At 45.0% G+C, this 288358-nt stretch overlaps 5 protein-coding genes, 2 long non-coding RNA genes, 1 other non-coding gene and 1 pseudogene across 26 annotated transcripts in view; 5 read left to right on the top strand and 4 right to left on the bottom strand.

The window, feature by feature from the left end:
- Positions 1–2661: 2661 nt before the first annotated feature.
- Positions 2662–59609, bottom strand: LOC138986379 (uncharacterized). Of its 2 annotated transcripts, none has more exons than XR_011463218.1 (5): positions 59420–59609; positions 58546–58640; positions 57929–58006; positions 7298–7408; positions 2662–4563 (listed from the first exon to the last, which is right to left on the bottom strand). It is a non-coding gene; the product is annotated as an uncharacterized lncRNA (long non-coding RNA). The 2 variants fall into 2 exon arrangements; XR_011463219.1 differs by having other exon boundaries at positions 59495–59605.
- A 16143-nt stretch (positions 59610–75752) lies between these two features.
- Positions 75753–78169, top strand: HSD17B10 (hydroxysteroid 17-beta dehydrogenase 10). 2 transcript variants are annotated; one of them, XM_005888462.3, is made up of 6 exons: positions 75753–75889; positions 76237–76401; positions 77030–77194; positions 77315–77443; positions 77523–77631; positions 77831–78169. In XM_005888462.3, the coding sequence occupies exons 1-6, from the start codon at positions 75863–75865 to the stop codon at positions 78019–78021; spliced, it is 786 nt and encodes a 261-aa protein (XP_005888524.1). In that variant the 5' UTR covers positions 75753–75862; the 3' UTR covers positions 78022–78169. The 2 variants fall into 2 exon arrangements, with proteins under 2 accessions (XP_005888524.1, XP_014336745.1); XM_014481259.2 differs by having other exon boundaries at positions 77867–78169.
- A 147-nt stretch (positions 78170–78316) lies between these two features.
- RIBC1 (RIB43A domain with coiled-coils 1) lies at positions 78317–91665 on the bottom strand. 3 transcript variants are annotated; one of them, XM_070365479.1, is made up of 8 exons: positions 91446–91665; positions 91033–91104; positions 85547–85642; positions 84384–84465; positions 83834–84178; positions 79451–79569; positions 78667–79061; positions 78317–78559 (listed from the first exon to the last, which is right to left on the bottom strand). In XM_070365479.1, exons 2-8 carry the CDS (start codon positions 91039–91041, stop codon positions 78478–78480), a joined length of 1128 nt encoding a protein of 375 aa, XP_070221580.1. In that variant the 5' UTR covers positions 91042–91104; positions 91446–91665; the 3' UTR covers positions 78317–78477. The 3 variants fall into 3 exon arrangements, with proteins under 3 accessions (XP_070221580.1, XP_005888526.1, XP_070221581.1); XM_005888464.3 differs by having other exon boundaries at positions 85526–85642; positions 91446–91659; XM_070365480.1 differs by lacking the exon at positions 78667–79061 and having other exon boundaries at positions 85526–85642; positions 91446–91664.
- Positions 91666–91786: 121 nt separating this feature from the next.
- SMC1A (structural maintenance of chromosomes 1A) lies at positions 91787–139195 on the top strand. Of its 2 annotated transcripts, XM_070366220.1 has the most exons (26): positions 91787–91984; positions 98457–98645; positions 98757–98869; positions 99960–100163; positions 100257–100495; positions 101056–101314; positions 101397–101537; positions 103451–103533; positions 103688–103895; positions 104849–105034; positions 105128–105307; positions 105407–105553; positions 105653–105790; positions 106768–106884; positions 106983–107089; positions 110083–110224; positions 113173–113318; positions 113410–113563; positions 114713–114823; positions 123201–123357; positions 124032–124186; positions 124298–124449; positions 125599–125668; positions 125964–126074; positions 137840–137972; positions 138582–139195. In XM_070366220.1, exons 1-25 carry the CDS (start codon positions 91876–91878, stop codon positions 137936–137938), a joined length of 3717 nt encoding a protein of 1238 aa, XP_070222321.1. In that variant the 5' UTR covers positions 91787–91875; the 3' UTR covers positions 137939–137972; positions 138582–139195. The 2 variants fall into 2 exon arrangements, with proteins under 2 accessions (XP_070222321.1, XP_005888527.1); XM_005888465.3 differs by lacking the exons at positions 137840–137972; positions 138582–139195 and adding an exon at positions 126497–132413 and having other exon boundaries at positions 91788–91984.
- A 27260-nt stretch (positions 139196–166455) lies between these two features.
- TRNAG-UCC (transfer RNA glycine (anticodon UCC)) lies at positions 166456–166528 on the top strand. Its single transcript has one exon. It is a non-coding gene; the product is annotated as a tRNA-Gly (tRNA).
- Positions 166529–182819: 16291 nt separating this feature from the next.
- On the bottom strand, positions 182820–183701 carry LOC102287376 (small ribosomal subunit protein uS2 pseudogene; annotated as a pseudogene).
- Positions 183702–184925: 1224 nt separating this feature from the next.
- IQSEC2 (IQ motif and Sec7 domain ArfGEF 2) lies at positions 184926–261804 on the top strand. The gene is given in 17 exon segments (XM_070366657.1): positions 184926–185882; positions 208107–208136; positions 221143–221238; positions 243442–243703; positions 244557–244958; positions 247361–248256; positions 249590–249751; positions 250394–250516; positions 251477–251643; positions 254161–254300; positions 255075–255200; positions 256966–257065; positions 257628–257789; positions 259384–259557; positions 260048–260097; positions 260697–261082; positions 261084–261804. Coding segments are annotated over 17 exon segments (4560 nt in total). The 5' UTR covers positions 184926–185175; the 3' UTR covers positions 261661–261804.
- LOC138986514 (uncharacterized) lies at positions 195843–233791 on the bottom strand. The gene is made up of 4 exons (XR_011463332.1): positions 233551–233791; positions 225238–225277; positions 197315–198317; positions 195843–196085 (listed from the first exon to the last, which is right to left on the bottom strand). It is a non-coding gene; the product is annotated as an uncharacterized lncRNA (long non-coding RNA).
- A 9257-nt stretch (positions 261805–271061) lies between the features above and the next one.
- The window catches only part of KDM5C (lysine demethylase 5C), a 30980-nt gene continuing 13683 nt past the window's right edge, over positions 271062–288358 (top strand). For 2 of the 14 annotated variants that reach the window (XM_070366335.1, XM_070366337.1), the window contains exons 1-13: positions 271062–271544; positions 275390–275467; positions 275807–275962; positions 277737–277859; positions 278150–278320; positions 278677–278811; positions 279549–279672; positions 279779–279960; positions 280998–281156; positions 282866–282985; positions 283113–283271; positions 283898–284079; positions 284166–284328. In XM_070366335.1, the coding sequence (XP_070222436.1) occupies positions 271395–271544; positions 275390–275467; positions 275807–275962; positions 277737–277859; positions 278150–278320; positions 278677–278811; positions 279549–279672; positions 279779–279960; positions 280998–281156; positions 282866–282985; positions 283113–283271; positions 283898–284079; positions 284166–284328 (1902 nt within the window). In that variant the 5' untranslated portion in view covers positions 271062–271394. Of the gene's footprint in view, positions 271545–275389; positions 275468–275806; positions 275968–277736; positions 277860–278149; positions 278321–278676; positions 278812–279548; positions 279673–279778; positions 279961–280997; positions 281157–282865; positions 282986–283112; positions 283272–283897; positions 284080–284165; positions 284329–288358 lie in introns of those variants that run through there. The other 12 variants (XM_070366338.1, XM_070366339.1, XM_005888469.3 and 9 more) reach the window with 9 other exon arrangements.

The raw sequence follows: 288358 nt of genomic DNA on the forward strand, positions 1-288358 counted from the left end.
TTCTGTCCTTTATTGTGCACATCTTTGCATGAAATGTCCCTTGGTATCTCTAATTGTCTTGAAGAGATCTCTAGTCTTTCCCATTCTGTTGTTTTCCTCTATTTCTTTGCATTGTTAAGAAGGCTTTCTTATCTCTCCTTGTTATTCTTTGGAACTCTGCATTCAGATAGGTATATCTTTCCTTTTCTCCGTTGCCCTTTGCTTCTCTTCTTTTCTCAGCTCTTTGTAAAGCCTCCTCAGACAGCCACTTTGCCTTCTTGCACTTCTTTTTCTTGGGGATAGTTTTGGTCACCGCCTCCTGTACAATGTTATGAACCTCCGTCCATAGATCTTCAGGCACTCTGTCTCTCAGATCTAATCCCTTGAATCTATTTGTCACTTCCACTGTATAATCGTAAGGGATTTGATTTAGGTCATACCTGAATGGCCAAGTAGTTTTCCCTACTTTCTTCAATTAGCCACAGTCAGCTCCAGGTCTCATTTTTGCTGGCTGAATAGATCTTCTCCATCTTTGGCTGCAAAGAATATAATCAGTCTGATTTTGACATTGACCATCTGGTTATGTCCACGTGTAGAGTCTTCTCTTGTGTTACTGGAAGAGGATGTTTGCTATGACCAGTGTGTTCTCTCGGCAAAACTCTGTTAGCCTTTGCCCTGCTTCATTTTGTACTCCAAGGCCAAACTTGCCTGTTACTCCAGGTATCTCTTGACTTCCTACTTTTGCATTCCAATCCCCTATGATGAAAAAGGACATCTTTTTTTGCTGTTAGTTCTAGAAGGTCTTGTAGGTGGTCACAGAACCATCTGACTTCAGCTTCTTCAGCATTAGTGGTTGGGGCATAGTCTTGGATTACTGTGATGTTGAATGGTTTGCCTTGGAAACAAACCAAGATCATTCTATCATTTTTGAGACCCTGCTTATTTACTTTATATGCAGAGAATATCATACAAAATGTCAGGCTGGATGAATCACAAGGAGAAATATCAATAACAGATACAAAGATGATACCACTGTAATGGCAGAAAGCAAAGAGGAACTAAAGAGCCTCTTGATGAAGGTGAAAGAAGAGAGTGAAAAAGCTGGCTTAAAACTCAACATTCAAAAAACTAAGATCATGGCATCCGGTCCCTTCACTTCATGGCAAATAGATGGAGAAAAAGTGGAAACAGTGACAGATTTTATTTTCTTGGGCTCCAAAATCACTGCCGATGGTGACTGCAGCCATGAAATTAAGACACTTGCTCCTTGGAAGAAAAGCTATGACCAACCTAGACAGCATATTAAAAGGTAGAGACATCACTTTGTTGACAAATGTCTGTATAGTCAAAGCCATGGTTTTCCCAGTGGTCATGTATGGATGTGAGAGTTGGACCATAAAGAAGGCTGAGCACCAAAGAATAGATGCTTTCGAATTGTGGTGTTGGAGAAGACTCTTGAGAGTTCCTTGGACAGCAAGGAGATCAAATCAGTCCATCCTAAAGGAAATCAACCCCTGAATATTCATTGGAAGGACTTATGCTGAAGCTGAAGCTCCAATACTTTGGCCACCTGATGTGAAGAGCCGACTCATTGGAAAAGACTCTGATCCTGGGAAAGATTGAGGGCAGAAGGAGAAGGCGGGAACAGAAGATGAGATGGTTGGATGGTATCACTGACTCAATGGACATGAGTTTGACCAGACTCCAGACGATAGTGAAGGACAGGGAAGCCTGGCATGCTGCAGTCCATGGGGTTGCAAAGAGTCAGACAGGACTTAGTAACTGAACAACAACAAAGAAATATAAACCAAAACAAAAGAATAGAGTTGAAAGGTCACATAATTTAGCCAGGGTAGTCAGAGGAAGGCCTCTCTGAAGTGGTGATATTTGACCTTGAAAGATCTGCTTGGAAGAAGCGAAGGTATAAGCCATTAAGGGAGCTCAAGGAAGAGTATTCCCAATAGAACGAAGTTCCTCAGAAAAACTAAAAATAGAACTACCATATGATTCAGCAACTCTACTTCTGAGTATTCATCCAAAGAAAATGGAAACACTAATTCAAAAAGATACATTCACTAGCGGTCCAGTGGTTAAGAATCATCCTTGCAATGCAAAGGACACTGGTTCAACCCCTGGTCCAGGAAGATCCTACATGCCACACAGCAACTAAGCCCTTGCACCACAGCTAGTGAAGCGTGCGTGCCTAGAGCCTGTGTTCCGCAACAAGAAAAGCACCACAATAAGAAGCCATACACTGCAATGAAGAGTTATCCCCCACTCACCACAACCAGAGAAAGCCCATGCACAGCAATGATGACCCACCAAAGTCAAATAAATAATCTTTAAAAAAAAAAAAAGATACATATGTCACAATGTTCATAGAAGCACTATTTACAATAGCCAGGACACGGAAGCAACCTAAGTGTCCATCAACAGATGAATGAATAAAGAAGATATGGTACATATATACAATGGAATGTTACTCAGTCATAAAAAAGAACAAAATAGTGCCATTTTCAGCAACATGGCGAGACCTAGAGGGTATAATGCTAAGTGAAATAAATGAAAGAGAAAGGTGAACATCATGTGATTTTACTTATACGTAGAATCTCAAACACAAAACAGACAAGCAAACAAAAAACAGAAACAGAGACTTCCCTGGCAGTCCAGGGGTTAAGACACCACACTTCCACTGCAGGGGACACAGGTTCCCCTGGTGGGGCAACTAAGATCCCACATACCATGTGATACAGCCAAAAAACAACCACAACCAAAAAAAAAAAAAGATACAGGGAGCAAACTGGTGGTTGCCAGAGGGAAGTAGGATGGGGGGCTTAGGCAAAATAGCTAAAGGTGTTTAAGAGGTACAAATTTCAAGTTACAAAATAAGTCATAGGGAACTAATGTACAACATGGGAAATATACTCAATAATACTGTACAGTGACAGATGGTAACTAGACTTAATGTGGTGGTCATTTTGTAATGTATAAAAATATTGCATCATGTTGTATGCCTGAAACTAATATTGTATGTCAATATAATTTAATAAAAAAGGAAAAGAAAGTGTTCCAGGCTGAGGGAACAGCCAGTGTGACTCTAGGGAGGTGAGTGATGTCAAGCATGGTAGGAGTTGAGATCAGGAAGGCAGACAGGGGCCAGATCTGGATCTTTTACTCTGAGTAAAGTTGGAACTACCAAAGGGTACTATGCAGAGAAGATGTGATGTGAGACCTCTTCAGTGGCTCCTTGGAGAGTGGGTGAGAGGGGCCAGCGTGGAGGCCAGGAAAGCCCCAAAAAGCTGCTGCTGCCTTCTTCCAGGTAGGACACTGGAAAGAGTCCTTAATAGGCTTATGTATGCATGGGGGCAAGATATAAGGTGTTGTTAAGGGAGGGTATAGGTAACTGGGGGCCTGAGGGGGAGCCAGAGTGTCACATTGATGCTTGAAGTTTTTATCTGTATTGTAACTAATTTTTTTTTTTTTTTTGGCTGTGCAGCTTGCAGCTTGTGGGCTCTTAGTTCTTGACCAGGGATTGAACCTGGGTCCTTGGCAGTGAAAGCTCGGGGTCCTAACCAATGGACCGCCAGGAAATTCTCTATCTGTATCTTTATTAATGTGGTGGTGGTGGTGGTATCGGTGGGGCAGCGGTAGCATTTTCACTGTCTGTTTTTCATTGTGAGCATGTATTTTTACAATTAAAAATAAACAGCCTAGGGAATTCCCTGGTGGTCCAGTGGTTACAACTTGGTGCTCTCACTGCCAGGGGCTGGGGTTCAGTCCTTGGTCAGGGAATTAAGATCCCGCAGTGAACCAACAAGGACCTACTGCAGAGCACAGGGAACTCTGTTCAATATTCTGTAATAACCTAAATGGGAAAAGAATTTGAAAAAGAACATATACAGGTATATGAGTAACTGATTCACTCTGCTGTACACCTGAAACTAACATAACATTGTTAATCAACTATACTCCAATACAGTATAAAATTAAAATAAAATAAACAGCCTAGCATCTGGTGGGAGAGCAGCCTGAGGGCCAGGCCCCATGAACTCAGCCAGAGACACAGCCCCAGGTAAGCAGACATCAGGGAGGGAAGGAGGGAAGAAGGGAAGGAAGGAGGGAACCATTGAAAGCATCCCCTCCATATGATATCACTTATATGTGGAAACTAAAATATGACACAAATGAATGTATCTACAAAACAGAAATAGACTCACACACGTAGAGAACAGACTTGTGGTTGCCAAGGGGAAAAGGGGATCAAGGAGGGATGGAGTTGGAGTTTGGGGTTAGCAGATGCAAACCAGTATATAGACAGTGGACAAACAACACAGTCCTACTACATAGCACAGGGAAGTATATTCAATATTCTGTGATAAACCATAATGGAAAATCATATCTTAAAAGAATATATATATAAATATATATATAACTGAATCACTTTGCTATAAGCAGAAATTAACACAACATTGTAAATCAAGTATATTTCAATTTAAAAAGAAAGGATGAGGGAGTTCCCTGGTGGTCCAGCAGTTAGGATTCAGCATAGCTCCAGGTTCAATCCTTGGTCTGGGAACTAAGATCCTGCAAGCCACATGGCATAGCCAAAAAAAAAAGAATGAAATTAGTTGTAGTTTTATGTAGGTGCCCTTTATCAGGTTAAAGAAGCCCCTAAATTCCTAAATTTCTACGAGATTCCTTTTTGTTTCTTTTTTATTTTATCAGAAATGGATGTTGGATTTTATCAAACACTTCACTGGCATCAGTTGAGCTGATCACATGGTTTTCCTTTATTAATTCATTAATATGATGAATTATACTGATTGGTTTTCAAGTGCTAAACCAACCTTACATTCCTGGGATTAAAACCCACTTGGTCATTACGTATCATCCTTTTCATATATTGTGTTGGATTTGATTTGGTAGAATTTTGTTAAAAACTCATCTATATGTGGTTTTTTTTTTTTTCAGCTTTATTGAGGTATAATTGACAAATAAAATTGTCATGTATTTAAAGTCCTACAACATGATTTTATATCTATATACATCGTGAAAGGATCCCCATAACTGTCTACTCCTGTTTTTTTGAAGTAACACTGATTTGCAACATTATATAATTTTCATGTGTACAACATTACAATTAGACTTCTGTATACTCTAGAGCATGCTCACCACCAAAAGTCTAGTTTCTATCCAGCACCATAGCACTGATGCCCATTACCCATTTCTCCCTATCCCCATACCTGTTCCCCTCTGGTAACCACCAATCTGTACTCTATACCTAGTTTGTTTTTGTTTTGCTTGTTTGTTTTTTAAAATATTCCACATATGAGTGAAATCATACAAATATCTTTCTCCATCTGACTTATTTCACTTAGCATAATGCCCTCATTCATCCTGTTGCAAATGGCAAGATTTCATTCTTTTTTAAGGTTGAGTAGTATTTTATTGTGTGTGTGTGTGTATGTGTATATACACAGATACAGATATAGATAAAGAGAGAGAGAAAGCATCTTTTTACTCATTCGTGTATCTGTGTTTATGACGGATATTTGATCTGTAGTTTTCTTTTTTAATAGACTTTATTTTTAGAGCAATTTTAAATTCATAGCAAAACTGAGAGAAAAGTACAGAGATTTTCCGTATACCCCCTGCCCCCACACATGCATAGCCTCCCCCATTAACAACATCCTGCACCACTGATGAACCTACATTAGCACATCATAATCACTCAGTTCACAGATTACATTAGAGTTTGCTCTTGGTATTGTACACTCCGTAATATGCATCCATTACAGTATCATACAAAGTATTTTTGCTTCTCTAAAAATTCTCTGTGCTCTGCCTATTTATCCCTCACCCCTTCCCCCTAGTCCCTGGCAACCACTATCTTTTTATTGTCTCCAGAGTTTTGCCTTTTCCAGAATGTCATGTATTTGGAATCATACCTATTCAGATCAGCTTCTTTAACTTAGTATATACATTTAAGGTTCCTCCCTGTTTTTTCATGGCTTGATAGCTCATTTCTATTTAGCACTTAATAGTATTTCATTGTCTGGATGTACCAGAGTTTATAGATCCCTTCACCCACTGAAGGACATATTGGTTGCTTCCAAGTTTTGGTAATTATGAATAAGGCAGTTATAGACATCCACATGCAGGTTTTTGTATGGACATAAGTTGTCTTTGTATACAGACATAAATTCTTTGTATATTTTGGATAATATTCCTTTACCAAATAGCTCTTTTTCAAATATTTTCTCCCAGTTTGTGACTGATCTTCTCATTCTCCTCACTGTCTTTCACAGAGCAGAACTTTTTAATCTCAAAGAAGTTCAGCTTATCAATTCTTTCTTACATTGATCATGTATTTGGTGTTGTAGTTAAAAAGTCATTGCCAAACCCAAGGTTGTCTAGATTTTTCTCCTATAGTATTTTCTAGTGAAGAGGAAAAGTTAAATTTTTACATAACCTCCTGCTCCTTCTGCCTCTGTAACTCAGCTTGCTCCTTGAAAAGTCTGGATCAAAGGTCATGTAGTCTCAGAAAGTGGGGACTTACAATACTAGGAACTGGAGCTTATTCACCCTTGTTCTGCTTTTTGGATCTGCCCAGCCCCTGCAAACCTGCTTAATCATGCCTGTCCGTGTAAAGGTCAGGCATCCGCCTCTCCATCTTGACTGCTGTTCCCGTGCTTGCGCAAAACCCCTTAGTTTAAACCGGCTTATTACCAGCTAGTGTTGCCCACTATAGTCTGTCTATAAAAACTCTGTAACCCCTTTGTTCCGGGCTCAGAGCTTGGAGTGTTAACTCCTCTGGGCCTGCCGGCGTAATAAACCTAAGATCTCCAACTCTCCAAGTGTGATGCTTGGTTTCTCGATTACTGGTTTCTGCAACACTAGGAGTTCTATAGTTTTGCATTTTACATGTGGGTCTGAGTTAATTTTTGTGAAGGGTGTAAGTTCTGTGTCTAGACTGCTTTTCTTGGCATGTGGATGTCCAGTTGTTTCAGTACCATTTATTTTATTGTGATAAGAACTCTTTAACTTAAGATCTACTCTGTTAACAAATTCTTAAGTGTACAAATTATTATTGCTAACTATATAGATACAATGTTGCACAGTATCTCTCTAAAGATTATTCATCTTGCTTGACTGAGACTTAACACCCATTGAATAGTAACTCCCCATTTTCCTCTCACCCCAGCCCTTGACAACCACCATTCCATTCTTTGACTCTATGAATTTGACTACTTAAGATACCTCATATGAGTAGATTCATGCAGTATTTTTCCTACTGTGACTGGCATATTTCACTTACCATAATGTCCTCAGAGTTCATCCCTGTTGTTGCATATTGCAATTTTCATATTTTTAAAGGCTGAACAGTATTCCACTATATGTATACACCATGTTTTCTTCATCCATTCACCTGTCAATGGACATTTAGGTTGTTTAGACATCTTGGTTATTGTGAATAGTGCTGCAATCAACACAGGAGTGTTCATATCTCTTTGAGACACTGTTTTCAATTCTTTTGGATAAATAACCAAAAGTGGGATTCTTGGATCCTATGATAGTTCTATTTTTAATTTTTGAGAACCTGCCATACTGTTTTTCCATAGTAGTTATACTATTTTGCATCCCCACCAACAGTGTGCAAAGGTTATAATTTCTCCCTACTCTCACCAACACTTTTGTTGTCCTTGTTATTGTTTTTGAAAATAGCCATCCTAACAGGTGTCAACAGCCTGTTGAAAAGACTGTCTTTGTCTCATTGTTATTACCTTTGCTCCTTTGTCAAAGATCAGTTGACCACATATATGTGGGTCTATTTCTGGGCTCTCCCCTCTGTTCCACTGATCTATTTGTCTATTCTTTGGCCAATACCACACTGTCTTAAATACTAAGTTTTATAGTAAGTCTTAAAATCAGGTAACATCAGTACTCCAAATCTGTTCTTCTCTATCAATATTGACTGGGCTATACTAGATCTTTTGCCTCTCCATTTTACATTTTAGAATCAGTTTGTTTGATATCCATAAAATAACTTCCAGGGATTTCTTTGTCTGGTTTTGATATAAGATTAGAGTAATATTGGACTTCTCTGGTGGTTCAGATGGTAAAGAATCTGCCTGCAATGAGGGAGATCTGGGTTTGATCCCCAGGTCAGGAAGATCCCCTGGAGGAGGGCATGGCAACCCACTCCAGTATTCTTGCCTGGGAACTCCAATGAACAGAAGAGCCTGGTGTGCTACAGTCCAAGGGGTCACAAAGACTCAGACACAACAGACTGCCTAACACTTTCACTTTTTTTCATTCAGGGTAAATATTGAACTCATAGAATATTTCAGGAAGTATGCCCTCCTTGTAGTAGGCAGAATTCTAATACAGCTTCCAAGATTCCCAGCTCCTGATGTACATATACTTTCTCTCAGTTATTTAATTAAATGTGAATCTAGTTACTAAAAAAAAAACAAGAGAATTCCAGAAAAACATCTACTTCTGCTTCATTGACTAAGTTAAAGCCTTTGACTGTGTGGATCACAACAAACTGTGGAAAATTCTTCAAGAGATGGGAATACCATACCACCTTACCTGCCTTCTGAGAAACCTGTATGCAGGTCAAAAAGCAACAATTAGAACCAGATATGAAACAACGACCTGGTTCAAAATTGGGAAAGGAGTATGTCAAGGCTGTATATTGTCACCCTGCTTATTTAATTTATATGCCGAATACATCATATGAAATGTCAGGCTGGATGAAGCACAAGCTGGAATCAAGACTGCCAGGAGAAATATCAATAACCTCAGATATGCAGATGATACAACTCTAATGGCAGAAATTGAAGAGAAACTAAAGAGCCTCTTAATGAAAGTGAAAGAGGAGAGTGAAAAAGATGGCTGAAAACTCAACATTTAAAAAACTAAGATCATGGTATCCAGTCCCATCACTTCATGGCAAATAGACGTGGAAAAAGTGGAAACAGTGAGAGACTTTATTTTCTTGGGCTCCAAAATCACTGCCGATGGTGGCTTCAGCCACGAAATTAAAATAAAAGACGCTTGCTCCTTGGAAGAAAAGCTATGACAAACCTAGACAGCGTATTAAGAGGCAGAGACATCACTTTGCCAACAAAGGTCTGTCTAGTCAAAGCCATGGTTTTTCCAGTAGTCATGTATGGATGTGAGAGTTAGACCATAAAGAAGGCTGAGCACTGAAGAATTGATGCTTTTGAACTGTGGTGTTGGAGAAGACTCTTGAGAGTCCCTTGAACTCCAGGAGTTGGTGATGGACAGGGAGGCCTGGCGTGCTGCAATTCATGGGGTCGCAAAGAGTCGGACACGACTGAGCGACTGAACTGAACTGCACTGAACTGGACTGCAAGAAGATCAAACCAGTCAATCCTAAAGGAAATCAGTCCTGAATATTCATTGGAAGGATTGATGCTGAAGTTGAAGCTCCAATACTTTGGCCATCTGATGCAAAGAGCCAATTTATCAGAAAAGACCCTGATGCTGGGAAAGACTGAAGGCAAAAGGAGAAGGGGGCAGCAGAGAATGAGATGGTTGGATAGCATCATCAACTCAATGGACATGAATTCAAGCAAATTCTGGGAGATAGTAGAGGCAGAGGAGACTGGCATGCTACAATCCATGGGGTCGCAAAGAGTCAGAAACGACTTAGCAAGTGGGCAACAACAACATACACACACATACACACAGTGGAACATTACTCAGCCCTCAAAAGAATGAAATCATGCATTTACAGCAACATGGATGGACCTAGAGATTACCATACTAAGTGAAGTGAGAAAGAGAAAGACAAATACTATATGATATCACTTATATGTGGAATCTAAAATACAATACAGATCAATGTACCTATGAAGCAAAGACAGACTCACAGATATAGAGAACAGATTTGTGGCTCCCAAGGGGAAGGTGGGTGGGGGAGAGAAGGAATGGGAGTTTGGGATTAGCAGAGGCAAACTATTATATATAGGATGGATAAACAACAAGGTAGGGCTTCCCTGGTGGCTCAGCGGTAAGGAATCCACCTGCAATGCAGGAGCTGCAGGAGATGTGGGTTTGATCCCTGGGTTGGGAAGATCCCCTGGAGGAGGGCAACCCACTCCAGTATTCTTGCCTGGAGAATCCCATGGACAGAGAAGCTTGGCAGGATCAGTCCATAGGGTCATAAGAGTTGGACACGACTGAACCGACTTAGCACACACACACAAATAACAAGGTAATTCTGTACAGCACAGGGGAACTATGTTCAATATTCTGTGACAAACCATAATGGTATATATATATATATATAGTGGTGGTTTAGTCGGTAAGTTGTGTCTGACTCTTTGCAATCCCGTGGACTGCAGCCCGCCAGGCTCCACTGTCCATGGGATTTCCCAGGCAAGAATACTAGAGTAGTTTGCCATTTCCTCCTCCAAGGGATCTTCCCAACCCAGGGATTGAACCCATGTCCCCTGCATTGCAGGCAGATTCTTTACCACTGAGCCGTCAGGGAAGCCATATAAATATAAATATATGTGTATATATATATGTTAAACTGAGTCATTTTGCCATGCAGAAGAAATTAACACACTGTAAATCATCTATACTTTTAATAAAGTTAAAAAATAAAAATAAGTAGCATCTCTTTATCATTATCTTAATTTCTGTAGGATCTGGACTCCCCTGGTGGTCCAATGGTTAAGACTCTACACTTCTACTGCATGAGGCATGGTTTGAATCCCTGCTCAGTGAAGTAAAGTTCCTGAATGTCATGTGGTATAGCCAAAAAAAGTCATTCCTATTATGAGTCATTTGGATCGTCTTTCCTTTTTCCTTCATCAATCTGGCTAGAAGTTTATCAGTTTTAATGATCTTCCCAAAGAGCCAGCTATTGGTTTCTCTTCTTTTCTCTATTGTTTTCTGTTTTCTACTTCAGTGATTTCTGCTCTTTATTATTTTCTTTCTTCTGCTTACTTTGGGCTTCCCTTGTGGCTCAGCTGGTAAAGAATCCACCTTCAATGGCGGGAGATCCGGGTTGATTCCTGGGTTGGGAAGATCTCCTGGAGAAGGGAAAAGGGACCCACTCCAGTATTCTGGCCTGGAGAATTCCATGGACAGAAGAGTCTGGCAGGCGGACATGACTGCGTGACTTTCACTTTCACTTTCTGCTTACTTTAGGTTTGATTTACTCTTTTTATCATAATTTCTTAAGAAGCTGAGGTCATTGGTTTTAGACTTCTTTTCTAGTATAAGCATTTAATGCTATAATTTTCTCTCTAAGCACTGCTTTTGCTACATTCCATACATTTGGATATATTTTCATTTTAATTTCATTCAACTTTTTAATTTTTCTTAGGATTTTGTCTTTGACCCATGGTGTGCTGGTTATCAACTTATTGCCACTCAACTTCAAATTCACCCTTTCTGCCTGTTCTGTGGTAAAGAAACAATTTTAACTATTTTCCCTTTGCCAGCTGGCACTGAAGCTTTCTCAGTAGAGGGTGCTGGAGAGATATTGCAAGAGGAAAAGAGGTTTCCTTCCTGATTCCTGCATGCTCGATTGACAGGCTCTTTCTGCATGGGTTTTTCTAGCATCAGACTCCTGCAACACTCACAACTCTTCCAGGGCCTGATTTCTACAGTGCATAGTGACCAGTAGTACCCAGTGACCAGCAGCTTTCCCCTCCTTCCAGAGCTCACCCTCAGGCAGTTTGCAAGCAAGCAGAATGCTTCTGGATCTTGCCACACTCACAGCTTCCCCAGAGCCTGGTTCCTGTGGTGCAGAGAGGCCAGCAGCACTCAGTGAACAGCTTTCTTCCGCCTCCCAACAGGGAGATTTCTGGCAAGTTCCACTAGTATGGCATCACAATGACTTCACCCTGAAGCAAAACTACCATCACGCCTCTCCAACAAGATCTGGATCTCAGCCTCGGGGGCATTTGTCAACCTAGGGATAGTGACTACTTCTTTTGCAGAGGTGTGAGGCTTTGGGGGTCTTAGTTCCCTGACCCGTGATTGAACCTGGCCCTTGGCAATGAAAGCACTGAGTCCTAACCACTGGACCAGTAGGGAATTCCCCTGTGACTACTTCTTATATCTGCCATTTCTATATTCTTTAGAGTCCTCCTCACATCTTACTAGCCAATCCCTCATTATTCCAATCTCCTATTATAGGTAATTCCTTATATTAACTTTCCCTATTCAAATTCCTGTGTTATCCCTCTCTCCAGATAGAGCTCAGGCGATACAGAATTGTTACCAGGAGTGGTGCCAGGAAATAGATTTGCAGAGATGGGACTTTGTGATTGGTTTCTTCATTCCTCTAGCCTTACTCACGGTGATGAACTCCTTGCCAGTGAGAGATGGGTGCTAGTAACAGAGGCATCACAATTAATCAACCTATGGTTGATTGTGATGAAGTGCCAAATGAAGCACATGTCCTGGAAGCCAAAATGGCTGCTGCACTTGACTATTATAGTCGTGACCATGACTATGAATATCGTGATGGGGGAGAGATTATTTTGAATGCACTTGAGCACTTACAAAGAGAAAAATAACAAGCTTGGGTCCATTCATTTCTCAGTTCAAGTCACAACCTAAGAACCAGAGAACTTTCCTGATGCCTAGCAACAGGGTTAATATTGTTAAACATCTAACACATGTTTAATTGCATAAATTGCTGAATTACAATGTCAGTTGAATTCACAATCTTGACAAGTTTCTCATGTGAAAGTTATGGTATTGACTGGTAAAGAATGGAATCCTGAAACTTGGAATGGGAACATCTGTTTGGCCCCAGATGAAACTCACAGTCTTGAACTACCAAGTCATTCTGAGCCTTCCTTACTAATGGAAGTAGCTTGCCTTTCAGTGTCCGAAACTAACCTTTCTCTCTTTGAAAATGCTGTGATAAACTCAACTGGTCCAGGTGCCTGGAAAAGAGATGCTCATTCTCAAGACCCACCACAACCACCCCCTACTGACAGACCCACAACTGAGGTCAAATCTAAGCATGGGGAACAAGTGCACACTATGACCAAGTTGGAAATCACTTATACACCAAAATAATTGCAAGAGTTTGCTAATATATAATGGCAGAAACCTGGGGAATATGTGCAGAAGAGGATTCTATGGGTGTTAGATGAAGGAGGGCAAAACATAACTCTAGATTAGGCAGAATTCATTGATATGGGTACGCTTACTAGAGACTCTGGATTTAATGTGTCAGCACATGCTCTAAGTGCTTTCTTGGTTGGTTGACTGAAACTGAGACTCAATTGTGGCTTACCGTTAATGAGGCTGAGATGTTAGAGGTGTCCTGGGCATGATATGGAGGAGGGGATCCAAAGGCTTAGGGCAATAGGAATGTTGGACAGGATTTATCATGTAAGACTTGCATGCAATCCCTAACTATGTTCCATGACAAGACTCAGAATACACTAACTTTACCAAGACACTGAGAAACCCTTTAGTGAGATGTGTACCTGCACCCTTGGAAAGCTCTGTGGTTGCTCTCTTCTGTGGGCCAGGAATGACTGTAGGGGAAAAATAACCCTGAAGGCAATCCAGAGATCATCAGGACTGCCCCTCTGATCACAGGCCCAGAGCACAAAGGCCCCGGGGGCAGAGTAATTTCAAAGGAGGAGCCACTAGCACATTGATGGGCACTACCTCATATGGTGGTGGGTTCTGCTACCTCACTCGGCATTGGTCTCCCCCAGGTGCAGCTCTAGCAGCCTGCGGTAGTATGGGCTATATCCACAAGAACGAAGGAGATATGATACCTCCACCTAGATTTCAAAGAATTGGGCCTCATGGCAGAGCTGCAGGCTCAGGACTCCAGAGGCAAGAGCCATGGGGCCCTGGTGGAGAATGGCCTGGGAGCTGGCTGCCCAAAGCATTGAGGGCCCAACCCAGCAAAGCCACACCATTGTGCTTCACCCCACTGTATCTAGAAGATGGACCTCCACCCCAGTGGGCCTGGAGATTAGAGCATCTGGCCAAAGAGCATTATTCTCAAGCCTTAAGGTCTAATGGAATTGGCCCCTTGGAGTTTGGACTTGCTCAGGCCCTTGTCACTCTTTTCTTCTCTCCTATTTCTCCATTTTGGAATGGGAATGCCTATCCTCTGCCTGTTCTAACACCACATTTTGGAAGCACATAACTTGTTGGGTTCATAGCTGGAGAGCAATTTTCCTCAAGATGAATTGTACCTTGAGTCTCATCCATATCTGAGTTAGATGATATTTAGATGAGACTTTGGAGCTTATCCCTGGGATATACATACTTAGAAACTGGCATAATCCCCACATCAACTTGTTGATAATAATGAGAGCACTACTGTAAGAAGGGCTAAATGGAAGTGAATCTCCACTCCCTTCAAAGTTAGTAAACCAGAAGTGATAACTCATCCCTGGGGGAATGCACAGATTAATGGCCCTGTGGGTGCATGCTAAGTAGCTTCAGTCATGTCCAACTTTTTTTGACCCTATGGACTGTAGCCCACCAGGCTCCTCTATTCTTGAGATTTTCCAGACAAGAATATGAGAGTGGATTCCCATGCCCTCTTCTAGGGGATCTTCCCAACTCAAGGATCAAACCCTGGTCTCTTACGTCTCTCCTACATTGGCAGGCTGATTTTTAACCACTGGACCACCAGGGAAGTCCTCAACATGAATTTTGAGGAACACAATTCAGTCCATAGAAGCCCATGAATGAAGTGGCAGTGATAGAACTGCCCAGGCTCAACAGTATAGTCTTTGCATTACTGAGGGTGGTGTGGTTAATGCTACTGCAGAGTGACTAATCTGCCATCAATGGAGATGGCAAAGGAGAGACTGGAGACTCAAAAGTCCCCAGTATGATGCTATTCTGTGTGGGGACCAGCCAGCCACCTGGTGGCAGGTTAATTATCTTGGACTTCTTTCATCATGGAGGGGGACAGAGATTCATCTTCACAGGAATAGACTCATGGTCTGGATATAGTTTTCCCTTCCCCACCCATAAGGTTTGTGCCAGCACCACCATCTGTGGACTCTTCTGTACAGCCTTGCATCTGATCCAGAAACTCATCTCACAGCAAAGAATATGTAGCAAAATGTTCATGCCTATGAAATTAACTGGTCTTACCATATCATCTAGAAGCAGCTGGCCTAATTGAGAGATGAAATGGTTTTGAAGACTCAGTTATGATGCTAGGTGGGAAACAACACCTTAAAAGGATGGGATTCTGTTTCATAGCATGCAGTATATACTCTGAATCAGAGACCATTATACGGTGCTGTCTCCCCACTAGCCAGGAGTGGTCCCTCTAATTATTACACCTAATAACTCACTTGCAGAATTTTTGTTTCCCATCTTGACAACTTTGAGCTCTGATCGTTTGGATATCTAAGTCCCTCTGATTTTTATGTGTCAACTTGACAGAGCCATGGAGTGCCCAGATATTTGGTTAAATATTAGTCTGGGTATGCCTTTGAGAGTGTTTCTGGGTGAGATTAACTTATGAATTGGTAAACTGAGTAAAGCCCAATGTGATTGGGCCTCATCTGATCAACTGAAATCTAGAATAGAACAAAAAAGCTGAGTGATGGACAATTAATTCCTCACTGCCTGATTGACTATCTTTGAGCTTGGACATCAGTCATTTCCTGCTGAAAAATCAGACACAGAATCTCATCCTGTGATTGGCTGAATTACAATGCAAATTGAACTCCTAGCTTCACAGAGTGTCTACTATGAAACTAAGGGCATTGATGAGGAAGGAATATGATCCTCTAAGATGGAATGGGTACTTATGGGAAGACTCTATTGCACCTCGGGATGCTCTAAATTCTAATGAGTCTTCTCTGCCAGTGGAAGATGCCCCTACCAGGGGGTACATCAATGGGTCCACTGCATGGCAAAGTGAGACATTTTAGGCTCTATGCCAATGAAACTATAGGCAAAAAAAAAAAAAAAAAAAGTGTAGCGGGGAGACATAGAGTTAATTCACTGGCTGGAATGGTTGATCTTCATTACCAAGGGGAAATCAGGTTGGTGCTATACAACAAAGGCAATGAGGACTATGTCTGCAGCCCAGAGGATTATCTGGGGTGCCTCTTAGTACTTATATGCCCAATAGTAAAAAATAATAGAGAATTACAGCAACCAAAAACTGGCAGGATGATTGAAGACTCAGGAATGAAAGTTTGAGCCACTCCATCAGGTGAAACAGCATCTGAGGTTCTGGAAGAAGGCAGGGGAAATACAGAATGGGTAGTGGAAGAAGGAAGTCATTGACGGTGACTTCAGCCTCATGATCAAATACAGAAATGAGTACTACTGTAGCTTTGCCTATTTTCTTTTTGCTTGTTATATTTGTTTATTTGTATGCACCAGCCATTTTCTTTTTCTTTCTCCTGATTTTTATTTTATGTACAAATAGTTGTTAGAAGTTAATTTTCTAATTTAGTCTTTAGATAATGGAGTATCAATGGGACTATCATTAAATTTGAGGAATAGTTAACAGCCAGCAATGGATACAATGGCTTTGGGACTGTGTGTCTCCTCATTTGGGGGAGACAGTCATAACTTCCTCTCTTACAAGACAGCTATATCTTGTTAGGTAGAAATAAAACTGTTTTGCTGTGCAAGAATTCAAGGATTCAAAAGGGTGCACACAGAAGCTGAGTAGTCAAAGGGGTGGACTGTGCCACATACTGATTTTTTCCTCTTGGCTTCAAATCCACTCTCTATACTTGCCTGCTCTGCACGAATGGATCTGGTCCATTTAAATATTTTTTCCTTTGCCAGCCAGCCCTGAATTTTGGCCAGTAGAGCTAGAGAGACACTACAAGGAAGAAAGTGGTTTTTGCTTACTGGCCCTGGGGTGTCCACTCCACAGGATCCTGCAACACACACATCTTTCTCCAGCACTAGGGGCGTGAAGCACCCACACATCCTCCAGTGCCTGGCTCCTGCCGTGCGTGGTGACCGCCAGCACAGAGGCCAGCTGCTCCTCCCTGGAATCCCACATCAGCCAGTCCTGTAGCAGTTTGCCTCCGCTTGTGAAGCACTCACACAGCATCTCCAGTTCTTGCAACAAACACACTTGACAACCAGCAGTGCCCAGTGGCCAGCAACTCCCCGCACCGCCTCCCACCCCGCACCCTCCCTCAGGTAGTTTTGTAGCAGAGTGCCTCGAATGACACACTTTCCCCATGAACTGCCTTCTTTGGCACCCTAGAGGGTAGATTTCTGCCAAGTTCCAGAAAGCAGATTTCTAGCAAGTCCCACCACTCAGAGAACCACAACCATATACTCTCCAATAGGGACTGGATCTCAGCTCTGAGTTTGAGGGGGGCAGGGGGTGGGGTAGGGTCTTCCTTGGGTGCTCTATTTCAGCCCTGCTTATGCTCTCCTCTGCCTTCTTGAACATATGGATTATATTTGTAATAGCTGTTTTAATGTTCTTTGTCTACTGGTTCTATCATTTGGGTCATTTTCTATGGATTCTTTTCCCCTTTATTATGGGTTGTACTTTCTTGCTTCTCTGTTTTACTGGCTGCCAGACATTGTAAATTTTATAATGAGTAAAATGTGAGAGCTTTTTTTATTTGGTACTTAAAAAATTGGGGGGTGGGATTGGGCTTTGTTCTAGGATACAGTTAATCAGTTTGATCCTTTTGAGGCTTGCTTTTAAGTTTTTTTAGGCAGGATCTGAAGAGCCTTTAGTCCAGGGCTAATTTGATTGATAGCTACTTCCCTCGTAGCTCAGTCAGTAAAGAATCTGCCTGCAATGCAGGAGACCCAGGTTTGATTCCTGGGTTGGGAAGATTCCTTGGAGAAGGAAATGGCAACCCACTCCAGTATTCTTGCCTGGAGAATCCCATGGACATAGGAGCCTGGCAGGCTATAGTCCACGGGGTCACAAGAGTCAGACACAACTTAGCGACTAAACCACTACCACCACTTTAGTACCGAGGCAATACCTTCCTGAGTTCTCTATTCAATGCCTCATGTACTAGGAGGTTCTTCCACGTAAGCTGGTCTGGAGATGAACTATTCCTGTCTCTGATAATTGCTCCTCCTGATCCTTTTCAGTGGCCTTTCTCTGGCCTCAGACAATTTCATCACATATGTATTCTGATTGGTACTTGGTTGAAGACTTGAAGGGAACCCTCTGTAGATCTCCACAGCTTTTTCTCTGTGTGCAGCTCTCTCCTCCATAGCACTCTGCCTGTTCTGAGAACTCTAGCTGCTGTGACTGCCACAAACTCTTAACTGTGTCTTCTAAATTCATGGAGACAACCAGGCTATTTTTGAGTCCTTCCCCCCTACACACACACACACACATCCTTGCACTGAACATGGAAATTCTCTCCAGGTAATCATATGGTTCATTCATTTGTTTGCTTTCTCTGAGGAAACAGGGTCTCATGTTTCCTGTTGTCTAATATCTATAAACCATTGTTCCATGTATTTTATCTGGTTTTTTAGTTAAGGCAAGAAAGTAATTCTAGTCCCTGTTACTCCATCATGGCTGGAAACAGAAGTCCCCAAACTCTCTTTTCTGACCCATCTTGTGAGAACTTGCCTTCTAGAACTCACACTTAGTCATCAGCAGAATCCCTCCATTCTCAACCTCTTCCCTGAAGGCTGAATTTGCCTTCTTGCTCCAGTGGAAACACGAATCTTCCTGGACAATAGTGAAGCCCTCTTGAGCAGTGAATTTACTCCCACAGCTCTCAGACCAGTGATTTAGGAGGCATAGATGTCCTTGTACTTCATGTGCAGCCCCCAGATCATGCTCTCTCCCTACTCAGGAAGCCCTCCAGCTCCTTTGAGGCACAAGTATCAGTCTACATGGACTTCTCTGCATCTTTGTTACAGTCATCTGCCACACCCCTCATCATTCCTCTTTAGGTTTTGGGGATTATTTTCCCTGGCTCACTGTCACCCTCTTCAATTCCTCTCTTGTTCAGAACCTTGGTGATTTCAAAATCTGCATGATGGTGGATTCAAAAATACACATTCCAGGCACTTCCCTGGGGGTCCAGTGGTTAAGAATCTGCTTTGCAATGTGGAGGATGTGGGTTCAATCCAAGGCAAGACCTCACATGCCATGGAGAAACTAAACCCCAACTACTGAGCCTGTGGGCTCTGGAGCCCGCATGCCACAAGTAGAGAGCCCACATGCCACAACTAAGACCCAGTACAGCCAAAATAGATAAATAAGTATTTAAATTAAAAAAATACACATTCTAAACCTCTAGTCTCTCTGTTCCATGAGCATTTCTTCTCCATTAATATTGTGCTTATCCTCCTTTAGCCACCTACTCCCATCATTATACCCTAACCTATATCAGTAACATTAACTGCAACCACTCTACAACCTCAGTTTCAAGGTTCTCCCTCTTTGACCACCACCTCTTCTTCCAACAACTAATGCAATATTGTTAATCAGCTATATACTCCAATATAAAATAAATTTTTTTAAATAAAGAAAATAAAAGTTAAAAAAAAACCCACCAAAGTCCAACACATTGGGGATTATGGTTGCAACATATGAATTATGAGGGGCACAAAAATTTAGTATAGCAGAAAATAAGGAGGAAGTATTCACAGTTACAGTTGTTGTTTCTGTAACTGGTCACGTGCTTGTAGTTGGTATTCATAACCACCTTCCTCCACAACCCATTCCATATTCCCTTTGCTTTCAGCAAGAACATCAGCTGGTTGTGGTTCTTTACCTTTATTCTTGAAGGATCTGGGCCATTAATAGCCCTGCCTGAATTGGGTTGTTGTAATTTTTCCATTGTCCTTAATCATCAGATGATTACCTATATTACTTGTATTACTAAGAGATCACCTGTATTCCAGATGTCTTCCTCACTTCCATTGTGGAGTAGTGGTCCAATTTCCCCTTGGTAGTCAGAATCAGTCACCCCAGTAACTCCCTTCTTTACCATTGATTCAGAGGCATAAAAAGATCAAAGCAGTGGGGCAGTAGATCTAAACTTTCATTTCAGTGGAATTATTGTTGCATCTCCTGATGGAAGCATTCCTCCTTTTAGAACTAAGACCTCTAGACCAGCAGAGCACATGGTCATGGGAATAGGAAGCACCCCACAGCCCAGTCAAGTTGACATATAAAATTAACCATCACATCCTTCAACCCTATTAGGACCCAGAATTTATTGACCCTACTACATTTTCACTGTTCCAGACCTCTCTCATGTCCTCGGTTCCCTCCTTACCCAACTTAAAAGCTATGGTCCATAATTATGTTTGACTGTGCCTTTTTTACTTCTTTTTTTTTTTTCACTACAGCCTACCTCCTAAGGAAAATATAGATCCAGGCAGTGATCACTAATGATTGCCACATCCCAAAAAGACCATACTGGATATCACCATCACCAGATGTGACAAACATATTCCCTTCTGTGTGCCTATGTCTGACACTGTGTTTCAGGAGAATTTCTATGGCTGCTTCTGGGTGTATGTGACCCCAGTTTGCATGCCCCTTTGCTTCTCATCACCTATTCTTGTGTATGTACGTGTGTTGTTGTGTCTGTATAGCTCTGGTTAGGCATTGCTGTGTTAGCCTACATAGGCTCTGCTCATACCTGTGCTCATGAGCTGTGTGTCTCCACGTGGCACGTGGGTATCTATGGGATTTATGTTCCTTTGTGAGTGACTGATGGTCACAGTACTGGGTGTTTCTGTTTGCTATTGCATAGTTTGCTATTGTGTATGTCAGAGTCTGTGTGCCTATGTCTGGGTTTGCATGCTGTGGCTGTGTGAATAACCCATGGTCATTGTACATGGGTGTCTCTGGGTCACTTAGGGGGCTGTGTCTGTACCTCTGACTGAAAGAGAGAGACAGCAAGATGACTCTGATCTAGAATCTTCACTCCCACAGGCCAAGCCCACCATCTTACAGCTCAGGCATGAACTATGAGAGTTAGGTGATCCACTGGTTGGGAAGCACCTGCCACCTGTATCCAGGGCTCTCCCCAGATGTAGAACTTCCCCCAGGAAGGGAGAGAATGAATGAAGGAGGGAGGGAGGGAGGGGTCCTCCAAAGAGTCCAGAAGTGCCCCATACTTCCAATCCCCCTCTACCCTCCCCATTATAATCCTGACTTACTAAATCCTCAAGGATAAACTCTATGCTGGTCCCACTCCCAGCGGAGTCACCCAAATGCCAGATATCCACACCTACCTCCTGTGCTTATCTTCCCACTACCACCTTCACCAGCCCCACTCCAAGAGAGCCTCTCCCCTCCCTCCTGTCCCCTTCCTTCTTCTCCCCTGTGTTACCACATTGAGCCAAGATGGAGTGTGTGCCTGGAAAAACCCAAGCCAGAAGCATCTCTGCCCTTATTGCATCCTTGTCACTAGCCAAGCCTATTCCCAACTCAGGACCTTTCTGCTGTCCTCTGTCTGGAGCACCCATCCCCCAGGCCAATGCATAGCTAGCTCCTTCAGATCACTGTTCTGGTTTCAGTTCATGTTTCACCTCAGAGACGCCTTCTCTGATCACCACTGGTAAGTGATCACTCCCTCAGTCTGCTCTACTTCACCTCCCTGCTTTACTTTCTTTAGGGCATTAATCCTTCTGACATCATGTACTGATTCCTTTGTTCACTGTTTGCTGTCCCTGCCAGAATGACAGCATCCTGGGGAGCAGGGATTTCTATCTGTTCTGTTCACCACAGTGTCCCCAGCAGCTAGGATAGTGCAGGTGCTTAGTAAGGAATTGATTGTTGAATTAAAAGATTTCTCAGTGTGAAATGTGAGATTTCCCCCACCCTTGGCTGTTAGCCTCACTGCTCATGGCCCTGAAGGAGGGCAGGGCGGACTGGGTCGAAGGTGAAGTCACAGTACCTATCAGGTCAGGGGCGTTGAGCTAATCCTATATCCAACAGTTCCCACACTGGGCATACTCCCTGCAACCACCCTTGGCTCCTAGGGACCTTACACCCAGGAGCTGGATAGGGTTGTAGCCCTAAGCGTGCCTGCACTGATCAGCAGCAAGGAGGCGCTGCTGAGCTAAGAGGAGCCTCTGCCTGCCCAGTCAGGCCCAGTCCCTCTAGGGAGGGTTCCTCTGCCTCTCCCACCATCCCTGGGCCCTGAAAGTGGCAGAAACTCAGAGGTTTTCAGAGTTCTCAGAAGCACAGCATCCATAATGGCATGACCCAGTTCCTTACAAAACAAATATATTTATATACACACACACACACACACAAAGCAATAGACAAGCTGGCCAACTCACCAAACCATCAAATCTCCTAAAACTCAACTGATGAAAGCTAATTTGCTGAAAAATCAACGTGTTGAATTCTTGATGATTTAGAAATAATTTGCATTTAGAAGAGACTTAGCACACACACACTAGTTCTGGGTGGTACCAGAAAAACACCTTCAATCAAGTCGAGGTCAATTCACTGCAGTTGTTCTAAAGCCAGAGGCAGCAGCATGGATGATAATGAAGCAAAATCTTGAGGGGGGAATCCCTAGGCATGGGTTACCTTGGTCACTTAGCAACTGAGCATCAAGGGGAAGATCCTGGGTGGCAAAGTAGCCTCTTCCACTGAGACCCAGGATAGGGGGTAGAGTTGGGTTAGAAAGTGACCATAAGGAATAGCAACATACCAAGAGCCATGAGATGAGCCCCACCCCAAGAGGCTCTAGTAAATCTTCATGACCTTAGATTTAAAAATGGATTCTTAGGGCTTCCCTGGTGGCTCAGTGGTAAAGAAACCACCTGCCAATGCAGGAGGCACAGGTTTGATCCCTGGTCTGAGAAGATCCCACATACCATGGAGCAACTAAGCCAATATGTGCGTGTATGTGTGTGTCTGTGCGTGCGTGTGTGTGTCATGTGCACAGATGTGTGCGTGTGTGTTAGTCACTCAATTGTGTCCGACGCTTTGTGGCCCCATGGACTGTAACTTGTCAGGCTCCTCTGTCCATGGGATTTCCCAGGCAAGAACACTGGAGTGGGTAGTCATTTCCTCCTCCAGGGGATCTTCCCAAGCCAGGGATTAAACCCTGGTCTCCTGCACTGCAGGCAGATTCTTTACCACCTGCACCACCAGGGAAGCCCAACTAAGCCCATGCTCCACAACTATTGAGCCTGCACTCTGAAGCCCTCGAACCACAACTACTGAGTCCACGTGCCCTAGAGTCCATGCTCTGCTACAAGAGAAACCACCAAAATGAGAAGCCCATACACTTCAATAGAGAGTAGCTCCTACTTGCCGCAACTAGAGAAAAGCCAGTGCAGCAACAAAAACCCAGCACAACCTAAAGAAATTAATTTAACTAAAAATTTTAAAAAATGGATTCTTAGAAAACGGGGTACATATATACAGTGGAATACTACTTGGGCACAAAAAAGAATGAAATAATGCCATTTGCAACAACATGGATGGACCTAGAGATTACCGCAGTAAGTAAAGCAAGTCATAAAGAGAAAGACAAGTACCATATGATATCACTTATGTGGAATCTAAAATATGATACTAATCAACATATACACCAAACAGAAACAGACTCACAGAGAACAGACTTGTGGTTTCCAAGGGGGAGAGGGGTTTGGGGAGAGGGGATGGGGGAAGGATGGGTTGGAAGTTTGGGATTGGCAGATGCAAACTGTTATATAGAGAATGGATAAACAACAAGGTCCTATTATCCAATATCCTGTGATAAATCATAATGGAAAAGAATACGAAAAGAATGCATAGAGAGCTCCCTAGTGGCTTAGGGCTTCCCTGGTAGCTCGGCAGTAAAGAATCTGCCTGCGGTGCAGGAGACATGGGTTCAATCCCTGGGTCAAGAAGATCCCCTGGAAGGGGAAATGGCAACCCATTTACAGTATTCTTGCTGGGAAAATCACATGGACAGAGGAGCCTCATGGGCTACAGTCCATGGGGTTGCAAACCATCAGACATGACTTTCGCTGCCATGGCTCAGGTTCAATCCCTGGTTGAGGAAGATACTGCAAGCCATGCTGTGTGGCCAAAACAAAAAACAAACAAACAAATATATGTATATCTGAATCATTTTGTTATACACCAGAAGTTATCACACTGTAAATTAACTATACTTCAATAGAATAAATTTTAAAAAACAGAAAATGAATTCTTAGGTATAACACCAAAAGTACACACAACAAAAGACAAAATAGATGAATTGGACTTCATCGATAATAAAAAATTTTATGCACCAAAGAACATTATCAGGAAAGCAAAAAGAACCTATGGAATAGGAGAAAGTGTTTGCAAATCATGTGTCTGATAGGGTTTAGCATCCAGAATATATTTTTAAAAAGTCTTACAACTCAACAACAAAAAGAAAAAAAAAATATGATTTTTAAAATGGGCAAAGGACTTGAACAGAAATTTCTCTGAAGAAGATATTCAAATGACTAGAAAGCACATGAAATGATGCTCAACATCATTCATAATTAGGAAAATGCAAATCAAATCCACAATGAGGTACCATTCCCAATGGGACTGCTATAATTAAAAAAAAAAAAAAAAACAGAAAATTAAGTGTTGGTGAGGATGTGGAGAAATTGGAACCCTCATACACTACTAGGCTTCCCTGGTGGCTCAGCTGGTAAAGAATCCACCTGTAACATGGGAGACCTGGGTTCAATCCCTGGGTTGGGAAGATCCCCCGGAGAAGGGAATGGCTACCAACTCCAGTATTCTGGCCCAGAGAAGTCCATGAACTGTATGGGATCACAATTGACTCCATGTGGTCGCAGTGAGTTGGACACAACTGAGCGACTTTCACATACACACCTAGCAGAACTATAAAATGGTTCAGCACAGTGGAAACAGTTGGGCAGTTCCTCAAAAACCTAAACAAATATAAAGCTAAACATAGAATTATCATCTGATCCAGGGACTTCCCTAGAAGGCCAGTGGTTAATATTCCATGCTCCCAAGGCAGGGAACACAGGTTTGATCCCTCACTGGGGAACTAAGATCCCACATGCCACATAGCACAACCGCTCCTACCTCAAAAAACAAGAATTACCACCTAATCCAGCAATTCCGCTCCTAGGTAAACACCCAAAAGAACTGAAAACTGGTACTCAACAAATACATATGCATGTGTGTTAACAACATTATTATTCACAGTAGTCAAAATATGGAAATAGCCCATATAATCATCAGCAGATGAATGGATAAACAAAATGAAGTATATACGTACTACAAACTATTACTCAGTCATAAAAAGTTATGAAGTCATGCTGTACGATATATATTACAATGTTGATGAATTTTGAAAACATTATGCTATGTGAATAAAAACTGATCACCTGGACCACGGCCTTGTCTAATTCAATGAAACTATGAGCCATGCCATGTAGGGTCACCCAAGGTGGATGGGTCATGGTGGAGAGTTCTGACAAAACGTGGTCCACTGGAGAAGGGAATTGCAAAACACTACAGCATTCTTGCCTTGAGAACCCCATGAACAGAATGAAAAGGCAAAAAAAAAATGACACTGAAAGATAGGTCAGTAGGTGCCCAGTATGCCACTGGAGACGAGTGGAAAAATAACGCCAAAAAGAATGAAGAGACAGAACCAAAGCGAAAACAATGCCCAGCTGTGGATGTGACTAGTGCTGGAAGTAAAGTCCGATGCTGTAAGAACAATACTGTATAGGAACCTGGAATGTTAGGTCCATGAATCAAGGTAAATTAGAAATGGTCAAACAGGAGATGGCAAGAGGGAACATAACGCTTTAGTAATCAGTGAACTAAAATGGACTAGAATGGGCTAATTTAACTCCAGTGACCATTATATTTACTACTGTCGGCAAGAATCCCTTAGAAAAAATGGGAGTGACCCTCATAGTCAACAAAAGAGTCTGAAATGCAGTACCTTGGTGCAATCTCAAAAATGACAGAATGATCTCTGTTCGTTTCTAAGGCAAACCATTCAGTATCACATGTAATCCAAGTACATGCCCCAATCACTAATGCCAAAGAAGCTGAACAGTTCTATGATGACCTACAAGATCTTCTAGAACTAACACCAAAAAATGATGTCCTTTTCATCATAGGGGACTGGAATGGAAAAGCAGGAAGCCAAGAGATACCTGGAGTAACAGGCAAGTTTAGCCTTGGAGTACACAATGAAGAAGGGAAAATGCTCACAGAGTTTTGCCAAGAGAATGCACTGGTCATAGCAAACACCCTCTTCCAACAACACAAGAGAAGATTACATACACATGGACACCCCCAGATGGTCAATACTGAAATCATATTGATTACATTCTTTGCAGCCAAAGATGGAGAAAGTCCATACAATCAGAAAAAAAAAAAAAAAAGACCAGGAGCTGATTGTGGCTCAGATCATGAACTCCTTATTATAAAATTCAGATTTAAATTGAAGAAAATAGGGGAAACCACTAGACCATTCAGGTATGACCTAAATCAAATCCCTTACAATTATAAACTGGAAGTGACAAATAGATTCAAGGGATTAGATCTTATAAACAGACTGCCTGAAGAACTATGGACAGAGGTTCGTGACACTGTACAGGAGGCAGTAATCAAGACCATCCCCAAGAAAAAGAAATGCAAAATGGCAAAATGGTTGTCTGAGGAGGCCTTACAAATAGCTGAGAAAAGAAAGGAAGTGAAAGGCAAAGGAGAAAAGGAAAGATATACCCATCTGAATGCAGAGTTCCAAAGAATAGCAAGAAGATATAAGAAGGCCTTCCTCAGTTATCAATGCAAAGAAATAGAGGAAAACAATTGAATGTGAAAAACTAGAGATCTCTTCAAGAAAATTAGAGATACCAAGGGAGCATTTTATGCAAAGATGGGCACAATAAAGGGCAGAAATGGTATGGACCTAACAGAAGCAGAAGATATTAAGAAGTGGCAAAAATACACAGAAGAACTATACAAAAAAGATCTTCATGACACAGATAACCATGATGGTGTGATCACTCACCTAGAGGCAGCAGACATCCTGGAGTGTGAAGTCAAGTGGGCCTTAGGAAGCATCACTACAAACAAAGCTAGTGGAAGTGATGGAATTCCAGCTGAGCTATTTCAAGTCCTAAACGATGATGCTGTGAAAGAGCTGCAGTCAATATACCAGCAAATTTGGAAAACTCAGCAGTGGCCCCAGGACTGGAAAAGGTCAGTTTTCATTCCAATCCCAAAGAAAGGCAATGCCAAAGAATGCTCAACTGCTGCTGCTGCTACTGCTAAGTCGCTTCAGTCATGTCCAACTCTGTGCGACCCCATAGGCGGCAGCCCACCAGGCTCCCCCGTCCCTGGGATTCTCCAGGCAAGAACAGTGGAGTGGGTTGCCATTTCCTTCTCCAATGCATGAAAGTGAAAACTGAAAGTGAAGTCGCTCAGTTGTGTCCGACTCTTAGCGACCCCATGGACTGCAGCCCACCAGGCTCCTCCGTCCATGGGATTTTCCAGGCAAGACCACACAACTGCACTCATCTCACACACTAGCAAAGTAATGCTCAAAATTCTCCAAGCGAGGCTTCAACAGCACGTGAATCATGAACTCCCAGATGTTCAATCTGGATTTAGAAAAGGCAGAGGAACCAGATCAAATTGCCAACATCCACTGGATCATAGAAAAAGTAAGAGAATTCCACAAGTGCACATGGAACATTCTCCAGAATAGATCACATCCTGGGCCATAAATCTAGCCTTGGTAAATTCAAAAAATTTGAAATAATTTCAAGCATCTTTTCCGATCACGATGTGGTAAGATTAGATGTCAACTACAGGAAAAAAAAAAAACTATTAAAAATACATACATATGGAGGCTAAACAACACACTTCTGAAAAACCAACAAATCCAGAAGAAATCCAAAAAGAAATTAAAATATGCATAGAAACAAATGAAAATGAAAACACAACAACCAAAAACCTATGGGATTCAGTAAAAGGAGTGCTAAGGGGAAGGCTCATAGCAATACAAGCTTACCTCAAGAAACAAGACAAAAATCAAATAAATAACCTAACCTTATACCTAAAGTAACTAGAAAAAGAAAAAATGAAGAACCCCAGGGTTAGTAGAAGGAAAGAAATCATAAAAATTAGGGCAGAAATAAATGAAAAACAAAGGAGACCATAGCAAAGATTAAAAAAACTAAAAGCTGGCTCTTTAAGAAGATAAATAAAATAGACAAACCATTAGCCAGACTCATCAAGAAAAAAGGGAGAAGAATCGAATCGACAAAATTAGAAATGAAAATGGAGAAATCACAACAGACAACACAGAAATACAAAGGATCAGAAGAGACTACTATTAGCAACTATATGCCAATAAAATGGACAACTTGGAAGAAATGGACAAATTCTTAGAAAAGTATAACCTTCCAAAACCAAATCAGGAAGAAATAGAAAATCTTAACAGACCCATCACAAGCACAGAAATTGAAACTGTAATCAGAAATCTTCCAACAAACAAAATCCCAGAACTAGAATGCTTCACAGGTGAATTCTACCAAAAATTTAGAGATGAACTAACACCTATCCTACTCAAACTCTTCCAGAAAACTGCAGAGGAAGGTAAACTGCGAAACTTATTCTATGAGACCACCATCACCCTAATAGCAAAACCAGACAAAGGTGCCACCAAAAAAGAAAACTATAGGCCAATATCACTGATGAACATAGATGCAAAAATCCTTAACAAAATTCTAGCAAACAGAATCCAACAACATATTAAAAAGATCATACATCATGACCAAGCGGGCTTTATCCCAAGGATGCAAGGATTCTTCAATATGTGCAAATCAATCAATGTGATATACCAAATTAACAAACTGAAAGATAAAAACCATATGATTACCTTAATAGATGCAAAGAAAGCCTTTGACAAAATTCAACATCCATTTATGATAAAAACCTTCCAGAAAGCAGGCATAGAAGGAACATACCTCAACATAATAAAATTCATATATGATAAACCCACAGCAAACATTATCCTCAATGGTTAAAAATTGAAAGCATTTCCCCTAAAGTCAGGAACAACACAACAGTGCCCACCCTCACCACTACCATTCAACATAGTTTCGAAAGTTTTAGCCACAGCAATCAGAGAAGAAAAAAAAATAAAAGGAATCCAGATTGGAAAAGAATAAGTAAAACTCTCACTGTTTGCAGATGACATGATCCTCTTCATAGAAAACCTTAAAGACAGCATCAGAAAATTACTAGAGCTAATCAATGAATATAGGGCTTCCCTCATAGCTCAACTGGTAATGAACCCACCTGCAGTGCATCAGTTGGTAATGAACATAGGGCTTCCCTCATAGCTCAGTTGGTAAAGAAACCGCCTGAAATGCAGGAGACCCCAATGCAATTCTTGGGTTGGGAAGATCCCCTGGAGAAGGGTAAAGGCTACTCACTCCAGTATTGTGGCCTGGAGAGTCCAGAATCAATGAATGTAGTAAAATTTCAGGATATAAAATTAATACATAGAAATCCCTTGCATTCCTATACACTAACAATGATAAAACAGAGAAATTAAGGAAACAATTCCATTCACCATTGCAATGAAAACAATAAAATACTTAGGAATAAATCTACCTAAAGACACAAAAGACTTATATATAGAAAACTATAAAACACTCATGAAAGAAATCAAAGAGGACACAAATATATGGAGAAATATACCATGTTCATGGATTAGAAAAATCAATATAGTGAAAATGAGTATACTACCCAAAGCAATCTACAGATTCAATGCAATCCCTAACAAGCTACCAACAGTATTTTTTCAGAGAACTAGAACAAATAATTTCACAATTTGTATAGAAATAAAAAAAACTTGAATAGCCAAAGCAATCTTGAGAAAGAAGAATGGAACTGGAGGAATCAACCTGCCTGACTTCAGCCTATACTACAAAGCTACAGTCATCAAGACAGTATGGTACTGGCACAAAGACAGAAATATAGATCAATGGAACAAAACAGAAAGCCCAGAGATAAATCCACACACCTATGGACACCTTATCTTTGACAAAGGAGGCAAGAATATACAATGGAGAAAAGACAATCTCTTTAACAAATCATGCTGGGAAAACTGGTCAGCCACCTGTAAAAGAGTGAAACGAACACTTTCTAACACCATACACAAAAATAAACTCAAAATGGATTAAAGATCTAAATGTAAGACCAGAAACTATAAAACTCTTAGAGGAAAACATAGGCAAAACACTCTCCGACATAAATCACAGCAGGATCCTCTATGATCCACCTCCCAAAGTAATGGAAATAAAAGCAAAAATAAACAAATCGTACCTAATTAAACTTAAAAGCTTTTGCACAACAAAGGAAATTATAAGCAAGGTGAAAAGATAGCCTTCAGAAGGGGAGAAAATAACAGTAAATGAAGCAACTGACAAAGAATTAATCTCAAAAATATACAAACAGCTCATGCAGCTCAATACCAGAAAAATAAATGACCAAATCAAAAAGAACTAAACAGACATTTCTACAAAGAAGACATACAGATGACTAACAACCACATGAAAAGATGCTCAACATCACTCATTATCAGAGAAATGCAAATCAAAACCACAATGAGGTACCATCTCATGCCCATCAGAATGGCTGCTATCAAAAAGTCTACAAACAAATGCTGGTGTGGAGAAAAGGGAACCCTCTTAGACTGTTGGTGGGAATGCAACTAGTAAAGCCACTATTGGAGAACAGTGTGGAGATTCCTTAAAAAACTGTCAATAGAACTGCCATATGACCCAGCAGTCCCACTGCTGGGCATACACATCAAGAAAACCAGAATTGAAAGAGACACGTGTACCCCAATGTTCATCGCAGCACAGTTTACAATAACTAGGATGTGGAAGCAACCTAGATGTCCATTGGCAGATGAATGGATAAGAAAGCTGTGGTACATATACACAATGGAATATTAATCAGCCATTGAAAAGAACACATTTAAATCAGTTCTAGTGAGGTGGATGAAACTGGAGCTTATTATACAAAGTGAAGTAAGTCAGAGAGAAAAACACCTATACAGTATACTAATGCATATATATGGAATTTAGAAAGATTGTAACAATGACCCTATATGCAAGACCGCAAAAGAAACACAGGTATAAAGAACAGATTTTTGGACTCTGTGGGAGAAGGTGAGGGTGGGATGATTTGAGAGAATAGCATTGAAACATGTATATTGTTACTGTTAGGTCACTTCAGTCGTGTCTGACTCTGTGCGACCCCATAGACGGCAGCCCACCAGGCTCCCCCATCCCTGGGATTCTCCAGGCAAGAACACTGGGGTGGGTTGCCATTTCCTTCTCCAATGCATGAAAGTGAAAAGTGAAAGTGAAGTTACTCAGTCGTGTCCGACTGTTAGTGACCCCATGGACTACAGCCTACCAGGCTCCTCTGTCCATGGGATTTGCCAGGCAAGAGTACTAGAGTGGGGTGCCATTGCTTTCTCCAGAAACACGTATATTACCATATGTGAAATAGATCACCAGTCCAAGTTCAATGCATGAAACAGGGCACTCAAAGCCGGTGCACTGGGACAACTCTGAGGGATGGGATGGGGAGGGAGGTTGGAGGAGGGTTCAGGATGGAGCACACATAAACATCCATGGCTGATTCATGTCAATGTATGGCAAAAACCACTACAATATTGTAAAGTAATTAGCCTCCAATTTGATTTAGGTCATACCTGAATGGTCTAGTGGTTTTCCCTACTTTCTTCAATTTAAGACTGAATTTGGCACTAAGGAGTTCATGGTCTGAGCCACAGTCAGCTCCTGGTCTTGTTTTTGCTGAGTATATAGAGCTTCTCCATCTTTGGCTGCAAAGAATATAATCAATCTGATTTTGGTGTTGACCATCTGGTGATGGCCATGTGTAGAGTCTTCTCTTGTGTTGTTGGAAGAGGGTGTTTGTTATGACCAGTGCATTTTCTTGGCAAAACTCTATTAGTCTTTGCCCTGCTTCATTCTGTATTCCAAGGCCAAATTTGCCTGTTACTCCAGGTGTTTCTTGACTTCCTACTTTTGCATTCCAGTCCCCTATAATGAAAAGGACATCTTTTTTGGGTGTTAGTTCTAAAAGGTCTTGTAGGTCTTCATAGAACCGTTCAACTTCAGCTTCTTCAGCGTTACTGGTTGGGGCATAGACTTGGATTACTGTGATATTGAATGGTTTGCCTTGGAAACGAACAGAGATCATTCTGTCGTTTTTGAGATTGCATCCAAGTACTGCATTTCGGACTCTTTTGTTGACCATCATGGCTACTCCATTTCTTCTGAGGGATTCCTGCCCGCAGTAGTAGATATAATGGTCATCTGAGTTAAATTCACCCATTCCAGTCCATTTGAATTCGCTGATTCCTAGAATGTCGACATTCACTCTTGCCATCTCGTTTGACCACTTCCAATTTGCCTTGATTCACGGACCTGACATTCCAGGTTCCTATGCTATATTGCTCTTTACAGCATCGGACCTTTAGGGCCTAGATCTGATAGAGTGCCTGATAAACTATGGAATGAGGTTCGTGACATTGTACAGAAGACAGGGATCAAGACCATCCCCATGGAAAAGAAATGCAAAAAAGCAAAATGGCTGTCTGAGGAGGCCTTACAAATAGCTATGAAAAGAAGAGAAGCAAAAAGCAAAGGAGAAAAGGAAAGATATAAGCATCTGAATGCAGAGTTCCAAAGAATAGCAAGAAGAGATAAGAAAGCCTTCCTCAGTGATCAGTGCAAAGGAATAGAGGAAAATAACAGAATGGGAAAGACTAGAGACCTCTTCAAGAAAATCAGAGATACCAAGGGGACATTTCATGCAAAGATGGGCTCGATAAAGGACAGAAATGGTATGGACCTAACAGAAGCAGAAGATATTAAGAAGAGGTGGCCAGAATACACAGAAGAACTGTACAAAAAAGATCTTCACGACCTGGATAATCACGATGGTGTGATCACTCACCTAGAGCCATACATCCTGGAATGTGAAGTCAAGTGGGCCTTAGAGAGCATCACTATGAACAAAGCTAGTGGAGGTGATGGAATTCCAGTTGAGCTATTTCAAGTCCTAAACGATGATGCTGTGAAAGTGCTGCACTCAATATGCCACCAAATTTGGAAAACTCAGCAGTGGCCACAGGACTGGAAAAGGGCAGTTTTCATTCCAATCCCAAAGAAAGGCAATGCCAAAGAATGCTCAAACTACCGCACTATTGCACTCATCACACATGCTAGTAAAGTAATGCTCAAAATTCTCCAAGCCAGGCTTCAGCAATATGTGAACCGTGAACTTCCAGATGTTCAAGCTTGTTTTAGAAAAGGCAGAGGAACCAGAGATCAAATTGCCAACATCTGCTGGATCATGGAAAAAGCAAGAGAGTTCCAAAAAACATCTATTTCTGCTTTACTGACTATGCCAAAGCCTTTGACTGTGTGGCTCGCAATAAACTGTGGAAAATTCTGAAAGAGATGGGAATACCAGACCACCTGACCTGCCTCTTGAGAAATCTGTATGCATGTCAGGAAGCAACAGTTAGAACTGGACATGGAACAACAGACTGGTTCCAAATAGGAAAAGGAGTTCGTCAAGGCTGTATATTGTCACCCTGCTTATTTAACTTATATGCAGAGTACATCATGAGAAACGCTGGACTGGAAGAAGCACAAGCTGGAACCAAGATTGCCGGGAGAAATATCAATAACCTCAGATATGCAGATGACACTACCCTTATGGCAGAAATTGAAGAGAAACTAAAGAGCCTCTTGATGAAAGTGAAAGTGGAGAGTGAAAAAGTTGGCCTAAAGCTCAACATTCAGAAAACGAAGATCATGGCATCCGGTCCCATCACTTCATGGCAAATAGATGGGGAAACAGTGGAAACAGTGGCAGACTTTATTTTTCTGGGCTCCAAAATCACTGCAGATGGTGACTGCAGCCATGAAATTAAAAGACACTTACTCCTTGGAAGGAAAGTTATGACCAACCTAGATAGCATATTCAAAAGCAGAGACATTACTTTGCCAACAAAGATTTGTCTAGTCAAGGCTATGGTTTTTCCAGTGGTCATGTATGGATGTGAGAGTTGGACTGTGAAGAAGGCTGAGCACCAAAGAATTGATGCTTTTGAACTGTGGTGTTGGAGAAGACTCTTGAGAGTCCCTTGGACTGCAAGGAGATCCAACCAGTCTATTCTGAAGGAGATCAGCCCTGGGATTTCTTTGGAAGGAATGATGCTAAAGCTGAAACTCCAGTACTTTGGCCACCTCATGCGAAGAGTTGATTCATTGGAAAAGACTCTGATGCTGGGAGGGATTGGGGGCAAGAGGAGAAGGGGACGACAGAGGATGAGATGGCTGGATGGCATCACTGACTCGATGGACGTGAGTCTGAGTGAACTCCGGGAGTTGGTGATGGACAGGGGGGCCTGGCGTGCTGTGATTCATGGGGTCGCAAAGAGTCGGACACGACTGAGCGACTGATCTGATCTGATCTGATCTTGAGCATTCTTTGGCATTGCCTTTCTTTGGGATTGGAATGAAAACTGATCTTTTCCAGTCCTGTGGCCACTGCTGAGTTTTCCAAATTTGCTGGCATAGTGAGTGCAGCACTTTCACAGCATCATCTTTTAGGACTTGAAATAGCTCAGCTGGGATTCCATCACCTTCACTAGCTTTATTTGTAGTGATGCTTCCTAAGGCCCACTTGACTTCACACTCCAGGATGTCTGGCTCTAGGTGAGTGATCACACCATCGTGGTTATCTGGGTTATTAAGACCTTTTTGTATAGTTCTTCTGTGTATTCTTGCCACCTCTTCTTAATATCTTCTGCTTCTGTTAGGTGCATACCATTTTTGTCCCTTATTGTGCCCATCTTTCCATGAAATGTTCCCTTGGAATCTGTAATTTTCTTGAGGACATCTCTAGTCTTTCCCATTCAGTTGTTTTCTTCTATTTCTTTGCATTGATCACTGAGGAAGGCTTTCTTATCTCTCCTTGCTATTCTTTGGAACTCTGCATTCATATGGGTATATCTTTCCTTTTCTCCTTTGCCTTTCACTTCTTTTCTTTCCTCAGCTATTTGTAAGGCCTCCTCAGAGAGCCATTTTGCCTTTTTGCATTTCTTTTTCTTGGGTATGGTCTTGGTTACCACCTCCTGTGCAATGTCACGAACCTCTGTCCATAGTTCTTCAGGTACTCTATTTTCAAAAGTTTCAGATACATGATTTCATAGCTCCCCCCTTAAAACCCTTCAGTTTTAATGCTAATGTTATAAGAGTCCCAATTTGGTTGAAGTCATCTACCAACTTTCATTTCTCTAGAACTTTAGTTCCTAGATTACTATCCCTGTCTCCAATACCTTGAACCTTGCTGATTTGATTTCTGTTTAAATGACCCTTCCACCTCTGCACAGAGACCTGCCCTCCCTTCCTTGACCTCCTCTCCTCCAGTGATCTACTCAGTTCCTCACTCACTCCCACAGAAATAACCTTGACATCATCACCCAAAGTGGAACATGTATAATATTAAGTTCATGTATCCCACTCTCAGACAATTTCTTCCCATTGCTTCAGCTCATTCTCTCTAGTACCCAAACCAATCATTTGTTGTTGTTGTTCAATCACTCAGTTGTGTCTGACTTTGTGACCCCATGGACTGCAGCATGCCAGGCTTCCCTGTCCTTCACCATCTCCCAGAGATGGCTCAAACTCATGTCCATTGAGTCAGTGATGCCATCCAACCATCTCATCCTCTGTCATCCCCTTCCCCTCCTGCATTCAATCTTTCCCAGCATCAGGATCTTTTCTAATGAGTTGGCTCTTCACATCATGTGGCCAAAGCATTGGATCTTCAGCATCTGTCCTTCCAATGAATATTCAGAATTGATTTCATTTAGGATTGACTGGTTTGATCTCCTTGCAGTCCAATGGGACACTCAAGAGTCTTTTCCAAGACCACAGTTCAAAAGCATCAATTCTTTGGTCCAACTCTCACATCCATACATGACTACTGGAAAAACCATAGATGGACTATATAGACTTCTGTCAGCAATCATCATACCCTAAAAACAGACACTGAAACATCTTAAAGACTTTGCACCCATGAATATAGACACCAAAGCATATCAGAGACAAGTCACCATGAAAACACCACCCCCCCGCCTCAAAATCATTATGACTTCAAATCCTGGCAAAGATCCATGAAAATCTCAGCTACCTCCCACATGGACTGAACCCCCAAATTCATAACCCTGTAACCCCCCAGGTACCTTACACCCTGGGATAAAGACCCTCCAAGAGTATAGAAATTTTACAACCTGAGGCACAGACCACCAATAACACAGACCTCATCCTCCAGAACAGACCAGTAAACAACTTAGATACCTCATACATTAGACACATAACCCCCCAAAAGTTCTGAGACCTACAACCCTGACACAGATCTGCTCAAACCTCAGAGACCCCAATCATGTCTGACACCTCACACATCAGACACAAACCCTTAAAGAGCTCAGAGGTATCCCACACCAGATCCCAAACACCTTAGAAACTATACATCCTTAATCACAAATCCTCCAAAAGCTCATAGGCCACATGTGGTGGGCACAGACCCCCAGAAAGCTACACATCTCATACCATGGACACAGAATCCTAAATAGATTTGTAACCTTATACCTTGTGACACAGAAACCCTGAAAGAATGGAAACATCAGATCCTAAGACAGAAAACTTAAATCAGCTCAAAGATCCTCAATACATGGTCCATCTCCACAAAAGCATCATAGAGAACTTAACACCCAGAGACACAGCCCTAGAAAGAGTTCAGAAACAGCACATCCTACAAACTGATCCCAAACAGAGGAGAGACAGCTCATTCTACAAAAAAATCCCCCAAACAACTGTAGATGCTACACGTCCAAGGATATCTACCCACAAATTGCCTGGGTGCTATCATCTTGAACAGAAACCCAGACAGCTGAGTGACCTCACATTCTGGACACGGGAACTAAATTACCTCAGCTCAGAGCCCTGAAACATACATCCAAACAAAAACCAGCAATGCAAACCTTAAAATGCCAAAGCCTCCATACTTAGGGATACAGACCCATAGAATATCAAAACCTCACCATCAGGGAAAAGTCTCACGAAGGTTGGCAGTCCCCATACCCTGGACAGCAAAACCACAAAGGGCTCAGAGGCCTCAAACTCAGGGAGAAAGTGGGTAAATCAGCTTAAAAGAATGCACAACCGAGAAAACAGGACACCTGGTGGAAGAGGAGTTAAGATCACATATTTCTACCGCAGGGGCATGGGTTTGATCCCTTGTCATGGAACTAAGATCTCATGTGCCACACAGCATGGCCAAGAAAAAAAAAAAAAAGAAAATAGGACATGAGACAGCTTAGAAACCTCGTACTTTGGACACAGATCTCCCAAAAGCCCAGAGACCTTACACCATGGGACCGAGAAGAGCTAAGAGATTTCACTCTGTGGAACAAAGACCCAAGTAACTCAGATACCCCACACCATGGATAGAGACTCAACATACTAAACTATAAAGATATCATGACATAGACAAAGACTCTCAAGCAGCTCAGACACCTCACACCCTGGGACACAGAACCCCTAAGCACCTAGTATCACCATATGATAAAATGTCCCCATCAGCCTTTGAGATTTCACAACTTGGAAGACAAGATTCCCAAAATTACTTGTACATTTAACATTCTGCAAAGAGACATTAAAAAGTTTACTGATGGGATTTCCATGGTGGTTCAGTGGCTAACACTCCATGCTCCCAATGCAGGGGGCCTGGGTCCAATCACTGGTCAGGGAGCTAGATCCCACATGCTGCAACTAGAGATCCCGAGTGCTGCAACCAAGATCCAGCACAGCCAAAAAAAAAAAAAAAAAGAACAATGTTACATTAAAAAAAAAATCTTTTTTAAGAAAGCTTATTGATCTCACATTTCGGACAGTTGCTAAATCACCTCAGAAACCTGGCACATGGCTAGACATACCTTAGAACAGCAATGTGGCCTCAATTAAGGAGAAAACCTCAAAAATTCAGAGATGTTAATAGTCAGGGATGCCAACCCTCAAAATATCAAACACCTCACAACCATGGTAATGGACCCACAAAGATTTCGGACAACTCATGCCACGGTCAAATACAAATCAGCTCAGAGACTTGCACGTGCTCAGAAGTGTGAGAGGTACACATTGAGAAGTAGAACCACAAAGGATTCAGAAGCTTCACAGCCTGAGATACAGCTTAGAGACCACACACTCTCACATACAGACCCCCAAACAGCCAAAGGAAGTCACAGCCTGAGACAAAGAAACACAAATATCTCAGTGACCTCACATCCATGTGACACAGACTCCCAAACATCTTAGAACCTCAGACTGTGGGTCAGAAACTCCCAAACGGGCTTCCCAGGTGGCTCAGTGGTAAAGAATCTTCCTGCAATGCAGGAGACCTGGGTTCGATCTCTGGGTCAGGAAGATCCCCTGGAGAAGGGAATGGCAACCCACTCCAGTATTCTTGTCTGGAGAATCCCCATGGACAGAGGAGCCTGGTGGGCTACAGTCCATGGGGTCACAGAGTCAGCCATGACTCAGTGACTAAGCATGCGCACACCCTGGAAACACAGACCAAAGTACTCAAAGTCTTCACATACTGGGAAGAAGAGCCCCAAACAGTTCATGGACTCCGCAGCCTAGGACACAGATCCCCAAAAAACTAAGATACGACGCTGTCCCTCAGCCAGCCTAGAAGCATTACTCTGCCCCCTGCAGAAAAGGTGACAGTGTAGGTGGTCTGGTATTGTGGCTGCTGTCTCCCTCCTCCCGCCATGGGGCCAGAGAGGGAACTTTCTCCAGATTCTCCCATATCCTTACTGTGAGAGCTTGGTGGGGTTCCTGGAGTAAAAACCTGCCCTGCAACCCCCAGAAGCTTCACACTCTCTAGCCTGCACTCAGCCTCCAGCAATCTGTCAAAATTTCTAGTTAACGTTCCTCTCAGCTCATATAGCATCCGGTGGCTTCTGCCCCAGATGAGCAAATGCTCTGGTTCTGCGCTCCTTGCAGGCACTAGTTTTTCGGGTTTTTTTCCCCAGATTTCAGGATGACCATCTGTCCTGTGATCTCAGTTCTCTGATGAGTTCATGCTATCATTAATTTGCTCTCTGTCTAACTTCTTTCCTGTTGAAGGATAGGAGTTACTTTTCTTCAGTTCCTTATGTGTCCAAGTTGAAACCAGAAGTCTTTTCACTTATCTTTTTAAGAACATTTTCTCTCTCTCTTTTTAAACTATTTTATTTATGTATTTTTGGCTGTGCTGGGTTTTCACTGCTGTGTGGGGCTTTCTCTAGTTGCAGAGAGTGAGTCCTACTCCCTAGTTGCAGTGTGCAGGCTTCTCATTGTGGTGGCTTCTTTTGTTGCAGAGCACAGGCTCTAGGGTGTGAGGGCTTCAGTAGTAATGGCATGTGGGCTCAGTGGTTGTGGCTCCTGGGCTCTAGAGCACAGGCTCAATAGCTGTGATGCACCGGCTTAGTTGCTTCACAGCGTGTGGGATCTTCCAGGACCAGGGATTGAACCTGTGTCTCCTGTGTAAGTACATACTTTACCACTGAGCCACTAGGGAAGCCCTTCTTTTCATTTTTTTTTAATCTTAAAAGCTTTCCTCCTTTTCATCTATTTTTCTTAAGCCATTATCTGTTGTGTTTATTATGTTCCTTCTAGTTCAGTCTTTGTTTCTGAAATGAGTCTTAGTTATTTCTAATTCTTTAATTCTATTACTTCATTTTTGGATTTTTCTCATTCTAATTTAAGCTGCTCTTTCATATCTTATATCATTTATTAAACTCAGTTCATTTGGAAATACTAGGATGGAAGTTTCATTGGTTTTGTTTGTCTTTCTGACATTTTCTTATTATCCATAGGGATGTTACTCTGCTCCTTATCCTCTTTTTTCTTGTAATAATGTTATATGAGATTTGACTTCCCTTCTTTTATATAAAATCAATTTTCTTGAATGTTTAGAAAGGAAGCATGGTTCAGGATTGCTTTTTTAACTTCATGGCTTTATAGCTCCCTCTTCTGTTTTTGTAAAGAGCTCAAAACTGTGGGAACTTGGTCTCTGAGATCTTGGGGTTTCTATTCTACTCTTTCACTTTTATCTGGACCTTCTTTTCTTTTAACTCTATGTTCTTCCTGCTCACATTGGATTCTGTTCCCAGAATTTCCAGTGTGGTTGTTTTGACAGTTCATAAGACTCAAACTGTTCCTCCTTTCAGAATTATTCTTTATTTTTGTGTATGGATGACAAGTTCTATTAATAAATTTTTTAAAATCTCTATGAGATACAGAGAGTTGAGTGGGGGAAAGAGAATGAAAACACTAGAATATTATTAATAAAGAATAATTTTAAGGGATTCTCTGGCAGTCCAGTGGTTAGAACTCCACACTTTCATTGCTGATGGCCTGGGGTTCAATTCCTGGTGAAAGAATTAAGATTCCATAAGCCTCGTGACCAAAAAAAAAAGAATAATGTTACCAGTCCATGGGGTTGCAAAGAGTCGGACACGACTTAGTGACTGAACAACAACGTGGGGGGAGGGTGGATACTAGGTAGATGGACAGCGATGGCAGGAAGCTTTTCACTGCACACCTGTTAATCTTCATTTTTTAAGTAAATGCATATCACCTATTCCAAATTTAAGTAATTTTTCAAATTGTGCCTCCAAAATAAAAGACATCAACCCATGAGGACAAGAATTGGGGAAGAAAATTCTGGAATGTATTTTGGTATATAGGAGGCATATGGATGAGTGGTAATAGCAGAACAGAGAAATCAAAATCATATACTAGCAGTTGGGAGGATAAAAATCAGCATGATATTAAAAGTGGAATCCCCAAATGACTCTGAAATCAATAGTATCAGGTACTCTGGAAGTAAGAGTGCATTCCAAAACATGAAAAGATTCTCAACATCGTTAATCAGAGAAATGCAAATCAAAATCACAATAAGATTTCACCTCACACCTGCAGAATGGCTATCACTGAAAAAGTCTATAAATAACAAATGTTGGTTCGGATGTAGAGAAAAAGGAAACCTTGTATACTGTTGTTGGGAATATAAATTGGTGCAGCCACTAGGGAAAATAGTATGGAGGTTTCTCAAAAAAAAAACAAAAACAAAAATAGGCTTCCCTGGTGGTCCAATGGTTAAGAATTCACCTTGCAATGCAGGGGACACCACTATGAGCTCTGGTCCAGGAAGATCCCGCATGCTGTGGAGCAACTAAGCCCCTGTGCCACAACTATTGAGCCCGCACTCTAGAACTCATGAGCTTCAACTACTGAAGCCCAGATTCCTAATCTACATAACAAGAGAAACCACCACAATAAGAAGCCCTCGCACTGAAACTTAGAGAGCAGCCCCTACTCGTCACAACTAGAGAAAGCTCAAGTGCAGCAACAAACACCCAGCACAGCCAAAAAAAAAAAAAGAACTATCACATGACCCAGCAAATCCACTCCTGAGTATTTAACTGAAAAAAAAAAAAAATGAAAACACTAATTAGAAAAGATACATGCGCCCCAATATTCATAGCATCATTTACAATAGCCAAGACATGCAAGCAATCTAAGTGTCCATCAAAGATGAATGGATAAAGATGTGATGCATATATATACTACTCGATCATAATTAAGAATGAAATTCTGCCATCTGCAACAAGAATGGACTTGAAGGGTATTATACTAAGTGAAATAAAGTCAGACAGAGAAAGACAAATACTGTATGAGATCATTTATATGTGGAATCTCAAAAATAAAACCACTAGTGAATATAGCAAAAAAAACAGGTTCACAGATATAGAGAACAAACTAGTGGTTACCAGTGGCGGGAGAGAGGGGGCAACAAGAGAGGGGTAGGGGATTAAGAGGTACAAACTGCTATGTATAAAATAAAAAAGCTACAAGGATACATTGTACAGCACAGAGAATATAGCCAATTTTTTATTATAACTATAAATGGAATAAAATCTTTAAAATTTTTGAATAACTATGTTGTGTACCTGAAACATATAAACAATATTGTGCAAAGTATATCAAATATACTTTGATATAAAAAATAAGAACTTAGACCCAAACATCTCCAGTTCTACCACATGAGTCTGGAAGGATATAAAAGATCTGAACAATTATTAATAACTGACATATACAGGACATTACAGCCAATAACAGCATAATAAACTTTTTGAAATGCATACAGAACATTTATCAAAATTAATCACATCCAGAGTTTTAGAGTAAGCTTAATAAATTTCAAACTGCTGAAATATCTCAGAGCATATCCTCTCATAATAGTAGAAATATGTGGTATTGGGACTTCCCTGGTGGTCCAGTGGTTATGACTCTGTGTTCCCAATCCAGAGGGCCCAGGTTTGACCCCTGGTCAGCCAGGAGTTGGTGATGGACAGGGAGGCCTGGCGTGCTGCAATTCATGGGGTCGCAAAGAGTCGGACACGACTGAGTGACTGAACTGAACTGAGGGAACTAGATCTCATATGCAGCAACTAAAGATCCCACCTGCCACAATTAAGAGTTCGCATGCCATGGAAGGTTAAGACAAGGCCAGAGGAAATAAGAAATGTATACAAAATAAACTTTGTGCATGTTAACAATTAAAAAAAAAAAAGAGTTCACATGCCACAACTAAAAGACCCCACATGCCACAATGAAGACATGGCCCAGCCAAATAAAGAAACAAATAGGGACTTCCCTGTTGACTCAGTGGTAAAGAATCTGCCTGCCAACGCAGGAGACATGGGTTCGATTTCTGATCCAGGAAGATCCCACATGCCACGGATCAATTGAGCCTGTGCTCTAGAATCTGGGAGCAGCAACTACTGAGCCCACATGCCCTAGAGCCTGTGCTCAGCAAGAGAAGCCACCACAATGAGAAGCCTGTGCACCACAAGTAGAGGGGGGCCCCTGCTCACTGCAACTAGAGAAAAGCCAGCACAGCAACGAAAACCCACCATGTCCAAAATAAATAAATAAAATTATTTTTTTAATGAAATACATATTAAAAAGAAATATATGATATCATAACTAACAATATGATGACAAACATCTAGAACTCCTGGGAAATTAAGTAGTACATCACTAAATAACAGATGGGTCAATGTAGAAATCAAGTTAGAAATTAGAACTGAATGATAATGAGCATAGATTATATCAAAACCAGGAGATACAGCCAAAGCTGTACTTTTATAAGCCTGGGTGCCTATGTAGGGAAAAGAAAACCTTGAAGCTAAATAACCTCAGATTTCATCTTAAGGAACTAGAACATGAGGAATAAATAAAACCCAAGGCAGGACTTCCCTGGTGGGGCAATGAATAAAAATTGGCCTGCCAATGCAGGGGACGTGGGTTTGATCCCTGGTCAGTAGTCCCTGCTTGCCACAGCTAGAGAAAGCCTACACACAGCAATGAAGACCCAGCACAGCCAAAAATAAATAAATAAATAAATTTTAAAACCTTTTAAAAATTAAATCTTAAAAAAATTGTCTATCTATTATTATTATTTTTGGCCATACCACAAGGCATGCAGGATCTCAGTTCCTATCTAGGGATCAAACTCATGCCCCTGCACTGGAAGCATGTAATTTTAACCGCTGGACTGCCAGGAAGTCCCATGTAGTGATGTCCTTTTTATTCCTGATATTTGTTATTAGTATATTCTCTCTTTATTCTTGATTAGTTTTTCTAGGTGTTTATCAATTCTTAAATAATATTTCTAACAACCAACTCTTGGTTATTAATATATATATTTTTTATGTATTTGTTTCCTATGTGTTTGTTTTCTGTACTTCCTTCTTTTTCCTTTTTGCTATTGCTTTGGGTTTTTTTAAATTTTTATTTATTTATTTATTTATTCATATATTTTTATTTTTGGCCATGCTGGGTCTTTGTTGCTGCCCTCAAACTTTCTCTAGTTGTGGTGAGTGGGAGCTACTCTTCATTGCAGTGCATGGGCTTCTTAGCATGGTGGCTTCTCTTGTGGAGCACAGGCTCTAGGTGTGTGAGCTTCAGTAGTTCTGGCACATGGGCTCAGTGGTTGTGGTGCATGGGCTTAGTTGCTCCTTGGCATGTGAAATCTTACTGGACCAGGGATCAAACCCATGTTCCCTACATTGAAAGGCAGATTCTTAACCACTGGACCACCAGGGAAGTCCTAAGATAGATAGATAGATAGATAGATAGATATATTTTATATGAACCGTTTTTAAAGTCTTTATTGAATGTATTACAATATTGTTTCTGCTTTTTATGATTTGGTCTTTTGGCTGCAAGGCACATAGGATCTTAGCTCTCCAACCATGGATTGAACCCACACCCCCTGAGTTGGAAGGCAAAGTCTTAACCACTGTACCACCAAGGAAGTCCCAAATAAATTTTTTTTAAAACAAGGATATCACTACAGGTCTTATAGACATTGCAAGTATTAAAACAGGGGAATTTCCAACATCTGTTGGCTCATAGAAAAAGCAAGGGAATTCCAGAAAAACATCTACTTCTACTTCATTGACTATGCTAAAGCCTTTGACTGTGTTATTACACAGATTACAACAAACTGCAGAAAATTCTTAAAGAGATAGGAATACCAGACCGCCTTATTTGCCTCCTGAGAAACGTGTACGCAGGTCAAGAAGCAACAATTAGAACTGGACATGGAACAACAGACTGGTTGTTGAACAACAGAAAGGTCCAAATTGGGAAAGGAGTGTGTCAAGGCTGTATATTGTCATCCTGCTTATTTAACTCCTATGCAAAGTACATCATGTGAAATGCAGGGCTGGATGAAGCACACGTGGGAATCAAGATTGCCAGGAGAAATATCAATAACCTCAGATATTCAGATGATACCACCCTAATGGCAGAAAGTGAAGAGGAACCAAAGAGCCTCTTGATAAAAGTGAAAGAGGAGAGTGAAAAAGCTGGCTTAAAACTCAACATTCAGAAAACTAAGATCATGGCATCCAGTCTCATCACTTTATGGCAAATAGATGGGGGAAAAATGGAAACGGTGCTAGACTTTATTTTCTTGGGCTCCAAAATCAATGGGGATGGTGACTGCAGCCATGAAATTAAAAGATATTTGCTCCTTGGAAGAAAAGCTATGACAAACCTAGACAGCATATTCAAAAGCAAAGACATCACTTTGCCAACAAAGGTCTGTATAGTCAAAGCTATGGTTTTGCCAGTAGTCATGTATGGATGTGAGAGTTGGACCATAAAGAAAGTTGAGTGCCAAAGAATTGATGCTTTTGAACTGTGGTACTGGAGAAGACTCTTGATAATCCCTTGGACTGCAAGGAGATCAAACCAGTCAATTCTAAAGGAAATCAACCCTGAATATTCACTGGCAGGACTGATGCTGAAGCTGAAAATCCAATACTTTGGCCACCTGATGCGAAGAGCTGACTCACTGGAAAAGACCTTGGTGCTGGGAAAGACTGAGGGTAGGAGAAGAAGGGGGCGACAGAAGATGAGATGGTTGGATGGCATCACTGACTCAATAGACATGAGTTTGAGCAAGCTCTGGGAGACTGTGAAGGACAGGGAGGCCTAGCATGCTACAGTTCATGGGGTCACAACAGTCGGACATGACTGAGGGACTGAACAACAATGCCCTCCTGCACTTTTGGTGGGAATGTAAACTGATACTATTATGGAAAACAGTATGGAGATTCCTTAAAAAACTAGGAATAAATCTACCATATGACCCAGCAATCCCACTACTGGTCACACACCCTGAGAAAACCACAATTCTAAAAGACACATGTACCACAGTGTTCATTGCAGCAATATATACAATAGCCAGGACATGGAAGGAACCTAGATGTCCATTAACAGATGAATGGATAAAGAAATATGGTATATATATACAGCAGAATATAACTCAGCCATAAAAAAGAATGAATTTATATCAGTTCTAGTGAAATATATGAACCTAGAGCCTCTTATACAGAGTTAAGTAAGTTAGAAAGAGAAAAAAAAAGTATTGTATATTAATAACATATGTGGAAAATGGCACAGATATATAGAAAAATGGTACTAATGAACCTAGTAGAGAACGAACTAGTGGACACAGTGGGGGAAGGTGAGGGTGGGACAAATTGAGAAAGTAGCATTGACATCTATACACTATCAAGTGTAAAACAGTGAGTAGGAAGTTGCTATATAACACAGGGAGCCTGTCCTGGCACTCTGTGATGACTTAGAGGGGTGGGATTGGGGGAGGGGAGGGAGGATCAACAGGGAGGGTATTTATATATAATTATGACTGATTTGTGTTGTTGTATAGCAGAATCCAACACAACATTGTAAAGCAATTTTCCACCAATTAAAAAATTTTAAAAACAAAAAACAGAACTATGAACAATTTATGCAAATAAATTTCACAATTTAGATGAAAATATGCAAATTCCTTGAGAAACAAAGCTCTCCAAATGAACATGAGAAGATATAGACAGTCAAGTTTTGATCATGGTAAGCTGAAATAAAATGAGATAAGAAATATCCCCTCATTCTCTATTTTCTGTAAATAGGCATGTAGAATTGATATTTCCTCCTTAGAGGTTAGATAGCATTCACTGGTGAAGTCATCTGGGCCTGGAGTTTTTTGTAGGGGAATGTTGTTGAATCCAATTTCTTAACAGTTATGGAACAATTAAGAGTATCTATTTCTTCTAATGTCATTCTTAGTCATTTTATTTTCAGAGAACTTGCCCATTTTATGTAAGATATCAAATTGCTCAACTTGTTTATTATATTTACTTATTATCCTTCATATATCTGTAGGATATGTAGTGATGTCCTAATTTTTATTCCTGGTGTTAGTAATTTTAATTTTCACTTTTTTTCTCTTGATCAGTCCTGCTAGAAAATTTTCAATTCTACTGACCTTTGAAATGATTAGTAAAACTTCATGAAAAAAATGCACCTACATACTGTTATGTACTGCAGGTAGGAATGCAAAATAATATAAAACCTATGGAGAACAACTTGGCAGTATTCATTGAAATTACAAATGCACATATACCTTTTGACCCAGTAATTACATTTCTGGAAATGTGCAAAATGCACATGATTATTCATTACAGCATTTTCATAATTAGAAACTGAAGACAAACCAAGAATAAATACATTATGGTACATACACACAAACGAATGCTCAGGAAGTATAAAAAAATGAAGAAGTTCTCTATGTATTGATTTGTAAAGATTTCCAGGATATATGGTTAATAAAGCAAGATGCAAAACAGTGTATCTAGTGAGTACGCCACATTTTGTGTAAGAAAGGGGGGGTTATATCTAGTCATAATTGCTTGTACATGCATAAAGATATTCTGGACAGATACACAGTAAACTAACAAAGATGGTTACTGAAGAAAACCCAAGTTCTTTGTCCTGCAATACAAGTCCTAGGAAACGCTCTGAAGACAGATTGCCTGACACTTTGGTATAAGACTTTGGTGATACTATTGTTTCTTCACCTCAACACAAGATAACAGTACCTATCCTCATAGGGTTATGAGGATTAAATGGATTAATGGAGTCTCTGGCACATAGTTAACATTCAATAAATCCTAGCTCAGTTATCATCATAATTTGCCTGACTCTAGCCTACCTTCTGATCCACCTCCCCAACAACTTCCTTACAGCTGTGGCTTTCAAGTCTAGCCGCAAATTAGGATCACCTGGGAGACTTTTTCCCCAATACTGAGGCCTGGCCCCACTCCCGAGACCATATATATCAGAGTCTCTAGGGAAGGCGGTTAGTGGAGCCCAGGCACTGACATTTTTAAACAGCACTCCAGATAATTTTGATCATGCCTACCAGATGCTGGAGAAGGAAATGGCAATCCACTCCAGTACTATTGCCTGGAAAATCCCATGGACAGGGGAGCCTGGTAGGCTACAGTCCATGGGGTCACAAAGAGTCAGACACGACTGAGCGACTTCACTTACTTACTTACTTACCAGATTATTGATTCCCTCAATGCACATGATACATGTCAGGCTCATTCCTGCCTCTGCACTTTTGCCCACATTATTCCCCCTCCCACTCCCACTCTGATTTGGGAAGCCTTTCCATTCCACATCCATTACTACTCATCTTCCAGGACCTAGTTTAGATACCCTGTCCTCCATAAGGACTTTGCTGTTTTCCACACACTCCTTTGATGATTCCCTGCTGCCTACAGGGTAAGGTTCTTCTCCAACAGATATTTAGTCCCTGTGCTTGTATCATTCCAAACTACATGTTCTTCTGAAGCCACACTTATGCCTGAGCCTCTGCACATGCTCTTCCAAACCCCCAGCCTCAACCATACCCTTAACCAACTACTACTCATCCTTCAAGACCCAGCTCATACAGCACTCCTATGAAGCCTACTCTGAGCCCCTCTGCTAGTCCCCCTGAGGTAGAGTTAGGTATTTTCTGCCCTCTATTCCCTCGCACTTTGGACTTATCTCTAACACTTAGCACATGGTGTTGTCATATATTTGTCTGGGTTGCCAGTTAGTCTGAGCTTCTGGAGGGCAAGGATTGTGATTTTTCCATCTCTCTAACTTCCCTATAGCACAGAACCTGCACAAAGGAAGTACTTAGAGAATATTTGACAAATTCTATTGCTCTGTCGGGGTTTACTGGTATTCATTCTGAAAATTGCTAGTCTCCCCTTCAAGTTAAAGCCCTGATAACTGAACAAAATAGTTTAAGGTTAGTATGAACAGCACTGAGGAAACTGGATTATCACCTTTCATTTTAGCCCATTTTTGTCCATAGCCCTTAGATCTAGGGCTAAGATCTCAATACCTTATTTACAAGCCAGGCTTTGAAGTCTAAGATCTTATTAAGGTTAACAAGCCAGCCTTTGAGTACCGCCCCCTCAACCAATTCACTGCCTGACAAATAGCTCTGCTTAGTCAATGGTCCTCACCTAGGCTATACATTCAAAAATCAGCTGGGGAGCTTTTCAACATCCTGCTGCTCAGGAGGCCTGGCAGGTCGGTTACTTTAGAATCTCTGGGGGTGGGCCTCAGACATCAGTGCTTCTTGAAGTTACCCAGGTGATCCCAAAGAGCTGTCAAGCTTGACAGTCACTGGTAGATTTAAATCCATACAGATCCCGCCCCTGGCTCTGCTTTTATTTTTTCCTCCCAACCCTACCCTTTCTTCATACCCTGTCTCCATGCTCCTCCTCTCTCACTCCCACTGGCTTGTTCTCCAGTTGTTCACATTTATTGCCTTGATATGACCTGAATGGAAACTGAGTAGTGGAAACAGCCCTGAGCTGGGAAAGCCTACATTGAGCCTGGGTCTCTGCCCCTTTGTGGTCTTAGCCCTTCATTCTGGATGTTTGTTTCCTCTTGAGTTGAATGGGGGATCATGCTACTTGTTCTGCCTTCTTAAGAGGCTTGTGTGAGGAGCACAGGAAATAACAGACCCTTCTTTGGAAGGAATGATGCTAAAGCTGAAACTCCAGTACTTTGGCCACCTCATGCGAAGAGTTGACTCATTGGAAAAGACTCTGATGCTGGGAGGGATTGGGGGCAGGAGGAGAAGGGGACGACAGAGGATGTGATGGCTGGATGGCATCACCGACTCGATGGACGTGAGTTTGAGTGAACTCCGGGAGTTGGTGATGGACAGGGAGGCCTGGCGTGCTACGATTCATGGGGTTGCAAAGAGTCGGACACAACTGAGCGACTGAACTGAACTGAAAGTTCTTTGGGTGCTGGAGAGCACTGTGGAGATGCAGGGAGTATCTAGAGCTGCACAACCAGCATAAGGGCCATGCAGTGTTAATACCACTCATGCAATACAAGACCATATCAGGAATTCCCTGGCAATCCAGTGGTTAGGACTCTGTGCTTTCACTGAAGTGGGGCATGGGTTCAGTCCCTGGTCGGGGAACTAAGATCCCACATGCCACAAGGTAACTAAGCCCACGCACCACAACTAGAGAAAGCCCTCCTACCACAAGGAAGAGCCGGAGCACTGCAATGAAGACCTAGTGCAGCCAAATACACACACACACACAACCTGGGGAGATTTCTGGTGGTTCAGGGTTTAGGATTCGTGCTTTCACTACCATGGTCTGGATTCAATTCCTGGTTGAGAAACTGAGATCGCACAAGCTGCACAGCGTGGCCAAAATAATAAAATAAAATAAAAACCAAATTTGAAGGTTTGACAAAATGTGAAGCATTTTGTCAGCACTATGACAAAATGTGAAGGTTTGATAAAAGTAGCAGTGTTTTATATTATTCTCTACTTTTCTGTACACTTGAAAAGAAGATGATAAAATAACTATACAAGAGAAAGACATAAACTTTTTTTGGCTGCACTAAGTCCTCCTTGCAGTGCATGGGCTGTTTGTTGCTGTGCATGGGCTTTCTCTAGTTACAGCAAGCGGGGGCTACTCTCTAGTTGCGGGCTTCTCATTGCAATAGCTTCTCTTGCTGCAGAGTATAGGCTCTAGGTGCACGGGCTTCAGTAGTAGCAGCTCTTAGGCTGTAGAGTGCAGGCTCAGTACTTGTGGCATATGGGCTTAGTTGTCCCACACCATGTGCGATCTTGGTTCTCGAACCAGGGATAGAATCTGTGTTAACCACGGGACCACCAGGAAAGTTCCAAGATACAAACACTTTTAAAGCAAAATAAATCAAAGGGATTTTTATCATCATCTTGTCCTAGCTTAATTTTATTGTCCACCCTGGTATAGTGTCAGGAAATGATATATCTTGGAATTGACAGCTGCTTCAAATCCTTTTTGTAAGATAGAGATGTATAAATCAATAACAATAAATTTTTTTAAAACTTGTCTGTTTCCTCTACCTGATTTTGGACATGTTGCTGAGGACATTTTTGCATGCACTCCACCAAGTAATGAATGCTCAGTATGTTCCCTTGAAGAAAACAAAAGGAATGGGAGAGACCCAGGAAGAGCCTGAAGGGGAAGAGGGAATAAGGGTTCCTTCACTTGGATGAAGTCACCCTCAGGTGTCAGTGGCTACCCAACTATCATCCTCTCCCTTGTTGAGTTGCCGCTGCAGTTTCTTGTAGAGGGGTTGAACAATTCCACTGTGCAGCCACTAGGGGCTCTGTAATAAGGTAACAAAATCACAGTTCATGGTGCTCTTTTTTTTTTTAATTATGTATTTATTTATTTGGCTGTGCCAGGTCCTAGTCGCAGCACATAGGTCTTTGATCCTCGTTACTTTTTTTACTGCAGGATCTATAGTTGTGGCATGTGAGCTCTTAGTTGTGGCATGTGGGATCTAGTTCCCTGACCAGGGATGGAATCCAGGCCCCTTGCAATGGGAGTGCCACTGGACCACCAAGGAAGTCCCTATAATGCTTTTTAAGACAGTTGCTCCGCTTTTTCAACAACCTCAGAACTGATCTGCTACTTGGAAAACACGGGCCTGGTAAACAAGCTACAGTTCACCCGTGTAGCACTTTCATTTGATTCAGACACGGGTGCCCTCCTGGGCAGAGGCAGCTCCTCTGGGTTCAGTGTGGCTAGGCTGTGGATTTTAGAAAAAGGCCCCTGGAACTTCCCTGGTGGTCCCTGGTGGTTAAGACTCCATGCTTCCAGTGCAGGGGGCTAGGGTTCAATCCCTGGTGGGGGAACTAAGATCCCACATTCTGCAAGGCAAAAAAGCAAAGAAAAAGCCCCCCTCTCTCCTGGCTGGCACAGCCTTGCACCAAGATCCACAGCACAGCTAGGTGAACATAGAAACGATTGACTTTAGGATCCCTCATCCTAAGAAGACCGTCTCTTCAGCAAGTGGTGTTGGGAAGTTGGGTAGCTACATGTAAATCAATGAAGCTATAATACACCTTCACATTATATACTAAAATAAACTCAAAATGGCTTAAAGACTTTATAAGACAAGACACCACAAAACTCCTAGAAGAGAATATAGGCAAAACAGTCTCTGACATAAATTATACCAAGGTTTCCTTAGGTCAGTCTCCCAAGGCAATAGAAATAAAAGCAAAAACAAACAAATGAGACCTAATCAAACTTATAAGCTTTGGCACAGCAAAGAAAGTCATAAACAAAACAAAAATACATTCTATGAACTTGGAGAAAATATTTGCAAATGATGCAACTGACAAAGGCTTAATTTCCAAAATACACAAACAGCCCCTACAATTCAATAACACACACAAAAAACAAATAACCCAGTTGAAAAATGGGCAGAAGACCTAAATAGACATTTCTGCAAAGAAGACACACGTATGGCCAATTCAGTTCAATTAAGCCACTCACTCGTGTCCGACTCTTTGCAACCCCATGGACTGCAGCACACCAGGCTTCACTGTCTATCACCAACTCCTGGGGCCTCCTCAAACTCATGTCCATTGAACCAACCATCTCATCCTCAATCATCCTCTTCTCCTCCTGCCTTCAATTTTTCCCAGCATCAGGGTCTTTTTCAATAAGTCAGTTCTTCACGTCAGGTGGCCAAAGTATTGGAGCTTCAGCTTCAGCATCAGTCCTTCCAATGAATATTCAGGACTGATTTCCTTTAGGATTGACTGGTTTGATCTCCTTACTGTCCAAGGGGCTCTCAAGAGTCTTCTCCAACACTCAGTTCAAAAGCATCAATTCTTTGGTTGCTCAGCTACTACTGGAAAAACCATAGCTTTGACTATATGGACCTTTGTCGGTAATGTCTCTGCTTTTTAGGCACATGAAAAGATGTTCAATATCACTAATTATTAGAGAAATGCAAATCAAAACTATAATGAGGTACCATCTCATACCAGCTAGAATGGCCATTATTAAAAAGTCTACAAATAACAAATGCTGGAGAGGGTGTAGTGAGAAGGCAGCCCTCTTACACTGTTGGTAGGAACGTAAATTGGTGCAGCCACTATGGAATACAGTACACACACACACACACACACACAGGAATATTACTCTAGCCATAAAAAAGAATGAAATCATGCCATTTGCAGCAACATGGATGGACCTAGAGATTATCATACAAAGCAAAGTAAGTCAGAAAGAGAAAGACAAATACTATATGATATCATTTATATGTGGAATCTAAAATATGATATAAATCAATATATTTATGAAACAAAAACAGACTCACAGATATAGAGAGCAGATTTGTGGTTGCCAAGGGGAAGGTGGGTAGGAGAGGGAAGGAATGGGAGTTTGGGATTAGCAGATGCCAACTATTATACATAGGACGGATAAAAAACAAGGTCCTACTATATAGGATGATATTTAATATCCTGTGATAAACCATAATGGAAAAGAGTATGATACATATATATATATATACACATACATATATATATGGAGAAGGCAATGGCACGCCACTCCAGTACTCTTGCCTGGAAAATCCCATAAATGGAGGAGCCTGGTAGGCTGCAGTCCATGCGGTCGCTAAGGGTCGGACATGACTGAGCGACTTCACTTTCACTTCTCACTTTCATGCATTGGAAAAGGAAATGGCAACCCACTCCAGTGTTCTTGCCTGGAGAATCCCGGGGACAGGGGAGCCTGGTGGGCTACCATCTATGGGGTCGCACAGAGTCGGACACGACTGAAGTGACTTAGCAACAGCAGCAGCAGCATATATATATATAGCTGAGTCACTTTGCTGTACAGCAGGAACTAAATACAATATTGTAAATCAACTGCTGCTGCTAAGTCGCTCAGTCGTGCCCAACTCTTAGCGACCCCATGGACTGGAGCCTACCAGGCTCCTCCGTCCATGGGATTTTCCAGACAAGAGTACTGGAGTGGGGTGCCATTGCCTTCTCCAACTACATTTCAATAAAATTTTAAAATAAATAAAATGAGACAGTTAAAAAAATGATCCTCCATCCTCACCCTCTCAGCACAAGATGTCTTCTGTACAGGGAAAACTTTCATGACTTTATAGGGCAGTACTGCTAACACATAAAATAAGTACTTGTGATTTGGCTTGTGACTATCCCCAAGATCTCAGACTTCAATTGTCCCACCCTCCCCTGCTTTCCTGCACTGCTTTCACTGCATGTTATCTGCATTCCCAAGCCACTGGCCTTTACTCTGGCCCTGGCTGAGAGAAGCCTGGTCCTGCCTCAGGGCTTTTCACTTGCTCTCCCTGCCTTGCCGCTCCCACTTCTTTCTTTACTTCCCAAACCTTTGCACATCAGGGTTTTCAGTTCACCAATACAGCCAATCCTTTCTCCAAGTCTCCCAGGCCTTCAGTACCCTCACTAACCCCTGAAAGTCTTATTTACAAGTTTATTGTTGATTCCACCTCCCTAGAGAACTGTGAAATCTCTTTGCAGGGAACACTCCATTCAAATATCACCACCCCTCCCACCCAAACCCTGTACTAAGGGACTTGCCCAAATTTTAGCCTGACTTCTAACAGCCTTCCCTGGTGGCTCAGATGGTAAAGTGTCTGCCTACAATGCAGGAGACCTGGGTTCAATCCCTGGGGAGGGAAGATCTCCTGGAGAAGGAAATGGCAGCCCACTCCGGTATTCTTGCCTGGAAAATCCCATGGATAGTGGAACCTGGTAGGCTACAGTCCATGGGGTCACAAAGAGTTGGACACGACTGAGCAACTTCACTTTCACTTCACTTTCTAACAGCCTAAGGCTGGGTGCCTGGATGACATAGCCTCCTTTTAAGTTCCTGTCTGAAAAAGTTCAGGGTTTGTCAAAACAAGCTACCATTTGTTCTAGCCAACACCTGATGACAGGCCGCTGATCTCTCTTACAGCATTTACTAAAAAGGGCTTACAATTGTGAATTCCTCTGTCTCTTTGATTGTGAATTCCTCTGTCTCTTTGAGATGTACTCTTTGGGACCCTATGGACTGTAGCCTGCCAAGTTCCTCTGTCCATGGGATTCTCCAGACAAGAATACTGGAGTGGGTTACCATGCCCGCCTCCAGGGGAATCTTCCTGACCCAGGGATCGAACCTGAGTCTCTTGTGTCTCCTGCATTGACAGGCAGGTTCTTTACCACTGAAGCCCATATATATACATATACGTTTATGTATATACATATATCTCCTAGGACTCAGAAACATCTTTCTCAAGGTCCTGAGAGCCAGTCCTTTGAAATATAATCAAGGAAGGATAGGGCCTCCGTTTCCTTCCCAGTAACTATGAGAGGATAGAATAATCCTAACTTCAATAATTGCCAGCTAACAGACACAGCTGGCCTAATTGTAAGCCAATAGGGTAGGGGCCTCCCCAGAAGAAAAGAACCAGATACAGCTTTTTGACATAAGAGAAGCCATTTTATCACACCGGTCAGAATGGCCACCATTAAAAAGTCTACAAATAACAAATGCTGGAAAGGGTGTGGAGAAAAGGGAACTCTCCTGCACTGTTGGTGGGAATGTAAATTTGTGCAGCCACTATGGAAAATAGTATGGAGTTTTCTTAAAAAACTAAAAAGGTCTCTTACCTTCTCAAATGGCCTACTCTGTCAATAGAGTATGTATCTCCCTGAATAAACTTGCTTTCAGTCTAAAAACTAAAAAGAGTTGTCATATGATCCAGTAATTCCACTCCCAGACATATATTCAGAGAAAGTAGCACTATTTACAATAGCCAAGACATGGAAGCAACCTAAATGTCCATCGATATATGAATGGACAAAGATGTAGTAAATGTATACAATGTAATATTATTCAGTCATAAAAAAGAATGAAATAATGCCACTTGCAGAAACATGGATGGACCTAGAGATTATCATATTAAGTGAAGTATATCAAGAAAGAGAAAGAAGGGAATTATCTGCTGGACCAGTGGTTAGGACTCAGCACTTTCACCGCTGGAGCCCGGTTCCTTGGTCTGAGAACGAAGATCCCAAAAGCCGCAAGGCATGCCAAAAAAAAGAGAGAGAGAGAGAGAGAAAGAGAAAGACAAATACCATATGATATCACTTATATGTGGAATCTAAAATATGACACAAATGAGCTTATCTACGAAACAGAAACAGACTCACAGACTTAGAAAACAGACTTATAGTTGCCAAGCGGGAGGAGAGGTAGGGAAAAGAAGGACTAGGAGTTTGGGATTAGTGAAAGCAACCTATTATACATAGGATGGATAAACAACAAGGTCCTACTGTATGGCACAGAGAGCTATAGTCAATATTCTGTAGTAAACCATAATAGAAAAGAATATGCCATATATATATATATATATATATAACTGAATAACTATGCTGTACACCAGAAACTAACACAACATTGTAAATCAACTATACTTCAATTTTAAAAAGAGAGAGAGAAGCCATTTTAGGCCTAAGCCATTTCGTGATCTAAGCCTGGACACAATGATTGCCCTTGAAGATGTGCCCTTGAACACATCTTAAGGAAACAAAAGAACAAACAACTGTTGTCAGGAAAGAGAAGTAATAATAGCAAAGATAATGAATCAGCTGTAAAGACTCTCAGTTCTGTTTCAAAGGTAAAGATTAGCCTGAAGCACTTTCTTGAGCTGTTTTGCAGAATTTAAACCTACCTCCAGCACTCAATCACCAGATCAACTGGAACCTAAGGGATGATGATGTTGACCTTTGCTGACCATCATGGCTTCAACTATAGCTTGGACTCTGACAACTTTTGCCCCAGTTCTATGCTGAATTTTCCACTGCTCAAGCTCCCCCCACCCCAACCCTGCCATGGATATACACACACCACGCAATCTCCTAATAGAATATTTATTTACCCTCGGCTTAAAACTTCCCCAATTTTGCTGTTCAGGGAGACACTGCTTTGGGGAAAATCCCCACTGTTTTCCTTACTTGCTTCAAGTAATAATAAATCCTTCTTTCTCCCGCTCTTTGCCTCGGTTGTATCTTTTGGCTCGACACCCACCAGGAAGCAAACCCAGTTTTTGAGTAACATAATCGCTCTTACACTGACCAACTGTATTTCTAAAATTTTTCACTTCCCTCACTCTACTTGAGCCCCTGCTTGTTCCTCCTCTCCCTCTCTCATTCTCCCTTTAAAACACCCTGCACAAATCGGAATGGAGTCCAGCTTTTTCCCCTACTGTCAGTACTTACTAAACAACATCTGTTTTCACTGCTTTAGAGTCTCAGTTCAGTTCAGTCACTCAGTCATGTCCGACTGCAGCACGCCAAGCTTCCCTGTCCATCACCAACTTCCGGAGCTTGCTCAAAACTCATATCTATGGAGTTGGTGATGCCATCCAACCATCTCATCCTCTGTCTAGCTTTGCTGTCTAGCTTTAAAGTCTAGCTTTGTTGATATTTTACACTCTCTACCTTCACCCTCCCTCAGAGGGAAGGGACCATGTTTATTTTGTTCACTGCTGAATCCTAAGTGCCTCCAAGAATGACTGGCACAACAAACATTTGCTGAATGAACAAATAAATGTTTGTTAAAATGCATATAGTAGGGGACTTCCCTGGTGGTCCTGTAGTTAAGAATCTGCCAATGCAGGGCACACAGGTTCAATCCCTGTTCTGAGAAGATTCCACATGCCATGGGGCAAATAATCCCGCACACCACAACTACTGAGCCTGTGCATTCTAGAGCCCACACGCCACAAAAGAGGAGCCACCGCAATGAGAAGTCCACACATGGCAACTAGAGAGTAGTCCCCGCTTGATACAACTAGAGAAAGTGCATAGCAACAAAGACCCAGCACGGCCACAAATAGATAAAATAAAAAATGTTTTTTTAAAATGCATGTAGTAAAACGACCCTGTTGGGCTGCTACCCCGCAGGCCTACAAGGCCTGTGCATGCCCAGCTTCAAGACCGAAGAAAAAGCCCAGAGCCCAAGACAGAGACATCAGTGGTTTAATGGATGTGGGATCTTACATGTCTGAAGCAAGGTCCTGGAGCGACACCTCACTGTGTGTTGTGGATGACGGGCAGTACATGGCTGCAGTCTTCGCCCTGGGGAAGGGGAGACTGCCAGTTATAGGGGGAATTGACGTCAGGTTGGCTCATTGGTTACCAGAAACTAGCAGAGGAGCACGCCCCTCACTGCCCCACTGATAAGAACATTCGTCAGTAGCTGGGGCCTGGGGCAAGTATGTGGGAAAGTCAGTCATGTGAGTAGGGTATAGGTGAAGCAGGCACTGGTCCAGCAGGGGATGTACACAGAGCAAGAGAACAGCCATCTTGAGTGATCCTTGACCATACAGACCCCAAGATGGGCAGATAAGAGGCCTAGATTTTAGTCTCGTCATTTGTCTTGGTTAACTTGTTATGTGAGTCAAGTTGCTTCATCAACTTGGTTCAACTACTATCTGTGTAATCTGGGGCAGCATATGGAACATCTCTTTGTCTCCATATCCAAGCAATTCCTTCTGCACAAGATTATTGAGAATACTGAAATGGTGTATGAGAAACACAGCAGTGTGAGAGTAGGTGCTCAGGGAATAAGTTCCAAGTTTGACCTTTTAGTGGGTATCCCTTATCTGGTCTCTTACCCAGATTGTAGATTGTGTACATCTGTAGGTTGTCCTCTTAGAGGAGTGCAGACTCTGGAGCCAGACTGCCTTGAATGTGAAGTCCTGCTTTACTCCTTATTAGAGAACAACTCACATGCTTATCTGTAAACTGAGGGTGATTGTAATCCCTACCTCATAGGGTTGTCCTGAGGCCTAACAAAGTAAATATACTCAAAACAGCACCTCATATATACATGTTACTTAATATGACTGGGCCGTCTTCATTCAGAAGAAGCATCAAGCTTCAAGAGCCCCAGTGCCTCTGTGACTTCACACCTGTAGCTGGAGTAGTCAAAGGCTCCCTTCGCTGTCCTTACAAGGGTCTGGGGGTCAGAAGTCAGTTATTAACCCAGTCTCAGATTGGGCCAACTAGCACATAATTCCGTCTTCACTGGGCCAATTCGTACCTCATTCAGTCTACACTACCTGTTCTGTGGTCTGAAGTCACTCTTCTGTGCCCCGCGAATGCTCCCCTCGGCTTATCTGTGGAAGCAGCGGTTTTCCCAGGCCAGAGACGGCTCCAGAGCAATTTTTTCAATTGCTGTAATCCCACCCTGTTCCACGGACCCCCTTTTCGACTCAGAGTCCCCCGGAGTGTGGGTGAGCCCTTTGGAACTGACTGAAAGACTGAGGGTGGGGTCTGGCGCGGTTACTGTGCAAATTTAGTTTTTCTTCAGGGGGACGATATGGGGTACAATGGACCTAAGATTGAGTCCTCTCTAGGCCTCGGAGATGTGAGGACGGGATGGAGAGGGGTTTCCTCTGGGTCTAACACACCCACCCCGTTCCGTTCTCTGGTTTTTTGCCTCCCGCGGGCACCACAAACTGCAACCCGGAAGAAAGGAGGACCCACAAGCGCTACCGTCGAGGACTCTGCGCCTGCCTAAACTGCCCCGGGCGGCCGCACCCCTCCTCTTCTCTCTGTGACCTGTTGTTGTCGCACGCCGCTTTGTCCACATCTCCTAACAGTCACTTCCTATGGGTCTGGCCGCAGTCGTCCCCTCAATCGCACTGGCCAGTTCCACAACTGACTCTCCCGCCCCTCCGGCAGAACGGGGCGAGCAGGACGCGCATGCGCAGACCCCACCTCCACAGAGCACAGCGCGACCCCTCGGAGGGCCTGACAGGGGCGGAAGGAGCATGCGCAGATGCCGCGAACCGCTCCGGAAGGGAAGATGTGCTGAGTGGGTGGGTATTGGCAAAGCCAGACCTGTTCATCTCCGCGCCCCTGCTGCCCTCCTTCTCGCTGAGTCTTATCTTCCCATACTCGATCAGAACTATAGGACAGCCGCGTATCGGAATCTTAGTGTGAATCCTTCCGTTTAGCTAGCAACCCCTCTAAAAAAAGAAGACTGAGTTAATAAAAATCATATTTAATCCGTTGACTTGCTTAGAATGGGTGACTCCTGTAGATCACCGTCCAGTCCTTGGTTCCAGAGCAGGCGACTCTTCTTCCTCACTTGGCAGTGGCAGAAATAAAAGGGGAACTTGCCCCCTGCCAAGCCCCTTTGCTAGACTCTGGGTTCCTACCTTCTGAGCCCCTTTGCCAGTCTCTTCGAGGGCCTGAGCCATCTTTGGGCTCCCTGTGATGACGGATCAAGGTCTCCTCACCGTGTCCCACATCCCCGCCAATGGGACAGTTTCACATGGTGCAAATGGCTTAGGGTGGAGGGCACAAGCACTACGCATGACAGTTACTACTGACAGACCACCTTTTATACTAGATATGATGCACTAGGATAGAGTGAGTATTCGACCCACTTCACGGAGGAGGAAACTGAGGCCAGAAGAGGAAGACAATTCGACCCAGATCACACAGCCATCCCTTCAGTAGGTGCATGATCAAGACTTACCACAGACAGACAGTGCCTCTAAATCCTCACACTTGGAATAGGAACCCCCGCCCTGTGTGCCCCCCACTTCTGGGTGTTGCCCAGTCACACTGGCAGGATTTTCACTGGCACCTCTGCCTCGCCTGGGCTGACTCATCTCCTGCACCCATTTGTTCTGTTCAGAGTCTTTCCTAACTCAACCCAGGCGGGCACGGAGGGGATTTGAGGGCCAGTGCTCCCCTCATAGTTCAGTAGGTAAAGAATCTGCCTGCAATGCAGGAGACCTAGGATCGATTCCTGGGTTAGGAAAATCCCCTGGAGAAGGAAATGGCAACCCACTCCAGTATTCTTGCCTGGAAAATCCCATGGACAGAGGAGCCTGGCAGGCTACAGTCCATGGGGTTCCAAGAGTCAGACAAGAGTTGGTGACTAAACCACCAGAATTGTTGGAGAATTCTCCGCCAGAATTGTTGGAGAATTCTCCACCAAAATCGTCGGAGAAACTAGTCTAGGTCCAGGGCTGGAAAGCTGGGAGGCCCTGAGAGGGCCAGCCCTGGGTTGGCCTCTGGCCAGGTGCAGGGCAGGGGTGCTTTGCACCTCCTGGAGGAGGGGTGATGAGGAGCCCCAAGGGAGAAGCATGCTTCCACCTGCATTACCTCCCTCCTCCCAGGCTCCTGCTCCCTGAGGGCGGTGGCTGTCACTCCCAGCTTCTTCAGCGCCAGCTGGCTCCATCTTCTCAGCCTTTGCGCCTGCCTTTCCTGCTTTCCTACCAGCTTGGCTGCTGGGTCGATATGTCAATCATGTGAAGACAAGGTGGATACAAGTGGAACTGAGGCAGTGTACTGATCACAAGACTTTGATTCCACCAAATGATGCAGGTTTATTGGGATGTCACACATATGCATTCATTCACTCAACAAACTGTGTTCTTTGCCAGGCCCTGAATGGCAAATGAAGGATTCAGAGATCAGAATACAACCATGAACTCTCAGGGATCAGGGTAGGTACTGGTGCAGAGGTGGGCATAGAGAGCCATGGGAGCCTGAGGAGGAATATCTCAACATCAGGGTGGTTATCCGTGCAGTAGGGTTGCCATATTTAGAAAATAAAAAATAGAGAGCCCCACTCTGATATGAATTTCAGTTAAATAACAAATAATTTTCATTAGTGATATTGGGGGAGTATGTAATTTCCTCAGTTCTGTCTCACCGCAGCAAAAATTTGAATCAATGGATGGATCAGTGTTACAGCTCAGTTTTATTTGGAAAGCAAAGGAAAATACATCCTCCAGGCGTGAGGGTGGGCCGACCCAAAAGACTTGAAGAGAAGAGAAGCCAGAAGTTCAATTTTGGCTCCTCTTTTTATATGTTTTTTCTCCTCCCCCTGAGCCTGTCCTATGTAAATTGGGCTAGCCAGGAGGGCTGTTTGTTTCACCTAAGGTTCTCACTCCAGTCCTCTGAACTTCCTTTGTTCTATTTTCACGGGCTTTTTCCTTTCTTTGTCTTTTAGCCACAGCCATTATGGACTCCTTTTTCCTATTCTAACTACCTAACAGGAATAAATGAGTTAACAACTACATAAGGAAAAGAAAAATATACTTAAAACTGTACCTGGCCTTTAGGAAGAGCTATGTAAATATTAACTACTGTTACTCTTCAGAGTAGTGTCTCAGCCTTTTTTTATGCTAAGGACACTTCTGGAAATCTGGTGAAATCTAAAGAAACCCTTCCCAGAATAATGCATGCATAAGATAAATAAAGATTACAAAAGAACTACAAATACTAAAATAAGAAAGATATCTATAACATAGTTATATAAGTACTTCTTTATTAATATATTAAATATCAAACTCTATCAACAGGTTTAGTGACTAACATAATTTCAAAATAGTGATGTAATTTGAGAGACCTGAAACAACTATGATGTGCTATGAAAATCTGATTTCTATTGGTGACAAAGCCACAGGTACTGCTAATACTACTGTAATTTGTTAACCACATTTCCTATAATGACATGCTACATATCTGTTAGTGATAGTGAAAATAAAGATGCAACCTTCCCCCCCAAATCCATGGGCTCCTTAAATTCTCTCTAGAGACTCTGAAAGGACCCTGGACCCTGGGTTAAGAACTATTGCGTTTAAAGTAAATGGAGCCATTAGCTGAACACTTCCTCTCTTGTCACCTCCAACCTTGTCTCTGCCCCTACTTTCTTTCCTCGGGTCTCAGAGAAGAGAAGTCCTATCTTGGGCTTGCCCTTCCCACTGGGCTCTTGGTCTCAACCTCTCCCACTTCCTTGGGGAATTGTGCCATTGAGCATCTCCTCTCTTTATTGTTTGAACCTCTGTCTCAAGATAATTAGAAAATAGGGAACAGAGTGAACTCAACTTTTGCACACAATAGATACTCATCAGTAAGGGTGCATGAGGGCCAGAGGTGAGCCGAGAGGCATGTCAGGGACAACAGAACCAGCAACATCCGGCATTACCCAGAGTTAAGGTTAGGGTTATCTCTACCGGAGGTGAGAGAAGAGCAAAGGTTTTTCTTTACTCCTGGGAGATAAAAACCACAGGATAATCCATTTAACCCTTGTGGGTGCCTGCAGTTATCCTGGCAAAGGCACTAGCTCCGACTCTGAGATGACGCTGACAAATATAAAGGACCCCAGCAGATGAGTGTGGAGAGCAACTGAACATGTGCCTATAATTTGAGTGAGTTGGGGCACAATTCAAATGAATGGTTTAAATTCTGAAGGAGTGTGTGGGTTGTGAGAATGACTTCAGTGAACATCTGAGAGCATGCTGAGGACGCATGCTAACCAAGTGTTTATCATTTGTATAAATGGAACTGATGTCTAAATGAGCCTGTGTGATGCCAGCCTAAGGTCATGATGACTTTACCTTTGCCCAAATCAATGGCCATTTTTCAGCCTTTGTGTAATCAGAACTTTCTGACTGCACTTGACACGGTTGACCAACTCTCCCTCCTAGAAACTACCCCTTAGCTTTCATGACACCTCTTTTTCCTGGTTCCCTCTGCTTAGCTGTTTCTTCTTGGCCTTCTCCCTGAGTTCCTTTTCTGGGGAGTCCATCTATCTCCTGGTTTCAGTAGTGCCTGTATGCTGAGGACTTTCCACTCTCTAGGCTCATTTTTTCCACTGAATTTCAGAATGAGACAGCCAATCATTTTCTGTCCCCATACACCAGATGTTCCTTAGGCACCTCCAACACATATCCTAAACTTAATCATTGCCTCCAACATCTGTTCTATCTCAGTTCAGTTCAGTTCAGTTGCTCAGTTGTGTCTGACTCTTTGCGACCCCATGAATTGCAGCATGCCAGGCCTCCCTATCCATCACCAACTCCCAGAGTTCACTCAAACTCACGTCCATCGAGTCGGTGATATCATCCAGCCATCTCATCCTCTGTCATCCCCTTCTCCTCCTGCCCCCAATCCCTCCCAGCATTAGAGTCTTTTCCAATGAGCCAACTCCTCACATGAGGTGTCCAAAGTTCTGGAGTTTCAGCTTCAGCATCATTCCTTCCAAAGAACACCCAGGACTGGTGTTGGATCTCCTTGCAGTCCAAGGGACTCTCAAGAATCTTCTCCACCACAGTTCAAAAGCATCAATTCTTAGGCACTCAGCTTTCTTCACAGTCCAACTCTCACATCCATACATGACCACTGGTAAAACCATAGCCTTGACTAGGCAGACCTTTGTTGGCAAAGTAATGTCTCTGCTTTTCAATATGTTATCTAGGTTGGTCATAACTTTCCTTCCAAGGAGTAAGCGTCTTTTAATTTCATGGCTGCAATCACCATCTGCAGTGATTTTGGAACCCCCAAAAATAAAATCTGACACTGTTTCCACTGTTTCCCCATCTATTTCCCATGAAGTGATGGCACCGGATGCCATGATCTTCGTTTTCTGAATGTTGAGCTTTAAGCCAACTTTTTCACTCTCCTCTTTCACTTTCATCAAGAGGCTTTTGAGTTCCTCTTCACTTTCTGCCATAAGGGTGGTGTCATCTGCATATCTGAGGTTATTGATATTTCTCCCAGCAATCTCGATTCCAGCTTGTGCTTCTTCCAGCCCAGTGTTTCTCATGATGTACTCTGCATATAAGTTAAATAAGCAGGGTGACAATATGCAGCCTTGACGTACTCCTTTTCCTATTTGGAACCAGTCTGTTGTTCCATGTCCAATTCTAACTGTTGCTTCCTGACCTGCATATAGATTTCTCAAGAGGCAGGTCAGGTTCTATCTCAGTTGGTAGCAATACCATCTTCACAGACACCCAAACTGGACCCTGGGAATGATGCCCTCTTCACTCCATCTAACCAGCTGCCAAATTATGATGATCTAATGCCTACATCCTCCTTAAATTTGGCACCTCCTCTCTATCTTCCTCCTATCACAACCCAAAATCTCTTGTCTGTACTATTATAACTAGTGAGATCTCCCTGTTGTCTCTCTTAAAAGAAGCCTCCAAGAAGCCAGAAGGAACCTCTTCCTAAAGCTAAAATTTTAATATGTTACCCCCTCCTTGCTTTAAACCCTTTGACTGGTTCTCTCTCACTTCTAGGCCTCTCAATAAGTTGCTGCATTATGATTGTCTGACTTCAGCCTGTACAACACTACTTTTCAGCAACAATATATGACTTTAAACTCCCCACAGTAGTGCTACCAGGTGAGATAAAAGATGCTAAGTAATGAAATTTGAATTTCAGATAAACAACAAATAAATTTTAGTATAAATATCTCCCAGGCAGTATTGGGGACATACTGATACTAATATTGTGGTTTCCCTGATGCCTCAGATGGTAAAGAATCTGCCTGCGGTGCAGGAGACCCAGGTTTGGCCCCTGGGCTGTGAACCTCCCCTGGAGAAGGGAACGGCTATCCACTCCAGCATTCTTGCCTGGACAATCCCATAGACAGGGGAGCCTGATGGGTTACAGTCCATGGAGTCGCAGAGTCAGAAACGACTGAGCAAGTAACACTTTCACTTCTTTTCACACTAAAATTATTTGTTACTGTCAGGGGAGTGTGCAGTTTCCTCAGTTCTGTCTTGCTACAGCAAAAATTTGAAGTGACAGACAGGTCAGTGTTACAGCTCAGTTTTATTTGGCAAGTAAACGAAAATACATCCTTGAGGCATGAGGGTGGGCTGACCCAAAAGACACAAAGAGAAGAGAAGCCAGCTCAATTTTGGCTCCTCTTTTTATATGTTTTTCTCCTCCCCCTGAGTTTGCCCTATGTAAATTGGGCTAGCCAGGAGGGCTGTTTGTTTCACCTGAGGTTCTCACTCCAGTCCTCCGAACTTCCTTTGTTCTATTTTCACGGGCTTTTTCCTTTCTTTGTCTTTTAGCCACAGCCATTATGGACTCCTTTTTCCTATTCTAACTACCTAACATTCCCCCCTCAAGAGATGGGAGGCCCAATTCTTTGGGAATGGGGCATCAAGGTCTCTCTGGCTACTTCCTGCTGAACTGGGACAGCAAGGGGCATTGGGCCTCCCCCTCTTGCTAGTCTCAAGCCTCAGAGTCCTTATAGCGGTGTCCATATAAGGGTGAGTGATATTTTCCATGGTCAGCTGTAGTTTTATATATCCTTGTTGAACTGGCACCACATGTTGTGCTTGTTGACCTGGGCAGAGACAAAACGGGTTAGACAATCAATAATACATGGAGCAATCATAAGCAGCATCGATATGGTGATAATGATTAGTAGGGGCATTAGCCAATTCCAAATTCCCTCCCGTCAGGAGAAGGATCCCCCAAAGAGATATTGTAGCCACCCTGAGAACTCTCCAGCTCATTCTTTGAGATCCTGTAGGATCTGAATGTTTTTCTTGAGGACTCTGAAACTTTCTGTAACTTAGCTGGTGGTATTTACCCAGAAACAACATGTCTCATTCAAGGTGGCTTGAGTTCCTCTTTGTTCAGGGATCAGGAGATCTATCTCCTGTCTATTTTGGAGTACAACCCCTGCCAAGCTGTGTTGGCTTTTTAGAGCTATCCTGAGAAATCTTATCCTCAGAAACTTAATTTTGGGGGTGTTCATTAGAATGGCACTCATTTGTAGTCCTGAATAGGTATCTGAGATCTCCCAGGGGCTCACAGGTGTATTGAGTGTCCTCTTCTGTTTTCTTCCACAGCTTGACTCGTGAGTAGTGAATCCAGGAATTATGTCCTAGTACCTTGACTGCTGTGGTGGTAGAAAGTACTATAGGGTAGGGGCCCTTCCATGTGGGCTGGAGTTGAGCCTTTTGGGGACCCAACTTTCCAGACTTCAATTAGGACTTGAGTCTCTGGACCATATAGTGGTGGCTCTTTAGAATCTTTTGGGTCCTGTTTGACACACCACAAGCATATATTTTGTTGAAATTGCCCAATGGCCATGGTATAAGACTGGAGGGTCTGAGTCTCTGGATCTAGGAAGAGGTTATTGACATAAACAAAAAGTCTCCCGTATAGCATCTCATAAGAACTAAGACCAACCTGTTCCTTAGGGGCAACATGGGTGCAGAGGAGAGCTATTGGTAAAGCCTCCTTCCATCCCAGGGAGGTCTCCTGGTTTATCTTTTTTATTGCTGATTTTAAGAATTGGTTGGCTCTTTCTACTTTTCCTGAAGACTGAAGCCTCCAGGCACAATGTAGATAATAAGCAATGCTCAATGCTTTAGAGACCCCTTGGGTGACCTTAGAAGTAAATGATGTCCCATTGTCACTTTGTAATGACCTGAGCAGACCAAATCTCGGAATGGTTTCAGGGAGCAGTTTTTTTACCACCTCCTCAGCCTTCTCAGTTTGGGTAGGAAAGCCTTTAATCCATCCTATGAATGTATCTATCATGAATAATAGGTATTTATACCCTTGAGAAACTGGCATCTGGATGAAGTTCATCTGCCAGCCCTCTCCTGGGTAGGTCCCATGCCATTGGACAGGCTGGGCCAGCTCGAGTCTGCAAGCTCCTTGGGGGTTGTTTAATTGGCAAGTGGGACAAGAGGAGACCACTTACCTTATAGTCATCTGGAGGCCTGTTCCTCTGAAGGACCTTTCTAGTAATCCTTGGAGGGCCTTCTCCCCTAAATGAGTGGTGGCATGTAAGGAGTTAACCAACTTCCATTGGAGGTTCCCAGGCAGAAAAAGGAGTCCTTCCTTGTGGAACCACCCCACATGATCTTCTTGAAAGCCCTCACTCTTAGCTTTAAGAGTCTCACCTTCAGTATATGAAGGAGTTTCTGACAAATTAGTCTGTGGAACTAAGGTGGCAACCCCTATTAGGTCATTGTTCTGTAATCCTGCTCTCTTAGCTGCCTGATCAGCTGCTTGGTTTCCTTGTGCCACTTCTGTGCTCCCTTTTTGGTGTCCTTTATAATACGAGACTGAAACCTCAGTGGCCAGATGGACTGCCTCCAAGAGCCTAAGGATTTGATCACCATATTTGATTGGGGACCCTTGGGTGGTCAAGTGGCCTCTTTCTTTCCAAATAGCAGCATGTGCATGTAACACCAGAAAAACATGTTTGGAGTCAGTATAAATGGCTACTCTTCTTCTTTTTCCCAGCTCTAAAGCTCAAGTCAGGGCTATGAGCTCAGCTAATTAGGCTGAAGTACCTGGTGGCAGAGGCTTAGCCTCTATGGTCTCAAAATTGGAGACTATTGCATATCTGGCTCTTCTTTTTCCATCCAAGACAAAGCTGCTTCCATCAGTGTACCAGATTTCCTCAGGATTGGTCAGAAGATCTGACAATCCCTCTAGGGTTTTGTCCAGTGGTCCAAGGTTGCTAGGCAAGAGTGAAAGGGGAGAGAGCCCTCAGGGGTAGGCAGGAGGGTAGCTGGGTTAAGAACCTCACAAGGGGATATAGTCAGGCCTTGATTTTCCATCAGCACTACTTGATATTTGAGGATCCTTTGATCAGACATCCATAAATGGCCTCTCCCATTCAGGAGTTGTTTCACTTGATGGGTGGTAAAAATAGTTTGCCCCCAAGAGAGAGTTTTAAAGCATCTTCTATCAGGACTACAATAGCTGCAAGATTTTGAAGGCAGGGAAAGATCTCTTCCCAATAGGGAAGGACAGGGAGTAGGACACCCAGGGACCACCAGAAACTGGTGGGAAAATATTTGTCCATCCCAACAGCCAAGTGCTCAGGTGAATCTTTTTCTAATTGCTTTTCCTATAGCACCCAAAATGGTACAGGTTTGGGAGGAGAAGGCTCAGGAGAAGGAGGTCAGGACAGAATATGTAGCCCCTGTGTCAGCCAAGAAATTCTCGGACCTACCTGCCACATCCAGTTGCACCCTTGGCTCCAGCTCCACGATGGTTATCTGTGACAGGCAGGCTGGGTGGAGCGGGGGGCTTCAGTCCTGTTGAACCATCATGACAGAAGGCTTGGTGCTTGACCTTGAGGCTCTTGGGTCCCGAGGGCAGAGTGCTGCCCAATGTCCCAATTGATGGCATTTGTAGCAAGCTGTTTTAGGAGACCTGTCATGGTTTGGACACTGTTTGGCCCAAATGTCCCGCCTGTCTACAGATTGGGCATTTGCCTCGTGCCTTGTTCTTCAAGGACTCAGGGTTTGCCACAGGGTTTCCCTGGAGGGCGGCCAGCATCTGGGCATGCCTTGTCTCTTTCCCTTTCTCCCTTTCCTGGGCCTTGGCCTCCCTCTCCTGTTCTCTGTTATGACAGGTATTGGTGGCTGCCTGGACCATCTCATCTAAAGAGGCAGCAGGGTCCTGCTGCTGTAGCTGTTGTAACTTTATCCTGATGTCTGATGCACATTGGGACAGGAATTTGTCCTTTAAAATCACCTGTCACTTGTAAGAATCTACGTCCAAATTGGTAAACTGGAGGGATTCTTTTAGACTTTCCAGAAAGGCAATGGGGTTCTTGTTGGACTCCTGAGTTATTGCTGAGACCAGGCACAGTCCCACAACTAATAGGCTTCCTTCTATTTCCATGGGTGGACTTCTTTAGGGGTGAGTCTTTCTGAAGCTTATCCTACCCAGTACCATTGCAACCTGAGAGCCGGGCGTCCCCAGGTCAGGGTGCAGATCCCCAGGCAGGCTGAGGCATGACGGCCTCCTGGAGATTGAATCCCCAGGCAGGTTGAGGCATGTCAGCCTCCTGAGAATTGGATCCCTCGGCAGGTTAAGGCATGTCGATCTCCTGGGACCCCTGGACTGCGGATCCCTGAGCAGGTTGAGGTGTGACAACCTTCAGAGGACCAGATCCCTAGGCAGGTCAACGCAGGTCGACCTCCTGGGACCCACGGACTGGAGTTGGGTGTTCCCAAGGTCTTCAGTGTGACCAGTGCTCGGTAGGATTAAGGGGTTGTAATCTTAACTCAGACAGCCATTTTGCTTTTTTGCATTTCTTTTCCATGGGGATGGTATTGATCCCTGTCTCCTGTACAATGTCACGAATCTCAGTCTATAGTTCATCAGGCACTCTATCTATCAGATCTAGTCCCGTAAATCTATTTCTCACCTTACAAATAGCTGTGAAAAGAAGAAAGGCGAAAATCAAAGGAAAAAAGGAAAGATATAAGCATCTTGCTATCCAAAGAATAGCAAGAAGAGATAAGAAAGCCTTCCTCAGTGATCAATGCAAAGAAATAGAGGAAAACAACAGAATGGGAAAGACTAGAGATCTCTTCAAGAAAACTAGAGATACCAAGGGAACATTTCATGCAAAGATGGGCTCGATAAAGGACAGAAACGGTATGGACCTAACAGAAGCAGAAGATATTAAGAAAAGGTGGCAAGAATACACAGAAGGACTGTACAAAAAAGATCTTCACGACCCAGATAATCACGATGGTGTAATCACTCATCTAGAGCCAGATATCCTGGAATGTGAAGTCAAGTGGGACTTAGAAAAGCATCACTACGAACAAAGCTAGTGTAGGTGATAGAATTCCAGTTGAGCTATTTCAAATCCTGAAAGATGATGCTGTGAAAGTGCTGCACTCAATATACCACCAAATTTGGAAAACTCAGCAGTGGCCACAGGACTGGAAAAGGTCAGTTTTCATTCCAATCCCAAAGAAAGGCAATGCCAAAGAATGCTCAAACTACCACACAATTGCACTCATCACACACGCTAGTAAAGTAATGCTCAAAATTCTCCAAGCCAGGCTTCAGCAATATGTGAACCGTGAACTTCCAGATGTTCAAGCTGGTTTTAGAAAAGGCAGAGGAACCGGACCAAAGTGCCAACATCTGCTGGATCATGGAAAAGCAAGAGAGTTCCAGAAAAACATCTATTTCTGCTTTATTGACTATGCCAAAGCCTTTGACTGTGTGGCTCGCAATAAACTGTGGAAAATTCTGAAAAAGATGAGAATACCAGGCCACCTGATCTGTCTCTTGAGAAATCTGTATGCAGGTCAGGAAGCAACAGTTAGAACTGGACATGGAACAACAGACTGGTTCCAAATAGGAAAAGGAGTTTGTCAAGGCTGCATATTGTCACCCTGCTTATTTAACTTCTATGCAGAGTACATCATGAGAAACACTGGGCTGGAAGAAGCACAAGCTGGAATCGAGATTGCTGGGAGAAATATCAATAACCTCAGATATGCAGATGACACCACCCTTATGGCAGAAAGTGAAGAGGAACTCAAAAGCCTCTTGATGAAAGTGAAAGAGGAGAGTGAAAAAGTTGGCTTAAAGCTCAACATTCAGAAAACGAAGATCATGGTATCCGGTCCCATCACTTCATGGGAAATAGATGGGGAAACAGTGGAATCAATGTCAGACTTTATTTTTGGGGGCTCCAAAATCACTGCAGATGGTGACTGCAGCCATGAAATTAAAAGACACTTACTCCTTGGAAGGAAAGTTATGACCAACCTAGATAGCATATTCAAAAGCAGAGACATTACTTTGCCAACAAAGTTCCGTCTAGTCAAGGCTATGGTTTTTCCAGTGGTCATGTATGGATGTGAGAGTTGGACTGTGAAGAAGGCTGAGCGCTGAAGAATTCATGCTTTTGAACTGTGGTGTTGGAGAAGACTCTTGAGAGTCCCTTGGACTGCAAGGAGATCCAACCAGTCCATTCTGAAGGAGATCAGCCCTGGGATTTCTTTGGAAGGAATGATGCTAAAGCTGAAACTCCAGTACTTTGGCCACCTCATGCGAAGAGTTGACTCATTGGAAAAGACTCTGATGCTGGGAGGGATTGGGGGCAGGAGGAGAAGGGGACGACAGAGGATAAGATGGCTGGATGGCATCACTGACTCGATGGACGTGAGTTTGAGTGAACTCCGGGAGTTGGTGATGGACAGGCAGGCCTGGCGTGCTGCGATTCATGGGGTCGCAAAGAGTCTGACACGACTGAGGGACTGAACTGAACTGAACTGACCTGAGTGACTAAGCATAGCACAGAGTCCCTGCCATGTGGGTTTGAGTCCCAAATCTTAGGTAAACGGTTTCAAGCACAACTTTGAGAAATGGAAAGATGATGACCTGCCTAATACTTTGTAAGCAGTAGCATACATGGAGAGAGGAGCTGGAGGATGGGAGGAAAAAGCAGTGGGAAAAATGTGCCAAGGAATCTCCTTCATAATCTGTCAGAAAATATGCTAAATACCTGACCTGTGCCCACAATTTTCATTGGCCTGATCCTTGGCACAAAGGACATTAAGGACAGAAGAACCCTCACCCACTTGGGCAACAGCTACTAGGGCATAGCAGATGGTGCAACCTTTGGGACACACTGGGAAGTAGAGTAGCCCTTGCCAGAGTCCCTCAGTTGCACCCACTGCCGCTCGCCTGTTCGTTGGGGTTGGGGGGAGGTGGGTGTCGAGGAAACAAGAAAGGAGAGACTATAAAGGAATTAAGATTTTGTTAGCCATATGTCCTTCCAGCCATAGGAGCGAGGACCTCCTACCTTAATCGGAGGTCTTCTGGAACCTGAGCTGTGTGACCTTTCTGCCGAGTTTGCTTTTGTTGTCCCAGTTTCCAGCCCACTGGTCTTCTTGTCACTTCCACTGTGCTGGGTTTTCTTGAGTTCAGCTTCCACCACGGGAGCTTTCACTGAGTTGGGCTTCTGCTGTGCTTGGGCTCCGCCTCGTGGGGGCCTAGCCAAGGTTGTTTCAGCCAGGTTAAATCCGAGAAAGGGCACCATATTCCTAATAACCCTACAAAGGAGGTACTTTGATTATATCCATTTTATGGAAGAGGATAAAGAGGCACATTCAAGTAGCTTTCCCAAGGTCATCCAGTTAGCAAATGATGAAGCTGAGATTCAAACCCAAACCTCTGGTATCAGAGTCTGTGCTGAAAATTCAAGGAGTTGAATTGGTAGGATGCCAAGGGATAATGGGTTGAGGACACTGGTGGGAATGGGTAAAGAGAGAGGAGGAATGAGAGAGCATCTACACTGTCCAGAAGAAAAGTAGGAAGAAGCTGCTGGGCTGGAGAAAATAGAAAGGCCCACAGATCAACAGGGTTCAAGGATATAAAAGAAGTGGTGGAGCGAAGACCTGAGGTGATTGGGAGAACATGGTCAGAGTCAGAGGCTGTAGTTTGTAGACGTGGGGGAATCTTTCCAGGACATGACAAGGTTAACAGTGTGGTTTAGACAGAGGTGGTTAAAGTAGAAAGGAGGTGAAGGTCCTTGGAGCTGAGCATAATTCTTCATGAAGCTGGGCCTGCAAATTCTCCCAAGATTGACCGATTTATTCCGTAATTCATATTGAATGTGTAGTACATGTCAGGCAGTGTTCTTAGCATGAGGTAGCCAAGAGGTAAAGGACAAGACTCTGCTGCCACAGGGTTTACTTTCCAGCACACGGAGAACACACACTCACTCACACAAACAAGGCCAGGTTAGACAAGACTCAAAATCCTTAAGGCATAATTCCACAATGCTAAAAGTTCTGGGAAGTATCAGGCTGTTTTTTCATACTTTGGAGCCCAAACTCATTAGGTGACAAAACCTGACCTGAAATAGCATAAGGCTATTTGTAGTCTTGATTCATTCAATGTAAATTTTCATATTTTTGCCTCTAGAACTACTAATGTTTAATTATAAGCGACACTCCAGACTTTTTTTAGTAATTATGCATAGAGTATATGCAGTATATAGAATTATGTAATATAGGGTATGTGTCTTCAGAATTGAAAAAATTTCGAATTCCAAAGCATATCTGGCCCCACGTTTGGAAAAAGATGGTGGATCTGTAATTACTATGCAGAGAATTCAAATATGCAATGTGTTGATTCAAAAAACTGGCCCCTGAACAGGAAGGGCAAAGAGAGACTGAAGAAAGAGGCAGACCATTCCAGATTGGTAGGTGGCAGATTTAATGAGCAAGGGAACTTTTAAGGTTTGTTCTGGGTGACCAAAAGACCTAGTAATCTCCACAGGCATCTGCCAGAATCTTAAAAGTTTATATAGAAGTGTTCATGGGATTCAGTTAGGTGGTATTCAGTCCAGATGGTCCCAACACCACCTTACCCTCTCAAGACTATGTCCTTGAAACAGCTCTAACTGTAGGAACAGTGAGCATATTCCAGGGACATAAGCAGGGTATGGAGTGTCCCAATGTCCAGCTCTGTGGTCAACCTGAGGTTACGTCCTCTTGATGACATCCTCCAACACAATGGAATAGCAACTAAGTGGCTCACAGCTTGAAAGGTGAGGGAGAGGAGGTGACATTGAAGCTTAGTTCTGAATGACCAAACAATAGCAACAACAGCAGCAACAAATACAGTCATGCAAAGATCAGGAGAGCATTCCAAGCAGAGAGAGTAGCTAATTCAAAGATGAACACAGCTGGGGTGGGAGGATAAATTGGGAGATTGGGATTAATATATACAAACTACTATACATAAAATAGCTTCCCTGGTGGCTCAATGGTGAAGAATTCACCAGCCAAGCAAGAGATGTGGGTTCGATCCCTGGGTCATAGATCCTGGGAGAAGGAAATGGCAACCCACTCCAATACTTACTCTTGCCTGAGAAATCCCACCGACAGAGGAGCCTGGTGGGCTCCAGTCCATGGGGTCGCAAAAGAGTTGGACAGACCGAGTGACTAAACAACAACATGTATAAAATAGATAACCAATAAGAAACTACAGTATAGCACAGAAAACTCAATACTCTGTAATGGCCTATATGGGAAAAGAATCTAAAAAAGAGTGGATATATGTTTATATATAACTGATTCACTTTGCTGTACACCTGCAACTAACACAATATTGAAAATACACTATACTTGAATAAAAATTAAAAATGAAAGAACACAAAGAGGGCACTGTGGTTGGGCCATATTTGGCTCCGTTAAGAGTGCTATCACTGAGGGATGGGGGCACTTCATGTTGTCTGAAAGATTGTGAATCTGGTACTAAATCCTTTCATGGATATGGTGTAGTGACCATGAGTGTGGTAGCAAGTCAACATTTAGGAGGCCCAGAGGGAAGTCTTCCTGGGTAGGACCCAGATAGGGAGATACTTAAAGGAAATACACAGCTCAATGAGGCTGAAAATGTAGACTAAAGTTATGGTCTGAAGACCTTGGTTTGGGGAGAAGTATATAAAGAAGTCAGATAAGGTAGGCTCAGAATTATAATTAGGATACTGGTGAAAAGATATTTTAGGGTGTTCTGGGTCTTAAATGACAATCTCTGGTTGAGGTCCAATGTGAAATGTGTGTTCTGGGCTTTGGGGTTTAAAATAGATGGTTAGACATAGAAGACAGTACCAAAGGCTCAAAGATGTTTTTTGCTTCTCTGCTTATGCCTCTTTGGGTTTGTGTTTCTCAGCAGCTGTCTCAGAATGTCGTTTTCTAGTTTCTCTTGTTATGGCTTTCCACATCCGTATCTCTGAGAACCTGTTGGTCATCTCTGTTCTTCTCAGTCGCTTCCTCAACATATTTCTCTGTATGTGGCTCTCACAATCACCATCTTTGTATATCCATGCCTGGGTTCTAGAATCTGGTTCTTTGTCCCTTCCTTTGTCTGTGTCTGTACTGAAATTACTTCTTTTTCCAACTGAACTTTCCAACTTCCCTCTCGGAAGGCATGAACCTTTTATTATTCCTCTGATTATTTTATTATTCTTCTATTATCCCTAGTGCCCCACACAGAGGCTGGCATATAGGTCTCTCCGATATATTTATACTTGAACGGAGGCTTTTTCCGAGGAGTAAGGAACACATTCTCAATCTCCTGTCCCCCTCCCCCCAGCAGAGCTGCAGGCCTGACCAAAGGCCCGGGGGTGTGGTAGTGTTGCGACGCGGCTATTCGCTGTTTTTCCCCGGGTGTAGAGACTTTCTGCCTGGACCTTGCCGGGACCGGCCTTGCCCCCGCGGCGGGTGACGCGAGAGGCCAGCGCCCACTTGATTGGCTGAGCGGCGGACCGCCCACCTCGCCGGCCCCGCCCCGCGGCTCCGCCCCGGCCAAGCAGCGAATCACCGACAGTCCAGCCCGTAGAGAGGCCTGAACAAGATGGCAGCTGCTTGTCGGAGCGTGAGGGTAAGTGGGTTTTCGCCCTTCTGCACCCACTGGGACGGCGCAGCCATAGAACCAGCGGGGAGAGATCGGTGCTGGGAGAAAGCGTCACTCTTATCTAGGCCTGTTATTGCGACGGTGGGGCTCGGGAGGTGAAGGTCAACTCTCCGGGGCACGTGCATGTGCCCTGGATGTGGATGTGCACTGGCTGGCTGTCTGAGGATGAGACACCCAGAGGGTCCCATCGTTAAGATGAGGAGGCACATCTGGGTCAAGTCGCGGCGGTGACCGGGAGCCTCCCTCGCAGAAGCCTGGAGAATGGGTGGGGGTGGTCCGCACAGTGTAGTTGTTGACCGAGCTCCTCTTCACAGGGTCTGGTTGCCTTAATAACCGGCGGAGCCTCAGGCCTAGGCTTGGCCACAGCGGAGCGACTGGTGGGGCAGGGGGCCACTGCTGTACTTTTGGACCTGCCCAACTCAGATGGGGAGACCCAGGCCAAGAAGTTAGGGAAGAGCTGCGCCTTTGCCCCAGCCGACGTAAGTGGGGTTACCTCACCTCTCCCATGGGGTTCCTTTTCATAAAGGTGCCTGTCTTTGTGGGCAATGGACTCATCTCCTTTTCCCTTTTGGTCTGAGCTGTTTTCATACGCCTCCGGATAAAGAATTTCTAAAGCTGTGATTCACAACAGGGAGGAGGGCGGGGAGGGAGGTTGGAGATTAGCCATATCAGAATCTCCTCAAGGAGATATGTAGAGTTATTGTGCCCTGTAATTTTAATATTTACAAAGTCAAAAAACTTATCCTGAAACAAACTACAGAAAGTAAAGTTTGACAAAATCATATTAGCAAGTAGGGGTACCAAAAAGTTAGTTTATATTCATATCAATAATTCTCACAACTTATCTGATCCACAGCAGTTGAGAATCTCCAGGGGTATGTAAGTTTATCAAAAGAGGGTATAGATTTCAAAGATGTTTTGAAACACTGCTCTGTAATACCTAACATTTTCACCTTTGTCTCACTCTAGAGTTTTCTTTCCTTGGTCTCTCCCTTGCTTACACAGTCACTCGAAGACTGGATTTGCCCTGCGCCCCCAACCCCCTGCATGACTTAGTGGTATGTGTGTGATGGTAGATGAATACCTTCTCCACTTTTCCCTTTGAAGGTGACCTCAGAGAAGGATGTGCAAGCAGCCCTGACTCTAGCAAGAGAAAAGTTTGGCCGTGTGGATGTGGCAGTCAACTGTGCAGGCATTGCAGTGGCCAGCAAGACATATAACTTAAAGAAAAGCCAGGCCCATACCTTGGAGGACTTTCAGCGAGTTATCAATGTAAGGCCTTAGAGGTTCTCCAGGGGTAGTAGTAAGAAGTATCTGACTGTGAGTGTCTCCACACCCACAAAAGGCTACCTCTGCTTCAAGTCCTATATCATGTCTCTTCTGGTCCTCCAGGTGAATCTCATAGGCACCTTCAATGTGATCCGCCTGGTGGCTGGTGAGATGGGCCAGAACGAACCAGACCAGGGAGGCCAACGTGGGGTCATCATCAATACAGCCAGCGTAGCTGCCTTTGAGGGCCAGGTGTGTGAGTGGGGACAAGGCTTGTACCTTGGTGACTTGTTGGGGGCCCTGCCCCCTATGACCTCCACTCCCTCTCCAGGTTGGACAAGCTGCATACTCTGCTTCCAAGGGGGGCATAGTGGGCATGACATTGCCCATTGCTCGGGATCTGGCTCCCATGGGTATCCGGGTGATGACCATTGCTCCAGGTAGACATATCCCCTCCCTGCCACACCTGGGATTGGGTGGGATCTGTGGACAATTGAGCAGGGAAGGTATCTACCATCTAAACAGCAGCAGCCTTCTATCTCTGGACATAGGGAAGCACCACAAGTAGAGTTACGGTGAGGAGGGACCAGGTAGATATAAAAGTGAGGGTGGGTCTCTGATTCTGGCTGTCTTATCTAGGCCTATTTGGCACCCCGCTGTTGACCACCCTCCCAGATAAAGTGCGCAACTTCCTGGCCAGCCAGGTGCCCTTCCCCAGCCGACTTGGTGACCCTGCCGAGTATGCTCATCTGGTACAGGCCATCATCGAGAACTCATTCCTCAATGGAGAAGTCATCCGGCTGGATGGGGCCATCCGCATGCAGCCTTGAAGGGGGAAGGCAGAGAGAACAAAGGTTCCTCTGTCTTTCCCCCTCCTGGAGTGCTCTACTCCAGTTTGGAAGGAAGCCCAGTAGCCATTTTGTAACCTCTGCCTATCAGTCACCCTGTGTGCCTAATAAAGTCTCTGTTTCTCACGGAGGAGTGAGCAGCACTGTGTGCTGGGGGAGTTGGCATGGGGAAGAAATGTGAATGGGTGAAGACTGACAGGGTTGGATGCTCAGAACCCATGGGTGGGGTGGGAATGGCAGTACCTTACACCTTTGTGTCCTATTACAACATGTAACCTTGATTTTAGTGAGTAACTTTATTACCCAGGGTCAGAGGTGGGGTATTGGCTCAGCTCTCTTCCATTGGGAAATGGATTGGGGAGGGAGGGTCTGCAGTATTTTTCTCTCTGTTAGCTTCTGTGAGCTTGATGGTGGAGGTGGGAGAGGACCATCCTGAGCTCAGCGGCTGTTGGTGTTAAATTGCAGATGATATTGGGCTGTAGGTTGATTGGTATAGATTATTGAATTCAGATAATTCTGCCTGTAAAAGAAATCCAGAGGCCTCAGCTAATGGGCTTTCCCTGGCCCTTGCCATCCCTCCCTACCCTCCCTTGGCATTCATCCTTGCTGCCACCCACTAGAACTCACTGGGCTTTTTGCTCCATAGCCAGCTGCTGGTTGAAGGAGCCTAGTCCCCTCCGAAATTCAGCACACAGCTCCCTTTCCTGCTCTTCTAGCTCCTTTGCTGCCTGGGCCAAGTTTATGGCCTGGCTTTCCCATTTGGCATCCAGTGCTTGTTCAGCTTGGCGCTGTGCTTCCTTTTCATGGTGTTGTGTCTCCTGTACTTTCCTGATGGTGGCTCTCTGCTCTGGAGTCATGCCCTTCCAGCAATAGGGCAGGACTCTGTGGGGAGCCACGGGGTTTTGGGCAACCTGCGGGTTCTCAGTCAGTAGGTCACTTGTGATCTGGTTCTGGACCTCCACGAGATTCGCCTCCTGTTGTCGCTGATGCTCTTGGCGCTGCTGCTCAGCCAGCTTAACTGCCTGGTGGGGCCCCCAAATGTGAGCGTTTGGATGCCCAACCTCAGGGAGCTCTCAGTCACAGGGGGAGGGGGAGACATGGCCCTACTCTTCCCCATCTAAGGGAGAGAAGGAAGAGATACTGCATGGCCTTTGAGTGACTTAAGGTGGGGGAAGGGGTGGAATGGGCAGGGAACTCCTTTGCCCTCTGGAAGCCCTTAGACTGAGAGACTGGGGAAAGGAGGGCAGTGTTCTGTTCTCAGATCATCCTGAGCCTGGAGGTGGGGAAGGGGACCTCCTGCCCTGAGAGGGCCCTAGGGTGAAGGGGGAAGTCCCCAGGTAGATGAGAGGGCTGGTTTGATCGGTAGATTGGGGAAGCCTGGTGCCCTGGATGGTTCTTATGCTGTACATACCTGCGCTTTGTTGGCACTGGCCGTGGCAGCCATCATGGCTGTGCGGCAGGACTCCTCCAGCTTGGCTAGTTGGGCGGCCCGCATGTCCATAGCTAGGCGTAGCTGGTCATTGAGCATGTCTACACAAAGAAATATGGCCAGGGCACTGTCATTCAGCCATTTGTTCAGCAAGCTTTGTGAATGTATGTTTATGCGTGTGCAAGCTATGTCTATGTATGTTTGGGAGTGGGGTAATGTCCTCATTGTAGGGATGTGTGGAAGCAGCTACTCTTTGGGGCTAGGGATAATAAAAGTGACAGCCACAAGGATTTCTCAGGTGCCTCACTGAAAGATGCTTCCAATGGACCTGGGTCTCAATGCCAGCTCTGTTGCTTCGGAGCTGTGTGACCTGGGGAAATTATTTCATCTCTGAGCTTCAGACTAAGGGCTAGGCTGCAGGCACAGCATGAGCAAAAGTATTGAAAGTGCTTCAGTCCAGCTACAGTGGTCTCCATGCTGTTACTAGAACATGCCAGACATTTCTGCCTTAGGGATTTGTAATAAATGATGCTCTTGTCTCATGTTCTTTTGCTTCCTTCAGGTCTTTGCTCACTTTGCTCCTCAGTGAGGCCTTCTGTCTTTCCTACCTAAAATTGCCACCTGCCTGACCCCAAAATTTATCCTCCTCTGATTTATTTTTCTCCCTAGCATTTATCGCCATCCAATATACCTTACATTTTACTTAATTATTTTTGTCTATTGCCTGTCTCTCTACTCACTACAAGGTAACCTTTGTAAAAGCAGGGACGTTTGTCTGTTTTATCCACTGCCATACACTAGCACCTATATCAGAGCCTGGTACATAGTGGGTGCTCGGTAAATATCAAATAAGGAAGTGAAGAAACAGCATGATCTGTATCTTAAATTACAAGTAGTCTGCTCTTGCTGGGGCATAAAATGCAAGTGACTAGGGAGCTCTACAGGGGCCAAACTAAGGACTGGAAACTTGACCCTGAAGGTGATGGCGAATATGGAAGGATTTTAAGTAAGGGGGTGACATGGTTAGATTTGCATTTTAGAAGGCTCCTTTTGGTGCCAGTATAAAGGACAGTGAGGCTGGTGGGAGACAGTGGAGGTAGGGAAGCCATCTTGGAGGCTATGGCAGTAGGCCAGCTGAGAGGGCTGAAACCAGGACAGTGATGGAAAGGATGCAGGGGAAATATATGGAGGTTTCATCAGCAGAATTTGATGGATTGGATTAGGGAGTAAGGGAGAGCAAAAGACTTGGATGCTTCCCGGGGTCCTGGCTGGGATGACTCCGTGCATGATGTGGCCACCTCTGGAACTAGAGGATACAGAATGCAGAGCAGGTTAGGGATCACTGATGAATTCTCTTTAGGAAGCTGAATTGGAGGTGGTCAGCAGCCACCTGGATATCTGACTGCAGGTAAAGAGTCCTCAGCATAGAGATGGTGATGTGGTAGCTGAAACCAGAATGAGGGTCGAGGGCACCTGAGGCAAGTATACAGGGTAAGGAGAGCAGTGTGCCAAGGACAAAGTCTCTAGAAGGAAGAGGAATGATCGGAGAGCTATAGCAGAATATGCTGTCACAGAAGCCAAGGAAGAGAGAGGTTTAAGAAGGAAGATGTGATAAGAGTCAAGTGTAGCAAGAAAGTCCAAGTAAAGGAGAAAAGACTGAACAGAGCCTCTTGTACCTGATAACACAAAGGGCATTGATGATTTTTGTAAGAGTAGTGTCAGTGCAGGTGTGTGGGGAGAAATAAGATCTCAGGAGTTGAAGTGTGAGTGGAAAGTTAGGAAGGAATGACAGCAAGTGGAGACAGATTTTTCAAAAAGTATGGCTGTAAAGGAAAAGAGCTAGCTCATAGCATCTACAGGAATCAGAATGGAGAGAGGCTTTTGTTTTATTCTTAAGGAGGGTTATACAGAGACTTCCCTGTTGGTCCAGTGGTTAAGAATCCTGCCGGTTCAGGGGACACGGGTTCAATCCCTGGTCTGGGAAGATTCCACATCCCTCGGGGCAACTGGGCCCATGTGCCACAACTACTGAAGCTGTGCACCCTAGAGCCCATGCTCCACAACAAGAAAAAGTCCTTGCGCAGCAACAAAGACCCAGCACAGCCAAAAAGAAATAAAAAATTTAAAAAGTTTTTTTAAAAAAGGGTTAGACATAAGCATGTTTATAGCCTTCACAGAATACGGCCAGTGGAAAGTGTTGAGAACCTCAGGGCCAGGGCAGACCTGAGGGAGCACAACCTGCATGGGAGGCAGGGGAAATGGGGTCCAGAGCATAGGTTAAAGGCTTGGCTCTGGAGAGGCACAGGGACAGACTTCGGAGACTGGATGGCAGGGGAAGGGAGGATAGGGTACCTGGTTTCATTTTGGTCTTCATAGCAACTTAAATAGGAAAGGTCACCCCGTTTCCAGATGAGGTCCAGAGGTGAAGTAAAATGCCTAAGGTTACACAGCCAGCGCTTAGTAAGTTAGAATCCAGATCTCTCAAGGAATCAGCTCGTGCTCCTTTCATGACACTACACAGACTCTCCCCCAGCATTCTGCTGTTCTGTTGCCTACCTCTACCTTCTTGTACACCTGCCTGTTGTCACTAGGTAGCTGGCCCCCAGTGCCACTGCAGCTACTTTTTGGTGATTTGGTAATCACCAAATACTCCTAATTTCTCAATCTAATAGGTTTCTTTTCCTATCTGAACTTTTCTGAGGGCATTTGACATTGACGACTCCCTCTCTGAAACCTCCCTTGGCCCCTGAGTCCCATTTTCTCATGGTGACAGAGCAAATATGGTGTAGCAATCAAGAGTGTGGGCTCTGGAGCCAACCTGCCACTGAGTTCACTTCCCCCCTCCATGACCCACTAGCTGTATGATTTTGGGCAACTTAATATCTCTGTTCTTCAGTTCTTTCAGTTTCCTCCACAGAAAATAGGGATATCACTAGTACTTGCCTCATAGGGTTGTTGAAGATGAAATAAGTTAATACATGGTAGAAAGCTTGGCACAGTGTCTGGTACCCAGTAAGGGTTAGCTCTTCCTCTTGCTGCCCACTCTGCCTAGAATGGCCTTTTCTCATTCACTCTCTGCCTTGCCAAAATTGTACCCAGCTTTCTAAAATTTGGTTCCTGACAGCTGGCCTGTGCCAACCCCCTACCATCCCTCCCTTCCCCTGTGAGAACTAACATTCCCATCTTGATGTTCCCTCTGTGTCCTATGGACTTCCCTCACAGCTCAGTTGATAAAGAATCTGGCTGCAATGCAGGAGACCCTGGTTCAATTCCTGGGTGGGGAAGATCCCCTGGAGAAGGGATAGGCTACCCACTCCAGTATTCTTGGACTTCCCTTATGTCTCAGCTGGTAAAGAATCCGCCTGCAATGTGGGAGACCTGGGTTCGATCCCTGGGTTGGGAAGATCCCTGGAGAAGGGAAAGGCTACCCACTCCAGTATTCTGGCTTGGAGAATTCCATGGACTGTATAGTCCATGGGGTTGCAAAGAGTCAGACACGACTGAGTGATGTCCTGTATATATTTCTATCACAGTACCTGTCATAGTACCTAATGCAGTGTTAAAGCATAGATATTTGCTGGTAAATAACTTGTGCATGTGTTTTTTCTTTTTACTCTAAACTGATTTTCTGGAAGTCCTGGTTCTGTGGGTTTCTGGAGGGCAGGGTGCCTGTCTTGTTTATTTTGGTCTTCAGTTGTTCATTCAATGATGATTTTGTTGAACTCCTGACACTGGCAGGCAATGTACTAGGTAACTGGGATATAGAGGTGGAAACGAAAGATGTGGTTCATCTTCAGTGAGCTGACATTTGGGGGGAGAAAGACATTCCACAAATACCTCTATGGTAAGTGGTATAACAAAACACTGTGCTACAACAGGGGTGGTTTTAAAGGTAAGTGGTGTGAGTAGGTAAGAGATGGCCCTTGCCCTTACTCTAATGGAAGAGGGGAACATGGCCACAGATGTCAGAGTAATAGTAGCTACTGGTTATTGTAGCTACTATTCTACTGATGCTTGTGCTTTACTTACAGCGTCTCATTTCATTCTCACATGAGCTGTGTGGTATGGATAATTTCCTCATTTTAAAGATAAGCAAACTGAAGCACACAGAGAGGAGGGTTCATTTCCCAAAACTAGCTAGTAAGTGGCAGGACCATTAGGTTTGTCTCTACTCTGCTGTCTCCAGGTAATGGAGTGCCAGGCTATCAGGGATCAATGGCTACACTGTCAGTTGATGAAGGAGATTGGGACCTTTCAGCATCAGCCCTTATGTGAAACTGGACCTGCCCACACAGTTCTGGTCTTCCACTCAGGATGCCTCCCCACTGGGCCTCAGGTCACGACCTGGAGGGCCTCGCTACTTACCTGCACAGTTCTCATCAACTCTGGCTTGCTGTTGCTCTTGTAGCTGCCTCTCCAGGCTGTATTGGAACTGCTCCTGCTGCATTCTCAGATATGTGGCCCTCTCCAGATCTTCCCCAGAGAAGCACTGCAGGCTGGCTTGGCCATAGTAGGGAGCATTGTCACCAAGATAAGCTGGAAACTCCCTCCAGAGTTGGTTTGAATTCCAGAAGTCTAATTCACACCTGTTCCTGAGTTTCTGCCTCTGTTCTCTAAAGTTTTGGACTTTCTTGGCCAGCCGACGTGTCCGTTCTGCCTGTTCCTTCTCTAGCATCTGAGCCACCAGATCATATCGCACCTGGTTGGTACCTGGGGGTGGTGGGTAGGGGCATGGAGAAGGCCCCACAGGAGAGACAGCCTATTCAGCACAGCCACTGCTCCCAAAGGCCCGTCTGGTTTGTCTTACCACACCCCCCAGACCTCAGGCTGCACTCCAGAGCAGAACTGCCCTGCCTTAGCCCACTCAGGTCCTTGCTTTTCCCCCTTGGCTGGCCTCCGGCCTTGGGCTTTTTACCATAAGCTGCCTCCTTGCTCCGTTCTGTTGCCTCCTGAAGCTTTCGTTCTTCCACCTGGTTGTTCAGGGCTTCAACATCCACCTGATCCCAAAGAAATGGGCTAAATCAAGGTAGGAGCTCAGCAGTGGGCCTCAAATGCTCTAACACAGACTGCTCAGAATTTATCTGCCTCAAAATCCTCCTATAGGATCCACAGTATCTACTGGATAATGTCCCACCATCTCACCATGGTTTGTAAGTCCCTCGGTGGTCTAGCCTCTGCCTCCAGCCTCTTCTCACCCTCTTCCCTTCTCTGCTTACAGTTCTCTACATACATATCTTATGCTGTTTCATACTGATAGCCTTTGCTCCAGCAGCTCCCTCCACTTGGAACACTCTTTCCTCCCCTTTTTACCCAAACTCCTATTCATCCCTTAAGACCAGCTGAGACTTTCCTGATCCCTCCAGCAGGTGCTACTCCCATAGAACCTAGGACCCACTATCCTCATTACCTTGAACTTTGCCTCTATTGATTGTCTCCTAGGCTGTGAGCTTGCCAAGGGCAGAGACCGGGCCTTAGTCAGCTTTGTGTCCCTATTGCCTAACCCAGTGCTTGGCACAGAACAGGCCTTGAAACGTTTGCCAACTAGCTCTCAAGTCACACCACTCATCCACCCACCCAGCAATCTATTTTTTTCTTAACTATCAATATTTTCTCTTTATTTTGATTATAATTCATTTAAAACATTTCAAAATAGTGCAAAAGGGAATACAGCTTAGGGAAGAGTAAGTGTCCCTCCCATCAGTTACCAGTTTCTTATGTAGCCTTCCAGAGAGTTTTGGCATATGCATGCGATACCAAATATTCTTTATAGACTTCTTTTGGCTCCATTTACTTGTCTCTTGAAAACCACACCACTTGGCCCAGAGTTGACTGGAGAAGAGTCAGCTGTCACTGGCTCCTCTTCCCCTTCACCTCTAGGCCTCTTTCTCAGGCCCTCACCACACGTGGGGGTGGGTGCCTTTTTCCCTTCCTCCTTCCTTTATAACCCTGCAGTCTGCTCGAATCAGGGAGGGGCTGTAATGGGCACGGCTATGTTCTTCTCCTGGTGTAAGAGTGAGGTGACCCCTGGTCCAGAGAAAGTCCCCACTGCCCACTCACCCCCATGACTCTGGTCCTCACATTGAAGAATCGACTCTGTCGCTCCTTTTCTTGATTTCTTCTAGCTTCGATGGCTGCCACCTCCTTGGGATCTGGTGGCAGATCTACCTGATACATCTGGAGCAAGGGCAAGTTGGATGGCCAATCAGTGCTAACCATCATACTTGACTATACCCCCACCCCCATTCCTTTCTCCCCACAGTATCTTACCAGCTATTGATTCCTACTGATTTTACTTCCTGACATATTTCATATCTGTGTTTTCCATCTCTGCTGTCACAACCCTAATTCAGGCCTCACAAGCTGGTGCCAGATAATGTTCCCAGGAACCTCACTGGGCTCCCTTGCTCCAGTGTTAGGCTCTCTACTGCTTCTCTGCCTTGGCTACTAAAGTGATTTTTCTGAAAGCAAATCTGACCATGGCACACCTCAGCTTAAAAGCTTTGAAAGCATCTATAAAGCAAGGGGGCTTCCCAGGTGACTCAATGGTAAAGAATCTGCCTGCCAGTGCAGGAGATGCAGGAGGGAAGATCCCCTGGAGGAGGAAATGACAGCCCGCTCCAGTATTCTTGCCTGGAGAATCCAATGGATGGTGGAGCCTGGTGGGCTACAATGAGTTGAACAGGACTGAGCATGCATGCATGGCATAAACCAAATTGTTCCCCAATGTTTTTGTTTATGAGTCTTCATGATCTGATTCCTGCTCACCTTTCCAAGTCTCAAACTGATTTACAACATCCCTTTTGCATTACGCTCTATTTAGTTTTTTCTGTTTTAGTAAATGCTACCACCGTTCCCCCTTTATTTTTATTACTTATGCTGTAGTCAAATTAAAGGCTTAAATTTGCCTGTATTCCTTTGTATTTTGGGAAGCCCAGCCAAAGCCACAGTCAAAATCTCTTGCTAACATAAATCTGATCATGTCTTGCACCTGCTTAAAATCCTCCATTGGCTTCCTGCCACAGTTAGAATTAGACCCAAACCCCTTACTGTGGGCTTTCAAGATTCGGTTCCTGCACACCTCTCCAGTTCATCTCATGCCTCCCTCTTCCTTGTTTACTGTTCTCCAGGTACGCTGGCTTCCTATCAAGTCCTCCAACACTACAACTGTTCCCACCTCAGGGCCTTTATACATTGCATTCCTTTGCTTGGAATACCATTCATCAACTCCTTCTACAGCTAGTTCCAACCTCACTCATTCACTGTCTAACCATTTTGTAACTGAAATATTTGATGCACACAGGGGAATTATATATAAGCCATATGTAACTTAGGAAGCATGATAAAAGAGACCCATGAACCAACTCCCCAGTTAAGAAATAGAACATGATTAATACTATTTAAGTGTCTTGTGTCTGTTCTCCCTCATCCTTACCCTAAGAACCACTATCCAAAATGTCACCATTCCCTTAGTAATATGCACTAATATACCATATATGTGTGTATGATTCCCTGAACAATATTTTAAAACATTCTGTCTTGAACCTCGATGGAGTATCACACAGTATGCATTCTTCTGCATCTTGTTTTTTTCACCCATGTTCATTTATCAATTAACAAATATTCGTGAAGTGCCTACTGACAGACAATCCCTTAAGCGTTTGAGAGACATCAAGGAGCAAAAGTGACAAAAATCTGAGTCCTTGTGATAGTTACTTTCTAGTGGGGACAGACAAGACTAGAGAGAGTACATTAAATAGTTTGTAAGAAGATGATCAGTGCTTTGGGAAAAAATATAGAGCAGGATAAGGGGAATTGGAAGTGCTAAGGAAATGGGGAGAGTGTTGCAATTTTAAATATGGAAGTCAGGGGAGGCATAACTGGGAAAGAAATAGTTGAAGAAGGTGAGGGAGTCTCCTATGCAGATAACTAGGAGGAGAGCACTGCAGGTAGAGGGAACAAGTGCAGAGGCCTTAAGGTGGACACAAGAGGCACACACACATTCAAGAGGACAGCAGGGAGGCAAGTGTGTGAATGAAGGAGGAGTGGGAAATAACATTAGATTGGGTGGGGAGATGCAGAGCATGTAGGACTTCACAGACCATTGTAAAGGCTGCAGCTTCTACTCAGAAAAATGGGCAGCCATTGGAGGATTTTGAGCAGTGGGAGTAATGTGTCCTGTCTTTGATTTGTAAAGGATTGCTCTGGCTGGTGTGTTAAGAATAGACTGGAAGGGATGGGAAGGGAGGCTACAGGCAGGGAGACCAGACAGGAGGCTATTGCAGTTGTACAGGCAAGAGATGATGATCACGCCAGGTTAGTAGCAGCAGATGTAGGGAGAAGTGGTCAGATTCTGGATATATTTTGAAGGCAGAGCCAGCAGGACTTCCTGATGGATTGGATGTGCTGTGAGGAAGCAGTGTTAAGAATGACTTCAAGGATTTGGACTGGAGCAGTCAGATGCATTGCTATCAACTAAATAGTCTGTATGGAGAGAATAGAATAGGATGAGAATCTGGAGATTGGTTTTGGAGGTGTTGAGTTTGAGAGGTCAATACCCATTGATAGATACAGATAGTATGGAAAATTTTGTTATTTTTCAAAAAGATTTGCTATTGGGAATTTCCTTGCTGTCCAGTGGTTAGGACTCTGCACTTCCACTTCAGGGGGCATAGGTTTGATCCCTGCTGGGGAACTAAGATCTCACAAGGCCCCCCAAAAGTTTTCTTTGCTATTCCTCCTTACAGGATTCTATATTCTTATCATATTGCCCTCACGATTAGCCACATAATCTGCTTTGCCCTCTGGAAAGTGAGAATTGACAGTGCCATTCCTAAGCAGAACTAAGAGCCATTAAGTGATAGCCATGTTCTCTCTTTACTGCTGTGGGACCAGCAATGTCCCAGGTGAGGGCTGTCCCTTCAGTCTTGGTCCTGGAGTGAAGACAGAGCAGAGATGTAGCCAACCCACAATGGACAAGAAGCAGAGTGAGAAACCTGTCTTTATGAGCTGCTGAGACTTAGAAACATTTTTTAAGTTTATTTGGGCAAAAAACAAATTGGGCACTGCCAAACCGGAAGTGGTTAAGAGCTTAAGGAAAGATGTTTAAAGAGATAGAAAACAAGGAAATTATTTGATTGGCTATAGCTGAAGTGCTTGTTTTATTTGAGAAGGCCTAGTTGACTGTGTTTGGATTGGTTGTTCTTAGGGGTTTTTTTAAATAGTTTTTAAAGGTTACTTCCCATTAACAGTTAGTACAAAGTATTGGTTTTATTCCCCCTGATGTACAATACATAGCTGAGCCTATCTTACACCCAATAGTTTGTACCTCCCACTCTTTTACCCCTATAGTACCCCTTCCCCATCACTGGTAACCACTAGTTTGTATCTGTAAGTCTGCTCCTTTTATATTATATTCACTAGTTTGTTGTGTGTGTTAGCTTCCACATATAGCCGCTGAGATTTTGAGGTTGTTTGTAACCTCAGCATAATCCACCCCTTCCTGACTGATACAAGGAATGTAAAGCTATGAGGCAGTAAGAGATCTCTAAGGTACTCTAGGTGGATAAGAATGCCTCAGGGGAGATAGGGAGAGGAGGAGCCAGCTCTGGAGGCTGAGTGGCAAGTGAGATGAAGTGAAGTGTGAAAGTCGCTCAGTTGCTTCAGGCTCTGAGAGGTGGAATGGGCTTAAAAACTGGAGTTCCCTGACAAGCTGAGTGAAGAAAGTGCTTTTGGGAGGAGAGAGTGAGCAACTGATGATGGGTTAAATAAGATGAGGACTGAGAACTGACTGATTTGAAGGGGAGGGTTGCTTCTGACCTTGATGAGAACATTTTTGGTGGGGCCTGACTGAAGCGGGTTCAAGAGAGACTAGGACTCTGCAGCACAAACAATCCAGTTTAGTTAATTGCCAAAAAAGAGGAACTTGTAGATTAAGAGAGATATATATACAGCTGGAAGTGTCCCTAGTATATGCCTAGAAGTGGAAGTGCTGGATCATAGGGCATCAGCCTATTTAAACTTTACAAGATAATGTTATTTTCCAAGACTGCACCAATTTATACTTTCACTATAGTGCATATAAACTCTAGCTACACCACATCCTCAGCAACACTTGATGTTACAGACTTTTTAATTTTTGCCAACTTGTGGGTATAAAGTTATAATTATCAATTTTAATTGGCATTTTCCTTATTGCTGATGAGGTTGCAACATCTTTTCATGTGTGTTTTGGGCATTTTTTCTTTCTCTTCTGTGAAGTGCCCATTCATATCTTTTGTTCATTAAAAAATGTTTGTCCTCTTCTTATTAATTTTAGGAGTTTTCTTATGTATTCTGCACATCAATCATTTCTTAGTTTACCTGTGGGAAACATCTTCAATTTGTGGCTTGTGTTTTCACTTTGTTATTATTTTATAATAATTTATGTTAACGATCGATACATACAAAGGAAAATGGTTAACACATATAAGTTATGAAATACAACAACAAAATGAACACCTGCAAACCCTCCACAGAACCCAGATTGATACTTTAGAAGCTTTTTGTGTGCACTTATCATCTTTTCACCTTATGTTATAATTTGGAGGAATTTGAATGCAGTCAAATTTACCAATCTTTTACTTTAAGTTCAGAAGGTTTTATCATTTAAGAAATCCCCTGAGGTGATAAAGATATTCTCCTATATATCCTAAAATTTCTAAAGTTTTGCTTTTCTCATTTAAGTTTTTAATCTATTTAGGAATTGCATTTTGTATATGGTGTGAGAAGTAGGGATCCCATTTGATTTTCTCTCCAAAAAGCTACATTTCATCTTAAATGGAAGTTATTGTTGTTTAGTTGCTAAGTCCTGTCCAACTGTTTTGCCACCCCAAAGTGTAGCCCGCCAGGCTCTGCCATTCATGGGATTTCTAGTTCCTGTCCATTATGAGATTGCTGTCCTTTGGTCATTTTATCCCCTCAGCCTGATCACACCAGTATCTCCCAACTGAACTTCATTTACTCGATTGCATCAACCAGGCTTTCTCATTTTTCTGGACTTGTCCTAAGACTCTTCCCAGCCTCCAGACATCGTTTAAAAAATAGTTACAGGAATGGCTGTAGCAGCCACCAGACCCTTTCCATGTCTAAGTCTAAGCACTGACGCCAGCTTGCTTATATTCCATCTGCCACCACAATATAAGGTCAAACTGAAGGGGAGGATTCCACAGACAGCTTCTTGAACTGCTAACATCATGGCTTAATAAAGAGCAGGTAATAAGGTAATGGGGGATGATGGGATGGAGCAGAGGGATAGAAAAGATGGGAAACAGGAAAGGGACAGAAAGGTCAGGGGCAGAGGGGGAAAAGAGGGAGGAGGGCTACTGGGCGGTTGATAGGGGTAGAGGGCAGAGCAGAGCAAAGGAAGAGAAGCAAGAGACTGGTCAGAGAGGGGATGGAGAGGAGGGAATTGGATGGGAGTGAGGCATGAAAAGACAGATGAAGAGGGGGAAGGGAAGAAGTTATTCGATAAGAGGTGGAGAGCACAGGCTTAGGGACCCTGACTCCCAGGGGTTCACACAAAATACCTTTCTCATCAAGGAGTTCCAATTGTGAAGCTCCCAGGTTAGGTCCAAGACTATAGCGGCAGTCTCTGAACTCTGCTTGGAGAAGAAGGAGAGAGTCGCGCGGGCGGTGGCGGGGCGGGGAGGTGGGGGGTGGCGCGGGTAGGGGTAGTACCTCTGGCCACAGTTTTCCCCAGCCCTTATCCCCGTCGCTCCAGAGTTCCCTCGACTCCATTCACACCTCATCCCCGTTAACACCCTATCCCATGTATAACTACCCCACTTCAATTCCAACCTCAGCAAGATTTGAGCTCCCCTAACACGGAATCCTCCTGCTGGCCCCTCCGTCCTCCCCTCCTGGGGTCATTCCAATTCCCGACCCTTTTCTTGTCTGAACCTTCCCGCCGGCCAGGCAAAAGCCGCAGCCGGGCTCCCACCTTCCTCTTGCCCTGGAGGGCATAACCCTCCTGTGACTTCTGACTTGTCTCAGCAAGGGTCGGCCTCGTCAGCCAGCTTTCCGGGATCCTCAAAGCTGCAGACACCTCACTGCACTGCTTGCCTCCTCAACTACTAGGTCGCTTGTAGCGGCGGTTTGCACTGCCAGGCAACAAGAAAAGGGGGCGGGGCCCGAACGCCAGTCATAACCTCGCGCCTTGGCAACCGATCAACAAAACCGCCATATCTGCCCGAATGCCCCGCCCCTTGGTTCCCGCCCGCGCCGGAAGTCGAAAATCCCGTTAGGCCTGGACTTATTCTCGCGAGGTTTGCTGTCCGCCCGGCCTGCACTGCGGTGTTTCCCGCGCGGGCTATCCCAGTTGGCGGGCGAACGGCGCGGCCTTTCTTAGCGCCGGCGGCGCTGCCGCAGTCATGGGGTTCCTGAAGCTGATTGAGATCGAGAACTTTAAATCGTACAAGGGTCGGCAGATTATCGGACCATTTCAGAGATTCACCGCCATCATTGGACCCAATGGCTCTGGTGAGATAAGCCTGGCTGCGGCCCTGCTCACGTCCCAGCCTGGACCCCCTATCTGCAGCAGAGTAGTACAACCCAGCCTTTGCAACCTGAAATGTCGCGAACCCTAGGAGGTTGCTTGCCCTTCTAAGAGGTTCGATCCGGACCCGCTTTTCCCGCTCGGGTGCTCTGATTCGAACCTCTTCCCCAGGTGTCAATTGCCCGCTCATTGCGTGACCCCCGTCCCGGCCCGAGTGGTACGGGCCGAGATGTACGTTACCCCGCCCACTGCCCCTTGCTTACAGAAGTGGCGCGTCCGGAGCAGGCTTCCAGTCGAGGGCCACGCAATTCCTCGCCGGCGCAGCTGCGTCCGGCACATTGTTTTAACCACCGGGAAGATGTGGGACCGCTCGTGGCCCTTTCCTGGCCTCTGGGCCAAATGGTATACTTTTGCTTCATCCCAGCGCCTCCTCCCGCCTCGCGTGGGTACACTCCAATTCCTTTTTTTTTTTCTTTTAAAAACTCTTCTCTGGAGGCGGCACTTTTGAATTTTGAACTCCGTGCTCCAGTCTCGGTAGTGCTTGGGGTCTTGAACCCCCCCATCCTCAACTGAGAAGTGGAGATGCCTCGAATTAGCCCCTTTCCTACACCTGAAACCGTCGAAAGTCAGAAGTCTTTAGCTTGTCAAATTTATTGAATGTTTACTGCTTTATAAGGATTTGTTCAATCAAGGTGCTGTGGAAACAGCGGAGAACAGAATAAGCCACGCTTTCAGAGAACTTATATTTCGAGGGGAAAGACGATAATAAAGGAGAAAATAAGTTATTTTTTGGCTGTAATAAGTGCTGTGCAGGAAATTAGATTGATGTAATAAAGTGATGATGTGATAAGTGACTCGGATGCCTCTAGGAAGAGTGGTCATTTAGTTAACAATACTGTATTGTATATTTCAAAATTGCTAAGAGTAGATCTTAAAAATCACAAAAAATATTAACTGTGAGGTGATGGATGTTAACTTACTGGGCCAGCCATTTTGCAATATATACAAATAAGGAATCATATTGTACACATGAAACTAATACAGTGTTGTATGTCAGTTCAGCTCAGTCGCTGTTGACTCTTTGCAACCCCATGGACTGCAGCACGCCAGGCTTACCTGTCCATTACCAACTCCCTGAGCTTGCTCAAACTCATGTCCATCAAGTCGGTGATGCTATCCAACCATCTCATCTTCTGTTGTCCCCTTCTCCTGCCTTCAGTCTTTCCCAGCATCAGGGTCTTTTCCAGTGAGTCAGTTCTTCGCATCAGGTGGCCAAAGTATTGGAGTTTGAGCTGATTGGAGTTTGAGCATCAGCTCAAACTCCAATACTTCCAGTGAATATTCAGGACTGATCTCCTTTAGGATTGACTGGTTTGATCTCCTTGCAGTCCAAGGGACTCTCAAGAGTCTTCTCCAACATTACAGTTGAAAAGCATCATCAATTCTTCAGTGCTCATCTTTCTTTATGGTCCAATTCTCACATCCATACACTACTAACAGAAAACATAGCTTTGACTACAAGTCAGCAAATAATGTCTCTACTTTTTAATATGCTGTCTAGGTTGGTCATAGCTTTACTTCCAAGGAGCAAGTGTGTTTTAATTTCATGCTGCAGTCACCATCTGCAGTGATTTTGGAGCCCCCCAAAATAAAGTCTGTCACTGTTTCCATTGTTTCCCCATCTATTTGCCATGAAATGATGGGACCAGATGCCATGATCTTCGTTTTTTGAATGTTGAGTAAGCCAACTTTTTCTACTTTTCTCTTTCACTTTCATCAAGAGGCTCTTTAGTTCTTTGTTTTCTTCCATAAAGGTGGTGTCATCTGTGTATCTAAGGTTATTGATATGTCTCCCAGCAATCTTGATTCTAGCTTGTGCTTCATCAAGCCCAGTATTTCACATGGTGTACTCTGCATATAAGTTGAATAAGCATGGTGACAATATACAGCCTTGACATACTCCTTTCCCAATTTGGAACCAGTCCGTTGTTCCCTTTCCGGTTCTGTTGCTTCTTGACCTGCATACAGATTTCTCAGGAGGCAGATAAGGTGGTCTGGTATTCCTATCTCTTGAAGAATTTTCCACAGTTTGTTGTGATTCACACAGTCAAAGGCTTTGGCATAGTCAGTGAAGCAGAAGTAGATATTTTTCTGAAAGTCTCTTGCTTTTTCTATGATCCAACAGATGTTGGCAATTTGATCTCTGGTTCCTTTGGCCTTTTCTAAATCCAGCTTGAACATCTGGAAGTTCTCGGTTCACGTACTGTTGAAGCCTAGCTTGGAGAATTTTGAGCATTACTTCTCTAGAATGTGAGATGAGTGCAATTGTGCAGTAGTTTGAACATTCTTTGGCATTGCCTTTCCTTGGGATTGGAATGAAAGCTGACCTTTTCTGGTCCTGTGGCCCCTGCTGAGTTTTACAAATTTGCTGGCATATTGAGTGCAGCACTTTAACAGCGTCATCTTTTAGGATTTGAAATAGCTCATCTGTTATATCTTGTTAAAATTGGGGGGAAAAGGAAAAGGAAGAAAGGGTAGTCAGGTAAAGTCTCTATTTCATATCTAAATTCCCTGTCTAAATTATATACCAAGGATTCCTCCTGTCTGCCCGCTGCTGCTGCATTAGCTATCTATTTGGAATCCTGCTGTGTTCCTCCACCTCAGAAGTGTTCTAGCTAAATCACTTCCTAGCCTGAGGGATTTCCCTTGCTAAAGTAGCTCTAACTGATGACCTTCCCTGGAGACTTGCCTAGATTTCTCTCTCAATTAAGCAGGGTTTCTCTATAGCAGCACTATTGACATTTCCAGTGAGATAATTCTTTGCTCTGGAGTCCATCCTGTGCACTGTAGGATATTTAGTGGCTTCCTTAGCTTTTACCCACTAGGTGACAGTAGCACCACCCCCCATGACTCAGGTATGACAATCAAAAATGTCTTCAGACATTACCAAGTGTCACCTGGGAGGAGAGGCAAAACGACTCCACTTCCCCCCATCTTCTTAGATGGCTAATGCTTGGGGTTCCATTGCAGTTTTTTATGGTTTTGTTTGGTGGCCCCCGTGGAAAGAGCCAGGATGCACGTTTTGGCATTCAGTCCCTTCAACATGGGTAAATTTGTATGTGCAAGTGTTCCAAAAAAACCCCTTGGTCTGACTGCCCCTCCCTTACCTGTTCTTTAGTGTGCAACTCACAAGACTTGCTTTGATTCCCTTCAGTGAATTTCTGCTCTAGACACCTGGTACATGTTAACTTTTATTCTGTCTTGAATTCATGGTATGTATTTTGATATCTTCATCACTGGCCTGTGGAGTTCCCCAAAGAAGACATTCCTTGAAACATTTTATCATTGTTCAGATCATAATGCATGTTATAAAAATGTTTACAATATTGAATGGTTGCAGGTAGGGAGGCCTTTGATTGTGTGATGTTCTTGTCATCCTTGGAGAGCATGGGAGAAGCCCAAAGGTTGGAAATGGGTTGCCTAAAAGACTGACTCCTCATCTGCATGTTGTGCTAGTTGTGATGAGGGAAACCAAGCTAAGAGTCCAGACCTGGTTTGGATAGAATAGGATTGCCATTTGTTGAGCCCCCACTATGTGACAAGTATCAGTACTTTACTTATTCGGACATCTTACATTTAAATTCTCACAGTGACCCTAGGAGGGAGGTACTGTTATCTTTGTTTTATAGATGAGAATACTGAGGCACAACAGGTTGTGATCACCTGCACACTTAATTCTCAGAGCCAGGATCACAACCCGTACCTGTCACACCTGTGCTACTGCCACTCCCACAGAGAACTATGTGCTTACCCATTGAGTCATGTTTTTAAGATTTTCCAGGTGAGGGAAAGGAAAGTCAGCTAAATGGTAGTTGCTCAGTCGTGTCTAACTCTTTGTGATCCCATGGACTGTAGCCTGCCAGGCTCCTCTGTCCATAGACTTTTCAGGCAAGAATACTGGACTAGATTGCCATTCCCTTTTCCAAGGGATCTTCCCGACCCAGGGATCAAACCCAGGTCTCCTGCATTGCAGGCAGATTCTTTACCAACTCTGCCACAAGGGAAGCTCAGTAATCCCTTATATTCTGGAATGGTCCTCTCCAAAAGACATTGACTTTTTAAAAAGACCAAACTAGTTGTCTTGTAGAACATTCCACATTCTGTGTTTGCCTTAAGGTTTCCTCATGCTGTCATGTACCATGTTTCTCTAGATGCTGTATTTCTTATAAACTGGGGGGTAGGTCTAATGGTCTGTTTAGATTCAAGTTGAATATTTTTGGAAAGATAATTCATAGTGATGCTGTGTACTTCATGTATCACTATAAAGACATGCCTTTTTAAAAATGTTAAAATACACATAACGTAAAATTTACCATCTTCACCGTTTCTGAGTGTACAATTCACTAGTGTTAAATAATTCCAGTTGAGCTAGTTCAAATCCTGAAAGATAATGCTGTGAAAGTGCTGCACTCAATATACCACCAAATTTGGAAAACTCAGCAGTGGCCACAGGACTGGAAAGCTCAGTTTTCATTCCAATCCCAAAGAAAGGCAATGCCAAAGAATGCTCAAACTACCGCACTATTGTACTCATCTCACATTCTAGAGAAGTAATGCCCAAAATTCTCCAAGCCAGGCTTCAGCAGTACATGAACTGTGAACTTCCAGATGTTCAAGCTGGTTTTAGAAAAGGCAGAGGAACCAGAGATCAAATTGCCAACATCCGCTGGATCATGGAAAAAGCAAGAGAGTTCCAGAAAAACATCTATTTCTGCTTTATTGACTATGCCAAAGCCTTTGACTGTGTGGCTCACAATAAACTGTGGAAAATTCTGAAAGAGATGGGAATACCAGACCACCTGACCTGCCTCTTAAGATACCTATATGCAGGTCAGGAAGCAACAGTTAGAACTGGACATGGAACAACAGACTGGTTCCAAATAGGAAAAGGAGTACATCAAGGCTGTATATTGTCACCCTGCTTATTTAACTTCTATGCAGAGTACATCATGAGAAACGCTGGGCTGGAAGAAGCACAAGCTGGAATCAAGATTGCCGGGAGAAATATCAATAACCTCAGATATGCAGATGACACCACTCTTATGGCAGAAAGTGAAGAAGAACTAAAGAGCCTCTTGATGAAAGTGAAAGAGGAGAGTGACAAATTTGGCTTAAAGCTCAACATTCAGAAAACTAAGATCATGGCATCTGGCCCCATCACTTCATGGGAAATAGATGGAGAAACAGTGGAAACAGTGTCAGACTTTATTTTTTTGAACTCCAAAATCACTGCAGATGGTGACTGCAGCCATGAAATTAAAAGACGCCTACTCCTTGGAAGGAAAGTTATGACCAACCTAGATAGTATATTCAAAAGCAGAAATATTACTTTGTCAACAAAGGTCCGTCTAGTCAAGGCTATGGTTTTTCCAGTGGTCATGTATGGATGTGAGAGTTGGACTATAAAGAAAGCTGAGCGCCTAAGAATTGATGCTTTTGAACTGTGGTGTTGGAGAAGACTCTTGAGAGTCCCTTGGACTGCAAGGAGATCCAGCCAGTCCATCCTAAAGGAGATCAGTCCTGGGTGTTCATTGGAAGGACTGATGCTAAAGCTGAAACTCCAATACTTTGGCCACCTCATGCGAAGAGTTGACTCATTGGAAAAGACTCTGATGCTGGGAGGGATTGCGGATGAGATGGCTGGATGGCATCACCGACTCGATGGACATGAATTTGAGTGAACTCCCGGAGATGGTGATGGACAGGGAGGCCTGGTGTGCTGCAATTCATGGGGTAGTAAAGAGTTGGACACGACTGAGGGAGTGAACTGAACTGAACTGAAATATATTCACATTTTTGTGCAACCAGTCTTCTGAACCTTTTCATCTTGCAAGACTATACTTGTCAAGCAACAGCTCTGCATTTTCCTCCTTCCCTCATCCCCTGTGTTTTTGTTTGTTTGTTTTTAAACTTGGTTGAGATCAAACTATGTTGAGTTTTGTATCATGCTTGTTTCTCCTGTTTGTGGGCATCTTCCCATGTCATCAAAGTTTGTAGAGGACTTCCCTGGCCGTCCAGTGGTTAGGACCCTGCACTTCCAATGTAGGGATTGTGGGTTCAATTCCTGGTTGGGGAACTTAAATCCTACATGCCTTGCAGTAAAGCCAAAAAAAAAGAAAAAAGCTGTAGAATGATATATTTTGTGAATATATAATTTCCTTAAATGGGGCTCTGGTTTTTGGCTATTGTAAGTAGTAACTTCAAAGGAGCTGTTTTTCTAAGCCTTTGATCCAGGGCTTTGGTCAGGCCCAGTCTTTACAGGGGCAAAACAGTATTTTGTCCTCCTGACAGTCTAAGCACTGAGTGATTAGAGGACATTTCTGTTCTCAGTGTTTCTTTTATTCCTTTTTCCCTCCCCTTATTTCCCCTCCTCTACTTTGTCATGTCCTCCTTTAGGTAAGTCAAATCTCATGGATGCCATCAGCTTTGTGTTGGGTGAGAAAACCAGCAACCTGCGGGTAAAGACCCTAAGGGACCTGATCCACGGAGCTCCTGTGGGCAAACCAGCAGCCAACCGAGCCTTTGTCAGCATGGTCTACTCTGAAGAGGGTGCTGAGGACCGCACGTTTGCCCGTGTCATTGTTGGTGGGTGAGGCTGGCCAGAAGGTTCTCCTTGGGTCCACAGGGGTGGCTAGACTAGTTTGTTGGGGTAGAAGGGAGGCCTGACCCTTGGCTAACTCATGCATTGTCTTGTAGGAGGTTCCTCCGAGTACAAGATCAACAACAAAGTGGTCCAGCTACATGAGTACAGTGAGGAATTAGAGAAGTTGGGCATACTTATCAAAGCTCGTAACTTCCTCGTCTTCCAGGTGGGCTTTTTTTTTTTTTTTTTTTACTGTGTTGGGTGTTTGTTGCTGTTTGGGCTTTTCTCTTGTTGGGCAAGCGGGACCTACTGTGTTTGTGCCTGTGTGGTGTGCAGGCTTCTTATTGTGATGGCTTTTCTTCACGTGGGCACTTTAAACAGTTGTTGGCTGTCTACTTTTTTTCCTATCCCCACTGGACTTGCTCCATCTCTGGCTTCCTCATCTCTCTCTGAACTAATGTAGCAGCTTCCTCACTGGGCTTCCTGACTCCAGTCTGACCCCCTCCTGTTCATCCCCTAAAATTCATCTTATGAGAGCACAAATATTCCTTCCTCTTAAAACATTTCAGTGATTTCTCATTGCCTTCTGATGGCAGTTCTCAAATTGTAGTCTCTAGATTGGCATCAACTGGGGACGTGTTAGAATTGCACATTCTCAGGCCCTACCCCAGACAGATAGGGGCAGAGACAGTGGGGTGAGGCCCAGCAGTTTGTGTTTTTCCAAGAGCTGCAGGTTATTATGATGCACACTAAAATTTGAGAACTGTTGCCTTAGCATGAAATTCAGCTCCTGTCATTCATGAAACAGCCCTGCTTTGGCTCTTGCTCACCTCACTGCCCTCATCTGCCAATATTCTTCTAGCCCTGCATTCCAGCCTAATTAAACTTTTTACAGTTCCCCAAATTTGCCTGCTTTCTTTGGCCTGCAGACTTTGCAATACTAATTTTCCTTTATGTGGAATAACCTCGTCTCTCTTACTTTTTTGTTTAGTTTTTTCCCCATCTTCCAGACACAGTTATCACCTTTGGCAAACCTTCCCACATAGATACTCCTACCAGTCATCTACCCTCAAGCTTCATTTAGTTCTTTTTATGTACTCTTGCTGTCACTGCACATAATACATGGTGTTGTCTCTGCTTCTATTTCTTCTGTTCCCCATGTACATTAAAAGGCAGGGGATGTCCTCAAAGCTCAGTGGTGAAATGTGGCACCCAGTGTGGGGAAGGGATCAGTGAACATTTTCTGAATGATGGAGTGGGTAGGGGAACTGAACTGAGTAGGGTCTAAGTGGGGAGAGTGTTTTGACCTTTACTAGGGTGCTGTGGAATCTATTGCCATGAAGAACCCCAAAGAGAGGACAGCTCTTTTTGAAGAGATCAGTCGCTCTGGGGAGCTGGCCCAGGAATATGACAAGCGAAAAAAGGAAATGGTAAAAGCTGAAGAGGACACACAGTTTAATTACCATCGCAAAAAAAACATTGCAGCTGAACGCAAGGAGGCCAAACAAGAAAAAGAAGAGGTAGGTGGCCAGGTTGCCTCTGGGATCTGAGAGGCCAGGATGAAGCCAGTGCCTCACTGATGCACCCCTGCCTCCACACCTCTATTTGCACAGGCTGACCGCTACCAGCGCCTGAAGGATGAGGTGGTGCGAGCTCAGGTACAGTTGCAGCTTTTCAAACTTTATCATAACGAAGTGGAAATTGAGAAGCTCAACAAAGAACTGGCCTCTAAGAACAAGGAGATAGAGAAGGACAAAAAGCGGATGGACAAGGTAGAGGATGAGCTGAAGGAGAAGAAGAAGGAGCTGGGCAAAATGATGCGGGAACAACAGCAGATTGAGAAGGAGATCAAGTAAGTGGCAGGACTGAGCCTGCGACTTGTGGGAAGCATCTTCCCCTTGACTTGGCTTTGGCTAGAATCAGGCACATTTCTTGACTTGCATGTTAGACAGATAGAGTATTTAAGTACTCAGACTCCATGTAGATAGGTAACTCGGAAAAGGAGAACTTGAAAAGGGTGGTGGCTTTGCCAAGAAGATGTGATGGGAAGCCACTTGTGACTGATAGTCCCTTCCTAGAAGAGGAAAACTGGAGCTTGAAGGTCAAAGAACAGAAATTTGAAAAGGTTAGATCAGATGGGGAACGGTTTCGTGAACACAGGGTACTTTTGGGAGTTGTTACCGAGAGGTCTGGCCTGGCTAGGGTTGAGGCAGGGGTGGTAGCTTTACCTTCTAGAGTGGCTGGAATGCCAGGCTGAAGCCATCACAGGATCTGTTGGGCATCCGCCCTGTTCTTTTAGGCACTTCCCTGAGGCTTGGAAGGGAAGCGCCTAATCCCCCTTTGGATTAAAATGCCTTGGAACCTTCCCTTCTCCCACTGAGCTAATTGGTTCCCCCTCCCCTCTGGTGAAAGGGAGAAGGACTCAGAGCTGAACCAGAAGCGGCCTCAGTACATCAAGGCCAAGGAAAATACTTCCCACAAAATCAAGAAGTTGGAAGCAGCCAAAAAGTCACTACAGAATGCTCAGAAGCATTATAAGAAGCGTAAAGGTGACATGGATGAGCTGGAAAAGGAGATGCTGTCAGTGGAGAAAGCTCGGCAGGAGTTTGAGGAACGGATGGAAGAGGAAAGTCAGAGTCAGGGCAGAGATTTGACCTTGGAGGAGAATCAGGTAAGCTCTGAGGGGTGCGGGGATGGGCAAATAGATTGCGAGGCTGACAGGACTGATTTGGTCATCCCTGTCCCTGACACAGGTGAAGAAATATCACCGGTTGAAAGAAGAAGCCAGCAAGAGAGCAGCTACCCTGGCCCAGGAGCTGGAGAAGTTCAATCGAGACCAGAAGGCTGACCAGGACCGGCTGGATCTGGAAGAACGGAAGAAAGTAGAGACAGAGGTGGGCATGCCTTACAAGATTAGGGGTGATGGTCCAGAGAAAAGGAAGTAACGATAGTCTTAACAGTAATGACCATAGTTAACATCTAGCATGGGCTTCCCTGGTGGCTCAGTGGTAAAGAATCTGCCTGCTAATGCAGGGGACACAGGTTTGGTCCCTGGGAACATTCCCCTGGAGAAGGAAATGGCAACCCATTCTAGTATTCTTGCCTGGGAAATTCCATGGACAGAGGAGCCTGGCGGGCTACAGTCCATGGGATCTCAAAAGAGTTGGACACAGCGACTAAACAACAAAAGGCAAGCTCTTACTGTGTGCTAGGCACTGTTTTTTACATATATGCAGTCATCTTTTAAAAGATTTATTTATTTGTCTGTTTTGTTTTTGGCTGTCCTGGTTCTTAGTTGCTGCTTGCAGGCTTTCTCTAGTTGCAGTGCTCAGGCTTCTCATTGCAGTGGCTTCTCTTTTTGAGGCGCACAGGCTCTAGGGCCCATGGGCTTCAATAGTTGTGGCTCTTGGGCTCCAGAATGCTGGCTCAGTAGTTGTGGAACATGGGCTTAGTTGCTCTGCAGCATGTGGGATCTTCTGGACCAGGGATCGAACCTCTGTCCCCTGCATTGGCAGGTGAATTCTTAACCATGGGACTACCAGGGAGGTCCCTGCCTAAGGTTATTAACTGGTGGAACTGGGCTATGAACCTGGGCAGTGTAGCCCACACTTTTTTGGGTTTTTTTTGGCTGTACCTTGTGGCATGTGGAATTTTAGTTCTCTGACCAGGGGTTGAATCTGCACCCCCTGCAGTAGAAGGATAGAGTCCTAGCCACTGGACCACCAGGGAAGTCCCGGAAGCCCACACTTTCAATTATATTTCACTTACCGCCTTCCTAATAACAATAATAGTAAAATAATAGGAATGATGGAAAGTTATTATAATATTTCAAGAGCCTACAATGTTCCAGGCATTGTGCTGCTGCTGCTAAGTCACTTCAGTCCTGTCCGACTCTGTGCGACCCCATAGACGGCAGCCCACCAGGCTCCCCCGTCCCTGGGATTCTCCAGGCAAGAACACTGGAATGGGTTGCCATTTCCTTCTCCAGTGCATGAAAGTGAAAAGTGAAAGTGAAGTCGCTCAGTCGTGTCCGACTCTTAGCAACCCCGTGGACTGCAGCCCACCAGGCTCCTCTGTCCATGGGATTTTCCAGGCAAGAGTACTGGAGTGGGGTGCCATTGCCTTCTCCGGGCGTTGTGCTAAGCACTTTCAAATGTTTAAAAGAAGGTATTAGACATGAATTAATAGCTAGGGGCTTCCCAGGTATGCTAGTAGTAAAGAATCCACCTGCCAATTCAGGAGATAAGGGTTCAATCCCTGGGTCGGAAAGATCCTCTGGAGTAGGAAATGGCAACGCACTCCAGTATTCTTGCCTGGCAAATTCCATGGACAGAGGAGCCTGGCACACTAGAGTCCATGGGGCCGCAAAGAGTAGGACATGACTGAGCAATTGAGGGCACACACACATAGAATCAGTGGCTAATACATGTTAAGCACTTAGTGTGTATTCTATGAAGTGGAGGGTACCTGTATTTTATAGATGATAAAGCAGAAGTGCAGAAATCCCAGAAAGCTTTACTTTGTCTTGGTTTGAGCCTCCCTGATTGGTGAGGAAGATGTTCCAGGCTGGGTAGAGCACCTGTGAGGGGGTCTCATGGGCCCATGGTGGCCCCAGTCAGTTAGCAGAGGCACACTGAACACTGTTTGTATATCCGATTTTTAGTAGGCCTCTTATACTAGTGACAGATTGTCTGTGATTGTTAGGCTCTTAGGATGAGTAGGCATATGGGGGATGAGCCAGGACTCCATGGTCTGGGCCTTAACTTGCTCAGCCTATGGTGATGTAGTGTTTTTGTCTCTCTCCCAGGCCAAGATCAAGCAAAAGCTGCGGGAGATTGAAGAGAATCAGAAACGGATTGAGAAACTAGAGGAATACATCACAACCAGCAAGTATGTGGCTTTGTAACATTCCCTCTTACCTCCAGGCCTGTTCTTGTGAACCCTACCTGTCCTGCCCCTCCCCAGGAAGGACCCTCATAGTCCCTCTCGGCCAGGAATATTTTCTGGCCAGCCAGGGTAACCCCGGTATTTCCTTACTTTGTAGGCAGTCTCTAGAGGAACAGAAGAAACTAGAGGGGGAGCTGACAGAGGAGGTGGAGATGGCCAAGCGGCGTATTGATGAGATTAATAAGGAGCTGAACCAGGTAATGGAGCAGCTGGGGGATGCCCGCATCGATCGCCAGGAGAGCAGCCGCCAACAGCGAAAGGCAGAAATTATGGAAAGCATCAAGCGCCTGTACCCTGGTTCTGTGGTAAGAGTGGAAAGGGAACTCATTTCCTGACCACCTTCTTTCATACTCACTGTCAGATAATTTTCCCAGCAGCCCCATGAGGACAGATTGCTAATTCCATTTTTACAACTGGGGAAAACTGAGGGTCACAGAGGTTAAATGACTTGCTCAAAACAGCATAGCTCATATGTATAAGAACTGCAATTCAAACCCAACTTGTTCTGATTCTTAACCTTGTGTTCTTTTCATTGCACCAGTTGTGTCTTTCTGAAAGTTTTGTCTTGTTTGTGTCCACTCCTTTATGGGAGGTGGAGAAAGTGAAGAGGCCTTTGGAAGAGGGAAGGGGCTGCAGGGCAGGAATTAGTTCCCAGGATGTATCAATAGCTCTGTGCAGGCTTCAGTGTGAGCTCCTTAAGCATATAACAGTCAGCTCATTTACTAGGTTCTTTTGGCCTCTTGAACGAAATCCTGAGTTTCCAGATTCCCTGAATCTTATCCCTCTATTACTGTAATTCCATCCCTGGGTTCAACTTAATTGGGTTCTACAAATATTTCTTGATCATTTCCGTAGATCAAGGGTCCCCAACCTCCAGGATCTAATGCCTGATGATCTGAGGTGGAGCTGATGTAATAATAATAGAAATAAAGTGCACAATAAATGTAATGTGGGATGATTCAAGCACGTTGCATTTATTGTGCTCTTTATTTGTGGAACCAAATTAAGTTGCATAATGCCTGCAGTGGCAGTGGTCTGTGAAATGGTGAAAGTGAGGTTTAGAAAGATCATTTTGGATTCAGACATGACTGCCTGAAGTTGTTGCTTTGGGGCCAGAGTAGGCCTTTTTTCCATAGTTTGGGGACTGTGCTCCTGATAGAGATTCTGACCTGCCATCCCTCTTCTAAGCTGGGAATTAAGGTACCTGAGCCAGCTCTCAAAAACTTCATGATTCATTCACTCTTCTGACTTTCCTTAGTACGGCCGCCTCATTGACCTCTGCCAGCCCACACAAAAGAAGTATCAGATTGCAGTAACCAAGGTTTTGGGCAAGAACATGGATGCTATTATTGTGGACTCAGAGAAGACAGGCCGGGACTGCATTCAGTATATCAAGGAGCAGCGTGGGGAGCCTGAGACCTTCTTGCCTCTTGATTACCTGGAGGTGAGGCTGGTGGTGATGGGGTCAGGGCATTGTGAGAGGGCTGCTCCTCCTAGCCCTCCATGTTCAGCCACTTAACTAAGCTTTTTCTCACAGGTAAAACCTACAGATGAGAAACTCCGGGAGCTGAAGGGGGCAAAGCTGGTGATTGATGTGATTCGCTATGAGCCACCTCACATCAAAAAGGCCCTGCAGTATGCTTGTGGCAATGCCCTTGTTTGTGACAATGTGGAGGATGCCCGCCGCATTGCCTTTGGAGGCCACCAGCGCCACAAGGTATGGATTCCCTTGCCACATTGTAACTGGATAGGCTTAGTATTGGTGATTCCTTTGTTCAGCTTCTCCCCACTCCTGTCTTTTCCCTGCTGTATTTAGACAGTGGCACTGGATGGGACCCTGTTCCAGAAGTCAGGGGTGATCTCTGGCGGGGCCAGTGACCTGAAGGCCAAGGCCCGACGCTGGGATGAGAAAGCAGTAGACAAGTTGAAAGAGAAAAAGGAGCGGTTGACAGAAGAGCTGAAGGTAAGCCACAGGCAGGGCTGTCCCTAGAAATGGGGGTCCTAAGCCCAGGCCAGCCGACCACATTCTTACCACCTAGCCTTTCCCTCTTGTCCACTTCAGGAGCAGATGAAGGCAAAGCGAAAAGAGGCAGAACTACGTCAGGTGCAGTCTCAGGCCCACGGACTGCAGATGCGGCTCAAGTACTCACAGAGTGACCTAGAACAGACCAAGACACGGCATCTGGCCCTTAATCTGCAGGTGGGGCCTGACTTTCAGCCCTGTTCACCAATGGCCATCCTCATATTCCTGGTCTAGGCTTTTCTAGGGGTGGGGAAGTTGTCCCTCATCCCTCTCTCCTCCCAATTTGTTCCTAGAAACCAGGAGTAGATGGCATAGGGTTAGACAGTCAGGAGTTTAGGACTTGGCTCTATGGTATTAGGCAAGTTACTAAACCTCTCAATATTCAAATCTTTTGATCATTTTTATATTGGTTTGTAAGAGTTTTTTGAAAAATATATTCCAGAAACGTCTTTTTCAAATGCATGTATTACAGATACTCAAAGAACAGAACGAAACAAACACCAAACAAAAACAAACAAACCTCTCAGTGTCCATTTTTTCATCTTAATCTGTAAATAATCTGTAAAATTATAGGGTTCTTGCACAGATTGAATGAGTTAATACATGTGAAGTATTTAGACTGATTGCTTGTACCAAGTGAATGTTCAGTAAATGTTAGGTGCTATTAACCTAATTAATTCATTCAGCAAATATTTGAGTTTCTTCTGAGTTTTGAAAGTGAGCTACAGATATTTCAGTCCCTGTGAGTGGAGGTACTTTTCTAGCTATATTAATGTGTTTGATCATGGGTGCTTCCCCAGACCACTCTGGAGGTGTTATATAATATGTAGTATATATGTCATTTTTCTAAAATCAAAAAGTAAATTCCAGGACACACCTGGCTCCAAGGGTTATAGATGAGGAAAGTGTAGACCTGTAAATAACAATGTTTATTGTGTGCCCAGCCTTTTGGATTGAAGCTGACAGACTGGAGGCCAGGGAAGGAAGCCATATGATGGTTGGAGAGATGATGCAGCCTTGAGTGGAGCAGTGCTAAGTCAGGTTCTCAGTGTGTGGAGAGTTAGCCCTTTTTGTCCACGGGACTGGTACACACAGGGTGGCTCTTTCTCTAAGGATCCTGGTCTCTTTTGTCCTCTCAATTCCATTTCTTATAGGAAAAGTCCAAGCTGGAGAGTGAGCTAGCCAACTTTGGGCCTCGAATCAATGATATCAAGAGGATCATCCAGAGCCGAGAGAGGGAAATGAAAGACTTAAAGGAGAAGATGAACCAGGTTGGTAGAGGATGTACCTGCTCAGCACGGGCAGGACTAGGATTGGAAGCAGCATTCTGACCCGAAGGGCCTTTTCTCTCCCTTGCTTCTCTCCTTAGGTAGAGGATGAAGTATTTGAAGAGTTTTGTCGGGAGATTGGTGTGCGCAATATCCGGGAGTTTGAGGAAGAGAAGGTGAAGCGGCAGAATGAAATTGCCAAGAAACGGTAGGTGGAAGTCTGGGTGGAAGGGGGAGATTGAGGTATCCTTGAGCCCCTAGCCTGACATCTGGGGAGTCAAATACCATCATAAGGTAAGGAGCAGCTTTTAGAATGATGGACATTTATTGTAGTCACCTTTAAAGAACAGGGACATCAGGGAAGCACGTGTCACAGTATAGGGATTAAGAGTGCCAGCTTTAAACATGGTTTACCTGGATTAAAATCCCAGCCCCAAAGTTCATTTATCTTGGATAATGACCTCTCTAAGCCCCAGTTTCCTTATGTGTCAGATGGGATAATAATGATACCTATCTCATAGATTGTCAGGTGGATCAGAGGTTGGGCTTAATCTTTATAAAGTATTTAGCATAATACTTAGCACCTACTAAGAGCAGTAGATAATAGGCCACAGCAGTGAAAGCCTAACCACTAGAACCACCCAGGGAACTCCCAATAGATACTAGCTTTTATTATTGTCATTATCCTAATAGGTGATGAGTGAGAGGAGGGCCAAAGTTCTAGGTTGGAAGAATAGTAAGAACAAAGCAAGTTTCTCTTTTCTTTCCCACTTTAATTATTCATTTGTTCAACCAACCTTGTGCCAAGTTGTCCTGTGCTAGGTATTGGAAACAGTGGGGAGATGAGGGTAAGATAGATGAACATGACAGTCTCTCTGAAGGAGGTCACCCCTTGAATCCTGGGCTTCAGTCAGCCCATCACCCATATTGTAACAGTTCATTGGTCTCCTACCCCCAAGCCAGGCTCAAGAAATATAGAATTGAATCAGAGACTGTCCCTGTCCTGAGGGAGTTTTGGGGATAGTGGAGGAGATAAACAAGTAGATTAGCAATTTCAGAATAATGCTGTACTTTAGGTAGATAGAAAGTACAGAGGAAAATGTTCAAGGAACTGTAGATCAACAAGAAGGAAAAAAAAAAAAAAACCTAGAGACTCAGTAGAAGAATGAACAGGATGTAGTCACATATAGCATTTCATGGAAAGAGAAGCTCGAATGGCTAACAACCGTGAGTTGATGTCCAGTCTCATTCCTAATCAGATAAATTCAAATTAAAACAACTTAGCAGCATTTGGTGAAAATAAGTCTACATGAACCCTTTGACTTAGCAGAGCCACTCCTTGGGTCTCTATCCCAAAGAGTTTTGGCCACCAGGTCTCAAAGAGACAGATTCAGAGTTGTTCATCTTGGCGTACTTTGTGATAGTGGGACGTTGATAGCAATGTAGACAGCTGTCACTGCAGGGAAATACAAGTTAAATGTGATGACTGTACAGACTATGGAATACTCTGTTCAGACAGGAACTAGATTTACAGAGTAACAAGGATAAATTTATAACACTGTACATTTGTGTAAATTTAAAAGCGACATTTTTACAAGTATATGCATTTTAAGGTTATATACATATGTATGTATCTACCTATCTGTGTATAATGTACATCATTTCTGTGTATTTGCTCACTGTTGGGAACATAATAGTAGAAATCTGATTGAACCCAAGGAGACAAGGGAAAGGTCTCATACAGACAGTGATCATAAAAGTTACATGAACTCTGGGGTATGATTAACTCAACTGCACCCAAAAGGGAGGAACTCAACAAAGTATAATAGAAACGAAGAACCTGTTCGCAATCCTCAGGAAAGGTTTTACAGAACAAGGAGTGATGAACTGGGGACCTATAGAGTGATTTAGCCAGCCAGGCAGTACACAGAAGGGAGTTCCAAGCAGTGAGAACAGCATGCTCAGAGGTGTGAGAGAGCATGCCTTGTTCTGTAAACTAAGTATTGAATGTCTGGAGCGGAAAAATGGGGTCAGGAGGAAGGTGGGGGTGTTGGAGAGGTCAGCAGGGGCCAGATCACAGAAGGCTTTATGAGTCATTCTTAAGAGATTGAACTTAAAATTGCATAGCTCAAAATTATAGAGTTAATTACATTCTATTTGGATTATAGTGACTAATAGGTTTAAGCTGCTAGCATGACATCTGGCAACATCTGTCACACCATATTGGGGGGTGGAGGGGCAGTTGGAAGTTAGCCCTGCCTGTCCTGCTAATATCTGTGTATGCTAGTTGCATACGTTTTTAGTTTCTAAAGAGTTAGGGAGGAGGGAACTACCAGGGATCTGTTTTCTCCATTTTTTTTTTTTTTTTTTTTTTTACTATCCAATCTCTGCCCTCGTAGAAGTTCTGGAATCTTGGGGCAGAGGTATATGCAGGGGTTTGGGGACAGTTAGAAAGAGTCAAAGCCCATGAACTGAATACAGTCAGTCAGCCTGGAGATGGTGATATTAACTAAAATTTATTGAGTACTTACTGTGTACTAGGCAAGGTTCTAAAAATTTTATACGTATTAATTCCCAATAACTGAGGTAAGTACTATTGTTATTTCCATTTTTCAGTTGAAAAAACAGGTAAAGAGATATAATTAACTTGTCTGAGATTCACTACCAGTAAATGGCAGAGTTGGGATACCAATCCTCTTATCCTACCACATTATCCTGTAAGGATGCCATAGGAGAAGAATCCCAGGTTTTGGTGTTTATAGACTGGGATCTGATCTCACATTTGCTAGCTGTATGGCCTTAGGCAAAGTCTTTTACCTCTTGGCTCAAGTTTCCTTTTTTGTAGAAATGGGATAATAATGCCTATTTGTAGAGCTATTATTAGAGGATTAGAGGTAATGTATGTAAACTACACAGAAGCTTAATAAATAGGAATTAACATAGCTAGTGGATTCAGGTGGACCTTTTTATATCCGCTTCTAGGAACTTGTTGGGGCAGGGCGCCAGTGTTTAAAGGAAAATTAATAGAGTTTGGCCCAATCTCCTCTGCTGCCTTGTGCCGTATCTACAAAGCTAGGCCAGGGAACTTAGTTTTGTAACTTGAGGGGACAGTTTTATATGGATCTGTGTGGATGAGCTCAGTGGTGACTTATATTCAGCAGTAACTGAGTCCCTGTGCCCTGTTCTCCTTTCTCCCCACAGTTTGGAGTTTGAGAATCAGAAGACTCGTTTGGGTATCCAGTTGGATTTTGAAAAGAACCAACTGAAGGAGGACCAGGATAAAGTGCACATGTGGGAGCAGACAGTGAAAAAAGATGAAAATGAGATAGAAAAGCTCAAGAAGGTAAGAAAGGAGAACATGAAAAACTAAAAACTAGGAGAAAAAATTAGAAGAGATAATATCCATAATTTATAAAGCCCTCCTCTAAATAAGAAAAACACCAAGACCTAAATAGGGAGAAAAATGAGTGGCATCAACAGTTCAAGGAGAGATTCAGATAACCCATAAATACATATCCATAATTGAGCCTTGCTGCTGCTACTGCTGCTAAGTCGCTTCAGTCGTGTCCAACTCTGCTCGATTCCATAGATGGAAGCCAACCAGGCTCCCCCATCCCTGGGATTCTCCAGGCAATAGTACTGGAGTGGGCTGCCATTTCCTTCTCCAATGCATGAAAGTGAAAAGTGAAAGTGAAGTCACTCAGCCGTGTCCGACTCTTAGCAACCCCATGGACTGCAGCCTACCAGGCTCCGCCACCCATGGGATTTTCCAGGCAAGAGTACTGGAGTGGGGTGCCATTGCCTTCTCCAGTTGAGCCTTAGTAGAACTCAAAGGAATGCAAATTAAAACAATAATTACATGTAATTTGTTTCTTATCACATCACCCAAGATTTTTAAAAAAAAAAAAAGGATACTAGCATGTTGCACAAGAGACCGGCATTCTTAGGCCATATGGCAGCATCCATTGAGAGTCTTCAGAATACATTTCTCCTAACTCACTAATACCTGAGGAGATCCAAAGTGCTGGCATAGCTTTGTGCACACAGGTTGATAATTAGTGACAAATATTTATAGTTCCATATAGGAAACTGTCCCATGTCTCCTAGGAATTAGGATTGAAGCAAATTATGCTACATTCATGTAAGTATTTGTGTAGTTTAATAGTTTCAAATTTGAGTAATATACTGACCTCTTTTAAAGATTTATATTGGCTTAAAATATCCTTAATGTTAAATATGTACAAACATACCACTTAACCAAAAAGGCAGGACAAACTTCCAAATTAATTTTATAATTAACCACATGAACTCAGTGCAACAGGTGATGGTGTTTTGCTGAAACTGAGTTCGTATTCACAGTGTGCCTGTGCTGACTGTCATGGCTCAGTTTCTTTGAGTCAAGCATGCCTGTTCCACCAGTTATTTGACGACTGATTTACCCACACCCCTTCTCTTTAAATTCCTATGGAATATTTTTTAAAAAATTTCTTTGGCTGCAGTTCTTCGTTAGGGCATGCAGGATCTTTAGTTGTGGCACTTGGGATCTAGTTCCCTGGCCAGGACTCAAACCCAGGCCCCTGCACTGGGAATGTAGAGTCAACCATTGGACCACCAGGGAATTCCCTAAATTGCTGTGAAACTTTAGTTCCTTGCAACATCCCTACCTGAGGTGATTTGATTCTCACTTGGCTTAAGTACATCATTTGACTTTTATGTCTGCCTTTGTTTGTTGTTGGTTGTATGGTTTTGTTTGTTGTTGTTTTTTTTTCCTCCATTAAACCCTGATGACTGAAGTAGTCTTCTTTGGTGTCACTGCAATCTTCAATGCAAATAGAGATTGGGTAGTAAAATCCTGGGGCAGGAGTAGGTAGATATGTAGATGATCCAGAATCATCTATTTCTTTTTGACTTTTTATTTTGAAATCGTTTTAAATTTAGCAGAAAGTTGTGAAATAGTACTAAGAACTCCCATCTACTTGTCACCAAGATTCATCAGTCATTATTTGCCATATTAGCATTTGCACTCTCTGTATGCATATTATTTCTTGTGCATTGCAGATATATCCCCTTCTGTGACTTTCAGATCAAAATGAAAATGTTCTCCTTAAAAAAAAAATCAGAACATAATAAGTAAGATTATAATCCCCATTGACTGACCACTCTCAATCCCAGTCCTTTTACTCTTCCTAGGGCCAGTGCCATATAGAGTGTATTCTTCCAGACTTTATAGGCATTAATTACATTCTTATATGTGTGAAAAGTGAAAGTCCCTCAGTCATGTAATTACATTCTTATATGTGTGAAAAGTTAAAGTGAAGGTCTCTCAGTCATGTCTGACTATTTGCGACCCCATGGACTATACAGTCCGTGGAATTCTCCAGGCCAGAGTACTGGAGTGGTAACCTTTCCCTTCTCCAGTGACCTTCCCAACCCAGGGATTGAACCCAGGTCTCCTGCAATGCAGCAGATTCTTTACCAGCTGAGCCACAAGGGAAGTCCTCTTATATGTGTACTCATGGAAAACATACAGTATTATGCTTTTTAAAAACATTGATGTTGTTGTTGGTCGTGTAATGTTGATGTGGAAAAGATGCTTAAATAACATTAAGTCAGAATATAGACTTTTAATTATAATTTAGTCTCAACTATATAGACTTGTCTGTAAGTAATGTTGGGAGGTGATAGGCTAAATGTTCGGAGAGGGCAGTGGCACCCCACTCCAGTACTCTTGCCTGGAAAATCCCATGGATGGAAGAGCCTGGTAGGCCGCAGTCCATGGGGTCGCTAAGAGTCGGACACGACTGAGCGACTTCACTTTCACTTTCCACTTTCATGCATTGGAGAAGGAAATGGCAACCCACTCCAGTGTTCTTGCCTGGAGAATCCCATGGACGGAGAAGCCTGGTAGGCTGCAGTCCATGGGGTCGCACAGAGTCGGACACGACTGAAGCGACCTAGCAGCAGGCTAAATGTTAATTGGTTACCTCTGCCTGGTGGGATTTCAAGTAATTTCATTTTTTCATCCTACTTCATACTTTTTTATACTTTGAACATTTCTACAGCAGGCAGTTTGCATATTGGGGTTGGGAGGAGGTCAACAAAATAATTTGGAAAAAGGTAAACGAAGCCAGAGGAGTGATGGGGGTTTGTAAAAGCAGAGCTCATTGAAGATAGATTCCAACAAACTACCTGGTAGAAAGGGTGGGCACAGAGGGAGAAGATTCCATTCCATTCCAGTGGGAATGGAGGGAAAGCCTTCACTTCTTGTCCTGTTCCCCCTGCTGGGCCCAGGAGGAGCAAAGACATATGAAGATCATAGATGAGACCATGGCCCAGCTACAAGACCTGAAGAACCAGCACCTGGCCAAGAAGTCAGAGGTGAATGACAAGAACCACGAGATGGAGGAGATTCGTAAGAAACTGGGGGGCGCCAACAAGTGAGTGGGTTCAGGTCTGGGCTTGGGGGAAGTATGTATTATGGGCAGCTTGCTGGATTTGGATCTCACCTATCTCCCTGAATCTTCTTAGGGAAATGACCCATTTACAGAAGGAAGTGACAGCCATTGAGACCAAGCTTGAACAGAAGCGCAGTGACCGCCACAACCTGCTACAGGCCTGTAAGATGCAGGACATCAAGTTGCCACTGTCTAAGGGCACCATGGATGATATCAGTCAGGAAGAGGTGAGTATCATGGCTGGTGGTGGGTGTGGGCAGTGAACAACATAACCAGAGATGGAGGATGAAGGTGGCCAGGGAGGGCAGGTGAGAGAGAGAAGGATGGTGGGTGAGGGTGGTGAGTGACAAAAGGAGGGATGCTGAGGAGATGAGGCAGGGTGAGGCTGTGAAGACAGGTAAGGTGAAAGGTAATAGCCTTGATGTGAGAGGGCAGTTTTGGGGGTAGGGTGTATGTTAGTAGGTGGAGAGGGAGGTAAGCCAGGAGAAGAGGAAATCATTCATGAATCTCAGGGACCTGAGCTAAGATAGTTCCAGCAGATTATGGATATTGGGTGTTGTTCAGTCACTCAGTCATGTCCAACTCTTTGCAACCCTATGGACTGCAGCATGCCAGGCTTCACTGTCCTTCACTGTCTCCCAGAGTTTGTTCAAATTCATGTCTATTGAGTTGGTGATGCTATCTAACCATCTCATCCCAAGAGCAAAGGAAGATGGAAGCTGAGGGTCCTCAGGGATGGTAACTTAGCTACAGTGAGAGAGGATGGTCAGGAGAGGATTGGGTAAGGGACAGCAGCAACGCAAAGGTGATGAAGCATAGTTATGGGAAAGGGACAGACACAAGCCAATAGAAGAGCCAAGGCATTTTATCCACTGGAAGTGAGGCTTGATAGCAAGAGGGCGGGACTGTTAACTGAGAGGAGGTCTGTAGATATCTTATCTTTCACCTGAACATGTATCTCAGACCTACATGTGTTTCTCCCTCCTTTCTTCCCAAATAGCTTTCCATTTAATTCAGAAAAATCTTCTGAACACTGGCAGTGTGCCAGGCATCATGGTAGCACATGATATAACTACTTCTAATCCTAAGCACAGCCTTGCCAGGCAGGCATGGTCCCATGTTACAGATGAGGGTTTGTGTGTTTCAATGAGGATTTGAGCAACAGCATGTCTTGCCCAGGGTCACACCATGAGTCAGTGGTAGAGCCCAATTTTGAACTCAGGGCTTTCGGCCATCAAAGCTGCTCTTCCTTCTACCACAAGTGCTTTCTATCAAGGTGCTTCTCAAAGGCATCAAAGGCTGCCAAGAAGCCCCCCTCTAGAGGAGTACTCTTATGGCCAGTCAGCTGCATTTGACTCTCCCTCTCACTATTGCAGGGTAGCTCCCAAGGGGAGGATTCAGTGAGTGGCTCCCAACGGACTTCCAATATCTATGCACGAGAGGCCCTCATCGAGATTGACTACGGCGACCTGTGTGAGGATCTGAAGGTGAGGTTCAAGCCTCGGGGGTGGGGTCATCTTCCCAGCTGTCCAGAGAGAGGGTCAGCCCATCTGGGGGCCCTGTGGAGACAGACCATGTCTGGAAAGAAGGGCAAACTGGCAAGGGGGTGGAGTTGTGATCTAGGTTCTCCCCTCATATGCACACACAGACACAGGCACATCTTCTACCCCCAACTCCCAGCTGCCCCCGTCCCTGCCTGTTACCAGTCTCCCCCTTCCACCTGTGTACACATCTCAGCCTAGATACATGGAGAACAAGCTCCTGTACAGTGAACAGATAAACTTTGGGGGTTCCTCAGGGCTCTGTCCCAGGCATCCTTTCCTTATGTGGGGTTCTCATCCTTCATATTTCCTCTCCCAGGACTTCAGCTGCTATCTCTATGCTAGGTCCCACAGGTACCTCAAACCCCAGCCTTCCTCCCCAAATCTGCCTCTTCAGTGTCCTTGACTCTCTCTCACTTTGCATATTTAATGAATTAGCAAGCCCTGTCGATTCTACCTTCCAAATGTCTACTGAATTCTACTTTTCTCTGTTTGTACTGTAATCTAGTGCAGGCTGCTTTCACCTCTCACATGGACTACTACAGGAGCCCCCTGAATAGTTTCTGATGCTTTCCAAGCTATCATTATAGCCAGGGGAACTTGATATTTTAAAAAAGCTTTTTATTATGGAAACTTTCAAACAGATACGGAAGTAGAGAGAATGATATAATGAATCCCAGGTACCAGTCATTCAGCTTTAATAATTAGCAGCATATGGTCAATCCTGTTTTTTATACCCTTCCCCCTCCTAATTGGCAAATTTAAAATCAAATTCTAGGTATTTCATTCATAATTACCTCAGTATTTATCTCTGGCAGGATTCTTTTTTTTTTTTTAACGTAGCCACAATATCATACCAAAAAATTAGCACTGACTCTGCAATGTCACCTAATAGTCAATAAATGTTTAGATTTCCATGAATGTCCCATAAATATCTTTTTAAAAAATGTGTTTTTAAATCAGGATTCAATTGAGGTCCATGTGTTAAAATTGGTCTCTTATGGTCTATAACATTTTCTTATCCCTTTTTATTTTTTTCTTCCTCTTTATGATAGAAAGTGGGTCATTCATTTCAGTTCAGTTGCTCAGTCGTGTCCGACTCTTTGCGACCCCATGAACTGCACCACGTCAGACCTCCCTATCCATCACCAACTGCTGGAGTCTACCCAAACCCATGTCCATTGAGTTGGTAATGCCATCCAACCATCTCATCCTCTGTCGTCCCCTTCTCCTCCTGCCCTCAATCTTTCCCAGCATCAGGGTATTTTCAAATGAGTCAGCTCTTTGCATCAGGTGGCCAAAGTACTGGAGTTTCAGCTTCAACATCAGTCCTACCAATGAACACCCAGGACTGATCTCCTTTAGGATGGACTGGTTGGATCTCCTTGCAGTCCAAGGGAATCTCAAGAGTCTGCTCCAACACCACAGTTCAAAAGCATCAATTCTTCAGTGCTCAGCTTTCTTTATAGTCCAACTCTCACATCCATACATGACTACCAGAAAAACCATAGCCTTGACTAGACAGACCTTTGTGGACAAAGTAATGTCTCTGCTTTTGAATATGCTGTCTAGGTTGGTCATAACGTTCCTTCCAAGGAGTAAGCATCTTTTAATTTCATGGCTGCAATCACCATCTGCAGTGATTTTGGAGCCCAAAAAAACAAAGTGGGTCATTGGTCTTGTACAATTTTCTATACTCTGAATTTGACTGACTGTGTCCCATGGTGTTATTTATCATGTTCTTCCATCCCTGTGTTTCCTATAAACTGATTGGTAAATCTGTGGTTTGATTGGATTCAGGTTTATTTTTTATTTTTGGCAAGAATATATCATAGGTGGTGCTGTGTACTTATAAACTTCCTTTTGCATCACATCAGTAGACACTGAATATCAGTTCTGTCTTTGTAGTGATAAGATTTGATGAATACACGACATTACCTATGAAATACTAAGATTTTATATCCACCAATTATATGAAACACTGATGCCAGAGGAACATGTTAAATAAAGCACAGGGATACAGTTAGCTAAATCCAGACTGTGGAAACCTCAAAAGGACAAAAGACCTGGTCTCTTCCATAAATAAATGGGAAGAAAGAAATAAACAGAAAGGGAGAACTTTTATAGACTTATGAAACAAATCAACGAGCTAAAATTTGTCGCCCTCCCTTGAATCCATTGCAAAGAAAAGAGAGGCAGGGGAATTTATAGATTAAATGAGAATTAAGAGACATACAACCAAGTGTAATGTGGGCACGTTATGTGGAACTTGCTTTGAAAAACCTGTAAAAATTTTTACGTAGCATGATCAGGATGATTTGAACACTGTCCAGATAGTTTATGATGGATGTTCAGGAATTGCTGTTAATATTTCTAGGTGATAATGGTATTGTGGTAAAAACATTCTTAGTTTTACAACAGTGGTTCTCAATGGGTGGGGTAGATTTTGCCTCCCCAGGGGACATTTGGTAATGTCTGGAGATACTCCTTTCACACCCACTTGTCAGAACTAGAACAGGGGTTACTACCAGTATCCAGTGGATAGACACCAGGGATGCTGCTAAAATCCTACAGTACACAAGGGACACTACCCACAACAACAAATCATCTGGCCCGAAATATTAGTGCTGAGATTCAGAATCCCTGTTTTATAAATACATACTGAAATTATTTATGGATGAAATGTCTGAGATTTGCTTGAAAATAATTGAATATAGAAAGGAATTGGGTGTAGATGGCAGCGTATTGGCCATGAGTTGATAATTATTGAAGCTGATAATAGGTACGTGAGGGTTCATTTTATCATTATCTGCATTTTTGTGAATGTTTCAAGATTTACATAATGTAAAGTTAAAAAAGAAAAACAATCATGATCACCAGGTTAAGGTGTTGTTAGCCCCATCAGTTTTCTAAGGGAATTTTATCAAGTTCCCTATCAGCCTTTCACAGCAGGTTTTAGCAGTCATTAACAAATGATCATTGCCTATATCTATTAAGGGCTGCAAAATGGTAATTTTCTGATTTTTTTCATTCCTTCTATGTTTATTAATTGGATTTCTAAAAAGAACTTTCTCACATCAACTGTTTAGTTCCTTTGAAATACAGTTAGTACAGAAAAGGTAGAATAAATACTTAATTCCTTGCCTTTATTTCTCAGCTTTTAGAGTTGGTTGCCCTTATAACCTTTAAAGGTAATCAGTAAGGTTTCTAATTTATATTTTTTATAAATTTAAGTGCTTAAATACATTTTGGTATTTTTCAGTCTATTTGGAGTCATTTTTCTTTCTGATACTCGTAGTATCCCATTCTTGGCCATTGGGAGCCACTTCACATTAATTTTTGCTGTTCTTAGTTTTAGGTTTTTATTACAGAAAACTTCACATGCATAAGTAAAATAGTACAGTGCTGCCTCATGGCCATCACCAGTTTCAGCAGTTATCAACTCATGGCCAAACTTGTTTCATGTGCACCCCCGCACACGCCATCCTCTCCGCCCTCCCCACCCCCAGGATATTTAAAAGTAAATTCTGGACACCATGTCATTTCATTTGTATTGTAAATATTTCAGAATGTATCTCTATAAGAGAAAATTCTTCAAAATATTTAGAATTATCATACCAAAAACCCAATAGCTTGACATTGGAGTTATATATTATTATATAATTCCTTAATATTATGATCAGTATTCACATTTCCCAGATTATTACACACACACACACTTTGCTTGTTTGAATTGAGAGTCAAATAAAATGAAAGAGATAATTGATTTAGTGATTGGTTGATGTCTCATTTAATCTAAAAGTTCCTCCTGTCTATTTTTATTTTTCTCTACAATATTTATTGTTGTTGAAGAAATTTGCTTATTTTTCCTGAAGGATTTTCTACGTTCTATACTGTTGATTATGTCCTGTGGTTTTTAAAATATTGCCCCAGAACAAAGCAAAAAAATGAGTTCTGCTAGACCCTGTAGTTCCTGTAAGTGGGTAGTTAGATGTTGATCAGTGCTGTTAAATACAGATATAGTATGAATCACATGTGTAACTTTTAAAAAGTGAAATTAATTATAATACTATATTTTGTTTAACCCAGTATATCCAAAAGAATTAACATTTCAATGGTAAACATTATAAAATTTATTGATGAGATATTTGACCAGCTCTCTGTACTGAGTTTTCAAAATTCATTATCTGTTTTACACTTCTAGCATATCTCCATTTGCATTCTAAATTTTCTTCAAAAATACTTGATCTGTATTTAGATATCCTAAAATTTACAATTGAAAACGGAGAACCACATACCCAAGTTGTTCCAAATATACTTAGAAGTTTCGTAGTAACTGAATTATCAGTTTTTAAATTTAAATTATCTAACATTCAGTAAAATAAAAACTTTAGTTCCTCAGTCACACTAGCTGCATTTTTCATGCTCAGTAGTGATGTGTGGCTTATGGCCAGTATATTGGACAGCTCAAATCTAGAGGTTTGATTCGATTCAAGTTTTGGGGTTTATTTGGTCAAGACTGCTTCAAATGAGGTCGTTACTTCCATCAAGAGGTTTATAACATCTGGTCAGTAGCTCTTTTTGTATAGCTTGCAACCATGATGGTTATTGCCTAGACCCATTATATAATTTGTCGAGGGTTGCAAAATGGTTGTCTTATTCTATCATTTCTTTATTGGCTAGAACACTGTAAAGAGATTTTCTCTCATCAATTATTTGGTTACCCTGGGGTATTTTGTATAGGAAAGGCAGGATATATGTGCTGGATTCTTTCTCTTTGTCAGTTTATAATGAGTTGGTTCTTTGGCATTCTCAAGATATGGCCACCGAGTTGTTTTCATGTTGTTATGAACTTTTAGATTTAAACATTTGATGTGTTGCACTCTTATTATTATCCTTCTTGTTGCATGAAGTTGTTGGCATCTTTGGCCCATGGGGACTCATTCAAATTGGCTTCTGAATAATTTTGACACAACTCTTGTACTCTTTGATATCTTCCTTGATTTCTGGTGTGTCCATCCAGGCTCATCCTTTACATTTTCCACCCCAGATATGGAATTAGCCATTTCTCTGAAAAGCTCTGACTTCTTTTTCTCAGTTCAATTCAGTTCAGTTGCTCAGTCTTGTCCATCTGTTTGCGACCCAATGGACTGCAGCACGCCAGGCCTCCCTGTCCATTGCCAACTTCCAGAGTTTACTCAAACTCATGTCCATTGAGTCAGTGATGCCATCCAACCATCACATCCTCTGTTGTCCCCTTCTCCTCCTGCCTTCAATCTTTCCCGGCATCAGGGTCTTTGCCAATGAGTCAGTTCTTCCCATCAGGTGGCCAAAGTATTGGAGTTTCAGCTTCAACATCAGTCCTTCCAATGAATATTCAGGACTGATTTCCTTTAGGGTGGACTGGTTGGATCTCCTTGCAGTCCAAGAAACTCTCAAGAGTCTTCTCCAACACCACAGTTCAAAAGCATCAATTCTTTGGCACTCAGCTTTCTTTATAGTCCAACTCTCACATCCATACATGACTACTGGAAAAACCATAGCCTTGACTAGACGGACCTTTGTTGGCAAAGTAATGTCTCTGCTTTTTAACATGCTATCTAGGACTTCCCTGGTGGCTCAGATGATAGAGCGTCTGTCTACAATGCGGGAGACCTGGGTTCGATCCCTGGGTCAGGAAGATCCCCTAAAGAAGGAAATGGCAGCCCACTCCAGTACTCTTGCCTGGAAAATCCCATGGGCGGAGGAGCCTGGTGGGCTACAGTCCATGGGGTCGCAAAGAGTCAGACATGACTGAGCGACTCCACTTTCTTTCTAGGTTAGTCATAACTTTCCTTCCAAGGAGCAAGCATCTTTTAATTTCATGGCTGCAGTCACCATCTGCAGTGATTTTGGAGCCCAGAAAAATAAAAGTCAGCCACTGCTTCCACTGTTTCTCCATCTATTTGCCATGAAGTGATGGGACTGGATGCTATATCTGTTCCTCCTAACCTTGTATTTCCTATAAATTGGAAGTTTGAACTGTTTTAGAGGCTTGATATGTTTGGGTTAAGTAATTTTTTGGCAAGAACATTTCACTGCATATCATCCCCCAGCCCCATCCCTGCCCCTGGCTGTGCTGAGTGATTTGCGGAATCTTAGTTCCCTGACCAGGGATTGAACCTGGGCCATGCCAATGAAAGTGCTGAGTCCTAATCACTAGACCACCAGGAAATTCCCTAGTGTACTTTATATTGCAGGAGGCACGTGTCAGTGTCCTACTATGCATGATGCTAAGTTTGAGCCTCAGTTAAGGTATCTATTGCCAGACTTCTCAATAGTAAGCATACACTTTTACCATTGTAAGTAATAAGGAATCTTTAGGGTGACTTTTTGGCATCTTGTGAATATCTTGTTCCCCTAATATTTCTTTTTTAACCCAGTGGCTTTCACATTTTGATTCAACTTAATTTTGTTTTATAATTATGTAAATTCTTCATTTGATTCTAAAACCAGAAGTATAATACAAAGTATGTGAAGAGAAGTTTAGTTTCTTCTCTTGTCTAATTTCACCTCCCTCTATGTGTGACCATTTCAGTTTTTGGATTAGCATTTTGTTGTTGTATGTTTAAAATACAAACATACTTAAATGCAAATATATTCACATTCTCTCTCTTAGATAAAAGATAGCATTCTGTTGTGTACCTTTCATATTTCTACTGAATCCATGAATCACTCCATAGCATTATATATAGAGAGGGATGTTCAAAAAGGTTTTTTTTTCAAAAACATATATGTGTGTGTGTGTGTGTGTGTGTATCCTTCCTGTGCTTGAAGTCATTCAGTGGCACCCTCACCTAAGATAAAGCCCAAATGTCTTACAAGGCATAAAAGACACTTTTATCATTGAGCTTCTTCATGTGCCTCCAGCCTTGCCTCTGTCTAGTGCACGTGCATGCGCGCGCACACACACACACACACACACACACACACACAACAGTTGCTACTGTTGCCATGTTGAATTGCCCTTTATTTGGCACTTTTTTTTTTTCCCCTGCGCCGCTTGGTTTGTAGAATCTTAATTCCCTGATCAGGTATTGAACCCAGACTCCAGCAATGAAAACACCAAATCCTAACCACTGGACCACCAGGGAATTCCCATTTGGCTTTTGAAGTTCATTAAAGTTGGCTATTCTTTTGAATTGCTTTGATTTCCTTGAATGAACCATGGATAAACCCTGGTTTTGCATGTGATATCTGCATAGAAGACTATTCCCTCTCTCCATTCTCACCATTCATCCTATAGGCCTGAGCTTAAAAATATTCCTGAAAGCCTTCCCTAACCCGTATCTGAGTAAGTGCACTTGTGTGCTGACCCATCATCGTCTGTTTAACATTGTTTGGGTATTCACTATATGAGATTGTTTACTTATATACATTCCTCTGTTATTCCATGAGCTCTATGAGTACAGGAGCCCAGGCTCACGGGATATGAGGGGCCAGTGCCTGGTGTTGGAAGGCATTTAGTAATATTTATTGACTAAAAGTGACAGAAAGGCACAAGCCCAGATATGCATTGCAGTATCCATAAGACTTAAAACCAAGTTCAAGTGGAATTTGCTCAGGTGTAGTGATCTGAGCAGAAAATATGCATTGTCTTATTCATTGTACAGCTGTAAATGAAGTCCAGACCACCCTGTGTGGGAGCCTATAGGTCACTCTGACATGGTGCTCGCTCATGACCTGGGCTGAGAGCCAGAGAGGGACACCATCAGCTGAGAGATGGAGAGGCTGACAGGGCCTGGAGGAAGGGCTTTATTATTGTTGTTCAGATGCTCAGCTGTGTCCGACTCCTTTATGTCCCCATGGATTGCAGCATGCCAGGCTTCCTTGTCCTTCACCATCTCACGGAGCTTGTTCAAACTCATGTCCAGTGAGTCAGTGATGCCATCTTGTCCTGTGTCATCCCCTTCTCCTCCTGCCTTCTATTTTTCCCAGCATCAGGATTTTTTCCAATAAGTCAGCTCTTCACATTAGGTGCCCAAAGTATTGGAGCCTCAGCTTCAGCATCAGTCTTTCCAGTGAATGTTCAGAGTTGATTTTCTTTAGCATTGACTGGTTTGATCTCCTTGCAGTCCAAAGGGGAAGGGCTAGAGATGAGAAAAGTGACGTGAGCCTGTAATTTCTAGGGACAGTGGGAAATGGTTACTTTGGTCAGGATCTGATGAGAGGAGCAGGGTTAGGAAAAAGAACCTGCCTTCTGCATGGGAGCAGGCCCCCGCTGGATCAGGTGTCTCTGTAGGGGCCTGGCCCTTCTTAATGCTGCTGGGCCTGGGCTTTGCAGGATGCCCAGGCTGAGGAGGAGATCAAGCAGGAGATGAACACGCTGCAGCAGAAGCTGAATGAGCAGCAGAGTGTGCTCCAGCGTATTGCTGCCCCCAACATGAAGGCCATGGAAAAGCTGGAAAGTGTCCGAGACAAGTTCCAAGAGACCTCAGACGGTAAGAGTTTCTTCTTTTACTCAGGCCTAAGATGAAGGCTGGAGAAGGCAATGGCACCCCACTCCAGTACTCTTGCCTGGAAAATCCCAAGGACGGAGGAGCCTGGTAGGCTTGCAGTCCATGGGGTCGCTAAGAGTTGGACACGACTGAGCGACTTCACTTTCACTTTTCACTTTCATGCATTGGAGAAGGAAATGGCAACCCACTCCAGTGTTCTTGCCTGGAGAATCCCAGGGATGGGGGAGCCTGGTGGGCTGCCGTCTATGGGTTGCACAGAGTTGGACACGACTGAAGCGACTTAGCAGCAGCAGCAAGATGAAGGCAGGAGTCTGGAGGTATGGCAGGGGCCTATTGTACATACCAACAGCTCCTGTTTTTACATGCTTACTCAAAACTCCCAAGAGCCCTAAGTAGTAGGGAATTATCACATCTGCTTTAGAGTAGAGAACTGCTGAGGTTTAGAGAATGAATGACCTGCCTAAGGTCACATAGCATGTGACCAGCCCACTGGACACAGGTGATTATTGGAATTGTCTTCTTGGGCCCCTCCCCAGGCATTCCTCCCTGTGGGATGTTCCTGCTTTGTGTATTGTTACTTGTTTTTGCCAGAGCATGGATCTCAGCCCTGGCAGAGCCTGGGTACTGAGGGGTCACCTGTCTTTCCCTTGTGGTAGAATTTGAGGCAGCCCGAAAGCGAGCCAAGAAGGCCAAGCAGGCATTTGAACAGATCAAGAAGGAACGCTTTGACCGCTTCAATGCCTGTTTTGAATCGGTGGCCACCAACATTGATGAGATCTACAAGGCCCTGTCTCGTAACAGCAGTGCTCAGGTAGGCTGGAGCCCCTTGCCCAAATGACCCCTACCCATCCTCATTTGACCTTCCCTCTAGGCTTCCTGTCCTCATCCCCATCTAGACCTGACCCATCTCCTTTCCCCCTAGGCGTTCCTGGGCCCTGAGAACCCTGAGGAGCCCTACTTGGATGGCATAAACTACAACTGTGTGGCTCCTGGCAAACGCTTCCGACCCATGGACAACTTGTCAGGGGGGGAGAAAACAGTTGCAGCTCTGGCCCTGCTCTTTGCCATCCACAGGTAAGGCTGTGCCCCCTGCAGGGCAGTTGGTGGAGACTGTGCTGAGGCCACTGGAGGCTCTGGGGTCCAAGGATATGCATAGATCTGCAGAGGTGAAGATGATCTGGTGGACTCTGGATTGCATCTGTTTCCCTACCTGCTGCAGCATATCTGTCCTTGGTTTCCTGGACTTATCTTCCCAATCCACCCTCATCCATTCAGCATGCCCTCCCCTGCATGTGTTCAGTCCCACCTCCAAGCTTTTGCTCACATGGTTGCTGGCTCATAAGCCCTTTTCATGCAAATCTAGCTTGGCCGTCACCTACCACCCCTTCACATTGCATTCTCCTCCTCCTCTTCCTCTAGGAAGCCTGCTTCAACCACTGTGGCATATCCTTACCTCCCCTTCCTAAATGCCAACAGTACTTGAATCTGACTCCCCCCTACAACTTGGTGCTTGATTGTACAGCATCAGTCAGTGAGCATTTCTTGATGGCTGCTCTTTACCAGACCCTGTTGGGGGATTAGGGACACAGATGAGTCAGACATGGTTTCTGTCCTCAAGGAGCTCATGGTCTAGTGGAAGCCAGATGTGTAAACAGTGAGCTAAATGTTGTAACTGGGTGAGCGTGTGTGCTGTTGGACGCACAGAGGAGAGCCACCAACCCAATCTGGGAGGGTGTGGGTGGCCAAGAAAGGCTTTCAAGGGCAGGTGACACTTGAGTAGGAAATGCAAAGGATAAGTAGAAGTTAGCCAGGGAGACCAGTAGGCATTCCAAGGCAGAGGGTACAACATGCGCAGACAGGGAGACATGGTGTGAGTGGGTAGGTGGGGGTCGACCTCCAGGTAGCTTGGTCAGTATGACCAGAGCCTAGGACAGCTTTATCTCCTCAACTAACCTGGACACTCCATAGAGGACCATGTCTTTTGGTTCTGCGGGATCCTGGAGCGCAGAGATGGATGCAAAGCAGAGATGGATGGATGGATCCTGGAGCACAAGAGAGTTCGGTTGGTGTACTGGCCTTTAGGGACTCAGGCAACATTCACACCTGGGGTTTTTAGTCTCTGAAGAAACGGAAGGGGGTGCTGGCCTGTGTGATGGGCCCTAGGGCTGTCATGCCCTACCTCTGCTCCCATCAGTATCAGCTTACCTACCGGTTCCCTCCCAGCTACAAGCCAGCCCCTTTCTTCGTCCTGGATGAGATCGATGCTGCCCTGGATAACACCAACATTGGCAAGGTGGGTGCAAGGAAAGTGGGGCCCGGGAAAGAGGCCCCCAAGTTGGGGCTGGGTTTCTGGGAACAACTCCTGAGTGTGCCCTAGCCGTTCCTGCCGCCTGTTCTCTGTGCCCGGGAGGCTGGGCCAAGGGTCATCCACACTGTACTAGTCAGTAGCCTCCTCTCAGCCTCTCTTCCCCCAACCCTCCACCCGCTACCCTACCCCCCCACCCCCCCCCCACCTCTGGTTCTGACTGTATAAGCCAGGGAGTGTTAGGGCTTCAGCCCTACTAAATGCTCGGTGGCCCCTCCCACAGGTGGCAAATTACATCAAGGAGCAGTCAACTTGCAACTTCCAGGCCATCGTCATTTCTCTCAAGGAGGAGTTCTACACCAAGGCTGAGAGCCTCATTGGAGTCTACCCTGAGGTAGGGCGGGCCTGGCTCAGGAGCCAGCCCCACTCCCTGCCTGACTCCCCAGGGCAGGAAGGGAAGGCTGCAGTGGAGGGGCACGGCGGGTGGGGGAGCATAGGGACTCAGTTCATGAACAGCCTTGTTGGAGCCCTGTCCTGGAGGCTTACCAGCCCAGCTGGGCAGGGCCATTGGATTTGGGGACAGGTAGAAAGGCAGGGCAGAGGCACCCAGACAGAGAAAAGAACAAAAGTACAGAAATAGGCAGGTAGAGAAGGCACATGGGACTGAGCAAATCTTCTCACACCCAGAGAACCAGAGCCTGGGCTTTGGGCAGGTATGTAGGGAGGAGGGTTTGAAGCTCCCCAGTCCTAGGGCACTAGACCCCTCTTAATTCTCTCCTTACAATTTTATTTTTCTTTTTCTCCCTCCTCCTTCAGCAAGGGGACTGTGTGATCAGCAAAGTCCTGACCTTCGACCTCACCAAGTACCCAGATGCCAACCCCAACCCCAATGAGCAGTAGCAGTAGTTCTGCCCTCCTACCCAGTCTGGATCCTTAAGCTGCCCCTCTCCCAATCTCTGGATATTTGGTTCCCAACCTTCCCCTACTTCCTGTCCCTGTTTGGTATAATCATGGGATTTAGGCACTGCTATCAAGCACGAAGAGGAACAGAGGTGATGTTAGTTCTGGAGCAAAAATTCCTGAGCTTCAGGGAGCATCCTGGCCTCTGGAAGGAGGTGCTGAGCTGAGCTGAACTGAGCTGAACAGGGCCATCTGTCCATCCCCTTTCCTCCCTTTCAGACCTTCTCCCATCATCCATAATCATGGGTTCTTTGGGCCCCCTTGCATTTTGCTTGTGTGTGGGTATGTATGTGTGTGTGTATATATGTCCACATGTGCGTATGTGGGTGTGCTTGCAAAATAATACAGATATTAGAGACCCATTTTAGAAGGAGCCTAGGCTGAATTTGATTCCAAGAGAGCTTAGTATGACAGCACCCTGGAGCTGGGCAGAAGTATTCCGGACCTCATAGGATTCAGGCAGTTACGTGAAACTGCCCTCATTCATGTTTTCATTCATTTTGTGTGTTCATCAGACACATACTGAACACCTGTTTGTCAGACTCTATGCTAGGAATACAGAACTGAGTCAGACATGATCTCTACCCTCCTACTAGGAAGATGCTAGTTCATGAGTTCCCATGGTTAGCTGAATCAGGTATAGGTGCTTTGAATTTGAAAAGAGGACGATCACCTCCAGGCCTTCCGGAGGTCACTTTTGAGCTGGACCTTAAGTTGGTAGGATTTGGTTGGGTACTAGGAGCAGAGTCTGGGCTCTGAGGACAGTTCTAGCCCCATTTTTTATTACTTTCTAGTTTGGCGCTGGGCAAGTCATTTGACCTTTCTGTGCCTCAGTTTCCTCATTTATAAAATGGGGCTAACAGTATTTACCTACCTCATAGGATTTAATGATGTCAAACTCCTCACTGGAGGCCTTATCCTTGCTTAGAGTCCAGTAGGTGCCAACACCTCAGAATACAAGTCTTCACATGCCTAACGCCTGAGGGCTTCTGATCCCAATTGTTAAGGACAGAAGGAGCCTCCAGATTTGGGAGATGGTGAATGCTCTGGTTATTGGAGAAGTTCCAGGGCATTTATGGGGTTTACCTGGTAAATGGAGGGCACAAGGAACCCTATAGCTTAAATCATGTATAACTGAGTGCCTAGATCTCAACCTGGGTTGTTAGGAGGTAGGGGAGAGGTAGCCTGGGCCACATCCTGGCTGAGTGCATGCAATGTTCCTTTTGGGAAATAACTGTTAGTTGCAGAGGCAGCTCAGTGTGCTGCCAGGAGATCAGTCTTTGCTTCTTCACATATACCATCAGACCATCACCTTGTCCTCATCTATATACTACATTTTTGTTTTTTAAAGGTTTAATCAATTGTAATTACCCAAGTAATGAGTGAATTTTCTTTTTAAGAAATTAGATTGTTACAAATAACAGTAGTCATTCAACTACCATTCTCCCATCGCATCTTAATTGCTGTAATGTCTGTTGTACATCCATCTTAACTTTAAGACTTTTACATGTGAATTCATTGAATATATTGTGTTTAATGCAGATGATATATTGACTCATTCTGCAGTTTTCTTTCTTTGCTTAGCTATATTTTTGAGATCTATGCATGTTGCTAAATGTAGAAGCAGTTCATCCTTTGTAATTGTTAGGTAGATTGCCATTATGTGACTCTACCACATTTTATTTACCCATTTCTCATGTGATAGACTGTTTTCTGTTTTTGCTTTTATAGGATGCTAAGCAGGAGCATTTGTGTGTGTGTGAAAACTTACCTAGGGTAGATTCCTAGAAATTGAATTGCAGAGTCATAGGCTATGTATACTTTTGTTTTTAATAGATAATTCCAAATTGCCCTCCCGTACTATTTACCCAGTATTTTTCTTGAGGTTGTCTTAGGTCTAATATTGTTATCTACTTTAGTTTCATCCTAAGTAGCGATAACCATGAAACAATGGGTTTGATGTGCTAAGTATGTATTTTCTAATACATATTAAAAGGGACAACTATCAAGACAAAATAAATGTATGTGTTCAACCAAAGAAATCACATACCACTTGTGGTGTGTGTGCCATAATTTGGGAAATGCTGGCATATGTGGAAAAGCACAATTTGGGAGTCACCCTGATTCAAATCCTAGCTGCAGAAACCTGAGCCCGTTATTTCACCTCCCTGAGTCTCGGTTTCCTCACGAAGGAAAGGAGATAATATACACCTACCTTGCAACCATGTAAGGAAGATGAAATATATCTAAAGCAATTTGGCTAACATCTAGATCATCACAGGCTTTTAAAGGTAGTAATTGCTATTCTTCCCACTTTACAGATAAGGAGACTGAGGCCCAGGAAGGTGAAGTAACCCACCTACTAGGTAGCAGTGAAGGTTTGAACCCAGGCCCTCCATCGGTCTTGTGTTTTCTCCATTGTGAGGGTGGTTATCAACCTTGGCTGTTCACTGGAATCACCTGTGAAGCTTTTTCTTTTTCTTTTTTTTTTCTGTCTGCACTGTGTGGCTTGCAGGATCTCAGTTCCCCAATCAGGGATTGAACCTGGGCTGTGGTAGTGAAAGCCCGGAATCCTGACCATTAGGCCACCAGTGAACTCCCTCTTTTTCCTTTTTAAGAATCAAAGCAATATATACACCAGTTAGAAAATAAAATATTACAGAAGGGCTTATAATGAAAAGCAGCAGTTCCTTGCTGCACTCCCGTGTCCAAAGGATGTGGAGCTCCTTGCTCTGGTCCCACGCCTGGAAATCTAACTCAGTAGGTGTGGATGATAATCTGGGTAACTAATCCCTACCTCATGAGGTAGAAAGCATTACATAAATTGTCTCAGGCTAAGGCCCTGGCACATAGGAACAAAAGTGCTACAAAGGATTTAAATCCTGAGGCTCAGAGAGGTGAGATGACTTGTCTTGAGATCCCAGTGGTTCCGTTGCAGAGCCTAAACTTCAACTAGGATCTCCTCTGTTTGCCCAGTACTTTCTCTTGTGTCATACTGCCTCCTAGCCAGCTGGACCTGAGTGAAATCCCTAGGGCTAGTTGGGGGACACTAGGTTGACTCCCTTATGTTCTGGACCTAGTAGCCTTAGTCTGGGGACCCAAACATGAACCAAATCTTTATCCTGTCCTTGAGGAGCTCAGTGTCTAGTTGGGGAGGCAATTCATAAACCAATGTGATCAGCGTTATGACAGGAGCATGGATATAGGAAGGGCATCTAGCTTAGGTAGAGGTTCAGGGAAGACATCCTCTAGTCTAGGAGGTGAAACCTGAGCTGAGTCTCGAAGGACTGGTAGGAATTAGCCAGTTGAGGAGTTGGAAGGGATTTCCAGGTAGTGGGAACAGTATGCACAAGACCTGCGGTCAAGAAACAGCCCACCAGTTCAGAAATACTGAGCCATAAGGTTTCCTGGGCTGGGGAAAAGTAGCAGGAAGTGAAGCTGGAGAGGTAGTCAGGAACCAGATTTGAAGAGAGTCGTTAAGAGCCTGGCTATAGAACAGATTTACCTCTCAGAACAGTTTGGTTCCCTAACTGGCTGTATACCAGAAACACATGGTGCATCCTGGATGACACCCTCCACCACCACCACCTAAAAATTCAGTTTTCATAACTGGGTGGGGGCCTCAGCATCTGGAGAGCTTATAAATGTGAGGATGTAACTAGGGTGCAGCCAGGTTTGGGAACTGTGGGTTGGAGACAGCAGAGGAGACTAGATAAGAAACAAACCCCTTTCTGGCTGGCCAGTGTGGAAGCAGATTAGGTTAGATGCTCAAACTTTATGCTCCCTTAGTTTCCCAGTTCAATTCTCACAGTTTTATATTTGCCTATTTTATCTCTCCAAATAAGCTATAAGCCCCACAGGGGTGGGTGTGGGACTATCTTGCTACTAGTATACACCCAGCAAAAAGCACAGTACCTGACCCCAAATACGCATCCAAAAAATAGTTTTTCAGTGAATGAATGCATGTGTGAAGGAGAAAATGGAGACATATTAGTTAGGGAACTTGAAAATACTAGTCTACTGAAGGGCAAGGGCAGTGGGACTGGATTGGAGATGATAAGGTGTGAGCCATTAAAGGAAGAGATGAAGCAGACTTGGTGACTGATTATTGGATGTGAAGTGTGACTGGGAGGATAGAATGAATGCTGGTTAATAGCCAAGATTCCTACTCTGTCCCAATCATTCTCCTTCATCATCCATCTGAATCAGAATCTCCTTCCAGCCTCCTCAGCAATTGAAATTCCTCAAGTTAAGTAAACATTGTCTGTGTGCTGTGTGGTCTCCCCCTCCTCCCCAGCCATTGATTCATTCATTGAGTTCAATAAATCTTGGCTAAGCACCTCCTGTGCCCTTCCAAGGTGGGACTCTTGACTCCCTCTTTCCTACCTCAGATGTTTTTGAGGGCTTCCCCAGATAAGACTTACGTCCCTTATACAGTAACCTAAAGGGAGATACTCAAACATCAGACCTGTAAGGGAACCTACAGACTTCGTCCAGTCCCCTCCTGAGGCTCTCAGTGGGGAAGAAACTTGCCTAAGGCCCCACTACTAGGAAATGTAGGAGCCAGAACTGGAGCCTAAGTTCCCTTTCCACATTGCCCCTAGAGCCTTGATTTCTCCCATTGCAGATCAGAACAGGCAGAACAGGCCAAGGAGAAGGTTGGCCTTTGAAAGTCACTGGTACTGGACAGGCGAACAAGAAGCTTGCCAGTTACACTGCTCCCTTTTGGAAGCCCTCAGCAGACCTGCCATGCCCACAGTCCCTTTTAAGGGATTAAGCATGAGTTGCCATGCTCTGTACCATGTGACCTCACAATCCTGGCCACAGATGACGAAGTTGGGATAGTATCTTACTCATGGACAGCCAGTCTCTAAGCTGGACGATGGTTCTATTAGGTAGACTGATGTAAGAACTCTATCTCCTAGCCATGGCCTGTATGAGATGGTAAATGTATGAAACAATCAGATCCTTTTTCAGAGAGGCTGAATGTGAGGCATTCAGAAGAAGTGGACAATTAGAATTTAGCAAGGCAGATGTGGTGGATGAGGGATGTCAGAAACTGAATAGCAAAAACAAGGAGAAAGCTGCAAAAACCATGAGGCATGTGAGAATGTGGGGCCACAGGTAGCAGAAGCCATGAAGCAGCAAGACAATGGGCCAAAAGGACACAGAAGCCATGAAGCAATAGGAGCCACGATGTAGCAGTAGCCTAGAGGAACAGAAACCATGAGACAAAACCCTGAATCTGTGAGATCCACGAAGCAGCAGAAGGCTTGAACAGACAAGATCCATGTGGCAGCAGAAGAAATGAGACTGCAAGAGCCCCAAGGTAGCTGCAACCGTATGGCAGTGAGGCAGCAAGAATCAAAGAGGCAGCAGGATAGACCAGGCAAGCAGAAGTTACAGCACAGAGAAGCCCCCGATTAATTGGAGCTGAAGCCCCAGAAGCCAGGAAGCTGCAGGAGCCAGGAGGCCCAGAAGCTGTGCCCCGAAGGCCACTGGCTGGCGTGGAGGGGAGCAGAGAGAAGGTAGTCAGTAGCAGTAGGAGGAGTATAAACACTGCCAGAAAGAAGTTGAGTCACCATTTTGAGAAGCACTAGAGAAGGGAGCAACAGATGCCTGCAGCTGAGGGGGTGACAAGATAAGCCAGGCTCTAGCGCTGCTTTGGATCATAAACCATTTTCAAGTTTCTGTTCTGTGAGGCTGCCTATGTAGCTGTTTTTGTCTTCCTTATTTCCCTGTGAATGCTTCAATAAATCTCCATCACTAAGCTGAGTGTGTCTGTTCCTTATAATCTAAAAAAGATTAACACTGTGGTGTGTACTTTAGATGGGTGGAGAATAGGGCAGAAGATCTTACAGGTAGGTTTGAACCAAGACACAGGTGGAAATTCATTCTTCTCTCACACCCTCACTGGCACGGGAACTTTTCATTCACTTACTCATTGACGGCTTTTTCTCATCCAGTCATTCATTTATTCATTACTTCTGGATAACTCATTCATTCACTTATTATCATTCATGCAATAGTATAAGCATTTGCTCATTTGTTCTTTCCAGTATTCACTTAGTCATCACTTTGCCATCCATTCATTCAGCAAGCATATATTGAGCTCCTGCAGCATGTCAAGCCCTGTGCTTGGTTCTGGAGATAAGATATATTCCCTATACTCCAGGAATTCAGTTTACCTGAGGGCTCAGATAATTAAGCAGATAAGTGCATCAACTGTGACAAAAGAACTGACAAGTGTAGATGAGGCAGAGTAGAGAATATGACCATTAGGTGGTTCTTCCTGGGGTGGGGTGGGATGGAGGGAGTTTTCAGGAAAGCCTTAATAGAGAAGGGGGCACTTGAAGGAAGAATTTCTGTTTACCATGTAGAAACGGAGGAAAGAATACTGCCAACAGAAGAACTGCTTAAGAAAGATACATAGTGTGAAAGCACGTGGGTTTTGGGGGGACCAGTGGAAGAAGTGGAAGCCAGGCAGTCAAACTTGGCTTTCATTCTATGGGCAATAGGAAACCGAAGAAGGGTTTGAAGCAGAGAAGTGACAGATTGGTATTTTAGGAAGATGACTCTAATAGCTGGTATGAAGGATGGTTGGGGGCATGAAACATTGACATAAATAACATTTGAATAAAGAACGTGCATGTGTCATAGAGGGAGAAAGTTCTGCCAGTGGACTAAGGAAGACATTGGAGGAGGTGGAATTTGAGCTAAGCCTTGAACAATAGGGAAGATTCCAACTGATGGAGATAAGGAGTAATATTTTTTCCAAGCAAGTATGGCAAGTCTGGGTTAATGAATATTCCACTTTGACTGCAGTAAAGCTACATTTAAGGGAGAGGTAGGAAAGGAGACTCCAAGGTTTCTCAGATTTTTATATTCTGTTACCATTAGGTCTGCCAGGAACAAGGGTATTTGGGGGGAGGGAGTTAAGTGGTGGGCAGGAATGTCCTTTTTCTGTTTTTAAAAATTAATTTAAAATATGTGTTCATTTTAAAATAGAAGTAATGCATACACAATGTTCATAAAACAAATCAATAAACCAGTACCAAAAAAGTACTGACACACATGCCCCCATCCCTACTCTACCATCTTGTTATTAGCATCCACTTTTAGTTATTTCTTCTGATTGTTATTTCCATATATAAATAATATTCCATATGATGTGTCTTTCATGTCCTGCTATGACAGATAAGGATTTAGATAATTTACACCAAGTTCAACTCTTGTCCTTCCTCCTTCTAATATGATTTAGTTTCTCTGTTAAATAACTTCTGAGGGGCTTCCCTGCGTGATAGCACAGTTGGTAAAGAATCTGCCTGTAATGCAGCAGACCCCGGTTCGATTCCTGGATCAGGAAGATACCCTGGAGAAAGGATAGGCTACCCACTCCAGTGTTTTTGGACTTTCCTTGTGGCTCAGCTGGTAAAGAATCCACCTGCAATGTGGGAGACCTGGGTTGGGAAGATCTCCTGGAGAAGGGAATGGCTACCCACTCCAGTATTCTGGCTTGGAGAATTCCATGGGCTGTATAGTCCATGGGGTCGCTAAGAGTTGGACATCTACCATCTTGTTATTAGCATCCACTTTTAGTTATTTCTTCTGATCGTTGTCCCCACTTCTAAATAATATGCCATATGATGTGTCTTTTCTGTCCTGCTATGACAGATGAGGATTTAAATAATTTACACCAAGTTCAACTCTTGTCCTTCCTGTTTTTAATATGATTTAGTTTCTCTATTAGATAACTTTTCTGAATTTAAGCAACACTGGGATTCCTTGTTCCATGAGCGAGAGACCATTTTTCTGAACCAGAACTTTGTTAGATGAGAATACCTTTCCTATTTGCCTTCTTCCCCACTGTTCAACCTCTCAACTCCTATCATCTGGTCTTTTATATATCAAAGTTGGTAACATTGAATTCTATTCTGTAATCAGATTAAGGCTTTTTCTGTGTGTGTTGTCTTTAGTTTGATCCTAAAAGTTTAAAAGCAATAAACTATTATTATTAACATGACTAAATATTCATTGCAGAGCCAATTGATGTACTTTTATAATTTTTTCTTGTAGCAGTTTTTCATCTTTTTGGAAGTTTCTAATTCTGTTTCTCTTTCACTATTTTACTTTTTCATATATTCCATTTTTTCTTCTCAAAAACCTCTATTACATTAGGTACATCAAGTCTACCGACCCCCAAACAAAAAAGACCCTCTTGGAATCCTCCATCCCTTTCTCAAATCTGGACTAGTTGTTCTCCAGGCCTGATGCATGACTGTCATTTTGGAACTTTCCTTCACAGCTTTCCTTGCTTATATGACTATTTACTGGTGGTTCCCAAGGTTTTTGCTGTGTCTGTTTTTTTTCCGTTGTTTTGATAGTATACATCCTCAAGTAACTTCTCAGAAAGGTTGTATAGGAGATAGACTTCCTGGATACTGTATTCCATTCTTATGCTTGGATATAAAGTTTCATTTCTTATGGGCTTTTTTTTGTTTGATTGATTGATTGTGGTTTTGTGGCTGTAGCTTGAGGCATTCGCAGGATATTAGGATATTACTTCCCTGACCAGGGATTGAACTCATGCTCCCTGCAGTGAAAGCACAGAGTCTTAACCACTGGATCGCCAGGGATGTCCCCTAAAGTTTGAGATTCAAAGCCATTTTCCCACAGAACTTTGAAGTCTCATTGCTCTTATGTAAATATTAACTCATTTATTTCTTCTGTCTTTCTGGGACCTCAAAGACATGAATGTTAGATTTTTTTCTTATAGTGTTGCAGGTCCCTGAGGCTCTGTTCACTTTTTTTCTAGTCTATTTTCTCTCTTTTTCCAGATTGGGTAATTTCTGTTGTTCTATATTCCAGTTAACTGATTCTCTCCTCTGTCCCCTCCTTTTTTGCCATCCATCCATTTTGTTTGGGTTATTGTATTTTTCAGTTCTACAATTTCCATTTGATTCTTCTTTATATCTTCTATTTCTTTACTGACAATTTGTATTTTTTCACTTGTTTTAAGCATATTCCTTATTGTCCATTAAAGCATTTTTATGATGGGGCTCCTTAAAAACCCTTGTCAGATGATTTTTAACATCTCTGTCATCATGGTGTTGAGTCTGTTGAGTGTCTTTTCTCATTCAAATTGAGATTTTCTTGGTTCTTGGTATGATGAGTGATTTTCAGTTGAAACCTGGGGATTTGGGGTATTGGGTTAAATATGAGGATTACTTAAATATCTTGTTTTAACTTGCCTCCTCAGACACTGTTCCAGCAGTGAAAGAGGAGACACTGACTTGTTACTATCAGATGGGCATGGAAGTCCAGTATCCCCACTCAATGTCTGTTCATACCCCAGAGAGAGGGTTTCCTCATTACTCTTAGATGAGGGTGGGAGTTCTGGCTCCCCACTCAGCCTTCCCAAACACTACCCCAGTGAGGAGGGGAAGAGTTACTCTTTATAGCCAGCAAAGGTAGAAGTCTAGGCTCCCCACTTGGCCTTTGCTGGTGGGACTACAGTTTTTCCTGTGGTGTTTGGCTGGAGTAGAATGGTTATTATCTAATTACCATCTTATCCAGCACCAAGTCTAGGATATGTGAGGTAAAAAGGAAACCAAAAGAAATCACCACCACGTTACTCCTCTGCTACTGAGGTCCTCAGCAGGTTTGCCTTCTCTCTACTTCTCAGTCTTATGTTTATATGTAATGTCCCAGGATTTTAGCTGTACCTGGGGAGAGGAATAGGGAAAAGTACTTCTACTCCATTCACTCCCCTCTTTAAATAGTAATTTTTTGAAAACTATATTTGTGGTATTTTAAAATTTCCTAATTATGTGTTTTAAGTTTTGGGATGTCATTCATTGTATTGGTCATTGGATAGGCTTCTTCATTTTGAAATTCTTTAATTCTGGAAAATCCTCTTATATTCTTTGATAAAATTCTTTGATACGTTCCTCTTTTCTGTTTTATTTTGTTGTTGTTCTCTCCTGGAACTCATTAAAGTGGAATGTTAGACTTTCTGAATTGATCTTTTGTATTTTCATCTGTTCTCTCTACTGCTGCCACACCTCCTACCTCCTTCCTTCTCCCCTTCCTAGTTTTCTCTCTCCCTTTGTTTTTGTTTACTTTCTGGAAGAAGATTTAACTTTATTTTCCAACTCTTCTCTTGCATTTCTTTTCTTCCCTTCTTCTTCCTTCTTTTCTTCCTCCCTTTCTTCCTTCTTGCATTGGGTCTTTGTTGTCCCACGTGGGCTTCCTCTAGTTGTTGTAAGTGGGGGCTGCTCTCTAGTTGTGATGCACAGGCTTCTCTAGGCACGTGGGTTCAGTAGTGGTTCACCGGCTCTAGAGCACAGGCTTGGCAATTTTGGCACATAGGCTTGGTTGCCACGCAGCACGTGGAATCTTCCCGGACTAGGGATGGAATCTGTGTCCCCTGAATTGGCAGGCAGATTCTTAACCACTGGACCACCAGGAAAGCCCTGCATTTCTCTTCATTTTGCCAATCACATTTTAAAATTTCCAAATATCCATTCATGTTATCTTTTCTTATAGCATTCTGTACTTGTTTAATGGATGTGCTGTTATCTTGAATCTCTCTTGGAGTAATAGAGGTATTTTTATATATCATTGTGTTCTTTGAAATATTTATTTCCTTTGGGATTTGTTTTTCCCCCATTTGCTTATTGTAGTCTCTTTCAATTTGTAATCTTTTCTCAGGTCCCTGGTAATGTATAGTGGTTTGCTCATATTTAAGAACACAGCAATAAAATTGGATTCAAAGCTCTGTGTATGGGGTACAGGGCTAGGTGACTGGTGGCTTACCTTTAGAATGATTGGAAAATAGCTGACTACTATGCTGTGCCAAAACATAAAGATCTTTCTCTGAGCTTGTTCAAATTGCCTTAGAAAAGAAATGTCTAGTTTTGCCTAATGGGTAGACACCTGGCTACTGTGAATTGTACACAGAGGGATGGGTTAACAGTTCAATATACAGCTTCACAATTTATCACCCTGTTTTTAGACCAACATCTCACTCGTGCTCTATATCATACCTGGCATTGTTAAGACCCAAAACATTCTAGGCTACTACACAGAAAGATCAACTCCTCCTCAGTGGCATCACCTCCATGTATACTCCAGGCTGTGGCTTCCTCCACCATGCTTCATCAATCATCAATCCTCCATTTTCTTCCTATCTTCCAGACATTTGGAATCTCTTTCGCTGATGGACCTGCTCCTGACGGACATTCTCTTCGTCATTGTGTTTTTATACTTTTTTTTATTCCTTTACTATTATTTTAGCAAGGTTTCAGGTGGGAATGGAGATAAACATGTGGTAAGTCTGCCATCTTGTCCTAGAAATCTACTAGTCTACTTATAACTGTTTATTTTTTACTTTTCTGATAATAATCTTCATATCTTTAAGTAATATACAATTTTTTTCTATTTATCAACTTACCACTTTTAGACATTATCTGTTACTTCCTGCTATTAATACCACCGACTGCCCTCCTCCCATGCCCCCAATATATAGACATGTCCTTAATTATATGTCCTCTATTTCTTACCTTTGTACCTTTAAATAATAGATTTATATTCCCTCTTTCAATCTCTCAACTTCTCTCATTTATACTTTTATATTAACAAGATTAATAATATTTACATTCTGTTTGATAACCAAAATTAAATCATCCATACTTTGCTAACAGGTCATTCTAAAGGTTTAAAGTCAATAAAGTGTTTATGTTGTTATAATTATGTAAATGTTGTTCCTAATGCTCCAGTGTCCTAGGATTACATTTCTTTTCTTATACAGTTTATGTTTTTTCCTAGAGTTTCTAATTGCCTTTCTTTTTTCCTTGCATTGTCTGACTTTATCTCCTTCTTAAGTTGTTCCAAATTCTTAAGGAAAGTATAAAATCATTTGAATCCCCTTTTTCCCCAGATACCTTCCTCCTGGAGCCCTCCGTCTTCCTGCTCCAATTTGGACTGGTTGCTCTGTAGGCCTGCAGCACAACTGTCATCCTGGGACGTCCCTTCATTACTCTTCTGGGTTGGACCCAATCTTTCCTGGACCTTACATCTTCCTCTTTGTTAGTTTACTCCTTTGTAGTGGCCTTTGTAGTTGTTCTCCACCATCCATTCCTCTCCTCCCCCATTGTATTAATAGCTGTGCAATTTGAGTGGAATTGACCCCATTGCCAGCTCTAGGTATAGAACTTTATGATATAAACCAATCTGAGTAATCTCCCACATTATCACAGTGATGATTGGTTCAGAGATGATCCAATCACTGAAGCTTTTTGTTCAGATTTTGAGGGAAGACATAGCTGTCTTCCCTTGGACACGAACAAAGAAGTATGTGGTCTGATGGCTGTTGTTAGCCATCTGTTGAGCATGTGGAAGGCTTACCTGAGAATGGAGCTGACAAATGGAGAAGGCAGAGCCAAGAGAATTACAGAGAAATGGATCCATATTCCTGATCATACCGGGCCTGAAGTCTTCCCTGCCTATGGACTTGTCAGTTAAGTGAGCCAATAAATTGCATTTATTATTTAAGCCAGTTTGAGTTGGGTTTTATATTGCTTGCACATGAAAGCATTATAACTTATGTTGTTGCTGTATCCCTTTAGAGAAGGAATGTGCATTTTTTGGTTATATGAGGCACTATATTGTGAAAGCATATTTTTAGAGTAAATCTGGGATGAAAGGTATATGTTGGATTACCAAAGGAGTGAACTCTATTGGCTGCCTAGTATTTAAATCTTCATCCTATTTGGAGGGATTCCTCTTCATGTGAGTCTCAATGAGAGGCAGGCCCCCACTTCCTCTATGGAAACCAAAGGTAGTTAGACTTCTTTCCTTGCCCACCAGGCGACAAGGACCGAATATTCTAGTCATAGCTTTGAATCCAGTGTGAACAACACAAAGGAGACAGGAATATATAAGATTAACAAGCAGATGACAAATTAGGAGAATATGCTTGCAATATGTAAAACTGACAAAAGATTAATAACTAGAAAAAGAAGATAGTAAATCCAAGAGGAAAATGGGGAAAGGAAATGAGTAATTAACAGAAGGAAAAACTTGAATTAACACAAGGGGAAACTTGAATACATTAAGAGATTTTCAACTCTGCAGATAGAGAAATGAAAATTAAAATAACATTGAGAAATCACTACAAGAATGGCAACATGGAGAAAGTCAGATATCATCAAAGCACTGATGATGAGAGGAAAAGAAAACTGGGTGGAGTGTAAAATGGTACAGGTGTTCCAGAGAATAGTTTGGCAGTACCTCCTGTAGAGTATATGTATACCCTACAACCCAGCAATTGCACTCCTGGGTATATATTCCAGAGAATACTTAACACAGGTCATTAGGGAAATATTGTTGAGGTGGTTTGTTGCAGCATTGTTTATGCTTGCTTGCTTGCTTAGTCACTCAGTCACGTCCAATTCCTTGCAACCCATAAACTGTAATCTGCCAGGCTTCTCTGTCCATGGGATTTCCCAGGCAAAAATACTGGAGTGGGTTGCCATTTCCTTCTCCAGGGGATCTTCCCAACCCAGGGATCAAACTTCATCTCTTGTGTCTCCTGCATTGCAGGAGGACTCTTTACCACCAAGCCACCGAGGAAACCAGCATTGTTTATAGTAGTGAAGAATTGAAAGCAATCCAGGTGACCATCACCATGGGACTGGATAAGCAAACTGTGATATATTCATAGGATGGAATAAATAAAACAATAGAAAGAAAATAGTTGAATTTACATGTAGCCACATAAGTCTCTGAAACCTAGTGTTGAATGGTAAAGATAAAGAGAATGAGGTTTATAGCACAAATTTACCATTTGTGTAAATGTAAAACAATACTATAATATCATGGATGTGCATATATGTAAGGAGATCTATGGAAGATGAGTTGGAAGTGTGTATACATGACATACACTAGAGTTACTGAGCTGGGAGGAGAGTGGGGGAAGGGGTGGGAACTGACAGGGAAAAATAATACTACAGTGAAATCAAGCAAAAGAGGAGCCTTGAATGGACTGATGAAAATAATATGCCATGGACTGAAGAACATGATTAACACAATCCTAAAGTTGACCACAAATAAATGAAAACAGACAGATGATTAGAGTTTGTCTTCAGTGGCATGTGATGATAGGATGATGTCCAGGGGTCAGAGCAGTGGGGCTTGCAGTGCCCATAGCATTTGGATCCAGTTGTCCCCACAGTGTGACCTTAGCTGTGGCTTCTCCTGCTCAATTCTCCAGACTTCTGTGAGCTACAAAAATGACCTGGCAATAAGTCCCTCTTCTGCTTAAGTTAACTAGAGGCAGCTTCTGTCACTTGCAGTCAACAATCCTGACTGATACGTCACATGTTTTCTTGAAGACATTCTCAAGTAACTTCCTAAGAAGGTAAATTTTGTGGTCTTGGCATATCTTAAAATTTAGCATTATTTTACCTTTATATTTGAATGATAGTTTGTCTTTAGAATTCTATATTAAAAAACAGTTTGCCTCTGAATTGTGTAAGTACTGCTTTTAGCATGTAGTGTTGCTAATTGGAAGCTGGGTTTTCAATTTTTGTTGACTTGTTTTCCCTAACTCTGAAAGCTTATGTTTTTTTCCTTCATACTTTTTTTGTTGAAAACACTTTTATACAAAACATTACAAAAATATTCTTTAACATTAATTTTAGAATCTATACATACTAATACAAATGCTCTAGTTGATTCATATGAATTGCCACACAGCACTCCACAGACATTCAGGTTGTTCATAGGTTTTTACTACTATAAATAATGTTGCAGTAAGCATTCTTGTATATGACTCTTCATATACATGGAGAATTCACTAGGAAACATACTTAGAAGTGGGATTTCTGGGCTGCAGAGTATGCATAGCCTCTGTTTTACTTTGTGGTAACAACACAACACAACACAACATGAGATCAACCCTCTTGATAAATTTTGAAGTATATATTATTGTTGACTATAAGTACAGTGTTGTATAACCACATCTCTAGAGCTTATTTCTCTTACTTGACTGAAACTTTTATGCCCATTGATTAATAATTCCCTGTTTACCCCCACAGTCCCTGAAAACTATCATTCCACTCTGTTTTTATGCATTTGAGTATTTCTGATACTCATATAAGTAGAATTGTGCAGTATTTGTTTTTCTGTGATGGCTTATTTCACTTAGAATAATGTTCTCAAGGTTCATCCATGCTGTCACATAGTTCAGATTTACTTTTTTAAGGTTGAATAGTATTCACTGTATGTATATGCAGCATTTTCTTTATTGGCTTATCTGTCAATGGACATTTAGGTTGTTTCCATATCTTGGCTATTGTGAATAGTGCTGCAGTGAACGCTGGAGTGCCAATATTTATTCAAGATGTTGACTGAAAGTCTTTGGATAAATACCCAGTAATGAGATTGCTGGATCATATGATAATTCTATTTTGAAATTTTTGAGGACTGTCCATTACTGTTTCCCATAGCAGCTATACCATTTTGCATTCCCATCAACAGTGTGCACGAGTTCCAGTTTCTCCAACGACATTTGTTCCCTTTGATTTTGTTTTGTTTTTGATAATTTGGATGTGCTCCTTCTGTTTTTTGGAACTGTTTGAGATATATTGACTTGTTTTTTAAATATTGGTAGAAATCATCATTGGAGCCATGTTGTTCTATGTTTTCTTTGTTGGGAGGTTTTTGATTACTGATTCAGTCTTCTCAGTAGTTACAGATCTGTTCAGAATTTCTATTTCTTCAAGATCTAATCTTGGTAGGTTGTATGTTTCTGGGAATTTATTCATTTCTTCTACGTTAAGCTATTTTTTGGCATATAATTGCTTATAATTGTCTTTTGATCTTTTTTGTAAATTTATTTATTTATTTTATTTGGAGGCTAATTACTTTACAATATTGTAGTGGGTTTTGCCATACATTGACATGAATCAGCCATGGGTGTACATGTGTCCCCCATCCTGAACCCCCCGTCCCACCTCCCTCTGCATCCCATCCCTCAGGGTCATTGCGGTGCACCGGCCCTGAGTGCCCTGTCTCATGCATCAAACCTGGACTGGCGATGTATTTCACATATGGTAGTATACGTGTTTCAATGCTCTCTCTCAAATCATCCCACCCTCACCTTCTCCCACAGAATCCAAAATTCTTTACATCTGTGTCTCTTTTGCTGTCTCACGTATAGGGTCATCATTAGTGTTTTGAAATATTACAATGATGACCCCCAAAATGTGTTTTTTTCCCCCATCTGTTTTACTGGGCACCTGGTGGTTGGGCCTTTTCAACCTGAAGACTCATATGCCCCCTACTCCAAGAAACCAGTTTCATTTTTTTGCAAATTTTCTCTCGTCTATTTTCCCTGTTCCCTTCCTAGATGTCCTTTTAGTTGGATTTTAGATCTTCTGGGTCATTTTCTTTGTCTTTTTATTTTCTCTCATATTTTCCATGTCTTTCCTTTTTTGTTCTGCATTCTGGGACATTTTCCTGACTTTATCTTCTATTGAACTTTTTCATTTTTGGCAGTCATTTAAAATTTCTAAGTACTCTTTCTTAGTCTCCAAAGACGCTTTTTTCATAGTATCTTTTTTTTTTTAATGGATGCAATATCTTCTCTGTATGTGTGCTTAATAGAACTTTATCGGAATCTTGGGAATAACAGATGATAATTACCAGGCCAGAAAGGAAAACTAAATGGATACCAGATATTACCTCTCCGAAAGAATGTCACCTACGCCCCTCAGGAGGGAGACACTTATTGGATGTCCCTACTTGATACCACGTGTGGGAAAGATTATCTACCAACTGGATGATTTTTGGCCATATGCTCCCTACCTAGAGTCCAGATCTCCAGCTCTCACCTTGACATCAGAGAGAGGAGGTCATTGTTCTGTTCCCCACTCCCAGGTCAATTGTACTTCCTGTGCCAGCACAGCACTCCCCATATCCTTTTTCTTTCTGGAACCTTCTCACACCTACTTCCTGCAGTGGTGACCTGATCCATGTGGCCTATACAAGGCAATCACAGTAGTCAGCAGCACATTTCACAGGGTGGGTTGTTTTTAAAGTTAAATAACAATATATGTAGTGGAAATAATCGAGCCTAGTTCCTTTTTACCATCTTTCTTCCAACAGGAGCCAACAGCAATCCAAGCCTGAACAGTTCTTGATGGTTCATACTGCATATCTTCTGTGAGCAAAGGCTATGCGCACACATCTCTCAGGAACAAATAATAATTTTCATGGATAGTCCAGTCAAAGCCCATGAATAGGATAAAAAAAAGTGAACTCAGTAGAAGCATAATACTGTTAAAGTACACCCAAATTACGTCACTGGTCAGAACACTTAACATTTGTATCACAGTAGATAACATTTGCTGAGTGCTTACTCAGTACCAGGCCCTTGAATTACCTTCATTTCATAAAGAAGGAGAGTGAGTTTCCCAGGTGTCTATTGCCCAGGGTCACAAAGCTAATAAATGGCAGACAGGAAATTGCGCCAGGACTGTCTAACCACAGTCAACCCATGTAACTGCTACATAGTGCTGTAGTGGTTTCAGGTTAATAGTGATGGCACAATTTCTGTCAGATCAGTGGGTGGACACCCAAGATACCTTAGTCCAATAAAGAGCCAATTCTGGCTCATTAGCTTCTCTCTGGAGACAGAAAGCAACTACCAGCTTTTATTTCTCAAATGTTTCTGTTTTGTAGAAACCATAACATTTTATTTCTAAATTTTTATTTTAATCAAAGTAATATTAATACTTTACATAGTTAAAAAATAAAATAATGCTAAAGATCTCATAAAAAAACCCCAGCAATATATCCTGTCCCACTCCTTCCTACTTCAAGTCCTGCTCCCTAGAGGTAACTACTTTATTTTACCAGTCTTTGGCTTTTCCTTCTGGCATTTACTACTCCAAACCCCTCTTCTCCCTTGTCATCTCCCATTCAGAGGCTGAAGAGCCAGATAATTTCTTAGCCTCCCCTGCAGCTAGAGAGATGGCCGTGTGTCCCAGTTATGGCCATGACATATTTGCTGGCGGCCTTTTGAAAGGCTCTTGTTTTCCTGAGACACACAATGTCCCCTTCTTTTTTCTGCCTTGAATATAATTGTGCTGCTTGAAGCTGTGACAGCAATCTTGTGATCATGAAGGGATGAACATGAGAATGTAGACACCACACAGTAAGGAAGATAAAGTTAGAAAGAGCGTGGATCCTTGAGGGCATCATTGAGCAGCTGAACCCTGGCATGGCACTTCTGTTAATAATAAGTTAACTTCTTTAAAAATAAATAAATAGGAACTTTTCTGGTGGTCCAGTGGCTAAGACTCTGTGCTCCCAATGCAGGGGGCCCTGGCCCAGGAACTAGATTCTACATGTCCCAACTAACAGTTCACATGCCATAGCTAAAGATCCCACATGCTACACTAAGATGTGGCACAGCCAAATAAGTGAAAATACTAAAATAAATAATGTTGTATTTGTTTAAGCCACTATAAGTTGGGTTTTTTGTTACTTGTAGCTGAAAGGATTTTTAACTGAATGACCACCATGTTTCTAAGGAAGGTACTTATGCTACTATTTTTTTAAATTTTAATTGGAGAATAATTGCTTATAGTGCTATGTTGATTTCTGCCATACAACAACTCAAATCAGCCATAATTACACATATATCCCCTCCCTTTTGAGCCTTCCTCCCACACCCCCATCCTTCCCCTCTAGGTCATCACAGAACACCAGGCTAGGCTCCTTGTATTATATATTTATAGCAACTTCCTGCTGCTGCTGCTGCTAAGTCACTTTAGTTGTGTCCGACTCCTAGTGACCCCATGGACTGCAGCCTACCAGGCTCCTCTGTCCATGGGATTTTCCAGGCAAGAGTACTGGAGTGGGGTGCCATCGCCTTTTCTGCTAGCTATCTATTTTACACACAATTATGTATATATTTCAATGCTACTCTAAATTTGTCCCACTCTCTCCTTCCCGCACTGTGTCCACAAGTCTGTTCTCTATGTCTGTGTCTCCATTGCTGCCCTACAGATAGGTTCACCTGTACTATTTTTCTAGATTCTATCTATATGCATTAATATATGGTATTTGTATTTCTGAGTTACTTCACTCAGGCTCTATACTATAAACAGACTGTTACTATAACAGGCTCTAGGTTCATCCAACTCAGTTCAACTGATTCTAATTTGTTCCTTTTTATGGCTGAGTAGTAATCCATTGTGTGTATGTACCACAACTTGTTTATCCATTCATCTGTTGATGGGCATCTAGGTTGCTTCCATGTCCTGGCTATTGTAAATAGTGCTGCAATGCACATCAGGATACATGTGTCTTTTTCAATTATGGTTTTATCAGGGTATTTGCCCAGTAGTGGGATTGCTGGGTCACATGGTAGTTTATTCCTAGATTTTTAAGAAATCTCCATACTGTTCTCCATAGTGGTTGTATCAACTTACATTCCCACCAACAGTGCAAGGGGGTTCCCTTTTCTCCACACCCTCTCCAGCACTTGTTTGTAGATTTTTTGATGATGGCCATTCCGACTGGTGTGAGGTGATACCTCATTGTAGTTTTGATTTCATTTCTCTAATAATATGCTACAATTTCTTAGCAATTTGAGACATTACCTCTTGACATCTCGTTATGGTAGAAAAGGATTTTATCCCTCTCCGCACATACACTCATACTTTCCCTCCCTTCCAATGTGTTTGTATCCTGATTCCTAGTAAATCCATAGTTGCTACAGAGCCAAGAAAAGTACTATAATTACCTGGATTATTTTGGCCTTTTTTGTGTTCCTGTATTTAATTGCTTAGGTTTTTTGTTCACTTGAAAAGCTCCCAGCCTTAATATTTGCTACATCAGTTCATTCATAAATCTATTTCCCTGAACCTCTCAGCCCATAGATTTAAGATGAAACCAGTAAAACATTGATTGGTTGGGAGCTCGTGGAAGGGGTAGGGTTTTGTCAAGTCTGCTATTAAATTTCTCCTTAAGGTGCCTGGGTGGGGACCAACACAACCTATGTTGTGAAAGTAGGAGTCCATAAAGTGGAGGCTTTGCTCTGGGACTGTTTGATTTCTTTGGGGGACTCTCTGTATTCTGCTTGAGTGTACATGTTTAGCTCTTGTGCTTTCTACCCACAAGCACAGGGAAGGTGAGAGGGAGGGTGGGGGAGTCAACTATTCCAACACATACTTTCAATTCTCCCCTTAATGGGGGGCTCTGCACCTCACTCGCACTGTCAGGATAACTTTTCTGCACCAGAGTCTTACCAGAATTTTGCAAGATACACCAACGTTCTCTTCATGGATGCCCGCCCCCTCCCCACCGCCACGTGTGGAATTTGCTTCACCTCTGCCTGCCCTGCTTTCTCACTATCACTCTTCCAGCTCTTTTCTGCTTGCCAGAAACTTGTTATAATCTCTCCTTGATTGATGCAAAAGTCTCCAGCTTTCTTTGGAGATGTGGGTTTATACACTTGATTCCTTTACTCTTATTTTATGAGGTCTCAGGAGTTAGAGGAGACAAATGTGTTGCCCCTTCTTGAATAGAAGTTAGAATCTGAATTTGTAAACTGTCTCAGATTATCTGAATATGCCCCAGGTGTGTAGACCAACATTTGTGAACCACTGGCAATGAAAAAAGCCCGGGTTTGGAAATCTGGTGGATTTGAGTTTGAATTCTGACTTGCTGACCTCCTTACTCAAGTCATATTTGTGAGCCTCAGTTTTCTCCTCTATAAAACAGGAATAATAATGTTTATCTGATAGAATTCTGGGAAGATTTTCTTAGCTACAGTATGTAAAGCATCCAACACAGGGATTGGCTGGCAGGCAGACAGTAGGTGCTCAAAAAATGGGAGTGACCCCTTTTTAATGGGAGCAAGTGGGAAATGTATTTGGAAGGATTTGAATCAGGTTCCAGGAGGGCCTCAAGATGCCAGGACTTAACTGCATGACACTGAGGAGCCTTGGCAGGCTTGTGAGCAGGTGAGTAATTTGATCCCAAAGAATTTATCAGATTGTTCCCTCGGTCTGATGTGGGGAGAGAGGAAGAAGCCATCGGCCCAGCAGTTCTTGGGTTAAAATCTTTGTCTGCATCTGAGTTATTTGTAACCCGTTGTCATAGCAACAAGTTTGGGAAGGGAGCCAGTGCTGCGAGCTCCTGACAGTAGGGAGGGGAGGGCAGTGGGAGAAGACGGAAGATTTGGACCTCGCTTTCCTCTGATTTGTCTGAAGTGTTCAGCTGGAGAAGATGATGAGCATCCTCCAGGGAGAATCATTGGCTGTTAGAGACTCTCTTACCCAATCTCCTGATATTCCAGATGTGAAAATAGGCCCAGAGAGGTCCAGAAGCTGGCTCAAGGCCACACAGTAAGTCAGCGATGGAGACAGGGCTAGACTTTTTTAAAAAGGATTCAGGGTCATAAATCTGAAGCATAACAAACCTGGACAAGACCTTTGAACACATTCCATCCACCTCTCCACCAACACACATATGCTTTTGTTATTGTTCATGTGGGAAACCTGGGACACAAAGTGGGTTAGAACTGACTCGGGGTCACACTGCAACTCAGGTGATGACTTGAGATCAGAACCCAGAGGCCTTGGTTTAAGTATTTCCTGAGGAAGTGGCAGTCTGGGGTCCACTGTTCAGAGAAGTCCCTCACTCCTGACTGTCAAGATATGGCCTCCCAGAGTGAGAGTGACTTGACTGCCTTGGCTATTTTTTTTTTTTTTTTCGATTTTTTGGCCACAACACTTGGCATGTGAGGATCTTCGTTCCCCAACCAGGGATCACACCCATGCCCCCTGCAGTGGATATGCAGAGTCCTAACCACTGGACCACCAGGGAAGTCACTGTCTTGGCTTTTCATGCCCTCAAATCCAACACACACGTGTTCAGGTCACATATCTCCTCCCCATATATATCTTGTAAGTAAGTGTTTCCCGCTGACAGTGGCAGTGATATTGCACAAATGGTAGTCCAGCCCCACCTCTGGAGCAAACACACCTGCCCCACAAATCTCCCCCTCCAAATCACCCACAGGGCTTGGCACCTCCTGGACATTGTTTTTTTTTTTTTTACTGCACTGGGTCTTCATTGCTTTCTGTAGTTACAGACAGCAGGGAACCACTCGTTGTGCTGGTGCTGTGGTGTGTGGGCTTCTCATTGTGGTGGCTTCTCTTGTTGCAGAGCATGGGCTCTGGGCATGTAGGCTCAGGAGTTGTGGCACTCAGGCTTAGTTGCTCTGAGACACATGGGATCTTCCTGGACCAGGGATTGAACCTGTGTCCCCTGCATTAGCAGGCAGATTCTTAACCACTGGACCACCAGGGAAGTCCTGAACATTCTTTTATGTGATTCACTCCTCACAATGGTCATTCTCTGTCTCTCAGTTTAGCAGGTGGAGACCTAAAGGACCAAAGGAAAATAAAGTGACTGGTCCAAGGATACACAGTGAGTCTTAGCCTGAATCCCTCCTCCTCCAGAAAGGTATTTCTGCCCCTGATATCCCACACTGAATTCTCAGCCATTAGAGTTCCTCCCATCATGATCTAATTACTCCCTGGCACATGTGCTATACATTTCCTCTGTATTCTCTGCTTTATGTGCAGCCCAAACTCCCCTTCTCTCCTCATAGCCAATCCCTCACCAAGTCCTGCTGATTCTTCTTTCTGTCTCCCAAATACTCCACCCTTTTTCCTCATCCTCTGCCACTACCTTGATCTAGCCTCAGCATCTCTCATATGAATGACCCCAAGTCTACTCCCTGGCCTCACTGCTTCCAGACTGGCTGTCTTTAACCTACTATCCTGGACACCAACAGTGAGAACATACGGGTTTAGAAGTTAAAACATCACTTCCTTCTGTGACACCCATCTCCACATAAGGATAAAGTTCTAGCTCCTTGTTGGGCAATTAAGGCCACCTGTGGCCCCTGCCAAGCCTCTCGAGCCTCATCTCTTGCTACCCTGGCCTCACACGTTGTGCTCTGGCCACTGAACTAACAACAAGTGGGTCCTTCAATGTACCAGGCTCTCCCTTAGGTGTCTTTACAATGTCTTCGGCATGGAAGACAATCACTCTCCAAATCTAATGAACTCACCTCAAGTGTCACTTCATCCTAGCAGCCTGCCTTGATTCTCAAGCTAGATTAGATCCTGTCCTCTGGGCTTCCACAGCCCTTAGAGGTCCCCTCTCCTCTGCCCCATGTGGAATTGATGTCTGGGGTTCTCTCGCCTACATGTCAGGAGCTCCATGAGGGCAGCTGACTCTGTCTCCAGCAAAGCCCAGAATCTGGCTGGTCTGAGTGGAAGGGTCAGCAAATATTCATCGCATGCATTCAGGTGCATGAGTGGTTGAATGACGAACAAAATTTAGGTTCAGCTCTGTGGTGGTTCAGTCCTTCCCCAAAGGGCTTGCATGTCACTCTTTTCTGGCCAGTTCCTCTCTCATCTCCTAGGTGTTGTTGCTCCAGGATGGGGTGTGGCTTGCTTCATCAGCTGGTGCAGCGTGAGACCAAACCAGCCAAGTGAGCAGGGAGGTGAGGTGTGGTGGGGGAGAAGGGGTGCAGTGCAGATAGAAAGTGAAGGCACCCACTGAGATAGGTGCTATTATTTCCCCTCCCCTTATAGGTAAGTACAGTGAGGCATAGGGAGACTTAGGTGACTTGCCAAAGCCACACAGCTAAGAACAGCAATGGTGAGACCCCAACTCTGATGAAGTCCAAGTCACTTCCATATTGTTCCCAACATCCCCTCTAGACAACAGCTTTGCAGTAGTTCGTGGTGGAGTCATGCCTCAAACTGGCACCTTAGAGAAACAATTGTCAAGGCAGAAGAGAGAGAAGAAATCATATCCTGAACATCTATGGTGACCTTGGTGACACCACGATGTATGGAGGAGGATGCAGGAGAAGGGTAAGGGAGATGGAGCATCAACGCTGAGCTTTATTACTTACTTGAGTCTCTATGTGTGTGTTTGTGTGTTAGTCGCTCAGTCGTGTCTGACTCTTTGCGACCCCATGCACTGTAGCCCAGCAGGCTCCTCTGTTCATGGAATTCTCCAGGCAAGAATACTGGAGTGGGTTGCCATTCCCTTCCCAACCCAGGGATTGAACCTGGGTCTTCTGCATTGCAGGCAGATGTTTTACCATCAGAGCCACCAGGGAAGCCCAAATCTCTCTATACATAACCTCTTAACAGTCACAGCAGCCCCTTTATGTGGAAACTATTAATATCTTGGTTCATCTCTGAAGAACTTGAGGCTCCTAGAGAGGCAGTTACTTACATAAGTTTAGGCCCCTAATCAGCAGCAAGGGCAGGACTTGTATAGGAGTGTCAGGCTGTACAATGAGGGGAGATGAGAAAGTTGAGAAGCAAAGTAGATCATAGCTTCAGCAAGGGGCAGGATAAGAGTGATTGGATTGAAAGGGGCCTGGTTGATAGAAGGGAGAGGTGGGTGGGGGCTGTGCTCTGAAAGAAAGGATGGAGTGTAGCCTTGGAGGGTCCTGAGCTAGAATACCGGGCCCAGACTGGGCACTTTCCATTAAAAAATAAAAATATATTTTTATATATTAATATATTAAAAATCACATTATATATAAAATATATATTCTTTCTCTCACAACCTCTGCTTAGAAGTCCCCAAATAATAAAATGAATAACCCTCTCTCCAACAGTAATATATGTTCATTGATGAGAATATGGGGAAAAAACACATCCTACTGCTTGAACAAAACCAGTATTAGAATTTTGGTGCATTTAAGCTGTATTCCAGGCCTGAAAGACATTTGAGTCAGGCTGTATAGTCAATTATACTTTGCCATTTTTACACAAATGTTTCCCCATTAAAATTCTTTATAAACATCATTCAAATGGCTGTACAATATTCCACTGAATGGATATACTTATGGAATTCCTTTCTGCATGGGTTTTGGCATTTCTTTCATTACTTTTCTTTCCTCCTTTGGAATTGTTTGATTTTTTTCTGTGTCTTAGTTTGAGAGATAATATAAGAGAGATCATTGTTTGAGTGAAGTTAGGAAAAGCAAGGTAGGCTTGTTGGAAACAGTATTTGAGGGGAACGTTAGATTATGTTAAACGCGAACAGGATAAAAACCTTCAAATGACACATAAAGGTATACAGTGGAAAATAAGTCTCTTTCTCGTCCCCACCCTCAGTTCTCCAGTTACATACTGGGCTCTCAACTGTCAACACTTCCCTGTGTGTCCTTTGTGTGCATAGCTATGTTTTTATTTTTTAACAGCTTTATTGAGATACAATTTACACACTAGAAAATTTATCCATTTAGTGTATAATTCAGTGACTTCTAGTATATCCAGAGTTTTGTAACCATCACCACAATCAATTTTAGAATAGTTTCATTATCTCCCTCAAAAAACCTATACCCGTTTGCTGTCATCCCAAAGCTCCCATCTCCCAATCCCTAGGAAACCACTGTCTGTCTCTGCAGATTTGCCTGTTCTGAACATTTCATATAAATAGGATCATACAAGGACTTCCCTGATGGTCCAGTGGTTCAGAATTTGCCTTGTAATACAGGAGATGCGGGTTTAGTCTCTAGTTGGGGAACTAAGATCCCACATGCCATGGGGCAATTAAGCTGCACATCACAACTAGAGAGCCCGTGAGCCACAACTACTGAGCTCGTGTGCTCTAGAGCCCATGCTCTGCAACAAGAGAAGCCTGTGAGCTGCAGCTGGAGAAAGCCTGTGAACCACAACAGAGTCCAAGCACCACAACAAAGACCCCACATAGCTAAAATAAAATAAGTAATTAAAATAAATGGGATCATACAGTATGTGGCCTTCTGTGACTATGCTAAGTCTTTCACTTAGCATAATGGTTTCACGTTTCATCCATATTGTAATATGTATCCATACTTCATTCCTTTTTTTAAAAAAGTATTTATTTGTCTGCATTGGGTCTGAGCTGTGGCACATGGGATCTTCATTGCATCATGCAGGTCATTGCTGGCACACAAACTCTCTAGTTGTGGCTCACAAGCTCGGTAGTTGTGGTGCCTGGGCTTAGTCGCCCCATGGCATATGGAATCTTAGTTCCCTGACCAGGGATTGAACCCACATCCCTTGCATTGCAAGGCGGATTCTTAACCCCTGGAACACCAGGAAGTCCCAGCTTTAGGTTTACCCAAGAATTGAATGGAAAGTGCAAGAAAGTTTCCATATACCCCCTTACCCAAGCCAGTCTCTCTTATTATTAACATCTTGCATTAGTGTGATACATTTGTTACAATTGATGAACCAATAATAATAACAATTTTTCTTTTTTTCCAGCTTTATTGAGATATAATTGACTTATATGTTATTATTAACTAAGGTCCATAGTTTATATTAAGGTTCACTCTTGTATTGTACATTCTAGGGGTTTTGAAAAATATATAATGACATGATCCACCACCACAGTGTCATACAGAGTAGTTTCATTACCCTAAAATTCCCTGTTCCACCCATTTACCCCTTTCTTCCTCTCCCTGAACCCCTGATCTCTTTACTGTCTCCATTCTTTTGCCTTCTCCAGAATGTCATATAATTGGGACCATGTGTAGTCTTTTCAATTGGCTTTTTTCCCTTAGTAATATGCATTTAAGATTTCCCTGTGTCTTTTCATGGCTTGATAGCCCACTTCTTTTATTGCTGAATGATATTTTGTTGTCTGGATGTACCACAGTTTATTTATTCACTCACTTACTAAAGGATATTTTGGTTGCTTCCAAGTTTTGTCAGATATAAATAAATAGATTTGCTATAAACATACATGTGCATGTTTTTGTGTGGACCTAAGTTTTCAGCTCACTTCAGTAAATACCAAGGAGTGCAGTTGCTGAACTGTATTGAGGCAGTGGACAGATGAGCCCCACCCCACCCCAGGGTAAAGTAATAGGAGATGTCATTGCTTGGACTGAAACTCCAAGAGAAGAATAGCAGGACAATTAAGACAGAAGACTTACCCCTGCCCAGACCACATATTTCTCAAAGTTGGGAGACCTCCCCAACCACACATGTGCAGACAGGCTCCTTGGAGGTCAAAGGGAAGTGATGCTAAGTGATGCCAAGCTACCCATTGGCCTCTTCAGTGGAATCCATCTTGGCTAAGAGATGCATGCACACACATTGGAGGACCCTGAGATATACCAAATAGGGACTGTGAACCAGGCAAATCAAAATGATTGTCCAAAGGAAACCTGGGAGAAATGGCCCATAAAACTAATTCAAACAGCGATGAGGGCTTGACTCAGGGACTCTACCTCTGAGTCTTGCCATGTGTCTATCTACACATGCTGTACTCTTTTTCTTCCTAATAAACCCTTTACTTATTTCACTACTTTCTGTCTTTGTGGGAATTATTTTCTGCAAAGCTGAAGGGCCAGGCCTGGTCACTGACCACTGGTCTTGTGGCTAGGATTTGGTGCTCTCACCACCATGACCCAGCCTCAGTCTCTGGCTGGGAAACTGAAGCCCTGTTTCAAGCTGCTACAGACTGAGCCCACCTGAGATTAGCATGGTAACTGTATGTTTAGTTTTTTAAGAAACTGCAAACTGTCTGCCAAAGTGGCTGTACTATGTTGCATTCCCACCTGCAGTGAATGAGCATTCCTGTCACTCTACCTCCTCACCAGCACTTGGTGGTGTTATTTTGGATTCTAGCCATTCTCATAGGTCTATGATGGTATCTTATTGTTGTTTTAATTTGCATTTCCCTAATGACATAGACGTTGAACATCTTTTCATGTGCTTATTTGCAATGTGTACATCTTCTTCAGTGAAGTGTTTGTTGAGATCTTTTGCCCATTTGTAAATTGGATTGTTTTTCTTTCTTTTCTTTTTTTTTTTTTTTTTTTTTTTTTTGAGTCTTGAATTCTTTGTATATTCTGATTACCAGCCTTTTATTAAATATGTGTTTGTTTTTTTTTTAATTTACTTTTGCCTGTACTGGGTCTTTGTTGCTGCCTGAGCCCTTCTCTAGTTTCAACGAGCGAGGGCTATGCTTCATTGCAGTGCATGGGCCTCTCATTGTGTGCACTGGCTGTAGGGCGCTTGAGCTTCAGTGGTTGTGGTTCCCAGGCTCTAGAGCACCCGCTCAATAGTTGTGGTGCATGGGTTTGGTTGCTCTGCAGCATGTGGGATCTTCCCTACCAAGGACTGAACCTGTGTCTCCTGCGTTGGCAGGTATATTCATCACCACTGACTCACCAAGGAAGCCCCCAGATATGTGTTTTGAAAATTTTTCATCTATTCTCTGGCTTGTCTTTTCATTCTTTGTGTCTTCCACCAATGATGAAACTCAGTTTATCGATTTTTGTCTTCCATGTGTTGTGCTTTTGGTGTTGTTTTTAGTCATTGCCAAACAATGACTAAATACTCCAGTACTCCAATACTTTGGCCACCTGATGTGAAGAGCCGACTCATTAAAAAAGACCCTGATGCTGGGAAAGATTGAAGGCAGAAAGAGAAGGGGACGACAGAGGATGAGATGGTTGGGTGACATAACCAACTCAGTGGACATGAGTTTGAGCAAACAGATGGTGAAGGTCAGGGAAGCCTGGGGGTTGCAAAGAGTTGGACATGACTGAGCAACTGAACAAAAACAAAACTCAAGGTTACATAGATTTCCCCTCTGTGTTATCTTCTAGGAATTTTGTAGTTTTACATCTTACACAAAGGCCTATAATCCATTTTGAGTTGATTTTTGTAAAGGGGTTAAAGTCTTTGTCTAGATTACTGTTTTTGCATGTGGACATTCAGTTGTTTCAGCACTATTTGTTGAACAGACTGTCCTTTGTCCATTGAATTGCCTTTGCTCCTTTGTCAAAGATTAGTTGACTTGGGACTTCCCTGGTGGTCCAGTGGCTAAGACTCTGTGATCCCAATGCAGGAGGCCCAGGTTTGATCGCTGGTCAGGGAACTAGATCCCACATGCCTTAACTAAAAATGATCCCATGTGCCACAACTAAGACGCAGCACGGCCAAAGAAATAAAATAAATAAATATTTTTAAAAAGATTAGCTGACTGTATTTTTGTGGATCTATTTCTAGGCTCTGTATTCTGTTCCATTCATCTATTTGTCTATTATTTCACCAGTACCATGTTTGTCTTGATTACTGTAAGTTTATATCAATAGGAAATCTTAAAGTCAGGTCAGAGAAGGCAGTGGCACCCCACTCCAGTACTCTTGCCTGGAAAATCCCATGGACGGAGGAGCCTGGTAGGCTGCAGTCCATGGGGTCGTGAAGAGTCAGACACGACTGAGCGACTTCACTTTCACTTTTCACTTTCATGCATTGGAGAAGGCAATGGCAACCCACTCCAGTGTTCTTGCCTGGAGAATCCCAGGGACGGGGGAGCCTGGTGGGCTGCCATCTATGGGGTCGCATAGATTTGGACACGACTGAAGCGACTTAGCAGCAGCAGCAAAGTCAGGTAGTGTCAGTCCTCAGACTTTCTTTTTCAATATTGTGTTGGCTATTCTGGGTCTTTTGCATTTACAAATGAACTTTAGAATTAGTTTTTCAGTATCCACAAAATAAGTTGGTGGGATTTTGCTTGGTATTGCATTGCATCTATAGATCAAGTTGGGGAGAACCGACCTCTTGTCTTCCTATCCATGTACATGGAATATGTCTCCATTTATCTTCTTTGATTTATTTTATCAGAGTTTTATAATTTTACTTGTATAGATCTTGTACATATTTTGTTAACTTTATACCTAAGTATTTAGTTTTTTTGTGCTAATGTAAGTGTTATTGTGCTTTTTATTTAAAATTCCAATTGTTCATTGCTGGTATATAAGAAAGTAATTGGCTTTTGTATAATAACCTTGTACTTTGCAGCCTTGCTGTAATTGTTTGTTAGTTCCAGCTATCTTTTCTTGATTCTTTGGGATTTTCTACATAGACAATTATGTCATCTGTGAACAAAGACAGTTTTATTTCTTCCTTCCCAATCTATATACCTTTTATTTCCTTTTCCTGCCTATAGCACTAGCAAGGAATTCCAGTATGATGTTAAAAAGGAATAATAAGAGCAGACATCCTTGCCTTGTTCCTGATCTTATGGGGAAAGAAGTCTAGTTTCTCACCATTAAGTATGATACTAGCTCTATTTTTTTGTAAGTTTTTCAACTATGAATTGTTTCTCTTAAATTTTTATTTAGATAATTTCAGACTTACAAAAAAGTTCCAATAGTACAAAGAAAACTGCTGTATACCCAATCCGGATTCCTTAAACATTAACATTTTACTACACTTATCTTACTCTATTTCTCCCTCTGTCTCATATATATATATTTTTTCCTGTGAGCTAATTCATAGTCGCTTGAAGACATGATGCCTCTTTACTCCAAAATACTTCACTGTGTTTTTCCTAAAACAAATTATCTTACATAAACACAGAGCAATTATCAAAATCAGGAAATTCAGATTGATACAATGCTATTATAATTATAATCTACAGAACTCATTCAGAACTCACCAGTTTCCTCAACAATGTCCTTTATGGCAAAAGAAAACTGAATCATGTTCATTCACTTGTCATATCTCTTTAGTCCCCTTTAACAGCAAAGAGTACTTCAGTCTTTGTGTCTTCTGACACTGACATTTTTGAAGATTACAGGTTAGTTATTTTTAGACTATCCCTCAATTTTGTTTTTTCTGATATCCCCTCATGATTAGATTTTGTTATGCATTTTGGTAGGAATATCACAGAAGGGATGCTGTGTCCTTTTCAGTGCATTATATAAGGAGGCACATGTGTTTCTCCACTGTAAAATTACTATTTTCCCCTTTGTCATTAGTGAATATTTTGTGGGGAGATACATTGAGATTGTATATATATCCTGATCTCAAACTTTCACCCACCAGTTTTAGCATTCATGGGTGATCCTTGAGGTTGCCAGATGGTAACTGTCCAATGCCATTATCCTTTGGACTTGTTTTAGTTGGCTCTCCAATGTAAGGGAGAGCTTTCCCCTCTCCTACATTTATGTATCTATATCCTCATGGAACTGTGGTTGTCTATCATATTCAGTGTGTTAGTACCATTCTTTATTTTGATGTCCAAATGTCCCAGATTTGGCCAGCAGAAAGATGACTCCTGTGTCCTTTTGGAAGACCTCCATCTTTTCTTCAGCACTTCCTTATTTTCTGACACCACAAGATGCTCCAGGCTCATCTCGTACTTTCCCTGCCTCAGTCCTGGAAACAGTTATTTTCCCCAAGGAGACTTGATCCTTTTTAGTTGAAAATGGCATTTAGGAAAGAAGATTTGAGTGTTAGGTGTTATACCCATATTTTAAGAGTTCAGTTTTTCTATTTAGGGGGAAAGAAGGCTGAATCTACACCAGTCAGTCAGTTCAGTTGCTCAGTCATGTCCGACTCTTTTCGACCCTAGGGACTGCAGCACGCCAGGCTTCCCTGTCCATCACCAATTCCCAGAGCTTGCTCAAACTCATGTCCATCGAGTCGGTGATGCCATCCAACCATCTCATCCTCTGTTGTCCCCTTCTCCTCTTGCCTTCAATCTTTCCCAGCATCAGGGTTTTTCCAAGGAGTCAGTTCTTCCCATCAGGTGGCCTAAGTGTTGGAGCATCAGCTTCAGCATCAGTCCTTTCAATGAATATTCAGGACTGATTTCCTTTAGGATTAACTGGTTTTATCTCTTTGTGGTCCAAGGGACTCTCAAGAGTCTTCTTCAACACCACAGTTCAAAAGCATCAATTCTTTGGTGCTCAGCTTTCTTTATAGCCCAACTCTTGCATCCATACACGACTGCTGGAAAAACCATAGCTTTGATTAGATGGACCTTTGTCAGCCAAGTAATGTCTCTGCTTTTTAATATGTGGCCCAGGTTGGTCATAGCTTTTTTTCCCAGGAGCAAGCATCTTTTAATTTCATGGCTGTAGTCACCATCTGCAGTGATTTTGGAGCCCAAGAAAATAAAATCTGCAGTGTTTCCATTGTTTCCCCATCTATATGCTATGAACTGATGGGACCAGATGCCATGATCTTAGTTTTTTTAATGTTTTTAAGCCAACATTTTCACTTTCCTCTTTCACTTCCATCAAGAGACTCTTTAATTCTTCTTCGCTTTCTGCCATAAGGATGGTATCATCTGGGTATCTGAGGTTATTGATATTTCTCCTGACAATCTTGATTCCACCTTGTGCTTCATTCCAGCATGGCATTTCGCATGATGTACTCTGCATATAAGTTAAATGAGCAGGGTAACAATATACATCCTTGACATACTCCTTTCCCAATTTGGAACCAATCTGTTGTTCCATTTCTGGTTCTAACTATTTTCTTGACCTGCGTACAGATTTCTCAGGAGGCAGGTAAGGTGGGCTGGTACTCCCATCTCTTAAGAATTTTCCACAGTTTATCATGATCCACACAGTCAAAGGCTTTGACATAAAGCAGAAGTAGATGTTTTTCTGGAATTCTCTTGCTTTTTTGATGATCAAACAGATGTTTGATCTGTGGTTCCTCTGCCTTTTCTAAATCTAGCTTGAACATCTCGAAGTTCTCGGTTCACATACTGTTGAAACCTGGCTTGGAGAATTTTGAGCATTATTTTGCTAGCGTGTGAGATGAGTGCAATTGTGCGGTAGTTTGAGCATTCTTTGGCATTGCCTTTCTTTGGGATTGGAATGAAAACTGACCTTTTCCAGTTCCGTGGCCACTGCTGAGTTTTCCAAATTTGCTGGTATATTGAGTGCAGCACTTTATCAGCATTATCTTTGAGGACTTAAAATAGATCAACTGGAATTTCATCACCTCCACTAGCTTTGTTCTTAGAGATGCTTCCTAAGGCCCGCTTGGCTTTGCATTCCAGAATGTGTGGCTCTAGGTGAGTGATCATACCATCATGGTTATCTGGGTCATGAAGATCTTTTTTGTATAGTTCTTCTGTGTATTCTTGCCACCTCTTCTTAATATCTTCTTCTGTTAGGTGCATACCATTTCTGTCCTTCATCGAGCCCATTTTTGCATGAAATATTCCCTTGGTATCTCTAATTTTCTTGAAGAGATCTCTAGTCTTTCCCATCCTGTTGTTTTCCTCTATTTCTTTGCACTGATCACTGAGGAAGGCTTTCTTATCTCTCCTTGCTATTCTTTGGAACTCTGCATTCAAATGGGTATATTTTTCCTTTTTTCCTTTGCCTTTAGCTTCTCTTCTTTTCTCAGCTATTTGTAAGGCCTCCTCAGACAACCATTTTGCCTTTTTGCTTTTCTTTTTCTTGGGGATGGTGTTGCTCACTGCCTCCTGTAAAATGTCACTAATCTCCATCCATAGTTCTTCAGGCAGTCTTTCTATCAGATCTCATCCCTTGAATCTATTTGTCACTTCCACTGTATAATTATAAAGGATTTGATTTAGGTCATACCTGAATGGTCTAGTGGTTTTCCCTACTTTCTTCAATTTAAGTCTGAATTTGGCAATAAGGAATTCATGATCTGAGCCACAGTCAGCTCCCAGTCTTGTTTTTGCTGACTGTATAGAGCTTCTCCATCTTTGGCTGCAAAGAATATAATCAGTCTGATTTCAGTATTGACCATCTGGTGATGTCCATGTCTAGAGTCTTCTCTAGTGCTGTTGGAAGAGGGTGTTTGCTATGACCAGTGCGTTCTCTTGGCAAAACTCTGTTAGCCTTTGCCCTGCTTCATTTTGTGCTCCAAGGCCAAACTTGCCTGTTACTCCAGGTATCTCTTGACTTCCTGGTTTTGCATTCCGGTCCCCTATGATGAAAAGGACATCTTCTTTGGGTGTCAGCTCTAGAAGGTATTGTAGGTCTTCATGGAACCATTCAACTTCCGCTTCTTCAGTATTACTGCTTGGGGCATAGACTTGGATTACTGTGATATTGAATGGCTTGCCTTGGAAACAAACAGAGATCATTCAGTCATTTTTGAGACTGCACCCAAGAATTGCATTTCAGAGTCTTTTGTTGACTATGAGGGCTACTCCATTTTTTTCTAAGGGATTCTTGCCCATAGTAGTAGATATAATGGTCATCTGAATTAAATTTGCCCATTCCAGTCCATTTTAGTTCACTGATTCCTAAAATGTCGACGTTCACCCTTGCCATCTCCTGTTTGACCACTTCTAATTTACCTTGATTCATGGACCTAACATTCCAGGTTCCTATGCAATATTGTTGTTTACAGCATCAGACTTACTTCCATCACCAGTCACATCCACAACTGGGCATTGTTTTCGCTTTGGTTCCATCTCTTCATTTTTTCTGGAGTTATTTCTCCACTCTTCTCCAGTAGCATATTGGGCACCTACTGACCTGGGGAATTCATCTTTCAGTGTCATATCTTTTTGCCTTTTCATACTGTTCATGGGGTTCTCAAAGGCAAAAGTACTGAGTAGTTTACCATTCCCTTCTTCAGTGGACCACGTGTTGTCACCTCCTACTGCACTTAAAATAGAAACCCCAAACAGCAATGTTCCCAACTTCTTGCCACAAACTACCTGCAAACTCATGAGATTCTAACCTGACCGATCCCTGCTCTTTCCCTTCTGTCACACTGGAAATGGTGTCATTTATCATGCTGACCGATCCTTCCATTGGTGCTCTGTGCCCACTCAGGGAAACCTTGATATTTCAGTTTCCTCTCTCCCTCCTGTATCTTTCATATCTCCCTCTCTATTGGCTCATCCTTTAAACACGTTCAGGTCTCTTATAACATAAAAAAATTGACCTATTTACAATAGCATCAAAAGGAATAAAATACAGAGGAATAAATTTAACCAATGAGATGGAAGACTTGCATGCTGAAAACTACAAAAGATTCGTCATTTGTTGTTTAGTTACTAAGTTGTGTCTGACTCTTCTGCAACCTCATGGACTATAGCCCACCAGGCTCCTCTGTCCATGGGATTTCCCAGACAAGAATACTAGAGTGGGTTACCATTTTCTTCTCCAAGGGATCTTCCTGACCCAGGGATATATAACCTGTGTCTCTGGCATTGGCGGATTCTTTGCTGAAGGAAATTAAAGAAGACCTAAATAAATGGAAAGATATCCCATGTTCATGGATTGAAAGTTTTAACAATTTAAAATGGCAATACTACCCAGATCTGTCTACATGTTGAGTTTAATTCCTATCAAAATCCCACTGACCTTTTCTTCAGAAAAAGAAAAGTTGAGCCTAATATTCATATGGAACTGCAAGGGACCTCACATAGCCAAAATAGTCTTGAAAGAGGAAAGCAAAGTTGAGGGACTCACATTCCCCAGTTTTGAAACTTACTACAGTGATCCAAACAGTGTGGTACTGGCATAAAGACAGACTTATAGATCAATGGAATAGAACTTGGAGTCCAAAATAAACCCAAATACCTATGGTCAATTGATTTTCAACATGGAAGACCAGCCTCACCACAATTGTTGTGGGATAACTGGTTAACCACATGCAAAAAAATATTGAACTCTTTACCTTACACCATCTATAAAATTTAACTGAAAACAAATCAAATACCTAAATGTAAGAGCTAAAACAATAGAACTTCTATGTGAAAACATAAGTGTAAATCTTTGTAGACTTGGACTTGGCCATTAAAAGCACAATCAACAAAAGAAAAAAAAAGATGATTTGGACTTTATTAAAAAAAACTTTTGTGCATCAAGGAACACCATCAAGAAAGTGAAAAGATAAGCTACAGAGTAGGAGAAATTATTTTCAAATCATACATCTGATAAGGGACTTGTATGTAGAATACAGAAAGAATTTTTACAACTCAGCAACAAAAACAACACAATTGAAAAATGGGAAAAGGACTTGAGTAGAAATTTCTCCAAAGAAGATATACAAATGACCATGAAACTCATGGAAAAAATTCCCACTATCAGTCATCAGAGGAATGCAAATCAAAGCTACAATGAGATACCACTTTACACCCACTAGGATGGCTCTAATAAAATAAAGGAAAATAAGTTCTGGCAAGATTTAGAGAAACTGGAACTTCGTACATTGCTCATGGGGATGTAAAATGGTGTAGCTGCTGTGGAAATCAGTTTGGCACTTTTTCTAAAAGATAAACATAGAACTTCCACATGACCCAGCAATTCCACTAAGGCATATACCCAAAATAATTGAAAAAAGATATTTAAACAAATACTTGTACATAAATGTTCATAATAGTGCTATTCACAATATCCAAAAGGTAGAAACAACCCAAATGTTCATAAACTGATGAATGGATAAAACAAAATGGTGGTATACCCATATGATGGAATATTATTTAATCATAAAAAGGAATGAAGTACCAATACATGCTACAGCATGGATGAACCTTAAAAACATTATGTAAGTGAAAGAAGTCAGACACAATAGATCACATATTATATGATTCCAGTTACATGAAATGTCCAGTAAAGGTAGATTGTTTCCCAGGGCTGGGCACAAGGAGGGAGTGAGGAGTGACTGGCTAATGGGTACACGGTTTCCATTTGGGATGATGAAAATATTGTGTAAATAGATAAAAGTGATAGTTGCACAACATCATCTATGTATTTTCACTGAATTGTACACTTTAAAATTGTTAGTTTTATGTTTTGTGCATTTTAGCTCAGTTTAAAAAATAATTGCCTCCATTTTCAAAAAAGTTAAACATAAATTTACCATGTGACCCAGAAACTCTAGTCTTAGTTATCTACCTAAGAGAAATGAAAACATATGTCTGCATGAAAAATTGTACTTGGATGTTCATAGCATTATTTATAATAACCAAAAGGTGGAAAGAACCCAAATGTTCACCAACTGGTGAATGCATGAACAAAGTGATATATCCATACCATTTGGCAATAAAAATAAAAAATGAATCTTAAAAACATTTTGCTCAAAACAAACAAAAAACCATTATGCTCAATGAAAGAAGCCATGCACACACACACAAAACCTCACATATTATGAGTCCATTATTATGAAATTTCCAAAAGTTGCAAATCTCTAGAGGCAGAAAGTAGATTAGTGGTTGCCTGGGTCTGGCAGCATGGATGGAGAGTGACTATAAATGAGCATGAAGGATCTTTCTGGGGAGATAGAAATGTCCTAAAAGTGGACTGTGGTGATAATAGTACAATTCTGTAAATATGCTAAAATTAATTGAATTGTAGAATTAAAGCAGGTGAATTTTATGCTATGTAATTATACCCCAATAAAGCTGTTTTTTAAAACAACACAAGAACACTCTATCCAAGAGAAGTGGAATACATTTTCTACTCAAATACACGTAGAACATTTCCCAGGTTAAGTCATATGTTCAGTTCAGTTCAGTTCAGTTCAGTCGCTCAGTCGTGTCCGACCCTTTGCAACCCCATGAATCGTAGCACGCCAGGCCTCCCTGTCCATCACAAACTCGCGGAGTTCACTCAGACTCAAGTCCATCGAGTCAGTGATGTGTCCAGCCATCTCATCCTCTGGCGTCCCCTTCTCCTCCTGCCCCCAATCCCTCCCAGCATCAGAGTCTTTTCCAATGAGTCAGCTCTTCTCATGAGGTGGCCAAAGTACTGGAGTTTCAGCTTCAGCATCATTCCCTCCAAAGAAATCTCAGGGCTGATCTCCTTCAGAATGGACTGGTTGGATCTCCTTGCAGTCCAAGGGACTCTCAAGAGTCTTCTCCAACACCACAACTCAAAAGCATCAATTCTTCGGCGCTCAGCTTTCTTCACAGTCCAACTCTCACATCCATATATGACCACAGGAAAAACCATAGCCTTGACTAGACGGACCTTTGTTGGCAAAGTAATGTTAGGCCATAGAAAAATCATAATAAATTTAAGATGACTGAAGCATCATATCAAGCATCTTTTTCAACCACATGGTATGAAACTAGAAATCAATTACAAGGAAAAAAACTGGAAAATTCACAAATACAGGAAGATTAAACAACATGCTACTTAACAACCAATGACTCAAAGGAGAAATTGAAAGATAAAAGTATTCATTTATTTGGCTGCACCAGGTCTTAATTGTGGCACATGGGATCTTCAAGCATTGTTGCAGCATGCAGGATCTCTTAGTTGCTGCATATGGGATCTTCAGTTGTGACATGTAGGATCTAGTTCCCTGACCAGGGATCAAACCCAGGACCCCTGCATTGGAAGTGTGGAATCTTAGCCACTGGACCACCAGAGAATTCCCTGAGATGCAGCAGTTCTAAGAAAGAAGTTCATAATGATGAACACCTACATTAAGAATGAAAATCTTAAATAAAAATTCTAACTTTACAATTCAAGGAATAGAAAAAGAATAAAATAAGCCCAAAGTTAATAGAAGGAAATAAAGATCAGAGTGGAAATAAATGAAATAGAAACAAAAAAGAAAACAGAAAAGATCAATGAAACTAAGAGATTTAAAAAAAAAGATAAACAAAATAGACAAATCTTAAGCTAGAACTAAAAAGAAATAGAAGACCTAAATCAATAAAATTAGAAGTGAAAGAGGAGTTATTACTCATTTACCACAGACATGCATAGACTTATAAGAGACTACTATGAGCAATTAAATGTCAACAAATTGGGCAACCAAGAAGAAAAGGATAAATTCCTGGAAACATACAACTTACCAAGACTGAATTGTGAAGAAATAGAAAATCTGAACAGACTAGTTACCAATAAGTTGATTGAGTCAGTAATCAAAAGCCTTCCAACAAATAAAAGCCCTGGACAAGATGGCTCCACTGGTAAATTCTACCAAACGTTAAAAGAAAAATAAGTGACAATCCTTCTCAAACTCTTCCCCAAAATAGGAGGAAACACTTCCAGTCTCATTTTATGAGGCTAGCATTACCCAGATACCAAAACCATATAAGAGCACTAGAAGCAAAGAAAATTATAGGTCAATATCCTGTATTCAATACCACATCAAAAGGATAATACAACATGATCTAGTGGGATTTATTCCAGGGATGCCAGGGTGATTATCCACAAACCAATAAATGTGATACACTGCATTAACAAAATGAAGGATATAAATTATATGATTATCCTAATAGATGCAGAAAAAACCTTTGACAAAATTCAACATCCATTCATAAACAAAAACTTTCAACAAACTTGGTATACTGAGAGAATGTACTGCAGCATAATAAAGGTCATATAGGGCAAGCTTCCCTGGTGGCTCAGATGGTAAAGAATCTGCCTGCAGTGCAACAGACCCAGTTTCTATCCCTGGGTCACGAAGATCCCCTGGAAAAAGGGATGGCAGCCCACTCCAGTATTCATGGAGAATTCCATAGACATCTGAGCCCCGAGGGCTACAGTCCATGGGGTTGCAAAGAATCAGACATGACTGAGTAACTAACACACATGGCCATACTGTCTAAAGCAATGTACAGATAACATTATACTCAATGGTGAAAAGCTGAAAGCTTATCCTCTAGGATGAAGAATGAGACAAGCATGCCCACTTTCACTACTTTTGTTCCACATAGTACTAGAAGTTGTAGCCAGAGCAATTAGGCAAGAGAAAGAAATAAAAGGCATCCATATTGGAATGGAAGAATTAAAACTTTCTGTATTTGCAGATGACATAATATTATATATAGAAAACCCTGAACACTCCACAAAAAAACTAACCAACAAATTCAGTAAAGTCTCAGGATACAAAATCAATATACAAAAAAAAAAAAAATCAATGTACAAAAAAATCAGTTGCATTTCTACATACTAGCAATGAACTATCAGAAAGAGAAATTAAGGGACTTCCATGGTGGTCCAGTGGTTAAGACTATGTGCTTCCAATGCAGGGGACCCAGGTTCAAGCCCTGGTCAGGGAACTAGATCCCACATGTCACAACTAAGACCCAGCACAAATAAATAGTTTTTTTTAAAGAAAGAAAAATTAAGAAAACAATCCATTTACAATTGCATCAAAAATAATAAAATACATAGGAATAAATTTAACCAAGGAAGTGAAAGATCAGTACCTTAAAAACTCTAAGACATTGATGAAAGAACTAGAAGACACACAAAAAATGGAAATATCCTTCATGTTCATGGATTGGAAGAATTAATATTAAAATAGTCATACTGTCTAAAGCAATGTACAGATTCAAAGCAGTCCTTATCAAAATTCCAATAAATTTTTTTTTCATAGAAACAAACAATACTAAAATTGTTGAAACCACAAAAGACCCCCAAATAGCCAAAGCAATCTTGAGAAAGAAGGACAAAGCTGGAAACATCACAGTTCCTAATTGCAAACTATATTACAAAGCTATAGTAATCAAAACAGCGTGTTATTAGACCCTAAAAGTACTCATTACAAGGAAGAAAAAATTTTGTAACTATATGAAGTGATGGATGTTAACTAAACTTTTTGTGATAATCATTTCACAATATTTGTATGTCAAGTCATTAGGTTGTACACCTTAAACTTATACAGTGCTGTATGTCAATTATATCTCAATTAAACTGGAAGAAAAACAATATGTTATTGGCATGAAAGCAGACATGTTGATCAATGGAAGAGAATAGGGAGCCCAGAAATAAACCCATGCATATATTGGTCAATTTATTTGTGACAAAGGAGTCAAGAATACACAATGGGGGAAGGATAGTTTATTCAGTAAATGGTGCTGACCAAATAGGGCAGACATATGCAAAGAATGAAACTGGACCCTTATCTTACAACAAACACAAGAATAAACTAAAAATGAATTAACGACTTGAATGTTAGACCCAAAACCATATAACACCTAGAAGAAAACATAAGGTATAAGGTCCTTGACATTGGTCTTGGCAATGATTTTTTGGATTTGATACCAAAAGCAAAGGCAACAAAAACAAAAACAAGCAAGTGAACTAAAAACTTCTGCACAGCAAAGGAGTGAAAAGGCAGCCTACAGAATGGGTAAAATATTTGCAAATAATATGTCTGATAAGAGTTAATATTTAAAATACATAAAGAACTCATGCAACTCAATAGTGAAAAAACCCAAAGTGAAAGTGAAGTCGCTCAGTCGTGTCTGACTCTTTGCGACCATGGACTGTAGCCTACCAGGTTCCTCCATCCATGGGATTCTCCAGGCAAGAATACTGGAGTGGGTTTCCATTTCAAACAATATGATTATAAAACAGGCAGAGGAACTGAATGGACATTTTCCCAAAGAAGACATACAAATTGTCAACTGGTTAACAGGTACATGAAAGGTGCTCAGCATCACTAATCATCAGGAAATGCATATCAAAACTACAGATATAACTTCATAGTTGTTAGAATGGCTATAATAATAAAAAAAAAAAAGACAAGAGATAACAAACGGCAGCAAAGATATGGAGAAAAAGGAAACCTTGTGCTCTGTTGCTGGGAATGTAAATTGGTGCAGCCACTATGGAAAACAGTATGTAGGTTCCTCAAAAAATTAAAACTAGAACTACACTATGATCCAACAATTCCATTTCTATATATATCCAAATGAAATGAAAACAGGATCTCAAAAGATATCAGCACTCCCATGTTCACCCAGCATTATTCATAAAAGCCAGGATATGGAAGCAACCTAAGTGTCCATTAATGAAAGAAAAAAATGTAATACACACACACACACACACGATGGAATATTATTCAGCCACAAAAAGAAGGAAATCCTACCATTTGCTACAACATGGATGAAACTTGAGGGCATTATGTTAAGTGATATAAGCCAAACAGAAAAAGAGAAATATTGTATGGTATTCCTTACATGAGGAATCTTTAGGAAAAAAGAGAGAGAGAGTTAAACTCATAGAAACAGACAGTAGAAAAGTGGTTGCCAAAGGCTGGGAGTTGGTGGAGGGAATGGGGAGAGGTTGATAAAAGGGTAGACTTTCAGGTATATGATGAATAAGGTCTGAGAATCTAATGAGATTTGTGAGAATCTAGCATGATGACTGGAGAAGGCAATGGCACCCCACTCCAGTACTCTTGCCTGGCAAATCCCATGGACGGAGAAGCCTGGTAGGCTGCAGTCCATGGGGTTGCTAGGAGTTGGACATGACTGAGCGACTTCACTTTCACTTCACTTTCATGCACTGGAGAAGGAAATGGCAACCCACTCCAGTGTTCTTGCCTGGAGAATCCCAGGGACAGAGGAGCCTGGTAGGCTGCAGTCCATGGGGTTGCTAGGAGTCGGACATGACTGAGCGACTTCGCTTTCACTTTTCACTTTCATGCACTGGAGAAGGAAATGGCAACCCACTCCAGTGTTCTTGCCTGGAGAATCCCAGGGACCGGGGAGCCTGGTGGGCTGCTGTCTATGGGGTTGCACAGAGTCGGACACGACTGAAGCAACTTAGCAGCAGCAGCATGATGACTAGAGTTGATAACACTGTATTGTATAATTGAAATTGGTTAAGAGAGTAAAACTTAAAATGTTCTCACCACACACAAAAAAAGGATAACAAGTGCCTCAGAGCCTAGTCAGGGTATCTCTGTCTCTGTCAGGGGTGAACAGTTTGAGAACATTATTTGTACTCCTGTCCATACTCCCTGTTCACTGTTTTCCTTTATCTTTTTTCCTTTGATCACCTCTTAACCCATTACATTTTGGCCTCCACTTCTTCCTTCTTAACCCATTGTAATTTGCCATCCACCCCCACAACTCCATGTTCTCTGCAAGGCTACCAATGATCTTATTGCTAAATCTAGTGGTTGGTTTCCAGGCTTTGTTTTGTGTAATATTTGGCATGTTAACCATTCCTTTTATTTTGGAAGATGATTTGCCCTTGATTTCTCTGACACTACACTCTCCTGGTTCTACTCTTTACTCTGTGTCAGTGAATTCCTCCATCATCCAGCCAGCCACTTAAGTCATAAATCCAGGCTTCTTCCCTGACTCACTCTGTTAACTACCACATGAAATCCATTCAGTAAGCATGCTGATTTTTACCTCGTAAATATTCTCTTGTTCAGAATTCTATCAGGGGTTCATGGATCCTGGAATGTTTCAGAGAATCCATGAATGCTTATGCTGAATTGAAGGCAAAATTTGGTATGATTGTGTGTATTAGCATTTCTCTGGGGAGAATGTATAAGCCATAGCTTTCATTATATGCTCAGACAGGTCTGTGACTCAAAATAAAGTATAACACCATTGATATAACTCCATCCATTTATTGATATTTTCATCCCCTCCTCCCTGCTACCCCGATCCCACCCACTCTGACCAGATGTAGTTACTACAAAGACCCATTTCTCCATATAACAGTCTCTCTGCAAGACAGCAAAGAGATCAAACCAGTAAATCCTAAAGGAAATCAACCCTAATTATTCATTAGAAGGACTGATGCTGAAGCTGAAGCTCCAATACTTTGACCACCTGATGCGAAGAGCCAACTCATTGGAAAAGACCCTGATGCTGGAAAAGATTGAAAGCAAAAGGAGAAGGGGGCAGCAGAGGATGAGATGGTTAGATAGCATTACCAACTCAGTGGACATGAGTTTGAGAAAACTCGGGGAGATAGTGAAGGACAGGCAAGCCTGGTCCTTTGCTGCAGTCCATGGGGTCGAAAAGAGTCAGACACAACTGAGCGACTAAACAACTTTCTCTTAGGGCCACAAATAAGGAAGGGCTATTGCTGAGGACATGGACTGAGGCTAGTAGGGCTAGATGTATTCTGCCTCAGGAGGCTACTGTGTGCCACCATGGCCTGCTCCTCTCCCCTCTTTGTGCCAACAGATCATTTAGTCTTTCATTTTCCTTCCTCTCCCATCTCTCCTTCTTCAATTTTCCTCTTTCTCCTTCTCTTCCTCTTTTTCTTCCTTAGCTTCTCCCTCATGCTTTATTAACACATTAATTATAGGGTAATCAGACTTTGACCATGGAGCTTGAAGCCTCTTAAAATCAAGACTAGAGGCAGCATTCACCTTGCTCATTGGCTCTTACTTGCAGAGTCCCCAGGACACCCTCCACAGAAGAGAAAAGGGGAGGGAATGGGCCTGAGCTTGGAGGTATGGAGTCAATAACTAGGGAAATCCCAGCCCCAAGTATAACTGTAATGAGTTAGAAGAAATATGTGAGTCAGGTCAAGAAATCATAGATCTTACAACTTTTTATCAAAACAAAGTTTGGAAGAAATTTAAAAAGGTATCTAACCCAATCTTCCTCCCTTCTCATCCTTCTTGATTCTTTCTGTTCTTCACCCCATACATCCATCAACAAGATTTTTAGCTCTACCTTAAAATTTATTCCATTCCACTATTTTATGTACTATAGCTTCAGGTACTGTAGCTATCTTGAAATTGGGTAGTATCCTCCAACTTTCTTCTTCAATGTTGTTTTGGTGGACTAGATCTTTTCTTTTCCATATGAATTTTTGAATCACTTTGTCTATATCTACAAAATAGTTCAGCAGGGTTTTGACTGAATCTATGTTGAATCTATAGATCAATTTGGGATATTTTAACAATATTGAGACTTCCTATTCATGGGCTTCCCAGGTGGCTCAGTGATAAAGCATCCGCCTGCTATGCAGCAGATGTGGATTTGATCCCTAGGTCAGGAAGATCCTCTGGAAAAGGAAATAGCAACCCACTTCAATATTCTTGCCTGGAGAATCCCATGGACAGAGAAGCCTAGTGGTCTACAGTCTATGGGGTTGCAAAAGAGTCAGACATGATTTAGAGCCTAAACAACAACAATTCATGAACATGGACTATCTCTCCATTTATTTAGATATTCTTTGATTTCTTTCATTAATGTTTTGTAATTTTCCACATTCAGATACTGTACATATTTTTTTATATTTATACTTAATTCATTGTTTTGCAGCTATTGTAAATAGTACCGTTTTCTTAAAATTTCAAATTCTAATTTTTACTACTGGCATATAGGAAAGCAACTGATGTTTGTGTATCAACCTTGTATTCTGTAGCCTTGCTATATATACCAGAAAAGGTTTTTTTTTGTAGATTGTTAAGGATTTTCCACAGTCCTCCAAATTTTCATAAATTGTATTTTTTTTATTTTATTTTTAAACTTTACAATATTGTATTAGTTTTGCCAAATATTGAAATGAATCTGCTACAGCATAAATTGTATTTTTCATTTAACTCAAAATATTTAAAATTTTCTCTTGAGACTTCTTCTTTGCCACGTATGTTATTTAGAAGTATATTGTTTAATTTATAAACATTTGGGGATTTCCTGGAAATTTTCTGTTGCTGGTTTCTAGTTTAATTCCATTGTAGTCTGAGAACATATTTTGTATGATTTCTGTTCTTTTAAATTTGTTAAGATGTGTTTTATGGCCCAGAATATGGTCTACCTTGATAAGCATTTGTTGCAAACTGAGAAAATGTATACTCTGCTGTTGTCAGAAGGAGTACTCTGTAAGTGCCAATGAGATCAAGTTGATTGATACTGCTGTAAATTAATTTAAAAAAAGAATGGTTCACAGATTTTAAAAAAAAAGAAACAAACCTGAATTTTACATTTTAAAAAAATCCAGAAAACTTAGTTAAAAATAAAATTATTAAAAAATTTTTTAAATAGATAAAAATAGATCCGAAATCTTTACACTTATCTTTCTTCATCATCACTCTCCTAGTCTAAGCTATTTTGGTCTCCTGCTTAGACCTTCTGACTGGTCTCATCACTAGCCTCCTAACTGGTCTACCTGTTTTCAGTTTTCCTCCCACTATAATCCATTTCCCACATATCAGACAGAATGATCATAGACATGTCAATCCCAGCTCAAAACCCTCTAGTGGCTTGTCATTGTACCTGGAATAAACACCTTTTTATGGCTGGCATGGTCCTACACAGGCTTGCTTCAGAATTTCTCTCCTACTTCATTTAGTACCAATCAGACTTCTTCTGACTGGTAATCCCTTAAATACCCCAAGATCATTCCCACTCTACGGCTTTCACCCTTGTGTTTCACCTTGCTTGGGAAGCCATGTCTCTGGATCTTCCTGAAATGATCACTTTCTTGTCATTCAATCTCACCTCAACTCTCCCTCCTAGGAGAGACTTTGCCTGACTAATCTTTAAGTGACAATGTGGTCAAGTTGATTGATAGTGCTGTTCAGGTAAAAATATATCCCAAATCTGTCCAGAGACCTTCACTGACTATTTAATCTTGTTCCCCACACCTACCCAGTCACATTACCTTTGTACAATATTTTCAAAACACTTTTACTTTCTGAAATGATCCTGTTCCTATATTTGTTGGTTGTTTATATCTGTCATCCTTTCTCTAAAATGTGACCACCGGGAGAGCAGGGACCCTCTTCATCACTGAATTGTCAGCACCTAGAGCAGAGTAGGCACCTAAATATTTATTGAATGGCTGCACTTCTGTTTGAACATTCCCAGTCCCTTGGAGCTTACTGCTTGATCCATAAGGCAGCCAGTGCCTCTTTGGATGATTTTTTGTGTTAGAAATTTCATCTTTCACTTGAGCTTAGCACTGCATTCTTGACCATATAAACAGATTAGAAGAGAAAAAATAACTTACAATCATTATGAAAGATGCTGAGACTTTGATAAAACTTAACACCTGTTAGTGACAAAAAAAATGTTCTAAGCATGTTAGGAATAAGAGGGAACTTCCTTAAACTGATGAAAAGCATCCTCCAAAATCCCACAGGGAATGTATATAATGGTTGAACACTGAAAATTTTCCCTTTAAGATAAGTAACAAGACAGGGATGCCCATTATCACTCCTTTTGTTCAGCGTTGAATTGGAGATCCTGCACCATAAGGGAAGGAAGTGAAATAACAGGAATAGGGATTTGGAAAGAAGAAACAAAACTGTCATTTAAATCTATTTTCTATCTTTCACCCACTGGTTCTCCTTCAGTTTTCTGGAGGCCCACAGACCAAAGCTGTCCCTTCTCCATGACAGTCCAGGTCTTCTCTCATCTCTGGGCCTCAGTCATCTTAACTAGAAAATGAAGAGTTGGACGAGGTAATCCAGAAAGTTCCTTGTGGTTCCATCTTTCCATAATTTTTTGAGCTCAAATAATCTCTCCTGCAGGCTAAACATCTCTGTTTTCCTCGGTAGTTCCTAATAGTGATGACCAGAGCCCTCCTTTCCTAGAAACACATTCCATTTTTTAAAAAAAAATATGTGGTTTCCAGAACTGGGGCAGAAGGTGAAGAAAGAATAGGGCATGAAAAGATTGGAGTAGAGGGAGTTAGACCGAAAACAGAGTTTAGACATGAAATGGTAGAGAGAGGCAGCAGAGGTTTCAAGGGGCAGGGGTATCTGAGGGAGAGGTTGCCTGGTAGGGGAGAACTCCTTGACTTTGTCCCTGGGGTGAGAAGAGGGTCTCCTGCATGGTTTGGGGGAATAGTGATGGGAATTGAGTTTGTAGCTGTCTCTAAGCATTTGGTGGCTCTGTCAGTCCTTCCTTCCAGCTTTCCTACCCTGGGCTCCAGGACCTTCCCTCCCCATAGCTGAGTTGGAGGGAGGGGGATTGAAAGCCATCGCAGGGTGGGAAGGGAGACTGCACAGAGCTAGGCCCCTGTCCAGGAGGCAGGAGCAGCCGCCACAGTAGGAGGGAGCAGCAAGCCAACAGCTGAGTGAAACAAGGCCTGGGTTATTTTTTTTTTCCAGTTTGTTGGCATGTGGGTGGATTTTTCTCCTTTTTTCTTCTCTCCTGCTCTCTGCCGTTTCCACAGAGATGTGGGAGTTTGCAAATTTGTCTCAGTGGAGGGGAGAGGCAAGAGCTGATTTGGGGGGTCCTTGTCAGGAACCAGGGAAGCAGAGAAGGACACTGCAATTCTGGTAGCAAGAAAACTAGAACCCATTCCCTGATGGTATCACTGGGGCAAGGAAGGCTTCACTCACTTTCCTTTCCCCCAATGCTGCAGAGGGATGTATTCTCACCTCTGTTCAACTCTTTGCTCTCAAATCCATCCCACCTGGTGATTGCAAAAGGCTTTCTCTGATTCTTTCCTTGCTCTGCAATGCCAAATGCCCTTTCCTTGGGTCCCTGAAGAAACTATGGGCACCCTGAGACTATTCCACCCAGAGGTTGCTTTCCTCTCCAGTATGGCCTGGGGTTGGGGGTGAGGGGCTAAGGAACTTTCCTTTTTTTCTAGCTATACATGTAAAGGATTAAAAAAAAAAAAAAGTACTTATAGCACATGCTAAGTGCCAAATGAATATTTCAGGCTTTCAGAGGGGGAAGCTTTCTGAAAGAATTAAGGGGTGAGTAATTTACAGAAGTCTTCCTGGAGGATGTAGAGCAGAGACAAACTGACAAAGTAGGTAAGGGCATGCCAGGCAGAGGCACACAGCACGAAGCTGTGGGTCTGGACACCTAGATGCTGATCCTCGTTCTGCCATTTTGTAATATGATGTTGAAAAAGGAAGTTACTTCCCTTCTCTTGGGCCATCTTTTCTCATTGGGAAAACAGGCTGAATCTCTAAAAGCTCTGCAGATTTGTGGAGCTGAATCCTGATTCCTGGCCGTGGGGCTTATGAGCCATCTAATGAGATCATGCGTATCCAGAGTGTGTTGAACACCATCAAGGGGACCAACTGTACCATTTTGCCTGGGACTGAGAGGTTCCCTGGGAAGCAGAATTTCAGCGCTCAAACAAACTATCTTGAGCAAACTGGGATAGTTGGTCACCCTAGCAAGGCACACATCCCCTACTTGTTATTATCACTATCGTTATCATTATTATTACCACTAGAGGGCAAAACTCTCTTATGCCTCGGAGTAAGTATAAACCTCCACCGGCCCAAAACGTAGGGAAGTGTCTGTCATTCCAGGACCGACCAATCCTCTCAGTCCTTCTCCAGAAGAGAACCCTGAGGAACAGAAAAATCTGTGGACCTTGAATTCCTGGAGCTTCCTTTTGGCCTTGCCAGCCCTACGCCGTCTGATTTTGCCAACTGTGCCCAAACCCTGATCGGCACTCACTTGCCTATTCTGCCCCACTATGGCAGAACCGCCCTTTTCTTAGAGGACTGGGGACGTACAGAGATGCTGACACATAGCTTTGGTTTGTCTGAATGCAACAGGCAGTTTCACACGGATTTCCTGCTCTTGTGCTTTGACTTTCTGGCAGTATATACATTCTACAGGGGCCTCCCAGGTGGCACTAGTGGTAAAGAACCTGCCAGCCAATGCAGGAGAGGTAAAGAGACCTGGGTTTGATCCCACCCCTGAGTCGGGAAGATCCCCTAGAGGAGGGTATGGCAACCCACTCCAGTATTCTTGTCTGGAGAATCCCCATGGACAGAGGAGCCTGGTGGGCTACAGTCCATAGGGTCACAGAGAGTCAGACATGACTGAAGCTACTGAGTGAGAGATACATTCTACAAGGCAGCTCCATTGATACAGGAGCTGGCTTTCTCTTTCCCAAAGAATTGATTTCCGTATTACCTTATTTCTGTCATCATATCGAATTGTAGTTATAATTTATCTATCTATATATACCATTAGATGGTTGATTCATGCATTCAACAAATAGATTGCTTATTGTTTACCTACCACGTCCCAGGCTTTTTGCCAGATTTGTGGTACAGTGGGTGTGGGGGGGGGTGGCGCAAAACAGACAGAATATCTGCCCTTGTAGAGCTAACAGTCTAGAGAGGGAGGTGGGAGGGAAGCAAACAAAGAATCACACAAATCAATATGTAATTACACACTTGCTAAGTTCAAGGAAGGAGAAGGACTCACCGAAAGCATGTACCAGAGGGTTCTGCCTCATCTGGGAGTGAGAGAAGGAGCTGCTGATGAACTGACATTTGAACTGAGATCTGAAGAATGAATAGGCAGTAAGTAGGCAAAGGCAACAGAAAACAGCTTTCTATGGCAAAGAAACAGCAGGTGTGCAGGGCCTGAGAGGGGAAGAGCCCAGCTCCCAGGAGGAGCTGTTTGCTTCTTGAAGGCACAGCCTGCTTCTTGTTCATTTTTGCTATAGCTCCAAGCCTGGCATACAGAGATGCCAAATAAAATGTCCGGGGAATTGAACTGAATGAAATTTGGTCTTGGAAATTATCATAGGTTGGAGGTCAAAAGACCTAACTTCTGATTCCAGCCCTCCTGGGCAATTCGATTTTCCAACTGCTTACCGTGCACACGTCATGTGCAAGGACCTGGGGTCAGACTGGGCTTGGGGAAAGGTAAACAGAACAAGTCTCTGGCCTTCAGCAGCATAGGGTCTGGTGAAGTGGCCGACAGATACACAGGCTCCTTCCACTCTCTGAGCCTCGTTCTCTTTGGTTCTAAAATGAAAGATTGGGGTTACAAAATCCCTCAGGCCCCTTCTAGCTTTAAGAGTCTTGACCCGCTCTTCCTTGAATACCGGCCAGTTAGGTGGCAGTGGGAACAGTGGAGTGGTTGCTTCCATTTCTCCTGCCTTCTAGGCTTCACAAAGAATAGGACTGGGGAAGTGCAGACTTGAGCTCTAGTTTTGGACCGTTTTCCCTTTTACAAGGGTCTCAGGAGCAGTTAGGGTTCACTGCTTTTGGGGAAAATGTTTCAGAATTCCATGAACCTTTCTTTCTTTCCCGTCTCCTCTCCCCACCTGCCCCTCCCCAGTCTTCTTGTCTACATCTAGAACTGTGTTTGCATATATTAGGGCTTACAAAGAACCTTTAACAACATCGTATCCAAGACTTCCATCCAATGTTTACATTTCCTATGCAATAGACCCTTCAAGTGAAGCCGTCTGGCCACTATTTGAAGACTTTTTAACATTGATGGTTAACTCACTCTTTCCGCTAGGCTTCGCCTATGAGACGGCACTTCCCTCTGGGAATCTGTCTCCCTGTAATTTTCACCCATTGCTTCTGGCTGTGTCCTTTGGGGCTAAGCAGAATAATTCCACTACATTGCCCCCTGACAGCCTATTGGGTATTCAAAGCCAGGAATCACATCTTCATAATCCTGCTCTCCTTCATTGGTTCAAATCTCCTTAGAATCTGTAAACACAGATTAGTTTATGTAAGATTTATATTCCGCCTACTTTAAAGAGGATATTAGGCGACTCATCAGTTACAACATGAAAGAAAGACAATTAGGGATAAAAATGGGGAAGAAAACAGACCAAAGACCATGTAAAGGAAGCCTGAATAGATGTTGCCAGGTACCTAAAATGAACTGGATTATAATTGGACTCTGAATTTGGCTCGAAGTTTTATGGAAGCTAGGACAAAATTGGAAACACATTGGGTTATGTGGTTTTATGTTCTGACAGAATCATGCTTACAAATCATCTTCAGAGAGAAAATTTTTCCTAAAACAAAACCCAGACTAGTCTATTAGGATTGCTTTCTGTGAGACTGTTCAAGACTGACAGGTACTTCACATACATCTTGGACCCTTCCCCCACTAGTGGGAAAGGGGCCGGAAGGATAATTAATTAATTAGCAAAATGCTGTCTCAGTTTTAAGCACTGCTATCTCTTTAGGGATCTCCACAGGGACGAGTCTTCCTTTTCTGTTCCTTTTTCTTTCTTCTCTGTGCCTCACAGATCATCACTTTCCCACTGTCCTGCTCTTTACAGTCTTCAGTCTCAAGACTCTTTAGAATAGCAGACCTCAGGAAATAGCCCAAGCAATAAGTTATAACCTAGTGATCACACAGCAATTATATGCAAATCATTTCTCTCTGGTCCTCAGTGTTCTCATCTGAAAAATGAGTTAATCTCTAAGCTTCAGCTTGAACATTCTGGACTATAAAACTGAGGGAAAAGACTGATGATTTAAAAAAAAAATTTTTTTTTTTCCATCTCGTGTCTGGCAGCTAACAGTGTAGAAGATCTGCTCGTGGTAGAGCTATGAGAACCCAATAGGAAAAACCAATTTGAACAGATGCCACCTTCGAATCTGAGGAAAATATTTCATGGCTCTCATCATGATGATGAGTTCTTGTTGACTGGGTACTGGCAGTGGTGAGATGTGGTTTTCAGGGTTCTTTCCTGCTTTAGCTCTGCATTCCTTGGCAAAGCTGGCGCTGGGGTAAGGAGAACTAGAGCAATCACACCAGGGATCGAGGCTTCTGGGAAATGACTCCGGAGGCAGCAGGCAGGAAAAGAAGGTAGTGCCACAGTCTCTGCTGAACGACAACAATGAGCCAATTAAAAAAAACATTTTTGGGCTTTCCTGGTGGTCCAGTGGTTAAGAATCTGCCTTGCAATGCAGGAAACACGGGTTAAATCCCTGGTCCCAGAAGATCCCGTATGCCACAGAGCAACTAAGCCCGTGTGCCACAGCTACTGAGTCTGCGCTCTGGAGCCCTGGAACTACAAGTTCTGAGGCCCATGCACACTAAAGCCTGTGCTCCACAACGAGAGAAGCCGCCACAATGAGAAGCCTGCACACTGCAACTAGAGAAAGCCTGTACACAGTAAGAAAGAGCCAAAAACAAATAAATTAGTTTAAAAAAAACCCTTTGTAGTGTGTAATATTTGGTACACATAACATCCATGTGGAACCCCTTCCCTCCTAGCCTGTTACTCTCCTGCTCAAAAAACTTTCCATGACTTTTCATTGCCTATAACAGATTCCAAATGCTCTTGTTTGGCTTTGGAATCTTCTCCAAGTGGAATCAAGCCATGTCTTCTTATCTCCTCCTGTCTCTTACAACACATGTGCACGCACACACACTTGTGCTTCTATTTCTCTCTTCAATCAAATTCTGCATGGTTCCCTAAACACAGTTTTCCTGACTCTGTTCCTTTCCTTCCATGGCACGGGACTCCAACAGGGGTTTCTCAGCTCTACCACTTCCACCTGTTGAAATCCTCAGCCCAGCTCAAATACATAAAGACCTCCCAACATCCTAGTCCTGGTGACTCCACTCTTGTGCTTTGCACATTCCATTTTGTTACTCCTTTTTGGAACATAGCATTGATCGTAGTTCTCTGACTAGACTGGGAGCACCCTTAGGGTGCAGGCTATGTTTAATTCACCCAGAGCTCGACATCATCCTTCCTTGCTTTGCCTTTCTCCAGAGCACCATCTGGGGTCATTTCCTAGGGCTGCCGTAACAGTACCACAAACCGGGTGGCTTGAAACAGCCGACATTTATTCTCTCTCAGTTCTGGGGGCTAGAAGTCTGAAATGAGACTTCTTCATAGAGAGCAGGGCCATGCTTTCTATGAAGGCTGGAGGAAAGTATTCTTCCATGCCTCTTCTAGCTTCTGGTGGTTGCCAACAATCCTTTGTGTTCCCTACCATGGAGACTCCAAGCTCTGCCTTCATCTTCACATGGTATTCTCTGTGTGTGTATCAATGTCCAAATTTCCCTCTTCTTTTAAGGACACCGGTCATTAGATGGAGTGAAAGTGAAAGTCGCTCAGTCGTGTCCAACTCTTTGCAACCCCATGGGCTGTATTCCATGGAATTCTCCAGGCCAGAATACTAGAGTGGGTGGCCTTTCCCTTCTCCAGGGGATCTTCTAACCCATTAGATGAAGACCCATGCCAATAGAATATGACTTTACCTTAAGTACATCTGCAAAGATCCGAATTTCCAAAAAAGATCACATTCACAGGGTGGACATCAAGTTTGGGGGGATACTATTCAACTCAGTACACCATCTGACATGTTCTGTGTATTTTAGTTCTTTATTGTCTATCTCCCCCAGTACAATGTCAGCTCATGAGGTTAGGAACTGTTGTCTGTTTGGTTCATTGCTATATCCTCAGTGTCTAGAATACTGCTTGACACACAGTAGATGATAAATATTTTGTGACTGAAACTTTGTACCCATCTGCGTGCTGCCTCACAATTTGAATGAGAGAAGCAGGGACAGGAAAGGGAACACAGGTTTGCCTGGAACATAATAAATACTCTGTAAATATTTGCTGGAAATAGAAGTATTTGATAGCTATATTAATTTAACTCTTACGGAGCACCTATTTTGTACAAGGTATTAAGGAAAGATACAGAGATGTGAAAAAGAAACATCTGAGCTTCCTGGCTGTGTTTCTGTGTGACCCTGGGCGAGTCATTCAACCTCTGGGTTTCGCTTTCCCCATCCATGACATGGAGGTAATAACATCATCCACCTCACAGGACTGTCATGCAAGTTGAGTTCGTGCATGTAGAGTACTTAGCACAGGGCCTGCCACGTGGTAAGCACCATAGATGTGTTTTTGTTTTTTTTTAACTGTAGCTGCTGTTATATGCTAGACTTTGTGCAAAGTGTTTTTAAAAAGCAGTTTTATCAAGATACAGTTCATATACCATAAGATTCCCCCTTTTAAAATGTACAGGTCAGTGGTTTTGAATTAACAGGGTTGTGCAACCATCACCACCATCTAATTTTAGAAAATTTTCATTCTCCCTCCCCAAAACCCCATAGCAGTCACTCCTCTTCCCCCAACCCATGCCCTAGCCCCTAACAACCCTTACTCTACTTTCTGTCTCTATGGATTTGCCTATTCTGGAATTTTATCTAAATGGAATCATGCAATATGAGGACTTTTGTGTCTCTTTTAGCATAATTTAGCATAATGTTTTCAAGGTTCATCCATGTTTTAGCATGTATTAGTACTTCATCCCTTCTTTAAAAATTGAGGTATAGTTGATTTACAATATTATATGTTTCAGGTGTACAATACAGTGATTCACAATTTTTAAAGGTTATACTCAATTTATAGTTATTGTAAAAATTGGCTATATTCCCTGTGTTGTACAATATATCCTTATAGCTTAATTATTTTTAAAAAACTTTTAATTTTGTATTGGAGTATAGCCAATCAACAATGTTATGATAGTTTCGGGTGGTTGGCAAAGCGACTCAGCCATGGGGGAGAATTGTTCTCCCCAAATTCCCCTCCCATTCAGACTGCCACATAACATTCAGAAGAGTTCCCTGTGCTATACAGTAGGTCCTTGTTGGTTATCCATTTTAACTATGGGCTTACTTATTTTATAGACAATAGTTCTCCCTACCCCTCTATTGCCTCTCTCCCCTTCCCTCTCCCCACCGGTAACCACTAATTTGTTTTCTATAATTGTAAGTCTGTTTCTGTTTGGTCATACTCATTAGTTTATTTTATTTTTTACATTCCACATATAAATGATATCATACAGTATTTGTCTTTCACTGTCTGACATTTCATTTAGCATAATACCATCCAAGTCCATCCATATTGTTTCAAATGGCAAAATTTCATTCTTTTTACGGATGCACAGTATTCCATCTTGTACATATACCACATCTTCTTTATCCATTCCTCTGTTAATATTGGCATGCATATATCTTTTTGAAGTAATGTTTTCATTTTCTTTGGATATATACCTAGGAGTATAATTGGTGGCTCATATGGCAGTTCTATTTTTATTTTTTTGTGAGGAAACTCCATACTGCTTTCCACAATGGCTGAACCAATTTACATTCCTACCAACAGTGTACTAGGGTTCCCTTTTCTTCACATCCTCATCAACATTTGTTATTTGTGGTCTTTTGATGATAGACATTCTGGCAGATGTGAGGTGATATCTCACTGTGGTTTTGATTTGCATTTCTCTGATGATTAGTAATGTTGAGCATCTTTTCATGGACCTGTTGACCAACTGTACATCTTCTTTGGGAAAAAGTCTATTCAGGCCTTCTGCCCATTTTAAAAATCAGGTTGTTCTTTTTATATATAGAGAGAGAGTTGGATGAGTTGTTTATATATTTTGGAACTCCAATCATTTTTATGGCTGAATAATATTCCTCCATGTGGATATACCACATTTTGTTTACCCATTCATCAACAGATGAACATTTAATTGTTTTCATTTTGGGGATATTATGAATAATGCTGCTATGAACATTCATGTATAAGTTTTCAGGTAAACATATTTTCATTTCCCTTGGGTATATTCCTAGGAGTGGATTCCTGGGTCATATGGTAATCCTATATTTAACAATTTGAGAAACTTTCAAATGGTTTTCCAAAGCAACAACACCATTTTACATTTCCAGCAGTAACGACTGAGAGTTCCAATCGTTCTACATATGCTCAACCAAAACTACTCCCTGTCTGTCCTTTTTATTTTAGTTATCATAGTGGATGTGAAGTGGTATCTGTATATGTGTGTTTTAAGAAACTGATGTTTATTTTTCAACAGCTTTATTTCTGTTTTCTGTTCAAGAGTCTGTGGAGAATAGCTTAATACTACCCAATGGTCATTCTTACCCATTCACTGGCTTGAGCATTGGGATTAGTCTTCAGTGGTGGGTTGAATGCTCCGATCTTTGGCAGAGAACTGCTCAATAGGCGCAGAGAGCACCAACATGCTTTCAGACCAGCCTGTGATCTCAGGTTGAGTAGCAGTAAACTCAGGAACTAGAGCAGTCCATTCGGTCTGAAATTCCTTCTTGGTCACAGCCTTTCCATCAGTGACCTATTTATTCTTTTCGATCTCTACAGGGTCTCTGTAGAAACAGAGATCAGGCATGATGTCCTGTGAGTGCTCATGGAAGATGGTGTCACGCATGCACCGTACTTCCCAGGACAGTATTCACATCAGACCCATGGAGTGGGCTCCCTTGTTGTTGCCTGGGGTAGCAGTGTCCACCTGGTGCAGAGGAGAATCTGTGCCGAGCAGAGGAGAATCTGTGCCACGCAGAGCAATGGCGGGCAAATTAACATAAGATGCCTCTGTGAGAGGCTGGTGGCCAGCTATGGGATCAATGACCACTGGAAGTTATGGCTCATGGAAGGCTGCCTGGATCTCATTAACAAAAGATTCCAGGAGTGAAGGAGCCAGCCATAGGAGTGGCTCCAGTGGCAGCAGCAAACTTCAGTCCAGTTTGGTGACCAGTATTCCTGGAGGATGTGACACTGACATCAGCTATGTTTTCAATGGCATGAGTCACCAGCAGAAACTTCTCTCAGGTTCTCTTCAGATTTATGATGTAGATGTTATCACTGCATTCTGTAGATGTACAGTTCCATTTGGAAGTCAAGGTTGGTGCCACCTAAGTGGGTTCCTGCTGCAAGGAATTTAAGGATATCCTCCTCCTTCATCTGTAGGGTATCAAGGGCTCTGGACATTGTGAAAGTTTCCTTTTACATTAGGAAGGAAAGCTCACAGTGGTTTTTATCTGCATTCCCCTGATGGCTAATAATGTTGAGTATCTTTTCATGTGCTTAATGGTCATTTGTATATCTTTGGAGAAGTCTCTATTCAAGTCCTTTGCCCATTAAAAAAAAATGGGTTGTCTTTTTGCTGTTGAACTGTAAGAGTTCTTTACATATTCATATGTATCATTTGCAAATATTTTCTTTCATTCTCTGCGTTGTCTTTTCTGTGCCAAATGATTTTGCATGCTTTTCCCAAGACCACCCCCTGTGAGGTAGGTGTTACTGAGAGGGAAAAAGAAGTTCAGAGAGATGAAATTTAAACCCAGTTCTGTATGATTGTAAAACTCAAGCTTTCTCTTCTATCCCAGCCTGCTCACAAAGATGAATAAAGACATGTTTCTGGCTTTAAGGAGCTTGGTCTGACAGAGGACATGCAACAAGAACAAAAACAAATGGGCTGTAAAGCAGAGTTCTACAAGTGCCACACACAAAAAAAAGTGTGGAGGAAGTGAGCGCTTCTGGCTGGGGAGATCAGGGCTGGCTTCAATGAGGTGGTGTTTGTCTTGCAGGATGGGTACAGTTTCATTGGATGGAGGTGATGGAGTAAATGGAGATGAGCCTTTCCAAAGGAGAGCAGAAAATGAGGGCTGAATGAATGAATGGAGCTTTGAGCCTAAGACTGGTTGTGATGGGGAGTCCCAGGGCTTGTTGAGGTGGGAGATCCTGGGGACTGCCCATGATATGGGCTAGAGAGAGGTCTCCAGAGGTAGGAAGTCCAGGGGTTGGATGGGATAGGAACACTGACACTTGGGATTGGCAGACCCAGGGAATAGGGAGTCTGAGGGATTCCTGGACCTGGGGGCTGCCTGGGATGGAGGTTCCTGGAAGGTCTTAGATGAGGATTTTGGGCCTGTGGACCCGAGGACATTGGAACGGACTGGGATGGAGGGCTTCTTTAGGCTGCATTAAGCGAGGACCCTGGGACCGGTGAAATGGAGAGATCTCCAGCAGCTTGTGATGGGGCTGGCCCGTGGGGCCCTTGGGGCTGGTCCAGCTTCGGGCGCCTGCGGCGGCTGCAGGTGGGACGCGCGGGGGCGGGCCGGGTGCGCGGGGTGGGGGCAGGGGCGGGGGGCGGGCCGGCGGCCGGGGCGGTCCCGCGCGGCCGCGCTGCGCAGTGACTCCGCAGCGGGCGGAGCGCCGCGGGCCGCGTCCTCCGGAGCCGTGGCGGCAGCGGCGGCGGCGGCGGTAGCCTCAGCTCCTGCTCCCCGTGCCGCCGGCCCCAGCGCTGTCTCCCGGGCCCCCCCGGGCCCCCGGGCCCTCGAGCCCGGTGCGCGCCCTCGCGTCCCGCCGGCCCCCTCCCCCGGCTGGGCCCGGGGGAGGGTGGCGCCGTGAGCGAGCTGGGATCGGGCTTTCCTGCCCCTTCCCCTGCCCCTGGGCCGCCAGGATGGAGGCGGGGTCGGGTCCCCCCGGCGGCCCGGGATCCGAGAGCCCCAACCGGGCGGTGGAGTACCTGCTGGAGCTGAACAACATCATCGAGAGCCAGCAGCAGCTGCTGGAGACCCAGCGGCGGCGCATCGAAGAGCTGGAGGGCCAGCTGGACCAGCTCACCCAGGAGAACCGCGATCTGAGGGAGGAGAGCCAGCTGCACCGCGGGGAGCTGCACCGGGACCCCCACGGCGCGCGGGATAGCCCGAGCCGCGAGAGCCAGTACCAGAACCTGCGCGAGACCCAGTTCCACCACCGCGAGCTGCGGGAGAGCCAGTTCCACCAGGCGGCCCGGGACGTGGGCTACCCGAACCGGGACGGCGCCTACCAGAACCGGGAGGCTGTGTATCGGGACAAGGAGCGGGACGCCTCCTACCCACTCCAGGACACTGCTGCTTACTCTGCCCGCGAGCGCGACGTGGCCCAGTGCCACCTGCACCACGAGAACCCAGCCCTGGGTCGCGAGCGTGGCGGGAGGGAGGCTGGGCCGGCGCACCCGGGCCGCGAGAAGGAATCCGGCTATTCGGCGGCGGTGGGCGTGGGGCCCCGGCCACCCCGGGAGCGGGGCCAGCTGAGCCGCGGCGCATCCAGGAGCTCCAGCCCCGGGGCCGGCGGCGGCCACAGCACCAGTACCAGCACCAGCCCCGCCACAACCCTCCAGAGAAAGTAAGGAACGCGTGTTTGTTTTCCCCGGTTCTTCCCTGCTAGTTCCCTCTTCAACTTGAACGGCTAGTAAAGTAAGAAGCCAGTGCCTGATTCCGTGTCCTCTCCTGTCCCAACCTGTCGGGAAAAGCCGGGCGCCCCCTCAGGCAGCCGATACCCCTTCTCTAGCTTCCCCAGAGTGGGTTGGCCCGATGAGTGCAGGCATCTCTTCTTTCTCAAAACCGTGGCCAGTGAGAGCTTGGAGCAGTCGTCACCCCATCCACTTCTTCACCCCCTCCCTGTATCCTTGCCAGAGGATGGCTTTTCATTTCTTTATTTATTCTATTTGGATGTGCGGGTTGGGATATTTATTGTCTGTCACGATGTCAGCTCAGAGCCGCAGGGGAACGAAAGCCCTCCCCCCCCCACCCCCGGCCGCGACTCCCCCCACCATTCGGGTCTCCTCTGCACGTCCTGAGCGCAGGCCTGATCTTTTCTCCTCTGGCAGCCTCAGCTCCATCCTTTCCCAGAGAGGCAAGTGGGGACCAGAATGGCAGCTGGAGGCTGAGACGTCCCTCTGAGGGGGAACTGCAGCACATCCTGGCCGGGGGAGCAAAGATGGAGGCCCGGCCCTTGGCTAGTTCCTCAAAGACCACCCCCTCTCCACCCCTCAAGAAAAACGCCGCCCAATTAAAGAGCATACCAGCAAGGGAAGTCTACAGATCTTCCCTGTTGTTGGATCAGTGCCAGTGTCTGTGCTGGGGTCCGTGTGTCTGCTTATTCCGGACACCTTGGCAACATCTCTTGGGTTGGTGGGGCATGGGCTGGGTCCACTTCTCCATGTAGATACCATGGTGAGCTGGTTGGGATAAATGTCAAGCTGAGGGAGCCAAGGGTGTGCAGGCTCACAGGGCTACCTTAAAGGCTCCCTGATTTCTCTTCTGCTGGACTGGAAAGAATACTGAACCGGGAGTTAGGAAACCCAGGTTCCCCTTCCAGCTCTGCTGCAGACTGGCTTTGTGACCTTGACTGAGTCCCTTCCTCTCTTAGGGCATCAATTCCCCCATATCTTTATAAAAGGCAGGATCTGCCTTGAATTCTCTTGAATGGCCCCCCCAGCTTAGATTTGATGGTTCTGTGACTAATCCAGCCACCACTACAGACCAAGTCTGAAGTCCTCTAGCAAATGGACAGCTTTCCTCCTCCTCTCACGGCTCAGCTGGTCCTACCATGTGCCACAACCAGCGGAGTGTCTCTTGGAGGCTGGGCTGGGGGTGGGGAAGCCTTCTGCCTCAGGAAATCTGCCGGGAGACAGCTCTCTGCAACTCCCCCGTGGTGAGGCAGCAGGCTGGGGTGCTGGGTTGAGATGGCTGGGCCCCAGGAGCAGCAGCTGCAGCTCAAGGACTCGGCTGGGCTTCACTGCAGTGCACCCTCAGCTGAGGTTTGGTGTGGGCTGCCCCAGAGGGAGATGGGCTCTTCTGCCTGGGGGAGGGATGGGGGGGCTGCTTGGAGCTCATTCCAGGAGGACTGACTGTGTACAGCTTGGGGCCCCACACTGGAGGGAGGGGCCAGGTCAACCAAGCAAGACCCTTTCAGGAGAGGACCATGGTAGGGTGAAGGCAAAGGGAGACTAGATGGGCACTGTGGTCCTTGAGCCTGGCTGCAGAAGACTTCCAGAGTGGTCAAGCCTGTGACAGAGGAAGCAGCCTCGTTATGTGTGCTCCAGGTAGCAGAACCGGGAGCAATGGGAAAATTGGGGATAAATCAGAAAGAACTTTCCAGCCTGGTCTGATGAGGCAGTGGACTGCCTCAAGGGGATAGGGAAGGGCTAAAGAAAACATAATTCCTGAACTGGTGGAAAGCCCTATGAAATGACCAAGGCTTTCCCCAATTCTAGGATTCAGTTCCCCTCCTATTCTCCACCCTGCAGATGTGGGTTTGGAAGCCTGTTTGCTCTTGAGCTCTGGGCTTCTGCCATCTGGGCAGGCTTGCCTCTCGGTCCTTCCCTCTGTGCAGCCTCCAGGCTTTTCGTTGGATTTCACATTTTGTGAAACACATTTGTGTTTGTTGCTTCACATTTCCTAATGGGTTAATAAGGGGATTTTAGATAGTACTTCAAATTTCTCCTAACCATATATATTTGCACATCCATTATTACCTCTTTTGGTCCTCGCAACACACCCTGTGCAGTGAGCACTAGCAACTCCATTTTAGAGATGGGGAAACTGAGGCTCCAAAAAATGAAGGGACCTTGCTCAAGGTTACACTGCCAGTTCTTAACAGAGCTAGGGCTATAACCCGAGTCCACCTGTCTCCAAGGCCTGTTATTTTTCCACTGGAGCTTTCTGGAGCCTCAGGACCTGACCAAGTCACAAACTGGAAGAGGCCAAGAGAGCCTGAGGTCTCTGGAGGATTCGAGCAGGGGGAGATGGCTCTGGAATGAGTGATGAGAGGGGGAGTTGATGGGGGAGGGCAGAAGGCCTTGTCTCCCTCCTTTCCACTCTCCCTCCCTCTCTCTCGGCCAGGTGTCAGGAGGGCCTGTTGATGCAGTAGCCATTGTTGTCGCCACAGCTGCTGCAAGCTACTCCCCTGCCAGGCCTCCTCTGGGTTTGTAAGGAGTGGGTGAGAGGCTGCTGCTGAAAGCCAGGGCAGGCAGGGTGGGAGTTGAGCAGCAGAGGCTGCAGCACTGGGGGAGGCTAGGTAGAGCTGGTACAAGCGGGGCGCTCCTGGTCCCCCGGCTCCCTCTGGTGGAGAACGAGGGGAGAGAGGGGTCTGGGCCCAGCATGGAAGGGCCCCTCGCCCAGGGGCATATTCAGTCCTCCCAGCTACCCTGTGCGTCTGTCACCACAACCCACGTTTTCCAGCCAAAGAAACCGAGGGCTCAGAGAAGTGAAGCAACACTCCAGAGGTCACAGAGCCATGAGACAGACTCCCAAGCCTGGGAACTTGCCCTCTACTGCAGTTGATAGCAGCTGTTATGTCCACCCCCACCATGTCATCCCCCCAGGATCCCCACACCCTCCCGCACTGTCTCTCCTGGACAGGTTCCCAGATGCCAGTCTGCCTTCTGCTGTGCTCTGGGTGTGGCCTTCCTAGTGCAGCATAGCGCATGATAAGGCCCGACCTCCTTCTGGCCTCTGGGCCTTTGTATGTGAAGTCTTTGCTTGCTTTTGTTTGTATGTTTGTTTAGCAGCTGCTAATATCCACTACGCTCAGGTCTGTCCCCCTGGAATTGCCACCCTTTCCCCCCGTCTCACCCGTCATGATTAGAGAAGATCTCTGTTTTTGTTGTCAATCATGGCCTGGGCCCCCTTGCCATCCTGGCGCCTGGAATGATTTACAGCTGTGCCGGGGGCCACTGCTGAGTCCTCCACGCTGAGGAGAGCTGCATTTCCCACTCTTTTTGCCTGGGCCCAGCTCTGGCTTTGCCGTAGGCAGTGGTGGGCTGAAGCCTGTTTGGTGGTAACTCTCCATCCTCTGCCCCCACCCTGCCCACCCAGCAAGCTGGCTTGCACTAGGGAACAGCAGTCAGCAGGGCCAGCCTGCTGTTCCTGTCAGCCAGGGCAGTGCTGGTCTAGGCACTGCTGTGGCGTCTCCTGTGTGCAGTGGACTGACAGTGTGCTCCCCGCAGGGGCTGTGGATGCTACGGGGGAGGGAGGGAGCCCGGGGGGGCCCTAGGGAAGTCTGTCTCCTTTGGGGTCTTGGGCACTTTTTCCAGGGGGGGTCCTCTCCTTCTTCTCAGGAGGGAATACCATTTCTCTCCCCGCCACTGTGTTGGGAGCATTATAGTTGTGTGGGAGGCAATGATAATGTCGAATTGAATGAGAATTAGAGGAATCTTGCTTCTCTGTCTAGATCTGCGGCGAGAATGGGGCTGTTGTCATCCACAAACATTTCTTGGCTGTGTGCAGAGAGCAGGAGGGGCCTCCAGGCTGAGCAAACACCACACTCTCTGTTCTTGAGATCCCCCCACCCCCTCCCCTGGCCAAAGACACAGGGGCCCATACCTGACCCATCATAGTGCTGGTGCTTAGGACAAAATGAGTAGCATAGGCAATGAGGCGTGGAGGCCAGGACCTGGGGCAGGGCAGGGGGAGCTTTGAAGAGAGTGGGCATCACCTGGTGTTGGGTGTTTGGGTAAGGGGAAGAAGACCAAATCCTGGCTTGCTCTCTGCTATTCTTTCATCTGTCCCACCTCTGCCTCCCATGGCCTCTGAATTTTCTGGGAGCACAGAAGAGGCCTGGGGCATGGAGAAGGGGCCACACATGTGCTGAGTGAGCCTCAATTTTGTGTGCCAGGCACCACCCTGTGTGGTTTTATGTAACAGTAGCCAACATTGTTTTAACCTGTGTTTACTGAGTGCCAAGCACTGTTTGTTCCAAGTGCTTTCCATATATTAATTCATTCAATCACCACATGAATCCCTTGATGTATTATTGATAGATACTGTTATTAAGTCCACTTCACAGATGAGGAAATTGAGGCCCAGAAAGGTTGGATAACTTCCCCAAGGTCACTCAGTGCATAAACAGCAGAACTAAGGAGCTAGGAGTCCAGGTGGCTGGACTCCAGAGTCCATCCACAGCATTCTCACCCACCATTCGGTGCTGCTTCTTATCCCATTCACAGAGTCTGTGCCAGGTGGGTGTTCGTGTTATCCTCATTTTTCAGACAGGGAAATGGGAGATCAGAGAGGTATGGTGACCTGCCCAAGGTTACACAACTGCATGGGGCCCAGAACTATCTGGCTACTGAGCCTTTGGACTATCATTGCCTCCTGCAGGTGGGCGTGAAGATGGTTTAACATGCTCTGAGTGTAGCTCTGGGCTTCCACCCGCAGAGCTCCTGGGACCACTGCTTGAGTCAACCTCCCTCTCCTGGTAGCCTCCTAATCGACGCCCTCCTGCTCTTGTTCCCTTGGTCCCCTGATGCGGTACCGCCAGACCACGCTTTCTGTGGGGCTCCAGCAGTTTCCTGCTGTCTTGACCTTTAGGAGAAGGTTTCAGAAGCTCTGCCTCCCATGCATGGGCCCTTTAGGATCTTACCTTTCTCCTCTCATCTTTTTCTGGTCCCCTCACACAGACTGAGTTACAGCCAGCCTGGCCTGTGTGCCCCATTGTCAGCCCACTCAAACCCCTGAGAGCCTCTGAGTCTTTATTATTATTATTTTGGCCACACCCACAGCATGCAGGAGCTTAGTTCTCCAACCAGGGATAGAACCCGAGACTCCCCTGCATTGGAAGTGCAGAGTCTTAACCACTGGCCCACCAGGGAAGCCCAAGCCTCTGGGTCTTTGCTCACGCTGTTCCCTTCTCCCGGGCCGTTCCATCCAGTGCCCGGGCTGCACTCCACTGCTGTCACCTCTCCCATGTTTGTTCCCTAATCTATCCCTGACCCTTGAAATGAGCACTTTGTCCCTCTTTATACACTTATTTGTTTATATCTTGTATCATCTCTACTAGCTTGAGGGCTCCTTCAGATTGAGATAGCTGTGTATCACATGCATGTCATGTCAGTCCCTCTGCTAGGTGCTGTGGGTGTAACTGAAGGAGCTAGAAGCTTGGAAATGCATGGCGGACCACATGGTAGCTGCTCAGTAAATGCTGAGCAGACAAATGAATGTCAGGTTAAGTCCTGGGACACTAACAGCCAGGGGTGGCTAAGGTGTTCTTCCTTTCAGGACTCCTGTAGAGAGAGATGACTCAACTCCAGAGTTCTCTTGGCTTCTGTATGGCTTTTTCCTCACACTCCCTGGAGCTGTTTGGCCCCTGCCTTCTGTGTTCTTCCCACTTACCAATCTCCCAGTTCATAGGATGTCAGGGTAGCGGAGTCAGATGAGACTTTAGAGACGTTTAAGCCAATCTCTTCACCATTACCTGTCCTTCCCATACTATGGCCATGTCATACCATGGTCTTCTCCCTCAATGCGAGACCGTCTGTCCTGAAAGGAGCAAAGAGGCCTGCATAGGACTGTGTACCATCTGCCTTATCCAGTGGGAAGTTACTTATTTAGCCATCAAATCTTTATTGGGCTCTGACCCTGGGCACAGTGTCTTGGAGTCAGAATAAGACAGTCATTCTAGCTCATTCTCTGCTATGTTCCCTGGCAGAAGAATGAACACTGGTCACAGGGAAGAATGGTGAGTAAATAACTTATTCTTCTTTTGCAGTAAGCCATTTACGGCAAGATCATTTGCTAGTACCCTCACTTCCTTGTAGTATTGGGTCTCTCTCCAGGCATCCATGTTGAAAAGCACTCATGCAAGGATGCCTGTTTTATTGTTTGTTTTTGTTTTTAGGGTTTTTTTTTTTTTTTGGCCACACAGTGTGGCATGTAAGATGTTAGTTCCCCAACCAGGGGTTGAACCCGTGCCCCCTGCATTGGGAAAACAGAGTCTTAGACACTGGACCATCAGGGAAGTCCCAGGATACCTGTTCTTAAGCACTTAGGAGCTGAAGTTCCCTGGGCCTTTCAATTTAGAAAATGTGGTATTGTGGGAATGAGGACTTCACGTGACTTTCCAGTCACTTAACTTTCAGAGCCTTCTTTTTCTAAAGTAGTAAATGGGGATAAAACTTTATTTTCTGATGGGTGAGATTCCCATTGCCCCTGGCCTCCTACCCGACAAAAATGTATCAGAAAGTTTCCTGACTGTCTACCACACTCAGCAAGGTCCTGATCAGGATGGAAAACTGAGGAATAAGGATGGAAAATAATATGTGAGCCTGCCCTGCCCTCTAGAGGTGAAGTGTTGCAAACAAAACAACCCAGCCAAGATTGTCTCATCACATCCTTTTCAAAACAAAGATGACCACCCTAGGCTACACGACAGATCAGGATGATTCCTCTAACATTTTAGAGGGAAATTTATCACAATTACCACCTGATATGTACCATTTCACTAATGTCAAATGTATTTGTAGCTGTGATATATATATGTGTATGTGTGTGTATGTGTATGTGTGTATATATATATATATTTTTTTTTTAAGGGATAATAAGACTGCATATCTGGATGAGGCTTGTGATTTCCTGATGGATTCTAGATGCACTTTAGTGCATTCACCTGAAGAAAACCTATAATTTCCTCTTCGAACCACTTTAAAATTATTGTCATTATTCTGTGCTAAAAAAAAAAGAGACAGAGTACATAATTTCTTCCTTCCCTCAAATTTCTTTATAAAACTGGGAGACATCTCTCACAACTGTATACCTGCTATGCTAGGTAATTCATAAATGACCCGTTTTGTGATTGTTGTGAGAATTCAGTGAGATGACAGATACAGAAGTGTTCAGCAAAGAGTGTGTGTTTACTCAGCCATAGGCGTTTTTATTAATAATAACTTTGCGAAATTCTGTGCCATGGAAAGGCATGGGGAGAGGCCATGAGGGAGCTCAGCACATTTCTGAGAGAGAGAGAGGGCCGTCCAGTGACTGTTGTACACCAGGGATATGCCACAGCTTGTGCTGTTGCAGGCAAGGGAATTCCATCATGGATAGTATACTCTTCTTGGCTTCAGGGAGCTCACAGTCAGGTGGAAAAGACAAATGTAATGTGGGTCCTGTGTGCTATGCCAGAGGGGAACACAGGAGGCCATGGGTGCCCAAAGGAGGGACATCTACCCAGACTGATGGGGAGGGTTTCCTGATGGGTTTTCTGAGGCTTGGAGGATGAGCAGGGGTTACCTGGGTGAAGCAGGATGGCATCTCGGTCAGTGGGAATTGGGAGCAAAAGGGTGATTAAGGCAGAGGGCCAGCAAGGTGTATGGAGGTGGGGAAGGGAGCACATTTACCAGGTTAGTACAACCTAGAGCACAAACCGGGAAGATCCAGAGAAGAGTCTGATGACTTGGCTGGCCCAGATCGGGAGGACACTTGAGTAGCAGCATAAGGAGCTTTATTCTGTTAGGAACTGGGAACCAACATGGAGTTCTAAGCTGAGGGAAGAGGTGTGTATTGCAGAGTATGGGGTGGCTGTTGAGAGCCATGTTTTGGAGAGATCTCTGCTAGATCTCTGCACTTTGAGAGGTAGACTAGAGGGCATCCAGTGATGAGGCCGCTGTGACAGGCTAGATGAGAGGTGACAAGGCCTGAACTTGGGTGGTAGGAGTACAGATAATCTACTGGGGGAGAAAGACAGTGACAGCATATTGATAAATGCTGTGACATAGCAGAGTTTAAGCCATTCATGACCAGCAGGGTTTTAATAATATCAGAATCACTCAGCTCAGGCTGTTCATTTTACAGATGAGAAGACTGAGGCTGACAGAGAGAGAAAGGATTTAATAGGAGGCCACTCCATGTGTATGAGCAGAAGAGCTCTGATTAGAAATGCCACTCTAGTGTTAATGCCAGTGTTTAAAGCATCATTCCTTAAATGTGCTATTTTCTGCCTTGAAATCCCGTGAAGGTGGTAGGGATCATTATCTTTGTCCCGCAGATGAGAAAGCCAGGCCTCCAGGAGGCCAGGTGATTTGTTCGGGGAGGAAGCGATAAAGATGATGCATCACCTGAATAAAGGATCTCTTGCTTCAGTGGGAGACAGACCCTGTGCTCTGGTTCAGCCCCTCAGAAGTCAAATTGGTTAGATTTATAGCTGGGGTCTGTGGTTTCCTTTTCTGGAAGCACCAGGCCCAACCTTCTTTCTGACTTGGAAGTCCTCATTTAATGTGACTGAGGCAGCTCAGAGGCAGTTTCTGGCTTGGCAGCAAGGCCTGTAATCCCCCCTTTTCTGTTTTCATGGATAGGGTTGGCCTGTGTCACCACTGTGTCCCCATTGCCTTGGGCAGGGTATCTCTAGCCTGGGGGCCTTGGTTTTGAGGCCCCCCAGTATGAAATGTAAAGAATGAGCTTTGGTTTGACAGAAAACAACAAAATTCTGTAAAACAATTATCCTTCAATTAAAAAATAAATAAAGTGGGGGGGAGGGGGAGAATGAGCTTTGGAGACAGGCAGACCTAAGTTTGAATCTCGGCTCTGCCCCAACCAACTGGGTTGGGGTCATTTCACCTTCTCTGACCTTTAGTTTCTTCATCTGGAAAATGAGATGACAATGCCCATCTCTCAGGATTGACCAAGATCATTTGAATGGTGTTCCCTGATACTTGTATGTGCTCAATAAATAGTCATTTCCAGGGGAAGAAAACCAATGACATAATTCTCGATTATGCCAAAATATACGCTCTTATATACTTCATTTCATAAACATGATATTATCTAAGATTCTTCAGTTTTTGTAGGAGATAAGTCATCCAAATACCTGGAGAGCAAATCATTAAAATAGGACAACTTGAAGTTTAACAAAACAAAACCAAACAAATCAAAAACAGTCATTTCCTTTTCCTTCTTGAAATCTCCCATGGACAATGACTTGAAGAATTCAGTGCTTGGCAAAGGTTTGCTTCCCCTGAAAATGGCTGTATTTTCTCCTTCCTAATATGAGGCTGTCATGGCTCATTTTATGCTGCTTTCTGCCTCAGCTACCAGTTAATTTGAAGTACAGCTCTAGCATCTTTGTTGATCTCCTTTTCTGAGTTCTTATTTTCTAGTTCAATTTTTCTTCTTTCCTTATCTGTGTTATTAGAGTAAGCCACCTGAAATCCTTTGTGACTCAGGCAGGTATAAATAACTAATGGGTGTAAACAGTTGAATGAATGGAAGACTGGCGAGGCTGGACTAGTGATGGTGGGATTTGAAGGAGACTAGAGGGTGGTGCAGGCTGGGGCAAGTGAGAAGGCATCTGTAAAGGATGATTGTGATACTGTGAGGAGTCGAGGGGTTAGTTAGGAATCAGTCTTTCACTCTCCTGTCTTGCTTCTGCTCTAGAAAGAAGCATAGATTTTGGAGAATAAGACCTCACATCACCTTGAATCATCAACCTCCCCCCTTTGTATGGATTGTGTGGGAGACTGGGGTCCAAAGAAAGAAGAGGGACTTGTTTTTTAAAATTAAATCAAAGCAGTACATATACACAGTTGTAAAATTATATTTATTTATTCACGGCTGTGCCGGGTCTTCATTGCTTTGTAGGCTTTTCTCTAGTTGAGGCAAGTGGGGGACTAGTTGTGGTGCGCAGGTTTCTTACTGCAGTGGCTTCTCTTGTTGTGGAGCGCAGGCTCTAGGGCTTCAGTAGTTGCCGCACATGGGCTCAGTAGTTCTGGCCCACGGGTTTAGTTGCCCTACAGCATGTGGAATCTGCCCAGATCAGGGATCGAACCCGTGTCTCCTGTATTGGTAGAGGGATTCTTTACCACTGAGCCATCAGAGAAGCCCCATATACATAATTTTTAAAGGGCAGATAGTACAGAAGGACATATATAGTAAAAAACCAATGTCTCTCTGTCCCCCACTTCCCAACCTCCTGAGTAGAAGTGTTAGTCACTCAGTCATGTCCAACTCTTTGTGACCCCGTGGACTATAGGCCTCCAGGCTCCTCTGTCCATGGAATTCTCCAGGCAAGAATACTGGAGTGGGTTGCCATTCCCTTCTCCAGAGGATCTTCCTGACCCAGGGACTGAACCCAGGTCTCTTGCATTGCAGGCAGATTCTTTACTGTCGAGTCACCAAGGACCCAACCCCCAGAGGTGACCACTTCTACCATTCAGGTTTTCTGGTGGTAACTTCCTATCTCTAAATAAACATGCTTTGATGCTAATTTCTTCATTTATCAACTTTAAACATCATACATCATCTACTGACTTCTTCCTTGGATGACATCACTGACTCGATGGACATGAGTTTGAGGAAGCTCTGGGAGTTGGTGATGGACAGGGAAGTCTGGTGTGCTGCATTCCATGGGGTCGCAAAGAGTTGGATGTGACTGAACTACTATGACAAGTGAGAATTTAGCTTATTTACAACACATGACTTTTTCTCCCCCTCCCAAACTTTAATAGTCATATTACTATTTTGTCCTCTATTAGTTACCTTTGTAACTTTATTAGGTACAATTTAGACTAATTTCTTGTTCCATCATTTTGCCACAGTATCTCTTGACCACTCAGTTTATAAGATAGAGCTATTAGTGCCCCATTCTTCCCTCCATCTCTCCACTATCTTTCCACCTCCCACTTTCTGTATTCTGCACTTTCACATCCAGCAAGATTGATTACATTTGCATTCTGTTCTTTAACAGTAATTATGTCTTCAGTGCTTTTCTGGACAAATGAACTTTAAAAGTTGACCACCAATACACTGTTTATGTGATTATGACTATGTCATATTATTCATTGCAGGGTCAAATAGTGTGCTATAATTACACCTCATTTCTCATGGGTCCACTGCTCCAACTTCTGTACTCCTAGGAAAAGTTTCCTAGCATCAAGATCAAATGAATTTTCCTTTCTTATGCTCTATGAATTGCTCGAAGTCATGCCACTTTTTACTTTGTTTCATATCTGGACTGGGATTTTCCACCTTATAAATCTATTTATTTATATGCTTACTTAAACTTACTGTTGTGTGGGGTTCCTTGAAACCACACGATAATCATAGCACATCTTCTGTGGACATTTTACTTGCAGATTTTTTAGGAGGATTTTTTTAAACTTCTTACTGAAATATAAAATGCATACAGAAAAGTGCTCATATGACAAATGAATAGCTTGGTCCGTTTTTTACAAGCCAAGCCAATGTAACCAACACTCAGCTCAAGGTCTGTTTTTCATTCACGCTACCCAGTATGCAGTGAGCCCTTTCAACTTGCTGCACCTTGTCTTTTCTTACATGATTTATTTGGTAGTTTTCTCCCCTTTGTTTTCTCCATTTCTCTTTCTGGAGTGTCTGTTAGTTGGATGTTGAACTTCCTGGATTGATCTTGTAGGCTGCTTACCTTTTCTCTCATAGTTTCTCTTTTATAGTTTGCAAATGAGTTGATACAAAGCTGAGTGAGATGTCTGTATATCCAACTGGCTTGTTCACTCCCCGACCTTATTTTAGGTGAGCCACCAGGAGCTGACAGTTGTAATGGGTGACCCCCAAATGCCAGAATGAAAAGCACTTTATTCTGGGAGCAACAGCATGCCACTAGGTGCCCTAAGTAATACCACAGAGTCTAATTCCTTTAACCAGGAGTTCTCTGATATTTTGCCTAGGGATGAATGCCAGGCAGCTTGTGTTTTGGATCTGGGAGTTGGGGGGAGGGCATGGGGGAGGATTTCATGTACTTACCTTCAGTTTATGCCCCCGTTTTCAGCCCCCAGTCACGCCTACTCTCCTTCATACCTACCATCTTCAAGCTTGGATTCTCTCTGGGCCTCTGCTGGCCTGATTGGCTCCCTCTCCAGCTGCAAGCCCCTGAGTGGTGTTGCTGGCTCTCCTTCAACTGTAAACACTCTTTGTTTTGTGCTCCCAGAAATTTATTGAAATCCCTCACCTATTGATATCACCTTCTTCCATCCTCTTCACTGTTACAATTTCATACCTTATTTTATTCCTTCTCATTCTTTTTAGCAGGGTCCTGACAGAAGAAAGAGATAAATATTTATGCTTTTGAGGTCCAAACTAAGGCTAATGCGACTTTTAAAAATGGTTGTTTTGCTTTCTCAATCCAGATTGAGATGGAAAATAATTAGTCAACCCCCAAAATACCCAACTCTGTAGGCCTCATTTTGGCATGTGTTGCCTCTGGCTCTAGACCTGTCATGAGCATTCCTGTGGCAGTCTCCTGAGCTCCTTTTCCTGAACCTCTGCCATCTAGACCTTGCAGTCAAGAAAGCCCTCCACCGAGGGGCTGGAGACGTGGGTTCTGACCCCCACCCTGCCACTGCCTCCCTCTGAACCCCCAGGCCTGTCCCTCCATCTCTCAGGATGCCCTCACTGTGACTTGAGAGGGTCTGAGTCTGCTGTGAGCTGTGCTTTGGCAGGATTGGGTGGGTGCTTGGAGAACAGCCTGGCCTCCTTTGCTTAGGCAGTGGGAGCAGGTGGGCCAGTGATAGGCCCCAAATGCACAGGAGGGGGCTTTGAGGCTGAGCTGAGGCTTCTGCAATAGCAGGCTGCTCTCGCTGCTCTCCCTTCCGCCCACTTTCTCTCCCATCATGGCTGAACCTCCGTCCTTCTGCCTCCAGCAGAGGGAAGGAAGAAGGGAGGGCTGGAGAGCCAGTTTCATTTTCGTTCTCTCTCTCTTTTTGTCATAGTGCTAAGCTGCTTTGGGCTGCAGTACCTGTGCCTAACCCCACCTTCCCTTTTGGGTGCCCCCTTCCATCCTTGAAGTATTGTCTCTTTCAGAAGCACCCCCTGAATGCTTATGGTGTGGAGGGGGTATCAGAGCCAGCTGAGGGAGAGAGGCCAAGCTGGGGGAAACGAAGTGCTACCTAGCTCTGGCATGACAGAAGGAAGCCACAGCTGTAGCAATGAAAAGCACTGGTTTTGGAATCAGACAAACATAGACTTGAATCCCGACTCCGCTACTTATTATTATTTGTGTGACTCTAGGTAAATCACATTACTGCTCTGAGCCCAGTTTTCACACCTATACAATCAGAAGAATAATAATGAACTTGCACAGCTGTTATGAAGATAACACAAGTCCTGGACCATTATAGGTGCTTAATAATCACTTTATCATTTTTGCATTATTAGAAGGCAGAAATACTAAAGACCAAATAAAGCCTGCTTCAATGATTGAAAGGAGAGGGAGGTTAGAAAGCAGCATTTGCCCTTGTCACTCCTTAGGCCGAGCCCCAGGGCCTCCCCTGCAATTATACAATGAAGTTCACACTCTTGTTCAGTGCTGTTTTTGTTGTAGTTTCTGCCTGTCTTTTTTTCTTTAAAATAAAAAATGTAAAGCGATAATTGCCTCTTTATTTTCTGAAGAAGAAATTTGAAAAGGGATAGGCAAATATTTCCTTTGAAGTACATAGCGATCTTCATCATCATCATTGTCATTCCAGGACTTTTCAGTGAGTAGTGGTAACAAATGACTAGAGGAAGAGTAATCATCAACAGAAAGATAACTGGCAACTGAAACCACCATGGCTTTCATTTTGTTTCCCCACCACCATTTTGGCCTGTGGATCACGTGGATCCATTCAGTGTCATGTGGATCTGTTGCTAAACATGTTATCCAACAAGGTTTCTGATTTGTCCTGAGGTTCATCTAATTGTTATTCTCTTTAATTAATCTTATAAGATTTTCTTGCATATCACTATTACCTCCTCCATATGACTTCTGTCCTTGCCTATTTGTCTTTTCTAGGTCTGATTCCTGGAGAAGGCAATGGCAACCCACTCCAGTACTCTTGCCTGGAAAATCCCATGGACAGAGGGGCCTGGTGGGCTGCAGTCCATGGGGTCGCTAGGAGTCGGACATGACTGAGCGACTTCACTTTGTTTTTTCACTTTCATGCATTGAAGAAGGCAATGGCAACCCACTCCGGTATTCTTGCCTGGAGAATCCCAGGGACGGGGGAGCCTGGTGGGCTGCCGTCTATGGGGTCGCACAGGGTCGGGCACGACTGACGCGACTTAGCAGCAGCAGCAGCAGGTCTGACTCCTGGCTCAGATTGCCCTTTAGAAAGGAGTCTTCCCTCCACCTGAACTATCTTTCAAAACGTTTTAACTTTGGCCTTCCACATCATCATGATTTAGATGTCAGTCGAACTTGGAAGGCATCTTTGCCTCTCCGCTAGTGCTTTTCTACTTCCTGGCTGTCACAAGTTGGTTTTCACACCACTTGTGGTCTAGGAAAGCTCTCACGTGCTCCTTTGGGTCAGGCCACAGTCCCACTCATCTTTGTAACCACTCTGTTCCCTTCCTCACCCTGCATTGAAACTGTACAGAACTGTCTAGGATACCCTTGGCAAAGTGGACGGCTTTGTGGTTCCATGCCTGTATTCTGGCTGTTCTCTTGGCTGAGAATACCTTATACCCCTGTCTACATGGTGGATATCTACTCGACTGTTGAGGAACATCTTCACTCTCTCACTGTTTCAGGCACTTGGAAACAGTGAACAAAACAGATTTCTGCCCTGCGGAGCTCACGTTCTAGTGTGTGAATATAGGGGGTGGAGACAGAAAAGAAACAGACAAGAAGATACAAAACATGTCAAATAGTGGTAAGTGCTATGGAGAAAAATAAAGCTGGTCAGGAGGATGGGGGTGCAGAAGGCCCAGTCAGCCCTACCGTAGCCAATCTTTGTGTACCCATTATTAAGCAGCCTTTTCTTATTTGAGCATTTTCTGATGTTATTATGTATTCATTACAACCGCAATCCTTCCAACAACTTTATCAGTACTGTTATTATCTTTATCATATTGGTAAACAAACTGTGTCTTAGAGATGTAAATCATATAGTTAGGAGGGGCAGAGCTAGGATTCAAACCTTGACCTGTCTGACCACAAAACCTGTACTCATAACCTCTAAGCCATTGTGCCCCCAGTAAGCCTTGCAACAACTCTCTGGGATTGGAATTAGTATACCTATTTTACAGTTGAGGAAGCTGAGGTTCAGAGAGGGGAGGTTCACCCATGGTTTACAGCAAATAAATAGATTTGAACCCAGATCTGTCTAAGACTCAAAGCTAGGCCCTTCTGCCAACGTTGAGGCCTAGGGACCTATGGACTTGCCTGCTTTTATGTTTATGTGGCCCATACAAGGTACCAGTTGAGGTCATTGGCCCTTTCCCCTTCTCTCACCACCTGTAGCTCAAATGGAACCTTGAGATGTATATGGATATCCCAGCCCACATACAAGCCCTGACTATTTTCCTTTCCCATTGGCCACCCTAGCAGATGGACCTGGATAACAAGATCACACAATTCCTGCAAGTCAGCTCAAAAAATATAGACAGGGAATTCTGGATTCTGAGTACCTGAGTGAAGTCTAGAAGGGAAAAGGCCAGAGATCCTAATGGGCATATTCCCTTGCCCCACAGACCGTTGACCTCACAGGAAGGGGCCTTTAAAGTGTGCTATCCAGTGTAGGAGCGTCTGTTTCCCAGTACAGCTTATGATATTGCAATTTTTAATAAGCTGAACTCCATGATCCTCCTCCTTTGGCTTCCTGAACTAGGTCCTGCTTTGCAGTGGGGGCAGGGACTGGGCCTTCTGTGTCTCTGGTCAGTGAAGGCCAAAGCCTTCCTGGGTCCTCTTCACAATATTTTATTCATGAGTACTTCAGGATTCTTATCTTCATTTCTTAGGACATTTTAAAAAATTATACATTTAATATATTCTTCCATTTGAAAATTTAGAAAAGTAGAGGAGAAAAACATTATCCATAATTACAACACACAGAAGCAGCTACTCTGGACATTTGATGTATTTCCTTTATTCTCTGAATTCTTTTCATATGGTTGAAATAATACAGCAGGTGCAATTTTTTCTTGCTTTGTTCATTTGAACATTTCCCCATGTAATTGCATATTCTTTAGAAGCATCATTTTTAATGGCAACTGATATACCATAATGTACTTAACCATCCTCTCAATGTAGGGCATAGACACTGGGCCTGTTTTTTTCACTGGTTTAAATCATACTGCAGTAGGCATCTTTGCACATAACAGCTTTTAGGGAACTTAGAGCTTTTAGGGAACTGGTCTTGTATAGGAACAATTGTGTTCAGCTTATTTCCCTTTCTAGATGGTCCCTCTGGCTAGGTCTGATTCATACTTATAGTCATTCATTTATTCATTCATTCCATCCCCACATATTTACTGTGTACCCCTGTAGATCAGACCCTGGGAACTGGGGCACAGGCATGACTAAGACACGGCCCAGACTGCCAGGAGATCCTAGTATACAGGGAGAGCCAGGCTTGGAAATGGACACTTTCAAAATAGTTCGATCAGGGCTGTGATAGAGGCAAGAAAAGGATCCTGTGGGAGAACAGAGGAGGGGTTCCTCATCCAGGAGGGGATATTAAGATAAGCTTCCTGGAGAAGGTCTTGCCTAAATGAGTCACGGAGGATGAATAAGAGTTGGCTGGAATAAGAAGGGGAACTTCCTGTTAAATACAACAAGTTGAATAAACTTATTTATCTCTGCTGCTTTCACAAATTCCACTGAAATATGAGTAAAGGAATAAAAAAGGTAGAAACATGAGGTCTGGGATGCTAACCAGAAGTAAACTATTCCATGCAGAGAGCCTGAGAAATGCTTGGGGATCAGAGGTCCCATGAAGCATGGAGAGTAGGATGAGGCACAGAACCAAAAACAGGGAGAATATTGAAGGGCTGTGAACAGACCATGTTGGCTCTTCCCCAACCCCATTCAGTCAGGGACGCCCCCACTGGCTCCATCTCTGCAGATGGAGGGTGATTCTTTGGCAAAATTGAAGTTATGAGCCTCTGGGGGTGAAACAGGGCTGCAAGCAAAGTGACCTGCACCCCCAAAACAGTGGAACCCCAACCTCCTTCCACTTACCTACTTCAGGACACCAAAGTCGGGAGCACACAAGAGAAAAGGATTCTTCTCTGGGGAAACTGAAAGACCCCAGACAAAGGCCTCTTAAAGATGATATTTGGGAGTCTTCCATCCAAAGAATAGGCTCTTAGTCCATTAACACTCTAGTGAAGCCCATCACCTGGCCAGCTCCACCTACACACAGAGATTGTTAGTGTCATGGGAACCGATCACCAGGACTCACCAGCTCAGGACCCTTAAAATAGGTATATTTCATTTTATGTAAATTAAACCTTAATGTAACTGACATTAAAAAAAAAAGGCTTAGGTAGCCAGAGATGATCGGGTAGTGCAAAGCTATTTGAGGAAGACCATCAACCTGCAAGAATGACCCAAAAAGTAAACAAGCCAAAAAAACTTGGAGCAGAGGTAATGAAGGGAGGAGAAGATACCTGGGAAATTTAAGATAATGAGAGCCAACTCAAAATTTCAGCCGAAGGATTAGAAAATAAAAGTTGAGGAAGTATCCTAGGAAGCAGAAAAACAGGATGAAGAGATGGACAACAGAAAAGATGAGAGCATGGAAGGATCAGCTGAGGAACTCCAACATCCAACAATAAGAGTTCTGGAAATAGAGTATGGAGGAAACAGCAGGAAGGAAAGGATCAAAGAACATGTCTCAGAACCAAAGGAATGAAAATCCCACCGAGTAACCAGCAAAATAAATGATAAAAAGACCCCCACCAAGGTACAGCACTGCACAATTTTGGAATAGCAGAATAAAGAGAAGATTCTGAAAGTTTCCAAGGGACTCCAAGCATCCCTTGGACAGCAAGGAGATCAAACCAGTCAATCCTAAAGGAAATCAACCCTGAATATTAATTGGAAGGACTGAAGCTGAAGCTCCAATACTTTGGCCACCTGATGCAAAGAGCCAACTCATTGGAATAGACCCTGATGCTGGGAAAGATTGAGGGCAAAAGGAGAAAGGGGCAGCAGAGGATGAGATGGTTGGATGATGTCACCAACTCAATGGACGTGAGTTTGAGCTAACTCCAGGAGATAGTGAAGGACAGGGAAGCCTGGCATGCTGCAGCCCATGGGGTCACAAAGATTCCGACACAACTAAGCAACTGAACAGCAATAGCAACTAAAAGCTTCCAGAGAGAAAACATATCATGTACTAAGGATCAGGAAAAAGAATGGTATTGGACTTCTCAATAGCAGCACTGGAAGCTGGGAGACAATGGAGCAACATTCTCAAAATTCTGAAGGACCATAATTTCCAACCTAGAAACCTGTACGGAGTTGAATTATCAATCAAGGGTGAGAGCATAATAAAGACATTTTCAGACAGGAGATCTAAAGATTTTATGTCCTAGGTCTCCTTTCTCAGGAAGCACTGGAGAATGTGCTCCAGCAAAATGCAAGCATAAACTCAGAAAAAAAAGGCCAAGAAATTGAGGAAGCAGAAAATTAACACAGAAGAGAATTGAAGGGAATCCCAAAGTGATGGAGGAGATCTTAGTGCAACTTTGTGCAGGCCTGGAGGGCAACCAGTCTGGATTGCAGTGAGGACGATGTCTCAAAGGAAAAAAAAAGTCTGATGGATTATGGGATGTGTCAGATTGCATTGAGAGGAGAAATGCACTTCTCACAGAGTTTGGGGAGAATTGATCATACAACTGAAGAAAACTGGGCTTCCCAGGTGGCCCTAGTGGTAAAGAACCCGCCTGCCAATGTAGGAGACGTAAGAGACTCGGGTTCAATCCCTGGGTTGGGAAGATCCCCTGGAGGAGGGCATGTCAACCCACTGCAGTATTCTTGCCTGGAGAATCCAATGGACAGAGGATCCTGGCAGTCAATGGTCCATGGGGTCGCAAAGAGTCAGACGTGACTGAAGCAACTTAGCACACATGCATGATTTGTGCTTGAGAGATGTTCCTTTGGCAGCCAGCGAGAGAAGGTTGTTGTCCATTGAAGAGACTTGCAGTTAGACAAGTTGATGTTTGGGAGATGAGGTCTCTGGCTGTGCCAAGCCGGGTTCTTAGCTTTTAAAGATGCTTCTCTGGACCAGGGCACACCCCTTTCTCCTCAGGATGCTTCTGGGAAGAGTCCTGTACACAGTAGCTCTTCAAGTCTCCTTTAAAAATATGTACCTTCTCTTTGTGTCCAATCTCCTTTCTGTTGGACAACTGATCTTGTAGACATGTTGCCCAAATGCTGTTAAGAAACCGTCTCTCTTTTTCAGGTAACTGCATATCTCGTTTCTGATGCATTTCTCATAGCTCTCAGAGGACAGCCTTGTTTATGTAATCGTGGGTTGTTGGGAGAGAGGCACCTTATTTCTTCCCCAGGTACTTTTTATAGATGACTTGGAGGAGCAAGATGAGAGGCAGGGGATCCAAGAGGCGAGAGCAGAAACCCCAGTATGGCATTTCAAAGGCTTATATTTTTTTCAGTTATTCTGCTCTGCTGTCCCTATACATCCCCCAAAGGTTCAAGATTATCAGTATTTTGCCATTTATTCTCCCATCTGCCAGATTGCCCCTTGTACCTGGAAGCAGCAATGTCAAAATCCTTGGTCTCACTACATGCCTGAGTTTTAGGTTTAGTAGGGATTCCCTGGTGGCTCAGATGGTAAAAAGTCTGCCTGTAATGTGGGAGACCTGGGTTTGATCTCTGGGTCTGGAAGATCCCCTGGAGAAGGAAATGGCAACCCACTCCAGTATTCTTGCCTGGAAAATCCCATGGATGGAGGAGCCTGGCAGGCTACAGTCCATGGGGTCTCAAAGAATCAGACACAACTGAGCAACTTCACTTTCTTAGGTCCAAAAAGTATGGTCACTATACTCATAGACTTCAGTCAGTTACTGTTTATTGAGCATCACTCTTGAGGATGGGAGTTAGTATAGCCAAGCCTTTTGAGAACTCTGGGGTCCAGGCCAGGCCCCCCTACTTGTGTGCTATGGGGCAACTCATTTCAACTTCTGTGAGTCTCAGTTTCATCATCTTAAAAGTGGATGAGTAATTCCCACTTTGCAGGATCAAAGGAGGTCATGTGTCAAGAGAGCCCGCCACCTTGCCTGGTACATAGTAGGTGCCCAGTGATTGTTCACGTGTCAGTGCAGATGACTATATATGTGGCTTATGCCCTAAAGTAGATCGAGGCAGGGGGCCAGTCTGTGAGCAACTCGAGGGCTTGTATTCCTGACTTGGGGCCTGGTATATAGTAGATTGAATACATGTGTGCTGGAGATTTTGGGGTGGAGTGGCGAGGAGACCAGCCTGCCCAGAGTAGAGTGTTCGTGTTAGGGAGAGACACTGAGGGGCTTAGCCTCCATTCTGTCGACAGTTGGGGAGTCATTGAATTAAGCCCATCCAATCTGGTACCTGCAAATGATTGAGCCAGGCCTCAGAAGCAATCTTGTTGTGGCAGGGTGAGATGGAAGTTTTAATAAATGTGAAAAGGTGCTCCATGGCCCTAATCCTCTGTCCCTTTAGGGGGCTGCAGAGGCTAAAGATTGGACCTACTGTTGTCTACTGTGCCAGGCTGAACCTCACAGCCACCCCACCCTCCTGCCCCCCTCCCTTCCCCTGTCATGTCATTTTACAAGTGAGAAAGCTGAGGCGGGACATCGGACAGTGCCTTCCCCGGGATTATATGGCTAGTAAGTAGCAGAACTGGAAGCACTGGCCTCACCCACTGTCTGTGCTCCTGCAACCAGATGCTTGCCTGCCCTACCTGGCCCGTGGGTGCTCCATTCACTCTTCCAGCAGATACTCACGCTGAGCCCATCTCCCTTCCCCGCGTGTCCCTCTCACTTTGCACTCAGCATAGATGGCTCTCCCCTGACTCAGGTCCTCACTCAGGTTGCTTCTTGCTTTCGGTTCTCTCACCTGAGGACAGAGCCTGTGATGTGTTCATCTCTGTCTCCTCCGAAGTGGGGGTGGGGGTGGGGAGGGAGGGGAGAAAAGGAGGAAGAGGACAGAAAGGGGACAAGGAAGTCACTTCACACACTCTCCCCACTTCTTCCTAGCACCCTGGTTCTTCTTCCTCCTCCTCCCCAGCCCTAATGGCAGCCCCAGTGTCCCTCCCCTACACACACACACAGTCTTTTAGGGAGGAGTAGCCGGAGGGGTGTGGTTCCGATTTCGCTCATTCTCTCAGTCCCCTCAGAGCTGTGTCCCCAATGCTATTCTCTTCTCTTGTCCTTCCTTTGCCTCTGAGGGGGCCTCACAATGAAGAAGGCAGACCAGTGTAGTAGAAAGGAGCCCAGCAGCTGACTCACTCACCCTCTCAGCCTCATTTTCTTCATCCGGAAAATAAGCAGGTTGGACCAGGCAATTGGCAAAGCCTTTTCTGTGTTGTTAATAATACCTGGCATTTGTCTGCTGGGTTCCAAAGGGCTTAATCATCCTACCAGCCCTGCGGGGATTGGCTCGTGTTATAAGTGGGGAGACTGAGGCTCAGATTCCAAGCAAAGAGGTGATTTGTCCAGGTCACAGGGCTGGTAAGTGGCAGAGCCAGTATCTGAGGCTCCATCTCTCTGGATTTAAACCTCAGACTCTGCCCCTGCCCGCAGCCACTCCAAGGAGGGCTCCTCACCATGACCCAGTAGCTAGAACATTGTTGGTCCCTGGCACTTCCTTGACCTCAGCTCCAACCACTCTTCCCCTCACTCACTCCACCCTTGCCACACTTTCCTCCTCCTTATCCCAACAACTGGCCAGCCCCTCCTCCATCTCATGGCCTCTGCACTGGCTATTCTCTCTGCATGAAATGCCCACCCCTCATTTTCATGATGCGTAAAAGGTGTCAAGGCCACTGTGTAGAGCAGAGGGAGGAAAGGAGTAGAGCATATACTGACTGTTGTTGGTTTTTTTTCTGTGTTTCTCTTTCAGATCTGATGGTGAGAATTCCAGAACAGTCAGGTCAGTACCTCCTTTCTTTAGCAGTAGTTGGGAGATGGGGCAGGGACTGGGGTGGGGGCAGGGACTGGGGTGGGGGCCTCTGGTTTGTCATTTTGGGATCCATGGGAAGGGTGGGGGCCAACTCCAGGGGTTTTGTCCCATTAGTATTAGGGGTGGGGATGGAATGGAGTGGGAGGGCCAGGGTGAATGTGGCAAGCATGGGGAGGGGGTTGAAAACTCTTCCTTAGTCTTTCTGACCCTCACTGACTTGGGGGCTTGGCTGAACACTGGAGCGGCCCATGTGGGAAAGCTGGACCAGGAACCTTCTCCCTCTCTCCTCCCAGGAGAAGGGGACACAAGGGAAATGGAGCTTCCCTTGTCTGGCGTTCGTGCTGCACCCTGGCCTGCACTAGCCCTGAGTAGTGGGGTTTGGATAGACTTTTTGATGTGACACAATCTAGACATGAGAAATATACCTTATGGTAACCAGTGGATTTTTTTTTTTTTTTTTTTTGCATGCTTGGTGAAAAAGGCTTACAAGCATCACTGAGTTTTCAGGGTGTGATCAATCTGCCATTTGAGGAGGTGGGGGTCAAACTGGGATAGAGACAAGAACTATTAGTACATTTCCCAGGCCTTAACCCATCAGAAGCTTCATGAAAACACAAGTGTCAAGGATAGGGACCATGTGGGAATGATAGGGGACTCAGGATACGGCCCAGTTAGGCAGCATCCAGGCCAAGGGTGGGCCTCTGAAAGGAGATGGATCCCAGCAGCAGAGGCATCAGATGGGTCACTCAGTTCCAGTCAGGGCTGCAACTAACATACACAGCACCTATGTGAAGAGTAGAATCCACTGAGTGGATCAGTTGGAGGAATGTTCCCTTTCCACTGGGCTCCTGCAGCCCCTCACCAGGGTTCCTGGCTCAGTGAGCAGAGCACAGGTTGAATTTCAGCCCCAACTCATGCCCTCTTGGTTGTAAAGCCTTGTGCAAGGCACAGCTTGTCCAACCATATGCAGCAGCCCAGGTCCTGGCATCCAGGCAGTGGATATGGGAGAGGCAGAGGATCCCAGCATTCAAACGGAGGTGCATTAATGAGACACGCTGTGTCCTAGCATCCCAGGCAGGGGGTACGGGATGAGCACACTGGTGCCCTGTGCCAAGGTACGAGCTGTGGGATGGGAGCACACTTGGGCCAACAGGAAAGTGGGAAGCGTGATCGATACAGTCAGGGCCAGTGTCTAGGCAAGGGGTATATGATGAGACACAATTAGTCCCAGCCTGCAGCCAAAGAATATGGCCTGAGTACAACCTGTCCTAGCATTTAGGAAGGCACTGGTCTAGCAAAGAACACTGATTCCAGTGCCCCACTGTGGGTTTGGAAGAAGACAACTTGGGCTGACTCTGAGCACAGGCCCCTAGGCAGCCCCATTGATATGCCTGCGACTTGTCAAGGAACCTGATGGAAGGCGTCTCTAGCTCTTCCCAGCACGGGTGTTCCAAGGACCTATAGCTCAGGGCATTTAATAGCATAATCATATATCATATGATAGTGTACGTTGGCCCTTTACGACTCACAGAAGTTGTCAGGGGCTTTCTTTCGTTTGATCCTCCCAGCGACACTGTAAGTGGAAGCTGGGTTGGCCTTATCATCATTCTTTTACAGTTGAGGAAACTGAGGCTCAGGCTGGTTATAGGTTTTGCCCACAGCCATGCAGCTAATTTATGGCTGAGCCACCACAGCAGGAGCTCTCAACAGCCTTGCAGATAATAGCCATCTCATCCTCATCCTAGTATTAGTAGTCATAACAGCTATCATTTGCTCCTCACCTACTAAGAACTCTGAACATGATCTTATTCAATGCTCACAACAGTCCCATTAGGCATGGATTGTTACAGATGAAGAAAACGAGGTTCCCCAGATGGTCAGCGCCTTACCCAAGGAAATAAGAGCAATGGGGCGGGGCAGCATCACTCTGACTCACACTCTGGGCTGTCTGCTTCCAAAGCTGGCATTTGTTTTACTAAGATGTGCTTCCCGACATCCACACTGGACCTACAGTCAAGGAGACTACAGGGACCTTGAGGACTCAGCAACTGTGGAAGCAAGGCTTAAACTTGGACTGTGGAAGGGGCTGGCCTAAAATAGCACTCATGGGGCAAAATCTTGTAAACACGGTGGGAAGATCCTTTAACTTGGAACCTGGGCTGGCTGGGGTCATCTGAGGATGCTCTCAGGCCCCATGTGTAAATTCTTGAGCTCACTTCAGTTAGGCATCAGGGAAAGCTTCCTGGAGAAGGCAGTGTCTGAGCTGGGTCATAGAGGACTGACACACGGATTTGGTGTAAGGAGGGCATCCTTGGAAAAGAAACCAGCAGGCATCAGAGGGGAGGGGGGATAGGTGGGGGCAGTTGGTCAGACTAAAACAGATCTGGGCAGGAAAGGAGATGTTAAAAGCTCCTTAACAAAGGACTAGTTTGGTTGGGGCTGGGTCACAGACACCTTCTTTCATCAGTGAGAGCCAGGGGAGGTTAGAGGAGGGAGGCTGGGATCTGCAACATAAGGGCAGCAACTGGATCTGGGCAAAGGGTTCCATTTATGGCCAGGTCACCTTCTAGTTATGTGACTTTAAACAGGTCTATTTCCCCCCAGGAGCCCCAGGGTCCTTCCTCATCTAATAAACATTGTGTATGTGGAGGGGAAACGTTAGGAGGGTAGAAGAAAAACATCAAGTAAAGGAGTTAGACCTTGGCTGTTGTGAAAGTGAAACAAGAAGGAGTGAGTAGGGTCAGTGGGTTGAAAACCCACTATGGCAAGGCCCCAGGCATGAGGGCTTTCAAGTATGGGGTGCCAGAGGAAGTGTGGAGTCTAATTAGAGCTGAACAGCTGGTGTTGTGAGAGGGCTGTGGGCAGAAGAAGGTGCCTGGACTTCCTGTGGATCCATGAGAAGTTGTCAGACCTAGAGATACCTTAAATCCAGGTCCAGAAAGGGATGGACAATGGCTCAAGGTCACACACTAGTGCTCAGCAGAGCCTGCCTCCTAGCTATGTGTTGTTTGCAGTCACTTACAGCTTCTCTGATCCTTACTTTCCTCATCTGTAAAATGAGGTCAATAATTCTGACTTCTTTGGGTTAATGAGAGAACTTAAAACAATGCTCAGCATAAAATGGTAGTACAACACATTGTAGTGCCCTTAGCCAAGGCCTAACCCAATCCGTTGTCATTTATGGGATATTCAAGCTTGAGAAATGTGGAGCACAGAACTTGAAAACAGAGGGGCAGGGGGAGCTGATACCCCTGCTACCCAGAAGGGGAGGGAGCCCAGGCCTAGAGGCACTGCCACTGCAGTGAGGGTGAAGCTGGAACTTGGGGGCCCTGGGCACCAGGCTGGGGTTGCCAGGCAAGCAAGGATGAGAGCCAGAGGAGGTGGCCTGTTGCTAGGGAAGGAGGGAGCGGGTGGGGGAGCTGTTGACACCCGCAGAGCCAGGGACGTCCCCATGGCAACGGAGCCACTGCTGTTGGGAGGAGAAGTGGGAGGAGGAGCCAGCGCTGGCTCTGTTCCCAGAGGAGGCCTCCCACTCTGGGCCTCAGTGCCCCCATCTATCCAACCGGAGCTTGGATTAGATAATTTCTAAAGATTCTTCCTTGTTTTGACCTCCTGGCAATCTGGGGTGGCTGAGACCTCACAGACCTTCCATGGCTCCCCCACATGCCCAAGACACCACCAGACACCAGAGCTGCCCCGGCTGCTTCCAAATCTTCCCTCCATGCGGCCTCCTGTTCAGTGCAGCCTGGTCGCTGGCCCCGCCCAGCTCTTTGTTGATACCACTTCCTTTGCCTGGAACCTTGTCACTTACCGCCTGCTCAGTGCTCTCAGGTTCCGGTGGGCCCAACTCCAGCCCTGTGCACTCTGGTGAGCCTTCCCTGGCTGCCCTAGCCTGCCCAGACTGCTTCCTCCCTCCTGGGCTCCTTTGGCCCTACAGGTCTATGTTTCTCCTGCTCTCCTTAGTAATTTGCTGCTGCATTGCATCGAGCTACTTCTGAGAGCTTGGGCTCCCCTTGACAGATTCAGATCTTTTCTGTAAATTTATGGTGTCATATTGCAAATCCCCATTTTATATATGAGCCAGTGCTCTGAGAACTCATGTGGTTTGTCTGAGCTCCCCAGGTCCTGTGTGGTGGAGCCAGGCTTGGAACTTAGCTCTGTGTAATTGCTGCTGCCCTAGGCCCAAGGTAGGTTATGATTTATCAGCTGCAGCAGTGCTTACTGGTGATAGGTAAAGTCCATATATGCTGGCCACCATGCTGGGCACTTCACCTGTGTTTTCTCATTTCATCTTCACAATAATCCTATAGAGTATATATTTTAGTCACTTTACAGGTGAGAAAACTAAGGTTTAGAAAGTTAAAATAATCTATCCCCCGCATAGAACTCAAATACAAATTCAGAGTTGTGGTCACCAAGCTATACCAGAGTTAACCCAGTTGTATTCCAGAAGCACGTACAGAGCATTCCCTATGTACCAGTCTTGTGTTGGGTGATCCATGGTGGAGATGGAAGTGGGCTACAGACACAGATGAGCCAGCTCTGGCAAGCTAAAATGGGAGTTTGTTGATGAGAAGCCAGTTCTAAGGACAAGAGGCTGGACGAGGTAGCACTTGACTCTGATAGTGGGATGAAGGAAGAGGGTAGGGGTGGGGAGGGAGATGGGTAATTTTCCCAAAGAACGTACCTTTTCCCAGGAAGCTCACAAGGAGAAGGAAGAGGTAACGGGGTTCTCCCTCTCCTTCCTGTTTATGTTCCCCTGCCCCCTCTTGGCCCAGCCCCAGGAAGTGGGTGACCCCTAAGCTGGCTGCATGCCTGGTTGGCACCAAAATAAACTTGCCTTCTCTCTCTTCCCCTCCCCTTGTCTCCGTCCCCTCTGTCCTGGCTTTAATTAGCAGCCCTGGGGATGAGTCACTTGGCAGCTGGGGATGGAGGCTGCTGAGAGCCCAGTTGAGCCTGAGTTCCTGGCCCTCACCTCGCAAGCAGCACTGCTGTGTTCTTGGTGTGGCTCCACGTCTGTGCGGGTGTGAGGAGTACAGGGACAGTGCTGCGTGCTGGCCAGCGTCCTTGCTTAGCAGGCTGTCTGTATAGAAACAGATCTGGTTGCTGCTGTATTTGTCTCAGTGTCCACTGAATGTTGATGTGTGTGTGTGCAGCTGTAGGACATATTTGTGGTCGCAAGCGTCAGGAAATGAGGGAGCATTTGGGTGAACAAACACAAACGCTTTGTAATTGTATTCACCCCTCCCTACCTAAGTGTTCTTTATGCGTTTTTGCTTATGCAAGCCCTGCACTTATATCCCCGATTTTCCCTTGTCTTAGTCTGGGTACACTTTGTTGCAGGGAACTGAAACCCACTCAGACATGCTCAAGAATAAAGGGTGGGGAGGGGGGAGACTGTTGTGAGACTACATCTCACAGAATCTAAGAGCAGTAAATGACATATAGCCAGGCCTCATGCCAACTGGAAATGGGACCAAGAAGTCAAGGAGCAAGACTGCCCCCCACCCCAGCCCCCTCTCTCTCTGCATCTCCCTAGCCCGTGCCTGTCTCTCTCCATCTTTCATGACTTGCCTGGTCCTTGTCATCTTTTTGTCACTGACTTCTCTCTCTGGAGTGCCTTCCTCTGCTCTCAGGTGGGCTGATGTGGCCATCAACCTTGAAGTTATATGACCTTCTAGCTCTGGGGCGCACCCCCAGGTGACTGCAGCATTTTTGTCCATCCTATGGTAAATTGAGGCAACAAGGGGTTGTAGGTGGGAATGGATTCTCCTAGAGGTGGGTGAGTGTGTGCCCGTACGTGCTCAGTTGTGTCCAACTCTTTGCAACCCCACGGACTGTAGCCCGCCAGGCTCCTCTGTCCATGGGATTTTACAGGCAGGAGTACTGGAGTGGATTGCTATTCTCTTCTCCTGGGGATCTTCCTGACCCAGGGATCAAACCTGAATTTCCCGTGTCTCCTGCATTGACAGGCAGATTCTTTACCACTGAGCCACTTGGGAAGCCCAGGAGTGGGTAAAGGTAGAGGTCAAATACTAAGGACTTGGTGTTTCTTCTATAGTCCCACAGCTTTTATGTGTTCACAAGCGAGGTCAGAGCCTGGGGAGCAATCTACTCAGAGGCCCACTATTGTCAGCTTGCTCATCCATCAAGGTTGTGGTTCATACTCTAATGCAAGTCGACCTTTGCTCACTATGCTTTCAAGTTCCACGTTCTTGAATCACAACATGCTATTTTATCTAAAAATTTCCTCTTATTTTGTGCCAAAACAGCTTTTAAGTGTATGATGGGTATTACCATCACTCCCAGTGTAAGGTGATTTTCATAGCCTCAGAACAACGGGCATAATACCACTCATGATACAACTATTCTCAAGTTCTTCGTTGTATCAGGAATTTTCACATTTTGTTAGTACAGCGACTGAATTTATAGTTATCTCAAGTATATAACTACAAGCATACATTATCAATATTATCAGCTTGACGCTTGAGCTTACTTTTCCATTAATACAAACCCTGCTGTTTTTACATTAATTACAGAGGGAATTAATGACCCCTTAGACAGGTTTTCATCTATGAGTAAGGAGTTTGGAACCAGCTGTGTGCATAATGACTGTTCTCCAGAAGCAGGCACAATTCCCATGACTCTGACCTCGGCCCTGGCCTCCCATCCTCTGGCTGAGACTGGCGGCTGCCCCCTACTTCCTTGGGGAGTGCCCATTTCAGGTCTGGCACATATCAGTTGCTCTTGTTATTTTTTAATAAAAATGATAGTTTTCTTATTGTTAAAGCTATCTTCCACACATAGATGGTAAACCTGAGTGGGAGAGATCATCCCAGGCTCAGGACAAAGCCTCTTTCAACCTAACAAATGCTTTGATTTAGAAAATATGTACTATGTATCAGGCACTGTTAGGTAGCATTCCACACACCTTTATCTTTAATCTTCCTGGCAGCTCTGCCAAGTAGGGGTGATTAGATCCACTTTACAGAGGGGTGAAACCAAAATCTTAAGAGGTAAGATGATTTGCCCGAGGTCATCCATCCATCTACCTATCCATCCATCCATCCTTTTAGTCATTCATTCACTCAAAGATAATTCTTGAGTACCTACAACATGCTAGTTTAGTTTCGCATACAACATGTGTGAAACTAAATGCGGTTGATACAGTGATGAATAGTAGAATCCTGCTGTGAGGAAACTCACCCTCTGGTAGGAAAACAGAGAAGGAAACAGACAATTAACAGAGGAAGTATAGGGTGCTGTGGAAGACCCTCAGAAGTATACCCAACCCAGCCTGAGGGTCAAGGAGTCTTCTCCAAACTGACCTCTAAACTGAGACTTGGTGGATGAGTTGAAGTTAGCCTGGTTTTTCCAGTAGTCATGTATGGATGTGAGAGTTGGACTATAAAGACAGCTGAGTGCCGAAGAATTGATGCTTTCAAACTATGGTGTTGGAGAAGACTCTTGAGAGTCCCTTGGACTTCAAGGAGATCAAACCAGTCAATCTTAAAGGAAATCAACCCTGAATATTCATTGGAAGGACTGATGCTGAAGCTCCAATACTTTGTCCACCTGCTGTGAAGAACTAACTCATTGGAAAAGACCCTGATGCTGGAAAAGATTGAAGGCAGGAGGAAAAGGGGATGACAAAGGATAAGATGGTTGGATGGCATCACCAACTCGATGGACATGAGTTTGATCAGGCCCCAGGAGTTGGTGATTGACAGGGAGGCCTGGCTTACTGCAGTCCATGGGGTCTCAGAGTTGGACACAACTGAGCGACTGAACTGGTGAGGGATGGAGGTGGGGTGAGGTAAAGTGGAGCATTTTGCAGGCAGAGCCAAAAAGTGTGCCAGGGCTGTGGGAGCAGCATTTGGTACCTGCATTTGTGAAGAACTATAGCTGTATCTGTGGAATTCCCAGGTGGCTCAAGTGGTAAAGAATCTACCTGCCAATGCAGGTGACGCAGGCTCGATTCGATTCCTGAGTCAGGAAGATGCTCTGGAGGAGAAAATGGCAACCCACTCAAGTACTCTCGCCTGGGAAGTCCCATGGGCAGAGGAGCCTGGAGGCTTACAGTCTCTGAGGTCACAGAGAATTGGACATGACTTAGCAACTGAGCACATAGCTGAATCTGGAGTGGGATGGGGCTATCATGAGAAATAGTTTGAAAAGGGGTAGGTAGAAGGTATATTGGGAGACTGGGGCCTGGACCCTTGTCAGTCAGACCCAGAGCCAAGGAGCTGCAGGACCCAGGAGTAGAGTTTCCATGATTCCCTGCCTGCCTCTTCCCAGCACCAGCCTGGGTGGGCCTGGCCAGTGCCAGCAGCAGGCCAGGATTCCAGTGGCCACAGTGCCCTCTAGTGTCCAACAGCCTGTCTTGCAGTTTCCACCGCAGTGTGGTTTGTCTGGCTCCCAATACCAGCTGACCTTTGTGACTAGGTGCCCTGTGCCGGATGCTGGGAACACTGGAATGAATAAGACATGGCCCCTGTCCCCACCAAGCTCTTGGCCAGAAGGGGAAACAGCATGTGAACAGACAGCGCTGGAGAAACGCAGGGTGGGAAGGACGCGGGGGAGTCAGGTTCCCAGAGGGCACCACTTCCGAGCAGACTCCATCTCTCACGAGGTGGAGAGATGGCAGTGGGAGCAGGGTGGTGGGGAAGAGTCTTCTGAGCAGAGGCAAAGGTGAGGACAGAGAGCAGAGTGTGGCAGACAATTGCAGGCACTTTTGTCTGGGTGGAGCACAGGTTGAAGATATGAGGGGAGGCTGAGACCACCTGGAGGTCGGGGGCGGGGAAAGGTCACAGAAGGTTCTGGGATGCCCGACAGGCAGTTAGTGAATGGAATCATAAAAGGAGCTTCCCTGCCCTTTTGGGATCACAGACCCACCCATCTGAGGATCTGATAAAAACAATGTTCTCCCAAGAAATGCACTCATACTCATGTTTTTCATACAACTTAAGGGACTTCAGAGACACTCTGCACTCCAGGCCTATCCACAAACCACAGGCTTCGAAATTCCTCTTAGTATAAATACTAAAACCTTATCACGGCTTCTGGACTCTGCGTGATTGGGCCCCCCGCCTATATCCCTAATCTCCCCTTTGCTTTTTTCCAGTCAACCATGTTGGCCTTGAAGTTCCTGGAAATACCACCTCAGATCCTTTGCCCAGGTTGTTTCCTCTTCCTGGAACGCTCTCCCCTGCTACCTCCAATTTTGCCCAGTTTAATTCCAGTAGTGGTTGAATAATGTCTGTCTCCTCTCACTTGGATATGAGCTCCATGAGATCAGGACATTGACTGCCCTTAGTCACTGCCATATCCGTTCCCCTGCCAGTGCCCTGTGGTTGGGTTAGGCTCCTCACCCTTAATTCGTTCCCTTCAACCCCTAGAGGATTATCACATGAGTTGCACCAACAGGCTCAGATATGTCTGAATTCTAAGAGTGGCCCAAATGGAAAGATATCTTCCTAGAAATCTTCCCCTGCCTGAAACAAACAGGTTTCCCAAGAGCCTCCCCTACCTCCCTGGCAGAAGGACCATGGTCTCTCAGGCTCCAACTGAGACTTTTCAGCATGTGCCTATCTGTATCATTGAAACTTCACAAAAACCTGTGAGAGAGGAGTTGCCACTCAACCTTTTACAGATGAACAAACCGAGCCTCAAAGGGGTTACCCAGTGGAAAAGTAGTAGAGCCAGGATTTGTACCCAGCTCTGCCAGGCACCAAAGTGTAAGCTCTTTGCCTCACCAGAGAGGGGAAGGGGCTTGCCCAAGGTCACACAGCATCAGCCTTAGGGCCAGAACTAGAATTTATGTTTCTTGACTTCTGCCAGGCCAAGATGAATGTTTGGGCCACAGGAGCCACTTTTAAGACAGTAACTGAAAATGGGCACAAGGTGTGACTGCCACAGGGCCAAGGGAGTTGCTGAGGGAGAGAGAGAGAAAAAAAAAGCAGGGGCTGAGACCAAGCCTAAGGACCATGGGGCTTTAGGGGGTGGGCTGAGGAAGAAGAGGCCACGAAAGGCCCACGGATGCCAACTTTGTGGTGGTCCGGAGGGCCAATCTCTCTCAGCAGCTTTGGCTTTCTTGAGAGGAACCAGCTGCCCCAGCAGGAAGGCAGGAAGACTGGCCTGTGGCCTGTCAGCTCCTATTCCTTCTAGATCACTGGCCCCCTGGCCCCTCCCAGGGCCGCCTTCTGCTCAGAACAGCCAGGGGCCTGGGCTCTGGGGCTATGAAAGGACAGGAGCCCTCTGAGCTGGATCTGGGATACTCTTCAGGAACCTCACACCCTTCAAATCCTCCAAATTCTCTCCTTTCTCTAGCCCCCACATAAGGAGGAGAGAGAGGTTACTGCGGTAGGTGGGTGGGGAGTCAGGCTACCTGGATTCTAGTCTCACAGGCAGTATGAACTTTAGTAAGACTCTTCCCTTCTCCAGGCCTCAATTTCCCCCTCTGTAAAGTCAGGAGGGGCAATTTCCTTAGAACAGCCTCTAGATTGTGAATGGCATTTCTTCTGATTTTTGCTTTTCTGTTCAGGGAGCATTTCTCTTGGCCAATCCAGAAAACAATGCAGAAGAGAGTGAGAGCTTATTGCAATGGTCAAGAATATTGGCTAGGGCCTCATCTTGATTTCCCAAAATGGGTGATTTGAATTTTACTTGATCTGGAACATCCTAGCATAACCATCACACGGAGTCTCTTTAAATCTGTGGAAGATGAGAATGTTTGTGAAAAGCTTCTATGGAAAGGTTTCTGTATTTACAGGGCAACCATATGGCCAAGGGGATGGAGTCCTGATTTGGGAATGGCGAACACAGATCCTGACCTTGGGGTTCCGCTACTTACTAGCTCTATTACCTGTGCCGAGTTACTTATATGTTTCTGCGTCTCATTCTTGACAGGGTGCTTGGGGAGATTGCAACAGAGGTGCATGTAGTGAGACCAGCCTGAGGTTTGGCCCAGGGGAGTCTCTTCAAGCTCTCAAAGCTGCTTCCTCTTACTAGGAGTTCCCAGCCCTCCTGGGGGAGCAGGGGAAGGAGCAAAGTTTCCAGTTGCAGTCTGGCCCCGAGCCCAGCCGGCCTGGCCCCGCCTCCTTGGTTCCTCCTTCTAGGGAAGGGCTGGGGAGGAGGGGGTGGTGACACAGTGGAGGCACCGCCCTGGCCAGGGGGCCTGCCCTCGGGACAGGTCCAGACCCATGGAGCCCCCCGGGAGGAGTAGCAGGTAGGAACCTGACCCCCAGCCTCAGCCCTGCAGCCTGACCCCCTCCCTTTCTGCCCAGGCCTGGACCTGGGTCCCTGGGCTGCTGATTCAGCAGCCTCCTGGCTTCCTGGTTCCTGGCTCCCCTCTTGGACTCTTGGAGGCCTTTGGCTTGGGGGAAGGAGGCAGCTCGAGTGAGCCCAGGGGCATTTGGGTGCCCAGCTCTGTGAGGACCCTGGAGCCCTGAGCAGCACAGTCTGTGACCCAGGAGGGGTGTGATTGGTGGCTGCCCGGGTGCCTAGCCTGGCGCTGTGGGGCTGTCTGTAGCAGCTGAGACTCTGATACCAACATTCCAGCAGCCTGTGGGTCTCTGAGTCTCAGGTTTAATGAATCAAGGACTTGGGCCGGTAACTGGCACCTAAATGGTCCTTGAGAAACAGTCATTCTGCTGCTGATGATTATTCCAGAGTCTCTGATAAGAAGAGTATCAGATTCCAGGATTCTGTGTAAGGTTCTAAGATTTAGGCATCCTCTAATTTGCAGCAAGCAAGATAGTGGGCAGCTGGCCTGGCCTGCAGCTGCATCTCCTGGCCTTTACTTGGGCTCTTGAATGGCCAGGCCCTGACCAAAACCAGCCTTCAGGGGCTCGTGGGGGACAGGGGCTGGCTGACTGGGGACTCACTCCCAGCATCTGCCCCGCACTGGGGAGGCCAGGGACTGGGCCTTTGGCCTCACTACCCTGCTGTCTCTCCTCCTCCTTCCCATTCTCTGGACTTTTCATCTTGGGAAGCAGGAGGCAGAGGGGCCTTTGGACCCCGCTCTAGGGGTGGGGGACAGCGCTGGGGGGTGGGGCTTGGGCCCTGCCCCAGGCTGGGGGTGCAGCACTGGCCTTGGAAGCAAAGAACCCCCTGTCCCCGGGCTCGCTGGGCCCCATCCTCCCACTCAGTCCTATCCTGTCACCAGGACCACTGAGACCTTGTCAGCTCTCCTCCGCCCTCACCTCTCCTGTCCTGTGCTCTGGCACTCTGCCTCTCCCCCCGTCTTCTTTCTGTGTCTTTTGTCTCGCCCTTTCACTGTCTTCCTCCTCTGTCTCTCTCCTTCTCTGTCTCACCCTTTTCTTGTCTCTTTCAGTTTCTCTCTGTCTCTTTCCCTCTCCTCCTCCAGTGTCTCCCACACCCTCCCCCACCCTGCCCCAGCCTGGGTTCTTCACCCTCTGTGGACCCAGAGCCTCTTTTCTCCCCATCCTTCCCTCCCTTCTTGTGAGGGGTCTTCTATAAGGGGGAACAACCCCCTCCCCACACACCTTTTCCCTTTCTCTTTCATCCACCCGTCCCCCTCCCCTCTTCCATCCCCGTGTAGCATCTGGTGTGAGGAGGGCCCCCTCCCCTTTCCCTACTGTGGTGTCCCAGTGTCTCCGTGGCCGAGGTCCCCACGGAGTCACCTGGAACACAGGAGGCCCAGCCCAGCTCTTTCGTCTCTGCTGCCCCCTGTTGTCATTGTGTTCTGTTTGTGGTTCAGTGCCGTCCTCTCTTTCTTGACTTTGTGGTTTTTTCTTTTTTTCTTCCTTCCTTCCTTCCTTCCCTCCCTCCCTCCCTGCCTCCCACCCCTCCTCTTCCATTCCCTATCCTCCACCACCCATTCCTCCCAGTCTTCCCCTTTCCCATACCCCACTCACTTTCACCTCCTTGTCCCCATTCCCCACCCTGCCTCTCCCCTCCCTCCCTGTCTCTCTCTCTGTATCTCTTTCTCTCTCTGTCTCTCGCTGTCTCTCAGGTCCACAGCGTCTCATACTCTACACCAGTATTGCTGTCCTACTCAGGTCCTTGACTCCATGAAGCTTACCCCCTCAGGCAGGCTGGCAGAGAGCAGGTAAGAGCTAGACCCACCCCTCCCCCAATCCCTCACCCCTCCAGACAAATATGAATATCATTGCCAGCCCCTCCCCCATCTTCCTCTAGCCCCTGGAGTGATTGTGGAATGGGTGTCTGAGCGGGTGAGCAGAGTGACTGGGGGACCAGGCCAGGAGACCAAAGAGGACATTCACAGCCTGTTTGTAGCTTGACCTTCCTTAAAAATCCTTCTTAGATACTTTCCCCCCAAAGTGGGAGTGGTTGGTCCTAGAATATGTAATATTTGCGCTGTTTTGTAGGATGAGTAAGAGTCTGCCAGTTGGATAGGATAGGTTAGGGTGTTTAGGCAGAGGAAACCATCTGCCTACACTTTTGTAGAAGGAGATTATTTCCAAGATAATTTGAAATAAATACATTTTCTGATTATAATGTATAAAATGAAATTTTAATAGCAATGGCAAAAAAGGCTAGGTCCATTTGAAAGTTTAAAAATACTTGTGTTAAAGAGGAAACAAGAATGGAATTTATGGACTATTTAGAGTAGATGTCAATTGAGAATATTATAGAACAAAACCTATGGGATATGACCAAGGGGGTTCCCAGAAGAAAGTTTGTAGTTTTAAATGCTTTTATTAGAGAACAAGACAGCTTAAATGAACTAGCTATTCCAATCAAGACTCTATAAAAAGGACAACCAAAAGAAAGTAGAATTAAGTAATTACTATAGATAAAACCAGAAATTGGGCTTCCCTCGTGGTCCAGTGGTTAAGAATCAACCTTGTAATGCAAGGGACACCGGTTCAATCCCTGGTCCAGGGAGATCCCACATGCCGTGGGGCATCTAAGCCTGTGTGTAGCAACTATTGAAGCCTGAACGCCCTAGAGTCTGTGCTCTGCAAAAAGAGAAGCCATAGCAATGAGAAGCCCACGCACCACAACTGGAGAGGAGCCTCCACTCACCGCAACTAGAGAAAGCCTTGGCACAGCAACGGTGACCCAGTGCAGCCAAAATAAGCAAATACATATTTTTAAAAAGACAGAAATTAATGAAATAGAAAACAAAAGGTTTGATAAACTAAGAGATGTTTTTTGAAAAGACCAGTAAACTAGACAGACCATGCTCTGGCAGATATGATTGAGAAAAAGGGAAGAAAACATGAAGTATGAGGAAAGGGATTTAACCACAGATTCAGAAAATATTAAAAAGTCATGAGAAAGTGCTTTGTATAATTTTATACCAAAAAATGTGAAAATCTAGATGAAACGAGTGGTTTTCTAGGAAAATATAAATGACCAAAATCACTTAATGAGTGGCAGAAAACCTGAATAGAATAGAACTGTATAGAAGAAATTTAAAAGATGGTCAAAGTTTTCTCCTCAGACATGGTAGTTCAGGTATGATGGAGGTTCTGTCCAATCTTGATGATCAGCTACGTTTAAAAAAAAGAAAGAAAACTATATAGCCTAACCTCACATATTAATAGAGAAACATATTTTAAATGTGTGTTTTAGATTCTCCAGCTGAACCCATCAGTGTATTAAAAGAAGGCTGTATCACAACAGGTGAAGGTCTGTCCCACGAGTGCAGGGGTTGTTCAACATTAGGAAAGCTGTTGTTATAATTGATTATACTAATAGTTATACAATCTTTTCTTTTTACTCTGTCTACATAAATGCTGAAAAAATAATCTGACAAAATTACACATCCATTCTTGATTTAAAAACCCTTAGTGCCTTAGTTATCTCTTGCTGCATTAGGACAATTTGTTAAACTACGATAGATAACTAGTACAGTAAGCTAGGAATGAGTGAAAACCTCCTTCACTTGGTAAGAATTTTTATCAGAGACCAAAATCAATCATCAAATGTAACAATGAAGTGCTAGATAAATTTCCATTCAATTCAAAAACAAAATAACGATGACTCTTATCACTGTCACTAACCAATATTTTTCTGGAAGTTTTAATCATTGGGATTGAAAAAAGTGATATAAATATCAGAAAGAGGATTAGCATTATTGGAAGACGATATGGTTGTCTACTTAGATAATCAAAGAGAATAAAAGGAAAAATTATTAGAACTAATAAGAAAATTCAGCGAGATGGGTAGATACAGGATAAATGTACACCCAAACCATTAGCTTCTCTGAATACCATCAATAATTAGAAGACATAATAGAAAAAGATTCCATTCGCAATAGCAAAGAAAAAAATTCCCACAAATTTATAAGAAATTTAAAATACTCCTTTGTAGAAAACTATAAAATTTCATCAAAGGCTGTAAGGCTTGAATAAATTGAGAGTCATGTCCTATTCTTGGATGGGAAGACTTTAATATGGTTTAAAATGACATCCCCCCCCAATTTGATCAAAAGGTTCAATGTATTTCTCATTAAAATTTTAGTGGTATTTTCTTTGGGGATCAGACAATTGGATTTTAAAGTTCATTTGGAAGAGTAAATGCCCATGAATTACTAAGAAAAATTTGAAAAAGAAGAACAATGAGGGGGGACTTGCCCTATTAGATTAAAAACTTAACATAAATCTACAGAAATTAAAAATATATCATAAATAGAGGAATACATAAATTGAACAAAATAGAGAATTTAGAAACAAACTCACATATTCATATGAGAATTCAATTTATGACAAAGAATACATTTTAAATCAGTGGGAAGTCAGTAAATGGGATAGGATTTGGAAAAAAATCCTACCATTTGGAAAAAATTTCAGGAACTTCCCTGGTGGTCCAGTAGTTAAGACCCCACACTTCCAGTGCAGGGGGCATGGGTTCAATCCCTTGTCTGGAAACTAAAATCCTGTATGCCGCGCAGCACGGACAGAAAAATAGAAGAAAAAATTTAAGTTAAATCCCTACCTTGCACAAAAATAAATGCAAAAAATAAAACTGTAAAAGTACCAGAGCAAAATCCAGAATATTTTTATAATAGAGTGGAGAAGTCTTCCTGAGCAGGACTTAAAAACTCAGGAGCCATAAAGTTAGAGCAATAATTTCAGCTACAATTAAAGTTAAGAACTTCTGTGTGGAAAAGATACTCTGCTGCTGCTGCTGCTAAGTCGCTCCAGTCGTGTCTGACTCTGTGCGACCCCGTGGACTGCAGCCCACCAGGCTTCTCCATCCATGGGATTCTCCAGGCAAGAACACTGGAGTGGGATGCCATTTCTTTCTCCATAAAAGATACTATACACAAAGTTAAAACAGAAATAACAGGCTAGAGGAAAGTATTTGCTACATAGATATCAGGCAAAGGTTAATAACACTATCTATATCATCTCCTGGAAATCAATAAGAAAAAGATGCACAACTCACTTAAAGTGGAGAAATAACGGTAATTTGACAGTTCAGAGAAGTAGACAGCTAATGAATGAGAAAGGATGTTGAAGCTTACAAGTAACTAAAGAATGTAACTAAAAAACAACAAAGTACTGACTTTCAAGTACCAAAATCTAGAAGATTAAAACAGTTGTGAAGAAACAAAATTGTGTATTCTTTGATTAGAGTACAAATTGGTTCCATTTTCTTGTGGGACCAATTTGTTAGGTGCCCCCAGAAACTTAAATTTACATATACTTCCAAGCTGAGAACTATGTTTCAGAGCTAGATTTCTCTAGAGTTTCACTATTAGACCCCAACGTGGCCAGCTAGAGGCCTTTTCCAAGTACCTCAACCCCAACTGCAAACATAAGCCACACTGTGCAGCTCTTTATCACATGCCCTTTTGTAGGATAGCATTCTCAGCCAGCTCTTAATGAAAAGGTTGCATGATGTATGCTTCTTAGATGAAGACAGGATTATGTGAGTAGGAAAAATCTTTATTTTTAGCTGGTCTATAAAAATGTTAAAGCTACGGAAATAACTTTTATCTACATTTTAAACAAAACGTGCATTCTTTGCCCAGCAATTCACCTTTTAGAAATCCTTCAAAACTACTTTCAGACATATGCAAAGATGTTCTTTGCAGCATTGCTTATAATAGCAAACAATTAAAATAACCTACCTGTCCATCAGTAGGATTTCTTTCATGATCCACCCATACTCTGTAGTAGATCAAAAGAAAAAGATATATCTCTATATACTCACCTGAAAAGACCTCCAAGACTGATTATTCTATGAAAAAAGCAAATTGCAGAACAGAGCTTATAGTATGATCCACTTTTGTAAGGAAAAGAAAACCCTCTTGAAACAATGAAAAAATGTTATGCATACCCTGTCACAATTTTTAAATTACTGGCCTTTTTTCTTGGTCCCAATTCCTTGCCTTTACTAACTTGTTTCCTTCCTCCTCCATACTTTTCCCCTGTATCCACCTGTTCAGATGTTATTTTTCCTTTTAATACCTTGCTCAAATGCCACCTCATTCATTCAGCAAGCATTTGTCCTGCATGGTCTCAGTTAGTCCTTGTGCTGAACCTTGGTGAGACATGGGGATGAGTTGTGTCTGATCCTACAGTCAGAGAGCTCAAGTCTAGAAGGGAGAGAGACCCATAGACAATGATAGGTTCAGAGTGCTGCCAGGGGAGGGGTACCTCACCTCACCTGTCCCCTACAGGAGTGGATGTGTACTAAGTCTTGAAAGAGCAATAGCTTTCCTTTATCCCCCAATCCTGCCAGAAATGGTTGCCTACTTTTTGCGTCTTCTAAGTAGGATGACCTAATGGAATATAGTTGGGTCAGTACCTTTATTCAAGTCCAAATTCTGCTACTTACCAGCTTGACTCTCAGCAAGCCTCTAAGCTTCTGTTTCCTCATCTGTGCAATGAGGATAATGCCTATTTAACCTCTCAGGGCTGATTTTAGGATTGGAGATGGTACATGTAAAACTCCTGGATGACTATCAACTCATGAAGAGCAGGGGCTACCCATGTCTTGTTTTCTTCATAGACAGTGTGTAGCCTTGGATTGGATTGGATTTAAAAGTTGTACATGTCTAGGGATGGTTCTGGGCAAAGGATGGACTGACTACAGTGGGGTTTTGAGATGAGGAGGCTGAATATAGTACATGGGAAGGGACCAGGGGTTGGACTATAAAAAATGAGACCAGGGAATTCGCCAGCAGTCCAGGGATTAGGACTTGGTGTTTTCACTGCTAGGGCTTGGGTTCAGTCCCTGGTCAAAGAACTAAGATCTTGCAAGCCGTGTGGCATGTCCAAAAGGAAAAAGAAGAGAGAGAGCCAGGTCTCTGCTCTTGGCATGAAGGTGACACAGGAGGGAAAATAAATGTAGATGGCCCTGGGGAATGGAGCCCAGGCAGGGCATTCTGGCCCTAATTCATGGTCCTATTCTGCTACTGATGCCGTCTCACAGTACGGGCAGGGAAGCATGGTGGACCAATACTTGCAGTGGTCTCAAATTTCAGTTCCACCTCTGGCACCCACTAACTGGGTGACTTTAAACAACCGACTTTACATCTCTGAGCCCAGTTCTTCATCTGTCAAAAAGAACCACCAGCATCATAGAGTTTATTTATTGAGGGGTAGAAGAGATCATGGGCTTCCCTTGTGGCTCAGCCGGTAAAGAATCCCCCTGCAGTTTGGCAGACCGGAGTTCGATCTCTGGGTTGGGAAGATCCCCTGGAGAAGGAAAAGGCTACCCACTCCAGTATTCTGGCCTGGAGAATTCCATGGACTGTATAGTTCATGGGGTCGTAAAGAGTCATAAAGAGAAAAGATCATAAATAGAATTCACCTTGTTGAGTGCCTGGCACATAATGAGTGCTCAAAAAAAAGGGTAGCTATTATTAATGTTCACTTCAGTAGACACTTAGGGAGTTCTGCTGTGGCCAGGGCCTATGCTGGGTAATGGTTCTTGCCTTCCACAAATTCCCAGTCAGTTGGGGAAACTGAGGAGGGCTATGACAAAGGAGAGCACAGCGTGGGAGGTGCTGTGGAGTGGCTTCCACAGCAGTGAGAGATCTAGCCCTACCTAGGGCTGGTGCAGGTCATCTCAGCCTAAGAGCTGAGTCTTAGAGGATGACTCAGAGGCAGCCAGGGGAAAGGGTGAAGTGTGCCAGAATATTCCAGGCAGAAGGAATAGCATACGCACAAGAACCTGGATGTTGTTGGGTAGAGCCAGAGGTTTGTTAAGAGCCTGGGTTGCACGGGTCCCAAATGGCTTCAGGTGGCCTGGGAACCTCCTGAAATTGAATGCAAAATGTTGTGTTTGTCTGGTTGTGTGGATTTGCTGTTGGGGAGATGGTTCCTGGCTTTCATTAAATGCATAAAGAGTTTTATGTTCCTCCAGAAAAAGTTAAGAACCAGTATTGCTAGTGATGAAGTGTCATGTGAATGGATACTAAATAGAAAAATTTGGTAAAATTTGTGTTTTAGAAACATCACATTAGCAGTCAGTATGAAAAATGGATCATATGCGTGGAGGCCAGCTAGAAGGCCTGAACTGGGGTGTTGGCATTGAAGAAATGACTTGGAGCAGTGCTACTGTGTTGCTTTACTCCAGTGGACACTGTTCACAAAGAAGCATTTTAATTTCACCTTATGGAATCTAAATCCTTTGAGAGTTATTAATGAGATAGATCCAACAGCAGGTGAGAGAAAGGGAGAAGGCAAGGATGAGTCAGTGTTAGCAGAGGGCCCCAGGGACGTGAATCCAGAGTAATAGTTCAGGAGGCAAAGGGAACCTCTGTTAATGCTCGCCCAGCACCCAAAGTCCATGGTCTCAGATATAATTGCCAACTACCGTCCTGGTTCTTGGAGATCCTGAGTGACACTGGAGGCATTTATTTCTCTATGCATATTGGAGAGGAATTACTTCTGGTTTGTGAGTCACGTATTTGTTTTCCTGAAGAAAGTAGTGTTTGAACCAATTATCCAAGGTCTGTAAAGATTTTGAGTGATAGAGATGGGAGAAGATGCTCTGATAGTGAATGCCAAGGCCTAGAGGTGAGAAATGGTAAGGCTGTACACTGAGGCAGAGATTAGATATACCTCAGACAGCCGTTTGCGGAGTCCAGGCTCCTTTGTCATGGTAGGCAGCTGGAGAGCTACGAGCAGCTCTTGAAGAGGGAAGGTAACATGATCAGGTTAGCATTTTAGAAGGAAGGGAAACTAGGGAGGAGACTGTTCCAGTAATCCAAGAGAGGTAAGCTAAGGTAGGGCTTCCCGGGTAGCTCAGCTGGTGAAGAAACTGCCTGCAGTGCAGGAGACCCTGGTTCAATTCCTAGGTTGGAAAGTTCCCCTGGAGAAGGGATAGGCTACCCACTCCAGTATTCTTGGGCTTCCCTGGTGGCTCAGAGGGTAAAGAATCTGCTTGCAATGCGGAAGACCTGGGTTCGATCCCTGGGTTGGGAAGATCCCTTGGAGGAGGAAATGGTGACCCACTCCAATATTCTTGCCTGGAGAATCCCCATGGACAGAGGAGCCTGGTGGGCTACAGTCCGCAGAGTCACAGAGTCGGACACAACTGAGCAACTAAGCACAACACAAGCACACTGAGCTAAGGTAGTGGCCGTGGGGAGGGAGCAGAGGAAGTGGATTTGAGAGATGATTGGGAGGAAGAGAGAACTGGAGTCAGAGGCTGAACAGATAGTGGGGGTGGAGATGACCACGGTTGGAGTTCACAGTGAGTTGCCCATGCTCAGGCCTGGCAGTGGATTCATTCATTTAAAAAATATTTATTGAGTGCTAGACAGTGTGTTGGGCATTAGAGATATAGCAGTAAACAAAACAGATGCCTGCCCTGATGGATCTTACAGCGGATGAGATGGATAATAAATAAGCAACTAAATATATATTAATAGCTTGTGTCTGGTGCTACACCTATCTGGGGAATGATGTTTCAGTGAGTGCAAAGGCCCTGAGGCAGGAGTGGGCTTGTTATGTTTGAGGAATGACAGGGAGACCAGTATGATTGGAGAAGGAGTGAGTGAAGGGCGAGAGGAGTCAATGATGAGTTAGCAAGAGCCAGATCATGTGTAGTCTTTTAGAGCTATTCAGGGGGGTAGACGGAGAAAGCAATGGCAACCCACTCCAGTACTCTTCCCTGGAGAACCCCATGGATGGAGGAACCTGGTAGGCTACAGTCCATGGGTTCGCTAAGAGTCAGACACAACTGAGTGACTTCACTTTCACTTTCATGCATTGGAGAAGGAAATGGTAACCCACTCCAGTATTCTTGCCTGGAGAATCCCAGGGACAGAGGAGCCTGTCGGGCTGCCGTCTGTGGGGTTGCACAGAGTCAGACACGACTGACGTGACTTAGCAGCAGCAGTGGCGGGGGGGGGGGGGTAGAATCAGCAGGACTTGGTGGCTGATTTGCTGAAGGGCTTCCCTGACAGCTCAGTTGGTAAAGAATCTGCCTGCAATGCAGGAGACCCTGGTTTGATTCCTGGGTCGGGAAGATTCCCTGGAGAAGGGATAGGCTACCCACTCCAGTATACTTGGGCTTGCCTTGTGGTTCAGCTGGTAAAGAATCCACCTGCAATGCAGGACACCTGGGTTCGATCCCTGGGTTGGGAAGATCCCCTGGAGAAGAGAAAGGCTACCCACTCCAGTATTCTGGCCTAGAGAATTCCATGGACTGTATAGTCGGTGGGGTTGCAAAGAGTTGGACACGATTGAGTGACTTTCACTTCACTTGCTAAAGGAGCAGGAAGAATCTAGGCTTGGGCCACTGGGTGGTGGTGCCCCTTCACGAAAGTGGGAAATGCAAGAGGATAGGTTTGCAGTGGTAAGATGCTGAGTGAGAGGTCCCTGTGAACTCTGAAGGCCCTAAGAGCCATCTTGGTGGAGCTTCCAGCAAGCATTAGGCTTGGTGAGACCCAGGAGAGAGGTCCATGCTAGAGAGAGAGAGATGTGGGGGTCCTCAGCCATACCTGAAATTATGGAATGGAATGAGATCCCTGGACAGTGAGTGTGGAGTGAAAGAGAAGAGGACCAGAGCAGAACTGGAGAAGAGGTACCAACATATAAGGAATGGGGAGAGGAAGAGGAGCTGGGGGTGGTCCTGAGAAGTAGGAGGAAAACCAGCAGGGAGTGGGCTCATGGAAGCAGAGGAAGGGAAGAGCCGTCTGCACACAGGAGGGGCTTGTTAAGAGTGGCAAATGTTATAGCTGGGAGAAGTAAGATGAGGGTGGGAGAAAGTCTATTGGCTTTAACCAGTGGGAGGTCCTGGGCGACCTTACTAAGAAGAGTTTCTGTGGCTTGGTGGGCACATGAGGCAGATTGCAGTGGGTTGAAGAACCCGTGGGAGGTACTGAAGTGGAGATGGCCAGTGTAGACGAATTTCTCAAGAAGCTTAGCTGTGAAGAGGAGAGAGGGACAGTGATTGCTCGAGGGAGATGTGGGGGCAGATAGAGGGTTTTTATTCCCAGATGGGAGAGACTTGAGCTTCTATAAATGTTGGTAGGAAGGAGGCAACAGAGAGGGAGAGGTTGAAATACTGGAGGGAGAGGGGATAACTGTTATGGAGGAGGTAGCAGGGGTGGGCTCCAGAGCCTGGGTGGAGAGACTGGCCTTAAATAGTATAGGTGTCCTCTCTTTCCCACAGGGAAGGAAAGCAGAGATAGTGGTGGTGGGGGGAATACAAGGGCATTGAGGGGATTGGTGAAAGAAATGCCTTGGAAAAGTTCAAAGCAACAACATGGAGAGCATGGATGCTGGAGCTAGGAAGAAGCAAAGAATATTTCTGGTTGGAAGTCAGGGAGGACTTCCTGCAAGAAGGAGCAATTGAGCTGGGTTGTGAAGTTTAGATAGGATTTCAAAGGGCAAAGCTCTGTGCAGGAGAAAGAAACAGAGTCAGCAAAAGCATAGAAGCATGAAAAGGCTGGTTCATGCTGACAGAATAACGGACAAGCTAGTTTCATGAAGGCTGGGCTGGAGTGAGCAGGGTAACACTGATGCCACTGATGCTGACAGTCACAATAATAGTTACCATGTGTGAGGCACCAAACCTACCCTGTGGCAGGTGCTTTACATACTTGAATTTACTTACTCCCACCATAACCTACAGAATAGGTGCTTCCTCATTTTGCAGTAAGGAAAGTAAGTCCTAGAGAGGTGAAGAAATGGACTCAAGGTTACCTGGATAGTAGATGGTGGGGCTGATACTTAAACCCAGGTCTGTCTAATTCTAAAGCCTATGCTTCTTCCACCTGACAGGAAAGGCCAGGTGAGGCCATAGGGTGGGGGAGCTTTGAATGTCAGGTTGAGGAATCTGAACTTTGTGCAGGAAGCAAAGGGGAGCCGAGGTGGGTGTCTGAGCAGGAGATCCACACTCAATGGTGGGATATAGGAAGCCTAAAGTGGTCCAGGAGAGTACAGAGAGAAAATCAGATGACTGCAGTGTCAGGTGAAGGGTAGCAGGGGCCTGGCTCGGATAGGAGGGGAGCGAGCCGGGGGACTGGAAGATCATTTGTTACCCGTGATAGCCTTGAGAAGTGTGGAGTTTCTGTCTCCTTTTATAGATGAGGAATGGGAGACTCTGAAAGGAGGAGCTGTTTGCCCAGGACTGGGGCCCTGGCTCATGCGGTTTTGCTGACTCAGTGAGTCTGTGGAACAATGTGTCAGAGGGAGCTCTGAGTATGAGGAGGGTGTGTATGTGTGTGTGTGTGAGTGTGTGTACGTGCATGCGGGCACCCGTGCACCCTTGTCTGTCACATGGACACTAGTGCCTTCCCTTTGCCTATCCGCTTTCCTTCCCCTGTCTTCCCGATCCTCCAGTACCCTGCATTCCATATTTCCTTCATCCCCCAAGCCAAGGGGTCTGGGAGTGGGGTAAGACTCTTTCATTCACTAGCCCTAGGAGATCTGTCACCTTTTTCACTCCCAAGACACCTGGTCCTGCCCCAGCTCCCATGCCTGTCCATCCACCCCATGAAACTATAGTCCAACTCCAGTGACTGGCCCCTGGTACTGTTCTGCAAGACCCGAGAAATATGTGCTTGTTCCTGCAATGATTCCTCCCACCACTGTGGTGCTTCTGTGTGAGTGCAAAGGGCCACTTAATTAGGTTCAGTTCCTGAACAGTTCACCACCATCACTGTGTTCCTATCGCTCTTGTTTGCCAGGCACTTGACATGTATTCCAGTCCTTGCAACAATCCTGTGAGGTTGGTACCATAAGCCCCATTTTTACAGATGAGGAAACCAGGGCTCCAAGAGGGGCATTAACATGCCTGGGGCCACAGCCTAGAAGCACTTGTAGAGCTGGTTTCAGAACCCAGGTCCATTTGCTTCCAAAGCTGTGGACTTCACACACTCCATTTCTAAGCATCTCCTACATTCCAAACCCTGAAGACTTCAGGAGATACAAATCTTTGTCCTTCAAGGGCAGGATGGATTTCTGGAGATAGTACCAAGTCTACCCAAAGGACCTGCTGGGCAGAGCCCGAGACTTGGAGCTCCAAGAACTTCCAAGTTTAAATCCTGACTCTACCACTAATCCAGCTGTGTGACCTTGGGCAGTTATCTAATCTCTCTGAGCTTCAATTCCTTCATCTTTAAAATGTTGCAGAGTTGTTGCAGGGGTTAAATGAGATGATACATGCAAAGTGCCAGCACAGAGCTGGTTGCTACTTATTTATATTAAAATGAAGGTTGGGCACCAGTCTGATCAGAAAGGGAGTTTACTTACTCTGGGTGTAACCTTAAGTTGGAGCCCAGCCTGAGTGTGGGGGAGGGCCAGTCCCAGAGGGGGACTAGCAACAGGCTCCTCGGGGACTAGCAACAGGCTCCTCGGAGACTGAGATGGGTGTGGCCCTGTTGGTCACGCTGGCCTTCCCATTCCAACTCCCATCCTAGCCCCACCTCCCTGGTTCCAGCCCTTCTTGTATCTCCCCTGCTCTGCAAACTAATGCCTCTGCCTCTCTCTGTCACCCGCCGCCTGTGGCCTCTACCCTGCCCTTCCTGGCCCCAGGGAAGAGGAGGAGGAGGAGGAGACTGAGGAAGAGGAAGAGGAAGACGCTCATCAGTTCTGCTGTCCGGCCTCCGAGTGCAGTAGTCCCTCCTCTCGGTAACTGAGAGGACAAGGGTCATTTTCTATGCAGAAGCAAAAGCCTTAACCAGCCCCCACCCCTGCGATCCCCCATGAGACCCCGTCCCTGCTTCAGGAACCGGATGGGCAAGCATCCTGCCCCATCTTTGTCCACTCCCTTCTTGGAATTCCCACCCCTGCTGCTGTCTCCCCTGGACTCCAGCCCCCGAATTATAAAGGCTGGAGTCCTTGGTCTGACTAAAATGTGGGAGCAGCAGAGCTTGGAGCTTGAAACCTGGACCCTCCCGTACCCGCACCCCACTTCCCAGGCACCCTGGAGCCTGCCACTCCTGGAGAGGTCTCCAAATGACATCCCAAGGACCTACCTCTGTCCTCTGTGAGCACAAACAGAGATGCAGGGTGCCTAGGGCTTAGAGGACCAGAAGGGGTTGGGACCCAGCCTGCTCGTTCCCTCGCTGTGGCCATTGCTGCCATCTCTTCTGCTTGACGGCCTCATCCTGTGCCCCCTGCCGCTCCCATAGTGCTCTGTAAATATGATCAGGAGGAAAAGGCCTTTCAGAGTGCGTGTCGCTGTGTACAAAAGAATTTCCATCAATAAAAGCTGATCTCTTCTCTCTGTCTGATGTATATTCCACCCTACCCACTTCCCTCTCCCCATCTCCACCAGGGCCTTACCCTCTTTCCTATCCATGGCTGGGAACAGGGGCTGGGAAAGAGAGTAGGGTTTGATTCCTGGTATTGTCAACACCCAGAAGGCACTCAATAAATGAATGAATGGTGCGGCGCTCTCGTCATGGGCAAGCCTAGAGCCTTCTTCAGCCTGAGGTGGCATGAGCTGGTCAACTTGGGACACGTGGCTTGGCCTCTCTGCTACCCAGTTTCCCCATGTGTAAAAGGAGGAGGGAGAGTTGGACCAGAGGATCTCCAAGGGCTCCTCCAGCTCTGACATTCTGTGAATCTGAGATGGTACAATTTTAAGAAACTATGATTACATGAATTCAAGAGAGGATAATTCAGTGACACATTCCATGTGTTTCTATTTCTATGATGCTGTGATTTGAGGATTCTGCAATATGGTGGTTTTTAAGATTTCATGATTCTACCATTTAAAAAATTCTGATGGTATGCTTTTAACATTCTGTGATGTTACGAGTCCTTGATTTTGTACTTTCAAGGTTCCAATTTTACAGCTTTAGGGATCTTGGAGTCTGAGGGAAAGCCGCTGCCTCCAGATGCAATGACCCTAAATATTTCCTGCACCTGCCAGAGGCTGGTTCTAAGAATCCCCAGAGGCTGTTGGCAGGAAGGCAGAAGGTGTCATCTGTGAGCTGTAGGACCTACACCTTCCGTGATGAGTCTGTGTTAGGAGCAGAGCCAGGGGACTCCCAAGTGGGCTCATTGCCCCTGCTTTCCCTTTCTGAGCCTTGCTTTTTTTTTTTTTTTTTTGCATTAGACAAATCTGAGTTTACCTTATGGTTCTGCCACTTACTCTCTGTATAACCTTGGGCAAATATTTTCTTCTCCTTGAGCTTCATTTTCTTCCTGAGTATAGTGAGAATAGATCTACCTCTGTGGGTTGTCATGAAGATTAGCAAGAAGAAACACAAGGAGCTCAGCATAGGGTCTAATGCATGGTTGGCAACTGCACAGTGATTGGTGGCTCCTGTTTTGATTAAGGCCCAGGTGAGAGTCTCTCCTCTCCTTTCTTTCCCTCCTCCCTTCAACATACCCTTCACATGCTCCGGTAGTTTTCCAGAGGCTTGCCTCACTCTTCACTCATTGCTTAACTGACTTAGGCACTCAGCTCCTCACTCACTCATTCAAATTCTCATTTATTTCTCCTCTCCTTCTGTCCCTCCCTCTCTCTTCCTCTCTCCTTTATTTACTCTTCCAGAAGACATTGCTCATATACCTACTGTGTGCAAGGCTTCAAGCTAAATACCATGAGAGACCGAAAGTAAGACAGTGACTGTGTTCTCCTTAAGTTCTCCATCTCTCAGGGGAGATGAAAATTCCTTTGGGAAAGTAGGCAGGGTACTTTCCTGAAGGGCAGAAGTGATTGAGCAGATATGGCTTCAGTAATGAGCAAAATATGTTCCTGGCCCAAAGAGGAGGAAGATGTCAGGATCATTTGGGGGTGGTGGTGTCCAAGGATTGCTGGAGGAAGAGGGGCAAGAATGGAAGGCTGGGAAGGGTTTGAATAGATGGTTTGAGAGGTGAGGAGGCATTAGAGAGTCAGGTGCAGCACGGACCAAAACCTGGTGGAGAGCTCCAGGGCTGTACTGGGGAATGGTATGTAGACTGCTCTGTTCAAGCTGGGTGTGTGAGTCTAGGTGACCTTTGGCTGTGGAGGGAGAGACCATTTTACCCTTCATTTGATTGGAGATGAAAGTTGAGGGCCACAGGGGCTCAACTGAAGATCAGATGGCTATCATGGGAGACATGGGGGTGTAGACTCCTGTGTCGGAGAAGGCAATGGCACCCCACTCCAATACTCTTGCCTGGAAAATCCCATGGACAGAGGAGCCTCGTAGGCTGCAGTCCATGGGGTCGTGAAGAGTCGGATGCAACTGAGCGACTTCCCTTTCACTTTTCACTTTCATGCATTGGAGAAGGAAATGGCAACCCACTCCAGTGTTCTTGCCTGGAGAATCCCAGGGACGGGGGAGCCTGGTGGGCTGCCGTCTATGGGGTCGCACAGAGTCGGACACGACTGAAGTGACTTAGCAGCAGTAGCAGCAGACTCCTGTGTAGGCAACTGAAGTGGGTGAGGGCCTATGGTATGGGAATGGGGAAGGTTTCTATCAGTTGTAAGGGAAAAGTGTGTGCCTGTGCACATGTATGCATGAGGCCAGCAGGTGCGAGAAGAATGAGAGGTTGTACACTGTTGTGTATCTGAGGGAATGTGATTGTATGAGGCTGGGTGTGAGGGATTCTGAGTGTGTGAGGTTGATTGTGTGAGGTGGTAAATTTCTGTGCCTGCAGACTCTCTGTGTGTCCCAGGTGGAGATAATCATAAGAATATGTGTCAGTGGCTTTTGAGCATGTGGGGCTGTGGCTTTTAGGGTGGCAGTTGTCAAGCTAGATGGTCACACACACATGGCTGCCAGCTCTGGTCTTAGGGGACCAAGGTAACTGCGGGCACTGGCCTGGGCATAGGGAGGGTCCACAGCAGTAAATCACACCAGGCCACCGCCCATGGGAAACAGGAGCAGTGTAGGCAATGAACACTTCAACAGAGAATCTCAAGTTAGCCAGTGACAAGGACGGCCTGTGACATGAGTGTGCACAAAACATAAAGGGATGGAATCTGATCCTGTCAGGGTTTGTGGGGAGTGGGAGTGAGTCAGAACCAACTTCCCAGGGGGGCTGGCCTGCTCGCGGTGCCACAAGATGAGATGAGCTCAGCCAGATCAGCGAAGGTTGCAGGTGGAGGAGAGAGGGAGGACACATGGGCAGAAGAAGCTAAGAGACTGGGCACAGGCATGGCACTATGGATCAGCTCGCTGTAGCCTGGGAAGTGCAAGGGGCCTGCTGTCACCAACATCTAGGAGCTTCAAGGGGCTGGGGGTGGGGTGGGGACTAGACGGATTCAGCTAAAAAGCTGCAAGTGGGACGCTGGCCTAGAAGATAGGGAATTGGGGTTCTCATCCTGCGTGACCCTGAGCAAGTCACTTTGACTATGTGAGCCTTAATTTGGATCTCTCGGTTCTGAGCATCTTCTACCCTTGGCCAGGCAAACCAGTGAGTCATTGCTGTCAAAGGCAGGCACTTCTTCCATTTAACCTCAGTCTTTCCTGCTTTCTCCTGGTCACTTTCTCATTCAAACACTCCACAAATATTTACTCACTGTCTGGCCCTCTGTGTGCCACTGTGTGAAGGCACAGGGAGCTGGAGAATGGCTCCAGAGGGGCTGCTCGGTGCTGGGCTGGTAGGTACAGGCATGAGTGATGATTTGACTCCTGGCTCCTGCACTGCTGAACATAGAGACTTTGGGCAAATGACTTCATCTCTCTGCATCTCAGTTTCTTCATCTGTATTATCCCCTTCAAGGGAAACAACCCAGACCTTGCAGAGTTGCTGGGCCTAGCTAAAAGTAGGTCCTTAGTAAATGACAGCTATTATTTTTAGGGCTGCAAAGGAAGCAGAGCTGAGATTCAAACCTGATCTCTGTGCTCCCAAGCCTACATTGTCTGCTGGGTACCCAATGAGCCCTTGAGATGGCTTCCCCCTTCCCTGCAAGTCCCTGTACCAAGCCGGGCTGGCCTCAAGTTTGGAGTCTCCATGGCGCTGGGATTGGGCAGCAGAAACAGCTTGCTGAAAAGCTGTCAGGGGAGAGGGAGGTGACTGCAGTCCCTCCGCCCCTCTGCCCCCAGCCCCTGCTGGGTCTGGTCTCCTTGCCCAGTCTTCCTCTAGAGCCCAGTGCTTCTTTCCTCATCTAGGTGTGCTGACCTCCTTATCTTGTTTTCTTGTCTCTAACTTCCGGTCCCCCACTTCAGCCCAAGTTGTCATGGGGATAGTCCTCAGCATCCCTAGCTTCCTCTTACCCTCATCTTATGGTATCCATAGCAACAGCCCCCATTCATTTCCATGGCAACTGCATCCTGGTTCCATCCCCTGCTGGCTGCCTGGCTCTGGGCAGTGCCAATAAAGGGAAGGAGGGAGAGAGACCTCCCATTAGGGGCAGCAGCCGGAGTGGGTCAGTGCCCCTGACCCTACAGCCCTGAATCCCTACAGCCCATCCCGCCCTGCTTCTCCCCATCATAGTGCCTTGGCTCCCAGGGTCCTTCACGCCTCATCTCTACCAACTCCTCCTAGGCAAGGCCCTATTCTATAGCTCCCCCACTCCACCCACCCCAGGAAGCCTTCAAGGCAGCAGGGGAACTAGCACAGGCTCTGGGCTTTTAATTCCTGTTCTGCCACTTGCTAGTCCTGAGACCTTTGGCCTGAATTTCCTCCTCAGAGCCTTCTCCTCACCTGCAAAATCGAAATCCTAATTCTTCTTTCCCATTTGCCATGCAGTTAAAATACATGCAGAAAATGCCTGACACAGGGAAGGTGCATTGTAAGTGAGAGTTTATTTTTATTCTGCTTAGCCCCTGGCCCCCTCCCCAGCAAGAAAAATTTCTCCTGAGCTCCCCCAGCATTCCCTTCGTTCCCCAGCCCTTAGAACTTGCAGCTTTATACTGTGGTTGTTTGTGTAATGCACAAGTATATGTGTGTGTGTGTGTCTTTTCTTTGCTCCTGCTCCTGGCTGGGAGGAGTCTGGGGAGAGGTAGGTCTCCCAGGGCCTTTCTGAAGTCCAGGAATCCAAAGAGGGAATAGCATTTTGAGCTCCACGAAGATGAGAAACTGAGGTGCATAGAGATAAAGAGACACACCCAGGCTCACACAGCGGGTGGATGGCCATCAGGACCTAAACCTATGTCCACTCAGCTTGTTACTGCACATGTTCTGTGTGTGTATGTGTGTGTGCGTGTGTGTGCATGTGTGTGTGTGAGTGAGAGACACAGAGAGAGAATATGAGTCTGTGTAAGAGAGATTTTTCCACATTATTAGCATGTTCCTTGGTGTTCTGGGGGTTCTGAGTTGAGGGATCCCACGTCCCCAGGTCCCACTCCTTCAACAATGTGTATGATGCCTTCAATCTCTGTCCTTTTTAGGAGGCTGTGTTGACAGCCTGACCTCCCTGTCACTATTACCTTTGCAACCAAAGCAGAAGAGAGAGCTCTCGAGGGGAGAACTGCCACTGAGTTGAAAGCCAGGGGCAGCGTGGGGCCTGAAGTAGGGAGAGGCAACAAGATGTCGTGAGAAGGCAGCCTGGGCTCTGGATTTGCATCCTGTATGACCTCGAGCAAGTTTACGTGGCCTCTTGCCTCAGTGTTCTCCTCTATAAAATAGGGCTACTGGTGCCTGCCTCAGTAAATTGTAAGCCTTCAAGGGGCTTCCCAGGTGGCACTAGTGGTAAAGAACCCACCTGCCAATGCAGAAGACAAAAGAGATGCAGGTTTGATCCATGGGTCAGGAAGATCCCCTGAAGGAGGGCATGGCAACCCTCCCCAGTATTCTTGCTTGGGAAATCCCATGGACAGAGGAGCCTGGTGGGCTACAGCCCACGGGGTTGCAAAGAGTTGGATACGACTAAGCACACACCCACACAAGCTTCCCTGGTGGCTCAGACGGTAAAGCGTCTGCCCGCATGCGGGAGACCTGGGTTCGATTCCTGGGTCGGGAAGATCCCCTGGAGAAGGAAATGGCAATCCGCTCCAGCATTCTTGCCTGGAAAATCCCATGGATGGAGGAGCCTGATAGGCTACAGTCCATGGGGTTGCAAAGAGTTGGACCCGACTGAGCGACTTCACTTTCACTTTTCACTTTCAAGCACACACCCACACAATGAGCCAATTAATGCCCTTGCTCTAGGGATAGAATTGACTATAGGGCCCTATGGCAGCACAGAAGAGGGGCCTGTAAGCCATCCTGCATGAAGGGCTCAGGAAGACATGGAAGGTCACACCTTAGCTAAATGTTAAAGAGTGAGCAGGAGGTCGCCAGGTTGGGGTAAAAGGTCAGAGGGTATATGAGGCAGAGGTCTGGTCAGGAGAACCACCTATGGTTATGGTGAGGAAGGAGGAAGGTGAGGTTATGGTGAGGTGAGGAAGCTAGAGGTTATCCTATGGATGATGATTCCTATAAAACATAAGTTAGATCATGTCCCTTCTCTGCTCATCACAATCATAGCAAACACCAATGTCTTTATCGTGGGTTCAGTGCCCTTCACAGTTTGGCTCCCATTGCCTCTCTGATCTCATTTCCCCTTGTTGACTCTGCCCTAGCTACACCAGCCTTCTGGCTGTTCCTCAAACATGCCAGGCACAGTTCTACCTCAGGGCCTTTGCACTGGCTCTACCCTCTGGACTGCTCTTGCCTCAGATAACCACACAGCTCGCTCCCTCACTTCTCTGATTATATGCCATTTATTCAAAAAGCCCTTCTCTGACTACCACATTTAAAACAGCACCTTTTATCGCCCTGCTGTATTTTCCTTCCTAGCACTTCTCCCTGCCTGAAATGATAGTATATATTTATAGTCTTCTTCTCCCACTAGAATGTCACCTCCCTGAGGGAACAAAACTCACACGTCTTGCTCATGATTATATTTCCAGCACCTAGCACTGTTCCTGGCCTGTAGAAAGGGCTCAATTGTCATTTATTGAATGAGTTATGAGAAGCCATGGAAGGGTTTTAGTGGGGGAGCAACATGGTCAGATTTCTACTTTGGAAAGCTCTCACTAGCCACAGAATGGAGAATGGATTGGGAAGAGGAGACGAGTTGAGGTCAGAGTTCAGGTGAGAGGATTTATTAGCCCAGCCACCAGAGCTCATTCACTGACTTCCTCCCTCCAGAAGCTTTTGCTGAGCATCTACTCTGTTCCAGGCCTTGTGCTGTGTCCTAGCAGGGAGATTACCAAACTCTCCTCCTGTGCTGGGATTCTGGGAGTCAGGAACACAAATAGCTGTCACGCTTTGCCAAAGCTAACCTGCTACATAAAAAGAAGGACAGCCATGTGCTGTGTGTGGGAGCCCTGAACAGGATCAGCCATCATTTCTGGCTGGAGGCGGGCTTCAGGAGGGCTTCTTAGTGGTGGCATATGACCTGACTTTTGATGGAACTAAGGTGTGTGTGGGGGTTCTCAGATTGCAGATGGCAGAAGATGATAGGGACAGCATTCCAGGTGGAAAGTACTGTACGAGCAGTTGGGAAGGTGGAAAGGACAATGGGAGTATTGGGGAGAAACAGGATTTGAGCAAGGTTGGAGGGAAGAGTGGATGGGGTGGGGGGCTGGTAGCCAACCCTGCAGTGTGGCTTAATGTTTAAGAGTGTGAACTCTGGAGTCAGACTGCCTGGATTTGAATCCTGGCTCTATCATTAATAGCTGTGTGACCATAGATATGTTATTAACCTTTCTGGGCCTCAGTTTCTTTATGTGTAAAATGAAGGTGATTAATAATACCTACCTCATAGGGTTGTTTTGAAGAGTAAGCAAGTTATTAAATGTGAAGCAGTAAGAATAGTAGCCTTGGTGGCTTAGACGGTAAAGAATTTGCCTGCAATGTGGGAGACCTGGGTTCCATCCTTGGCTGGGGAAGATCTCATGGAGGAGGAAATGGCAACCCACTCCAGTATACTTGCCTGGAGAATCCCATGGAGAGAGGAGCCTGGTGGGCTACAGTCCATAGCATTGCAAAGAGTCAGACATGACTGAGTGACTAAGCACAAGAATAGTGCCTTACTAAACAACAGAGGATGAGATGGTTGGATGGCATCACCGACTCAATGAAAATGAGTTTGAGCAAAGTCTGGGAGATAGTGAAGGACAGGGAAGCCTGGCGTGCTGCAGTCCATGGGATCGCAAACAGTTGGACACAACTGAGCAACGGAACAACAACAAAACATTAGCTACAGTGTCTTGGAGAAGCCTCAAATGCCACAACAAGGACTTGGGTTATCTCTCTCTCTCTCTCTCTCTCTCTCTTTTAAATTGGAGGAATGCAAGTGGGAACCAAGGATGGTTCGTGAACAAAGTTGATCAAAACTGGGAGGCATGTGCTGAGAGGGGAGAGGCTGGGGGGTGGGATCCTGCAGTCCTGAGGGGGAGAGAGGTGCATCTTAGATGCCTGGGGGGCACTGGGCTGGGTCTGACCCCTGAAGGGGGACTTCACAGGCCCCAGAGGCCCAGGAGGAGAGAGCATTTTGGGGTTCAGGGCAGCCGTTCAGTCTGTTTCCACCTTGCTCCTGACAGTGTTGAAGATTAACAGTTGGGAGGGTCGGGGATGAGCAGAGGGCAGGAGCCCTCATTAGCGCTGAGCCAGCACCAACTTTGTATCCCACTGCCCCCAGCCCCTAAGCCCCCAGCCCCTAAGCCCCCAGCCCAAAGTGTTCATCTGTCAGGCTGGCAAGACCATTGTAGCTCAAACTCCTGAAATGGCTGGGAGCCTCCCTACACCCATCCCAGCTTGCCCCCCATTCTGGTCCTGTGCCCTGCCCTCTGTCAGGTAGGGGCCAGGGAGTGGCCCCTTAACCCTTTCACTGGTCAAGAGCTCCAGTGCCTGCCCAAACCAGATCACTCTCTGGGCCTCAGCCATACCCATTCCCCCCACAACCCCCTCCATGCCTCCCCCTGCCTGTCCCCCCTCCCAAACCCCCTCCATTGTTCCCATCTCTGTGGCTTCTCACCGTCCTGCTTGGGCTCAGGGCGCTGGGCTCTGTCGCCACCTGAGTTCCCTGGCAGCCTGGTTGCCATGGCACCATGGGAGCAGGTCTGGCAGAACAACAGCTCTGGGTAACCAGGGCGGGCAAGACCCAGTGCCCCGCTCCTACCACTCTTCGCCCTTGTTCCCCTCCCCCGAGCTGAGCAGAGGAGGCCATGAGGAGAAAAAGGAAGTTGCCCCGCAGGGCAGCTCTTTACCTGTGAGAATGCTGGTGGGAGGCGCCTCCCGCTGTCACTGAGCCCTCGGCCTGGCAGCCAGGGAACACTGAGAACTGGCCAGGCCTGGAGCCCAGGCCTCTGGGGGCAGAGGTGGGGCTGTCGGGGGCAGGGCTGGGTGAGCAGGGGAGAGCCTGCGTGTGCAGGGTATAGGAGTAGGCTCAGGTCTAGGGACAGAGCTGATCTGGGATGGTGCTGGGCTCCCGCTGGGAGGGGAAGAGGTCTGAGGGGGTGGGGATATAAGGGAACTGGTCCCTCAGGGGAGGAGGGATTTGGAGACAGAGCTGTTAGGGGCTAAGATGACTAGAAAAAGGAACTTGAGGGGTAGGAGTGGAAGGAAACGGGTCTGAGGATAAAGCTGTGAGGGGACCTGGCCATGAAGGGACCAGGCTGTAAGGGTAGAGTAGGACTTGGGACAAGACAGTGAGAAGACCTGGCTGGAGGGAAAAGAGTCTGAAAGGATGGAGCTGTGAAGGGGTGGGGGTCTGTGAGGGGGGAGAGGGCATTTGAGGATGGAGCTGTAAGGGGACAGGGCTGAAGGGGAGGGGACAGGGCTGAAGGGGAAGGGATAGGACTGTGAGGGGAATAAGAAGACAACTTTGGGGGTAGGGCTGTCCTCTAGCCTTTAAGTATTGGGGTCTCTGTGTCTGTGAGGAGGCTGGGGAGGATGGTGCTGTGGGAAGGGATCTGGTCCACCCACTCTCAGTCTGGCCCAGCAGCCCTGTCTCCTGTTCCCACATCCTGGCTCATCTTATCTCATCCCCACAGTGTGGAGGGTGATGCCCCAGGCAGTGACCTGAGCACAGCGGTTGATAGTCCTGGGAGCCAACCCCCCTACCGGCTGAGCCAGCTTCCCCCCACCAGCAGCCACATGGGGGGCCCCCCTGCTGGGGTGGGCCTTCCCTGGGCTCAGCGGGCGCGCCTCCAGCCAGCCAGTGTTGCCCTGAGGAAGCAGGAGGAGGAGGAGATAAAGCGCTCAAAGGCCCTGTCTGACAGCTATGAACTCTCCACGGACCTGCAGGACAAGAAGGTACCCAAGAAATGCTCTGGTCGCGGGTGGGGGTGCCGGTGGGGATGGGGGGGTGAGAGGACCAGGGAAGAGATTGGAATATGGTGCTCGAAGGTGGTGTCCAGGGAGGGATGGTGAGACTGGAATGGAAGAGGAACCCTTCACCTGACTGGGACCTCACTGACCCATTCACCATCCATCCACTGAGTCTTGTATTCACTCAGCAAACATTTAGTGAGCTCCATGCTGGACACTGGAGATGTGTAGATAAAAGACCAAGTCCTCAATAATCTCAGTGTAAGGGGAGAAGCACACATGTAAGTTGACAAATTCAGAACACTGTTTTCCAGTATATCACATGTATCACACAAGATATTGTTTAGCCAAAAGGGGGGCACAAAATACTATGTACAGAAGTAAAAAAACTGGAAGGATATATCCCAAAATGTAATTGTGATTATGCCTAGGTGTTGGGAATTTAGGTGAAGCAACTTTCTTTCCTTCCTCCCTTCCTTCCCTCCTTCCCTTTTTTCCCTTCCTTCCTCTCTCTTTCTCCCTCTTCTTTCTCCTTCTTGCCTTCAATTGATGTCTTCCTTTCTTTCCTGTTTTAGCTTCTCTGTTTCTTTTCTCTTTAAATAGTGAACATCTACTTTTTGTAAATAAAAAAAAAAAAAGAAAGAAAACCACAATTCAGTCCCGTGTGACATGTGCTATCTGATAATAAAGTAAGAACACCACCCAGACCCCAGCCTGGTGCATCCAGGCAGCTGTAAGCAGTTAGCTATGACTCGGTAGGTGGTATGCCTGAGGCCCAGGGAGATGAGGAGGCTGTCGTAAGTTTCTGACTTTGTTCCCCTCCACCTTCCCCTGCCAGGTGGAAATGCTGGAGAGGAAGTATGGGGGCTCCTTCCTGAGCCGCAGGGCCGCCAGGACCATCCAGACGGCCTTCCGCCAGTACCGCATGAACAAGAACTTTGAGCGGCTCCGCAGCTCAGCTTCAGAGAGTCGCATGTCCCGCCGCATCATCCTTTCCAACATGCGGATGCAGTTCTCCTTTGAAGAATATGAGAAGGCACAGAACCCCGCGTACTTCGAGGGCAAGCCTGCCTCGCTGGACGAGGGTGCCATGGCTGGGGCCCGGAGCCACCGGCTTGAACGGGGGCTCCCATATGGCGGCTCCTGCGGAGGGGGCATCGATGGTGGGGGAAGCTCCGTCACCACATCTGGAGAGTTTTCTAACGACATCACGGAGCTTGAGGACTCCTTCTCCAAACAGGTAAGCATCCCTGAAAAGGGTCTTTTCTCTCCATCTCCACGCTCTGGCTACTACTACAACCTTTTCCCTGTACTTCAAGGAAGTTGCCCAACAAGTTGTTGCTTTGATAACAACAAATAGCTAGCATCTGAGTAGGGACTGTGAGGGTAATGAGAAAGGATTGGCAAGAGAAAAATTATATTGTTCAAACATGCAAGTTCTCACTCTGGAACATGAGCCACTATCAGATTAAGGCCTAACTAACAGCTCCTACTTTATATCAGGTCCTCTATATGCCTCATAATGGCCTTCGAGACTGGGGGTGCTATCCTGGTTTTACAGAGGAGGAAACTGAGGCTCCACAACCCTGAGAGGTGAAGTGACTTTTCCAAATTGGATCAGGACTCAGCTCTGTCTGGTTCCAAAGCTTTCCCTTATACCATACGATCATGGACCAGGCTCTGTGCTGGGCACTGTGGGGGAGACAGATGAATTGGCCAGGATTCTTTTTCTCAAGGATCTTCCCAAGCGAGCAGGAAATAGCAGGCACATGTGCACAGGACTGTTTCCTAAAAGAGTGCACTCAGAGCCCTGAGAAGAGATCCCATATAGTGCTGTGGGAACCCAGAGGAGGGAGAGGAAATTTTCTTCTGGGAGGATGAGAGCAGGCTTTTTTGAGAAAACAGCACTGGAACTGGGCCTCAGCAGGCAGTGAAGAGTTAGCAAGTTAGAGATAGTCAGAAGGGTGTTGCTTGCATAAGCATTGCATCAGGAAAAGCAGGGAAGGGTGGGGATGCAAGCGGCAGTGATAGTGGTGGGAGATCATTCTAGGCTTGGAGTGTGTCAGCACAGCTGATCAGGTGCAAATCCCAGTTCTGCCATTTCCCAGCTATGTGACCATGGGCAAACTGTTTAACTCCACTGAAACATGATCAATAACATGAAGATAAAACCATTTTTTAGAGCTGTTTGGAAGGTTGAGTTCAACTCGGTAATATATCTGAAAGCACCTAGTATATGGCATTTGCTAAGTACATGTTAGTTTCCTTCCTAAAACCAAAAAGATATTTGGTAAAAATTGTTGAATCAATGAATGAAAGTGTATAAGAGAAGAAATCATTCTGCTCTAACCTCTGTGATCTGGCCCTGCCCTAAGCTTGGTCATGCTTCCCTGGAGTTAGTGATGGGGTTGGGAGAGGAGGCAGGTAGAAGACAGGAAAGAAGTGTTAAAGGGAAGATCTAAATCACTCATTTATGCATTCATATGACACATTTCATTGACCATCTCTTCTGTGTCAATCAGTGTGTCAAGCTGAGCTAAAAAGAGAGAAACCCAGCCTGGACCCATCCCTCAAGTACTGGCCTCATAGTCTGGTGGGGAGACTGAGGAACCAGGCCTGGGCCCACCTCTCAGTGCTATTCAAGTCTAATGGGGAAGTATCTATTGCTGCATATCAAATGATCCCAAAATTTAGTAGCTTAAAACTGAATGTAAAGACTGAGCTTAAACAACAAACAGTTATTATCCCATATAGTTTCTGAGGGCCAGGAATCTTGGGGTGGCTTGACTGGTGGCTCTCGCATAGCGTCTCTCATGAGGCTGTGATCAAGTTATAGGGTGGGACTGTAGTCTCTAAAGGCTTATCCAGGGCTGATGGGTCTGCTTCCAAGCTCACTCATTTGGCTGTTGGCAGGAGGATTCAGGGCCTTACCACATGGGCCTCTCTATAGGACTGCTCACGGTGTGGCTTCCCCCAGAGTGAAGGATCTGAGAGAGGGAGCACAAGCGAGTGAGAGTACTCAGGATAAAAGCTGCAGTCTTTCCTAACCTAATCTCAGAAGTGACATCCCATCACATTTGCCAGATGCTGCCGGTCCCACAGACCAACCCTGGGACACTATGGTACATGAGGGTGTGAATAGCAGGAGGCGGGGATCATTAGGGACCAGTTGGGAAGCTAGATACCAGAATGAGGCCAGCTTTGGTCCAGATTCTCAAGGCTAAATGTCATGGATTTCCTAAGAGAGAACCAGACAGAGGGCTCCAGGAGCCCAGAGGCAGCTGGGATTTTGGTTTACCCTAAGGGAAGGCAGAGGCAGGAATGTGGCTTGGGATTAGTGAGGAGGCGGCATTTGGCTTGGGTCTATATGGACATGAAGAAGGTATTGGGATGTCTGAGAATGGAACTTGTGGGCATAAGTTCCAGCTCCTGTGAGCTCACAATGGCTCCCTGGGAGTTATGTCCTGCAGAGAATCTTGGGAGGTAGGGGAGGGGAAGTACTTTTCTGGCTGCCGCACCAGGAAGATCCCCCCACTTTTTCCTTCCCTCCCTCCCTCATTCCCACCCTTTCACCATCCCACTGTCCTTCATCTTTCTCTCCTTTTTCTCCTTTCCCCTCCTCCCCCTTCCCCTCCACCTCAGGTAAAGTCTCTGGCTGAATCCATTGACGAGGCCTTGAACTGCCACCCATCGGGGCCCATGTCTGAGGAACCAGGGTCAGCCCAGCTGGAGAAGCGAGAGTCAAAGGAACAGCAAGAAGACAGCTCGGCCACATCCTTCAGTGACCTTCCCCTCTACTTGGATGACCCAGTTCCCCCACCATCCCCTGAACGACTGCCTAGCACAGAGCCTCCTGCCCAGGGCAGACCTGAGTTCTGGGCACCAGCCCCTCTCCCTCCAGTTCCTCCACCAGTGCCAGCAGGGTCCCGGGAAGATGGTAGCCGTGAGGAAGGCACTCGCAGGGGTCCTGGGTGCTTGGAATGTCGGGATTTCCGGCTGCGGGCTGCCCACCTGCCCCTGCTTACCATTGAACCTCCCAGTGACAGCTCCGTGGACCTGAGTGACCGCTCAGATCGCGGCTCTGTCCACCGTCAGCTCGTGTATGAGGCTGATGGCTGCAGCCCCCATGGGACCCTGAAGCACAAGGGGCCACCAGGCAGGGCCCCAATCCCACACCGCCACTACCCAGCCCCGGAGGGCCCAGCCCCAGCCCCGCCAGGGCCCCTACCACCAGCCCCCAACAGTGGCACTGGGCCCAGTGGTGTGGCTGGGGGTCGGAGGTTGGGGAAGTGCGAGGCAGCAGGCGAGAACTCTGATGGTGGAGATAACGAGAGCCTTGAGAGCTCCAGCAATTCCAACGAGACCATCAACTGCAGCTCTGGCTCCTCTTCGCGGGACAGCCTGAGGGAGCCTCCAGCCACCGGCCTGTGCAAGCAGACCTACCAGCGGGAGACCAGGCACAGCTGGGACTCGCCAGCCTTCAACAACGATGTGGTGCAGAGGCGGCACTACCGAATTGGCCTCAACTTGTTCAATAAGTACGTGTTCCCATTCCCACCTTGTCGCCCCTACCGACCCTGCTGCAGGCACTTGGACTCCTGGAGGCGGTGATCCTGCTGCCGCCATCCTTCCACTTTGTGGATGGTGTTTCTCTCTAGCTGTTCAGGGAATACAATGGGCAATAGGGTGACAAGAATGGAAAGTTGCCCCCACACCCATGAGAGGCAGTTGTGGTCCTGGTTCTGCTTCTGACTGTGTCGTCTTGGGTGAGATGCTTTCCTCTCTGGCCCTAGTTCTCTCTCTATAGAATGGCTTCTGAACCTTGGGTCTCCCACCTTCCCTTTTTGGTTAGGCTAGCCGATGTTGTATATGAAGAACCCTGCTCTCAGAAACAGGAGACTTGGGCCAGACTCACTGGGTAGCCCTGAGCAAGGTGTGTCCCTTCCTTGGGCTTCAGTGTTTCTACCAACTAACTAGCAGTCTATGGATGTTTGAGGTGTTGGGGGCAGGGTGCTGTGCTGGACTAGTCAGTGACCAGGACTGAGTTCTTTCTAGGTACCTGGTCTTGTGCCAGGTGCTTAGCAGTGGAATACGAGTGTGACATTTGATTAGAAAACAAATGCCTTACATCTTTATAGCCTATTAGACATGGCCATCTGTATTTAGTTCTCATGATAACTCAGCAAAGTGGGTAGTTGTGTCCCTATTTTATAGAGAAGGAACTGAGGCTTGGAGAACTAAAGGGAATTGTTCCAATTCATGCATGGTAAGTAATGGATCTGAGACTCCATCTGTGGCGCCAAAGTCTCCCAAATTCTAGCCTCATGAGGCCCTAAGGCTCTGGGATTCTGAATATGGGATAGCTCAGACCCAGATATGGAAAGTAGGGAGCAACTGATCTATAGAAACACTCAGAGGCTTGGTGGTGCCTCCTGAGTGGGATGTGGAAAAAGTAATCTTTTTACTACTTTCCTACTCCGAGGGTCTGTGACTCGAAGAGAAGGACTTAACCTGGAGCTCAGGCCTTCTCCCAGGACTCCTCAGTGCCTATGGAGAATACCAAAGCTCCTGGCACAGAACAGGCTCTCATCAGATCTTAATTTTCTTTCAACTGGAATGTGGCTCCAGTGAAGGAGGAAGTTGAGTTGAAGATACCTTGGAATTTCTGAAGCTCTGTGAAATGGGAAAGTGGCTTCTTTCCCTTGGGCCTCAGTTTTCTTAAGTGTACCATGAAGTGAGTGGACCACAGAAGGGAGTGGACCTTCTTGGCTCCCTGAGGCCATGGTTGGGCCCAAAATTAGTTCAAGATATAGGGCAGGGGGCAGAGTTCCAGGAGGATTGTCATCTCATCTTTCTCCCCTCTTTCTGCAGGAAGCCAGAGAAGGGTATCCAGTATCTGATTGAGCGGGGCTTCCTGTCAGACACGCCGGTGGGAGTGGCTCACTTCATCCTGGAACGGAAAGGCCTGAGCCGGCAGATGATAGGGGAATTCCTAGGGAACCGGCAGAAGCAGTTCAACAGAGACGTGTTGGAGTGAGGACCCCAGGCTGGGACAGACTAGGCCAGGGGTTCCTGGAAAAGGAGGGCAGGAGGGGGATAAACTTTGCAAAACAGGATGAATAGACCTTCCTGCTCCCATACCTCTCCGCCCTAAAGAGATCTGATCTCTCTTGGTGTTAGTCCTAACATCTTCTGGGTGGCCCCAGGCAAGACCTGCTTTGAGCCTCAGTTTTCCCATCCCTGATATCAGTGGGTTGATGGAACAGACCCTTAGCAACCATGTGTCTTGCCTGGATTTTCTGAGATGGGTTCCATTTCAAACATTCTATCCTCATTTGGGCTTCCCTGGTGGCTCAGCTGGTAAAGAATCTGCCTGCAGTGTGGGAGACCTGGGTTCGATCCTTGGGTTGGGAAGATCCCCTGGAGAAGGGGACAGCTACCCACTCCAATATTCTGGCCTGGAGAATTCCATGTATGTATACTCCATGGGGTCGCAAAGAGTCAGACACGACTGAGCGACTTCCACTTTCATCCTCAGAAGTACTTGCTTGGGCCACAGGTTCAGATTTTGGAAGTCTATCAGTGGGGGATTTGGTTCATTGGAGCAGGTCAGGGTGGGTCAGAGGTTCTTTGCAGAGGAATTGAGAGTGCCACACCCCCTTCTCTGCTCCTCAGCTGTGTGGTGGATGAAATGGACTTCTCCTCCATGGATTTGGATGACGCGCTCCGGAAGTTCCAATCCCACATCCGGGTTCAGGGTGAGGCCCAGAAAGTGGAACGACTCATCGAAGCCTTCAGGTGTGCCCACTTCCCAGTACTAAAGCTGCCTTTCTCTGCTTTGGGGGGCAGTGTAGGATGGGTCTATGAGTCATTTCTCTGAGCCTCATACTTTCTGAACTAGAAATTGGAAATTATAAATCCTATATTGCAAGGCAGTTGGATGATCAGAGGTAATGTGCCTAAAGTATCCAGCTTAGCATCTGGGACATGGGCCTCTAATAAGTGACAACAGCATCAGCAACAACTCATGTTCCCTAAGCCGATACCATACTCATCAGGTATTGATTGGGTTACTGAGCTGGACACTTTACATGATTATTTCAGTGAATATTCCCAACAACCTGGTGGGGTAGGTGCTTCTCTTATTATTCTCATTTTGCAGATGAGAAATCAGAAGTTTAGAGAGGCTGAGTAACTTGCCCAGAGTCATATGGTGAATAAGCAGTGGAACCAGAATTTCAGCTCGTGTGTCTGAGTCCATGACCCATGCTCTTAACTATTATCTTCCTCCATGAATGCTGCAGGGATCAGGCATAAGACCTGGTTATAAGCCCTGACTCCACCACTTTGGGGTATTTAGAAGAGAAATAGAAATACTGGGAACTTGTTTTCTGACATGGGAGGATTTGCTTTGTAGTCAGAAAGATCTGGATTTTCACCCTGGTTTCACCGTTTATCAACTCTTTTATCCTAAACACTGAAGGCCACTTTGGGCTTCAGTCACTTCATCTGTAAAATGGGGCTGCAAAACTATAATGGGATTATAGGAGATGACATACATAAATCCCCTGGCAAAGCTCCATGAAAGGTTGTGATTTTTACATGCTAATCTTGAGGAAAGTCTGAAGAAAGAGGAGAGACCCAAAGGGTTTGGGAATATGTCTTGGAGGAGAGAATTGGTGGTGCCAGATGGGAGGATGGTGGGTAGGTGGAGATTACTGGTGCCTGACCCTGGTCTTGACCCCTCCTGCCCTGCAGCCAGCGGTACTGTGTGTGTAACCCAGCCCTCGTGCGCCAGTTCCGGAATCCAGACACCATTTTCATCCTTGCTTTTGCCATCATCCTCCTCAATACTGACATGTACAGTCCCAGCGTCAAGGCTGAACGCAAGATGAAACTAGATGACTTCATCAAGAACCTGAGAGGTGACCCCAGAGCTTCCCATCAGCTTTTCTTGTCTTTCACCTGGGAAAGGAAAGTGGGCCAGGTGGCGGGGGTGGGAATAAGAGGGAGATCACATCTGCTCCCTGAAAATTTAACCTCACTTTCTGCCAAGGCTAGATGTTCCCACAGCATTTACTTATTAAATCACTCAAATGGTCATTTGTCTGAACATTCATTCTCACACTGAATATTGACTAAACAGGAGATCCTGAACGGGAGGTAAAATCCATGACTTTTATGGAACTTACACTAATTCACTCATCACTCCGTTTCCCTCCCTTGTTTGCCCATAAAGACTTATTTATTTTAGGTGCCCTTTCCTCCACTCAGCATTCATTTATTCATTCATCAATCAGCCAGCCAGGCAGTTGACACTGAGTGCCTCATGTGTGCCAGTCCCTATGATAGGTGCTAAGGACCATGGAGGGGCATCTGCCACAGTCCCTGCCCCAAGAGGGCTCCTAGTTTGTGCGCGAGAGACTGACTTGTAGTACCAGATACCCAGCACAAGACAGGAAACGAACTGTGATGTCAGACAGGCCAAAAGTATATTTAGAGCTCAGGGAAGAGGAGGCTTACCTAGCAGTAAGAATAACAAAGGCACAGAGGTAGGAAAAAAAAGTTGTTTGGAGAACAATCGAGAGGAGGCAGACAATCTAGTTAGGAAGGTCAGTTAGAACCAGTTTCCAGGGGCCTTGACGTGCCAGATGAAAGGTGTCCCCTTGACTTTTTTCTTGGTTTATTGTATTGATGTCAAGCCCTGCCTCTCACCAAAGAGCAGCCTACTAGAAATGGCACAGATGTTAGGATTATTTAAACAGAAACGAAAGAGGGAAGTATAATTGAGGAAAAACAAACAGACAAGACAGATTTGCTGACTGTCAGGGGTTTGCATCATTGGGCTTTTAAGCTGTCTGACTCCTGAGGTAAAAAGGCGGCGTGATGAAGGCTGTTCTTTTAGTACCTGGTGTCCAAGGAGGAGGCTTGGCATTTCCTAAGGAGAAAACATTTTCTTTAGCAGAAGGTTTTTGTTAGAGGAGTGAGTGGGTTTTGCTCAGCAGACAATCAGAAGGATGGTAGACTTCAAAGGAAGGAGTAAGACAGACCAGAGGCCATCTGGAGCTCTCTCCCAGGAGCCTGCCATTAGTCATTCATTCGTTCGTTCACTCATTTCATCCATTCTCCCTCTCCCCTCCTTGTCTGTGTGTATGTATATATGTGTGTATATGTACATGTGTATACATATACACACATGTACATATTTTATATGTGTACATATATATTGTATATGTACAATGTATATATTATGTATGTACATATATTGTATGTGTACAATGTATATATTTATATATGTACATATATTGTACAATACACATATATTGTATATGTGTATATCTTTACCCTCAAATTATTAAATAAATAAGCAAATGAAATGAATTCCTGTTCATTCCAAAAATTTTAGAAATATAGACGTTATTAAAAATTTTAACCATCCAAAATTCTGTCCCCTAGAGTCAACCATGGTTGATATTTTGGTGTATTGTAGTCTTTTTTTCCTATGCACATGTAACTATGGGCTCCCCCAGTGGCTCAGTGGGAAAGAATCTGCCTGTAATGCAGGAGATGCGGGTTTGATCACTGAGTTGGGAAGATCATCTGGAGAAGGAACTGGCAACACACTCCAGTATTCTTGCCTGGAGAACCCCACGGACAGAGGAACCTGGTGGGCTACAGTCCATGGGGTTGTGAAAGAATGAGACACAACTTAGAGAATAAACAGTAACAGCAACAACAATTCATGAAAATGGAATATCTCTCCATTTATTTGACTTAGTGACTAAACAACAGCAACAAGTATAACTATACAGTTAAGATCAGGTTGTACAAGCAATTTATTATCTTGCTTTTTTTTTCACTTGCTATAGGAATTTTCTTATGATTTTTTAAAATAAATATCAAATTTTTAACAGCTATAAATTATTTTATGAAATGGATATATTCAGTTTTACTTCAGTATTCCTTGGCTGTTAGAACTTAGATTGTTTGAAAATTTTATCATAAGCTGTACTTATACATATATCTTTGCACATATTTCTGAGTAATTCCTTACAGTGGGTTCCTAGAAGAGGAATCACTGAATAGTTAGGCTTGCCAAATTACCTTCCAAAACAGTCATGTTAGTACATATGCCTGCTTCCCTGAACTCTTCCTAACACTGGATATTATCATTTAACATTATTTTTGTTAATTAGAAAGGCCCAAAAAAAGTGTCATTGTTTTAATCACACTGTTCTCTGAGTTGTTAGACAAAATTCCTGTCCTGGGGAAGAAAGCAACTGACTCTCCTGGCCTGATCCTGGCCAAGGGGCCAAGGGCGGCTGTTCCCTCCAGTCCTGGCCATCGTTATGGCCCACACCTGGGTGTGGAGGGTTGTGGAGAATCCCTGCCACCCATTCCCCACATGTATACTATATATTCCTATGTATTCCCTCCACCAGGGGTTGACAATGGTGAAGACATCCCCCGAGACCTCCTAGTGGGCATTTACCAGCGCATCCAGGGACGCGAACTGCGGACCAACGATGACCACGTGTCCCAAGTGCAGGCTGTGGAGCGCATGATTGTAGGCAAGAAACCGGTAAGCGCCTTGGGAGGCTGAAGAAGGAACAAGGTTGGGGAGGTGAGTCCATGCCCCTCTGAGCCCCAGGCTCCCCTCAACTGCCGAATGGAGTGGGTGGTGATGCATTCCTCAGGAGTGGTGGGGCAGCTTGAGTGGGATGCTCTGTGGGAATGGATCTGGCGCATGGCAAGGCACATCGTGGATGCTGTGTAAATATTAACATGCTTCTCACCTCTGGTTTGGCTGGTCCACCCAAGTGAGCAGTCAAGATAATAGTTAGCTGATGACCGAAGCCACAAACACACTCTAGTCTTTTAGTCAACAAACACTTACAGATGCCTTTCCACTGAGCCTAGCATTTCAGTTGGCACTGGGGACACAGGTACGAATAAATTATGGTCTCTGTCCTTGGAAGCACAGACCAGGGTGGGGAGGTGTCAGACAAAAACTCAATACCTCCACCTTATAGTTAGGTTAATTTAGGGGCAGCACATGGGAGGGAGAGGTCATTTTCAGCCCAGTGAGATTAGGAATGGCTTTTTAGAAAAGGGAACACTGGAACTGGGGTTTGGAGGAATGGTAGAATGTGGCCATAGGGAGCTGAGCAAGGAAAGCATTCCAGACAGAGGGAGCTGCAGGGACAAAGATAAGCCTAGGCTTAGTTGCTTAGATTCCTTGTATCAGAGTGACAGTGATATATACCAGAAGTGAACTTACTCTTGCAGTTAATGTTAAGATGCCTGAAGCTGGTGGGCTGGCCTTGCGCACACCTATTTCTTCATGCCTATCTAGGTCCTATCTCTTCCTCACCGTCGACTGGTTTGCTGCTGCCAGCTCTATGAGGTGCCAGATCCAAACCGCCCACAGAGGCTAGGGTTGCACCAGCGGGAGGTCTTCCTCTTCAACGATCTCCTTGTGGTATGCACATTGAGGGGAGGAGAAGGAGGGAAGTGGTGAGCTTGGACTCTGGGTGGGGTGTAAACCATTAACATTGGTGGGTGGAGGCATGGTGGGTAAGTAGCTCTGCCATGTGATCTGGGTGCCTCTGCCCCTCCTTTACTTCACCATTTGGAGGATCCATTTGGAGGTAGTGACAGCCACAGGCGGACAGAAAAGGTGAGGACCAGGGCAGATAACAGGCTTACAATCTGGGAAGTGGTATAAAAAGTCCATGCCCACCTTAATAGCCCAGTAGGTTGGTGGTTGGGATGCTTGAAGTAATTCTTAAAACCGAGCTCATCACCAGTGTAGACATATGTCTTTTAGAACTGGGACTCTTAGGACTCTGCAGATGGGAAGGGAAGTTCAGGGTCCTGCCCAACCTCTTATCCCAGGCAAGAGCCAGATTCCCGCATGGTCCTCTGCTTGCATGAGTGCAGCACAGAAGGCTGCCTTCCTCTAAGGGAGCCAGTTTTCTGTTCGGACAGCTCTGACTGCTAGAATCTGTCTCCCAATGAGTTTCCTCCAATAATCTTGACTCAACCCTTGGGATCCCAGAGAGCTGCTCTTAGACAGCTGCTCAGGGATTTGAGGACAGTGACCTGTCCTCCCTTGATGTTCTGTCCTTTAGAGCAGGTCTCTCAGCCTCGGAACTATTGACATCTGGGGCGGATGTGGGATACTCTGTTGTGAGAGCTGTCCTGTGCATTGTAGCATATTTAGCGGCACCCCTGGTTTCTACCTCCTAGATAGCAGTAGCACTCAAACTAAAAATGTCCTCTAGGGGGCAAAGTCACCTCTAGTTGAGAATTGCTACTTTAGATGAAGCTCCTCCAGTGCCCTCTCTGAGCTTTTATTTCCTCTTCTGTGAAGTGGAGCTAATCCCCAGCTCAGGGTTGTCATGGGGGTGAAATAACACGTCAGATGTGGACTAGCCTAACCCAGAGGAGGGGTTCGCCCACATGGGTATTGAGTAAATGTTTCACCATCCATCGTGCACTGTGGGTGCCCAGCCCCATACTAGGCACTGGGTTCCCAGAGATGAGGGAGACTCAGTCCTTGTTCTCTCACAATCCAAAGGGCTAAAAAGATGCTTTGCATAAGCGTGTACCGTAACCATCCTGAAATCAAATAATGTGCTTTTAAATGCCACTTGCAGATGGTCTGAGATGTTTCCAACTCATGTTAGCTGAGTCTAGAACACCCGAGTACTTGATAAAGACCTTGAGTTGTTGAGAAGAAGACTCATTAACTCTACACATTGGTTTATTGAAGATTTCCAATGTGCGCTGGGTCTGGCCCAGGTGGGCAAGATAGACAAGAACCAGACTCCTCTTGGTGTTTCCAGTCCAGCAATCACACACTCATAGCACTTTCCTCAAGCCTAATGGTGAAAGGCACTGAACCAGCACTCTAGAAGCTCAGAAAATGGTGGGAGGGGGACTCTATGTGCGGTATTAAAAGAGGCTTCCTGGGGGGAGCAGCATTCAGTTAGTTCCTATAAAAATCGTGAATGCCTGTTGCGCATCATCATTATATCAGGAACTTGCATTTCTCTCCCGTCTCTCCTGTTCTGCTCCACCAAGCTTCAGTTCTCCCCAACTTGTGGGTATGTGTGTTTGTGTGTATATGTCTGTTAGTGGTGGTATGGGGGGTATGGGGTAGGCAGTAACAAGCAATAGATGCCATGGGAAATTCCCCACCCCAAACCCTGCCTCTTGTCTTTTTCCTACCCCTGCCAAAGGTCACCAAAATTTTCCAGAAGAAGAAGATCTTGGTGACATACAGTTTCCGTCAGTCCTTTCCCCTCGTGGAAATGCACATGCAGCTCTTCCAGAATTCATGTGAGTCCCTTCTTGGATCCCAACATCCCAAGAGTCTTTGCCATGGCCCTCATGCTCATCCTTCCTCCACACCAGCCTCCAGTTTTGGGACTCCTTTACAACAGGGCTGAGGTCTCCAAAGCACCTCCTTGGTCCCAGGATGGAAGGCAGGTCAGGGTGGAGTATGACTTGGGTCTGTGCCCTGGGAGCTCATAATCTTGCGGAGAACTGCAGCATGTATGTTTTCTGATGGGCTTAAGTGATGGTGATCACGCCACGCATTGAAGGACTAAGCCAGAGGAGCTTTGATGGGTGGCTTCTGGGCAGCAGAAGCAATGTGAGTAGAGCCAGAGGGGTGAAGGAAAGGGTTCTAGAGAATAGCCGGAGTTCAGCCTGCCTTTCCGTCCTGAGGCATAGGGAGTACCATGACTACCAGGAGTCTGGGGGCTTTGGAGCAAAGGGGGCCCGCTGACGATGCTCATGCAGAGAAGAGGCGGGGTCAGAGATGGACATGAGAAAAGTTATTTCACATATGAGCCACCTTGCCTCAGACAGAGGTGCCTGACCTTCCCCTTCCCCACAGATTACCAGTTTGGGATCAAGTTGCTGTCTGCAGTACCTGGTGGGGAGCGCAAAGTCCTCATCATCTTCAATGCCCCCAGCCTCCAGGATCGGCTGCGCTTCACATCTGACCTCCGAGAATCCATCGCTGAGGTGCAGGAGATGGAGAAATACCGTGTGGAGTGTGAGTAACCCAGCCACATCTCCTTCCCCGACTCCTAATACAGTGCCTTGCAGACACTAAGAATCCTGTCCTCTGAGAAACTCAGAGTTGGGGGTTAGCTTGTCCAAACTTCCTACCCTCATTCCAGGAACCCTTCAGCCTCTGATTGAATACCTTCAGTGACAAGAGGCTCATTACCTCTCAACCTCGTTATTATTTCAAGCCCTAATTATGAGCCAGCACTTCCTTCTGTTGAAAGGGAGCAGGGAGAAGAAGCAGGGTATTGGAGGTAGGACTCTAGTTTCAGATGCCAGGTATGCTACTTATTATCTGGGTAAACTGGGGAGAGGTACCTGACTCTCTGAGCCTCAGTTTCTTCATACATGAAATTGGGGTGGTGAAATCTTCACAGAGTTGTGAAGATTCAATGAAATAAGGTGGAGGATGTGTCCTACATGTTCACAGGACATGAGTGTTGAACGTCGTTAGTGTCCAACTGATGTTACTCCCCTTCCCAGCCTCTCCTTTCCTCTCCCCACATTCTCGTTCCTGAACTGAGTCCTGATGACCCATCCTCTTGGCCTTCAGGGGCCACATCAAGTCATTCTGATCATATATAATAGAAAATAGTGATTGTATCTCATTCCTCCCAATGTCCTCTAAGTTCTTTTCTCCAGGTTAAGTAATATGGTGTTAACGAGAAAGGCAGGCAGATAGACAGACAGAGAGACAGAGAGAGATGTGGTGGACAGCTCCTCAGTGAGGCCTTCACAGTTCTGGGGTCTTCTGTGCTCTTCAGCAAGGCAAGGTCATTCATTCAGCTCACCAGATCCTTTAGACCCTAGGGACATTCAGAGAGAGGGTGAGCATGCCAGGAGGAGGGATGGGTGATCGACAGAAGCCTCCGTGACCTCCACAGGGAGGCGGGAGTGTAAGGCCGGAGAACATGGACTCGACTCAGGCAGACCTGCTTCCAGAATGTCAGCAACCCCACTTCCAGACTTGCCCTGGGCAAGCTCTGTGACTTCTCGGGTTCTCGGTTTCTTCCTCTGGAAACTGGCTGCTAATACGTACCTCTGAACTGGTATAAGGATTGAGAGAGATTGAGTAAGCATAGCACCCAGCACATGGCTGGCACATAATAGAGAATTTGATTTCCGTTAGTTTCCTACTCCTGTCCTTCCAGGAGCCCTCTGCTCTGGAGCAAAGGTATCTGAGAATGGAGCGGGCTCTGGAATGAGTGCCCTTTGCCATAGGCTCGAAGGGCCTTCCTGCCCCTCCTGGGAACAAAGCAGCCACTGTAAAGCTCTGTTTTGAAAGGAAGGGGTGGTTTGGGAGACCAGACAGGGGAGGGAGAAGCAAGCGGAGAGGAGCCAGAGGAGCAGGCGCTGAGAGGGACAAGGGAAGACTGAACCAGAGGAGATGGTGTGAGATGGGCTGGGCGCTGCAGCACTTAGGAGATGTAGCTGAGGTACAGCTGTCCACGGGGCGAAGCAGGAGGCCTGAGGACAGAGCAGGTGAGGAAGGGGAAGACCCACAGAGGGCTGGGGTCAGTCAGGTGGCCTCTCACTCCTGTCCCTGACCTTTGCTCCCTGTCTCCCCCACCGCCACCCAGCGGAGCTAGAAAAGCAGAAAGGTATGATGCGGCCTAACACCTCACAGCCCGGAGGGGCCAAGGACTCGGTGAACGGCACACTGGCCCGAAGCAGCCTAGAGGACACTTATGGGGCAGGCGATGGGCTCAAACGGGGTGCACTCAGCAGTTCTCTGCGAGACCTCTCAGATGCAGGCAAGTCTCCCGGGGCCCCTCCCCTGGCTGGGGAGCCGTGGGACTGGGTGTCCTCTTCGCTTCCTGTCACTGACTGCCAGCCTTCCTTGCACTCACCACACGTGCACGCATCTTGCCTTCATCCAGAATCCTAGGTGCCATGCCACAGGGGACCTGGGAGCTGGGTCAGCACAGGCGGAGCCCAGGGTTTGGGCCAGGGAGTGCAAATGGGGCCACAGTCTCAGCCCCTCTCTTTCACTGCTCCACCTCTCCTCTCTTTCCTCTTCTGTCTCTCAGGCACCACCTTTCCTCCTCCTCCTCCATCTTTTCCTCCTCTCGCTCCTCCTTCTCTACCTCTCCTCCTCCCGACCTCCCCCTCTCCAACGGGGGAAAGGGAATAGGGGTGTCTGTCCCTGGGAGGGGCCCAGACCTGGTGCCCAGCTCTGGAGCCCAGCCGGGTGGGGAGGAGGGGTTGCTGCTCTGACGCTGGGCTCCTTGCTTGTGGGCGCAGGGAAGCGGGGGCGGCGTAACAGCGTGGGATCGCTGGACAGCACCATCGAAGTAAGTGCCAGCTCCTGCCCCACTCTCTGCATGAGCCCTGCCCTGCCACCCTGGCGCCCCAGAGGAGGAGGGGACCTGTTGCTTCCCCCTCTTCCCTGCCGGGAACCCTGCGGCTGCCTCTCCCAGCCAACCACTCTCTCAATCTGTCCTCAACTCTGTCTGTCCTCACTCTGCCTGTCTCTCAGTCTGTCTTCCACTCTCCCGAGCCCCCTCTCAACCCCATGGCCGACTCCAAGTAGTGATGCTCTTGGAGTTGGGCCGAGAGAAGCTCTTACTTCCAAGTCCTGCTCTTTGAGCCTGACCAAGTCACTCTGTCTCTCTGGGCCTAACATGCTCCCTGCCTGCAAAATGGGGATGAGGAGGAGGTACTGCTAAATCTTCCTCTCCCAGCTGAAGCTCAGATGAGATAGTGGATGTGACAGCAGAGCTCTGCAAGCTGGGGGCGCTCCATGTACAAGTACAGGACTGTGACTTGGTTTCCATTATGCTGTGGAGGGGGGTTCTGTCTCTCCAGCCCCCAGGGACCAGGGGGTTGGGGCTTAGGGTTGGGGGTTTAGGACATCTAGACCGGCCTGACTTCCACCCCTCCCCCCTTCCAGGGGTCTGTTATTAGCAGTCCACGCCCTCACCAGAGGATGCCACCTCCACCCCCACCCCCGCCGCCAGAGGAGTACAAGAGCCAGAGGCCCGTCTCCAACTCCTCATCCTTCCTGGGCTCCCTATTTGGAAGCAAGCGTGGCAAGGGGCCCTTCCAGATGCCACCGCCACCAACAGGCCAGGCCTCTGCCTCCTCTTCATCTGCTTCTTCCACCCACCACCACCACCACCACCACCACCACGGTCACAGCCACGGTGGCCTGGGGGTGCTGCCTGATGGGCAGTCCAAGCTCCAGGCCCTGCATGCCCAGTATTGCCAAGGACCAGGCCCGGCCCCGCCGCCCTACCTGCCACCCCAGCAACCCCCTCTCCCCCCACCGCCTCAGCAGCCCGCCCCTGCCGCAGCTGGGCTCCATTCCACCACCTCCCGCTTCAGCTCCTCCTGTGGGGCCGCATCGCCACTTCCACGCCCATGGCCCAGTCCCAGGTCCCCAGCACTATACCTTGGGCCGGCCAGGCAGAGCTCCCAGACGGGGAGCCGGAGGACACCCTCAGTTTGCTCCACATGGCCGCCACCCCCTGCACCAGCCCACCTCCCCCTTGCCCCTGTACAGTCCTGCCCCCCAGCACCCTCCAGCCCACAAACAGGGCCCCAAGCACTTCATCTTCAGCCACCACCCACAGATGATGCCAGCAGCGGGGGCCGCTGGGGGCCCTGGATCTCGGCCACCAGGGGGCTCCTACTCCCACCCCCACCACCCCCAGTCACCATTGTCACCGCACTCACCCATCCCACCCCACCCCTCCTACCCACCCCTGCCCCCACCCTCACCCCACACCCCACACTCGCCCCTGCCACCCACCTCCCCCCATGGCCCACTGCACGCCTCTGGGCCCCCCGGCACGGCCAACCCACCCACTGCAAACCCCAAGGCCAAGCCAAGCCGGATCAGCACCGTGGTCTGATGAATGGAGTGTGTGAGCTGGGGACTGGGAAGGTCTGGGGAATCTGCAGGAGAGAGACCTCTCTGCTTCCTCAGTTTTTCCAAAATATACATGCACATAGAAATGTCCTCCTCCCCACTTCTTCCCTGCCTTGGGACCCCTCCTCTAACCCCCAACAGTCTCCTTGGGGTTTCCTTCCAGAGTTGAGACTCCTTGCCACTTGCAGCCTGTATGCAGGGCTCTTGAGCTCTGGGGAGTGGTGAGGACCTTTCAGAGATCCTCGTCCTCTTTTTCCCTCTCTTCACCCTCCCTCTCTCCCTTTCCCCAGAGGTCTAGTTGGGTGGCCTCAGACCTCTGGGCCAGTGTGAGCTCCCCGTCAGCTCTGGCTGGTAGGGAAGGGCAGGTGTTGGGAACAATGGGGGTGAAGGCTTCCCCAGGGCACCTCTGGCCAAGTGGGGCTAGGAGGGGGCTCTGCAGTGTTGTGGCCAAACCCCAGCTGGCTCGGCCCTCTCTCTGACCTCAGGGCCTGGCCATACACTTCCAGGTGTCTCCACCTGCTGGAGGATGTGGGGTGTCAGTGCACTCGGTGAGTGGGCCCCCACATATGCTGGTCCCCAGGTGGGGCAGTGCTTCCTCTTTGTAGCCGATCTCTGCTCTCTGTCTAGTGGGCCCCAGCCCAGACCTCTTCAGCTTCAGGACCTTGCCTTTCCTTGCAACGTTCTTATCCTGATCAAAGTCCAGACAGGTTTGGGGCGGGGGGGCTGAGGTCTGGGATGAGAAGGGCGCAGCCCTCCCTCACCCATATTGCATGCCCCCCATTCCCTCACACCTACCCCACCTACAGCTGAAGACAGTGCACTTTACAGATACTGCCCACAAACAGCCCACTGGGGCAGGGCACCCAGCGTCAGCCCTGGGGAGAGGGGCTCCCAGAGGGCCACCATGAGCCCGAGATGTCCTTCCTGAGGCAGACATTGAAGCCATCAGAGTGGGGGCTGGGAGCCAGGATGCCTGAGTCCTTCTGTCCGTCAAACTCTCTGCTGCCTCTCCAGCCCCTTTACAGCCCTGTTTATTTATTATAAATATATTTTTTACAAGCCCCAGCTCCTCTTCTTGCCCCGCATATCCAGCTCCTTTCTCAGCTCCTGCCTCCCTCTCCCCTCTCCATCATGGGCTGCAGTACAAACAGACAGACAGACCCTGGCTGTATGAAAGGCCAGGGACCCCGGGGTTTGGGGGTGGGGGAGGGCAGCAGCGGGAGGGGCTATATGGAGAGGACCTGGGGTTTAGGCATTGTCTTTTCTCCTCCTTGTATATAAGAATGTATATTTGATGCCTCATAAAAGACCTTGTGCTCATCTCCCGCCTCTGCCTCCTACTTGTGCCCCCTCCCCCATGGTGGAGCCCCTTGGGAGAGAGGCCTTAGCCCAGGGAGGTGAGGTGCTGATGGTAAAAGCTCAGACAACTGGATGGGTGAGAGGGTTTGGTTGGATGGGAGGTGTGGGGGGGTGAGTGAGGTTTTGATGTTTGTTTCATTAACAGTTTGGATAACAGAGTGGCAAGGGTCTGGGCTTTGGAGTTGATCCAGTTCAAATCCTGGGGCTTTCCCTTCCTAGTGCACTTGGGAAAGGCAACCTCTCTGAGTCTCGGTTTCCTCAGTTGAAAACTTGGGGTGATAAGCCATTGCCACATGGGGTTATGATGACAGCATGAGGTAATGAGTGTCCAGCAGCCAGCATAGAGTAGGTGCTCAGCAAGATAGTTCTCTTCCCCTCCTTTCACAGGTTGGATACTTCCTCTATGCCCGTGGCATCTATTCTCACCCTTCCTGGGACTGGCCTGGCTTTGCCCTGGAGCCCTCCCCGCTTCTCCACAGCGGGCCGCATTTCTGTCCTTGGGGGTGTGGGCGGAGGGTTACCTGGGCCAGGAAGCCAAGGCTAGATACATTCATTATAAGAACTCCTGTATGTACTTGGGAGGTTAGATGACAAATAGCAGGGCTCCCTTTAGTTTACTGAGGAGGGGTCAGGCCCAGAGAAGGGGAGGGTCTTTCCCAAGTCCAGATGGAAGATCGTGATTTCTAGTCCAGGCTCTTTTCCAGTCCCTAAAGCTGCATCCCTATGAAATGGACATGTTTCCAGCACCACTGATCATGTCCTGGGGCTCAGTAGAGCCTAGGAGGAATGGGAGATGCTGGCTCTTGGTTGGGGTCAGCAGGGTCCCTGGAAGCAGCAGTCAGTAAATATTTGGGGGACTTTCTTAGAGTGTGAAATGGCCACTAAGAAGGAGTAGTTTGGATGACCCCACATTTTTTTTTTTTTTTGAGGCCTTATTTCCTCCACCTTATGGATGGCCCCATTCTTAAGCAGCTGGGATCAATATCTTTGTTTTCTTCTTCACATGCACATTTAAACAAAAGCAGCAGCTGGAGCCATCTAAGCATTTGGTCCAGAATCAAATCCAATCAGACTTTTTTTGTTTCTTCTCTAGTGGACCAGGTTGGACTACCTTTGATTGTTCCCACTTCTCCCACCTTCAGCCTGATGCTTGTTTTTGTCTTCCCAAAGCTCAGCTTTTAGCAGTCAGTCAGACTTGACTGCGGAGGTGATGGCACCCCACTCCAGTACTCTTGCCTGGAAAATCCCATGGACAGAGGAGCCTGGTAGGCTGCAGTCCATGGGGTCTCGAAGAGTTGGACACGACTGAGCGACTTCACTTTCACTTTTCACTTTCATGCATTGGAGCAGGAAATGGCAACCCACTCCAGTGTTCTTACCTGGAGAATCCCAGGGACGGGGGAGTCTGGTCGGCTGCCGTCTCTGGGGTCGCACAGAGTCGGACACGACTGAAGCGACTTAGCAGCAGCAGCAGCAGCAGACTTGACTGTTGCCTTTGATGAAGTAGGGATAATAATCTTGCAGGGCAATTGTTAATAGATGGGAGTGAAACACCTGCCCCTTGCCAGACACACAGTCAGCTGTTCTCCTCTGCCTACGGAAAAAAGTGCAAACCCCTTGCCTTGACTTTGGAACGATCTCTGTAATCCACTCATTTCTTGTCTACACTTTGGTCATCCACTCACCATTTCCTGAAAAGACCTGTATGTAATTTCCAAACTCAGTATTTTACCTGTGCCTTCTCCCTGAAAGATGTACTCCCCCCACATCCCTGATGAAGGTTTTCTCACTCTTAAGAGATGGTCTTAAAGAACCCATGCCTCACAAAGTGTGCCCTTGATCACATTCTCTGGGATCCCTCGCATCAGTATCTATCTTCCCCACTAGACCATAACTGGCACAGGTGTGACACTGATCTGAATTACCTCTGTCCAGAGCATTGCCCAGCACAGTGCTTGGCATAGCACAGATGACACTAAACTTTCTGTTGATTTGAATGAATAGTTCTTTCTAAGCTAAATCTTAAAGTATCTTTGCATTGGTTGATTTATTGATTGATGCGACCTGCAAGCTTTCAGGGCCCTCTGGAGCCTCCTCGTGCTTCTCTCAGCTCTCTCCTATCTTCTCCTCCTCCTCCCTTCCTCCCTGCAGTCCCAGCACTGGGCTGTCCCTGCCCCACCCTCGCTCTCTCCCTGGAAGCTCACCATCCAGACATTGGCTCCTCACCTCCCCATTTCCCTGAGGACCTGAACACAAGGAGTTAATTGGCCACCCTCAAACGTTTTACTGTCAATCTTTTTGGAGATGTGGATGAGGAGGGATGACACATAACAAAAGACAAAGGTCCTAGAATCTCATGGAGTTCTTGTCTTTACCTAGACCAGTGGTAGCCTAGAAGTCTTTCTGTGATGATAGAAATTTCTTATACCTGTGCTATTCACTATGGTAACCCCTAGACACATGTGGCTGCTGAGCACTTGAAATGTGGTTATTTGCAACTGAAGAACTGAATTTTTAAAAATGCAAACAGCCACATGTGGATACTGGCTACCATATTGGACAGTGCAGGACAAGACTTTCAGAAGTAGACAGCCTGGGGGGATAATGCCAATACAACATAAGTGCAGGCCCAGAAGGAAGCACAGAATGTGTGGGGGTGCAAAGAAAGGGAAAACTCAACTTGGGGCAGGGGAGAGGGGTCAGGTGAGCATTTCTGGAACTGCTCCTTTAGCTGAGTCTTGAAGGGTGAGTAGGAATAAGCCTGGGAAAGAAAGGCATTTGCCAGAGGGAGCAGCATAAGCCTGGAGTTGTGTGAGTATGTTAAAATTAGTGTAATAGTGAGAAAAGAATGGGAGAGGACAGCCCAGGTGGTGGGCATGGCACATCCTAAAGGAGAGGTGGGCAGTCCTCATATCCTCATTCCTCTGTTGCCAACAGGTTTTCTCACCCAGGCCTTGGAAGCTAAAGAAAGACCAGGTGACATGTTGGGCTACATAGCATCTCTGTTATAAAGCTATTATTTTTCCCTTTGTAATGAATGATTATGTTGAGGGGAGATGCATTAACATTATGTATTTGTCTTGTTACTCCTCAAACTTTCACCCACCGGTTTTAGCATTCACTGATGATTCCTGAGGTGGCCAAATGATGTCCAATGCCATCATTCTTTACACTTGTATTAGTTGGCTCTCCAGTGTAAGGGAGAGCTTTCCCTTTTCCTACATTTATGTATCTATAGTCTCATGGACTCATGGTTGTCTATCATTTCAGTGAGTTATAACACATTAATATCATTCTTTATCTCGATGTTCAAAGTGTCCTATATTTAGCCAGCAGGAAGATGACTCCTGTGTCCTTTTGGCAGCTCTCCATCTTTCCTGAGCACTTCCTTATTTTCTGGTACCACAAGATGCTCCAGATTCATCTTATATTTTCCCTGACCCAGTCTTGGAATCAACCGCTTTTTCCAAGGAGCTCTGGTTCTTTTTGGTTGAGAATGGCATTTAGAAACCAAGATTTGGGCACTAGGTGCTTTGTTTTCAGGATTTGCTTTTTTATTTGGGAAAACTTTGAGCATCTATTGGTGATTTTCTAACTCCATCATTCTTTGAAGGAAAAGTTTTTCCTTTTCCCTCATTTTATTTATTTATATCAGTGGAATCATGGATTTTTATTTTACTCAAATTATAAACCACTACTATCATAATTCATTTGGAATTATCATTGTTTTGAATGTATCATTTTATTGTTATGCATATGTATTGAGCACATAATATACATCTCTCTATTTACCTATCTATAAATCTCCACGAACTCACATAGAGACCTTGATATCTTAAGGAGGCTCTTTTAATAACCTAGGCTAGAAATAGTCAATGGCTCTCTTGGGGAGTAGAAGATTAGAAAAAGGCATGGGGAAGAGGGGATAAATTCCAGAGCTACTTAGGATTTAGAACTTGCAACTCATACCTACTTTAGAATTGGAAGGGACCCTGTTTTAAAATCAAGAAAAGTGATGCATGAAGTCACTATGCAGTTCATCCAGAAAACATGGATGGAGTGAGTGTGGTCAAGAGCAGAGCCAAGCGTTCCAATCACTGCTCTGTACCAGTTCCATGCCAGACCCTCTCTCCCAGGTGCATGGGTGAGGCCAACTCAACCTCCAGTCCAGGGTGAGCTCCCTGCCGCTTCTCAGTTCTTAACCCTGCAGGGCCCAGACTCAGGCTGGTCCCAAGCAAGATCCAAAGATTGAGAAAGGATCCCATTTCCTGAGCACCTGTTTTGCGAAGGGCACCATTTGAGACTTTTACAGGCAGAATTGTATAGCAGTCAGACAGACTTGAACAGTTTGTACTCTGCTACTTACTAGCCATGTAACTTGGTTAAGTTTACACTACTCTGAATTTCAACCTCCTCATCTGTTATATAGGGATAACAATACCTATTTCATAGTACCTGGCTTTTGAGCAATGGCAGTTATCATGATCTCTAATCTTCATAACCACCCTGTGTGAAAGGGATTATATAGTCTCATTGGACAAATGAGAAAATCGAGGTTCAGGGAGGGGAGGTACATGGTAGATCTCAGTGGGTGAATGTCAGCTGCAGGAAAGCAGAGACCATGTCTGTCTTGGTCACCATTATATTCCCAGGGCCCAGAAAAGTACCTGGTGCATAACAGGAATTTGATAAATGTTCATGAATGAATGAACTGGGACTGACTGGGCTTCAAGGAGTCTATACAGTTTCCATTTGCCCTTCCAGAATGGTGGGTGGTGTCTGGGCTAAGAACCTTTGGGAAGGCTAAGCTGAGCTGAGACCCCAAACCTGGTCTCCTGACTCCTAATTCGTGCTCTTTGCCCTTCACTGAGCAGCCTCAAGATAGAAAGGCCGAACTTCTTTCAACCTAGGATTCAGCATATTCTTTTATCTTCTTTGTTCTCTTCACCTTCTCCTGCCTAGTTCTACTATGGTGGGAGCAAATGACAAAAGCATTTGACCAAGAGTCAGCAACTTCCTGTGTGACAATGGGCAAGTTTAATCTGTCTGGAACTTGGTTCCTCATCTACAGGTTGGGTAAATTGATCTACATCTTTCCCAAAACTGTTGCAAAGATTAAGGGAAGTAATTGGTATGAAAGAGCTATGTGGGCTGTTAAATGCTTACACATGTGAGAGACTAGTGATTTTTTTTTTTTTTTTTTTACTGTTATTACCATTACCTTTCCTAGCTTTGTTTCCTGTCCATACAGTTGTTCAGTTGGGTCACTCACCTGTGTTTCTGGTGGAGAAGGGTTGAGGTTTCCCCTGACACCTAGAAAGCTAGAAAGGAGATGTCATTTACTATATGTATTACCTGGGACAAGTTTCCTCACCAGGCAAGTAGGGGATAAAGATTCCAAGCATTCAAGGCAATCTAAGGGTTCAAGTGATAAAAAATCTGAAATCACTAGGCACAGTGCCTGGCACAAAGGAGATTCTTAATGAGTTTTGACATACTGTTTGTTGACTCTCAGGAATGAAAATAACAGTTAACAGATACTGAGGGCCTTCTATATGCTAGGTAGTATACAACAATCCTTCAAGGTAAGTATTACCATCCTCATACAACATCACTCAGTTTCAGAACCCGGGACTTACCCAAGGCCACATAACTAGAAAATGGCAGAGCTGGTGGGACTAGACGTCAGGCCTCTCTGACTACAGGGTGTGAGTTCCTACCAGTGTTCCCCACTCCCTTAGAGATGATGCCCTTAGCTCAGCAGGCAGAATGAATATACTTAACTGGGACATGGTATAGATTAGAAACATGATTAGAAACTGATAACTGAAGGAATGACACTCTCCATCCCCTTCAAACATACTCAAGCTTACAGCAGATGCTTAATATATCCAGGAAATGTTTGCAAAGAGTATATATTATTTTTAGTGAATATATATTAAGGCTGCTCAAAAATATACATTCACTTTTCTGTTTACTCAGCATTTATTTACTGCTTACCATGCCAGGCGCTAAGGATGTATAAGATCACAAGGTCCCTGCCCTTAAGGAATTCACAGTCTGATGGAGGAACACAAAATAAGCACTTAAGCAGCATGTAGTGAAAATGAAAGTTGCTCAATCATGTCCCACTCTGCAACCCAATGGACTATACAGTGCATGGAATTCTCCAGGCCCAATACTGGAGTGGGTAGCCTTTCCCTTCTCCAGGGGATCTTCCCAACCCAGGGATCCGAACCCAGGTCTCCCACACTGCAGGCGGATTCTTTACCAGCTGAGCCACCAGGGAAGCCCAAGAATACTGTAGTGGGTAGCCTATCCCTTCTTCAGGGGATCTTCCCGACCAGGAATCCAACTGGGGTCTCCTGCATTGCAGGTGGATTCTTTACCAACTGAGCTATCAGGTAAGCCCAATCAGCATGTAGAGAAGTATTCTAAAATGTGCACAGTAGGTTCTTGAACTATTTATGCTTTAGGCCCACAACTGATGAGTAACTTAGAGCTCCTCAAATGCAGTAGATGCCTGCTGCTGCTGCGGCTGCTAAGTTGCTTCAGTCATGTCCGACTCTGTGCCACCCCATAGACGGCAGCCCACCAGGCTCCCCCGTCCCTGGGATTCTCCAGGCAAGAACACTGGAGTGGGTTGCCATTTCCTTCTCCAATGCATGAAAGTGAAAAGTGAAAGGGAAATCGCTCAGTGGTGTCAGACTCTTAGCAACCCCAAGCCTACCAGGCTCCTCCGTCCATGGGATTTTCCAGGCAAGAGTACTGGAGTGGGGTGCCATTGCCTTCTCCAGTAGATGCCTGATCTATGGGCAAAGTATTGGTTTGATAGTCAAAACAGTTGCAATAAACCTATTCAGAAACTGCTCACAAACATGCACACAATGGGAGCAGAGGTACACATAGTAGATACTCAAATATAAGGAGGGGGCTATACACAATAAATAAAATCCATGCACACAAATACATAATAAGTACACTGTAGGCTCACAAGTGGGCACAGAGTAGGTACTTCAAATGGTGGGCACTGGTAGGCAATACATATGCTGTTGTTAAAATCCAATAGTTAAAATATATATACTCTCAGGCTTATTTTTGTAGGGGTACATGCCACAAATGAAAGTTGCTCAGTCGTGTCCGACTCTGCCACTCCATGGACTATACAGTCCATGGAATTCTCTAAGCCAGAATACTGGAGTGGGTAGCCTTTCCCTTCTCCAGAGGATCTTCCCAACCCAGAGATCAAACCCAAGTCTCCCACATTGTAGGCGGATTCTTTACCAATTGAGCCAGAAGGGAGGCCCACATGCCACAAATAAGGACACGATAAAAGTGTTCATTAAAATGCTGACTGACAATGACTCTTTGGAGCTAAGGATGGAAGCCCCATCTCTGAGAGGCCTCTACACGCAAACTTGGACAAATAAATATTTCCTTCCTCTCCTTGGGGCCCAGGATTCTAAAAATCCGCAATCCCCGAGAAGGGAGCAGCATCTCGGCTTCCTTTTTTCAAAGCCCCAGAGGTGTCAGAGCCTAGACCTGGGAGCTATGTATGTCTCTCGTAATCTGCGGGCCTGCAGAAGGGTCCCTTGCAATCACGGACTCGAAGCCACCTTCTGTGGCCCACACCGGAAAGACCCGGGAGGAGAGCATGTTGGGGCGGGGCTCGCGCCAGTGTTGAGGTCATCGAGTGGGTGCCAGTTTGGACCCACCACCCACCAACGCCAACTCCTCTTCCGGTCTCCCTCCGTAACGCGCATGCGCAGCACTGGCCTTTAAACGTGCACCGCCGGTCCGTCCGGAAAGAGGGACCGATTTGCTAATTTCAACTTTGTTCCTCCGCCGCTAAGGCGGACTATTTACTCTCAGTCTGGGAAGCAGTTTTAAGTTCCCGCTTCCTAATAGGGGATCCACGCCTGCCGATTCAGCTCAGTCCCCACGGGGTGATGGCTTCCTAGGGCTTGGCCTCTCTCAAGGCATACGAGGCTCGGAGGGACATCCCGCGGAGGGATCCGGTTTGTTGTGGTGAAGGGAGGGGGGGGGAGACGGTGAGAAACCAAGATGGCGGCGGCGGCACTAAAGGCCGCGGCGGTTGGGAGTTAACTGTGGTGGTGAAGGCTGTGGTAGTTGGGAGACAGCGGCAGAGTTTGGAACGAACGGAGCGGGACGAAGAGGCGATAGAGTAGCGTCAGTCTGAGCCTCTCAGAGCGCGGCAGCTACACGTCCCCTGGGCCCTCGGCGGGCGGCGGCCGCCCCGCTTAGGGCCTAGTCTCCGAGCAGTGCCTCGGCTTCGTACAGCGGCGTCCGCCATGAGTCCTTAAGGGCGGTCCGAGCCCTCCAGTCCTAGGGCGCACCATGGAGCCGGGGTCTGACGACTTTCTACCGCCGCCGGAGTGCCCGGTGTTCGAGCCTAGCTGGGCGGAGTTCCGAGACCCTCTTGGCTACATTGCGAAAATCAGGCCCATCGCCGAGAAGTCGGGCATTTGCAAGATCCGCCCACCCGCGGTAAGGCCTTGGGCCGGTGGTCGCCGGAGATGAAGAACTAGGGTAGCGGGCGGAGAGGTCCAGATCAGAGGGCAGCTCGAGGTGTGGGGAGATGGGGTGGCTAGCACCGTTGTGGATGCGGCGCGGGTCGGAGAAATGGTGCTGGGGGCAAGGGGTCTTTCGTGGTGGCCCTAAGTCAGAGACCCACTCCCACTCCATCCTTCAGGATCACTCTTAGTAAGATTCAAGAAAGGGTTGCCTAGTGGCCCCGGGGAGAGTTCACAGAGAGGTACCCCAAACATCTCTTGGTTACCCCGAACCACCTAGGTCAAGGCTGCTCTAAAGGTCTTTTCTCCCATTTACTGGCATCACTTCTCTTAATGCACGCAGTGTGGTGTAATGAAAAGATCACAGCTCTGAAGGGAGATAGACCTTCAGAACTCCACTCTGCAGTTTACCAGCTGTGTGACCTTGGTCAAGTAATGTAATTTCTCTGAGCCTGTGAAATGGGTTCCATGAATGGTTATTTCGAGAATTGGATTAAACTAGGTAGCGTCTATGTGTAGTAGGCACTAGGTAAGTGGTAATTATTGTGACTGCGAAGGTGTTTGATGTGGTCATTGGTTTGCTTCCATGTGGGTTGACTCATATTTACTCATAGCCTGCCAGGCCAATACATTTATGATAATATTCTGGGCTGGTAGACCAGTCAGGAAATCAGTCTCACAGGGAATGCTGTCTGGCTTCCCTGAGATGGGTTCAGCGAATTGTCCTTTTTTCCTAGTTGAAGGCAATATCTGGGCCTTTCCTGCCCATCACTACCCAGGCTTGATCAGTAGCTTGGGGTGGATCAGTCTTGGATCAGTCAGCTTGGGGTGGGGTATGAGTCCTTCTCAGAAGATTTCTACTCTGATCTGTCCCAGGATGTAGGAGGTGCCAGATGATAGGATATTCTTGAACCCTCAGAAACAGAATGGTTGGATGGATGGAAGTATGCCTCCTTTGGAACCCTTGATTCCCAGAGGTCAGCGACAAAGGGCGGTGTATCTGTACTCCTAGACCTGGCTTCAGGCCAGGAGAAGTCCCCCAAGCACTAGGATACACTGCCACCCTGCTAGCATCAAAGGGAAATGATATATGTTGTTCAGTCACCACTTGGGATTCAAAGGGCAGGAATTGAGTTTGGGTGTTTTTGAGCGGGTGTCTCCTGGCTGAAACCAAATGAGAAACCTCGCTGCCACCTGAGGAGGGCATAACAGGCCTCCTTATTTAACTTGGTGCTTTCTGGTGCTCAGCCATAGATCTAGGCTGGTTTCAAATGGATCCTTTGGGAGGTGTTGGGTAAGCTGATTTCTTCCTTATTGGAGCCTGGCCACATATCTCTGAGGTATCCTTGTCCATGGTGGAAAGGCTAGCAGAAAGGAGAAGCTGGAGTCTTGGGCAGCCTCGGGGAGGCATTCCCTGAAGTGACTTGGCAGGCCTGTGGGAAAGAGGCATATCTGACATAAGGAGTAGTTGAGCCTTGAATTTTGTATCCCATTTTTCTGTCTTGGACTTCTCAGGGCAGACTGGCGTTGTGCACGTGTTGTTACCCTTCCTTGGGAGACCAGGAGTAGGAAATGTGACATGTGTGTGTGTCTGTGTGTGTCTGTCTGTGTCTCCTGCAGGGGGCCTTCCTTTGTTACGCTTCTCTTCTCTACCTCAACACTGTACTTCCCTCTAACCCAGGAGATCTGGCTCTTTTTGGTTTTGTTCGGTTTTCCCCTCCTGTAGAGCTGCTCCTAGGCCTCCTTTAGAAGTCCCTCCTAGCGGGACTTCTGGCTGGAATTTAAAGCACTCACCCAAGTGGTGCTTGGGCCCAGAGTTGGAACGTTTGTAGGGGTGGGTGCTTGGAAATTGGAGGTTTGCCTAAGGAAGGGCAGGGGAAGGGTAATTTGGATTCTGAATTGCTAGGCGAGTGGCTGCCACTCTTGGGGAAGATGAGTGCAAGGAGAGTGTTGGTATTCTGGAGTAGACCCAGGGGAGCTTGGAAGGGCCTTGCTTCCTGCATCAGGTGGCCAACCATTTTATCACCATCCTGCCAATACTGACATCCTGAGTATTTGACACATGAGAATATGGGACTGAAGCCAGGATGAGGGAGCTTGTAGGTCCCAGGGAGAGCCAGGCAGGGAGACCACTGAATCTTCCTCAGCTATCTATCTGTTGTATGTACAGCTCCTGCTCTAGGATTTCAGTTCTGCCACTGTCAGGTTGCTTGATGTTGCACTTATTCTTATCTCGAACTTGATTTAGGAGGAAAGAAGGGTGCCTGGAGTTCTGGGTTTGAGCACCTTCCTACCTGGGTTACCTGCGCTGAGGGCAATGCCCTACTGATGGGAGGCAAGGGAGCATGGGGAGCCTGTCTGGACTTGAGCCATATTTTTTTAGTTTGAGTTTTTTTGTTGTTAGTTTTGTTTGTTTTTGCCCCTACTTCACGGAGTCCCATGTGTTTGCTACCTGCTTTGCAGGGGTGGGGGTGGGGATTATGTATGCATGTAAGTATGAGTCCTTTGGTCCCTTTTCTAAAAGTGTGTGTACAGAAGAGGCCAGCAGCTTTTTATTCTCTTTAACTGCCCCTCCCCTTTTCCATGTGAATGCATGTGTGAGTGAATACTGGTATCCTGGTGTAGTGTAAAGAGCCTTGGACCAGTGGTCAGAAGACAGGGGTTCTGGTCTTGGCTCTACCAGTAACTCAGCATGTTATTTTGGAGAAATTACAATTCTTTTCTGGGCCTCATTTCCCCCATTCATTAAATGAAGGCACCGGTCTAGGTTACTCCAGGTTCTTTTCACCATCCCAGCAGGAGCCAGGGTTCTAAGAAGGACTGCTGGGAGGGTGGAGGGAGGAAGGAGCATTGGGGAGGAGGCTCTTTACAGCTGCCTTTTGGGCAGGACACAACAAGCTCCAACTTGGCAGATCAGTCTCCTCTACTTTTGTTATCTTTCCTAACTTCTCTCCTCCTCCCCAAATCCTCCCAATTTTTGCTACCACAGTCAGTGGTGCATTCCAGCGCTTAGAACACCCCTCCCTCCTTCCTACTTCTTCCCCTGCCTCTTCCTGGTACTGGGCAGGTGTTTGAGAGAGGACACATAGGAAGCCTTTCTGACCAGGTGAGTATTGCAAATTCTTGCTCCTTGTTCCTTGCTCTTCCTGCAGTGTCTATCTCACTGAGAGAACGAACATTAAAGGCCCAAACTTTAAATAGCCCAAATTGGAGCTGAGCTACTCTGCAGATATATTGGGTAGTGAGGTCAGCCTTAGATGTCAAGTCTTAATGGTGATTCCTTTGAATAACATTTTCATTTGAAAACCAGTTTAATTTTTCGTATCAGTCTTATGAGGAAACCAGGGCAAGAGTTCATATTGCCACCTTACAGTTAAGGAAACAGATTCAGAAAGGTAAAAATCCCATAACTAGTAAGTAGTAGAGCTAAAATGTGAACCCACGTCTTCTGACTTCAGATCCTGTATGCTTTCCAGTACAGCACATGCCTAAGGGATGTGTGCATAGGGAAAGTTTGAAGTCAGCTGTTTTGGACCTCATTTTTCTATTTCTTAAAATTGTACCACTGTACTGTTGGAAGGGAATCAGGAGACATTTCCCAGGGTATGTGCATGGGATGTTGAGTATGGACTCGAGGTACTTCTAAAGCTCTGTTGTGAGTTGTGTTTGTATGGGTTGGGTGTTTGCCAGGTTAAAAGGTCTGGGGTGGCTAGAGGTCTGGGAAGCCATGTATGGGGTGCTGAGTTGCTTTTGGTGCCCAGCCTGGTCTTGCACTATGCTGGAATAACCTAACTCCCTTTCCCCTTCTTACCCACTCAGGACTGGCAGCCACCCTTTGCTGTTGAAGTGGACAACTTCAGGTTTACTCCCCGAATCCAGAGGCTGAACGAACTAGAGGTAAGAAGACTAGCAGCTGGTGGTGGGGTTGGGAGAATGGATACCTGAGCTCTGATCCTCTTTCCCTCCTACCTTCTCTGGCTGAGGTACTTTACCTAACTAGGCCTTTATTCTGTCTTCTGTGAAGTTGCCTGGAGGGCACGGAGAAGCTTTAGAGCTCTGAATATAAACCAGAGCAAGGGCTTTTAGTCTCCCAGATCTGATAGTCCCAAGGCTGGGGATTGTGCTTTTCCCACAAACATTTGGTACTTCTGAAACTCCCCTGTCAACTAACCCACCCTACTTAGGTCAGCAAAAGAGAAATATGAGGCTAACTGAGACCCTTTCTTGCTTGGCCAGCTGAATATGTCCTCATCTATCCAATTCATCTACAGCCCTGTGCTTCCTACCTTCCTTCCATGGTGCTTGGTAAGGTGGAAGGTGAGGTGGATGGGCAGGAACAACAAAAGAACTGGTCTCTGTGGAAGCTGGAATGGTTACAAACTTGGACAGAAGGTCAGGCAAGTAGGCTTTTCCCTCTCCCTTATGTTCTGTACAGGAAATATAGGCCCTTTGCATGGGTAAGGTGAGGTTCTCCATGGAAGACTTGAGAATGCCCCAGAGCAATGAGAGTAGATGCTCTTAAGCCAGTTCCAAGTAAAATCCTGGAGTTTCCCTTGGAAGATGTAGATTAGAAGTATGCTACATACTCCTCTCCCTCACTTTTATGTATCTTCAAGCCTTAATAGATGTCTATGGGTATGGGGCTGACTATTAGGCCCAACCAAATACCCATAACTTAAAAGGTTACTTGTCTTTTAGACTGCAGATCCTCAGCCTTGGCACTATTGACATTTTGGGCCAGGTAATTTATTGTCATGGAGGGCTGTCCTGTGCATTGTAGGATGTCTGTCATCCCTTTAGGATGTCTGTCAGCCCATTAGATACTAGAACATATTACCCTCTCCCAGTTATGGCAACCAAAAAATGTCTCTAGACATTACTTAAATGTCCTCTGGAAGGCAAAATTGCCACTTATTGAGAATCACTCTTCTAGAGTCAGTCTAGGTACTGTTCCGGTCAGGGCAAAAATCATCTTTTGTATGGGATACAAGTTCCTTAGAGAGATGGATCTGACCAGGTCTCTTGGGGTATAGGTAGGGCAAGGTGTAGCCTACCATAGGACAGGGGCAGGTTTTCTAGAGTGAGAGTGCTGGCTAATGAAGGGGCGAGGGGCAGGCATGAGGCCAAGGTTGGAAAGCTAAAGGGTTGAAGTGGAAGGATTAGGGTTCCTGGCCCCTTAGGGATTCTCATAGCAAAGGAGCCATAGGATATTCCTTTCTATGGCTAGACCTTACTTTTCCTCATCTATGAAAGAACTGTCCCTGTATCCCCCTAATGGGATCAGAGCAAAGTAATGAATGGTAAAGACTTAACCTAGTTCTCCCTAAAACTAGGCCCTCTGGCTAGGGTGAGGTGGTTATAGACTTGGGGAGCCCTTCTTGGGTCATAGATTTCAGGAACACATGGCACATGCCTTGTTCCTAGGATCTTTTGCCCACATTGGGTCCTGGGTAGGTCAGGTACCAGTGCTGCTGTGGTACACCATCTCAGTTCTTTAGGCCATTTTGTCTTTAGCATGCACTCTCACCCTTTGGCCACCATGGAACAAATTTCATGGTGCATGTGAAGAGGTGAATGTTCTTTTTCGGAGCCTTCATTCTCTGAAACATGCCTAGAGCTTAGATATAATTCTGTAGTTTCCAGAGGGCATTCACTGTTCCTGTCATAAGTCTACTCTTCTGGGGTGAGTGGACTGGGCAGTTGTTTTATTTCCCTCCTAATCAGAAAACAGGGGTCCAGAGAGTAGAACTGATTTACTCAAGACTATATAGCAGATTATTAGCAGAGGAAGAGCAAAAACTTATTTGACACTCAGGTTTCTTGGTACCTGCTATGTGACTTGAGGAAGCAGAGGCTCTGTAAGAGATGATGATACTCACACAGCCCTGTCAAGGAGACTGAGAAAGAATATATGTAAAGCTTTGGCTGTTGTGACTCAGCCTGCTCTGTTTGGGGACCTTGGGCTTCTCCTGTTGACTGGAAGATGGCAAAGATAACAGAGGTGGGTGAGGTACTACCTAGAGTTGAGGATCCAGTTCACTGGGAGAGGCCTGCTGCTCTGTAGATGAAGTGGGCTGCTCTGTATCCCTTCTCCTGCCCTAAGATTAGGCCAGAAGATGGTCAGGTACAGGGGGAGGCCAGCCTCTCTGAGCCATTTCTTCTCCAGGCCCAGACGAGAGTGAAACTGAACTACTTGGATCAGATTGCCAAATTCTGGGAAATCCAGGGCTCTTCCTTAAAGATTCCCAATGTAGAACGGCGGATCTTGGACCTCTACAGCCTCAGCAAAGTAAGAACAGGTTTTTCTCAAAAAACCTCCCCACCCCACGCCTTAATATCCTTGGTATTCTGGGGGCCACCTTGGTTTGGATATTGGATCTCTAGGCTACAGTGGAAGGGGCACAGCCTGGTAGCACACAAGCTGTCATCAGAACTTCTTGGCATCCCTTGGCTGCAATTTGAGTCTGAGTGGTGGAGGTAGGAGGGGGTAGCCTCCAGTGAAGTAAGGGGATGGAGTTGTCCTCGTTCTTTCTGTACCCACACACAGTAAATCACGTCCCTTCCTGCTTGTCCTTACAGATAGTGGTGGAGGAAGGTGGCTATGAAGCCATCTGCAAGGACCGTCGATGGGCTCGGGTGGCCCAGCGCCTCAACTACCCACCAGGCAAAAACATTGGCTCCCTGCTGCGCTCCCACTATGAACGCATCGTTTACCCCTATGAGATGTACCAGTCTGGAGCCAACCTGGTGGTAAGGATGCCAAGCCAGGGTGGGAGTAGGCTTTCTTCTGCCAGATGCAGATTTCCACACTTGCTCTTAATGGAACTGGTTCAGTGGAGTGGACTGGACATCTGGAGAGGTCCGAAAGAGATGAAGTCTGGTTGTTGGGGAGATGTTTGGAAGGAGGGATGATATAAGCAAAAGCATGAGAATTCTCAGAGTGTGTGCTGGTGTCAGTGGTAAAGACCAGTTAGGCAGGGCCTGTTGGCAGGGGAGCGGGGATGAAACCACAACTTTGGTTGCCACTGGGGGGAGGGTAGAGGGAAGTCCTTGCTATTGGGGGCTGGGGCCCCATGCCCTGACCCTTACCCTTCACCTATCCCCAGCAGTGCAACACACGTCCATTTGATAATGAGGAGAAGGACAAGGAATATAAACCTCACAGTATCCCCCTTCGACAGTCTGTGCAGCCCTCCAAGTTCAACAGCTATGGCCGGCGAGCCAAGAGACTGCAGCCTGATGTGAGTGCTTCCCTACTTTTAACAGAACTTGAGGGGTGAAGAGAGTTCTTTCCCTCTGACCAAGACTCTTCCCTGTTCCAATCTCCCTTCTCTTGGTTCTCTGAGTTCTGAAAAGTAGTGTGCCTCTTTCTGGCTTCACTCTTGCTCTTCCTCTACTCTCAACTGAGCTTCTGAGCTGGGTTTTGATCTCTTTGCATAATATCTTCCCTGTGTCTGCTGTTCTTGCCTGCCTTGTTCCTTTCCTGACTCACTCACTCTGCTTAGAGGAGAAGAACTCTCTTTCTCCTTACACCTATATTCTAGCCTCAGAAAGAAGCTTATATGCCAGCATTCTTCTGGGCATTGGGGCTACAACAGGAAAGAAGATGGACACTGTCCCTGGGCTCACCAAAGCATGTAATTTACCAGACCATGTTAGTCTCTGCCATTTATTGGTAGTGTCAGATACTTAGATTTTTTTATGTATATCTTTCTCAAGCCCCTTGTAACTGTGAGATAGGAGTTAATATTCTCATTTTACAGTTGGAAAAACTGAGATCCATCTTAATTCCATTCCAGGAGAGGGATGAGGAGGGAGCTCACTTACCCTCAGTCTCCAAAAAGCAATCTAAATTCTTGCCGTGGCCCACCTGTGCTTCAGGCCTGATATGAACTAGTCAGGACTATGATACAGTCCAGGCTGTTCTTTTAGAATGCGGCAACCTGCAATCTTGATTCATTTCCTTCTTTCCTCCTAGCCGGAACCCACAGAAGAAGACATTGAAAAGAATCCTGAGCTAAAGAAGCTGCAGATCTATGGGGCAGGCCCCAAGATGATGGGCCTAGGCCTCATGGCCAAGGATAAGACTCTGCGGAAGAAAGGTGAGGCCTGACAGGCTGGGGAAGTGTGAAGAATGGCCTCACCTGGGGAGAGGAGGCGGGGCCCTAACTGTTCAGACTTGTACTTTAGAGCTATTCTCTCTCCCAGATAAGGAAGGGCCCGAGTGTCCCCCTACTGTAGTGGTGAAGGAGGAGTCAGGCGGGGACATGAAGGTGGAGTCAACCTCACCCAAGACCTTCCTGGAGAGCAAGGAGGAGCTGAGTCACAGCCCAGAGCCCTGCACCAAGATGACCATGAGGCTCAGGAGGAACCACAGCAATGCCCAGTTTGTAAGGACCCAGCCCTGACTTCCTAATGCTCTGCTTCTCATCCCTTCAATGAGCATTTCCCCAGCATGGCACTGGACCAGGTTGCATTAAACAGAAAAGTGGGCCTGGTGGGCCCTGCCCTCAGGTAGCTCACTTAATTGGGGAAACAAGGCCAGCTCACATGGAACAAAGAACAGGAAAGGGTGATCAAGTGCTGTTAACATGAAGTGCTGGAAGGGTGCAGAGAAGGAGACTCCCTCTCCATTGTTTCAGGATAAAGGCTAAGCTCCTCATTACCATGCATGATCCAGTCGCAGCAGACCTCTAGCCTCATTCCCCAGCACTGCCCACCTTACTTCTCTGCTATAGCCACACTGAACTGCTTGTAGGTATGTTTGTTTTTTCCCTGAGACGTGCCATGCTTTCTTGCCCCATCCTTTGCACATGCTGTTTCTTCTGCCTGGAAGTTTCCCCCTGTTCTCTGCACCATTGCCAAATCTCAGTTTGCCTTCAGATTTCAGTTAGTTTCAAGTGTTACCTTTTCAGTGAAGTTCTTCCTCAAGGCTGTTCCTCATCTCCAGCTGATTTGTATGCTTCCTCCTCTAGGTTTCCATAGTACCCTTTTATGGGGAGCTGTTGGCAGTTTCTACACTGCCTTTTAATTTTTATGAACTTGTGCTTCTGGACTATTGTATGCCTTTAGAAGGAGGATACCGTGTCTTACTTATCTCTGTACCATAGAGTCTGGCATAGTGTTGAACACCTAAGTGTTCAGTAAATGTTTATTGAATGAATAAAAATGGGGAATTCAGCCCTGAATCATAAAGACTCTGCTCTCACATCTCTACCAGTTAGTTTATTTGGGGAGATTCTTGCTTGCAGTTTAACTCCTGAGCTAGCATGACTAACCTGTACAAGGCTATGAATGATCCAGCCATCAAGCACGGTGGGTTTCTAACAGAGATCTCTGTGGACTAAGATACTGTCTGGAGGAGTATTACGTTTGAAAGGCTGGACGGGGCTTGGGTTGATGAACTGTTGCCTCCCTCCCCTGGCAGATTGAGTCATATGTGTGCCGAATGTGTTCGCGAGGGGATGAGGATGACAAGCTCCTGCTGTGTGATGGCTGTGATGACAACTACCACATCTTCTGCTTGTTGCCTCCTTTGCCTGAGATTCCCAAGGGTGTCTGGCGGTGTCCAAAGTGTGTCATGGCGGTAAGGACTTCCCAGCCCCAATCTGTGTCTGCCTCATAGGCTGTCCTTGCCTTCCTTCATCTGGTCTTATTGAAAGCAGCCTCCTAGCTCAGCCACAGTCTTATGTTTTGGGTCCCTGAGGTTGGGCTAGGTTGGGCAGAGCTTTGGGAGAAAGAAGAGGAGGACATTCAGCCTGTGTTCTCTGGAAGCTCTCAGACCACCTGGGGAGGTGAGATTCATAATTAGATTGTATATGATGACATATAATCAAATGTTAAATTGTGTGTTAGAAATTCAGATGTAGAAGTTCAGAGGAGAGGAAAGTGACTAAGAGTAGTAATCAGGGAAGGTGTCAGCAATTAGATTTGGAGGACAGGAATATGAATAAAAAAATGTCCTTTTGATTTTCAAGTTTTTTATTTTTTATTTCTTTTCGAAAGCTCTATTGTAATAGTCTGGTGTATTTTCTTCTCATCTTTTCATTGTTGCGTATATATAACTATCTTTAACAGGTTTGGGATCATACTGTGTACTTTCATTTGTTACTTTATAATCATTTTTCTGTATTATTCATGAGTATGATTTCTTGTAAAGGGTTCATCATGTGGGTATAATATTTATTAGTTATTTTCCTTCTGTTGTGATAATTAAATTGGTTTACACTGTTGTAGACTTCAGTTACAAGCGTTGGGCAGACTTTCTAGACTGGGGGATGGAGGAGTTCAGGAGTAAGGCTATGTGGGGATAATGTACCTAGTGCAAGAGAGGCAGTGAGGAGAGCACCTGAAGCAGCAGTGAGGGCTAAGAGGCCTGGTAAGTCTGCCAGTTTCATTTCATGAGCCTTTTACCTTGATCCAAATTCTGGGTTGCTCGTCTGCATCTTTCCCTGGCTTTCTGGGAGAGTAGATGTTGATAGTCTCTCACCCTGTCAGCTGTGGTCATAGTGTCCAGGTATGCATGTGCACGTGGACACACACACACACTCACACGAGGAAAGAGACTGGGGCAGTGTAACGCCTTGGTAGTGGTGGGGATTCCTTTAGGGAGGAGTTTGAATGCCAACAGTATCATAGACAACAAAGATTGTCAGGTCTACTTAGCTCTCTTCTTTAAGTGGTCTTGGGCCGGTGAACCAGGTTGACATTTAGATTTCAGACATGAGCAGAAGGTGCGTCTGCCTCGGGTACATACAACTCTCATCTAAAACCATGAATATAAGTACAAAATGAGTTAGACATATGTCCTGTTTTATGAGACAGTCTAAAGAGCAGAAAGTGTGGAGTTTGACACTAAGGGTTGGTGCCTTTGTTTCCCATCCTCCGAGCTACTGGAATATTCGGTGTTGTTTTCTCAGGCCTGTAGTTCCAGTCTCGGCATAAAAATTTCTCTAAGCATCCTGTATAAACTCACATTTTGTCTTGAAAGAAAGATAGTGACAGAAGAGAATGGGGTAGCATATTAAATCAGAGCCCATGGTTTAGATAGTCAAGTCCTGAAGGAAGAGAAGATAAAAGCATGGTAGAAGTGCATGTGAGGAGTGAAGAGACTAACTGCACTGAAGTACTAGGAGAAAAACATAGAGCTATGATGTGAGACCTGCTTCAGGGGCCTTAAGTACAAACCTAGGGCTGTTCTCCCTCCTGATTCCTACCCCATATTCCAGCTCAGCTTTTGGGGATTCTCCACCTCTTTGCCTCTACCTTGGTGACATGTTCTCCTTTGGGTTTCAGGAGTGTAAGCGCCCCCCTGAAGCCTTTGGCTTTGAGCAGGCTACCCGGGAGTACACTCTGCAGAGCTTTGGCGAGATGGCTGACTCCTTTAAAGCCGATTACTTCAACATGCCCGTACACGTAGGTGATGGAGGGCTGGGGTAGTGTCAGGGCTAGGTTCATAGGTGTCTGATGGTCTATAGCTCGCCTGGGTCAATGGGGCCAGGATATGATGAGCCACAGTCATCAGCTACCCCTGTTCCTTTAGATGGTACCCACAGAACTTGTGGAGAAGGAATTCTGGCGGCTGGTGAATAGCATTGAGGAAGATGTAACTGTTGAGTATGGGGCTGACATCCATTCCAAAGAATTTGGTAGCGGGTTCCCCGTCAGTGACAGTAAGCGGCACCTAACCCCTGAGGAGGAGGTGAGTAGATGATTCATGGTTATATTCAGCTGTGTGACTTAGGCAAGTCCTTCAGTATCTGAAAGACCCAGTATCTCTATAGGAAGGGGACTGTTATCCCTGCCTTATGTGTTGCTATGAGATTTAGATGGGATGATGTGTGTAAAGAGCACAGCCTAGTATCTTGCGTGGCATCTCCAGTCATGAGATTGGCTATTTTTTGTCTGTAGAATGGGAGTAGTATCCATTTCACAAATTTTATAAGAATTAAATGAGAAGGTATTTGAAGTACCTGTCAGAGTACCTGGCTCATTCATAAGAAGTGTTCAGGGACTGGGATTGTAAGTGCAGGAAATAAAGAGGCCCTAGGCCTGTATCACAAGGAGGGTACATTTTGGTCCAGAGCAGGGGCTTTTAACTTGCAGATACTTTTGTGAGTGGGCACATCTATAAATTTTCCTAAAATTGAAGTAAAGTGAAGTGAATCGAAATTTTGTCTATGCATTTGAGGGAGGCAGGGGGAAGAACATCTGTAATATTTTTTAGACATTTCAGAAAGGTCTATGACCTCAAAATTAAGGTTCCCTGGAATAAAGAACTCAGCACCTTAGCAAAACTCTCTTTTCCACAAATACCTGACCTATCAGGAGTATGCTACGAGTGGTTGGAACCTGAATGTGATGCCAGTGTTGGAACAGTCTGTACTGTGCCACATCAATGCAGATATCTCTGGCATGAAGGTGCCCTGGCTCTATGTGGGCATGGTCTTCTCGGCCTTTTGTTGGCATATTGAGGATCACTGGAGTTACTCCATTAACTACCTCCACTGGTGAGTGGGGTCCTGGGCAGCCAAGGAAGCATTCAGGGTGGGCTCTTTGAGTGCCCACTCTACGTGTCCCCTTTCTTTTTGGCCAGGGGTGAGCCGAAGACCTGGTATGGGGTACCCTCCCTTGCAGCAGAACATTTGGAAGAGGTGATGAAGAAGCTGACACCTGAGCTCTTTGATAGCCAGCCTGACCTTCTGCACCAACTTGTTACCCTCATGAATCCCAACACCCTCATGTCCCATGGTGTGCCGGTGAGTGCCTAGGAAATGGGCAAAGAATAGGAATGAGTTAGTGATGTCCTGTATGGTGGTGGTGGTGGTCATTGTCTAGAATATACCCCCATGCCTTTCTCATTCTTACTGTCTCTTAATCAGACTGTAGGTTTGATGGAAATAATAGTGCTTAGAGATGGTGTGATGGTGAGCCACCTCGGCCAGATGTTTCAGGGCAACGCCTTAGGGGTGGATTCCACCAGTAGAAGAGGGAAATGAAGGAAGGACTGGGCAAGACAAGTCTCCTTACTGTTAAGGGCACACATCATTGTCATTCACCTCCTATTGATCATAATTTAGTCACATGGCCACATATAGTTGTGAGAAAAACTGGAAAATCTGATTTTTATTAAGGATGGTCATGTACCAGCTACAAATTGGAGGTCATGTTATTATGGAAGAGGGTGAGAATGGATATAGGGGGACAACTAGCAGTCACTGCTATACTTTCCATATTGTGACCCATCTTGGAGAAGTGAGTAGGTCTGTTTACTTATTTAACAGGTCAGAGTTCTGTGGTGGTAATTACTTTGCAAATACATAAGTGTATCACATCAAAATGTTGTGCACCAACAGGTTATATGTCAGCCGTATCTCAATAAAGTTGGTGGGGAGTGGGGGGAATTAAGCTAAAAAAAAATGCCAATATCTTTCAGCATTTAAAAAAAAAAAAGCTGAACTCAGACTCCTGGCTTGTCCTATTCTCCTCCTCTGTAGTCTTCTCTCCCACTCTGGGTACACATCCTGGCTTACCTCTAAGGGGCTTTATATTCCTGGGAATTTCTAATGTTGATTAGCATCAGCCAGTTTTCTGGTATGGGTCTTAAAATAACCAGATCAGTAGTCCTGTAGGAATAGGATTGAGTACATCTTCCACCTCTGCTTCAGTCTTACTCATTCTGTGGTTATACTTCTCCCCACTCCCTTCACCTCACCACTTCCCCTACACACACACCCCCACACCCCAGCCTTAGCTACCCTGCCACTTACTCTGATGTATGGGACATGGTAGACAGTCAGTACATACTGAATTAATCTCCTTGAAATTCCTGGTCACCTGAACAGCAGGTCTTTGGACTAGGTCAGTGGTTCTCACCAGAATTTCTTGCCTTCAGCTTGTTTTACTATACTATATAATCTGCAAGTGATACTTTTACACATTTTAGTGGTACTTAGCTAAGGATTGAGATACCTAGGAAATTAGAGGAAATGAATTCTGCAACAGTTCAGGTCACCTTCCTCCACTTGGGGGAGGTTGGGGGGGGGGTTACATTTTCCCTCTCTGCCTCACCCCATTTGAAAATGACTGGGCTCAAGGTGTGGAAATGATCAAGGGCATTTCAAGTTATGCTCTTTGCAAGTAGACATTGAGTCTGACCTTTCCTCAGACTACTTCCTGATTCACAGCATCCTTTCTTTCCCACAATGTCAAGAATTGTACGAGTAGGAGAGGATTCTCCTTAAGGATTCAGACAGCTAAGATGCATATATATGTGTGTGTGTATATATATATATATATATATATATATAGCTATTCAATCCTTGCCTCTTGTTTAAAAAAGTCTTATCACAGACTCTTAAACATGTGCTCTTTGCATCCACCTCCATAGCATTTCTTCTGCTCATAGCCCCCCAGCTTCTCTGGCCAACTGCTGTTTCACCACCTCACCCTCTGTCTGCCCTGCCACTCCTATAGGTAGTTCCCAGCATCTCCAGGCTCTTTGGACTTGGCAGTATCCCCTCCATCAAGACATCTGATTTTTCATATTCACATGTTGGCAAACTAGAATTTAGCCAGCTGGAGCTCCCTCAGCCATCTTTGGTTGCCCCCACCCTACCCGCTACCACCTTACCCATCTTCCCCTTTGGTGAGAGAAGGCTATTTCTTTTTATAGATAAAAGATATATAGTATAAGTATTTTTATTATAAAAGAAACAGCACCCCCCTTTCAAAAAAAAAAAAGGAAATACAAAGGTCACCTCTATTTTCCTCCACATTTTGTTGTTTCCACCTGTTTTTTATGTAAATTTTGACATAACAGTAATCAGTGTATGGATTTTTATAATCTCTTTTGTTAAGTTTGATCATCTAGAATGGCTTTGTCCAGCTTGATAGCCACTAGCCACATGTGGCTGTTGAGCACTTGAAACATGAGTAGTCATAACTGAAATGTATTTAAAGTATAAAGCACATGTTGGATTTCAAGGTGTAATATGAAACAGTTTAAAATATCTCACTAATACTTCTGTATACCAGTTACACATTAAAATGATATTGTAGATATAGTAAATAAAATATATTGAAGTTAATTTTACTTTTTTAACGTGGCTATTAGAGAATTTGAAAAGTATTTGTGTGGCTGGCATATTTCTGTTGGACAGTGCTGGTTTAGAATGATTTTTGCTTCCTCACCATGAACTATTCATACCATCTTTTTTGAAATACAACTTTATTGCAGTATAATTTACATACCATAAAAATCATGCATTTTAAATGCACGATTCAGTGAATCTACAAAGTTGTGCTACCATTACTTTATTCCAGTTTTAAAACATTTCCATCACCCCAAAAGGATCCTGTGTACCCTTTTGCGGTCACTCTCCATTCCAACCCCTAGTCTCAAGCAACCACTAATTGACTGACTCTAAAAATTTGCTTTTTCTAGACAGTTCATATAAATGGAATAATATGTGGTCTTTGTATATCCGGCTTTTCATTTAGCATAATGTTTTTGAGGTTCATCTGTGTTAGAGCTTGTTTCAGAACTACCTTTTTAAGGTGGACTAATATTATATTGTATGGATATGCTAAATTTTGTTTGTCTATTCACCAGTTGATGGACTTTGGGGTCATTTTTTTAATAGCTGCAGAATGTGAGGAAAGTTTTTTAAAAAAAACTGTATAGGAAGAAAATAGTAAAGTGACATTGCCAAAATGAGGGTACAGGAGCATTAGGTTTTATTTCTGGCTCTGCTACTTGAGGCTTTTCTAGGACTCAGTTTTCACATCTATAAAATCAAGGCTGGGACTAGATCATTCAACAGATACTGCTGGAACTCCCTGTGTGCAAGGCCTCTGGTCAACACCCTGAAAGTAAATAAACCAATCCCTGCCTTTGGTCGTGTGTAGTTGAGTAGAGGACAGAGATGAGTAAACAACTGGAATAAAATATTATTAGGGGTGTTACAGAAGAAAAACAGACTGGGTCATTAGGAAGTTGAGGGAGGGAGGGGTCAGGAAAGTATTTGTAGAAGTGGCGACACTTGAAGGAAGAGTAAGAGTTTGTCTATTGGGGCCATGGCTTTATCATGTAGATATGAGGATTTGAGTGAGAGGTTCTCAACAGGGACATTACATGATCAGATTTGCATTTTGGTTGGGGAAGACAATTCTGGTTGATAATGGGGGCCAGTGCGGCAGTACAAGCAGTAAATACTGATATTGTCTCTAAGTAGGCATAGATTTGAGAAGAAAATGTATTGGAGGTAGGAGCTGATACATGACCTGAATAAATTTGGAGATTCAATATTGTTAGGATGCTGATTCTCTCCACATTAATCTAGAATCCTAGCAGAGGAATTGTGTTGAAGGCTATAAACCTTTTAGGTTCTTAGTATATATTAGCAATTTTGCTTTCTAGAGAGAAGTTATTGGTCCCCATACCTGCACTGTACTTATTTCAGTGTGTCTTCATCAGCGTTAAATGTTTGTCTTAAAAAACTTTGTAAGACTTCTTGGTAATGGTGGCAAACTAAACATACACATGGCTACTTCCATTCCTTATTGAAACTTCACTTAAATGACACAAAGGGATTTTTTTTTTAAGGTAAAAAAAATCACAATGATGGGGAAAACAAGAGACAATGAAAAAATTCTTGAAACTAGGAAACAGGAAAACTGAAACTTAAATCAGTACCTGGAACATCTGCGAATCAATCTGAAAGCCGTGGGAACCTCACCCACACTAGGTAGCGGGAAATGTGACCCTCCCTCACTAGCAAAAGATTG

The sequence above is a fragment of the Bos mutus genome, chromosome X, assembly GCF_027580195.1.
Source record: "Bos mutus isolate GX-2022 chromosome X, NWIPB_WYAK_1.1, whole genome shotgun sequence".
In the NCBI taxonomy this organism is placed as follows: Eukaryota; Metazoa; Chordata; class Mammalia; order Artiodactyla; family Bovidae; genus Bos; species Bos mutus.

Coding starts and splice junctions, on each gene's coding strand:
- SMC1A (XM_070366220.1), top strand. CDS start 91,876: ATGGGGTTCCTGAAGCTGATTGAGATCGAGAACTTTAAATCGTACAAG. Junction 105,308..105,406: donor GAGGCCACCAGCGCCACAAG/GTATGGATTCCC, acceptor TGCTGTATTTAG/ACAGTGGCACTGGATGGGAC. Junction 124,187..124,297: donor CTCGTAACAGCAGTGCTCAG/GTAGGCTGGAGC, acceptor CTTTCCCCCTAG/GCGTTCCTGGGCCCTGAGAA.
- RIBC1 (XM_005888464.3), bottom strand. Junction 79,570..83,833: donor AGTTGATGAGAACTGTGCAG/GTAAGTAGCGAG, acceptor TTCTTTGTGTAG/ACATGCTCAATGACCAGCTA. Junction 79,062..79,450: donor CCAGTGCCAACAAAGCGCAG/GTATGTACAGCA, acceptor GGGCCCCACCAG/GCAGTTAAGCTGGCTGAGCA.
- HSD17B10 (XM_005888462.3), top strand. CDS start 75,863: ATGGCAGCTGCTTGTCGGAGCGTGAGG. Junction 75,890..76,236: donor CTGCTTGTCGGAGCGTGAGG/GTAAGTGGGTTT, acceptor TCCTCTTCACAG/GGTCTGGTTGCCTTAATAAC. Junction 77,632..77,830: donor GGTGATGACCATTGCTCCAG/GTAGACATATCC, acceptor TGTCTTATCTAG/GCCTATTTGGCACCCCGCTG.